This window comes from Notamacropus eugenii, chromosome 2 (genome assembly GCF_028372415.1).
Source record: "Notamacropus eugenii isolate mMacEug1 chromosome 2, mMacEug1.pri_v2, whole genome shotgun sequence".
In the NCBI taxonomy this organism is placed as follows: domain Eukaryota; kingdom Metazoa; phylum Chordata; class Mammalia; order Diprotodontia; family Macropodidae; genus Notamacropus; species Notamacropus eugenii.
Genome location: NC_092873.1, coordinates 191,013,294 through 191,251,514, shown reverse-complemented (window position 1 = coordinate 191,251,514; position 238,221 = coordinate 191,013,294). Strand labels below are relative to the sequence as shown.

At 37.6% G+C, this 238,221-nt stretch overlaps 2 protein-coding genes, 1 long non-coding RNA gene and 1 pseudogene across 6 annotated transcripts; 2 read left to right on the top strand and 2 right to left on the bottom strand.

The window, feature by feature from the left end:
- Window positions 1-223: 223 nt before the first annotated feature.
- On the bottom strand, window positions 224-152,824 carry SLC16A10 (solute carrier family 16 member 10). 3 transcript variants are annotated; one of them, XM_072643062.1, is made up of 7 exons: window positions 152,808-152,824; window positions 133,165-134,634; window positions 65,573-65,717; window positions 58,011-58,473; window positions 20,650-20,793; window positions 5,423-5,651; window positions 224-2,988 (listed from the first exon to the last, which is right to left on the bottom strand). In XM_072643062.1, the coding sequence occupies exons 2-7, from the start codon at window positions 133,466-133,468 to the stop codon at window positions 2,756-2,758; spliced, it is 1,518 nt and encodes a 505-aa protein (XP_072499163.1). In that variant the 5' UTR covers window positions 133,469-134,634; window positions 152,808-152,824; the 3' UTR covers window positions 224-2,755. The 3 variants fall into 3 exon arrangements, with proteins under 3 accessions (XP_072499163.1, XP_072499164.1, XP_072499165.1); XM_072643063.1 differs by lacking the exon at window positions 152,808-152,824 and having other exon boundaries at window positions 133,165-135,244; XM_072643064.1 differs by lacking the exons at window positions 20,650-20,793; window positions 152,808-152,824 and having other exon boundaries at window positions 133,165-133,495.
- On the top strand, window positions 92,063-95,749 carry LOC140530414 (mitochondrial tRNA methylthiotransferase CDK5RAP1 pseudogene; annotated as a pseudogene).
- Window positions 141,413-155,467, top strand: LOC140526664 (uncharacterized). The gene is made up of 3 exons (XR_011974467.1): window positions 141,413-141,710; window positions 148,494-148,586; window positions 154,905-155,467. It is a non-coding gene; the product is annotated as an uncharacterized lncRNA (long non-coding RNA).
- Window positions 155,468-189,453: 33,986 nt separating this feature from the next.
- RPF2 (ribosome production factor 2 homolog) lies at window positions 189,454-226,970 on the bottom strand. Of its 2 annotated transcripts, none has more exons than XM_072643056.1 (10): window positions 226,734-226,970; window positions 224,248-224,380; window positions 223,817-223,854; window positions 219,822-219,861; window positions 217,468-217,549; window positions 216,909-216,985; window positions 211,610-211,709; window positions 201,894-201,996; window positions 191,809-191,953; window positions 189,454-189,970 (listed from the first exon to the last, which is right to left on the bottom strand). In XM_072643056.1, the coding sequence occupies exons 1-10, from the start codon at window positions 226,754-226,756 to the stop codon at window positions 189,782-189,784; spliced, it is 930 nt and encodes a 309-aa protein (XP_072499157.1). In that variant the 5' UTR covers window positions 226,757-226,970; the 3' UTR covers window positions 189,454-189,781. The 2 variants fall into 2 exon arrangements, with proteins under 2 accessions (XP_072499157.1, XP_072499158.1); XM_072643057.1 differs by lacking the exon at window positions 226,734-226,970 and adding an exon at window positions 226,156-226,664.
- Window positions 226,971-238,221: the final 11,251 nt, after the last annotated feature.

Below are 238,221 nucleotides of genomic sequence, written 5' to 3'. Positions count from 1 at the left end.
GCTACTTTCTACGTATTCTTTCACTAAATAAGTTGTTTTTTGTAGAATTTAGCAGCTCTCATAATGATATAAAAGTGGTTTTTGTTCTTTAGTGAACAATAACTTTTATTATATATCGATAGCAATAAATTGTTTTAAAACATTTAAAGTCTATCAATGTTATACTTCCAGTGCCATGATATAAAAACTACATATATGTAATATACACACAAACACACAACACTGCTGAAAACTTATTGTTTTTATTACAAATATTTAAGTCATTTAGCTGTTTCATAATGTGGAAAACGGCAAAAAAAAAAAGGGACCTTTTTTCAGGTTTTAGTCAATTATATCTTTCTCTAAAACCAGCCAAATTATAAAATAATAAAAGGTTTTAAAGCTCTAATGGAGTGAATTTTCTATTTTGCAGATATCTAATTACTTCGTAAAAACTGACCAGCATTTTGGGTTGTGCTCAAATATTATGGTAATTGGAAAATAAGCTTTATGTTGGCAGCCTTTATGCTTGGTCCTGATCGTGGGTATTCCTGTAGACATCTCAAAGACATTTTTTATTAAGAAAGCACCACTTCAACATTGCAAAAGAAACCTAACAGGACATGAATAAAGAGATTGTTAATTTATATGCAGTTATGCATAATTATGAAAAAGCTCTACCTATAGGTATTAGAGGGCAGTATGATCAAAGCTTATATGGTTGATTGTTTCTGATTGAAATATAAAGTCCTAGAGAAAAAAGAGAAATAAACCAAGATGTTTAACAGAACTTTGCATAGACAAATTATATAGGTAACTGAATAATTATATAAAAAGAATGAAAGTTTCAACTTAACTAAGAGAATGTCATTATGCTGTAAATTATTTAAAATCCTAGTAAAACTAGATAACATATTTAAATAGGTGCACTCTGAATTTTTCAAGTTGCCAGATAGCGAGTAAACTACTGCAAAAAAGAAAAGAAAAAAGCTACTGGACTCTCCACAAAACTTCAACTTACAACCATACCTCTCTCTTCCAGAAGATAACAGATCACCCATACAATTTATCATTCTTTTAGATAGTTCTCCTGGCCAGAAGCAAGGTGTGGAAGTAGTATACCTTTTCTCATAAACATGTTTAATTTGATTTCAAGCCATGTTTTTCTAGTACCAAAGTACCTTCTTAGTACCTTAGCTGAGAAGGGAAAAGGAAAACTGGATTCGTTTTCACTCTACTCATTCCCTCTACCCTGTCTTCCTTTCCCCTTGCTAACCTCTCCCTCTCCTTCAGGATGGGCAAAAGATTTGGGAAGTATTTAGAAAAAGAAAGAGCCGAATGGTACTTGGGAAAGAAAGAAAGGTGTCTGGCAAGTACGGGCAATCTCCCCGGGTGTACAAAAGCTATCTCTAAGGAAGATTCTAATGTGTATCCAAAATTATTTGCATACAGAGTTAGGATTTAAGTACATCTTGAACATGAACTGTCAATGATCTGAACAAAAACGAAAATATAGACTAATCCTGAAGTTGAAGAGAAGGCTTTTGGTTTTTGTTCTTAAACGTGAATAAGTGATAAATTGCTCGGGATTTTATTTTAAGGGCAGAAGTAGCAGGAAAGTTAATAGAAAGGGAACCAAGACAGACCAATAATTATGATTATATTTTTCCAGAAAGTTATGAGTATGCAGGATTGTTTCACAAATAATTTGGAGTCACAGCAGACCACTACATTCATAGAGAGTTTAAGCAACTAGTTCTATTAGAAATGGAGACTGTCTACATGAATACAAGATTTTTGTCTATTTGTGCGTATAACTGCAGCTTGGTGCATGCCTAACATGCATCTAAAAAAAGTCAGCTTTTTGGATCTAACTGACCCAGAAGAGCAAAAGAATTTAAAATACAAGCTATCAAGTTTTCTCTAATTCACTCTAGTGTACGTTAGGGTTGTAATTCAAAGTCTTCAGTTAATTTGGGTTGGGGTTTGTGTGTTCTTTTTTAGACCCCGCAAATTACAGAATATTCAAGTGTTAAAACACACTGTAGGCCCACAACAGGGAATATAAAATGGAAGACATGGCTGAATTCTGCACCACTGCTCCGAGACATTTGTGTCTCACATATTCAATGTGCATGCGTTTCAGCTCCTGCCCTAGGAAAGGCCTCATTTGGCTCAAAAACAAAATTCACAATGGAAAATGTTCAGGCTATGATGTGAACATTTCATAACTTATCAGCAGCAAAGTATAGGATTTAAGTGTCAATTTTCTGGGGAAGTAAGATCTATGCTTTATTTTTTTTTAAAAAATTATTTAACATAGCAAAAGAAATTAATAACAGAGATACCAGAACTAATCAGTTCGATAGTTCAGAGACCAAGCAAGAAATCCAGTCTTAAACAGACTGTAACCCTTCCAGTGTAGCTTGAGGTATTTTATAAACTTTACACATGCTAAATAGCTTTCACAGTTTTCAGAATTTGATTTTCCTGGGACATGCATAAATTTTTCTCTCATTGACAAGTGTGATTTGATTTCAAGTCATGTTTTTCCACTACCAAAGTCCCTGCCCTTGGTCTCAGAAATGTCAGAAAGCTAACTGAATGATAAGAAAGGGTTCTTGCTCCGTAATGATCTCATTTTACCATTCTAATGCTATTCCTATAATGCTATTTATTAAAAAAAAAAAAAAAGAAAGAAAGAAACTTCCAATTCATAAAAAAAAAAAAAAGAAAACTTGCTGTAACAAGTCCAGTCTGGCAGAATCCTGGAGCATTAAAAAACAGGATCAGAGTCTTTTTTAATGATCCCAGGTGAGCTCGGGAGCAGAGTGGTCTGGTTTTCCAACATTTTCTCCAGCTTCTCCCCTCCAATGATGCTCATTTCTTTTTGTTTCCATTTTTCATGGATCCATGGGACTGAACAAAGCACAGCTCCTCCCAGTAGGGGTGGGACTCCAGCGAGGTAGAAGGCCACATCATAAGAACCTAGGTGGTCCCGGAGTAAACCTAGGAAGAAAAGAGGTTGTCATCAAGAGACACGTCCTTGAATCTGAGTTAGGAGCCACCTACTCCAGCTGTCTCACTTTCCATACCTCACTGTAGCTTTTAGGGAAGGGTTCAAATCTTAGTGTCTTAGAGATGTTCTCTATTTTCCCTTATTCTTTCTTGCCCTCAAGAGACTTTCAATCAAATACAACAGATTTTTTGAGAAGAGGGTCTGAACTGCAAAGTCTCAATTGATATGAAAGAGAAAGAGGAAAAAATCTGTCCCCTTTCTGTCTGATCTCTTGAGATTTCAGAAACCTGACTGCCTGCATCAGGTCCTATCACTATGTAAAAGTGCCTGCAGTAAATACAGCCATGATAGTAAAATATCATATGAAATTCCTGTCCTACAGACCAAGAGCATGCCAGCTTTATTTTGCATGTCATAGTAGGTGTCACTTCCTTATGATGACTTTTTAAAAAATACATCCAAGAAATATTAATGTATTTCTTTAGCCCATTATACCTTATAATCCCATTTTTCAAGGAAAGGGAGACTTTTATTATGTAGTCTCTTTATTCTAAATATCATGGTAAAAGCAATTATAAGGAGTTGAAGAGATTATTGGAAGGAGAGGAAAAGAAACATAAGTATATTTAAAGGAATATTCTGAGTTTTTAAAATATGCAAAAAGGTTGGCTCTGTGACCTACCTACATCTCCCCAAAATAATGCATTCCCTCCTGAATAACCTATCTCCACCAATTCCCTTAACAGTGCAGTAACTCAGTCAAAAAAGGAAATAAGTTTAATCTGGCTTGGCTATGACTGATCAAGTATTTGAAAGGCTGTCATGTGAAAGAGGGATGTGGATGAGGAAGGCTTTTTCATCTATCTTTCCTTTCCCATATATTTCAAAATAATCCCTTTAATAATATGTTTTAGACTTTTACCAAGTATTAAAGTCATGCTCCCTAGTCTACAGTTTGCAGGCCCTATTGTTTTTCCTGTTATTGCCTGTGCTCCAATACACGATAGCCCCCCCTCCCCAGGGCCTGTGCCTACCCAAGATGGGCCCTGACTATAGGCACTTCCTACAGTTCTTGTTTCTACATTTTACAGGTTTTCTTTTTTATCTTTTAAATTTTTATTTTCAGTTATATACTGTTTATTATCAAATTCTCTCCTACCCTTCAACCTCTCCCCAACCTTCAATTTACAAAACTGCAACATACTGATCTGAATGACATTTTTCAAACACACTAAGCATGTCCTCATTAAGCCAGCACTTTTATTTTAATGAAGTGTATCTTTTACCTTTCAAAATACTCATCCTTCAAGCATGAAACAATAACCAAGGTCTCCCCCTCTAGGATTACTCACAGTGGAAGGCCACTTGACCTGTCCCTAAAGCTTAAAAGGCTCTTAAAATTTAGCAGGTAAAAAGTTATGGAGAGGGCAGCATGACCCAGTAGATAGGGATTAGTCTCAGACTTGGATGACTTGAGTTCAGGATGAAACCCTGGTTCACATCCTGTTCCTGAAATCTTGGTTATTTGACCAAGGGCAAATCACTTAATTTCTCAGCATCCCAGACAACATAAGCCTATAAATTACAGAGCAGATGCAGATTTGCATTGGGAGATGGAGTTTCCACATTTAAGATTGCCCTACACTGATGAAATCAAGATCTGGACCAAAAATTTAAAAACAACAACTATAGGACATGCGGGTTTTTTTAAAAAAGATTTTATTGTATTTAGTATCAGATACTATATGCATATACACACACATATATACACACATCTATATACATGCCTGTGTACATACATACATATACGTATATTTCTATTTATCCAAGCACACATTTTGTTTATCCCTAAGTGCTTACAAGTTGCCCCTCTCATTGGACTGCGAGTTTCCAGAGGGCCAGTTTTGTTTTTTGTTTTCTTTTTATCCCCAGGGCTGAGCGCATGGCCAGTACACAGCGCTTCATAAGTGTTTGCAGACTTCACTTGGTAATTATTACATTATATGTAATCTAGATTTTCAAGAACTAATGCACTTACACAGAAAAGGACTAGAAAAGCATTTGTGAAATCAAAACTACTCCAATTATACAACACTTTTTCAATGTCTTATCTTGCTGTCATGCATAACATATAACATCTTTACCTATTATTAAGCTTCAGAAGCTTAATGTGGCTCTGCTTCCTCTGAATTCTTAAGAACCTCTCCCCTTCTATCCCACTAAAATATGCCTAGAGATTACGTGCAAAGCGGAAACTTATCTGTCTCTTCTTCTAGTCTTACTAAGAGTGCGAAGATAAAGGCAAAATATTGATGACAGCTGGCCAGTTAGTAGTGATAAGTTTGACTATAAATGGGCCATTTCAAAGGAAGTAAAAGTAGAAAATAATTATTTAAGGATAACTAAATACCACGCCACATTTACCTGCAATGGGTGGGCCCACGGTCATAGGTATAGACATGAATCCAAGAAGAAATCCTATGGCTTGGGAGACATCCTTTGCACCAACTAACTCAAAGGCAATGGGAGCCATGATAGAAATGAAGCATCCATCAAAGAGACCCATGAGGAGGCAGACAGCTATGAGTGCCCCAAAGACACTACACAGTGGAATCATCATAGACATCAGGCCAATGAATAAAAAGGAGATAACCTAGGCACAAAAGCAGAATGTCACTGGTAATTACAAGGATGAGAGAATGCTATCCTCAATGAGCAGCTTTAAATCCTGTGAGTACAGATGAAACTTTTTCCTATACACTCAAACAACATGCATAATGACATTCTAAATGACTGTGTCTTTGATTTTCTAATATTGTTCCATTTCTTCTTGAATTAAATATTTTTTCAGTTCCAGTTTAGTAAAGATTTTTTTTAAATTCTCAAAGTATAATTGGAATACAGTTGTTATACTTTTAGCCCTCAAAACTATATTACACGTAGTAGTCATCAAAATCATTGTGTATTCGTTTAAAAACAGAGTAGATGAACAGAACAAACTGGACAAGGGGGATCAGAAATAATGGAATTCAATAACACAATTTGATAAACCCCCAAACAGAAAGAACACCATATTTGACAAGAACTACAAGGAAAACTAGAGAGGAATATGGCAGAAATTAGCTTAGACAAAAAACTTACAACATATTTGACAATATATTTTTAAAAGATACTTGAATATTAAAAACATGCCGTAAAAATTTTTGAAGAACAGATTATATACCTTTTACAGCTATAGATAAGAGACACACTCTTAACCAAACAAGAAATAGAGGCAATTGCAAAAGATAAAATAGATAATTTTGACTGTCAAATCGAAAAGTTTTGCATAAACAAAATTAGTACATCCAGGGTAAGAAGGAAAGTGGTTGACTGGGAAAACAATCTCTGTATTAAATATTGTTGATCTGTGCTTGTTATTTAAGATGTAGAAAAATCTAGAAGAAATAGACTATAGAAGGGACAGCAAATTGGGGAAAGGGATAATCAGAAGCAAACACTATTCGGGGAGGGCAGGTCAAGGGAAAGAATGGAACAAATGGAGGGCAGGAGAGGACAGAGGGAAATGTGGTCAGTCTTTTGCAACATAACTATCATGGAAGTGCTTTGCATGGCTACACATGTATGACCTATACTAAATTGATTGCTTTCTCAATGAGGGTGGGTGGGGAGGGAGGAAGGGAGAGAATATGGAACCCAAAGGTTTAATAATGAATGTTAAAAATTGTTTTTGCATGCAACTGGTAAATAAGATGTACAGGCAATGGGGTATGGAAATCTATTTTGCCCTACAGGAAAATAAAGGGGAGAGGGAGGAAATAAGGGGGGATAATAGAAGGGAGGACAGACTGGAGGAAGGGGCATGGGGTGCGTGCTGTCCTGGGTCGGGGTGAGGAGAGATGGGGTGAAAATGTTGAATTCAAATTCTTGTGAAAGTGAGTGTTGAAAACTAAAAAAATAAATAAATTTTACATATATATATATATATTTCAAAAAGAGAAATAGACTAAAAATCATTCCCTAATATACAAGTTATTAAAAAATATGAACAAATAGTTCTCAGAAGAACTGCACAACTATTAAGTACATGAAAGAATGTTCCAAGTCACTAATAAGAAAAATGAAAGTCAAAATAACTTTGAGGTTTTACCACACAAAAAATGGGAATACTCAGTGTTGGAGTGTTTGTGGAAAAATGGGCATTCAAATGCATTGTTGAGGGAACTGTGAATCAGTATAATCATTTTGGAAAGCAATTTGGAATTATACTAATAAAGTGATTAAAATATCCATATCCTTTGACCCAAAAATTCCATTAGACATATACGAAGGAGGTCATTGATTAAAAATATAGTCTCCACATGCAAGATATTTATGAGAGTACTATTTGTGGTAACAAAGAACAGGACACAAAGTAGATGCTGATTGACTGGTGAATGGCTAAACAATTTGTGACACACGTATGTATAATGAATATTATTGTGTTGTCAGAAGCAACAAATATGATGAAACCAGAGAAACAAGGAAAGACTTACATGAAGTGATGTGAAGTCAGAGCCAAGAAAATAATATATCCAACCATGATAATATAAATGAAAAGAGAAGTAACCACAAAACATTCCTAAATAAATTTTGCAAAATTACAGAAAACAAGCATGGCTAGAAAGAAGAGATATAGGAAGAAACCTTCCCCTACCTCTCCCATTACTTTAAAGATGTGGGAGGTGGATAGGCATGAAATACAGTACATATTTTCATATTATTTGGTGTATCAATGAGTTTTGCTGATGGTTTTAACTTTTGAAAAAAAAAATCATGAAGAATGCCTCTCTGGGAGGGAAGAATAGCAGAGACACAGGAGAAATTTTAGGCAATAAAATAATACCAATAATTTTTTAAAAATTTCTATAATGCAAACTAGTAAAATCTTTCTGAAAAGCATAACAATACACAAGAAACATCATAAAAGTGATCATACCTCTTGTCCCCTTTATGCCGTTCTCAGAAATATGCTCCCAAGTAATTTAAAAGAAATTGAAGGAAAAAGGCAAAGAGAATAAGTGTTTATAAAGCACTTACTATGTGCTAGGCATTATGCCAAATGTTTTTTTACAAATATTATCTTATTTGATTCTCACACAATCCTGTGGTGTGGGTTCTATTATTATCCCCATTTTATAGTCAAGGAAATTGAGACAGGTAGAGGTTAAATGACTTGACCAGGATCACACAGCTAGTAAGTGTCTGAACACATATCTTCCCGACTCCAGGCTCAGCTCCTTACTGACTATACCCACCGATTTCCTCTCTACACAAATACAGTTGTAGCTACATTATTGGGTGAACAGGCTGTAGTACGCATGTAAAGCTACCATAGCACTATTAAGAATGGCAAATGAGGGATGGAAAGAAATGTAGAAATGCAAAACCAACAAATGTAAAACTAGAAGGACAAATAAACACAGAGTACAGTGATATTAAAAAATTAATTTAGTTAGTCTAGTTAAGTCATTTTTCAGTTGAGGTTTTCTTGGCAAAGATACTGGAGTGATTTGCCATTTCTTTCTCCAGCTCATTCTACAAATCAGGAACTGAGACAAACAGGGTTAAGTGACTTGCCCAGGGTCATACAACTGGTAAGTGCCTGAGGCCAAATTTGAACTCAGGTTCTCCTGACTCCAGGGCTGGCACTCCAGCGCTCTATTCACTGTGTCACCTAGCTGCCCTGATATAAAACAATATTGTTACTTACATGTGGATGTTTAGCCAGTGATCCAAAGGGGATTTAGAGGAAATGGCTTATGTCATCATCCATTGTATACTTTTTATTGTAAATAATTTTGAAAGTGATGCTCAATGTAAACTTATATAAGCTCATAACTTTTTTTAAGAAAAGAAATACACTCACTATTTCTTCGTCAAAGTTCTCTCAAGCTACTTACTCCCACCTGGAATGGTAGTGTGATGTAATGGAAAGAAAACAAAAGTTGCAAATCAGGAGTCTTCATTCCTAGACTTTAGCCTGGAAATAATTCATTAGGCGTTTGAGGAAGACATTTTGGTCCTCTCATCTGTCACATGGGGCACTAGAATAAAATTAAGATAAAGAACTTATGCAGGCATGTGAATGTAAAAACCTCTGTGTGTGTGAAAAGGTGTAAGGCGCTATTTTCATAACCCACACAGCCATAATAGGCCCTGAGGTTCTCAACTTCAGGCAGACTCTTACTATACCACAGATATAAAAAAAAAAAAATACTAAAGATTGTATCTGTTAAAACTGCTTTAGTCCACAGAGTAAACAAAACTGGAAAATTCTGACTGTTCAGGAAATCTTGTGATGGGTCAATCATGTGATATGATCCAGATGAAAAGTCAAATACTTTTAGATTATTTTCAATCACACCACTAGGATTTCCCCAAGTTACCTTAATAATGAAATGTTTTGCTTCGCATATATAGCATAATCTTTTCTTTCTTAAATGTTTCTGTTGAATGCCATACCGAATTGACAAAATCTGAATGCCATGTAAATATTTAGTTTCATTTCTTTATCATTTCTGAGAAAGGGACTTGGCCTCTAGCTACCTTATCCTTAGCTGTTTTGTTGGCATATTTGTTTCTCTTTCCTTGTGGACACCACTGCCTAAAATCTAGCCAAGCTAAAGTTCCTTGGAGCACAGTTATTCCCACCTGTAGTAAACAGAACTGCCTACTTTGTCACAGATTGTCTTATACAGAGATTTTGTGATTTATTTCTATATTGAGAAGTCTTAAAAATGAGTAATAAATCAAAATACTGATCACTTCAATGCTGATTTGTCACATTCCAGAGAAAGGTACTAGAAGATTCTATGGTCAGATATTTTCAGAGGTACATTGTGGGGAAGATAGAACAGCTTGGGAGGATGAATAAGATTGTCTTAGTTTCCAGTTTCCTGAAGCCATGAATGGCAAGACCTCCAATCATAATATGTTTCAGGTTCTGGGAAAATGACCTCCTTAGAGTCAGTTTCTAGAGCCAAGAATAAAAACATTTCTTATTGCTTTTTCCACTTGTATCACAGGGAACAGACACTTCTTGGAAGGAAGTCAGCTTTAAAGCTCGGTTGGAGGCTTGACCATGATTCAAGAAGAAAATGAACTGCAGATGTTTCACCTGGCTAACAGCAAGCAACAAACACACATTTCATGAGGTAAACAGCTCTGGAAAACTGGTGCCCATTAGATGCTAATGTTCCAATGAGATTCTTCACTTTGACAGGATTGCCAGTCCAATGACTCGCCACTAGAAGATACAGGATAAGAGAGCTGGGCCTTTCTGACCTAAACTCATATCACAAGACAAAAGGGTCATCACAAATAACTTGCCAGGCTGCTGGCTGCTTGAGAGTTCTCAGTGTAACTCAGCTTCTCTAGAACTAGGGTTCTTAATATTTTGTGTGTGTGTGTCCTGGACCCCTTTGGAAGTCTGTTGAAGCCAATGGATCCTGTGTCATGTTTTTAAACGCATAAAGTAAAGAGGAAAAAAGTCTTTCAGGACACACAGTTAGTGGTTCTGATGATAATGGCAAGAAAGAGCAGTCTGACATAAAGGAGGAGACCAGCAGAGAGCAATGTTGAAAAAACCCAGAGAAGAAGGTGATAGTACTGCCAAATGCTACAGAGAAGTCAAGAATGATGAGCATTGAGAAATGGCCATTAGGTCATTGGTCACTTGGGAAAGTAGAATTTCAATTCAATGATGAAAGCAGAAAGACTGAGAGTAGGTAGCTTTCTCAAAATGTGGACAGAGATATGGAATGTTAGAACCCAGTGAGTTTTTTAAGCCAGTTCTTCTACTACTACTGGTTCAGGAACTGGCTTCAAGAAAATTAAAAAGCTTGGCGAGAAAGAGAGATTTATTGATTTAAGATATTAAGTGCTAGCAAGGGAGGGTAGGGAGTTGGGTTGGGGGTGATGGTGCCAGAGACAATATACATAAAAGATAGGAGGCCTGCTCATCAAGCCAACTGGAGACTGGGCAAAAAATTCCAAAGCAGGAGTCTGATTGGTTTTGATGAAGAAGCAGCAATTACTTCCATGTCTTCACGTGCAACCTCACTACTAAGACTCCTTCACCTTTCTCTTGCTCTACTACCAAAAGAGAAAATGGAGAGAAGATAGAATAGCCAATGAGGTATATGTAAGCACCAAAACAAACAGGCAAAAGGATAAGGGATCTTTTTAGAAATTTTTTTAAAAGTAAGAAGATTTTAGAAATTGTTTTTTTTTTTAAGAATTCTCTTCAGAAACAGAAAATTATTTTAAATTCCTTTATTGGTTGGCTAAATTTTTCTTAAGTTTCCGAAAATTCACATAATATTTTAATCCCATCTAATCGAAGCTATTAACCAAATATGCCTTTCTCCTTTCTAGTTTCTTCCCTGAAGTCAAATACATTTTTCTGTCTCACTGTACCTAACAGTCTGTCTGTATTCCTATGTATACACACACACACACGTATTCATCCTTTCCTCTCCCCCTCCTATATTATTCCTACTCTTTTCCCTTCTCTTCCTCTCTGTCTGCAAGATACATTCTCAGCCTCCCTAATCTTGTTTTTTTAAATAATATTTTATTTTTTCCCAGTTGCATATAAAAACAATTTTTAACATTTATCCAGATTCCTTCTTCTTTTCCCTCTCTTCTTTCTGAGACACCAAGCAATCTGATATTGGTTTTATATATATATGTGTGTGTGTGTGTGTGATCATGAAAAACATATTTCCATACTAGTCATGTTGTAAAAGAAAACACAGACCCCTCCCCAAAAAAAAACACATAAAAAAATGAGGTGAGAAATATTGTGGCTCAATTTGCATTCAGATTCTGTTAGTTCTTTCTCTGGAGGTGAATAGCATTTTTTTATCATGAGTCCTCTGGAATCATCTCATATTATTGTATTGCTGAGACTAGCCAAGTCATTCATAGTTGATCATTGTACAATATTGCTGTTACCATGTACAATGTTCCCCTGGTTTTGCTCACTTCACTTTGCTTCAATTCATGTAAGTCTTTCTAGATTTTAAAAAGGGAAATTTTTTTTGGAAATTTCAGCACTACACATAAAAGATGATCAAGAAAACCTCAAAGGTATGAAGTTAATGATGGGGACATTATTTGGACTTGTGATAACATCTCTCTTTGGAAGATATGGACATGTCCATTAACACCTCATTGAAAAGAATGAGGACATCTGGATCTGGACACTTTTTGACCTATTCATACTTTGAAATAAGTAGAAAGTGATTAAGTCTCAGTATCCAGGGATGTTTGATGAGAGCACAAGTAAGAATGTGTGAGCCAACAAGAAAGAACGAACGGCATTAGCGCTGAGACCACCCTGGAGGCCCAGGAGTTTTCTTTTGGTATCCCAAGCATCAACAGAAAGATATTTATTAGAAAGTATTGATGAAGTGTACACTATGTACCAGGCACTATTCTAAGTGTTGGGGATGTACATAATATTACATAATATATAATATAATATACAAATAAATGTCCCAACAACATATATGTGTATCCCCCAATATAATATATGTTACATTGGTATACAGTATATCACATATATATAGCAATGTCATATATCACATTATATATACATATATACATATCTATATTTACACACACATATACATGACATTTCCTGACATCAAAAAGCTTACATTCTAAGGAGAAAGACAACACATAAAAGGGAGCTGGGAGATATGGAGGACACCTGTGGTAGCATGGTTTGGAAATGTCCAGGAGGTGAGATGGAGATATGGTTCCCACGGGGATCAATCAATCAATCATGTGTCAGGTACTGGGCTAAGTCCTGAGGATACAAAAAGAAGCAAATAGAGTCCTGCTCTTAAGGAGCTTACAATCTAATGGGGGAAACACATGCAAACAAATATATACAAAGCAAACTATAGGGAGGATAAATAGAAAGTAATTAAAAGAATAAAAGCACCGGAATTAAGAGGGGTTGTAGAAAATAGGGACTCTAGTTGAGACCTGAAGGAAGCCAAGAAAGGCAATAGTTGGGAGTGGAGGAGGGAGAACATTCTAGGCATGGAGGATAGCTAGAGAGAATGCCAGGAGCCAGAAAGGGAGTGTCTTGTTGGTGAAACAGCCAGTAGGCCAGTATAATTAGATAACAGAGAGTATGACAGGGAGTAAAGTATAAGAAGAAGGGTTAAGTTATGAAGGGCTGTGAGTGCTGAATAGGGCATTTTATACTTAATCCGGGGGCAATAATAAACCACTGGAGTTTATTAATTAGGTGGGTGACATGATTGGACCTGTACTTTAGGAAAATCACTTTAGCAGCTGAATGGAAGATGGTTTGGAATGAGGAATAACTTGAGGTGGGCAGTCCCACCAACAGGCTATTGCATTAGCCCAGGTATAAGGGAATGAGAGATGGCACTAGAGTGGTGGCAAGAGAAAGGGGGGTGATATTTAAGAGATGTGGTGAACATGAAATTGACAATTGGCAATAGATTCGATATTGCAGGAAGGGAGTGAGAGATGGTGAGGAATTCAAGATAACTCCTAGGTTGTGAGCCTAAGAAACTGGAAGGATGCTGTTAGAAAAAGTAGAAGGGGAGGACAGTTTGGGAAGAATGTCTGTTTTGGACACAATGAATTTAAGATGTCTACTGGAAATCCAGTTCAAGAAGTCTAAAAGGCACTAGGAGATGGAGACAGGAGGTCAGACAGAGATTGAGATAGCTAAAGGAGAATCATCAGCATAGAATTGGTAATTAAATCCATGGGAGTTGATGAGATCACCAAATGAAGTAGTACAGAGGGAGAAGAGAAGAGAGCTCAGGACAGAACCCTGAGGGACATATACAATTAGAGAGTGTGATCTGGAGGAAGATCCAGCAAAGGAAACAGAAGGAGTAGTCAGGTAGGAGGACCAGGAGAGAGTGGTGTCCTGAAAACCTAAAAACAGGACACAATAATCAAAAGTGCCAGAGAGGTCAAGGAGAATGAGGACTGAGAAAAGACCAAGAGATCTGGCAACTAAGAGACTGCTGATAACTTTGGAGAAAACAGTTTCAGGGGAATGATGAAGTTGGAAGCCAGATCTTAAGGGATTAAGAAGAGACTGAGAGAAGAGAAAGTGGAGGCATCTATTGCAGGCAGCCTTTCAAGGAGTTTAGTTTCCAGGGGAAGAAGAGATATAGGGTGATAATTAGTGGGGATAGAAGAGTTTCAAGCTGGGAATAGGGGGCATGTTTATAGGCAGCTGGAAAAGTTCACCCATCAGGCTCCAGGTTAGTTATAAGGGAAGGAGTCTATGTTTCTAGGGGTGATGAGGTGAGAATAGTTTCTTAAACTGAAGCACAATTGGGTCACATGCTCTTGCCCATGATCCCAGAGAGGGGGCAGTAAGAGGTTCTCAACCATGTAAATTCAGGAAAGGATGGAGCCACATGACTCCACAGTCTCCTAGTTGGAAAGTGGATTTCCTGAGCAATACCTCCCAGTTGCTGGAGAGCTCCAGGATGCAACTCCTAGACAGAGAAAGGGAGAACAGCTGGGTGGTGCAGGCTTCTTGGAACAGCAAAAGATAGAGACACCATATGAAGGAACATAATCCTGGATTTTACTCTTCAGACTTATTATGAATTATTCATATGGTACAGATCAGCTGGGAAAGGGGGTTAACTTTTAGCAACCCCAAGTTCATTTCCTTTCAGTCTTTCCCTCCCAAACCCTTAGAGTAATACTGCAAGACCAGTAGCTTTGTATAGCTTCCTCTGGTAAAGATGCAGAACACCAGAATGTCAGAGAGTTGCTTTCCTAGAAAGGAAACCTTATGATGTGGGGTGGAGGGGATGGTGTGGGGGAAGGGGAAGAAGGAAAGGCAAACGAAACCTTCAGGGTAGTACTGTAAAGCTCTGGGCCGTGGAAGTAAAACTTTTATATTATTATCATTAACAAATTGGTCATAAGCTGAGTGGAAAGATCCACATCTCTAAGTCCCTGGTGCTAGAGAAGATGAGGCATGTGGATCATCTGAATCTGGAAGTTCTCAGCTATAGCAGGGCTAATGCCCCTTACTGGGTATCCACATTCGCTCTGGCACCAATATCTCTACCTAAGGAAGGGCAAAGAGGCTCAGGTCGGAAAAATGAAACAAGGTGAAGTTTCACAATCAATTTTGTGACCAAGCCCATGAATGGTTGCTACATTTCCAGCCTAGGCAACTGAGAAAGACCCAGTGCCCAAAACAAAACACAACAACAAAAATCAAGTCTGGACCTCTATGCAATTTACAATTTAAAGGAGCCACCTGCAGTACACAAAGGTTAAAAGATTTGTCATGGGTCATGCAGTCTGTGTGTATCAGAGGCAGGACCTGAACCCACATCTTGGAGAGACTCCATGACTGGCTTTCTATCTACCACAGCACACTGCCTCTCAGACCTTTATGCTGTTTTTCTGTGGGATGAAATAAAGTTTGTCCAACACCAATCAGCTGATTAACATTTATTAAACACCTGCTATATGTCAGGCACTGTGCTAAGTGCTAGGGATACAAAGAAAGGGTAAAGATAATTCGCAATCTAAAGGGGAAGACAAAATACAAATAACTTTGTACATATAAGGTATGTACAGGATAAATTAGAAATAATCAACAGATGCAAGATATCAGAATTAAGAGGTATTAGGAAAGTCATCCTTTCAAAAGTAGGCTTTGAGCTGGAAGCCAGGAGGCAAAAATGAGGAGAGAGAACCTTCTAGACATGGGGACAGTCACTGAAAAATGCTATCACCAGATGGTCTATCTTGGTCAAAGAGGCCAGTAAAGTTTAAGAAGATTGGAAAGGTGGATGGGCAGGGGTTAATTATGAAGGGCTTTGAATGCCAGAGGATATTTGGTCCTGGAGGCACTAGGGAGCCACTGGAGTTTATTGAGTAGGATGGTGCTATGATCAGATTAGCACTTTAGGAAGATCACTTTGATAGCTGAGTGGAGGATGACCTGGAGCATGGAGAGACTTGTGGTGGTGAGACTGACTAGCAGACTACTGCAATAGTTTAGGCATGAGGTAATAAGAGCCTTCAGTAGGGTGATGGCTGTGTCAGGAAGAGTGGAGAAGGACATGATAAACCACTGCAGTATTTCTGCCAAGAAAACTCAAAATGGGGTCACAAGAGTCAAACACAAGTGAAACGACTCAACAACAGGTCAGGAGAGAAGGGGGCATATACGCAAAGAGATGTTCTAAAGGTGAAGCAGACCTTGGCAACAGATTGGATATTGTTACCTTGAAGATTTACACAGAAGTGGCCACCTTTACATTTTTGAAGGTGTTGACATGGTTCCCAAAAGTTCTTGGTATGGGAAAAATGAACCAAAGAGAAAATGTATGGAGGCGAAGATTGGATATAGTCTGTTTAAGCCTTTATGTGCCATGAGTTTAAAACAAAAAATAAGACTTCAATTAAATACTAATTATTAATATTATTAATCCTATTTAATACGTATAGGTAGGCAGGTGGCACAGTGAACAGAGTTCCAAGCCTGGCGTCCGGATGAGCTGAGTTCAAATTTTGCCTCAGACGCTAACTCTGTGATCCTGAACTAGTCATGTAACCTCTGTTTGCCTCAATTTCCTTATCTGTAAAGTGCATATAATAATAGCACCTATCTCTCAGGATTGTTGTGAGGATCAACTGAGATAATTATAAATAGCTTAGCACAGTGCTTCGCACATAGGTGCTATATAAATGTTAGCCATTATTATTACTAAATGTAGAAAAAACAATGTGAAAGACATGTAAATTTATGTAAAATGTGATCAGTAGAAAAAACAGCATAAAAACTGGTAGTTATATCTGTATAAACACAAAAAAATAATGATGAAAGCAATGAAATAAGTTCCCACACATGACTTTGGAAAGTTAACACAAAGCAAACTATTTTTTGCTTTAATTTTATTAAATGCACATTAATGTTTCTTTCCCTCTTTTTTTCTGATCCTGGCCTGATTTTTCTGATTCTAGACCTGATATTTCATAGTGACTTGCCCAAGATTATACAGCCAATCTGTGTAAGAGTTTATTTAATAAAAACGTCAATAATGAAGAGTTGAAGAGTTCAAAAGGGGATCAAAAAATCTCAATAATCTCAGAACTGGAAGAGTCCTCAGAGATCATATCTAGTCCAACCCATAGATAAACAAGAATTTTCTCTACATTCTCAGCAAGTATTGAAGCCCTTCAGGGGACATTTAAGCTTATATTTGATTTTATTATTTGCTTATAATATGGTATTTGTTCAAAGTACTTAGCACAGTGTTTTAGTACATTATTGAACTATGTAAATAGTAGGTGCTAAATCAATGCTTATTTGCTTCCCATCCTTTCCCCTTTTAACAAGATCAGATACAAAGTGAAAAAAACCTCAGAAGCCATTTAGTCTAATTCCCACATTGTTCAGATGAGAAACATGAGGTCCAGAGAAGAGGAGCCCAGATTCACACAGGTAATAAATTGTAGAGCTGTCTAGCTCAGGTCCTTCTGACTTCCAATCCAGTATTTTTTCCTGTGAGCCACACAACCTCTATTAGTATTGGTTGTGAATGTCAAGCCTATGATAATGACAATCAGAATAAATGGTATTCAGTCATATTTAATTGTATCTGATTCTTCCTGACCCCATTTTGGGGTTTTCTTGGCAGAGGTGCTGAAGTAGCTTGCCATTTCCTTCTCCAGTTGATTTTATAGATGAGGAAACTGAGACAAACAATTAAGTAAGGGTCATTCAGCTAGTAAGTGTCTGAGATCAGATTTGAACTCAGGAAGCTGTGTCTTCCTGATTCCAGACCCTCCATTCTATCCACTGTGCCACCTACCTGCCCAATTATAATAAATAGAACATAAAAAAACTCAAAAGAGGTTACAAATAATAAGAAGAAAAGGAAATAACTTGGGAAATTGGAGGTAAAGAAGGAAAAAAAAGAAAGAAAAGCTGAAGAAGAAGAAGGACATAGAGAAAGAGGATGAGGTATTAGTCAAAAAGCAGCTACTAGGTGACAGGTAATATGTTGAGGGTTGTAAGACAAGTATTATTTACCTTATGGAGTAGTTTACTTTTTAACTATCTTCACCAAAAGAAATTTTTCCACCAGTAAATATAAGATACATATATCTGTTTTGAATTTAGCTATGTTGAAGAAGGCCTTTAAAAAATGCAGTGGCTTATATGAAATCTGCTCATGGTCCAGTATTTAGTATAAAAATCTTATGGATAGTTCACTAGATATTGGTGAAAGAAGTTAGATAGGGCTATGGTAACAATTTTAGCCAAAATTAAACATCCAACCCCAGGAGTTTTCTATTTACTATCACCACTGTCAAAATACTGATCAAGTATGGGAAGGACTAGGGAAGATATTTGAGACTAATAATAAAATACTAGTAATTATAATATAAGTACTTACTATGTGCCATGCACTAGGGTAAACTTTAAAATTATTATTTCATTTGATCTTCCTATAATCTGAGAGGTAGGTGCTATTATTATTCCCATCTACAGATATGGAAATTGAGATAAATAGAGATTAAGTGACTTGCCCAGGTCCCAGAACTAGTAAGTATCTGAAGCTAGATCTGAATACAGGTCTCCTTGGCTCTAGGCCTAGCTTTCTATCTATTGTGCCACCTCCTGCCCCTAGATTCACTAGAATCTTCATGACCCAAAGATCATAGTGCTCAGCAACATGGAGGTCAAAGGCAGAAAAAAAGTTCCCACGTATATTGATACAAATATCTAAAATATTTATGGCAATCCCTTTTGTGGTAGCTAAGACCTGGAAGCATAGCAGATACCCACTGAGAGAGGACTGGCTAAGTGAACTGTGGCACATTGTTGCTTGTTGCCTTGCCTACAGGGATGTAATCGACACGTTACATTAAGAAACAATAAATATGATTAAGAGAAGCAAATTCAAACAGGTCAAAATAAACAAACTGAGTGTGGCATAATTACAGAGGGCAATCTTGGCTCCAGAAAAATTGAGAAATTGTACTTCCCTCCCTTCTTTGTAAAGGTGGAGAACTATGTTTATAGAATCATGCAAATACTATCAGATTGTTCGGTTTTGCCAAATCACCCTCCCCCCCCCCACTTTTTTATTCTTTGTTACCAGGGATAGCTCCTTGGGAATGACAGAGGTGAGACACATTTTCAGAAATTAAGATAATATAAAAAAAAAAAAGATTTAAAAAATAAAAAACTTAAAATAATGTATCATCAACACTGTGTAAAGTACATTGCAAAAAAGCCAATATTTTGTTAACTGATAGAAATAAAATTTAATTTTTAAAAATCTGAAGTATATTTTAAGTTAGCTAAAAATAGAATGTCTACAATTCTACATTTCTTTCTCTGGGAAAGAAAGAGGAGCAGGTAACCAGCCACAAGCATAGAATGTATGCACTACTACAAATGGCCATCAGAGGTCTCCCTTGGTATTCAGAGATATGACTTGTTTCAGAGGTTTCTGTGTCATCTACCATTATGTGGATAAAACTTTGTAAATGTGGGTGTTTACATATGAAAATCCGTTCCTAACAAACAGATATCATAAGTTTGTGGAGAAAATATTTATTTCAAATGAATAATAACAGCAGTTTAAGGTTTACAAATGAATACTGCATCTTGTGAACTTCACATTATGATAAAGTCAGAAGTAAGGGAAAATCTGAATTCAAATCCTGGCTCAGACACCTGGATAAATCACTCAGTCTCTTTTAGCCTCAGTTTCATCATATGTAAAGTGGAGAAAATAATAGCACCTACCTCCCAGAGTTGTTATGAGGATCTAATGAGATAATATATGTAAAACACTTAGCAAAAACCTTAAATTTCTATATAAATCCTTTTATTAATAACTATTATAAAAGTCAGACATCAAGGAAAACTGAGAACTATGAAGCCTAAGTAACTTGTTCATTATTTCACAAGTAATAAGCAGCGAGGGCAGAGGAGCTGGGACTTGAGCTCAGCCTTTCTGACTCTGTGAAGCTGCTTCATAGTTAGGTAACAGGAATTTTTTGTGATTCAAGAATCAAATTAAAATTAAACAGACATGTGCTATATAACTATTATGTGCAAGTCCCTGTGCTTTCAAGGAAATATTCACCAAGCTGAATTAATTCAGGTGGTAGTGAGCCAAGAACTGGCCATTTGCTCCCTGAGAGTTCTCAGATGACCGGTAACACCACTGGAGGCAGCTCATAGGCCACATGGAAATCTCACAAGGCAAAAAGCACAGGATCCACACATGATAACAAGAACTGGGCCAAATAAACTACCCTTTCTTGAAAAACCATCAAGCAAAGGAAGCAGTTTGTGTCTGAAGTGCTCTGAAATGGGAGAAAAAGAGAATGATGTTTGCTCTCTAAATTCTAAGCTGATTTGTCTGTGGAAAAAAGGTGTAAAAAAACCTCTGCTCTTGTAAGCTATCTCCAATTTTTATAGAACTTTTAAGTTCCGGAAAATAACATTTCAATTGTGTTGTAATAAGAAAATGGTATTTCATTAAATATTACCCAATGAGGATAATTTTGCTATTGTGAGTAGCAGAAAAATAAAATACCTGTAAGTAAACTTTTTTAACGCCAGGCACAAAGTCTGCAATTCTGCCAAAAAGTAGTCGTCCAACTCCTGAAGTGATCCCAATGCACATTAGGACCACCTCTTTATTGGATTCTTCTGCAAATCTCTCTTTTATGTGGTTCATCTATAGGTTAAAAAGAGAAAAGAACAAGCACCAGTTAATATATTCAAGAAATCCCCCACGGGCATGGTGTTGTAGGTGTTGTGTTCACTTCATATGTTCAGAGTGCTCACTCCCTCCCTCAAATTCAGTTACACAGTGGCAGACAGAAAGAAAGCAGGGCCTGGAGTTGGGAAGACCTGAGTTCAAATGTGACCTCAGACACTTCCTGGGCAAGTCATTTAACCTGTTTGCCTCAGTTTCCCCATCTGTAATATGGGGTTAATCAGAGACCCTCCTTCCCAGAGTTGTTGTGAGTATCAAATGAGTTATTAATTGTAAGGTGCTTAGTAGAGTACCTGGCACATGTTGAATGCTATGTAAGTGTTAACTATTATAATGTTAACTACTATTATTCTGTAGCAATTTTTCCCTAAGCACACATGTGAAAGGTAACCTGTGATACCAAAAGCTGAAAGAAGAGGCAGCAGATCTCATGAATTCCTTCCCAAACTATGACTCAGAGGAGATCTAACTCACTCTCAGTCTCACAGAACCTCAGAACTGGAAGGGACCTTAGTGGATACTCTAGTCTAGTGTATGCTGGAATAAGAAGCTCTTCTAGATTATACCTAATAAATGGTCACCCAGCTTCCACTTAAAACTTCCCAGAAAGGCTGGATGTAATATCCCATGTCTAGAATTCCTGCTACCAAGGAGGCTGAGATGGGGAAATCTCTTGAATTTGGGGGTTTCTGAGCTGTACTGATCAATGCCAATCAAATATCTGCACTAAGTCCAGAATCAATATGGTAGAACCCTAGGGTTGCCTAACCCACCAGGTTGCTTAACAAACTGATTCAAGTTAAAACATGAGCAAATGAAAGCTTTCCTGCTAATTATTAGTGGGATCGGGCCATGAATAGCCACTGCACTTCCAACAAGGGAAAGGAAAAGAAAATTAAGAAACCCACTGTCTCCTGTGACAGCCCATTCATTCTATTTTTGGACAAATTTAATTAAATGCAAGAATTTAAGTGCCTGGTACGTGCAACACATCATGCGAGGCTCTAGGGATTCAAGGACAAAAATGAGCCAATTCTTAGCTTATATTCTACTAGAAAAAAATTATTTAGAAACTTTCCCTTATATCATACCTAAAATTACTCCAACCATGGCTCATCATTCTGCCTACTACGGCCACACAGAACATATCTATTTTTTCTTCCAACATAACCCTTCAAATACTTGAAGACAATTATCATGTACCCGAATAAATCTTCTCTTCTCTCTAAGCCAGTAATCAATCAGTAAACATTATGAAGTGCCTATTAGGTACCAGATACAGTGTTAAACCCTGGGGTTACAAAAAGAGGCAAAAGACAGTCCCTATCCTCCAGGAGTTTACAATAGAATGAGGTAAATAACACGCAAACAAAAAGATACAAAGCAAGCTAGATACAGGACAAGCGGGAAGTAATTAACAGAAGGAAGGTACTGGAAAGAAGGCGCAGTAGAAAATGGAATTTTCATTGAAACTTGAATGAAGCCAGGGAGGCCCATAGGTGGAGATGAAGAGGGAAAATGCTCCTGCTGGAGACAGTGGAGAGAATGCCCTGAGCCAAAACATGGAGCATCTTATTCTTGAAACATCCAGGAGACCAGTCACTGTATTGAAGATTATGTGGAAAAGGAGTAAGGTGTAAGAAGGCTGGAAAGGTAGGATGAGGTTAGGTTATGGAAGGTTTTGAATACCTAGCAAAGGATTTTATATTTAGTCCTAGAGGCAATGGGACTTACTGGAGTTTACTCAGCAGGGGAATGATATGTTTGAACCTGTAGTAGATGAATGGAGGATGGATTGAAGTGGGAAAACCTTTTGGCAGGCAGACTCATCAGCGGGCTATTGTAGTAGTCTAGGTTTGAGGAGATAAGGGCCTGCACCACACTGTTATCAGTATCAGAGGGGGAAAAAAAAGAGGTGAATTCTAGAGATGTTATAAAGGTGAAATCAGCAGACATTGGCAGTTCCTTCCATCATTTCCCCTATAGTATGATCTCAAGGCCCTTTCACCATCCTGGATGCTCCTTTAGATGTCCTACAGATTACCAATAACCAGAGTTGAACATAATAGACAGGATGTATGACCATGTGATCATGTGACCTGATCTTTGACACTTTTTCCTCTCTCAATGCAGTCTACAACTATTAGCTTTTTTGGCTGCCATGTCCAATGTACTAAAAACATGACATTGAATGTCTCTCTAACAATGCTTCTCCCATCTTGTATTTAACTCAAAGTTAAGGCTTTCTATTTAACCCTACTGAACTGCATCTTATTTATTGGATTCAGCCATTCTTCCTTCTTTTGTGTCATTTGCGAATTTAATAAGGATGCCTTTATTCAAATCATTAGTAGAAATATATTTCCTAATTTAATGTTGCAAATTTACAGAGATTAAGTTTGGTCCCAAAGGAGGGAAGACAACTGCTTCCACCACTTTGCAGAGGTAGGGGGAAGGGGAGGTTGGTCAATAGGTGTGGTACACTACATATAATCAAATTTTTTTCTAAGTGTTGACTGGGTTATTTTGCGGGGGAGTGTTTCTTTTCCTCTTTTTATTTTTTTTAAAAATTCAGGGGGCGGAGCCAAGATGACAGAGTAGAAAGATGCATATACTCTAGCTCTTCCCCCACAGCCCATAAAATACCTGTAAAAAATGACTCTCAACAAATTCTAGAGCAACAGAAGCCAGAGTACAACAGAATGAAAGAGGTTTCCAGCCAAAGGTAACTTGGGCCAACAGAAAAAGTCTTTCTCACGGGATGCTGAGCAGGGTGGAGCCCAGTCCTAGCCACACGGCAGTGGGAGGAACAGGACCTGAACACACCCGGGGCAGAATTCCCAGAAGGGAGGGTCTCAGATCCCTCAAACCACAAGCAACAAAGAAAGCTCCAAAGGTCAGTGTAGGAGGGCTTTCCCAGCTGGGAAGGGAACTGGGTTCCCCCAGCATTGGCCCCAGGCAGCCCCAGCAGGGGGAGGTCAGCCTGCTGCAGGTGGCTACAGGGAAGCAGCCTGGGTCCATTGTCCAGGCAATTCAGCTTAAAACCTCTGGCAGAGTTAAGCAGCTGATCTGAACCTCAGCCTTGAACATAGTACTGGGGAGAGGAGGAACACTAGGACCCTCCTCTTGGCAAAGGATTCAGAAGTCAAGTAACTGGCTGGGAAAATGCTTTAAAAAAGGGAAAAAAAATAAGACCACAGAAGGTTATTTTCTTGGTGAACAGATGTCTCCTTCCATCCTTTCAGATGAGAAAGAACAAGGCATATTGTCAGAGGAAGTCAAGGTCTCTGCCTCCAGTACCTCCAAAATGAATATGAAATGGGCTCAGGCCATAGAAGAGCTTGAAAAGCATATCAACAGCCTGCTAAAGGAGAACCAAAAAAATGCTGAAGAAAATAACAGCTTTAAAAAGAGGCTAACTCAATTGGAAAAAGAGGTCCAAAAAGCCAATGAGGAGGAGGCTTTAAAAAGCAAAATTAGCCAAATGGAAGAGAAGGTTCAAAAGCTCACTGAACAAAATAGTTCTTTAAAAGAGCGAATCAAGTTCAGGGAAGCTAATGACTATGAGATAAAACAAGAAGTTAGAAAACAAAACCAAAAGTTTGAAAAAATAGAAGATAATGTGAAACATCTCATTGGAAAAACAACTGACCTGGAAAATAGATCCAGGAGAAACAATTTAAAAATTATAGGACTACCTGAAAGCTATGATCAGAAAAAGAGCCTAGACATTATCTTCCATGAAATTATCAAGGAAAACTGCCCTGATATTCTAGAACCAGAGGGCAAAATAAATATTGAAAGAATCCACCAATCACCTCCTGAAAGAGACCCAAAAAGAGAAACTCCTAGGAATATTGTGGCCAAATTTCAGAGTTCACAGATCAAGGAGAAAATACTGCAAACAGCTAGAAAGAAACAATTTGAGTATTGTGGAAATACAATCAAGGTAACATAGGATCTGGCAGCTTCAACATTAAGGGATCGAAGGGCTTGGAGTGGGATATTTCAGAGGTCAAAGGAACTGGGATTGAAACCAAGAGTCACCTACCCAGCAAATCTGAGAATAATACTTCAAGGGAATAAATGTCATTCAATGATATAGAGGACTTTCAAGCATTCATGATGAAAAGACCAGAACTGAATAGAAAATTTGACTTTCAAATATAAGAATCAAGAGAAGCATGAAAAGGTAAACAGGAAAGAGAAAAGTAAGTGTTTTAATACACTAATTAAAGTAGAACAGTTTGTATTCCTACATGGAAAGATGATATTTGTAACTCAACCTTTCTCAGTATTAAGATAGCTGGAGAGAATATATATATATATATGGGGGGGCACAGGGTAAACTGAATATGAAGGGATGATATCTAAAAAAGAAAATTAAGGGTTGAGAGGAATGTACTAGGAGAAAGAGAAAGGGAAAGGTAGAATATAGTAAATCATCTCACGTAAAAGAGGCAATAAAAAGTTTTTTACAATGGAGGGAAAGAAGGGGAAGCTGAGAAGGAATAAATGAGTCTTCCTTTCCTCGGATTTGGTTTCAGGAGAGAAAAACATACACACTCAATTGGATATGGAAGTTTATCTTACCCTACAGGAAATCAGGGGAGAAGGGGATAAGAGAGGGGGGATAATAGAAGGGATGGCAGATTGGGGGAAGGGGTAATTAGAAGTAAACACTTTGGTGGAGGGACAGGTCAAAGGAGAAAATTGAATAAATGGAGGGTGGGGCAGGGTAGAGGGAAATATAGTTAATCTTTCACAACATCACTGTTATGGAGGTGTTTTGCATGATCACACAGGTATAACCTTTATTGAATTGCTTGCTTTCTCAATGAGGGTGGGTGGGGAGAGGGGAAGGGAGAGAATGTGGAACTCAAAGCTTTAAAAATGAATGTTAGAGGTTGTTTTTATATGTAACTAGGAAATAAGATATATAAGCAATGGGATATAGAAATCTATCTTATCCTGCAGGAAAATGGGAAGGGGATAAGGGAGGAGGAGTAATAGAAGGGAGGGCAGATTGGAGGAAAGGGCAATCAGAATACATGCTGTCCTGGAGGGTAGGGGGGAGATGGGGAGAAAATATGAAGTTCAAAATTTTGTGGAAGTGAATGTTGAAAACTGAAAATAAATTTATATGGAACAGAACAAAGTCCAAATTCCTAAGCTATTTATCCCTAACCTACCTTTCCACCCTGTGTATTTCCCTAGTCTTCAGACAAATTTGTTTACTTATTGGCCCCTAAACATGCTTGTGCTTTCTAGCCTCCATGGTTTTGAAACCTTGCTTATTCATTTGTCTTTCTAAATCGTAACCATCCCTTTAGACCTAGCTTCTACCTCCCCTGAGTTTTCCTGGACTACTTTTTCTCAGTGATCTCTCACTTTAATTTTTGTAAACATTTATTTGGCAACTAATCACTTAATGACTTATGGTATCCTTCTTTGGTGGCAACTACAACTTACATTACATTGTTACTTAAATTTCTGTGCTGGTTTATTTTCTCCATGGCTAAATCATAAGCTTATTGAGAGCAGGAACCATGTCTTACTCATCCCTCTTTTTCTTGTCTTACTATATAAGATATGTTAACCACTATCCTACAGCTATCCAAAGGTATTAAATAAGAAACTCCATGGTCATCTTCTAACCTGCAACTTAGCAACTTCTCTTTTCTCTCCCTTTGTCTTCTTACAATTAAAACTCCCTGAGACTAAGGGTAGTTTTATTGCATTTGTGTCTCTAGCACACTTAGAATGGGGCCTGTCACATAGTAAACAGTTAATAAATGCTTTAAGAAATTACAATTGCCCATTAGTCACTTAGAGCCAGATAGAGCACAGAAAGAGCAATGTCATTAGTTTGTTAACAGAAGATAAAGGTAAGTTGCTAAGTAATCAGCAAAAGGTGTGTCATGGCCTAATAAACAGCTTGATAGATAAGGAAGGGAAAACAATATCTGGAGAGAATCAGGTCTAGAAGATTACAAAAGCACTAATTATAGACAGAAGCAACTTTAGAGATCATCTAGGTCAAACCCCTTATTTTGCAGATAAGGAAACTGAGGTCCTAAAAGGCGAAGTGGCTCATCCAAAGGTCACATGGTAACTACCAGAGCTAGGATCTGAATCAGCATTTTCCATTATAGCACAATATAGGAGATTGGCGATTAGCAGCAGCAGCAGGTATAGGATGAATGTCTAGTGGTACAGCAAACAAAGGAGTTGGTCACAGTGAAATCAGGTACAGAAAAGAAGGGCCAGTGACAGTACAAAGGAGCAGGATAAATTGTTTATATCACTGTGTTGATTGTGTCATGGTCTGTGCTACCAAGATATCCAGTAAATTAGTTTAATTCAAACATATATTGAACAATTCTTGTGAAAAATGCATTGAAGCTAAAACCCAAATCAACAGAGCTATGGCAGCTGCCACCATTGGTGCCTAGGACTGAACTATTTCCACTGAATAACAGATTTAAATACCATTTTAGAGGACATGGGCATGGATGAAATGGGCTCCAGACAAGCCCTAAATATCTAAAGTAGGGTATATGGGATTTAATTTTATGAATTTGGAGAATTTATTGGGAATTTGAATCCTAACTCCATTCAATGTATTAATCCACCTCTGGGAGCACTCATAGCATGTATTCACGTAAGTTTTTAATAGACATTCTTCAGTGTTGGCAACAGAATGAATTGTCATTCATTCCTTTGATGTGACTAGGAGGACCTGGCTGCCAAATTGCTATTTGAAAAATAATTATCCTCTATAAGTGGTTGATTTTTCATCTGCTCCACTTCATAAACTTTGGAAAGTGTCTTCCAGTAGTGATCCAATTTAAATTCCCACCTTAAAAGAACATGATGGATTACCAAACAAATTATGTTTAAATGCAAACTGACTGTTGCCCTCAACAAAGAATATAGGCTTGTTTGTTTAAATGAAGTGCTTAGAAACAGTTTTTTAGTGTATTTTTGTCTTGTGTGACTTAAGGAATACGTGGGATGTGAGAATCTTTAGATGCAGAACCCTAGGACGCTAGACAATGGAGCCTGGGAAACAACTGAAGGTAGTGGCACCAGGAAAGTTAAGTGCTGCTGTACCTGTGACTCAATGCTAACTTGCTCTCCTGACCATGTCCTTTTCTCATCCCCCTTTCTCCCACAGAAATGCATAAAAACTGAATAAATAGAAACCTATTAACTCATTCAGCAAATATTTAAACACCTATCATGTGCATATCTAATCATTGTAATATTCATTTAATGATATTTGTAAAACAACAAACAGATTCAAGCACTCTCATTATTGAACCTGCTTATGCAGTCAATCTGTTAATAAGCTTTTCTTAGGCACCTCCTAAGTGCCAGACACCATGCTAAATGCTGGGGATACAAATAAAGGCAAAAGGCAGTTTCTGCTCTTGAGGAGCTCACAATCTAACGGGGGAGACAAAATATAAACAACTAGGTAAAAAGAAGCTATATACATGATAAATTGGAGCTAATCCATGGAGGGCACTAGGGAAGTGTGAGATTCAGAGTTAATATGGTCTTGCAGAAAAATGAATGATATGATAATGATCCTGGAAAGTCACCACTATCTAAATCTTAGATTATAAAATAAGAACAGATTACTGAGCAATCACAAAAAAAATATATTCAACAGCTTCCCTGAAGCACAATCAAAATAGACCTATTTAATCTTCTTCCATAATATAAGGACATCCTACAGAGAGAGAGAGGAGCTACAGAAATCTCCTATTTTTAATTCATTAAGGCTTCTGAACACATCCCACTTACATTCTCATTGACAAGCTAGGGAAATTATGATCTCGGCTTTAAAGACCCCTGTTCAAACAGAGTGAGGATACAGAGTGACTGCCCACTAGAACCAGAACAAAGGAGTTTCCCTTCCACTATTCTTAATCAATTTTTTTAAAACTCTGAATTTCAGAGTAGAAAAGGACCTCAGTATGTATGCATCAGGCGCAAATGATATACGAAAAAAAGAACCCCCACTCTGTGCCTTTCTTCAGTTTATAATCAGATGTACTGATGACACAAAATAAAATAAGGTTATTAATGCCATGGGAGACAAGGATAAAGTACAAACAGACCATAACGAATTGCAAAGAAAAAGTTTTCACAGAAACAGGATGAAATCCAATAAGGACATTTATGGACTGAAAACAAGTTAAAAATTAGTGAAGCTTGATAGGGTACAAATGTAAAAGAAAAAGATCTGGGGACATAATTCACCTGGAACTGAATATCCATCACAAAGGTGAGATGGGAGAAGGGCAGAGAAGAAAGGAAGAGCAAGAAGACTTTGGAGTCTTCTTTGTTTCTTCTTTCTCCCTTTCTCACACCCAATATCCAGTTGCCAAGTCTTGTCTGATCAGCCTCCACATCTCTCCTATCAGTCCCTTTCTTTCCACTGACACAATCTCATCATCTATCACCTAGACTATTGTAACTGCCTTGTATTTGGTATCTCCACTTCTAGTCTTTCCCTTCTCCACTTCATCCTCCATATATAGGTGTCAAACTCCTAAAATATAGATCTGACCATATCAACTCCCCTTCTCCTAATCTGAAAATCTTCAGTGGTTCCCTAATACCTTTAGGGTAAAATATAAAATTTCCACAATCTGGGTCCAACCTATCTTCATAGTCTCATTTCATACAACTTTCATTCACATATTTCAAAAACTGGCCTATTAGTTGTTTCAGAATATTCAAATAGGAGATGGAGTATCATTTCAAAGACGGTCACCCACATCTTCCTCCTGTACCTCCTAGAATTTGATACCTTCTCACTTTTACCTCTTAGAATCTGTCTTCCCTTAAGACACAACTCAGTTACCACTTTCCACACAAGACCTTTCCTGATTGCTCATATTTAACAAAATGAATGAGTTATTTTGTAAGAATTTCTTATTTATTCAAATAAATAGTGCTGTGTGTCCCTCTGTGCCCCTCAAGAGAATATAAGCTCTTTAACAGGAGGAATTTTTAAAATTTTGCATGCATGGTGCTTTTGCATGTAGTAAACACTCAGTAATTGGTGAATTAAAATAAGTAACAACCACCAGCACTCCCCACCCCCAAAAAATATGCTGTTAAAAGTATAATATGTAAATCTCAGGAAGTAATTCTTCTCCTGAAGTGAGTCGGACTCTGGGATAACCAGGAAAGCAGCATAGTGCAATGGAATGAATTCTCAATGTAGCGTCAAAAGACTCAAATTTCAGGCAAGTTACTTCACTTCATTTCTCTGGGACTCAGTTTCATAGTATATAAAATGAGGGAGAATGGCCTAAGTAACCTCCAAGATCCTTCCCAGCTCTAAATGTATGGTTCTGTGATCCTAAGCTAAATCAGAGTATAGCATTTCATCCAGTTTGAATCATCAGAATGGACAAGAACAGAAAATGCTTTCATCATCATTCTTGATAATATTAAACCTCCTTCTGGAACCAAGAAGAAACCATCTTATAAGCACAATGTAAAGCCTCCTTTGCGCTCCCAGAAAGCAGCAACCACCTCTACACACTTGCCTTCTGCTGGGGCTTAACCTCATCCCAATACCCAAGGATTTCCCATAATAAGCAGAATGACCCAAGCACACTGCTCAACCAGTAAGTATTTATTAAGTGCTGAAAAAGAGAAAAATAGAGGCAGAGAGATACAGAAACTGAAGGAAACATAGAAACATTGAGAGATAAAGACAAAAAGACAGAAAAGCAGAGAGAGACAAACAGTGACAGAGAAACAATTGCTGCCTGCAGGGATGTCATTCTACTTTTTAATAAATTATTTTTATTTATTTCCCAATTACATATAAAAGAATTTTTAGCCATTATTTTTTAAAATTGAGTTTCAAATGCTCTCCCTCAGTCCCTTACACCCCTTCTCCTTCTTGAAAAGGCACTTTCATTTAAATTATACAAGTGAAGCCATACCAAACACATTTCCATATTGGCCATGTTGCATAACAAAACAAAAAAAAAAACAACCACAAAAACCCCACAAACAAAATAAAACAAAAAGAAAGTTTTAAAAAAACATATGCTTCAATCTGCATTCATCAGTTCATCAGTTTTCTCTCTGGAAGTGGACAGCATTTTTCATTATGGGTCATTTGGAACTGGCATGGATCATTGTCTTGATCAGCCTAAGTCTTTCACAGCTGATCAGCCTTACAATATTGCTGTTACTGTGTACAATGTTCTGGTTCTGCTCACTTCACTTTGCATCAGTTTATAAAAGTTCTCAGGTTTTTCTGAAACCATCCCCCTTCAACATTTCTTATAGTACAATAGTATTCCATCACAATCATATCCTACAACTTGAATAGCTATTTCGCAATTGATGGGCATCCCCTCAATTTCTAATTCTTTGCCACCACAAAAAATAGCTGCTATAAATATTTTTTGTACAAATAAGTCCTTCTCCCTTTTCTTTGATCTCAATTTTCCCAATTTTTCCACATCCCTTTCATCATTTGCCATTTTCCTTTTATGTCAGTCTGTTATGCAGGCTGATAGGTGTGAGGTGGTATCTCAGAGCTGTTTTATCCTAATTAGTTAGGGATTTATAGTATTTTTTAAATGTAACTATTGACAGCTTTGATTTCTCCTTCTGAAAAGTGCCTGTTAGTATCTTTAGACCATCTATCAACTTGGGAATAGCTCTTATTTGGCTGAGTTCCCCAAATGAGATTTTGAGAAATGAGACCTTTATCTGAGAAACTTGTTGCGAAAATTTTTTCCCAGTTTCCTGTTTTCCTTCTAATTTTGGCTTCAATGGTTTTGTTTATGCAAAAAAATTTTTAATTTCATGTGATCAAGGAGATGATTGTGTGAATATGGTGAAATACATCAGAAAACTTCCAGTTCCCCAAATTTCCTCCACACAAGAAAGGACAGAACATTACCTCAGAATAGACAATTTGAGAAGACTCAGGAAAGACCCAACACCTCCTGGGGCAGAGGTTCAGCCAGTGTGAAGAGCAAACACCTCCAGGCCAACTTTGCAGAATAAACAAACTAGAAGACCTGGGGGGCAGCTGGGTTGAAAGGCAACCTTAGCCTTAGAAACTCATTTTGCGGACAGTATAGGGATCTGATGGTTGAGTAGCATTGTCAAGGGACACCAAGCACAGCTCTGCTGACCAGACATGTCCCAGGCTGTGACTGCCAGGGAGAAGGAGCTAGTACATACCTGGTGAGTGCAATAGAGGGTTGGGGACTCTGCTGGCTTGTGGGTATTTGCAGGAGAGTAGAATTCTTGCTTTCAGTTCTAGGCCAGAGAAGACAGTTGTAGTTTGCAGCCACCAGTGGGACTGCTAGAAGCAAGATCATTTGGACAGTGTAGTTAGGGGCCCTAGCCATGGCATAGGAGTAGAGAGGAGAACCTAAGGTTGGGCCTCAGAAAATAAGAGTAAGAAGACCTGAGGCTTGGGGCATTATTCTCCATACCTCAGGACTAGAACTTGATTACACTAATAGCTTCTAAAAACAAATTTAAATAAATAAATATGAGTAAGCAAAGGAGAAAGAACCCAACAATAGAGAGCTACTATGGAGATGGACAAGATCTGGGTTCATATTCAGACGAAGATAATGGAGCTAAAAAAAAGTCATTCCCTTTTCAGTGAGAAATATCATATAGTCCCAAGCACAAAAAGAGTTCTTGGAAGAACTTCAAAAGGACTTTAAGAAGCAAATAAGAGAGATTGAGGAAAATTTTGAAAAAAATAAAAGCAATCCAAGAAAATCAAGAAAATTACAAGAACAAAGTCAACCAACTTGAAATAGGGAATCAAAAACTTAAGTAAGAAAATAATTCCTTGAAAAACTAGAATTGGGCAAAGGGAAGGTAATGACATTCCAAGAAATCATAAAACTAAATCAAAAGAATGAAAAAATAGAAAAAAAAGTGAAACATCTCATCAGAAGAACAACCAATCTAGAGAACAGATCTAGGAGAAACAATACAAGAATGGTTAGACTACCTGAAAATTACAATCACAAAAAGAATCTTGATACAATATCACAAGAAATTACCAAGAAAAATTGCCTTGAAGTTCTAGAACAAGAAGGCAAAGCAGAAACAGAAAAAAATTCATCAATCACCACCTGAAAGAGATCCCAGGAGGAAAACTTACAGAAATATCATAATGAAGTTTCAAAACTCCCAGGTTAAGGAAAAAGTACTGGAAGTAACAAGAAAAAAAAAATCAACAATTTAAATATCATGGAGCTGCAATAAAGATTACACAAGACCTAGCAGCTACTACATTGAAGGAGCATAGGTCTTGGAATACTATATTTCACAGAGCAAAAGAGCTAGGGTTATGACCAACAGTAACTCACCCAGCAAAGTTAAGTATAATCCTGAATAGGGAAAAATAAAGAACATCTAACAAACTAAAAGACTTTCAGGTTTTTGTAGCAAAACACCCCAGAACTTAAGGAAAAATTCAACATATAATATCCAGGAAAATTTAAGACCAGTTATAAGGGACTCAAATTGTTTACTTATACGTGAAAATATTAACAGTATTTTTTTTCCTGTCATCATTATTTAACTAGTTTTGGGCTGAGCTGAGTATGATGGGGTGATTATAAAAAAATAAAACTATATAAGGAGAGATAAAAAGGAGCATTTATCATACAAATGAAATATAAAAAGAAAAAGTGATGCAGATGAAGAGAAAGGGCTGGTAGTGCTGGTATCTTGATATCATCAGGAATGGGTTAAAAAGGAAGTAAGATATACTACATATACATATATATTTATATGTATGTATATACATACATACATACATATACATATATATTTATATGTATGTATATACATACATACATACATACATATATATATATATGGAGAGAGAGAGAGAGAGAGAGAGAGAGAGAGAGAGGTATGTATACATAGTACAAAAGTCTTCAATTCAGAAAAAAATAAAACGGCTATGGGATAGGGTTGGAGGAAAGAATAAGGGAAGGACTCTTACAGGGGTGGGCAGGTTAAGGAACAAGAGGGCAAGGTAGGGAATAGAAGTAAATTAGAGAAGTGAGGTAGGATAGGTAAGTAGGGTGAGAAGGATAGTGAGGAAAAATAGGAAGGAGGAAAATACAAAATACACAAGTAATTGTAGCTTAGAATGTGAATGGCATGAATTTACCCGTAAAACAGAAATGGAGAACGAAATAAAAATCTGGACACAACATGCTGCTTTCAGGAAACATTATAAAACTGAGAGATACAAGCAAAGATAAAATAAAGGGCAGGTGTAGAATTTAATATGTAAAAAAGCAGGAAGAGTAATGTTGATCTCAAACAAACTTAAAGTTAAAATAGATTTAATCAAAAGAGAAAAAGAGAGAAGCTATACTATGTGTCAGCAATTATTCAATTATTCGATATCGTTTTAGACTATTTAAAATAACCAGACAGTATAAAATACCTGAGTGTATACCTGCCAAAACAGATAGAAGAATTACATGGACATAAACATAAAACATGTTTTATACAAATCAAGTCAGAACTAAATAATGGAAGTAATATTTATTATTCATGGGTAGGTAAAGCCATTATAATTTTTTAAATGACAGTTTTACCTAATTTATTTATTCAAATGTCACACCCAATTAGATTACTAAAAAATTATTTTACTGAGCATAAAAAATAATAACAAAGTTCATTTTGAAGAACAAAAGATCAAGAATTTCAAAGAAACCAGGGAAAAAAGATGTAAAGGAAATGGATTTAGCAGTATCAGACCTTAAACTAGAAAGTGAGAGCATTATTGAAATGTAAATAGATAATTTTGATTATTTTAAATTAAAATTTCTTGTGTAAATAAAACCTATGTAGCCAAGAACAGAAGGAATGCAGAAAATTGGGGGAAAACTTTCATAGACAATCTCTCAGAGAGGATAGAATTGGGTTGCAATATTGCTGAAGTGTAGGAGATGATCATCTGGTTAATTTAGAAAAACATGCAAAGACTTAAAAAGAAAGATGCTATCCACTTTCAGAGAAACAGATGACAAATGGAAATAAGCATAGTACATACAGTCTCACATACATGTGTGTATATGTGTATATATGTATGTTTATAGATATGTATATGTCCATGCTTAATTGTAGCCTTCTTTACAGTGGGGGCTGGGGAGGGAGGGGAAAATAAGGTAAAAAGTACACAGCAGAGAACAAAAGAAAACCTACAAGGAAGCAAAGAAAAACTGGGCAACTTTGAAAACAAAGTATAGTATTTATTATATAGGTTTTCTTGAAATGGAAATTTATTGTTTTATGTTGAATCCTTTCTTATGTTCTGCTGTGTACATGGCAATGTTTTTTTTTCCTCTTTTCATTTTGTATTTATGTTTAAAATAAATAAAAAATTTACCAATAAAAATTCATGTAATCAAAATTATCTATTTCACTTCCCATAATCTCTAACTCTTGTTTGGTCATAAATTCTTCCCTTATCCTTAGATCTGACAGGTACATTTTTCCTTGCTCCCCTAATTTATTTAGGATATCACCCTTTATGTCTAAATCATTTATCCATTTTGAATCTTATCTTGGTATATGATGTGAGATGTGGTCTATGCCCAGTTCTTGCCAAACTGCTTTTCAATTTTCCCAGAAATTTTTGTTAAATGCTGAGTTTTGAAAGTATCAAACACTAGAATACCATAGTCATTCACTATTGTGCATTGTGTACCTAATCTATTCCACTGATCCACCACCACTCTATTTCCTAGCCAGTACCAGACTGTTTTGACAATTACTGCTTTGTTAGGAAGTTTGAAACCTGGAACTGCTAAGGCATCTTTCTTAACATATTTTTATTGATTTCCTTGATATTTCTGACCTTTTATTCTTCCAGATGAATTTTGCTACTATCTTTTCTAGCTATATAAAATAATTCTTTGGCAATTTGATAAGTACGACACTGAATAAGTAACTTAACTTAGAGTTGTCATTTTAATTATATTTGTTCAGTCTACCCATGAGCAATGAATATTTATCTAATTGTTCAGATCTAGATTTGTGTGAAAAGTATTTTGTAATTATGTTCATAATAATAATCCCTTGGTTTGTATTGGCAGGTAAATTCTCAAATATTTTATATTGTCTGCAGTTTTTTTTAACGGAATTTCTCTTTCTAACTCTTCCTACTGGGTTTTGTTGACAGTATATAGAAATGCTGATGATTTACGTGGGTTTATTTTATTTCCTGCAACTTTGATGAAATTTTTAATTGTTTCAACTAGTTTTTTAGTTGATTCTCTCATCATATCATCTGCAAAGTGATGGTTTTGTTTCTTCATTGCCTCTTTTGTTTCTTCAATTTGTTTTTCTTGTCTTATTGCTGTATCTGGAATTTCTAATGCAATATTGAATAATAGTGGTGATTCATATGGATATCCTTGCTTTACTCCTAATCTTATTGGCAAGGCTTCAAGTGTCTCCTTATTGCAAATAATGTTTACTCAGTTATAGATAGATACTACTTATCATTTTGACAAAGGCTTCATTGATTCCTAATAGTGTTTTTAAGTGGAATGAGTGCTGTATTGTCAAAAGCTTTTTCTTCATCTATTGATATAATCATATGATTTTTTTGTTCTTTTTGTTATTAATATGGTCAATTATGCTCATAGTCTTCCTAATACTGAATCAGTCCTGCATTCTGGTATAAACCCCATCTGGTCATAATGTATTATCCTTATAGCTGTAATCTCCTTGCTAACATTTCATTAAAATTTTTCGTATCAATACTCATTAAGGAAATTATAGTTTTTTTTTCTGTTTTTGCTCTCTCTGTTTTAGATATCAAAACTACATTTGTGTCATAAAATGAATTTGGTAGGATCCATTTTTTTCAAATACTTAATGCAGTATTGGAATTAATTGTTCTTTAAATGTTTGGTAGAATTTACTTGTGAATCCATCTGGTCCTAGGGACTTTTCTTCCTTGAGGAACTCAGTTATGGCTTGTTCAATTTTTTTTTCTAAGATAAGGCTATTTAAGTATTCTATTTCTTCTTCTGTTAATCTGGGCAGTTTACATTTTTGTAAATATTCAGCCATTCCACTTAGATTATAAATCTTACTGGCACATAATTGAGCAAAATAACTCCTAATATAATTGCTTTATTTATTTCATCTTCATTGGTGGTACATTCATCCATTTCATTTCTGATACTAGAAATTTGGTTTTCTACCTTTTTTTAATCAAATTAATCAATGGTTTATCTGTTTTATAGGCTATTTTTCATAAACAGCTCCTAGTTTTATTTATTATTTCAATTCTTTTACTTTCAAATTTATTAATCTCTCCTTTGATTTTTTAGGATTTCCATTTTAGTATTTGGGGATTTTAAATTTATTCTTTTGCTGATTCTTTTAGTTGCATGCTCAATTTAACTGATCTGCTCTTTCTCTTTTTTATTGATGCAGGCATTTCATTTTATAAATTTTCCCCTAAATACTTCTTTGGCTGCATCCCACAAATTTTGGAATGTTTTCTCATTGCTGTCATTCTCTATCATTAAATTATTGATTATTTCTATGACTTATTCTTTGACCTACTCATTCTTTAGAATTAGATTGTTTATTTTCCGATTAGCTTTTCAACTATGCTCCCACTGACCTTTATTAAATGTGTTTTTAATGCATTGTGGTCTCTAAAAGGATGCATTTATATTTCTGCTTTTCTGCCTTTGTGTGTGAGGGTTTTATCCTCTAATACATGGTCAATTTTTGCAAAGGTGCCATGTATAGCCAATAAAAAGGCATATTCCTTTCTCTTTTCATTTTTCTTCAGAGGTCTATCATATCTAACTTTTCTAAGATTCTATTTAACTCCTTGATGTCTTTCTTATTTATTTATGAAGTCTAGGCTCTTTCCTTCATCATGGTTTTCAGACTGTCCAATAATTTTAAAATTATCTTTCCTTGATATATTTTCCAGGTAGTTGTTTTTCAGATAAGATATTTTACATTTTCTCCTATTTTTTTCATTCTTTGTTTTTATTTTTGTTTTATAGATTCCTGATATCTCATAGAGTCATTAGCTTTCACTTGACCAATTCTAATTTTTAAGGAATTATTTTCTTCAGTGAGCTTTTGTATCTCATGTTCTATTTGGCCAATTCTGTCTTTTAAGATATTATTTTCTTCAATATTTTTTAATGCCTTTTACCAAGTTGTTAATTGTCTGTTCATATTTTTCTTCATTTGCTTTCATTTCTTTACCTAATTTTTCCTCTGTTGTTGTTGAGTCATTTCAATCTTGTCTGACTCTTCATGACCCCACTTGGGGTTTTCTTGACAAAGATACTGGAGTGGTTTGCCATTTCCTTCTCCAGCTCATTTTATACAAAAGGAAACTAAGGCAAATAGGATTAAGTGACTTGCTTCAGGTCACACAGCTGGTATCTGAGGCCAGATTTGAGCTCAAGTTCCCCTGATTCCAGGGCCAGCATTCTATCTACTGCACCACTTTGAAAACCATTTTTCAACACTTCGAGGAATTCCTGTTGAGCTTGTGTCCATTTCACTTTTTTTTCTCTGATGCTTTGCTTGTAGTTAGCTTGACTTGTTTTCTTCTGAGTTTGTGCCGTGAAATTCCTGTCACAATAGTAGCTTTTTATGATCAGGTTCTTGTTGTTTTTGCTGTTTACTCATTTTCCCCCCTATTTCTTGCTTTGGAATTTTATGTTAATATTGGGCTCTGTTCCTGGAGAAGGTAGAGACAGGCTCTGTCTCAAGCTTGAGACTTTGTTACTCAGCTGCTTTCAGAGCTAGTTCTGTTGATTTGGAAAATTTCGATGCTTCCCAGGTAGCGTGATCAGGGGAAAGGTGTGGTCACTGTTCTCTTGGTCTGAACTCTGGTCCTTACCCAGGAAGACTCCTGGTATCTTGGGATTGCAATCAACACTGCCCTTCAGGGCCCCTCCTCCTTGGGAACAGAAATGACACTGTTGTGTCATTTGAGGCCAGAAGTGATACTGCTTCTCAGGGCTTCCACTCCCTCTGGAGCAAAAATGTCCCTCTCTACCCTTGAACCTTGACCCAGAAGCTGGTATAGGCAATTGACTTACCAAACAGTATCTGGTCTTGTGTCCAATACTAGTTCCTTGTAATCTCTTTCCGATCAGTTGCCAGATCCCCTTACTGTCTCAGATTTGAAAGGTCCCAAAGCTGCTACTGCTTCTGTCATTGCCACTTAGTCTCACCAATACTGTTTACTCCATGTGGGCTCTGAGCCAGAGTCCTCCCCCATGTCACAGATCTCTCCTATGTTGTCTTGAGCTTGAAGAACATGTCTCATTCTGATCTTTGTTGGATCATCACTCCAGAATTTGATTTGAGGTGTTATTTTAAAGTTGTTTGGAGGGGAATGTTAAGAGAGCTTGACTGAGTGCTTCTCTACTCTACTACCTTGGCTCCTCATTCTACTTTGATAATATATTAAAACCTCATTTATCTGTCATTGGGAAATGTCACTCCTTGCTAAGGTCAATGTGTTTGCTTCTTCTAACAATCTCTTACCTTCTAAATTGGTACATCTAATCTGCAGTAGGGTTAAAAACCACACTTATTACAACCATCTGCAAGCTAAGAGACTCTTTTCCTGTGATTATAGTATATGAAACTAATGGTAACATTTTTGCTTTCTTCCTAGTTCTTAGTAGTGTTCTGAATAGGTGACATTGCCTGATAAGCCACCATCACATAAGCACCAGATAAATGAGGAGCTACTATAAATACAGTATTAGTAGCACAATAAAACACAAAGAAAGGATTTGAAAAAGAAAGTTATTCATATATCATAGCTTTTGTATTATTATTAAAGTGCTTTACTGATTGTGTTATTAAATTTAAAGAAAGTCATCCAGTTCAAGAAATTCTTTCTGAGCCCTGCCTCAAAAGAAAAGATCTGCTTATTATATGCACTTCAAATGAGATAAGGATGGAAGAGTTTGCAAGTTGAGTTGGGGGCAATTTTGCCTTGAAAACAGCTTCCATCTTCATACTTGCCCCCATCTCAAATGCACCCTTACTAGAAAACCCCACAAATCATACCACTGAACAATGTCGATTTCAGCTGAAAAAAAGAAAAAAAGAAAATTCCTTGTGGTATTATTTTTTGACTACTTATTATGTCAGGTCTTTTGCTAGTTAAAAAAACTAACATATATAATTCAAAACATCTCATTTCCCCTCTAATAAAAGCACAAATGTTGTATGGACACAGTCTTTTCACAAATTTGTTCATTCATTACACAGAGATTAGGCGCTGGCTATTGTATCCCTTCTTTAAGAATGGAGTATAATTTCTAGCAATAAATTCTTTGTAAGCTGTATAACAGCTACAATATCTTTCGTTTTGAAATTGATTCTCTTTTCAAATGTGTTTTTACAAAGTTAAATTCAGAGTACAAAAAGAAACTAACTTCCTTTTAAAAAAAAATAGAAGTGTCTTGGAAACATGCTAAGAACCTGCCAGGAAGGTTAATAGCTTGTAAATTAAGATTTTGTACCAGAGTCTGGCCTCAAAGTTCAGAAAGCTGAGATTAGGAAGGAGTTAGAAAGAAATCATTTAGGGATTTTTGCACAAACCCAGAAGCTGTGATTTCTCTCCTTTCTTTTACCAAAAGGTGAAAAAGAAGTAAAATCAGAACATATGGGACTTTGTACTAAAGAAGGTAACTTGCATAAGAGCAGAGTACTAGCTAATATAGCAAAAAACAAAACTTAAATATGGAAGAGTATGCTGCCTCGGTGGATTTCTTATAGTAAACTACTCTGAAGTTCTAATGTGGTAGAGCCAGGCTTGTAACTCTCTGCATGCCCCTCAAAAATCTTCTAAAAATAGGTTCAGGTTAAATTGTGGAAAGAAAATTGGATTTGGAGTTACACTCATATCTGTTACATACTATGTGACTAAGAGCAAGGCGTTTCCTGTTGTTAGGCCCCACTTTCCTCATATGTAAAAATAGGTGGTTAGACTAGATGACCTCTGATACTTTGATCTATATCTATGATCCTTAGAGATAGAACAAGTACTGTGTATACATACAAAAATTATCAGAAATGGAAGAGACCTCAGAGATCATTTAGTCCAAATTCCATTTTATAGGTGAAGTCACTGAGGTCTTATTACCCAAGGCAAGTGTAGCTGGTTACTGGCAAAGCATACCTGAAACTCAGATCTTCTAGTAAAATAGTTACTGTTAATAGTGGAAGATTAATCAGAAAAGTACCAGATGACAGTTTTACTTGTATGTGACTTTATTTTTAATAATTAGCAACTGATACTTTTTAAAAATTTTTAATGAGTCATTTTTATAGAAAAAGTATGATTGGATGGTAAGGTATGATTAAGAAATGTTAATTTATATAATTAATTGATTCAATATATGTGTTTATTTTTACTAAAACACATCTCCCAATGAATGTAATGCTGTCTTTCAGAGCAATCTCCTGGAGAAGCAATAATTTATTCCAAAAATGCTACTATCGTTTGATACATATTTTGCAATTGCCTTCAGACACTGAACCACCTCCTTGTAACTACCTTCAAGAGGAGCACCATGTTCTTTCTTTGAATACAGATTTGATTTTCAGAAAGTAAAAAAAAAAAGTTTGAAGCAACACTTTTAATCAAACCTGGTTAATAAGATTTTTAAAATCTTGTTTACACAAAAAACAGGTTATAACATATTAAGTTTTTGTGTTATTCATAACATGGCTTTTTAGCTAATTCCAAAACAGTGATTCCAAAAATGTTTTAAGCAATGGTAGTACTTTTGAAATAAGTGTATGATTTCCCAAGATGATAGCTTTGAATAACAGTATTCTTTGGATTCAATTAATTACTGATGTGTCTATTACAGTCACAGATGATGTGAGCATGATATTTTGAGCTAAAACCAGGAAAATAGCAATTTCAACCTTTTCATTTTGCAGATGAGGAAACTGAGGTAGAGAGGAATTAAGTGACTTGCTTAAGATTGTACTATTAGTTAGTGATATAGCTGATATATCTCGCGCTACAGTCCAGGGTTCAACTCACTAAATTCAATTATCCATGCCTATGGAGCACAGCTATTTGAAATCATGTGGCCCCAAACACAGGCATCACTTTCTACCTAATGGCAATTATCCAAATTGTTGGCATTAGAACAAGGAAGAAATAGGCCTAGGAGAAAGTAAATAGTCTCTGAAGGGTTGGCTTTTACCCAAAACAACAAATGTCAAGACACATCACAGGCTAAAATATGAGAAACAATCCAATGCTACTGTGGAGTTCATTATACTTAATAAGTTGTTGACTATTTCCACAATGTTGATTTAAATTGTAAAAATAAACATAACTCTTCTATTGTAATTTTTACATAGTCTACTGTTACATTAGGACATTTACTGGCTCAACAATATCAACAGACTTTTATATAGCAACTTAAAGTTTCCAAATGCATTAATATATTATCATGTTTCCCATCCATGGTAAAAGTGATTCCATATGTGCTACAATATCCTAAAACACAAGGAGCAGTTTATTAGTATTTGTGAAATCAGTATGTATATGTTGTTATTTAAAAAACAAGATAAGATTGTCTTTCCATTACTGAAAATGCCTTACTTTAGTAGAACGGCTAGAAAAGTATATTTGCTTAGGTCTGATCAACTTTTTCATGAGAATGAAAATATCCTCAAGATATGCCTCCAGAAAACATAGGAGGCAGTAGGAAAATTTACCTCCCTTGTAGCTAAGTCTACTGACACGAGTTCTAAAAATATTTCTAATACTGAATTATGAAAAGCAAGAAAAGAAGGTTTAGCTGCTTTATGGAACTCTATTAAAGCAGACTATTATTAAGTTGTTAATAAGGTTTTATTTTTATTCAGCATCCTAAGACTCAGTGACTAATTGGAGATAGGGCATAATTCTTTAATTAAAATCATTTCCTCTCTCAGGGTTTCCACCTCTTAGTTCTTCATTTTAAGATAAGAGGGTTGGACTAGATTATTAGTAAGGGTCTCTTCTAGCATTAACATCCTGTGATTCTATAATTCTAGGATTTGTGTACAGCTGGATTGCTTAATAGCCTATTTTTCTTTCTAGTAATACTGTTTTAATGAAGTGAAAACTTTTAACTTTTGGTTTCCATGGAATGACTAATCGTGAATGGCATCAACACAGGGGAAAGGGGGCCCAGGAAGACAGAAAAGTTTCCATAATGCTAATTATTTAGATGACATCAGGGAGACATAAAAATAGTACAGAAGAGAAAAATCTTACAATGAATCTTTATCAGAATATATGTCTGTGGTTATTGCTTACAAAGAAAATACATGGGAACCTGAAGTGGTCTTATGGCTAAAGTGTTTGTGCCATTTCCAAATTTGAATCTTGCAAATTGTAGTATAACTAAAATTCACCAGGTTTTCATCCTTAGTTCCTAGATAGTTGAGGTGAGAAAATGAAGTTTGACCTCGGACAATAGCTGTCACTGTAGCTCCTGGGATTGAAGAACTCTTGCTCCAGGTCTCCAAATAGCCTCCGTGCATGAAAAAGTACCCTAACTAGCATTCAATACAACCTATGGACAAAGAGGTTGCGAGAGTAAAATTCTGAGTTGGGGGAGGATCAAGAGAAGGAATGAGAATATGGAAGGACAGATTGGAAATCAGTGAGTGCTTTCTTTGATCATACACTTTTGGTTTGACAATCTTTTCCTTTTATTTCAAACTTAACTGAATCACCAAATCAAATTAAGAGCTAACATATCTCCGCAAGAATTCATTATAGTAAAAGACTTCATTATATTCATTATAGTAAAATACACTTCTTACATATTGTGTGAAAATCTTCTAAAATGAACATAAGCACAACAGCAGGCTAAATAAACTAATACTTAACTTTTTTGGAAGAGTTAGCTAGGATTCCCCTTGAAATATGAAAGGAATGGATAATTCCAAGTTTTACTGTTGCTGGTTTTTTGTTGTTATAATTGGGAATTTTTGTTTTCTAAATAGGTTGTATAAGTAGCTCAATTATTTCATCTAGTTAGCTAAATTTCATTTGGTTTGAATTGGCACCAAACAGTTTTCAAGTGAAACAAAAATGGCTCAATTCCCTCTTGGACTATTTTCTATCTCTCAACAAGTAAAAGAACATAATAAAGTAATGCTCACAGGGCAACAGGGAAGTGTTGTAACGAAGCAATTCATGCCTTCTGAGTTGCAGGAAAAACTAGGAACACATTAGGATAAGGAACTATGAAAAAGCACTGGAGAGAAGGTGGGTAGAAGATGACACTCTTCCTCCATGTTCCTCCAGGTTTATGGTCATGGACTCAGAGCTAGAAGGTCCTCACAAGTTATCTAGTCTAGTCCCCTTATTTTTCAGCTGAGGAAGCCGAGGCCCAAAAAGGTTAAAAGGCTTCCTCAAGCCTGGAGCAGAGACTGAAATCCAGAGCCTCTGAGTTCAAATTCCACCACTTTTTACATTGTACCAGTCTACCAAAACCTGATAAAAAAATATATTTAAGGATCAAATAAGATAATATAATGTAAAACTCTCTGCAAACCCTAAAGCATAATTTCATTATTATTACTATTATTATCATTATTATTCCACCATTAAGACTACTTTGCCCAAAAAAAGCGAATAAATAATTTTTAAAAGATTATTTTGCTCTACTATTTGGAGTCTTCATTAGGCCTTCTAGCTACCAAGATCCTGAGAAAGAGGGGTTCCTTGACCAATGGTAATTAAAGACCTAGTCTTGGCAAAATGAATGGAAAAATGGGCAAATGAAGCACTTGGAATCCACAAATTAGTCTGATTTGTGTGAAATCACTGAATTTGCAAACTTGAAAAACTGAGGGACAGATCTTGAAAAGGAAGTGATTCCAACAAGGTGCCATATCCTATGAGGCCCAAACTCAAAAGACCTAACCTTTAAAAACAAAACAAAAAACCTAGAGTATCATTATTATCATTGAGAAATATCAAAATATCAAAAAGACTTCCCATGAAAAAGTCAGTCTTGATATAGCATACAGCAGCTATTGTGGTCAATTAAAGCAGGAGATAGATAGTATAGCTGATTATTTACTGTTAAGGAACAACTATTCAAACATGATTTAAGCATTGGTTCTAAAGTATGGTCCTGGTACCCTAAGAGTCAAGTCCTTGAGAGCCTTTCAAAAATTCTCAAAACTATTTCCATAATAACATTGACATTATTTTCCTATTAAAAATTCCTTCTTCTTCTATTTTCACATACATGTGAGTCCAGATTTTCTTTATATACTTCAACCAAAACAACTTCTTAACAGATTGAATGCAAAAGCAGATATGAGAACACAGCTGCCATCTACTAAGTCAGACAATAAAGAGATTTGCAAAAATATGTAATACAATGCCACTCTTCTGATTTTTGTTCTGAAAAATAGTCATTTTTCATTAAAATATATTATCGTTGTTGTCAAGATATTAGAAGACACCCTGTTTCCAAGAGCTAAGGCCCAGCAAAGCAAGCTGTACCCTGAGCTTAGCAGAACAACAGTCCTTTGCGCTCACCCTCTGGCAAAATCACATAATTATATTGCTTTAACCAGGACCACATGCTCTCTGAGCTTGGACAAGTTCTGGTCATGAAGTCCAGCTATGAATCAAACTTGTCTCACTGTTGCTGTCAATGTCAGGGCTACAGCTCACTGTACAGCCATTGATGTGAGATCTCCCCACGTTGCCTTGGCTCCCCCCCCACTTCAGGCGCAAGGCCCTAGCAAACATGTCTAGATCCCTCTTGCTTGTAAGCTGTTTCACTTACTTTGAAATTAAACTTCTGTTTGATTCCTGATTCTCCTGTCTCTAGTCTGCTCTGTCTGGCTCCAGCCATCCACAGGTTACAGGCCAGTTCAGTCCAGTCAACAATGGTGACATATAACTGGGTTTGTAATTGTTATCTTAAATGTTTTTTAATTGACTTAAATTTCTAATAATAAATATGACACACATAAACAAAACTCTTTGGGGTCATCAATAAATATTTAAGAATACAAAGGGGTCTTGAGACCAACAAATATGAGAACCACTGATACAGAGTATAGGGAGCTCTTCACACATTCGCATTGTTTTTCTGTTATCCTAGAAAACTAAAGTAGTTCATTAATTACTTAAAATCAAGATAGAGTTGCTTAGGTTCAAATAAGTGAGACTCCCATTTCATGTGCCTCACAATATTAAGCCAGCTTTGAAAGATAACATGTTGCTAAATTCATATCCTAGCTTTGCACTTTCTGTCAAATAAAAGATTCAACAAGATAATTTTTAAGGTTTTTTCAGCTATAAACACATGATCTAGTTATAATCTAAATAATTTTTATCCATTTTTCCTGTATTTTCAGTCTTTTTTTCAACTGTCTGTATCTTCATGACTCCATTTGGGGTTTTCTTGGCAGAGATATTGGAGTGGTTTGCCATTTCTTTCTCTAGCTTATTTTAAGATGAGGAAACTGAGGCAAACAGAGTGAAGTGACTTGCCGAGGGTCACACAGCTAGAAAATGTCTGAGGCTAGATTTGAACTCAGAAAAAAGGAGTCTGACTGACTCCAGGCCTGGCACTCCACTGCACCACCTAGCTGCACTTTTCCTATATTTACATTAAATTTATTATCCTTGATACTGTCAAAGACTGAAAGAAATACAATACTATACCTTTTTAATTCAAATTTATGTATTTTTTAAGTATATAATATCCTTTTTCCCAAAAGCCTTTTAATATTTGGGCTGAAGACAACTGGCATAACTATTTTGAAAACTTTTAATAAAAAGAGATAAATAAAAGGATAATTCAAAGTGAAATATCTGTAGTTGCCAAAAATGATGACTTCCTTTTCAGAAATGACACTGATTTACTTCTATTCACTAAAAGCAGAGCCTATTTTTGTTTTATCATGTTTATAGACTAGTTTCCCATGTTTTATTACTTTTGTAAGTATGTTTTTCTTTGTCAAATTTTACTGATATATTTTTATATCACTTTTATTTCCTAACATATCCCTCTCTTCTCCTCCAATCACTAAGTCCTCCCTTGTAACAAAGAATAATAAAGGGAAAAAATGCAGTTCAGCAAACCTAACCAGAATAGCTATCAAGTCTGACAATATAGGCAGTGTATTCCACACATGTATTCTCCTACCAGCTGTAACATAATGGATAGTGCTTTGGACTTGGGGGGGGAAGGGCGGGAATACTTCAGTTTAAATGCTGCCTCAGATACTTACTAACTCTGTGACCCTGGGAAAATCAGTTAACGTCTCTCATCTTCAGTTTCTCTGTTTGTACAAACAGTACTAATGACACCTACCCCACATGGGGTTTTTGTGAGAATCAAAGGAGATTTGTTTTAAAGCAATTTGCAAACCTAAATACTATATAAATATTAGCTACTGTTGTTATTTACATTTTACAGAAAATTGACATTACTTCTAAAGTATATTTTAAAGGAAAATTGTTTTTATAAACTTTGGATCTATGGTTAAATTTCCAAAATTCTAAAACTACATGGATTCTATTTTAATAATATAATTAATATTTATTCAATGCCATTCAAGGTATAAATGTGGAGTAAATTTTCAGAATTAGAATTTGCCTCAAAAAGCCCTTGCTGATTACCATTATTGCAAATGTCTGGAAACACCAAACCAGAAAAAAACTCACAACAGTGAGACAGTGAGGGCTACTGCACATGTAAGAACTTCTCTGTACTATTAGTTCAAATAATTATTCTTGCAGAGTCAAAATCAATCTAATATAAAACCAAAATTATAAAAAAATTATCTTGATTGGAAAATCTGTGAAGGTAAAGGTGAGGTGATAGGATTAACTGTTGTAACGTGGTACACAGATCACATTCTGAACGCTTAATAATTGTTGAAATGATAACCACAATTACAATGATCATTGCAATATGTTATAGTCTAAGGACCAAGGAATTTTTTAATCCTCTAGTATTTACCTTACCTTCCTACACAAGACAAACACACACACATTTCCTTCTTCAACACTATGTTATGATATGACTTTTGATTAGTTTATGTGGTAATAGGACTTAACTGGAGCAATCCATGCCAAAAGCCATAAAACTCCTCTCCTATTCCACTGTTTAAAAAGTGTTTCTAAATAGCAATTTAACTAATAATTACAACTTCCCTGCTGCATTAAGAATGCACAGTATTTCTCATTAAGAACCTACACTTCATAAGAATCTTACAATGAATGTAATATACAGTCATCAAGAGAATCGTATCTTGTTCCTGCCTTATTAGCATAACATAATTACCCTAAATTTACATCCAAACTACTAAATTTCCATGTAAAGTTATTTTGCAATATCCCTGAAAATGAGGCCCCAAATATATCTGCTGAAGAAACATCGCAAAACTGCTGCAATAGTTGCTAACTTCTCTCAAGGGACAAGCCACGCCAGCATCAGAATGAAATGATTAAGAAGCTAACACGACTAAGCTGACCAGAGTTATATTAAGGAAGAAAGTAACTTTACTCCATAACTACATTTGTTTCTAGTTCCCACAACTTTTTAAATTTCAGTTTGCTTTCCATCAGGTTCTCATTGTTCCATGACAATTTCCTTCTCACAAATATAATGTCCAATCAAGTTCAATTAATACTTATAGTGGGCTTAATTCTAAGTTTTATAAAAATATGTAAGATCTTCTCCTCTAAGAGCTTAATTTCCTAAGAATATTTTTAGTGTCCACTTTGCATCTGCTGCTCTGCTTTGTTTCAACTCCAGAGGACAAGAGGCCCCTCCCAGGATAAACTTAACTCATCACTGAGCTGCTAACTCAAAGTTTAATTGATAATACCTTCCTCAGCTTCTTCTCCCTTCTGATTGGAAGTCTGGAGATTAGAATATCTACCCCTACTCCTAAAGTCCCTACTCCTACTCCTCCCAATGTCTTCTTTTATAGAGGAGCCATTAGTTACAGAAAATGGAGATGTTTTGAATACTATGGATAAGTTCACTTACCTTGACAGTATACTTTCTAGGGATATACACATTCACAATGACGTTCACACACAGCCAGAACTAGCTCAGTGTTTAGGAGGCCCCGAAGGAAAGTGTGGAAGATAAGAGGCATCAGACTGACTACCAAACTAAAGGTCTACAGAGCCATTATGCTGACCTCATTATTGCATGCCTGTAAAATGTGGACAATATACTAATGCCATGCCAGGAAGCTGAATCACTTCCATCTGAATTGTCTTAGGAAGATTCTGAAGATCACCTGGCATGGGAAGATACCAAACACGAGATCCTTTCTCAAACTAAGTTGCCAAGCATTCAAACTCTGCTTGAGAGAGTGTAACTTCAGTGGGCTGACTACATTGTTCAAATACATAAGCTTTCCTTAACTCACGGAGGACAAGCACTCACATAGTGGTCAGAAGAAGAAGTGATACAAGGATACTCTCAAGGTCCCTCTTAAGAACTTTGGAATTGATTGTGTGACATGGAAGACACTGGCACAGGACCGCTCAGCATGGCATACCCTCTTCAGAGAAAGTGCTGTGATCCATGAGCAAATATTAAAGATATTAAAGAATATTATATTTTATTAAATATTAATTATTTAAATATTAAAGAATATTCGTTAAAGTATTATTTAATATTTCCAAAAATTTAAAGAAATTATAAAGATATTAAAGAATCTGTCTCAAATGTTCACATGGACTATTTGTGCCTGACCTGTGGCAGAGCATTCCAAGCTTATATTGGTCTGATCAGCCTTGTAACTTGAATCTAACACATAATGATGTCACTTTGGTCCTCCTTGAGAACGAATGACAACAACCAAACAACCATTCTTTATACAGTGCAGAAAATGAATTTTCAGCTCACTTCACTTAGCATTTGCTGCTTTGTTTGGTTTCAACTCAGTGGAAGAAGACGGCCTCAGGCCAGGTTCCTCCTAGTGTCTCTTCCCCTGACCCCAGCCCTTTCCTGTCTCCTTTTTTTGTGTGTTGTCCATCCCCATTAGATTGTAAACTCTTTGAGAGCAAGGAATGTTTTTCCTTTTCTTAATTGTATTCCCAGAATATTAGCATAGGAAGAGGGCAGGCCTGTCACACAGTAAGCATGCATTGGATAATTTCCCTTAACTTGAAGAAACAAGACACTTGAAAGTTACACCAAGGTTAATTTGCAAGGAACGTTCTTGATTTTGTTTCTTGAATTCCACTGGAGAAATAGCTGATTTAAGTAAACTACAGCATATTTCAAATAAGGACTTATACATAGGAAGTAGAATAAAAAGGTACCATCCAAGAAATGAGATCCAAAAAGGAAGTGAATGTTCAGGAGGTAGCAGTGACAAGGGACCAAAAAAAGGGTAATAATGCCATGTACTTTGCTAGTGATCACTGGACCACCCACAAAATTTTTTTAAAATGCATCTAGCATGTGGAGTAGATCCTCTTTGGAAGGACATGAACGATAATTAAATAGAATAAGGGGACAAAACAAGGTATCAACAAGAAGGAGTATGCATCTGATGAAATGATAGATGTGTTGAAGTATCAAAATGTTAAACTCAAGTTCTAGATTTGTGGGCATAACCATCAGTGCAGGTGATATGAACCTGGGAAAGAAAAGAAGAGTAACTAGTATTGTATGGCTACATTTTGCCTAAATTCTTCTAAACTACATTTTTATCCAAATAAAACCCTTATGTAATATAAAATAAGCAATAACATTTACAAATTAATAGTTAATACGGAATGAACTCTTCTACAATAGTAAGCAGTACATATCTCAAAAAGCTCCTCTAAGTGTGAACAATTTACTTCCTTCTCACTTCCAGGAAAATAAATATTAACAACTTCAATTCACCTTCATGTATTACTCTGATGTTAGTAAATTGTTTTCCATGCTTTACCTCATTTGAGCCTCCTAGCCATCTTGTGAGGGACATGCTATTACTATCATTACTCCCATTTTACAGAAAAGGAAACTAAGAAAGGTTATGTTACTTGTCCAGTATCACACAGCTAAGTAGGTGTCAGAGGAAGTATTTTATACCCTGGTCTTCCTGACTCTAAGCCCACAGCACCATCTACTCAGTCAAGCTGTCTCCATGTATAGAACAGATCTTAAAATAGATTCACCCATTTCTTTCTATAAAATTTTGGTTTCCTGCTATGCCTTTTGCATATTGCTGAATCAGGAACATGATGGACTGTAAGAACTATGACCCATACTGAAAAATCACATTCAAGCAAACAAGGACAGAAAAAGAGAGGGGAGGAATATGTCACAAGAGCCAGATTGACAAAGGTACCCTTACACTAGCAGTATTTTCTCACATTCCTAGCACACAAAACAAAAAGACAGACATGTGCAAAAAGTAGACTAACTTGCCCCCATACTGCCCCACCTTAAAAAAAAAAATCCTAGATATTTTTGCCCTTAGCTCTCTTTGCAACCAGAAATGGACATCATAATGAGAGATACCACCACTGCTAGGATAACAAGATCATACTTAAAGATGGCATTTAGTCTAACTCCTTCACTTCACTGTTAAGGAAACTGAGACTAAGAAAAGTAACTTGTTCAAAGTCACATTGGCAATAATTGGCAAAGTTAGAATTTAACCTAATTTAACCAAAATGTTTCAATCCTGTATTTTTTCAATCATAACTTGTTGATAGAATACATGGAATCTCTAGGGCTTGCTCAAAACTGTTGCTGCCTTTAGAGACAATGAGGAAGTATGCTGAGGAAAACTTTCCATTCCAGTTGAGGAGAGTGGGATGGAGTTTGCAGAGATTAGCCACCATGTGGCAAATCAGTGTTACGAGAGGTTCAAGTAGAAATAGCAAAATATATCATCCCCAGACACAAAAAGAAAAAATAGCAGACTTTCCCTGGAAAAGAAGATGGATAGGTCATTGCCATCTGTTAGTTGCTGTAGGAGAAACCCAAGACTTCAAAAAAAGAAAGAAAGAAAGAAAGAAATGTACCCCCAAAGTATTACCAACTGAAAACTGAAACAACCAAAATCCCATAGTAGCTCTAATTGTGACTGAGTCTAGAAGTGAGGACAAATGGTATAGGGTGACCAGCTACATTCAGGAATATTTGATGTTATCTAGAATGGTAAAAATGGATCTCTTTGGCTGTCATAGGTCATACTATTGTCTCCCTCAGAATCTGTTTCTCATTTTACAATGCAACGAACATGATAGCTGTCTTCAAATATTTAAAGAGATATCACATGAAAGGAGGATTAAACTCCTTTAGGGCCCCAGGGAGCAAAACTGGGACCAATCAGTTTAAGGAAGTCTATTTAAGGAAAAAAACTCATTCTATTTAAGGAAGACTTTGTCTAACAAGGAAAGCTATCTGAAAAAAGAATGGACTACTTCAAAAAACTGTGTATTTCTACATCACTATGGGTCGTAGATAGAATAACATAGTTTCCATGAAAATAATTTGAAAAGATGTTTCATGGGAGAGGAATTCTACTTGTTTGACTTGCCCCAGAAGGCAGAAATTAGGAGCCAATGGATGGAAACTACAAAGAAGCAATTTTAGATTTGGTGCAAGAAAGGATTTCCTAATACTCAGAGCTCTAGCAAAATGGAGGACTGGCTTCCTCCAAAGACAGTGAGTTCATCCTCATTGGAAGTCTTTAAGCAAAAGCTGATTAATCACTTATTAGGAACATGAAGAGGGATTGTTGTTTGGGCACTGGTTGGACCAGATGGGCTCAGAGAACTTTTTCAACTCAGATACTATGAACTCTGTTACTGACCATTGAACTTGTAGTCAATCCATCAATAAATCTACTAGTTTTTGCCTTGTCAGCAGTTAAAATGTATATTTTTTAATCACAAAATCAAGATTATGATATTTTTTCTAGCAGGTCAAAGTTTCTCCTGAGCAGGAAACTGCCACCTGCCACAAAAGTAACATACCTTTAAGTTATTATCAAGACCTGTTCTTTGAAAACATAACAATAAAATATGGATCGTTGGCTTTCCAAGAAATGAATCACTGTTTTCCTGTTAATATGTTTCAGGAATTGCAGATGTGTGGTGAGCAAAATAAAATAAAAACATGATTATACAATGGTTTTCCTTAAACCACTAGAATTAAACCAAAGCCCACAGAGGACAGCAGCTGTTTTCAAATTGAGACAGCGAAAAAACACCCTGTAAAAGCCCTAGAAACTAACCATTACAACACAATTTCTAGGAAACCTAGAAATCTCTGAAGGATTATCAACAAAAATTTATCACTATAGTATAAAAATATTTATAACAGATGATAGACAAAAACTCTGTAGATCAGTTAAGACTGTGTAAGATCATGTGACTTCAGGATTCAAATGAATGGAATTGAGAGAACATTAAGTTATTTACCCAGGTAGAATTTAAAACCAGGTCTTCTGATTCCAGACCTAGAGCTCTTTCTACCATACATCACTGGCTTCTTCAGTTCTCATGCAGCTTAGGTAGCTTTTTCTATTTTTTTAAATACAACCTATTGATCTATAAAATCTCTCATTTCTGCTCATGGACATTTCATCATGAGATATTAGCTGCTGCAGGGTTGACTAACAGTGTTTATAAATGATTCCAAAGTGAAACATTGAATACTGATAGAGATCTAATCCCTGACTTCAACACACAGACATGGAACAAACTAGTTTAAAAGTGTAGAGCACTATTTGTGTGTCATAGTTAGGTTAAGTATTAGTATATGGCTGGAGTATAGATTGGGCACAGGAATTCCATGCCTAGACTTGCTGGAGTGAGGGGAAGCAGTTCCTTTTAGAAAAACTTCACGAGTAACACTGTCTGGGCTAGAGCTGCTAAGAGGCTAGGATAGAGCAGCAGTTAGGAAAAACAGAATGGAATGAACCCCAACTTCATTCCATTTCTAGAGTAGTTTACTGACCTTTTAAAAATGAAGCCTTAGGTGGCTACTGTAGCCACTTGTCCTTGGGTAAGGAAAGAAGTGTAAGAAAATTGCAAGAAAAATATTGTGCAAGGAGTTTTAAGTCAGGATAAACTCATCTCCCTCCTTTAGATCTTAAAACATAATGTACCAAAAGTGCAACAGACTACATTCAGAACATATTTCTTTTTTAAAAAGCAGGGGTTATTTATGTTACCTACCTATAATGATTTTTACTACCAAAGCAAGAGAAAGAGATGTGATAGAAAGAGACACAGATAGAGAGGAGAAAAGAGGGAGTGGGAGAAGAGAGAAGAGAGGGAACTGGAGAGGAGAGGAAAGGAGAAGAGAGGGGAGAAGAGAGGGAATAGGAGAGGGAATGAGAGAGGAGAGGAGAAGGAAAGGAAGGGGAGAGAAAGAGAGGAATATGTCTATAAATTTCCTGCATCAGCATGCATGGAGAAGGAGCAGGAAAAAGAAGACAAGATGAGGTCTGGTTTGTTACAAAAGTTAATGTCATTACTGCATTATTGTTCTTTGGGTGAACAGCCAATTCAATATCCTTAGGCAAAATTTTATTAAGGAACCATCAATTTAACTTATTACATTATCATGAGCTCATCAGATTATGGGAATATAAAGTTTATAAACAAAAGTTACTCTTTATCTTAATAAAAGATAATCTATACTTCAATTTTTCCAGGATCACTAATTTTTTCCAAAAAAGATAGCCAAGTTTATCAGCATACTTAGAAAAATTTAGTCACACATTACTGCATAAGGTTGTCTAATGTAGAGGCATCACCACTATGCCCAAATCCTTCTAAAGTGGAACAATCCCTTCAAAACAATGGGTTCCTGGTACTTTTAAAAAATACATTTTATTTTAACCCAACATACTTCCTAAGAAACATCCATCCAGACAAAATATACTTTCACAAAATATATTTCCTGGAAAGCAATTAATTTGCAACACCTCATTGCTTTAAAAAAAGGATGTGGAAAGTTAGGATTGCAATAGCTTGTTGGTTGGTTGGTTTCACTGCCTCAAATCTTTCTCAGGTCCATCCTACACTCCACCATCAAAGTGTTCTTCCTAAAGCAAAGGTCTTACCATGTCAACCTTCTCCATAAACTCCAATATCTCCCTATCACCTCCAGGATCAAGTATAAAATCCTCTTTTGACATACAAAATCCTTCATAATCTGACCTCTTACTTTTCCAGTCTTCTTATTCCTTTAATGTCACCCAACCCACATAATCTCTGTAATTCAATGACATTGGCCTCCCCTTTGTTCCTCACACAAGATAACTCCATCTTCTAACCTTGGGCATGCCTTCAATTCTCTCCCTCCTCAACTGTTTTCTGGCTTCCCTAGGTTCCTTCAAATCCCAGCTAAAATCTCAAAATCTGCAGGAAGCCTTTCCCAGTCCCCTTTAGAGCTAGTGCCTTCTCTCTGCTTTCTCTCTCTGATTTATCCTCTATATAGCTGTCTGCAAGCTGTCTCCCTCCTTCCATTCGATGGTGAGCTCCTTAAGAACAGCAACTGTCTTTTGCCTTTCTTTGTATCCCCCTGTCACTTAGCACAGTGCCTGGCATGTAGCTGGTACTTAATAAATGTTTACTGACTTAATGATATGGATACCCTGATGAAGCCCTGATATTTTCAAATTAACCATTGTATTTGACCAGGGTTTTAGTGCTTTTCCACTACAGTGTTATAGTTACTGAGTATAGAATTCTTTTTATACTTTGTATTTGCAAGGCTTGGATACAAATTTCTTCATGTGTATTGCAAATAAGCATAAACAAAGTAATCCTATCCTCTAGCTAAGAAAGAGGAGAGGATCAAAGTTCTCAGATTTTGCTCTGGAATTAAAGCAGAGGTGGCTATGGCACAGAAGAGGTAAGATGCTGAGGCATCTTTTTCCCTACAAGTACTTCAAAGAGATTGTATTAGATCACTTCGAAAAAACACTAAATTTAAGAGAATAGGGAAAATCAGGATATGGCAATTCATTACATCTGTGCCAGAGGTTCATATATTCTTTCCTTTGATCTAGTTACAAAATCCCTGCCAAAGTTGAGACATTAACAAAATCATCACCTTGTTAAACAAAGCCACTGACACTGTAGTCTTGTTCCATACCCTGATATCCAGTCATTCTCCCCTGGTTTACTTTGTCTAGCAGCAGGAACACAGGTTACCAAAAAACCCAGAATTCATGTACCCTTCTTCTCCAGTCCTCAGTAGAAAGGAGACTGAATTTAGACTAGATTTAAATCTGACTCTGACACTTACTGTCTTTGCAAACTTAGGCAAGTCATTTCCCGCTCTGAGTTTCAGTTCCCTGACTTACAGAAGAAGGGGGTTTACTAGATGATCTCTGAGGTCCCTTCTGGTTCTAAATCTATGACTATGATCTTCTGTCTCTACCACCTTTAATAGCTAAGGACATTAGCCCAAAATGATTAATGATACATTTCCCTGGTTCCTAGGATCATAGGATTTTACAGTTGAAAGGGAATTTAGAGATGATATAATTTAATTGAAAAACAATTGAAAAATCTGAACTCTCTCATTTTATACTTGAATGCTGAAAGCAGGAGATTTTTAAATGACTTACTCAAGAAATCAAGGTTTGAAGTCAATGCTATAGTTACAATAAAAATGAACATCTGTGGTTGTATTTACAGTAAATCCAACTTTAAAATATATGCTTTGAAGACTAGAATTAGGAGAGACAATCACTTCCAAGAACATTAGCACTAAATTCAAAGTAATTTTGACCTCCTAAACCCAAGAATTCTTTGAACTACTGATACCAATCTTGCACAAAAACTTCTTTAGTAAGGAAATTCACACTGATGACTCAAACTGGATACTGGCTCTATGAGGCCGAAGTTCACCCATACATACCACACACAAAAAAACAACCAAACAGTTATGAAACTATCAGGACTACATCTAAATCATCATTTCTGTTATCATAGTTCAACTGTGAACTCTATTGAACTATGAATAAAATTCAGTGGCTACTGCAGGAAAACAAAAAACGGGACATAACAAACCCTACGAGTAAGGTTTATTACCATGGGGCAAATATTTTAGACATCACTTATTCTGATTTCAACATAAAGAGGCTGAAACACACACTTTGAAACAGGAACATCCACTTAAAGTAACTTGAATGTTTGAAATTCTAACTTTCATCTGGCACATTTCTTATTTCTTCCAAAGTAGTTCTCTGAGGTTTCATGATACATGCTGCCTACCTCCTGACAGAGAGATGACAGACTCAGGGTGCTTATTGAAACATAAATATTTTTTAGACATGGCCAACTCCAGAATTTATTTTTATTTGACTATACATATTTTTATGAGGGCTTTGTTTTTCTTACTTTTTTTGTCAACGGGGGAGAAGGGATGGGAAAAAAGAGAAGGAAGATTTTAATTAACTGAAAAAATAAAATTTAATTTAAAAAACAAATCTTGGAAAAAAACCAAAGTAGTCCTTTGAGTATAGGTAATCCCCCCTTTCCCAGAATTTGTCCCTCAATGAAAATACTCTACACTTATCTATTATGTAATTTCTGCATCTGTCTAATGAAAAATTATAAATTGATGTAAGTACTCTAATCCACTATACCAAGGGTGGGGATTTTAACTAGGGGCCACACTTGAGGACTTAGAGGGCTTCAAGGCCACAGGTTCCTCACCCCTACACTAGACCTTATTTGTCCTCCATGAAGATTACTGCCTTCACTAAAAGAAATTCATTTTTTTCACCCATAGTCATTATTTCAATTTTTAAAACAGTTTTTAATTGATTGGATTTTTTTTTTTTTGTTTTCTGTTTTCTTCTCCCTCCTTTGAGGTATGTTAGGTTTTTGTTAAGGACCCAAACCCCACTATGATTGGTTGTTTAGGAGATTCTGATGGATGGTTTAGCCTTGAGCTCAGATATTTCTAATTACAAGAAGCCCTGGAGCACAACCAGAAGAGAGTTCCAAAACAGCTTTAGCTTGATATAGTGTTTGTTTCATCCACCAAGATTTTCACCTATACAGTATTAACAGAACATCGTAAGGTAAGCCAAAGAACCACACTTACCAAGTGAACATAAGGCACAAAATATCCAAAAAGTGCAAGTGGGATTCCAAAAGCCCAGACTGAATAACCTGTAACCTTGAAGATGGAGAAATTAAAAACTTTTCTGGGAGGACTGAACTTTTTCCTGGAAAAGAGAAAGAATTTTTTCTCTGCTTTCTTGCCACTGTCTTTATATTTGGCACCAGGACGAAAGGGTTTGTAGGTAAAGCCAGCCAGAAACAGGACAAACATGAAGATGCATAGGACTCTGAGTGTATCAAACAGGCCCAATTTATCAATCAGTACCCTTAAAAGTAAAGGGAGTAATATAGTGAAGACGCTGCTGCCAGCAGTGACGATGCCATTCACCAGTCCCAGGCGTTTCTTGAAATAATGTCCCAAAATGACCAACGATGGCTGGTATGCAAATGAGCAGCCACAGGCAAATATAATTCCATATGTGAGATACAGAGGCTCGATGGAGCTGTATGAAAATGAAAGAAAAGGAAAATAATTTTCACTATTGATTATTGAAATGACTGAGATACGTCATTCTTAAAATATATGCAAATATCTATTATATTATTTCCTCAAAATTACTGATGCTAAATCTACAAGTACTGTTGAGGGCAGGGGAAGGGAAGAAAAAAGAAAATGAAAGAGAAAAGAAAAGGGAGATAAGAAAGGAGAAGGAAAAAGAGCAAATGAAGGAAAGTCCACTATTCTTAGGTACAGAATTTTACACTAAAAACAATTTGATTCAGTCTGAATGGATATAAATGCTTCTTGCCATGGGTGACTAACAGTGATTCCACGAACTCAGGAAGACTACAGTATTTCACTTGAAATCACTGGGGTTCCACTCATTTTAATTCTTCCATGCAACATGACTAAGGTGAAAAGGTATTTAGTAAGAATGTATATGCAGAACTTATATTAGATTGCACTCTATCTTGGGGAAGGAGAAGGGAGGAAGAGAGAGAAAATCTAAGATTTATGGAAGTGATTGTAGAAAACTGAAAACAAATTAATTAATTCACTTTTTAAAAAATAAAATAAAATGAAAGGTTGGGGAAAAAAAGAAATCACTAGGGTTTTTTGGCAATTTGTAAATATAAAAAATGAGAAGCTGAAATCAGACTCAATAGAGCCAAAAGTAATAATTTGTTTTCCCACATAAATTCAATGAAAACAATCAAAATAGATTTCTTTTGTTAGAACACATTTTTGAGGGAAAAGATTTCAACACTGATGTTACTGCTATATATAACAAGCATCCACTGGATTAAAACAGTCTGTCAGAGAGAAGCTTCACTACACATCCCCCTACCAACATGCATCCAGAATATTAACAAAGAGGTCTTATTTTTTCTGGCCTAAGTTCTATGGATCAAACTTCACCCTACTTTATGTTGCTGTTGGTTGTGCAAATAATACAACTGCATTAAGTTAAAATATAGTGCCCATTAATAGTTCTAGCTTATTAGCCCTGAGCCCATGAAAATCTTTTAAAGATTACTCTTAAAGCGTTCCAAATAACATCGACAGACTGGTCCAACTAAGCATATATTTTATAAAAAGTAAAATGATCTAAGATTTCTTGAATGCTTTTGAAATAGAGAGAGTCAAGAATAAAAGGAAGCCAGTGAATATCATTTACTTAGACTTAGTAAAAGTTCATTTTAAAAGTAAAAGTTCATTTACAAATGCAGAGTACATAATAGAAACTTAGAGGCTAAAGTTAATTATTCAATTCTACTTGATAAACATTTACCAAACACCTGTTATGTGTGAGGCGTTGTTAGGTGATTTTCCTAGCAAAATGGAAAGAATAATGACAAGAATGACAAAGTACTGTGATGATCACAAGGAACTCCAGAAGGATCAAATAAAATTGAGTCATGTGGGCAAACCTTCCTTCCATGTCCATTCCCAAGTACTTTCAAGACCTGCTTCAAAACACTTGCTCCCACAAGCTTTCCTTAACATAGCTTACCCTACAATGGCCATTTATTTACTGTATGTTATTGGTTCATTCAACAAATATTTAGTGAGCAAATCATTCCTCCAGGGAACAAAAAAAATTTTATTTTTTAAAAGACATTGCATGGCTTCAAGAAGTTAAAAACCTCACTGGTAAAATAAAACTAAGGCAACTAGAAAATAATATTATGAGAATATCTCATTAATTTAGCATCAGAGAATAAGCTCCGTAGGTAAATTTCTCTAACCAAGACCTGAGATTCTTCAGTGTTGATTTTTTCAAGTCACTTTGGCTAGAAGTTTAAAATTCATTTTTAAATGTCTTCCTAGCTTTCTGAAGCAGAAACACACTGAATATAATATATATTTTTTGGGTCACTAAGGGTTGTCATCATGAATATTCACTGTCTGCTGGTCTCTGCTATGCCATTATTATAATGGAGCTAAGCCTTCAGCTATACATCTCTAGCAGAGCCTTCCCCCACTGCCTGTTGTATTGTGAAGCTTACTGATTCAGGACTCATTTTTACACATAATTGTATCAATAGGACTTCTGTAAAATGCATGGGCTTTGTGACAACCATTTTTCTTGTTGAGGCTGAGAGGAGGGAGAGGGGAGACACATTGGAATCTGTAGTTCAATTCTGGATATCTGCCACTGAAATCCAATAGCTAAATGAACTATAAAAATGGACTATAAAACTAAACACAACTATGTGGTATTAATTAACAATGACAGAAGTGTAGAGGAGAAAGAAATTTTTGTGGACTGGGTTATTCCCAGCAAGGGAAAGGCCATTCAGCATGCATAGAAAGGCAGCTAGGTGGCTCAGTATATAACAGCAACAAGCCTTGAAATGTGGAAGACCTGAGTTCAAATCTAGCCTTAGACACTTACTAGCTAGGTGACCCTAGGCAAGTCACTTAACCTATGTCTACCTCAACAGCAAAAATGGGAATAATAAGGGATCAAATAAGATAATAATTGCAAAATGCTTAGCTTAATGTCTGATACGTAGAAGGCCCTATATAAATCTTAGTTATTATTATTATTTAGCATTTACAAATACTAATTTATGTTGATTTGGAACAATTCTCCAACCATTCCAATAGTTACTTGACCGAACAGATAATGATGCCTAACTTTTTCATTCTTACTCCTTTAAAGCCTTTAATACAGCTATCCTTGCTATATGCACTCACACACCTGATGAATTACAATTAATCGGAGTTAAGGTCATCAAAAAGTAATGCAAATGAAATTTGAAAGCTACTAGGAAAAAAGATCAATGAACACATCTAGCAGTATACAGCAGTAATAAAAATGCAGCGCTGCATAAATACTAAGAAGTAATCAATTCAGAAGGTAACGCTAACAGGGCAATTTTGTTCCATCCTTGTTAAATTTAACACTTTAAAAAATAATAGAACAAGTTGTCAGCTTCATTTACTGTCCTCTTGTTTTGTCCTTTGTATATCAACATGTTTCTCTTTGTTGAAGAATGTCAGGTTTAGAAAAACATTAGAAAATTGATACATTTGCACAGTCATTATCTCAGGGAATTGTTCGGAACTACAATCTGTAATTACGTCTCTCCTCATATCTTACCCCTCCGTACTTCCACCTGCCTCTCTGTGACATCCAATTCCTCTGCCCTGCAGACTTCAGCGTGTGAGCCCTGCTCCAGCTTCATTTTCCTCTCTTCAGAATCTCAATCCTATAGTTAACAATACAATTCTACAATATCCTCTACTCTGGAATCTTTAGTCCCTATACCCTATTGTTATTCATCCTTAGATAAAATCCTACTCCTAGATTACTCTCATGATTTACTTTTTTCACCCCTACTCAACTGCTGCTGCAAACAGAGTTAGAGAAAGTCATATGCTACACATGAAGGAGGGTACTAATAATTGAGGAAGATCAAGAATTTGAGGAATTTGAAAGATGCTGTCTAAATACAAGATACTTGGTATTATTCTACTTCTCAGACATATCTTTTGATTTACCACCATAAAAACATTATTAGGTATTTGCCCACATACATTATAACAATCTATTATTCACGTGATATTCACATCTCTCCTCAGTTTTCTTCCAATGATTTAAATTAATTCAGCCCTTCCCAGAATTAGAACTAGGTAGGGAAAGGGAAGGCAAGCAGACAGGCAATCAATCACCAAGGGTACAACACACAGGAGGGTGCAACACTTTTTAATATTACTTTTTGTAAATGTACATATTTTAGATGCCAAAAAGAATTCTACTCTCCATGATACACAGGGATTTTCTACTAAGTCAAATCACCTGGATAGCTCAAAGCCTCTATAGAAAAATAATACACAGAGGTTTTAATTTTAAAACCTGACCAATGGCACACATATGCCGTGTCCCAGCTCTGGACCTTCCTCATAGGTCTTTTCCAACCTTTAATAATTTTTGTGGCTCTCCTCTGAAATCTTTCCAAACTTTCTTTTTTACTATTATTATTGAAGAAAAGTTTTACTAAAGCCTTGCTATTTTGGCAAAGTTATTACAATGGGTGTGAAAGGCAGAAAGACATACTGTTACAGGCTATAGAAAAGCAAAAAGGGTTTTATACAATTAAAATATTAAACCAGCCTCTGGGATTTAGGTGAATGACTAACAAATCCATAAGAGAAATTAAATCTGGAAGATTAGATTCAGTATTAGCAACTACAATATAATTGGTAGTAGAACTTTAATTCTTTCATTCTTTTCTAGTAAATCTCTTAGCTCTTTCCAAAGAACAATGCTCTCAAACAATAATGATTAACTTAATTTCAAGGTCTTGAAAACATTATCATGAAGAATGTAGGCAGAATAAAAATGTGTTAATTAAGATTTTCGGGAGTTTTACTCAGGAAACATTCATATTATTTACCTGAATTAATTACAAGATCTATGCACATCCTGAACACTGAATTCAAGAAAGGTTTATGATTCATACGTTTTACCAGAGCAAATTTATTCCTACCAAATTATCTTCCCCATAAGTTATATTTATCATAAAGCCATAAGGAAAATGTTCGTTCCAATTACTTATTACTCATTAAGGGACAGAGCAAAGATGTCTACAGGTCTGATGGCTTAGCATCTCCTTTACTGTGCTTACATAGTTTTAATAAAAAAAGCTAACACATATTACATTCTCAACATTCATGGCAATGCAGTAATGACATAAAATCCTCCAAGGAGAATTAAGGTAACTGGAAGTCACATGAAGTACTAATTGACTTAGTAATAAATGCTACATTAAAAACCAATAGCATTATACATTATCTTTCCAAAGAGCTTCTGAGAAACTAATAGTCAAAACAGATCTGGCAATCCTGTGAATTCCTTGAGGTCTGGGAGATGTGTCAACAGGCCACAGGCCTAGCTTACCCCTCATCAGAAACCACATCCAGAAAAAAACGCCTTCTTCAATTCAGGGAAAATTAAACCAAACCTGTATACGACTTGCAGAAATCAAAAGACGACAGCATAAATATCGAGCAGAACTAATAGTCCTGGGACAGATAAGAAACGGACTTTGAATTGGGTAGATTTGCACAGCTCCCTTTATTAAATTGTTCTGAATTCCAAAAGTGAAATGCTTCATAATGTTTTCTCAGAAATTACTACAAAGATTACAGAGTCTCACGGAGTTGAAAGACAAAAAGTGGATGCTGAGTGAGTAGATGTCAGCCAGGGAGCAAAATTTTAGAAATTTAGTCCTTGGAGTAGAACGGCACCATGGCTCTGGCAGCAGATGTAGAATGAAGCTGGGAAAGCAGGTAGGGGACACTTTGCAGTTGGCCAGTGAGATGCATGAGACTCCATGGTTTATCTTCATAAATGGTCATTTCAATAAAATGAAGTCCTCTCTCAACTGGGTCTATCAGAAGGAGGCCCTGCAGAGCATAAATCTCATTCTATTCCTAAGTATATTTAGTAATTTTCTTCAGAACCTTCTTATAATATGTTTCCATGCACAAAAAGATAGTCAAACAAGCTAAACAACCTTCAAGGTAAGATTGCCCAAGCTTTTCTGCCTCTGCATATTATTTAGAGCATGAACTGTTTCTTCACACTGTTGCCAACTCAGTGGGGAACTTGGTCTGGAACTGGCAAAGGGTGCCACTGCTGTAGTCCCAGCTGGATGAAGACCTTGCCAGATTGGGTACCTGCTATGGCCTCATGGCCTGGCCCAGGCCAGGCCACTCTGCACCAAATCTGTGGTCTTCCAGTTATTGTTGTGCAACCCCATGTTTTCTACGTTCTTCAGTTGCGTAGCTTAGAACTGGACTCAATATTCTAGTAAAAGGGATCCAATCTAAATAAACTGGCTTTGTCTCCTCTGATTGTGGATTCAGTTACTAGTAATTTCCCTTAAATCAGATTTCATACTATGATTAATTTTGCTGGCTCAATTAAAATGTACCAATGAGCACTGTTCATTCATGGAAATTTGTAGTTTTTCCTCCATTATTTTAATATTTCAAGGATCCATAATTGCATTGGTGTGGATTCTCCATCTATTAATATAGACTACATTCTTGTTGTATATACTAGTAGATTATCTTCATTAAAAAATTCATCATCATGTAGCTAACCTGGTAATAAGCCAATTAACAAACTTTTCTCCACTGGATCCTGGATGACTGATATAATGGTTCATCACTCAAAGCCTTCCAAATGGAAAAGACCTGCCAGAGCTTATGCTCTATTAGTATTACCTTTGAGAACTAAGAACCACTGTCATGCCTCTCTGAGGCATTATTATTATTATATGAAACCTCCAATTAAAAAAAAATAACCTTCATGGAGAAAAAAGCATCACTACCAAAAAAATGGGGAGACTGCCTTGTGGCTCTTAGATTTGTTTCAATATAGTACTCCTAAAAAAAAAAAAAAAAAGAAAGAAAAGAAAAAGAAGACTGCTGACTTATTCTTAATACAATTGTCCCCAGACATTTTCTCCTGTAGTAATTTTTTCCTTCTTAGCATGAATACTTTGTGTTAATTCATACTGAGCTTTGTTCCAGGTTATTTCTGCCCATTTCTTCAATGTACCCATTGACCATTCCATAATCCAATTCCTTTATCCAAGGTACAATGGCATCCTACCTGGGGTTGGAGTAACTAATGAACTTCAACACACCTTCATCACCATTGATGAAAATATTAAATAATTTAAGAATCTGATTAGCCTCATAAGAATGATATTTGCTTTGTCACTCCCTAAAATGACTAATAGCCCAATTATAACAGTAATTTCCCAAGTACTCTCTCCAGTTTATGATAATAAGAATTCAAAGAACCACTGCCTTCGTTAAACTGCTATTTTTAGAAAAACGCTTGGTATCAATCCACCTTTCACTATTTGTTTCACTCAATTTTAACTCTGATTTGAACCAGAAAAGCAAGGTAACAATATGCTTTTGCTGCCTTCATTTATGGATATACCCATTACAAGAAAATAAAATGCAAATCCCAGAAGGAACTCTGGTCTGTGGTTGATGAGGAAGAAATTAGTTGCTTTAGGATATCAAACAGTTCTTGACAATCAAATATGAAGAAATAGAATCCTTACCTTACAAAAGAACTAGACATAAGTCCAACGAGCCCTACAGCAGCCCCAGCAACAGCTGTTTTACGACATCCAAATATGTCTGTGAACACACTCACTATAGGACAGCAGAAAAAGATCATCCCCATGGACAGAGAACTCACCCAAGCTGTAAATGAGAGGGAAAAAGGTGATAAAATAGATCAATGGTATTCACCAATATTTCAGCATATGTAATAAAATAATAATATGGAAAATCCTTTCTAGTTCAGCCTGATTAGAAGGGAGACTAAACTTACTAAATGAAAAGTCTAAATCACAGATAACAAAGTGTAACCTAATAGTAAAATAGTTACAGAAATTATTTTGGTTCACATGTCAACCATCTGTATCTATAAATGTGGGCTTCTAAAATGGAAAGTTTATTCTCTTGTGTAGGTTAAGCATTTTCCCTGTAACTGTAACACTACTAATCCACATTCTCTTTGATAGCCAGAGCCCTTATTAGGAGTTTTTACACACAAGACAAGCGACAGAAAAGACACTTATTTAAGGGGAATAGAGAAGAAAGAGACACTGGCTCAAGAAGGGTAGAGAAGACAGATTCTCAAACACTAGCAGAAGGCTTGTGCAGAGATAACCATTGGTGTAGAGAGCAAAGCGGAGTTATAAGGGAAGACAGCAGAGTGGTTAACCACAGCCTTGGTTCCTATTTTAATTAACTGCTAAACTCAATAGTTTAATTGTGCTCCCCACCCCTATAACTGCTGATAGCAAGTACTAACCTGTGAAAACCAGAACAAAACAAACAAAAAATGGAAATCAAACCCAGGATAATTAGTGGGAAAGGGATCTCACTGGCTGTGGAAGTGTAAATTTTATTCTGAGAATCTAAGACTCGAGCCCAGATAAACTCAGTTTCCCCATTTTGTAAAGTGAAGAGGCTGGATTAAATGATTTCTTATATCTGTTCAAGTTCTGAATCCTATGATTATGACATTAACAAAAGATTTATTTAGTAATGCTAAGTTTTTGCTTATATCCTTGCTATATAGTCAAAAATTCCCAATTAACAGAATCAAACTAATGGGGTTTAGCATGTTCACAACATTTTAAAAAACATTTTATATTTTTCCAAGTAATTTTAATTAATTTAATTTATTCAATCGATCACACTTTAAATTCCATTTCTCCCCCACCAGAAGAAAAGCGAAGGGCAGCTACAACTGAAAGGACAAGTAGCAATGAGATTACAAAATATGAAAATGTCAGTTCCAGTTCAATGGCCTCCTTCTTCTTCCTTAACTGCTGATGATAAGGAGAAGACAGTGAGGTAGGAAAGATCAGAGGAACTAAGGTAGTCCCAATCCCCTCCTACTTGGTGAGAATCCTGCCTAAATTTAAACTTGAACTTCTCAGAGCCCTGGTGCCACTTTACAGAATAACCAAGAAAACGTCCCAGAGATGATATAGCAGCAAGGTTTTTGTTTGTTTTTAACCAAATCAGAGTTCTTTTGTAAAATTAATTGTGCACCTTGAATTGTAATGACCAGGCTTTACCTTTCTATTTGTTTACTTAATCTTCCTTTCTATTCGCTCCCAAGGTTCTAAACTTTGCCATAATCTTTGACTATTCTTGCCAATTCTCCTTTTGGAGTATTTCTTAGACTCATCTCATTCCTACTATACTTCCTACAAGTTTCCATGACTTCAATTTCTATTTCTCTCTTTTATTTTCCACATCTGGCAGGCTAAGTGCCCTCCAACACTTCCTTCATCATGACAGTCCCATACTTTAAAAATTATAGTGGCCCTCTTTGCTTTTGGATCAAATCTAAATTCCTCAGTGTGACTTCAGTTGGCCTTCCTGATTCTCAGGACAGTTTGCTATCCTATAGCATGCTGCCTTTCAGACAAAACAAAGCTGCATTGTGAGGAACTAACTCCAAAACACTAAAATTCTGAATAACTTTTCCCTTTTCAGACCCTGCTCAAATCCTTCCAGAGTTTATTCCAAGCAGAGCATAACATTGCCCCACCTCCTGCAAGATTCACTTCTCCTTGGAGCAAACCAGGTGGTAACTTTGGATATCAAAGGGCTTTTTATGCATACAAAGCAAACAAAGGGAGCTGATACTATAAGCAGTAATTAAGCAGATTAGCTGCTATCAATAGTGAGCAGTGATGTCAAAGTACTTAAATGAGGCTTGTTCCTCTCTACAAACTTCAAAGTGAGATTTGCTGTGCATAATTAGTGGAGAATCTATTACAGATTTACAGAATACAATTCTTTTTGCCTTTTTTTTTTTTTACTTTTATCTACTACAGGTCCCAGATATCTTTGTACTGTAACATCTGTACAGTTTCATTGCATTATCTTTAGCTGAGAGGAAACTGTAGATCATAAAAGCAGGACTGAAGTGTCTAAAATTTGTTTAGAAACATTCCAGTAAGTACTGAGTTCTCATTCTAGTGCCCAACTAACAGCTAATAAGATTTGTACATTTGCCATCATTCTGTTTCAAAGCCAATGGTTTAATTTAGAGGAAAACAAATACCCAAGTGCATCAAAATAGTCTATTTGGGGCCTGACATATATAAACACTGCAAAGTCAGATAGATGCTCCACAAAAGTACCAGGATAAAAGGCCTAAGATGGAGGTAAGGCCACCAAAATTTTGTCATGAGGGGAGGAGGGTGAAGTGTTGTCTTCCTTGGTGCAAATTTGCTAATTCTTCTAAGTTCAAATTGTGTGAGGAAAGGTCATCTCTAATGAGTCAACCTCTTAAAAAGTGCTTCATGATACTTTGAAGGCTGTTCTGATTTATTTGTCAAGGCTACGCTAGTAACATTTTACAGGAGCTAATGTCTTGTTATTCAAAAAGAAACGTAAAACAGATAAAAAATAGGAAATGTTTCCAAAGTCTCTCCCCTTCAACTCCAGCTTATTTTTTTTTTTATCAATAAACCTTCCTTTGAAATGCTGCAAAATCAGAATCATCACCTCTCTCATAACTCAGGACCCAAAATGTATTTTCAGTACCGTAGAAACAATTACACTTTTAAAACCTTCAAATAAAGAGAAGCCACTCATTGTGCCTAGTACTGTGCTCTACATACAATACATCCTAAACGTGTGTCTTCATCCTTCGTTTCTGAAGAAGACCCTGGCATCAGAGAAATGACGTGGATTGCTGACAGCTAAAATATTCTTATCTTTTTGGCTAAAAGATCAGAAGTGCCGCCAACATATGGTCCCATTTCAGTTTACCACTCAAGTACACCATGGTTACGACTGTACTGGGCACAAAAACAGATTCAACCGCATGGGTTCAGAATGCCAATAAGCCTGTTTGTTTTTTTTTTTAACTGCCAATGCAGGAAGAAAAGAATGGTAATGTTTGGTTAACACATGAAGACTTGTATCCACGATCTCTTCCTGGGGTCTCCCCATACTGTGGGACCTCAGTTTTATCTCAATAGCAACATTTTTAAGGATCAACTACTTTGCCTGAGGAAACTGAGCATATGGGAGGATTAAATAAATATCTCCAGAATGCCAGGGTTGTCATTTCAAAGAACTTGAGAGAAAAACTAAGTTGTCTCTCTCTCTTTCTCTCTCTCTCTCTCTCTCTCACACACACACACACACACACACACACACACACACACACACACACACACACACACACACACACACACACACACACACCAGCAATTCATTAGGGCTGCTTTAGACATTACAGAGTGGTAGCAGTGGTGGCTTCCCCTTCTTATGGATGGCAGTATTAAAGCTTGGAGTGAAAACTGTCAACAAGTAAGGCCTATCTCAATGGCTGAGTCTGCTAGTTTCATGATTACAATTGCCAAAAAAAACAAACGAGGGTGATATGATTTTTCTTTGCTTCTAACCTCCCACTCACAATAGAGCCTCTAATGGAAAGCTGCTTTGCTCTCCACATTTATTAATACTCACACGAAAGTAAACCAAAACCAGACATTTTCTAACCTCTCCTTCATCCAACCTAGACATAGGAAAAACACATGGTACAGAAGTGGTATTTATATCAGGTGGGGAATTCAACTAGAGGGAAACCTTCATACTAAAATTATATAAACAAGCCAAAAGAAAATACTTTCCAAATATTACTCTTTTTTGGTTAACATTTCTCCATTTAGAAGTGGTCTGACTTAAAGGAAAAATATCAAAAAGGAGGAAAAAACATTTCATTCATATTTGAATACTAGAACAACCAACCATTTTCTACCTTCAAATAAAGGGATCAGTTGTTTGTTTTGGGGGTTTTTTTATGGGTTTTTTGTTGTTGTTTTGGTTGGGGTTTTTTTTAATGGCAAGAGTCAGTGGCAAAATTTTTAATTTGGCATAAGGGATTCCCCTTTCCAAAACACCTTTTGCCAAACATCCATGGTATTATCTGTCCTCTTTTGGAACTCCTCTATTCTCCCGGATTAGTGTGGCTCACTGCAAAGACCACTAGCTCTGAGGTCAAATCTTAACCTCTAATGCTTACTGTCTATGTGATCTTAGGCAAATGATTTTACTTCCTTGGACTTTTAGGTTCCTCTTCTGCAAAACAAGGTGACTGAAGTAGCTGGCCTCTCAGATCCCTTCCGGCCACAGATTTATGATACTGAAATAAAAATGATTATGATGGGACAAAGATGAATTTGTGTAAATATATGATTGCATACAGAGTTTGGAATTTTGGCTGGAATGTAGTGTATGAAGGGGAGTGATGTGAAATTACTGGAAGGGTAGGTGGGAGACAGATAGCAGAGGGCCTTGAATGCCAGGCTAAGGAGTTTGTATTCTATCATAGAGGAAATAGTAAGCTAGAGGTTTTGGAGTAGTAAAGGAAGATGGTTAGATCCGTCCACTTTTTGGCTGTACAATTGGTCCAAGACTTAAAACTGGAATATGGGAGTGGAACTTAAAGAGCAAAAGAGAGTAAGTAAGCTATATCTAAAGCAAAAGCAGTCAAAATCAATAATCACAAAAAGTTGTAAATGATGAGGTGTGGGATTTAGGCTGCAATCGTTTAATACAGGAGTAAACAAAAGGGCATTGAACTAGACTCAATTCACTACTCACAGTTACTGGGGTGGAAGGTGGGGGACTGGGTATATATGTTTTTATGCTGTGCAGGTCCAGTCTTCCACCTTCTCTGAAGTCCCTTTAGCCAGAGTACTGTTTTTCATGGCAAAACCCAACTAAGCAGCTGCTATCATCCATTTATTTTTTCACAAAAATATACCACCAATAACTGTCATGTGAAGAGGGAGGAGATAGCATAAAGACACTGATTGTTAAAGCTGAAGGAGTGCTTAGAGATAACCTGCTCTGAACCCCATCTTTATTACAGATGAGAAAACTTAGGCACAGCAAGGTTAATTAAGTGACTTGCCCAAAGTCACAAATTAGCTCTTGGCAAGAGATGGGATTCAACCCCAAATCCAATGTTCTGTCCATTATAAACACACTCTTTTCTACCATGTTATATAGCTCCAGAGAGCAGAATTGGAACCAATGCGCAGAAGTTATAGAGCAGCAAATTTCAACACAATATCAAGAACTTGACAATATTTCACAAGACTACAGGCTCCTCAAGGGACAGGACTGGACTGTCTTAAGCACCTCTGTACTCCCTACTGTGAAAGTAACACAGCACCAGGCAATCGGTTGGCATTTGTTGAATGAATAAGTGAATGAATAATATGAAGTTCAGAATGACAACATAATGAATTATCTGTAACTGGAGGTATTTAAGCAGAAGGTAGCAGAGATATTGTAGGTAGGTTTCAAGGCCTATAAATGTCTTCTAGGATCCCTTCCCAGCTGAGTACTCCAAGATAGAGTAGCATGTTATAAATATTTGCCCCAGTTCTGCCACTAATGAACACTATAACTTCAAATTTGACCTGGGTCTCAGCTTAGTCATCTGTATTATGGGGACAGTAATTTTTGTTCTACCTGCTTCGCAGATGTTTTAATGAATAAATGAGAAAATAGATAAGCTAGTCTTTATATGGTACTTATAAAGTGCTTTAGAAATATTATCTCATTTGATTCTCAATAACTTGAGGAGACAGGTTCTATTATTATTCCCATTTTACAGATGAGAAAATTGAAACAGATATTAAGGGACTAGCCCAAGGACACACAACTAGTGTCTGAGGCAGAATTTCAACTCAGATGTGTTTGACTCCAGCTTTAACATTTTATCCACCGAACTATATAGCTGTCTCAATAGATTTTCACAATGGATGTGAAAGCACTTGCAACAGAACAAAGGGCTATGGCAATCCAAGCAATTATATTTTAGATATCAACTGTACGGGATGTTCATAATAATGGGCAACAGTATGAAACATGGAATGAAGGATGAATCTGGAGTCAGAGGACAGAGTTCAAATTCCGCTTCTGTCACTACCTTGGAATGACCTTCCTTGAGCCTCGGTTTCTCATCTGTAACATACAAAAGCCGAACTAAAAGGCCTCTGAGGTTCCTTTTCCATTTCTAGATCTATAATCTTCTAATAAATAAAAAGAAAGTAAAATGTAAACCTTTGCTTCAGGAAAGATTTACAGATAGTGGTTGGCAACTGTCAAACCTACAATTCAAAGTTCTCTTTTGGATTTCAAGGGAGAATAAAAAGACTTTGAAGTCTAATTTCCTCTATGCATTGAACATAAGAGAAAGAAAGAAAAAAGGAAGGAAGAAAAGAAGACAGAGAGAGAAGGGGGAAAAAAGGATACCAACCTTCCCACTATTTCAAAGATGAAATTAGAAATGTGTTGGCCTAAGAACAAGACGTACATAATAACACACAATTCCAAGAGATTAAAAACTTAAAAGACAGTCAATAGTACACGGATGTTGGACAACTTAATCCAACCACAATTTAATCTTTTGATCACATTCTTTATGTTATTTAAGACAACTCTTTATGAAATACCTCAAAACCTCAGGGTTCAAAAAAGAAGATCTCAGTTGGGTTGCTTGATAAATTTTTAGATAGTATTTCATTTTTAACTACTCAGGAAATCTAACAGTCAACAAGCATTTATTAAGTAACGACCATTTGTAGACTATTTCACTTGGAGGCAGGATTGGCTAGTGCTGACTATCAAAGAAATCTGCATTATCAGTCAATAAACATTTATGAAATGTTTTACTGTTTACCAGGACCTGTGCCAAGTGCTGGGAATACAAAAGAGGCCAAAGACTCAAGAAACTCAAAGTCTAATGGAGGAGACAGCATGCAAAAAGTAAAAGCAAGCTTTACAAAGGATAAATTGGAGATAATCACCAGAGGAAAGGCACTAGAATTTCCTTCTCAAGCTCATTTTACAGATGAGAAAACTGAGGCACAGAGCTAGTAGGTCTGAGGCCAAATTTGAATTTGGGTCTTCCTGACTCCAGGACTGGTGCTCTATCCATTATGACACCTAGCTATCCAGTTTGACATATTAACAGCCCCTAATTGGACACCAGCCATTTGTTAAGCCAGTCTCACATAAAACTTAAGTTTTTCTACCTTATCTTAACTATTTCCCTTTCACTTACCCTATGCCCAGCCCAAACTGGACTAATTAATTACTTTTTTTTCCAGGCACACTCAATACTCTTGGCTCCTTTGGCTTCTCCTAATCAAATTCGGTCCCCAACTCACTTTCTTGCATTTCTATTTTTTGAAATCTTGCCCAGTCATCAATGGTACCTCCAACCAATCAATAAAACATTTGTTAGGCATCAAATATCTGCCAGGCATTTTCTAAACACTGAATGCTGGGTTTAACTCAATGAAGCTTTCTATTCCCCTAGTTGGAAGTGATTTTTCCTACTTCTGAATTCTCACAGTACTTTTTCTGTACTTCCCTTTATAGCTGTACCACATTCTACTTGTTATTAATGAAGGCAATCACATTCTAAAAGAGACAACATGTAAATAACTCAATACATGCAAGATATATTTCCTATCTCTTTTTTTCCAGCACAGTGCGCGGAACATAGGAGGCATCAATACAAAGGATCAAAAGATCATGGAATTGAGAAGTAAAGGGGATTTTAGAAGTCTACTAAGCCTGGCCCTGCTCCCTGGTTTTTCAGAAGATGAAATGGGGAAGGAAGAAACAGAGAAACCATTGGAATAACAGAAAAATTAATACATGTACATTCTGTTTGCCCATGGTTATTTGGCCTGTATGATGATATTCTGTGCATAAAAGTTGTAGGAGAAAGTTATTTCCTTTCAAATGCTACTTTGAAAGCTTTTGTTGAAAAAAGAAAGCACTTAGTTATATATGCTACTATATATCTGTCAGTAGATCAGGTGACCTGTCATTTTCATCTTTGGAGGCAGATAACCATCTGTAACTTAAGGTCTTAGGGAGTTTCCTAAAGCTTAGAACTTGCCTGTCATCATACTGTTTACAATGTCAGAAGTGAGATTTGTGCTGAGGTCTTCTGACTCTTTTGTCCATCACTATTTCCAATACACCTTGCTCACCTCAAAAACCCTTGCATATGGTAATATAACTACCTCCTCTTAGACCTGCTCCCCATAGGAACATCTAGAAATTATAACAGTCATTTGATGTTTATTGAATTGAATTGCTTCTCTGTAGCTCTACGTAGGATTAATCTATTCTTTTTTATTTTATTTTATTTTTTTTTTATTTAACTTTTAACATTCATTTTCACAAAATTTTGGGTTACAAATTTTCTCCCCTTTTATCCCCTCTCCCCCCCCAAACCCAAGCATTCTAATTGCCCCTGTGACCAATCTGCTCTCTCTTCTATCCTCCCTCTCTGCCCTTGTCTCCGTCTTCTCTTTTGTCCTGTAGGGCCAGATAGCTTTCTTTACCCCTTAACCTGTATTTCTTATTTCCTAGTGGTAAGAACATTACAGTTGATCTAACACTTTGAGTTCCAACTTCTTTAGCTCCCTCCCTCTCCACCCCTTCCCTTTGGAAGACAAGTAATTCAATATAGGCCAAATCTGTGTAGTTTTGCAAATGATGTCCATACTAGTTGTGTTGTATAGGACTAACTATATTTCCCTCCATCCTATCCTGTCCCCCATTACTTCTATTCTCTTATGATCCTTTCCCTCCCCATGAGTGTCGACCTTGGATTGCATTCTCCTCCCCATGCCCTCCCCTCTATCCTCCCCCCAACCCTGCTTGTGCCCTTGTCCCCCACTCTCCTGTATTGTGAGATAGGTTTTCCTATCAAAATGAGTGTGCATTTTATTCTTTCCTTTAGTGGAATGTGATGAGAGTAGACCTCATGTTTTTCTCTCGCCTCCCCTCTTTATCCCTCCACTAATAGGTCTTTTGCTTGCCTCTTTTATGAGAGATAATTTGCCCCATTCAATTTCTCCCTTTCTCCTCCCAATATTTCTCTCTCACTGCTTGATTTCATTTTTTTTTTTTTAAGATATGATCCCATCCTCTTCAATTCACTCTGTGCACTCTGTCTCTATGTATGTGTGCGTGTGTGCATGTGTGTGTGTGTACTCCCACCCAGTACCCAGATACTGAAATGTTTCAAGAGTTACAAATATTGTCTTTCCATGTAGGAATGTAAACAGTTCAACTTTAGTAAGTCCCTTATGACTTCTCTTTGCTGTTCACCTTTTCATGCTTCTCTTCATTCTTGTGTTTGAAAGTCAAATTTTCTTTTCAGCTCTGGTCTTTTCATCAAGAAAACCTGAAAATCCTCCATTTCATTGAAAGACCATTTTTTCTCCTGAAGTATTATACTCAGTTTTGCTGGGTAGGTGATTCTTGGTTTTAGTCCTAGTTCCTTTGACTTCTGGAATATCATATTCCATTCCCTTAGATCCCTTAATGTAGAGGGTGCTAGATCTTGTGTTATCCTGATTGTATTTCCACAATACTTGAATTGTTTCTTTCTAGCTGCTTGCAATATTTTCTCTTTCACCTGGGAATTCTGGAATTTGGCCACAATGTTCCTAGGAGTTTCTCTTTTTGGATCTCTTTCATGCGGTGTTCTGCGGATTCCCTGAATATTTATTTTGCCCTCTGGTTCTAGAATCTCAGGGCAGTTTTCCTTGATAATTTCATGGAAGATGATGTCTAGGCTCTTCTTTTGATCATGGTTTTCAGGTAGTCCCAGAATTTTTACATTGTCTCTCCTGAATCTATTTTCCAGGTCAGTTGTTTTTCCAATAAGATATTTCACATTATCTTCCATTTTTCCAATCTTCTCGCTATGTTCTGTGATATCTGTCTTTCTCATAAAGTCCTTAGCGTCCATCTGTGCCATTCTAGTTTTGAAAGAACTATTTTCTTCAGTGAGCTTTTGAATCTCCTTTTCCATTTGGCTAATTCTGCTTTTGAAAGCATTCTTCTCCTCATTGGCTTTTTGAACCTCTTTTGCCAATTGAGTTAGGCTAGTTTTCAAGGTGTTAATTTCTTCAACATTTTTTTGGTTCTCCTTTAGCAGGGAGCTGATCTGCTTTTCATGCTTCTCTTTCATCCCTCTCATTTCTCTTCCCAGTTTTTCCTCCACCTCTCTAACTTGATTTTCAAAATTCTTTTTGAGCTCTTCCATGGCCTGAGCCCACTGGGTGGGCTGGGACACAGAAGCCTTGATTTCTGTGTCTTTGCCTGATGGTAAGCATTGTTCTTCCTCATCAGAAAGGAAGGGAGGAAATGTCTGTTCTCCAAGAAAGTAGCCTTCAATAGTTTTATTTCTTTTCCCTTTTCTGGGCATTCTCCCCAGCCAGTGACTTGACCTCTGAATATTCTCCTCACACCCACCTCACATCCTGGTCCTCCCAGCCAGCGTTTGGGGACTGAGATTCAAATGCTGCTTCCCGCCTTTGGGCTTTTGGCAGGGGCAGGGCTGCTATTCAGTGTGAGAATTAAGTTCAGATGGTCAGGTTGGGGCAGGGCTGCCTCTCAGGCTCAGTTCCCTCAGGGGGTTTATGCACAGACCTTCCACAATGGATCCAGGCTCCCGCCCGCTTGGGGAGCCCCTGTCTGCAGCCGCCTCTCAGCTTCTATCTCCCAGGGGGGCCCGAGCCATGGGGGCACCCCACTCCCCTCTCGACCCGCCAAAGAGACTCTCTCACCGACCCCCGTCACCTGTGGGTGGAGGGGCTTGTGCCGCCGCTGGAGATCCCGTCCCTGAAGCCTGCTCGGATCTGTACCTCTCGAAGCCGCGACTACTGCAGGTCTGGGCTGGGCTCCGCATCTGCAGCGCGACGGACCTTTTGCGAGAGGTTTGCAGGTCCCTCTGTGGGTGGAGGGACCTGCATGGCCGCTGGAGATCCCGCCCCCGAAGCCCGCTCGGATCTTTTCCTCATGGTGTCGCGGCCACTGCAGGGCTGCCCTCTGCTCCCAGTCCCGGCGCCCAGTCCGCAGCGCGAAGGACCCCCGCAAGATGTTTGCAGGTCTCTCTGGAACAGAAATCTCCCTCGCTCCAATATTCCGTGGCCTCTGGATGCAGAATTCACTGTGAGTTACTCCCCTCTAGCCGTTCTGTGGGTTGTGGGTTCGGAGCTATGTGTATGTGCGTCTTTCTACTCCGCCATCTTGGCTCCGCCCCTCGGATTAATCTATTCTTAAGCAAAATTTTAATAGAAGTTTTGGCATATTGTATAGAGTACCAAGCTTGTTGTCAGAAGACCTGGATGTAAATCCATCTCTCTCTTCATCCTCTGTTCTTCATCCTGGTCAGATCACTCTGACTATATTATGTGTCTTAGGCAACTCCTTAACATTTACCTTGTAGTTGTTGGTTTGGGTTTGTTTTTTTTTTTTTTTTTTGAAGAGTACTGATGACATAAAAAGGTGAAGTCTTGACTTGTTTCTGAACTACAATGTCAAAGATTGATGGAGAAATTTCTAAAACTATAGATCTTTTAGAGATTCACATGAACTTTTATTACATGTAGAAGCTAAACTGTTTTCCAGGAGAAAATAATCTGATTTCATAATGGGAAATCTGAGTAAAATGATTTATTTTATAGAAAACTTTGTTGGACTTTAAATCTGTAAGAATCAGCCATCAATAGGCCTCTGAGCCAGGAACTAGGGGCATAAAAATAGAAAGGAAATTACATTCTTCTATCAGGGGAGATAATATGTACACAAATAAATACAAAGTATATTTTTTAAAATACAAAATTGGAAAATGTGGGAGGAGGAATCAGAAAAGACCTCAATGAAGTACCTGCCCCCCTAAGAATTTCTAGAGGAAAATGCATACACACCTGCAAAAAGCTTTTAGATAATTACAAGGCAAAGATTAATAAATTAAATCAATACTACTTGGGTGGAAAAAAAGTCCAATTAACATAGGGCAGTGACCTTGAAAGTCTGTTCCCTGGTTCTGTATCTGAACTTCTCTAATCTCTAGAACTAGAGTCTAAATTTCTGAGTTAGGGTTCAGAGATGAGGAAGCTTGGCCCTGACCTGTACTGTTGGTACCATTCAGAAACAAAAGAAAGTTTGAGGTAAAGAACTGTAACTAACCAAGAGAGTTCGACCAGAGCAGTTGTCCACTCTCTGAGGACTCAACCTCCTAGTGCAAGTGAGGGTTGAGAAAAGCGGACCTGGAAGGGTGTCACACTGGTTTAACCCTTAACTTGTTAAGCCACTTAGATTATTAGCAACCCCTTAAAGTCACAAAGGTGATCATCAGTTCTTTAAAGCATGAGATTATTCAAAGACATGAGAAAGAAGTAGGTGAAAGTGGCGAGTCCTAGAACATTAGGTTAAAGCACACTGTTCTTTAAGAAATGGCTACAAAGAAAACCAATTTGCCCCCTTCTTATTGGCAGAAGGAGCTAAATAAAGAGTTTTAGCTGCTGCTTCACCATTCAATCATACAATACAAGTGATTCCCATATGAATAAATAAAGACCAGACCAATGAGAGGGGGCAGGCATTGATTTTAAAAGGACCTTCATTAATATTTGATTTAAAAGTAGTTTTGTTTCTTTTTCTTTAAGTAGCTTTATTAATACTTGATTAACTTTTATCTTTTTACAATAAAAAGCTTTACTTAGCTATGAATCTAATTACCAGTCAGTGTTATTCTCTGTTCCCTAAAATTTTTTTTAAATTTATATTTCCTTAGGCACTTAAAAATCCAAGTCAGCTGTCAGAGTGACAGAGAGAGTTCCTGAGACCACACCCTGCCCTTCCTGGAAAAAAAGGGCAACCCAGAAAAAACATCAAATTCCCATTCAATTAAACTGTTTTGGATTTAAATACTTTAAGGCAAGTCTAGAACTAATTCTATGGAAAGCTTTCCAATTGATTTCCATGTATTGCTACCATGGTATCTGGTAAACACATTTATTTTCTCATGGGTTACCTTTCTCTACAAGAATCTGCACCAAATTGAACAGAACAAAGTTCAAAAAAACCCCATGATCACAGCCTCACAATGCAGTCTTACTTATAAGGGTCTTTTGGTCCTGAATGGTAAGAACCTTGTTAGTATATCTGAGGAGTCTAAAACATTTAAAACTAATTATGTAAGCACAGGTGCAGGTTAAAATAAAGACAGCAAATACCTGTCCTACTCCTGACAAACTTCTGAATGATCCTAGAATGGAAACAAGAAGTGACCAAGTACCTAATCCTAAACTGTCATGCACAAACAAGTCCTTATATTCCGAGAAAGTATCAGCCCACACAGACAAGTTTCCACCTAACAGGCAGATTTCTATCATAATGAAGCAAATGCCTTCCTGCATATTAATTACTGTCTTTCTGACTAGCTACCACCTTCTGCACTGTGCATCAACTAAACAAAGATGCTTTTGATATCAGCAATTCTAACCACAGGTAATTTTGCCAAGGAACTACTTACTACAGAGTTGCACGAAGCTAGCAGATAAGAAAATTAAAACTGTCAAGATAAAGTAAATGTGATATATGCAGAGTTACAAACAACAAATTAAAGAACTTACGGCCAATAGCAAATGCAAACCTTCCTCCCTCTCCTCATTCTGATATCAGATATTATGGAAATTTGACTATTCCTGCATTCATCCAGAATTTATTGAGTACATACTATGCATAGGCACTATATTAGGTACTGAAGAGAATACAGAAAGAATTAAGATATAATCTCTTCTTCAAAATGCATGCAATAAAATAGACCATTTTAAAAACTGAAATGAGGAAAATTTACAGAAATTAAGAGTGAGAGAAAATGGTTAAAAGAGGCTATAAAAGCTACTAGAAGTACTTTTCTCTTCTCTCCCTAATCCTGGAAGGGGGTTGGCGGGGAGGGATTTGGGAGATGGGAAGGAAAATTGGACCTCTGGTCAAATCAAAATTATCTATGCCATTTTATCCAAATTCAAAATCACGGATTTAAACTATCAGTATCCATTATTATAAAGAGTAGGGGTAACAAGTTATCTTGGCAGTAGGGAAAAGTCTTCAAATATTACAACATGTGACTCTATTAGGTTCTAGAGCTCCAAACTAAAAAAGTTTAATGTGAAGAAGGGATGAAGTTAAGCCAACAAAGTTTACTGTATGATGTCTATATTCAGCTTTTCCAAGATTTGGGTCGAGCTTTGCCAATTGCTTAGGGTCCACTATTCCTGACATTCAGGGACATTTATTTGGGTCTCAATTTTGGTGCAAAAAAACCAAAAACCAAAAAACAGACTGCAAGGGCAGCTTGGAGTCCTAAAAAGGAGAACTTGGAGAGAAACTTGGCTAATATTGTCTCCAACAATGACCAGAGAAAGACTAGAAAAGCCTTGAAAGTATCTGCTCAGTTTGCACAAATGGACTAACTTGTCTCAAAAGGCACCTTTCTTTTCAGAACAAGGGAGATGATAACCCCACTCCACTATGTCCTGGACACATCCCATCTAGAATCTTGTGGTCAGTTCTAGATTCCTCATTTTAAGAGAGACCTTTAGAATATACACAAGATCCAAGAAAGAGACCATGAATGGTGAGGAAACTTGGAACCATACTCTGTGAAGAAGAGTTGAAGGAACCAGGGATATTTAGCCTAAAGAAAAAGAAGCCATAGAACAGACATGAATTATATCACTAATTAGATCAAAAGCTGAAGAATCTTTACAGTGGGATATACTTATTCTGTGTGACTCAAAAGAAAAAACTAGGCTCAATGAGTATATAAATAACAGATTTCAATCTAATAAAAAGATCTGAAAGAATATTAAGTCCAATATAAATAACAAGTGTCCAAAAATGAAGTGAGCTGTACTTCAAGCACAAGTTCAATAATCACTCGCCAGATGTTGCAGAGTATATTCACGCACACAGAGTGATTAGATTAGATAACTAAAGTCTTTTCCAAGATACTATCTTATCTAACCATAATGGGTAACCATAATGGTCTCCCATTCCTGTAGTATTATGGACCTCTGTAGATGTTTTCCTCCACACAAAAGCAGCAGCAGTTTTTAGGCAATTAGGTGGTACAGTGCAGAGTGTTCATTTTGGGATCAGAAAGATTTGAATTCAAACACAGCCTCAGACACTTATTATGTGACCACTGGCAAGTAACCTTACCTTTGTTTACCTCAATTTCCTCTTCTGTAAAATAAGGATAATAATACCTTTGATAATAACAAGCAGGGCTGCTGTGAGGATAAAATGAGATCATGTTTGTAAAATGCTTTGCAAACTTGGTAGAAATATATCTACATATGCAATGTAGTTACATAGATATATCAATGCTAGCTATTAGTATTCTTACAAAGTCAGAATAAACCAAATTAGGAATGTCACATCTGGAATGTGATTTGGCAAATAATAAACTAGGGGTAACAAAGACTTGCTGTAGCATTGCCCTTACCTTGAAGCACACATCCAGAAAAAAAAAAAAGCATATACCTTCCAAAAACTTTTTTTATTTACTACAGTTTTTCTAGTTCCCCAAAATCAAATTGCAAGTCTATCGCAAACTTGATTTTATTAGAAGCATGAAAAATACTACATAGAAGAACATAATGCAGTTCAATTTTTTAGTCAGTTCGAATTCTGAGGCCTCTGTGAAAAAATTGAAAAATGCCCTCCTTCTTTGTCATGTTTCTAGGAGTCCCCACAGGCACAGCTCTGGGGGTGGCTATACCTATTCTTTTAGTGTAAGATCTTTTCCCTGCATCAGTTCCTAGCCATCTCACATACTTTTCAATAGGAGCATATTTTCTTTACATTCAAAACTGGCAAATAACAGTAGCATGCATTTAAAATGCTAAAGAAGAAACAATTATTATTATAATTTTAATAATAAGAGACAGTATAGCACTACAGATACAGAGCCAGCCTTGGGAGTAAGGAAGACTTCAGTTTGAGTCTTGCCTCTTTTACATACTAGCATACCTGACCAACTCACAACTTCTCAGTACTCAAGGCAACTCTCTAAGACTGCATTGGCAAATCTTTCCTATGAAATCACATATCTGTTAAGAAAATCTTAATAACTCTCAATAAGTAGTAGCACTTAGTACAGCATCAGTGCCTGGCACATAGTTGGCACTTCACAAATGTTTACTGATGAAGTGAAATACAATTAAAGTATGAAATAAATCCCCAAATATTCAGATCTGAATTATTTACACTTTTATAGAAAATAACAATATAAAATGTTGACAAAATAGCATATTTTTGTTCTGTGACCCTTCTTAACTTATTTGTGTACTTAAAGTTTTGTTGCCTTTATTATCTTTATATGGTTAGAGTCAATGTATAAGTTGCTCTGACTCAGCCGATGTCAGTTTACATTTCTCTGTGTATGTCTTTAAATATTTCTCTGTATTCTTCATATGCATTATTTTATCACACAATAACATTCTGTTATATCTATATTTCAAAATGAACTCAATTCAATAAGCACTTATTAAGCTCCTACCATATGCCAGGTACCATACTAGGTAAATAAGAACACAAAGACAAAAATGAAGCTGCCCTAAAGGAGTTTTACATCCTATTTAGGGAAAACAACATCTACAAAGAAAATCAAATGTGATAAACAAAGTAATTTCTGGGGAAGGGAAATAACTGGCAAGAGGAAGACAGGCTTCCTGTTATAGAAGGTAGCATTCCAGCTGAGTTTTGGAGGAAACTAGAAATTCTATGAGAGAGAAGTGAGGAAGGAATACATTCTAATTAAAATCTTTAATAAAAGGATTTGTTCTGTGGAATTTGGATTCAGTCAAAGAGCTGTACTTGAGGACCTAGAGGGCCCCACGTGGCCTCTAGGCCACAGATTCCCCACCCTGATTTAGGCAATAGTAGGATAAATAAAATAGCTACAAATATTTTTATTTACAGAGTTAGACTATGTTCCCAGCAATGAAATTGCTGAGCTGAACAAAAGAAATAACCCCTTCCACATTGCTAGATTCCTCTTCAAAAAGCTTATGAGATCAATTGAGGATTGGCTGAACAAGTTGTAGTATGTGGTTAGGATGGAATACTATTGTACTATAAGAAATGATGAGCAGGATGTTCTCAGAAAAACCAGGGAAGACTTGCATGGGCCGATGTTAAGTGACATGGACTGTGTACAAAGTAATGGCAATTTTGTAAGATGATCAAGCTGTGAATGACTTGGCTATTCTCCCAATACAATGATCCGAGACAACTCTGAAGGACTTATGATGAAAAATGCTATCCATCCCCTGAGAAAAAACTGATGGTATATGAATAAAGATTGAAGCATACTTTTTAAACTTTATTTTTCTTGAGATTTTTTCTCTATATTTTCTTTCACAACATGACTATTATAGATATGTTTTGCATGACTACACATGTGTAACTTATGTTGAATTGCTTGCCTTCTCAATGGGGGGAGACAGGAGAATTTTGAACTCAAGGTTTTAAAACAATGTTAAATGTTAAAAATTGTTTTTACATGTAACTGAGGAAAAACAAAATACTAAGTAAATACAAAAAAGAAAGAACAAAAGTTTATGAGAATTTTTTTTACAACTCTAAAAGGAAAAAGGAAAAGGTGGAAAACTAAGAGAAGTCACCAAAAACAGAGGATAAAGAACTTAACATAAAATATCTACTTAACAACAACATGTGGGGTCCACCATTTCATAGTGGGCCAGGTGAAAGTATGGATGGTGCCTAACTAAGCTACAGGATATAAGTGTCATCTGTTTAATGGGCCTCAGTCTCTTCAAATCCTATTATGTTGGTTGTCTGTGTTCTACTATGAAAATTTTAAAAATTTAAATTAATTTAATTAATTTTTAAAAATTAGCCAGGTACATGATAATGTCATGTTGACAATATAACAATAGCCAGGGAATGGACAGCCAGAGTGGAGGAATGCTAACAGAGGGAAAAGAAAGAGTTCCACCTGGAAAAGAGGTCCAACAAGTAGCTCATGTATGACCACAAACTGAACTGTGCCAAATCAGTGAATAGATGACTAAAATGGTTTCAGCCGCCAAACTACTGCCAAACAAGCACTTATAATGGAGAGTATATCTTTTATGTTGGTATGATATATCAGGAGCGGACTTTCTTCTATGAGAAATCCCACTGTGCACACTTCATTATCTATAACACAGGCATTGATCCTAAGGAACTAATTATGATGAAGTTCCAAGGTATGCCAAACATTTTTGTTCCGATAGGCAATCAAAAAAAGAAACTTAGACTATCAAGGAGAATTGTTTTAAAAGCTGGCATAAAGAATAAATTGTATGATTAGAGTTCTTAATTTGTAATAAACTATCATGTCTTATAAATTTGCACAAGGCTTGCTAGACTATGTAAAACAAGAGACTAGAAGCCTAGTTTGTGTAAATTCTTTTAAGGATTTAAGAAAATTTTTAAAAAGAAACAAACACCAACAAACTCAATCTGGTATAAGTCTTAAAAAGTCACAACATCAACTTTTGTGCTTTCATCTACAGAGCTCAAAGCACTTTATATAAATCACTAGTGGCATTATTTGTCCTTGTTTTACTGATGAAATATCCCAATGCAACTTTCCTAGAATTTCTGACTTAAGCTAAAAGAGTCATGAATAACCCAGATGTTATTGAGTAAAACAAACTTCCTAATCATGAAACAAACTTGTCTCAAATGATGCTCTGTTAAATATCTATGTTAATTTTTAGGTTTGTTACAATCTGCTCAAAGATAGGACAATATCTGTTTTTGGACCAAATTTACGCTATCATTGTTACAGGGAACACTTGAAGCAACTTTTTCTACAAAAGCATATTGATAGCTGATCTGCCATTTAAGGTCTTGGAGAACTTGGTCAGTGTCACCACACAAGCAGTACATGTAAAAAGGCAGAACTTAAACCCAGGTTTTTCTGATTCTGAGGCCAGCTCTTCATCTACTACACTATGTATCATGTATATAGATACAGCTCTCCCACCATATAATCTTTTTAAAATGTAGATACAGCTGAATTTTTCCTCTAAAAATACATCATATGATTGAAAAAGTTGCATCAGCAATGACTTTATCAACATAGCACTTAAGAAACTGGCTGAAAATGAATGTTTCAGTTACAGATATTTTGTATCTTGTTGGGAAAATAAGGTTACCTGACTGAATTCAACCAACTGATACACTAAAATTTAGCCACTACCTACTTTATATAATAGGGACTCTCAATCAGATTAAGTTCTTTGTTTTAAAAACGTTAGTTAATATTTAAGGGGGGGGGGGGAAGAAACTGTTTTTTCCTGTTAGTCATCTTAGTTTCATGTCAGGGTTACAGCTGATCCTGCCCATAAGAGATATGCTTATTTTTATAGTTAACTAAGACTTTCCTGAAATTTTTGCTCACATAATCAAAATTTTTAAAGTTGTGCAATTATAATGGAACAATTTTGTCCCAAACCCTTTCTGTTCAGTACATCTTGGGACCCAGAATAGGGCTGAAGTCACTAGGAACTGCTGTCACCACTCTGTTAATACAGGACAGAAATTACTTCATGGTTACCTGTTCTCCTAAATGCATCATGCAAAATAAGTGTACTTCTTCAGAAACATATCCATCCTTATTCCCAGCTAACACCTAGGAAATGGACTCACATAAGCCAAAAATATTTCTTCTCAAAATCCTGCACCCTATTTGGTACTCTTATCAACCTTTCCAGTTACTGCTATCATCAGTCTCCACATCACTTCTATATACTCAACATCCTGGTGTCTGAGAGTCAGTCCTCCTTTCCCTTCCCAACAAATGTGGTTCCCACACTTCAAATTTTCCTGATACTTCTAGTGTCAAAATGCATCCATTTCCAATTCCCCCAAGGCTCTGATTAGAAACATTAAAGATTAATTTAAACTAAGATGATAACAACTAATAACCGCTTAATGTTTTATTCCTCTCAGGTAACATCTGCATTTCCACACGGCTTTGCTGCCTTTACCTAAGAACAAAGTAATTGAGGAACTTGGAGCATCCTGGAAGGACCACTAGGGAAGTTATATGCTTTGGGATCAAGGAGCCAGCATACTGATCCTGAAACAGGGCCTTGATTTTGTTCACCATCCCTCAGAAGAAGATGTGGTGTGTTACTTACTACAATGTGTCCAGAACCAAAAATGCTATCAAATGTCACTAATCTTCACATTTTCTTTTCTCAGATTTGAAAATTTAAAAGGCTTTTCAGTTTGAAAAGCTCATTTGAACACTGGAAAACAGTTTTGTCACAGAAAGTGTGCTGTTCAAGTACTTTATACTTCTCTCAACTTTCATAACTTTCCATTTTAATATGTGAGACTGAAATTGTACTTTCTTATTAATGCTGATTTCTTGCCTTGTCACTAAAATGTTGATATCAAATATCAATTTCTCCTTTTCTGACACTCAGTTCAACAGCCCAGTTAATTTCTTATCAGTTGAAAAATAACATTTTTCCATTTTCCCTCAGCCTTCACCTTTATAGCCTTGTAAGAGAATGCAACTGCCATTCCAAGGCCAGTTTTAACTTTGATGAAGTTCATCTGATAACCACCATGCTAATCAACTAAATTGCTCTCATAATCTTTCCCTATGCCAGTCTTTGCATTCTTAATAAGAGGAATTCCTATTTAGCTTTAAGCTCATAAATATAAAATCAAAAGCAGCCCATTTTTTAATAAGCCACTCTTCTATGAAAGAATGTTATACCTTCAATGCTTCAAGAGAATGAGGCATAAGGTTCCCTCTTTAATATCGTTTTTCTCCCTTCCTCTGACTTTCCTTGCAGAGGTGGGGGACTATGCATATAATAGAATACATATAACATCAGATTTTCTTGATGTGTTAGGCTGATTTTTACTGAATTTTTCCCTTTCTTTTTTTTTAATTCTTTGTAATAAGTAATAGTTCTCTGGGAGTGAAAAATATAAGTGCTATAAAAACAAAAAAAATCTATAAGAATTATTTAAAAAATAAATATATTTATTACTTAAGGGCAATTCAAGCTTTCACCTCACAATAGCAGATATACAATGTTGTTCAGCTGTTTCAGTCATGTCCAACTCTCTGTAACACCAATTGGGATTTTCTTGGTAAATACAGCATGACATAAGGACAAATGGAGTGGTTTACCATTTCCTTCTCCAGCTTATTTTACAGACTAAGCAACTGAGGCAAACCAGGTTAAGTGACTTGCCCAGGGTCACACTGGTAGTAAGTATCTGAGGCTGAATTTGAACTCAGGTCTTCCTTAACTCCAGGGAGGGTGGGTGGCCAAGTGGATAGGGGTGCCAGGTCTGGAGTCAGGAAGACTCATCTTCTTAAAATTCAAATCTGGTCAGACACTTACTAGCTGTGTGACTCTAGGCAGAGGTTTGGACCACAATTTTCTCATCTGTAAATGAGGCATTGGGCGTGGTGACCATAAATTAGACTCAGTTCTTATAAATCTATGATCCTATCCTACATTTGGAAAAGATGCAGATCTAAATGTCTTGGACACGTGGTAGATGAACTCCCTCCCACATGCTTTAAGTATATATATTAGGTAAAGATATAAGTTGATGTCATAAAATTATCTGTAACTTTGAATCATTTTATTTTTTAAAATATAAAACATATAGAGCAGTGAAAGAAGAGACAAAGAAGGGGAGATTCTCACGTAAAAAGATTAAACTTGTTTTGCTTGGCCCCAAAAGGCACAACTAGGAGCAATGGATAGAAGTTACAAAGAAGCAAATTTAAACTTGAGGTAAAGAACAATTTTCCTAACAAATTTTCCTAGCCAAAGTCAGATAGTCTACCTCAGGAGGTACTGAGGCCCTGGAGGATTCCAAGCTGGCTGGTGGCTGTTTGCACTCTATGTGGCAGAGGAGATCTTTGCTAGATCAGAGTAGATGGTTCAATTTCCCTTCTAAAGTTTTATGATTCTAAGAGGAGGTAGCTCTACTTAGAAGGATACATAAAGCAAGGAATTTCACTTATGGACAGAGGATTAGGTGAAGAGGTAAATTAATTTGGGGGCTTACATGTGTAGCAAGAGTAATGTGGGGTATCCTTCATCCACAGAAGAGTTAAAATTTCAGAGTCAGTTTGACAGCAATAGAAGGAAGGAAAAGTGTTCTGCCTTGGAAATACAACATGACATAAGGACAAAACAGTTGCCAATTTTCCTACTCAAAGCATCCCATAAAGAGAGTTTCAATTATAAACAACCCATCCATAAACAACTTCTGGTGTTCTGGCTGTCTTTATTCTAGTGACCTCAAGGGCAGAGATGGAAGTCCCTCAGCTCCACTTCTGTTAGACCCTGTCTCAAAAACAGTTACCCACCCCAGGAATTATGTGGTAAAGTAAGTCAAAATATTGGTGCCAACTTCATTATTTTCAGTACTGATGAAGATGAAGATGGCATTAGGGAAACCAAAATATCCTCAGAAAAATTTACTTACAAACTGCAGCCTAAAGAAAGTTTTAAGGCTAAAACAACAGGTGCAGAGATTTTTTTTAAATGACTGTACTCATTAATTAGCTTTCACTATTCCTGGTACAGCAGCACTAAAATAAGTTATGGGCTTCTTCAAAAAACCTGACCTCACAGGCTACAGCAGTCTGGTTCAAAATCTTACTACTTAATGGAGAACTCTAAAGACTGCTTGAGGCATTGAGTGTGACCTTTGACAGTTATTAATGGAAATACAGAGGTAGGAAGAACAAACAATGATAGGCAGAGCTTGGTAAATATTTATTTTTCCTTCAGGTGCTCCAAAAAGAATATTTCCCACTTGAGGTTTTTGCAAAGATATTTATGCATCTTAGGAAAATTCACACTAAAAAATTTTACTATTTTCTCCCACTGCTCATCAATAAATTGGGCCAAAAAAAAAATAATAAAAGCACTATTTTCAAAGGATCTCAATTATAGAGGAAAGAAGAGATTGAGTTTCCTCCCTGAGTTACTTTCTAATCAAAAGTTTGATACAAACTCCCACACTTTTCAGCCACCACGCAAAAAGGATTTTGTTCATTTGTTTTGAATGTTTTACTTTCAAAATAAACAGATTCTTTACAAAGGCACTATTCAACAAGAATAAGGTGCTATAATGAAAGCCTCCAAATTTATGCTGGCAGGATCCACTAAGCTTCCATAGCCAATCTTCATCACCTGAAGTTTACAAGTACTTAATTCTTGGCAACTATGAAGCAAAGGGACATTTCTATTCTGTGCTCCCCCGTATTAAATCTTGTGAAAGAATCTTTTATTTTCGTAGCACTTTTTCCGAGGACTTCAAAGTGACTGTGTGATTTTTTTAAAATGATAATGAGGGTGCAAATTGAGACATACTCTTAGTACACAGTCAATGCAGGAATTTGTTTTGCTAGACTATGCAAATTTGTTAAAAGGGTTTTGTTTTTCTTTTTTTTCCAGTGGGAGAAGAAAGAGAAAATAGGTTTCTAGTAACGAGAAGAATTAAGTAAAAAACAAAATGACAGTGATAGTGTCACAACATCTTCACATCTGGAAAATAACGGAGTAAACTCCATGATCATTCTTCCAACTCTACCTTGTGTTCTGCACTTCTTTTGTGGTCTTCCTCCATGATCATTTTATTGGTGCAATGTTGACATCATGAAGAAGCAGGAATCAAAACCAGTATCTCTCAGATGCTAATAACAAAGGATACCTCCTACATCCTGTTAGCTTCCAAGTCTTTAACAATGTTCTCATGTGTTCTTTTCTATTTCCACTGACAACCACCCCAGTACAGTTCCCTCATTACCTCCTACCAGATCTATCACAATAGATAGCCTCCTAAACAGATTCCCTGTCTTCAGCCTTGACTCCTCCAATTCAACCTACAAATAATTGCCAAATTAATTTTCCTTAGGCATGAATATTAATCCAAGTTATTCTTCTACTCAAAATGCTTAGCTGCTCCCCATTGCTTGCAAAATAAAAATGAAATTCTTCACTCCACCCACCTATTTGGTATTAACCTTCCACAGTATTTTTTTTAACTGACGCATTTATAGAATACTGTATATTATAACTGTGTCAGTATCTTATACCCAACAACAAAGTGCAAGCTTCTTGAAGGCAGGGACAATATCTCACCTAAACTTTGTGTCCCTCCCATCACAGTCATTGGTACATGGCTGACAATAAATATTTGCTGTCTTCTAAAAGAAATCAAGTCTCTCTACAATCCAGCTCTGATACTCCACTATCTGACCAAAACCTCTTATTATTCCATCTCTTCCTATGTCTCACCCTCCTATACCTATTTCTTTGACCTCATTGATACCTCCAGTCACTCCAACTCACAGTATCTTCTCAGATCCTTATCTCAGTCCTATAGTTGGTCATTTCAACTCTACATTGTCTTTGATTCTTCAAATTCCCTCACTCCACATATCCAAGAAGTTGCTAAATCTTGCTGATTCTATGTCTACAACATTTCTCCTATCTGTCCACTTCTCTCTACTCATATGGCCACCTCCATCCCCATTTCAAGTCCTCACTTCTCACTTAGACTACTTTAAAGGCCTCTTAATTGGTTTCTCCTCACTCCAATCTTTCCTGATGGAAATTAATTTCCCCAAAGGACAGGTCTGATCCTGTCACCCCAACTACTCATACCCCAGTGGCAACCTGTCACTTTTAGATCAAATAAATATTTCCATTTGACATTTAAAGCCTTTCATAACCTGGATTTAACCTACATTTCTAGTTTTATTATATATTACTTCCCTTCTGACATTTTGTAGTAAAGCCAAACAAGCCTTCTTCTAGTTCATCACATTCATGGGAAAATACAACTAAAATATCTAAACACTGATAGGAAATTAAGGCATAATACCATCTATTCAGCAGGACCATACAAAAAAAGAACTGATTCTTTTTTCTTGGCCTCATTAAAGGGGCCATGCCTTGGTTACTTCTTAAACAGGCCTATTCAATGAATGGGCGTTGCCTCACCCTAAGTGAATACCTTGGCCTAAAGAGGCCAAGGTCTCCCAGTACATCCTGGGTCATCTCCAGTCATCCTGATGAATATCTGGTCGCTGGATTCAGATGGTTCTGGAGGAGAAGTGAGGCTGGTGACCTTGCACAGCCCTCCCTCACTCAAAAAACAAAGTCAAGTGCAAGTCATGTCATCATTTCTCTGATGGCATGGTCTTTTTCGGCAATAAAGGATGAACACAATGGAGTATTACTGTGCTGGCAGACTGGAAACCTTTGTCCCCAGTATCACCATATCCTCCATCCCTGGAGGGCTTCAAAACACTGTCCGGGTGGCCACACTCTTATCTGCCCAGTCTACATTTCTCAGATCTTCCCAGAGTGGGAACTAATGGTTAACAAAACCTTCTACTTAAAAATTGTACCCTGGGGGTCAAGAGGCTGTACCTCAAAGTTGTTCGGATTATGCTGCTCCAAAGTCTTTTTTTTAAAGTAAATGTAGTATCAGGATCTTGCACTGGGAAAGACAGAAAACTAATTATTTTTAAATCATTTAAAGGATCTCACATTAACTATATTTTCATAGGGTCTCTTAACTATTAACATGGAATTCCATATTAACAACTCTATAATAAAATGTAGCTGTATACATGTTTATAATAAGCACTGGAATGTGATTATCTTTATGTTAATCTGCTAAATAATGCATAGATCCTGCTGATTTCTAACTCATGTGACAGAAGATGGCCAAGAATAGAACCCAAAGAACTGTGCTACAGAATCAATCTTCCTTATACGTGGAAAAAGTGTATTTCAAATATGAAAAAAGTCCCTAAAGCACCAAGTCCTTAAAGGTAAATTAAATCCATAAGAAGGAATAGCAAATATTATGCCAAATAAGAAGAGCTGGAACTGGTCTCTGTAATTATTTTGTCTGTTTACATATGATTATCCTAATTTAAAAACATACTTATGAGCACTTTATCCCATGTATTTATATGTACATGCACATACATATAGGAGATTATCTAAAAAATCCTCGGCAACATAAAAAGGAGAAATAGGGGGAAATACTTCACGAAATCCAAGATAATGATGTTGCAAGAGCAGCAGTGCAAGCAACGTAAGCTAGTTTTCCTTTGAGGGACTCTGAATTGTCAAGATAAGCTTCTTAACAGGAACAATTATAAGCACTGCAACCTACACACTTATTTCTCTGCTTAGTCTTTGTTTCTTATTTCACAATTTATTTCTATTACTACAAATATCAAGTATTCTTTGATAGTTTAAACAAATGTAGTGGTTATAAATAAAAACAAACCATTAGTTGAGTAATATTATTCTCATTCATTCTAAGAGGGTTCTGGGTTCAAAGGCCATAAAACCTCAAGATTGATTTTGGGGGTTCTTTGTTTTTAGTAGAAACTGAGTGGTATAGAAGAAAGAACAGTGGCTTAGAAATTAAGAGACCTAGGTTCTAGTCATAGTTCTGCTATTAGCCATGTGGGCAAGTAATTTAACTTCTTTGAATTCTCATCTGTAAAGCAAGGGGATAAATTGTGTTAGTAATACTTTTCTTCCCAATATTTTAAATACGAAATTTCATTTATACACACACACACACACACACACACACACACACACACACACACACACACACACACATATATATACACATTTATCTGTCAAGATGCTAATTGTACAACAATCTTCATTACAAAAATATTTTTCATCTCCTCTATTTTGCTCCCAATTTTCCTTAATCCAGAAAAATTACATAGCCTTATGTATCTGGACCAGCATTTAAGGGTTCTATTAATAAAATCCAAGATTTAGTATTCTTTGGCCAAATTAGGCTGGGAAGTTAAGTTCTAGATGATTACTAAGATAAGACTGATAAGAGAATGCTGAAGCTAGAAGGGACTTTAGAGATGATTTGCCCAAGGGTCACAGGGCTAGTTAACTTATGATGTTATGGTGGCCAAGGGGTTAAACTGGATGAAGGTTGGGTTGATAGGGCCTGGGCAAGATCTGGCTCAGGTTTAAGGACACAAAGTCTGATAATGTACCTAGTGGTTTAAAGGAACCAGTGAAGTCGGTTCTTTTGTTTCCTCCTTAACCCTCATTCAGTAGAGGATGAGGCTATATCCTAAGTGTTAATAACTTGTGAGGATGGCATGAGATTGGCAGAAGGAAAGATAATGGAGTAGATTTGTGGCTACAGTCAAAAATAAAAAGCAAGAGAACCTTAGAAGCAGGGGTTATATGGTTGCATATGAATACAAGGGTAAATACCAGGTAAGGCAGAACATGTGAAAAGGGGGAGGGAAGGAGCAATGCCTGTAAGGATCAGGGAGGACAAAGGAGAGCAAAATGTAGCTTAATGAACATTATATCCAAGTTTAGATGTTAGAGGAAAGATTTGGTCAGCCAAGGCATTGTTCATAAAAAGTACTTTGATTGGTACACATCTACTGTATTCCATGACTTCAGAAGGGAAGGACAGAAGGAAAAAGTGGAACATGAATTTTGGTCTTTGTTCTACTAACTCCGAACCCAATGTGTCTTCCACTACACCAGGCTGCATCTTTTCCTTCTTAATTCCAACATTCCGTGACTCTTCAATATAACTACGAAAACTGGAACACTAATGAACTATTGGTGGAGTTGTGAATTGATCCAGCCATTCTAGAGAGCAACTTGGAACAATGCCCACAGGGCAATCAAACTGTGCACACCTTTTGATCCAGCAATACCACTGCTAGATCTTTATCCCAAAGAGATTTTTTAAAAAAAGGTAAAATGACTTATCTGTACAAAAATATCTATGCAGCTCTTTTTTGCAGTAGCAAAGTATTGGAAATTAAGGGGACGTCCATCAATTGGGGAATGAATGAACAAGTTGTGGCATATGATTGTGATGGCAGTACTACTGTGTTATAAGAAATGATGAGCAGGCTGATTTCAGAGAAACCTGGGAAGACTCACATAGGCTGATACAAAGTGAAGTGAGCAGAACCAGGAAAACACTGTACATAGTAACACAGCAATGCTATATGATGATCAACTGTGAATGACTTAGCTATTCTCAATAATACAATGATCCAAGACAATTCCAAAGGACTCATGATGAAAAATGCTATCCACCTCTAGAGAGATAATTGATGGAGTCTGAATGCAAATCAAAGCATACTATTTTTCACTTTATTTTTTGTGTTTTTTTTTTTCCCTTTGGGTGGATGTCTTCTTTCACAACACAACTGATATGGCACTACATTTTGCATGACTGAACATTTATAACATATATCAAATTGCCAACACTTCAAGAAGGAGTAAGAAGCCCTTATAGGAAGGGGGAGAAAAGTCTATTTAGAGAGTTATGGCTGCCAAATATTCGAATGTTAATGATGCAGAGATCGTTTGGTCCATTCTGAAGAAGAGTGGCTATCTGAACAGCCTCCATGAGGCAGATATGATTCTTCTTATCACATGTTCAATCAGGGAGAAGACTGAATAGACTATCACTTAAAATTTAAAATCACTTAAATCTATTTAAATCTGTAAAGTCCAAATCTCAAATCACAGATTCCTCTTTGAACTGAGATTCTAGGATGTGTGGCTGAAATGTTGAAGGATGAGATTCTTCTTAGGGAAAAATTGGTGGACATTGTTGCTGGACCAGATGCCTACTGGGATCTTCCTTGGCTGCTGACTTTGGATAACTTTGGCCAGCAATCTACTAATGTTTTGCTTCCATTAAAGGTGACCTGTGCGGACATCATGAAGATCCAGACAAATTCAAATACCACATCAGCATTTGTGTCAGTTATTTGAGATTATAACAACATGTGTAGCTACTGCATTGTTCCTTTCACACATGGCTATGAAAGGAGTTGGCCAATTGCCTCCATTCTGGAGGAAGTAAAGAAACTCTCTGAGCAGGGCCTTAAAGAAGTAATACTACCAGGTCAAATTATCAACAGCTATCAAGGCAACTTAAAGGTCCAATTCAGTAATGCCCCATTTACTCACCTCAGTCAAGGATTTAGTGCAAATTACAAAACCGAGAAAAGAAGACTTCAATTTGTTTATCTTCTGGATCAGGTCTCCAGAGCTGATTCTGAAATGAGAGTCAGCTTCACTCCTCCCCACCCTAAGGACTTTCCTGATGAGGTTCTACAATTGATCTAGGAGCAGAACAATATTTGTAAACAGATCCACCTGCCAGCCTGAAATGGAAGCAACCAGGTTTGGAAATAATGAGAAGATATACAAGGGAAGCTTATTGGAACTTGATTCATCATATCAGAGAGTCTATTCCAGAAGTGAGCTTCAGCAATGATTTCACTACTGGATTATGTGGAGAAATGAAAGATCACCTCCAGATCATGTCCTTGCTTCAGGAAATCCTTCTTAATGTGGGTTTCCTTTTTGTATATAGTATGAGATAAAAGATATGAGTATTCTGAAACATACTGTTCCAGAAGAGGTGAAGCAGAGGCAGCCTATGGCACTTATTGCCACCTACTGAGAAGGAGACACAGAAGCTTTGTGGCTGTGGTTGACCACACGAAGCTTATTCTTGAGGAGGGGCTCAGTAAGCACTCTAATACTGGGTTATGTGGAAGGAATAGTGGGAACATCAAGGTAATCTTCCCTGACATAGAAATAAAAGATGGTACTAACTTTAGGGGCCTAATACGAGTCCAGCCAGGAGATCATATGTTAGTGAAGATCATCTCTTTCAACTCCCAGAGCCTGAAAGAAGTTGCTCTCTGCTAAATATCTCTTCTGGGGGGCAGAGCCAAGATGGCAGAGTAGAAAGACGCACATACACTAGCTCCGAACCCACAACCCATAGAATATCTGTAAAAAAGAACCCCCGGCGAATTCTGGAGCAGCAGAAGCCACAGAACAGCAGAGCGGACAAGATTTCTGTTCCAGAGAGCCCTGCAAACCTCTCACAAAAGGTCCATCGCGCTGCGGATGCAGAGCCAAGCCAAGCAGAGCCCTGCCATGGCCAGGCGGCGCCGAGAGGAGCGGATCCAAGCAGGCTTCAGGGTCAGAATCTCCATCGGCCGCGCGGGTCCCTCCACCCACAAGCCCCAAAGGTTGGTGAGAGGGTCTTCTCAGCTTGCCGAGAGGGGAGTGGGGTGCCCCCATAACTCAGGCCCCCTCGGGAGGCAGCAGCTGAGGCGGCAGCAGAACTGGGCTCCCCAAGCAGGCAGGAGCCTGGATCCGTTGTTGAAGGTCTCCCCATAAACCCCCTGAGGGAACTGAGCCTGGGTGGCGGCCCTGCCCCAACCTGAGCACCTGAACTTGATCTTACACTGAATAGCAGCCCTGCCCCCGCCAAAAGCCGTGAGGCTGGGAAGCAGCATTTGAATCTCAGACCCCAAGCGCTGGCTGGGAGGATCAGGAGGTGAAGTGGGTATGAAGAGAATATTCAGAAGTCAAGTCACTGGCTGGGAAAATGCCCAGAAAAGGGAAAAGAAATACGACTATAGAAGGTTACTTTCTTGGTGAACAGATATTTCCTCCCTTCCTTTCTGATGAGGAAGAACACTGCTTACCATCAGGCAAAGACACAGAAATCAAGGCTTCTGTATCCCAGCCCACTCAATGGGCTCAGGCCATGGAAGAGCTCAAAAAGGATTTTGAAAATCAAGTTAGAGAGGTGGAGGAAAAGCTGGGAAGAGAAATGAGAGACATGCAGGCAAAGCATGAACAACAGGTCAGTACTCTGCTAAAGAAGACCCAAAAAAATGCTGAAGAAAATAACACCTTGAAAAATAGGCTAACTCAATTGGCAAAAGAGGTTCAAAAAGCCAATGAGGAGAAGAATGCTTTCAAAAGCAGAATTAGCCAAATGGAAAAGGAGGTTCAAAAGCTCTCACTGAAGAAAACAGTTCTTTCAAAATTAGAATGGAACAGATGGAGGCTAATGACTTTATGAGAAACCAAGAAATCACAAAACAAAACCAAAAGAATGAAAAAATGGAAGATAATGTGAAATATCTCATTGGAAAAACAACTGACCTGGAAAATAGAGCCAGGAGAGACAATTTAAAAATTATGGGACTCCCTGAAAGCCATGATCAAAAGAAGAGCCTAGACATCATCTTTCATGAAATTGTCAAGGAAAACTGCCCTGAGATTCTAGAACCAGAGGGCAAAATAAATATTCAAGGAATCCACAGAACACCGCATGAAAGAGATCCAAAAAGAGAAACTCCTAGGAACATTGTGGCCAAATTCCAGAGTTCCCAGGTCAAGGAGAAAATATTGCAAGCAGCTAGAAAGAAACAATTCAAGTATTGTGGAAATACAATCAGGATAACACAAGATCTAGCAGCTTCTACATTAAGGGATCGAAGGGTGTGGAATATGATATTCTAGAAGTCAAAGGAACTAGGACTAAAACCAAGAATCACCTACCCAGCAGAACTGAGTATAATACTTCAGGGGAAAAATTGGTCTTTCAATGAAATAGAGGACTTTCAAGCATTCTTGATGAAAAGACCAGAGCTGAAAAGAAAATTTGACTTTCAAACACAAGAATGAAGAGAAGCATGAAAAGGTGAACAGAAAAGAGAAGTCATGAGGGACTTACTAAAGTTGAACTGTTTACATTCCCACATGGAAAGACAATATTTGTAACTCTTGAAACTTTTCAGTATCTGGGTACTGGGTGGGATTACACACACATGCACATGCACACGCACACACACACATGGAGATAGAGTGCACAGAATGAATTGAAGAGGATGGGATCACATCTTAAAAAAATGAAATCAAGCAGGGAGAGAGAAATATATTGGGAGGAGAAAGGGAGAAATGAAATGGGGCAAATTATCTCTCAAAAAAGAGGCAAGCAAAAGACTTATTAGTGGAGGGAAAAAGAGGGGAGGTGAGAGAAAAACATGAAGTTTACTCTCATCTCATTCCACTAAAGGAAGGAATAAAATGCACACTCATTTTGGTATGGAAACCTATCTTACAACACAGGAAAGTGGGGGATAAGGGGATAAGCAGGGTGGGGGGGATGATGGAAGGGAGGGCATGGGGAGGAGAGAGCAATTTGAGGTTGACACTCATGGGGAGGGACAGGATCAAAAGAGAGAATAGAAGTAATGGGGGACAGGATAGGATGGAGGGAAATATAGTTAGTCTTATACAACACGACTATTATGGAAGTCATTTGCAAAACTACACAGATTTGGCCTATATTGAATTGCTTGCCTTCCAGAGGGAGGGGGTGGGGAGGGAGGGAGGTAAAGAAGTTGGAACTCAAAGTTTTAGAAACAACTGTAGAGTACTGTTCTTGCCACTAGGAAATAAGAAATACAGGTAAAGGGGTATAATAGAAAGTTATCTGGCCCTACAGGACAAAAGAGAAGATGGAGACAAGGGCAGAGAGGGATGATAGAAGAGAGAGCAGATTGGTGATAGGGGCAATTAGAATGCTCGGTGTTTTGGGGTGGGGGGAGGGGACAAAAGGGGAGAAAATTTGTAACCCAAAATTTTGTTAAAATGAATGTTAAAAGTTAAATAAATAAATAGAAGAAAAAAAAAAAAAAACAATCATATAAATAAATAAATAAATATCTCTTCCAGAATACTCAGAACATTGCTAACTTGACTTGACAGCCACAAAGTTCTTCTAAAATGTCCACTTGTCAGTGATATTGTAAGAAAATTCTTGTAGGGCTACAGATTGGACTAGACACTCTGATGTCACTTCCAGCTCTGAAATTATGTGACAAAATGTGAGTAGGTTTTGCCAAAGAGGAAGGGGAGAGTGACTGGTTACAGCAGTAGTATTTCTCTGACCAGAAATAGTCACCAGATGGGGAAGTAAGTTTATGTCAAACAGAAAATAAATCTTCTGGATTCACTTGCTAGATGTAAGCATCTTTAAAAATCACTATTAAATGATTCACTTACAGCTAAAAGAGAGAGGAGGGGGGAAGTCTTCTATCAAATGGCAATTAGAATTGATAGACATACAATATTTGTTTAAGATCAATAAAATATTTTAAAATATACTGAAGAAAAAGTTCTAAATAAATGTGCAATTTTGTTATTGTCTTAATATTAAATGTAACATAATTTCCCTCAAAACAAACTATAATAGAAGCTTAGTTCAATTCTTTTTTCATCTTTGTATGTTGAAATGTTTGTGCAAGATTAATTTCATAATAAAAAAAAAAGAAAGCAGGAAAGAAAAATGGAAAACAGAGGGGCAGAGGACAAGGACAAGCCAAGGCTGTTAGGATGTCTGAAGTATGTCTGCAACTCAAAGCCAGACAAACTCTCCAATGTAATCTCTTTCCATTATGCCATATAGGATGTAAAAGTAGACCAAACTGACTTTTATTCTAAAACATAAATCAACAGAAGATGGATTTTAGTCATTTATGGTAATTTTATCTGTTATTTTTCTTCTGTTATCCTTTATTTTTTTTTTATTTCCTATCTCCTCTGTACTTCAAAGGCTCAGTCAGGGACATTCCAGGGAAATGCACCCACCAGCCTACTAATGATGTTTCTCTACAATATTAACCTAAAGTGGATACCTTTTCTTTGATAAGGTTTATGGATGCCCTTTGTGGCATTTTCATACCAGTCACTTCCTGGTATGCTTCTTCCCCTATAATACCCTACCTTATAACAAAGAAAGCAGCAAAAGTAACCAATATTGTGACTATATATATATCAAGAATATGTAACCCTTTTGATTTAAAATGGATATTTTAACATTTTAAATAGCCCTCAGAGGAACTGCACCTTACATATTTGGGCAAGAGGATACCTTAGAACATCTCCAACTGCCTCAATTTCTCAAATTTCTCAAAAAGAAAACAAGAAACTGAGGTTCAGTGAGTTTAACTGATATAGCTAGAACCAGCTGATAGCTGACATGAGACTAGAGAATTCAGGTCTATATTATCTTCCCAATTAATAGTTTATACCTAGTTTCAGACACAGTAGAAATAGCTATGCATTATGGCTCATCAAGCATTGAGAATTATTGAGTTTCTTATTGGTGAGCTCACTTGAAAATCTTAGAAAAGAGTCAAATTCAGTCCCAGAGACAAAACACGAGCCTTATATATAAAGAGTTTACTTTGGATAAATTTGCAAGATTGAATCCGTTCTTTCTGTGTTCTATTAACATATGGGTTACATTTTAAAAGTTTGTTCCATAAATGTTACCATTAAAATTTAACACTGATGAATGCTCACTACATTTAATTATGTAATAATTATATTTTTGTATTCTGTTTCATGTAAAATACATGTTTGTACCATAGACATTACTGTGACTGAGGCACTACAACCACTACCACCATCTCTCACTACTAAGGTATTTTATCCTCCTTAGTTTCAGTATTAAAATATTAAAATTAAAATTTTTTAATTAAAAATGTTTTTAAAAAGAAGTATTAAAATTGGGAAGAGATATTTTCAATACATTCTTTTGAAAAGGAATTTTGAAATGACACCCAGTGTTACTTTTCACTACTAGTAATCTGCTACTAGTAAACAGAGAATGTTTTGGGTATTAGAAAGTTAAAGGACACTAATGACACAGAGATTAACAAAGAAGGCAAAATAACTCAAGGAAAAGGTGCTTTTGATAGGAGTTTGTAGGAAGTCAGTACATAATTACATAATACTATCTAGTCTAAGCTCTGTATTTACGCAAAGGAGGCAATAATACAATTAAGCAAATGATTTATTCAACAAGTGAATAAACAAAAATGACATATTTTTAAAAAGAGACTTTCAGGTTGATATAGATTCAGCCCTAACTTCTGCCCCTTCTACATTTACCATGTAATTGACAATTGAGATTGATCATGATGGTCCTAATGCACTAAGTTCCTGAGGGGCCTGAACAAGCTAACTACTCATTCTGATATGTGAGGTAATAAAATAAGATGAAACATAAGAAACGTTTTCTTGATTTAAGGTAAAAAGAGGTGCTCTAGGTCAAGGAAGGGGAGGGTGGGAAGAGAAGGAAAAAGACCAACTATTTTTTAGTGGTAAGTTTCTGTATCTCTTTTTACAATTAACTCATTTTTTCCTTACTCTGATTCTTTGAAAAATCATCATTTGTTCAGTCATTCCCCAATTGGTTGAACAAGTTATATGTAGTATATGAATGTAATGGAATATTATTGTGCTATAAGAAATGATGAACAGGAGGACTTCAGAGAGGCCTAGAAAGACTTATAGGAACTGATGCTGAGTGAAATGAGCAGAACCAGGAGACCATTGTACACAGTAACAGTCACAAAGTGTGAAGACTGTTTCTGATAGACTTAACCCTTCACAGCAATGCAAGGACCTAAAACATCCCCAAAGGACTCTTTAGGCAAAATGCCATCCACATCCAGAGAAAGAAATATGGTATTGGAATGCAAAATGATGCAGAATATTTTCTCTTGTGTTATGTTTTGTACTGGTTTTTCTCATGGTTTCTCCCATTCATTTTAATTCTTCTATGCAAATGACTAATATGAAAATGTGGTTAATAAGAATGTATGTGTAGAACCCATATAAGATTGCATGCCATCTCAGGGAAGAAGGGGGGAGAAAAATTTAAAACTTATGGAAGTGATTGCGGAAAACTGAAAACAAATAAATTAACTTTTAAAAATAAGAAAAAGAAAAATCATCATTTGTTTAGAGAATAAACAAAACAGCTACCATTGTCATGGGTGAATGATGGGTTTTGCTTTTTAATGTAAGCCATCTGTACAAGAAACTCAGAAGTAGCACTAGAGTGAAGTTAATTTGAGAAACGGATAGAAAGTGACTATTGTCCAGAATCATGATGGGAATCAGACTAGTGGAAAAGAAAGAGTGCTAGAACTGGAATCAAAGAACCTAGGTTCAAATGCTGCTTCTGCTGCTTACACCTAGCCTCCATGAAGCTCAGTTTGTAAAAGGTGGGAGTTGGACCAGACGGCCTCTAAGGATCCCCCTCTAGCTCTAAATTCTGAAAAAAAGAATCCAGTCTAAAATAAAATTTTCACTTTTACAACTTGACAGAGCATAAAATGAGAGGGTTTTATCAACTGGTGTCTTTAAGGTCTCTTCAACCACTAACATCCTAAGAGTGAGTTTTAATCAGTAGCTTGTTGTATTTGATAGATGAATAGTGGTAACACTGTAACACAGAGTACAGGATCAAAGGTAGCAAAAAAGTATACTGTGGGATTTAGAAAACTGAACTTGTTTTGATTGTCATTAACACACACATACACACACAAATATAGTTTTGTGTGTATATCTCGAATTCATGGGATCAGTCTTTTGCTTTTATAAAGTATTTTCATAAAGGACTTATTATTTCCATTTAACAGATAAGCACTTTAAAATAAAGAGCTGAAAAGACTTGCTTACAATTGTAAATTAATTAATGGCAGAATATCAACTACATTGTCCCTTCCATATTATGGGGATTAGGGGCACAGTGCCCCCATGATCTGGAAAATCCACATCAAATTTTTTTTGGCCCTCCTTTCATGTCAGAAAAGAATTCTGAATTTTTTCTTTTTCTTTTATGGGGTGTTTACAGTACTTTATTGTAAAATTTGGATTAAGTATTGGCCATGAGCTCTATATCATCTGCTGAGTTGTGTGTTGTCTATGACTTCCACAAAACTCCCCCAAAATTCCCATTAAAATTTTTATGCCAAAGCATAATATGTAGAAAATGCAATGGGGAAAGTCACAATGTGGAAGGGATTACTGTGGTACCCAAGTCTCAGAAAGCTAGTGCTAGATTATACTGGTTGCTTAGAAAGAAGCACTGTGCTAATTTCTGGGAATACAAAAATAATCTTTGTCCTCAAGAAGAGCATGTTCCAATGGGGGAATAGAGGGAATGAGCATCTTAGGCATGAGGGACAACTAGTGCTTGATGGGTCTGCCTGCCACAAGTCTCTCCTCAGTCTAATCTGTGCTCTAAGACTCAGCCATCAAAGTGATTTTCCTAAAGATCACTCTCCTATTCAATAAACTCTGATGGTTCCATCTCAACTCCAGAATCAAATGTAAATCCTTTCTTTGGCATTCTAAGCTCTTTATAATGTAGCCCCCTCTTCTCCACTACCTTTCTACCCAGCACCTATTCAAAGTTCAGTGACACTGGTGTCATGGTCGTTTCAAGTTGTTTCAACAACTCCATCCCTCAACTCCAGGTATCTTCTCTGACTGTCCTCCATGCCTTAAATACTCTCCCTTCTCATCTTTGCTTCCTGTCTTCCCTGGCTACCTTCAAATCACAACTTACAACCAATCTTCAACAGGAAGTCATTTTCAATCCTTTACGTTAATCCTAAATTCACCTCTGCAGTTTCCATCCAGTAGTCATAGTTCTGGCCTGTGGAGCAAATCAGAACAAGCCTATTCTCACTTTAAGCTTCCCTGTTACCCTAATATGATATATCCATCAAGTTTAACTTCTTGTCCTTCCTAACAGGATAGTGCTATAGAAATCTCCCTTGTTGGGTCTCATTTCTTCCTTATTCCTTCTTTGGCTCCCTTTTCTCTTTTTGTCCATCCCTCTACCTCTCTCCTTATTTTATCCGCAGGCCCCTCTGTAATTGTCATCTTAAGATTTAAGAACTTCAGTCCAAATCGCATATTGACATATAACAAATCTGGGCACTCTAATTAAACAAAACCACCAGGCTGGACAAGTCTATCTCTAGTCTTCAGATTTCCTTATTTGTAAAAGAAAGAGACTTAATTAGATAATCTTAAGGCTCCAAACCATTCTCAAGTCCTACAACAATTAAAAGTGAAGAATAGCACAGCCAAAAATTAAGTCAAGTTAAGTAGAAGCAAGTAGTCCTCTAGGGCAGCTTAGTGGTACAATTGAGAGCCAGGCTTGCAATCAAGAAGACCTGAGTTCAAACTCAGTCTCAGACATTTAATAGCTATGTAACCGTGGGCAAGTCACTTAACCCTGTTTGTCTCAGTACCCTCAGCTGTAAAATAAGCTGGAGAAGGAAATGGCAAACTACCCCAGTATCTTTGCCAACAAAACACCAAATGGGGTCACAAAGAGTTGGATAAGACTGAGCAACAACAAGTAGTCCTCTATCTGAATGATAGTTAAGATTCTATTACGTCAGGGTCAGAAAGTCCTTTTGGCTCTGTGAAAGATGTTAATGGCATTTATTGCCAACAAATAGCTTTAAAATAAATAACCAAATATTTACAAAACTAAGAGCAGTCAAAGCTTTTATTTATCCAGTTGTATAAAAGTTTAGCCAATCAAGTTGCTCTGGCTTTGATCCTCCTACCAGTTTTACTTCAGATTTCTAGGTAATTGTACTAATGCAACTTTTTCTGCCAGGCAAAACATACAATCAATATACACATTGCCAACAGGAGACAGCTAGTTAGCTCAGTGCATAGAGTGCTGGGCCTGGAGTCAGGAAGAACTGAATTCAAATCCAGCCTCAGACACTCACTAGCTGTTTGAACCTGGGCAAGTCACTTAAACTGTTTGCCTTAATCCACTGGAGAAGGAAATGGCAAACCACTCCAGAATCTTTGTCAAGAAAACCCCATGGACATCATGAAAAATCAGATATGGCTGGATAACAATAGGTAGAAGGCATAGTTTGAAAGACTGTCCCCAGTAGAACAAATATTTCATTTTCCATCAGCTACTAGAAAGTCATTATGCATATCTTTTGTACAAAGCAATGACTGAAGTCAGAAAACCTAGGTTCAAATTCTACTTCTGCCACTAATTATGCATGATCTTAGTCAAGTTAGTTGGCTCACTCCCTTGGTCTCAGTTGTGGATAGACCAGATGGTCAGAGGTTTCTTCTAGGGCCAGATGTATGATCCCTGTGACAAGCAAACTTTGATAAAGTACATGAAACCATAGGGAGAAAGATTTCATAATAAATTGAAGAAATGGGCAGAAAAACAAAGGCTAGGAAAAGATTAATTCAGCTAAAGAAATAAAACTCAAATATCTTCTAGCTGACATTTAAAACTGACCAAAATTTGACATATTTGATATTAACTAAGAGAGGCAGCAAAGGGCCAGTAACACTAGGGAGAAAGGATCTAGCTCTTTATCAGGACAAGGAACCAGGCTATATATGAAGATCTGCCAAACACGAGAGGAGCTTCAGGGACCAACCAGAGCAAACAAGATCTATGATCTTTTCTTAATCCAAATCATAAATGCAAACCTAATTCCTCATGAAATGATGACCTTTCTGAATACATCTATAACTGACATCTGATGTTAAGGTTAGTAGACTAATTAATATCAGATACACTTTGGGAATTTAGCCAGGTACATATCTCTGTAGGAAAATGAGCAGCATCGTACACACTCTTCTAGAGAACTAGCTATAACAGAAATGCAAGGAAAGAGTTTTGTAAAATGTGAAGCATCAATGTCAGCTATTATTTAGAGTAAGGCAATGTCTCAATGTATTGTATTCCATGGTGAAGTTACTTTTGTGAAATATTAAATATGGCAATAAAGAAACCAACAAATATACACTAAAATATTTGAGTGTTGTTTTTGGTGGTAGCAAAGATTTGGTAACAAAGTAGATATAATGGAATTATATTGTGCTGTAAGAAATAATATGATGACTACAGACAGCCATGGAAAGACTTAAATGAACTGATGCAAAATGGAATAAATGAAGCCAAAAAAATATATCCAATAAATTCAAAAATTTAAATGGAAAGAACAGCAAGCACCAAACAACTGAAAACTGATGTTGCAAATTTGCAAAGAACAAGCTTACCCCTAAAGAAGAGATATGAGGTAACATCTCCCCCATCTCCTTTATGAGTTTAGGGGACAGGATGTCCACATTTTAAAAAATATATTGACTGATTTTGATTTTTTTCTTCCTCTTTTCCTTTTTAAAAAATTCTTTGTTATATGGGATGGCTCTTTGAGATGGGGAAGGTGAGAAATAAGGGGGAAACTTAGGCAACTCAACAAAGATATCAATAAAAATGTATTTTTAAAGGATTTTTTAAAAATTATAGCCTTTTAGAATAACAGAAGATTCATGGAGTGGGGAGGGATATAGTAAGGAGGAAAAGTGAATTTAAGATCAATTGTCTGATATAAGAATTCTCACAATGGAAGGTTATATTACCTGACCAGAACCTGGCGACAACCTAGCCAAAATGTGAGAGACTCACATTACTGAATCCCCAGCTACCTGGGGTTTAAAAAAAAAAAAAGTTCTCTTCATACAACTAAGCTTTCTAATTGATTGTTAATCACCAAGCACTTAAAGGCAAAGGAAAAATGTTAGAATAAAATTTTTTGTTTTAAAATGCTATTTTGGGTTTTATATCACATTCATTTCCAACTATGCAACCCCAGGCTACCCAACAAGTCACTGCTCATAACAAATGTTTAAAAAAGGGGAGGGGGAACACTTAAAGATAAAGTAACACTTCAATCCAGGCTGTAATGTTCCAAACCTGTGGTCCCTCACTCTCTGCAAAGGGAGGAAGAGACATTTGAAACATTCTCTCTCTTCTATGTCTGTACTATCCAAGCTGATTCTGACTAGATAGTTGTTTATTTTACAACTAAGAAGAGCAACCTATTCTTTTCTAATATTTCTGATAAGAGGATTAATGTGCACAAAATCTAAGCTAAGAGAATGTACTGCATTTGGGAGGAAGATAGCTCTTCACATCAGTGTGACACACTGACATTCTTCTGAATATGTAGCTTTACTACGAGACAGAATGGAAAGACTTCTGGACTTAGAATCACAAGAAACCTGTGTACAAATCCCAGCTCTGACAGGATGATGAATTAAGAGCAAACCTCTGAACTTTGGCTTCCTTATATGTAAAACAGGGAAAGTAAAACTAATAGTATCCACTTCACAAAACTGTCATAAGATCATTCACTTGACACTTTTGCCCTGAATAATTATTTACCTTTCCGTATGTATACCTTCTTTCCTCCAGTATTTACTCAAAGTATCTTGAAAAATTAAAAATCGTTTAAATATAAAAATTTATATATAAATATAAAATCATTCCAACATTGAGGAAAATTCAGATTCAAAACCTAAAATAAGCATACTGTTCAATAGACAGCAAGGTTTTGTTTTTTTTTAATCTAACACACTGTTTTTAAGCATATGAATATGTACTTGAGATTTAAAAACTGGCCCCAAGCCACTTTCTGCTTTTCCCAAAAACCCTAATACATAATTATAAAACCCACTCTGTCCCAAGGATTCTTAAGCAAATGTGTTTGTAATGTGCTGATACAGGAGAAGTAAAGGAAATTTGAACATAAATTAGTTTAAAATTCTTTCATGTCTCAAATTTGATTAATTCACTTTCTATCAAGTCAATCTAATTAACCTAACAGCCTTTAAACTTTATATGTAACTTCTGCCAATTCTGTATTCCTACTAATTAACCGCACACTGGAATGTGACACACTTCTATAATCTGAATTAACCTTATTTATTTTATATAACCCCAATCAGAAAGACCACAGTAAAATAAATTCTCTTCAGCATTAAAATATAAAAAGGCAGTTACTGGCTAACTGGTATAAATTTATTAAGCATTTCTTTTAAAAGAATTCTCAGTTCTGCAAAACTAGTTAAATACATAATAAAGGCCCTTGTTTGAAACAGCTGTTTGTTAGAAATCATAAGTACCTTAAAGGCACTGCCAGAACTAAACTTCCTATAAGCTACTAACCATTTCCTTATTTTCCAGAATACACACACATGCACACACATGCACACATGCACACATTTTTTGCCTCAGTTGAAAAAAAAACCTATTTATACCTCTGATGTATGGACAACAATGAGAGGATCTGATGAACCCAATAATTTTTTTCCCTTATTACTTTTCTTCACTCGAGTTATTCAAGTAAGAATATCACACATGGATTTATATAAACCCAAAAATCACTAGAGAAATGGAAATATGTGTGCCATTTTTGATAGTTATTTTATGTGTAGTAAGTACCTTCTGACCCACTCTCCCAGAGCCAGAATCTTCCCCTACAAAGTTGGTCATTGGTTTAAACGAGCACTGAGTGAGTCTCCCCCAATTACATACAAGTGACTGGCACCCCAAATCCATTTAACCACTTAACATCAATTAACTTTTAAAAAGGGATGTTTACTTTGAAGATATATCAATAACAAAAGAAAGTTCATTGCCCCCAAAGGCTGTGCTCTTCCCTATCCCATTGATACAGTGCTTGGGTGCATGTACTTGGGCCCCAATTCTAAAATCACATTTGCCTTTAAAAATCACATTTCTTGCTAGCCTCAAAATACTATCTCAAGCAGTTTCTCCCTCAAGGACACAGCCTGCCCTAGCAACAACCCTTATCTCCCTTCCTGCTATAGTAGCCAGATGCACCTACAGAACTCATCAGGCTTAACCAGCTGTGTACTGGCTTAATGGGCTGTGTACTGGATCATAACAACATTTACTACTTACTGACCAATCATATGTATCCTAGACTTAGACATACCTATACTCTATTACATTTATCGTGTCTAACAAGACATTGATGAAAACAACCTGGTTTTTCTGGACCAGCTCTGACCGCTGGTTGATTTAGTGACGTTTCAGACCTAAAACCACACCCCCAGGTAGCCCCCTCCTTGGGCTATTTCCCGATGAATTCTGGGTAAAATACCTGCACAATAGATACCAAAAGTGCATGTTCCTTTAAGAACTGACCACTCCTTAACCACTCCCTAATCCCACCCCAAAATATCAAATTAGCATATTTGGCACAAGTGATAATATAGAATATCCTATATAAACTTTCCCTGTACCCCTTTAAGGTTGCAGGTTCCTTAAGAACTCTTGCTCACTGAAAAGCAAATTAAATCTTTACCTTGACTTCAACAATGCTTGAGTTCATGAATTCTTCTCCAGACAACCTGCCCCTGGTACCCGGTTCTTTGTGGGGGTCTCACACTCCCCCTTCCAGCCCTCATCATCACCTCAGTCTCTGAGGAAGGTAAGCTTAAATTTAGCTCAGTTTCAATAGTATTGGTCCCACCAAGTTCAGATCTAAATGTGGCATCGCTGACAGATGAGTTCTTGTCACAGTTACCTCTGGACTGGTTCCTCAGGGCACCAAATCCTGAATTGCCTACAAAACCCTGACACCACTCTCCCTTCATTTAACATGGAAAAGAACACCAAGAAAAGGAAGAACCCAAATCTGAATTCATGTGGTCACAGATGAGAACCAGTTATATAATATCTATGCATGCTTCAATGTGTCTTGAAAGCATTTCCATTACACATCATCCAACTCTCCAAGAAACAGGCTACTCAGCATCTTCATGTGGGGAGGATACCATCAGAGATGCGTACATACCAGTTCCTACTATATATGCATCATAAATGGGAAGTGCCTACTATGTGCTAGAAACTGTGCTAAGTGCTTTACAAATATCTTATTTGACAAATATCAACGAAATATCAAAGGAATAAGAAAAATCTGAAATGACAATCTGCTTGTTTGTTTTCATTTAAGTGGCCTAAATGTTATATTCTCAGTAATTCTGATTGCTAAAAAAAAAAAAAAAAAAAAAAAATTACTCCTTTCGAAATAGTAAAGCTCTACTCATTCCAAGAGCCTTGTTCTAGAATCTTCTCATTCTTTTCCCAGGAGTTTTTTTCATACCATGCCTTGATACTCAAGACAAAATAAGATAAACCTAGTCTTATTTTAAAGACTATTAAGAAAAGTCAGGAATTGTCCAATTAAGACTTATTTATTGCTATATATCTAGGCCATAACAAAAAGGAACATAGTTCTCCTTCAGGACATCTGACCAGAGACAGAGCTGCGTGAAATTGGTCCAGCAGCTCATTAGACTATGCCTGAAGTCCTTTGCAAACAAACAGTCTGCTGATAACTTATACTTGTTTATATAGCCTTTCAGTAGTGGGGTGGGTGAGAGAAGAAATCAATGTCTTCAAAAACCAAAAAAAAGGACAAATAAATAGCCCATCAGTTGCCAGGTATCTATGATCTCTCTGTTTCAAATTCTGGCACTAAGCATTAACCTTGACTAACAGTTACTTTTCCCTCCCTAAATTGAGAGATTTATTAGCTTCTTACAAGGGATAAGTGCTTCCTTACTCTTAAATGCAAGTGGGGAGGTAGGGAAATATGTAAGTGCAGCTCTGCCTTCTTCTCCAAACCACAAAAACCTAGCTCAGTTTTGAGATACAAGGCAATCAGTGTCCTATTTACATCTCCAGATTCTGCCTCTTCCAATGAGTATAACCAAAGATTCTTTTCCATTTGGCTTTAAACTGTAGATTGAGAAATTCTGTATTCCTTCCAAAGACTTTGTCAAGGAGATATATCATTCCATGTGAGAGAAGAGAGAGCTGTGTGCCCTTGATATCTTTTAAATAAGATGACATAATTATAGTTATTTTTATTAAAAGTAAAACACTTCTTGGACTGAGGAATTATATTAAGGTCCACGATGTCTCTCTTGCTCCTTTAATAACACAAACATCTCTAAACAATCAAGGTAAATGATGGCTGCTGGTCTTCCATAAATGTTTTAACCTCATGAAAACTAGAAACTATTGGGAGGTTCTTGAGGGCACAGCTTATCTTCACTGCATTCACCTTTCTTCCTCATCATTTCCTAAAACGTTCACTGATGCTAAGCATACCATTGATTTACAGCTTTAAAAGAGGGAATTTTATGGATTCAACCCTCTCATTTTACAGATGAAGAAACTGAGGTTCTAAGAAAAGTGAAATGGCAGAGCAGGGACTCAAAAGCAGGACCTCCATTCCAAATCTAGTTACCTTTTGACAGTTTTTAATAAATACTTGTTCATGGAATGAAATACATTTTTAAGCAGAAAAATTAAAGGATGCCCCAATCTACAAAGAGACTTCTCTATTACAAGCCCACATTCAAATGAATTTTATAATGTTATCCACTTTTAATAATTAAAAATACACACACACACTTTATCCAAAATTAAAGGAGGGCTTCACTGAAAACTCTGCCCAAGCTGTATTTGTTCATTGTCTTAAATAAAAACACCTAATGGTGTGTAATCCCTTTTGTTCCAGACTTAGAGAAAAATGTTACAAAGGAAACAAAAGTTGAAGGCTAAATTTCCAATCACTTATAATTAAGCTTATAATAATATATCAGTTTTGACGGTTCTAGAAAGCAATTCTAAGAGTTGGTAGAACTAAGGAGATTTCCAGCTCAACAGAGTAATTATTCAAAGATCAGTGACCAATGATTCATTTATCCTCTTAAGTGACCATAAATAATGAGGATTAGATCACTTCGACTTTTTTCTCAAAGATTATTATTCTCAGTTCCTGCTAGACAATTGGTCATCAGGATGAATTAGAAAAAAGAAGATATACTAACCGGATTAAGTATTACTTTTGCCAGATGTCCTTCCTGGCAAAAGAAAAACCCCATAATAAACCCACCTTTTTAAAAGGCTTGGTTTTTTTATCCTATTAATTCAAGTAACAGAAAACTACTAACTGATATTTGAGCAAAGGTAATAGTAAATTATCTATAAACCAACTAGTTGCTAGTGTATGTTGCTATTGTTCAGTCTTCTTTCAGTCATATAAGACTCTTTGTGAGCCCATTTGGGGTTTTCTTGGCAAAGATATTGGAGTGGTTTACCATTTCCTTCTTCAGCTCATTTTATAGGTGGGGAACTGAGACAAACAGGTTTAAGTGACTTTCCCAGGGTCACATTTCTAGCAAGGGCTGAGGCTACAATTAAACTCAAGTCTTTCTGACTCCAGACCCAGTGCTCTAGTCACTTTGATGCACTATTAGTGTATAGGACAATGAAATTTAATTCAATAAATAAGTATTAGACTACTGCTGTGTACCAAACTAGATTGTTGTTGTTTGTTTTACACTTTCAAAGAGGAATAATGACACCAATGATGTCATGACTCCCATGTGAATTGCATATAAGTAGGAAGCACTGCACAAAGTCATCAGCCTGCCTCTCTCCTCCAGAATCATCTAAGTCCAGTGGCAAGACAAAAGTCAAGATGACTAGAGACGACTTGAAATGCTGTGGATGACCTTGGTGTCTCTGATGTCTGATCAAACCCTAAGCACTTCACAGCACCTGCTTCAGCTGACTTCATGGTCACTGGAACAAACTCTTCTCCCATTCTACCAAGGAAGTCTTCACATGCTGTGTGTACTAAGACAACGAAATAGCCTCTGCCCTCAATGAGTTTACATTTTACTAAAATATTGCTTAAGATTATAGATTTAGACCTAGAAGAGCCTTTTAGAAGTCATCTAGTCCAATTTCATCATTCTGTAAATAAGAAAACTGAGGCCTAGAGAATCTACCTGATCTACCCAGTCATATAGGTAGTCCATGGTAGAATTAAGTTTTAAACCCAGGTCTTCTGACTCCAAATCCAATTTTCTATCGTATTGTACTGTATCCCTGAGATAAAAATACATCAATAAAAACTCATTTTGCTCTCTAGTAAGTGACCCCTGGTGTATCCAAAGTTTCCAAATTAATTCAGTTTGAAAAAAACATACTCCTCTCACTCTTACGTAAGCATATTAGGGGAGTAGAAGTTGAAATATTTTCTAAACTAGGCAATATTCTTTTGTCCTGCTTCCAAAATCTTTTATCAGATTTACCCAAACTGCATCAATTCATTGCATTTCACATGTTAAGATAATATATTTGAAACTGTGTTTTAAAGTTAAATATGGTTGACTACAGTACTTATAAATGAAAACAAATCAATAAGAATAGTCAATCATCCAGTAAGTATTGGTTTAAAAAAGAAAAAGAAATCACACCCTTCTTTTCTTCCATTTCCCTCTCATCCACTCTGCATTTACTGGTTCATTTTTTAAAAGGTCACTAAACTTTCAGCACCTTTGGTTGGACTTCAATCACATGAGGGCAATTTGGAACAGAAAGTTCTGATAACTCAGGGCGTGTGGGTAATGGAGAGCATAAATAAGGGTATTTTCCCTGTCAGTAATAAAAAAATTAAAAACTTTCTCCTACATAATACTTTCTTAGGCATATTTGCACCCATTAATCCTTATCAGGTCCTTATAAAAGCCCTGTAAAGTAAGTGGACAGCCAAGACATAAAAAAACTAAAATGATTTGCTGTAGGTTAGCCAGTTAGTTATATATACACAGTACTAGAAAGAAAACCCCTAGTATCCCAACTTCAAGTCCAGTTTTCTTTCCATGTGACACTGTGTGCACTTGTGTAGGAGGTTCAAGCAATACACAAGCATTTAAGTACTGCCTATGGGCCAGGCCTTCGCTAGGTGTCTCTCTGGGTCAGTTTTCTCATCTGACCTAAATATCTCTGGGAGTTGTTCCAACTGCAGATTTGTGATACTATGACTACAATCCTATGTCACCTTTCCTAATGCATTTCAGCATTCCTCACTGGGCCCACATTACCCTTAGTATCTTTTCTTCAGTAATTAAAATGAGTGTAATAGAAAACTATCCATTTTAAAAGGTTAGTCATTTTAAGCATTTATATTTGATGAAACAGTTGATTCATTTACTTAACATGGAAAGACTGATCCATGAAACAAGACTACCTGCTTTGTTTGTTTTGTTTGAGCTTTCTTTGTATCCCCAGCGTACTTAATAAATAATAATGCTTACTAAGTAAATAAATAAGTACTTCATAAATAACAGCTGCCAGAATATTGAACCAGGAGTAACTTTCAAATTTGTGTATCTAAATCTTCCCTTTGATAAATCCTCAAAAAATCCCCTGAAGTGTTTAGAGTAGACAGCCTTATTTGTCCTTCATGCTCGAAGAAGGCCATGACATCAAAAAAGTGATGCCATGACTTGCAAGTGAATTGGATCTAAGTGAGGCAGGACTGTGCAAAGTTACCAGCCTCACTCTCTCCTCTGGAGTCATCTGGGTCCAGTGGCTACATAGAGATCAGGATGTCTAGGGACAGGAAACAGACAAAAAGAAAAACTCTTGTCCTTTCCCGTAATAGGGAATTCAATTTTAACGGGGAGGTGGTGGCAATGAAAAACCAGAAGGGGGCACCAGAGAGCTAAGTCCTAGGAATTAGGATAAAAGAATGTGGGTCCCCAGGTATAATAGTCTGGCTGTGTTCCAGTTCTAAAATTCTAGGAAATTTGTTATCCCTGCTGTCTGAGTCAATGATAAGCAAGGGGGAAACGCTGGGTATGAATTCTGCTTCTAATACTTACTATTTTGTTGTTGTTTAGTCATTTCAGTCACGTCTAACTCTTTTATGATCACATTTGGGGTTTTCTTGGCAAAGATACTGGAATGGTTTGCCATTTCCTTTTTAACTCATTTTGCAGATGAGGAAACCAAGGCAAACACAGTCAAGTGACTTGCCCAGAGCCAGTAAGTGTCTATCTAAGGCCAAATTTGCATTCAGGAAGATGAGTTTTCCTGATTGTAGACCCAGACCTCTAATTCACTGTGCCACCTAGCTGTCCCCCCAAAATACTTATTTTACCTTGGGCAAATCACTTAATTTCTCAGCTCTCTCAACTGTAGAATGATGAGACAGGACTAGAAGATCATCTTTAAAGGTCCCTTCCAGCTCTAAATCCTATAAGCCTAGGAGGAAGCAGTGTAATGGCTTCCAGTACAGGAAGTTACTGCTCAAGGCAGCCCTTTCTCTGGAGGCTAAGAGGATAGGTAGTCTACCTTGCATGAAAGAAAAGAAAATCCCTACCCTAGAAAGCCTCTATGTGCCTTTTATCTTATTCCTATCTCTAGTAATGAAATTATTCCTTCATTATAAGGAGACATATCACTGAAATTCATTCCTCCTTAAGTGGCATTAGTTGACAATGAGCAAATGTTATTTTTAAGTGCTTGGCAACAGTTTCTTCTCCTAACTTGGTTAAACATTCTCCTTAAATAATTTGCCTTACTTATTATTTGTTTAGGAAATGTTCTTTCCATCCTATCTCTCCCCCTCTATCATCAACCATGTAATGTAAGAGCAAACTTCAATCCAAGCCTACAGTAAATCATATGTTCCAAATGAGTGGAATTTAAGTTAGCAAGGCCTTCCTCTTATTGTATTCACTTAATAATGACCTTTAAAGGAAGATTTCATTGCTAATCCAAGAATGAACTATTTTCTGTCCTTTCCAACTTAATTTCTGAGTATAATATTAACCAACCTATTTATACAGTATCAATGGTTGTTATAATCATCACTTCTCATCACTGTAAAGAAGGGCTCCAACTTTCCTCATCACACCAGCAACAACCGCTACTGGTGACAGCCAACAGGTCAATGAGCACAAAAGTCCCAGCAGTGGCAGTACAGCTCGGACCATCAGTGTTGCTTTCAGTCTAGCCCTCATGCCTAACAACCAGGGAACCAACTCACTATTCACAAGACAGGCAAGTAACTTAGCTGAAGCAACAAGGTGCTCTGAGCGAAAGAAAGGAAGCAGCATGAACCAGGCAGGTCAAACCACAGTCACCACCCTGATCATCATCTCCCCTTAAACCTGATGGAGACAGCCCAGGATTCTAAGCCCAAAACTCCTGGAAATAATTATGCCTCCAGCTAAGTGCTTCAGCCATTATCCAGAGAAGCAACAGTTTTGGGGATGCAGTCTGGCCACTGCTTCTGCAACTGTAATAGCCATATTTACTGAAAACCTTGAAAAGAAAGTTCTCGTCACTGAAATCTTTGGCACTATCAAATATCGACATCAGAAACTCATGTTTTTTCAGTTGTATCTAACATTACGTGACCTCCTTTGGGTTTTCTTGGAAAAGATACTGGAGTGCTTTGCCATTTTCTTTCCCAGATCATTTTGCAGATGAGGAAACTGAGGTGAGTATGCTTAAGTGAGTGGACCATGTTCACACAGGCTAGTAAGTGTCTGAGGCCAGCTCTGAACTCAGGAAGATGAGTCTTTCTCACTCCAGGTCTGGCACTGCTTGGCCTACTTGCCCTTTCTAATCCTTACTCAAGATTCCTATAAATGTTACTTCAAATTGTTTTGTTAGAAAGATGTCTGAGGGCATGGGGGTGGGGGTAGGAGATTCTCCATGCTGGTTTGGATGCTTCTCTAAATTACAGATGCCTAGATTTAGAATGATACATTAATAAGAATTGTGCCTAAAATGCAGAGTACAGTACTAACATGTTTTCTTTAATACACTGTCAAATGAATAAGCATTTACTACGTACCAGACACTGTCCTAAGCACTAGGAATATAAATACAAGTAAAATTAAGCCTGTCCCTGTCCCTAAGAAGCTTACCTTCTAAGGAGAGAAACAACACATAAAAGGGATCTGAAAAGGTGGGGAAGAAGGCACCCACATGACACCGGGGTGGAGCAGAGAGAAGAGCTAACAGAAAAGAGAAGCAGAGGGAGAAAAGGAAGAGTAGGAGTGCCTTGCCTAAACACTTCCTCAAAAATGGAGATTCCAGAAGGAACTCACTAATCAGAAGATGGGACAATCAGAGAAGAAGGATATTCCAGGATGAGAAGACTGCTGGAGTGTGGAGAAGTATGGAGAGTCAAATGCAGAGCTGGAAGAGGAATGTTTCTTCTTCTGACTGCAGGGACAAGAAACTAAAAGAGGGACAGTAAAAGCAGAGTATAACCACTGTGAAACCTCTGGCCCTCCCCCACTAAAAGCAACCAGGCATGATGAAGAAAACATCTACGAAGCCTAGACTATGGAGATGGAGAGCAGAGCAATGGGCACAGCAGAGGACATTGTCACATCGGCTGTTTCCTCAACTTAGCACATTTAAAAAAACAAAACAAAACATATTATATATGTATGTAACCATAAGGTATATACCCACCCACTTTAGCACAGTCACACCCTAATAGGCATCAATTTCATATAGATAAGCTTAGCTGGGGTCAAGGCCCCAGCTAAACTTATCATGTCTGCATACCCCAGATAAACCTTTAACTCCTCCCTTTACACACAGTTATACCCTTTTAAAATTGTATAAAAACCTGTGGCTTTATTCACTGGCCAACCAGCCTTAGTCAGAGCAAACTAGCCAGTATGGTCACTGAGTCTGGCTAGCTAGCAGGATGGGGATAGCCCACCTGACTCTGCCAAAGAGAAGTCATCATTTAGGCTTTGCCAGTAGTCTTAATGGGGATCACCCTTTGATATACAATTTGTGGCTTTCCCTCCTTAAGAGCAAAATCCACCCAGAGGGAGCAGTGACCCAGCTTTGCCTGAAGCTTGATGGGACCTTCCTGGATCCCTATAAGTATGGGACAGTTTGCATTGTCTTGCCCAACGTTATACCTGATCTTAGGCATTTATACCTGCCATTATAATAAATCATCTGTTGAGCATCACTCTTGTCTGGACCTGAATGATTCGCGACACCAACAGGTCACATTCAACACCATTCACACCCAAAATCCCACTCCAACAATGCCTACTAGTCATTCTGCCTCCTAACACATTCTTTAAAAATAATATTCCATTATTAAGGAATAGTGGAATTAAAAGAATAGTAAATGCACTTTCTAATTGTACCAATATCTCCAAGAAGTTGTTCTTTACTATATACCAGAAACTGTCCCAAGCACTAGAAATATAAATATAAGAAAAATTAAGCCTGTCCCTGTCCTTAAGAAGTTTACCTTCTAAGGAGAGAAACAACACATAAAAGGGATCTGAAAAGGTGGGGAAGAAGGCACCCACATGATACCGGGGTGGAGCAGAGAGAGGAGCTAACAGAGAAGAGAAGCAGAGGGAGAAAAGTTATTCTTTCTGAAATAGAGTGGCACAAAAACACTGTAGAATAGGCATCCCTCTCCCCCCATGGATACTAAAACTTTAATTTCCTTTGTGGAATGCTTTAATTTAAATAATCATTAATAAATGTAAATTCTCTGAGCTTCTGCCATTTAAAATTGCAATTGCAATCAAAGCTAAGGGAAAGGGCAATTAAACAGCATGAAATTTTTAAATATTAAGGGGAAAAAAAACCTGTCATCAGATCAAAAGAACTATGTTGAGAATGAAATTGAGCTAAATTTATCTATATTAACAAACCTCAATGGTCTCAACACAGCTTGTTGCCTGAATTGTTTTCATATCTAATCTCTTCTTTGTAACTAGAGACAGACCCTCTCTTCCCTATTAGAAAGTTATGGTACAGTTTAGCACATTTGCAAAAATGGATCTTATACAATCTTCAAAAACTGTCAGTCTTCCCTAGATTTCTGCTCAGTTTGTTAATAATTTATTTTTCATTTGGGATGAGTGTGTGACTTTATGCAAGTCATTTAAATTCTCTAACTATCACTTCCTTTCGTTTGGAAAAAAACTATCTGCTTCACCTACTTCATTGGGTTGTTATAAAATAATCAAATGAAATATTTATATGAAACATATCTGCTATTCTCTCTATGATATGGGGCATTTTCTCCCTCACTTTCCCTTTTTAATTTAAAGCCTTTATAATGAGATTCCTAACCATTCAGGCAAATATATTTTTACTCATGCTTGATCCACTCAGACTGCATCACTGCTGCATTTTCAGCAGTAGTCTAAAACCATAAATTCCATTTACAGATTCTTAACCAGCTAAGGAATTGCTTCCCTAATTTGCCTTTCTTTTCTGAAGCCTCTTCTAGTCTCCACAGGCAGTAGTGATTGAGAACATGACCTAAAGCCCTAAGGCATTCAGTTTCTTGCTCAGAAGTTCAAAATCACTAGTAATGCTTTCTGGTTCCTTTTGACATTAGCTTATGCCTCGTCATAAAGCCTCATAGGTAGGAAATTGTCATCAGGTTTGACCTCTCTTAGAGAGGTCTCCATCACATCCTGGATGCAAACTCCAGGAAAACAGTATTTACCTCCTATTATTCATGACAGATCAAATTACGGTCAAATCAATTCTACATGGCAGATACTATACCAGTATTGTTAATGACATAAAGCTGGGAGACGTAGTTAAGTGCATAATTAAAACCACATGAAATCACAATATAGGGATAAAAAATTCTCTACAGGCTAGATTAATATACAAAAAAAACAAGTTTACATTTATCTCTATTAAATTTTAAATCTTTCACTTTGGTTCAAAAACATCTACTACAGGATGCGGTAAAGTGTTTAGTGGACTAAAACTCAATATAAAGCAACAATACAGCACAAATCAATGAAACAAAAAAGCTATGCAATATTTAATTAAATAGGATATCCAAAATTTGGATGAAAGGAGGTAATAATTCTATTGTAATACTAAGATCATATCTTGAGTTCTGTTTTTGTCAGGAACTAGGTAGGTACACTGCAGGGGCTGAGAGACAGGGGAAAGAGATAAACAAAAGTGCCCTAAGGGTTCCAAGGAGAATCAGGTACCTTTGATTTCTTATTTAGTCAAACTTTAGTCTGGAAGTTGCTTGCTTGTGGTTTGTCCTTTCTGCAAAGGATGTGAAAATGGTCTACAGAACAGTTAAAGTCTAATAATAAATGTGCCACAATTACCATAACAAAAGGAGACATTTGAATGAGTGAGAAACACTTTGGTCCATTACATATTATTCCAAATTAGTATTTGCCATTAGTCACATTTTATGTTACAAATAAAAATTAAAAGTAAACTATTAGCTTTGCATTAGACACTCATTGTAATGAAAAAAAATTCTGGCTTTGGGGCTTGGCCTTAGCAAGTAATTTTCTTCTCAGTTCCCTTTCCCTTTATACAAAGTGAAAAAAAGTACTTTTGTTTCCAGATGCTTTATTATAGAATCATCAACATTTGATTCCCCCGTCTAAATATGTTTCCTTATCAAACATATAGCCAAGATTTTCTTTGACATCATGGATGTGGGATTTAGGATTTTTTGTTTTATTTTTGGCAACACAATACAATAGACACTAGGGTTGCTTGTTATGAATCAGCAGCAATAAATATTAAGAGTGTTCACATATGTATGGGCACTATTCCAGAAATGGTCTAGAGCCATGACAGGCAAATTAAGGAAAGGTTGTTTTATTTTAGGGAGAATGTAATTTTCTAGCTGTATTATGTTAAGCCCAAGAAGGATTACATCCTAATACTATTTTATCTTGGAGGATTCTAAGTGAGAGACAGAATTAAGGCTGTCCCATGGCTAAGTATGTAGAAACAAACTAAGAAAAGTCAAGGTATTTATTCCATTTGAGGGTCAACTTTAACGTTAAGTACAGACTTTTACAGAAAGCTAAAAAGAAGGTGATCTTCTTCAAGTTGACTCCATGTATATAAACATTACAGCCCATCATTTGAAACTAAAATTAAGGATGCCAAAAAAATTAGCATTCTAAGGGTAAATAGCTATGATATCATTTAAAGTTGAGCTAAAAACTGACCTTGAGTTCATTCTCAAAACAAGTTCTAATATACTATTATGAAAATTGCATAAACATACCAGTTATATGAGGGAGGGGTTAGCAATTAATTCCCAGGGGTGGAAAAATGAAAACAGAAACAATAACTAAATCTCTAATATTGTTCTTGCCCTCATGGAGTTTACAGTGTTGGAAAGACAAGATTTACACACATGAAAACAAGCACATCATTTCTGAAAAAATTTCTTTAGCTTGGTTAGGATACCTGTTATAAAGTTCTTCAATATAATAGAAAATAGAAAAAGTTAACGAGTAATGCTAAAGTCTCAAAGAAAACTCTAAGAGTACCTACCAATATTAAATGCATATTTTGTAACTATAAGAAAATTTCAAAGACCACTCTAAAATGTGGTTAATTTTTCTATATTAGCTCTTAATTACTTTTGAACTTAATCAATTTTCTTCACTTCCCTGGGCCTCAATTTCTTCATCTGCAAAAGGAAAGGATGAGACTGGGTGATCTCTAAAGTCCCACACTTCTTTATCTGGCAAACCCTTTTGGTTCAACTCATATGCATTAAGTGTCTACAGTATACTGGGAGATAAAGATTTAAAAAAAACCTCTCAACCCTCAAGACCCTACATTCTAGGAGGAAGAGAGAGAAAAATGCAAAATGTGAAGATAAAGTAAAACCAGGTAATTTGAGAAGGTTGAGAACTTTAACAACTCAAATGATAGTGAGAGAATTTAAGGAAGAGGCACCTAAACTTTCACCAACTAGCCATCACCACCTTCAACTTGCTTATTTCTCCTTACCTCAAACACCCAAGATGAACTCAGTATAATTCATTCACTACAAGCCAAGCCAGAATACCAAAAGACCCAAATTTTGAAGGAACAGTGTGTGCATGATTATTTCTCATTTTCTGTTAGATTCAGATTTATAGAATTATACATAGCATCCATTCCATTTAACTTAAGCTCTCTTCCCTACTCCACCTACAGTGCAAACAACCCAATGAGGCACTTCCCCTAGAAAAAACCTGTGAAGGAGAACAAGTTACATGTCATCTTCAACTCAAAAATGAAGGGGTTGGAAGAAATTAATTCAGAAGCCCATGCCTTCTACTGCCAACCTTCTCTGATTCTGTGAGAATGATTTTTTACATGGTTTGTTATGGAAAATTCACCTTACTGAAGCAATATTACTATGAACACCTTCTAAGAAGTAAATGTTATTATCACATAGAACCTTTATTTGTAAACATTATCATGGGATTTTTTCCCATCCAGTGAGTTCCAGACCACAAAACTTTCCACCAAAAAGTCACCTAAAATTGTCCTTGTCTTATGAGCTAGCAACGAGTTAAGTACCATATGAAGTCAGAAACAAATGCAATGTATATTTGTCACTGTGTGTATCACTGAATGTTGTATTAAATCCAAGTTTTCTTATTTCCTGCTTTTTGAATACATTAGGAAACAAGGATCTTCAGAGGGACCAGCAATTAGCCCTACAAAGGATAGACGAGATCCTAAAAAGAGAAAATAGACATTTTTATTTCACAAAACTAAGAGGCTAAGATAAAAAGGAAAACCATTTATTGGGAGGAAAATCTTCGTAAAAATATATCTGACAAAAGTTGATATCCAAACCAGGTATCAAACTGATTATATAAGAACCAAAGACACTCCCTAATAAATAAGTGATCAACAGAGATGAACAAAATAAGAGAAGAAATGCAAACTATCTACCATATAGAAAGCTATTCTACAACATTAATCAAAAGATAAGCAAATCAAAACAAATCTGAGGTTTCCTCTTTTGCTCAGCAAACTGACAGATAACAAAAAGTTGAAAATGGGTCATTTTAGAGAGGTTTCAGGGAGATAGGCACAATAGTACTATACTATGAATGGAGCTTTTAATTGGACCATTCTGAAAAACAGTATGAAATGATGAAAGAAGAATCATGGAGTAACCAGGTGGTACAGTGAGTAGAGTGCCAGGTCTGAAAGTCAGGAAGATCCATCTTCATGAGTTCAAGGTGAGCCTCAGACACTTACTAGTTGTATGACCCTGGACAAATCACTTAACCCTGTTTGCCTCAGTTTCCTCAACTGCAAAACGAGTTAGAGAAGGAAATGGCAAACCACTCCTGTTATCTCCACCAAGAAAGTCCTGACACCATTGAAACAACTAAACAACAGCAAAGAAAAATCATTAAAATATTCACATCTGTAAATTCAGAAATCCCACCCTCAGGTGTATGCCTCTAAGTTAGTTGAACACAGAAGGTTCCACATATGCCAATTCAATTCAACTGGTATTTGATGAGTATATACTAGGTATAGTGTTGTGCAATAGAAACATAAGAGAAAAATTTGAAGGGGGGAGAAGAAGAAACAATGTGTATATAAATAATTACAGGATAAATACAAAGTAAACATAACGTAATTTAGACAGAGGAGAAACCAGAGAGCATTCTAGGACTGGGGCAAGTAGCTTTTGTTACACCACAGATACAGGAGACAGGATGTCATAGAAGGGAAAAAGCTAGGAGACCAATGTGACTGGAACAGAGACTTATGTGAAAGAAAGTAATTCAGAATGAGTCTGAAATAGTAAATAGGTTGGGGCCATATTCTGAAGAGGAGTTTGCATTCCTTAAAAAAGCCATAAACAATAGGTGCCTCCACTTCATCTCACTCTCTTAACACTACGAGTCTGGCTTCTGACTTCATTGAACAGAAACTGCTCTTTACAAAGTTACTAATGATATCTTAATTGCCACATCTAATGGCCTTCTCTTAATCTTCACCCTTCTTGACACAATCACTGTCTTCTCCTCAATACCATTTTCCCTGGTTTTCTAGGACACTACTCTATCCTGGTTCTCTTTGTACCTAATATGACTGCTCCTTTTCTGTCTCTTTTGCTGGATCTTCATCCAGGTCTCATCTACTAATAGTAGGTGTCCTAAAGGGTTCTGTCCTCTCTCTTCTCCCCTCCATATATGGATGTATGTATGGGAGGGTGTGTAGGGTGTCCAAGGAGGACTAGCACTCCTGGGGTGAGGACTTGCCAAGCCCTTTTCAGGGCTGCTCATCTACCTTTGATGTCCACCTTTTCATCCAACTCTCAACTGTGACTCCAAGAAGCTGTAGTATACTCAGTGGCCACAACCTGGTAAAACCACCTTGGCAGAAGGCTAAAATCAGGTTGAGAGTAACCCACAGGCCTCTGACCTATTGGGTCAGAGTTGGAAGATATCTACCCCAAGCATGTGAAGTCTTCCCCCAGTGGAATAGGCAGATGAGAACAATTTGTTGCAATGGCCATGAATGAAAGTGGCTGAAACAGGTGCTGTGGACTTCTTAGAGCTTGGTCAGGCATTAAATACAATAAAGTAATCCACTACATCATGTAGAACCAGTCTTCTTGATTTTTGTCCTGCCATTGGATTTCCATGACTCAGGAGGAGCAAGTGAGGCTGAAGATTTTGTGCAATTCTGCCTCACTTAAATCCAAGTCAAGACATCGCTCACAATGTCAGTGGTCCTTTCCAAAAAGGAAGGACATTAAAATGTGTGTATATTTCACTTGGTGATTTCATCATCTCCCATGGACTCAATTATCATCTCTATAGTGATGATTTTCAAATCTACTTAACCCATTTAATCTTCTCTGCCAACCTCTAGGCTCTCATCTCCAAATGGCCTACTGAATATCTCAAACTGAATATCCTTAACATATCTTAAGATCAACATGTCCAAAATTTAACTTATTATCTTTCTCCAAAAACTTTTTCCTAACCTCCCTATTATTGTATTGTCCTAGTCCCCCAGGCTCAAAACCCAGGTGTCATCCTTGCCGCCTCAATCTCTTTCTCTTCCTCCACCTCCATATCCATTCAGTTGCCAAGGCCTGTTAATTTTACCTTTGTAACATCTCTTCCACATCCCTCCCCACCTCCTCTGACACTGTCACCATCCTGGTTCAAGCTGTCATCACCTCCTGCCTAGACCACTACAATAGTCTGTTAGTTGGTCAGCCTGCCACAAGTCTCTCCCCACTCTAGTCCATCCTCCACATTCTTACTGTCAAAGGGATCTTCCTAAATGGCAGGTCTGACTATGTTATACCCTATCTTCTCCCCTCAAACTCCAGTGGCCTCTATGACCTCCAGGATCAAACATAAAATCTTCTCTTTGATGTTCAAACCCCTTCATAATCTACACCCTCCCCCCAGCCACTTTCTAGTATTTTCACATCTTGCACTCCCATTCCTACTCCTTACTCTGATCCACTGACACTGGCCTCTCTGCTATTCCTCACACAGGACACTCCATATCCCAATTCCATACTCCCAGGCATTTTTCTCAGCTCTCTCCAATACCTGGAATTCTCTTCTTTTTCACTTGTGCCTCCTGGCTGCCTCCAAATGCCAACTCAAATATCACCTTCTTCAAGAAGCCTTTCCTGACTCCCCCCGCCTTGTGCCTTCTAGTGCCTTCCCTCTTTATACCACTTCCAAGACCACTTGTCTTTTTTCTTTCTTTATATACCCAGCCCTTAGGGCGGTTCCTGGCACACTGTTCATGTTTACTGCTTGATTAAATCCTAGAGAGAAGAAAGAGCATTCAAGTTTCTGGAACTTGGGAGTAACATGGCCAGACCTGCTCTTTAGAAATAAAAATATCCAACATTGATAGATAACTGAAGCAAACTATAAAATTGAATATGCTGGGATGGCACTAATCCTAACTCAAGTATTTGTTCAAATAACCTGAATGTTTTCTTGAAATGCAGTTTCCTACTGGCTTTACAGACTACAGCATCACTTTGTGTTTAAAAAAAAAAAACACCTAGAAACAAAGTGAGTTCCCTCAATCTGAGAAGAGTCAGGAAGACCTCAGTCCAAATCCAGCTTCAGATACTTACTAGCTGTGTGACCCTGTATCACTTAACTATTTACCTCAGTTTCCTTATCTATAAAATTAGCTGAAGAAGGAAATGGTAAACCACTCCTGTATCTTTGCCAAGAAAATCCCACATGGAGTCACTAAGAGTTAGACACGACTGAAATGACTGAACAACCACAACAACAAAAAACAAATTGTGTTTTACAAATGTAATGAAATATTATTTTCCTGTAAGAAACAAGAAATTAGAAAGTTAAAGAAACATGGTAAAATTTGTGATGCAGAATAAAAAAAATTAACATATACAATGACTACAATAATGTAGCTAAAGGTTGTAAAACCAACTTTAACCCCCAAGAAGAGACAAAGAAATGTATTTCCTTCCCTTCCTTTGAAACATGGGGAACTGTGGGTGTGGAATGTTGTATATGCTTTCAGATGTGGGTTGTTTCAGTGGATATTACTTAGGCATTTTTCTTTGTTATTATAAGGGAAGGTTCATTGAATTGGGGAAGAGGGTGTATCTGGAAATGACTGATGTAAAAACAAAACAAAAAAGGAATGGATAAAACTTTTTAAAATAGAGCAAATCAGTGCTCTTCACCGCCGCGCCCCCCCCCAAAAAAATGGATTAGCAGAAGCTGCAGCTTTAAGAACAGCTAATGGTGGTATGACTCAAGGTCTAAAATGATTGCTAGACTGATGGTGACTACTATTTCTGTCAATCCTGCTGTGGGCTCAGAGCTATCTGAAGAGACCAACCTCTTCAGTACAGTTGTAGCTAAAGGTACAGGGGCCTTAGATGACTTTGCTTTCTTTCTTGGCCCTATATGACAAGTTTGTACTTGAAGTGTCCCCTGGCAGGTTTTGCATTGTTGAGTTTCTTAGCTGGCTCAGGGATCTCTCAGTGTCAGTGCCAGCTCTAGCTCCTGTAGACTGAACAGAACACTTAACAGAAACTATTTGGAGAGAAAACAAGTTAGCACCAATCCAACCACATTTCCCTCATTAGAATTTAAGTTCCTTGAGGGAAAGAACTGGGTTGTTTTTTGTTTTGCTTTGTTTTGTTTTTTCTTCCTAGCTACAGTCTTGGTACATACTTAACCTTTAACAAATTCTTGTTAATTGAGCTCAAAGGGTGAGAAGTCAGCACCTCCTAGAAGAAAACAATTTTAATCCTGACTACATTATTTAGTAGCTGTGTAAAACTGGTCAAGGCAGCAGCTCACCTATTTAGGCGTTGGAAACATTCTATACCATAAAGAATAAACCAATCATTGCTTTTAAGGAGCCCACAGCAGGATTGTCAGAAACAATAGTCACCATCAGTCTAACAATCACTTTAGAGGTCAAGTCATACCACCATTAGCTGTTCTTAAAGTTCTGCTAATCCATTTGGGGGAAGGGGGTGAAGAGCACTGATGGTGTTCTATTTTAAAAAGTTGTATCCACTCCTTTTTTGTTTTATTTTCACATCAGTCATTTCCAGATATACCCCCTTCCCCAATTCAATGAACCTTCCCTTATAATAACAAAGAAAAATGCCTAAGTAATATCCACTGAAATAGATCACATCTGAAAGCATGTACAGTTTTGAGGGCAGCTAGGTGGTGAAGTGAATAGAGCTCTGGACCTGGTGTCAGAAGACTCATCTTCTGGAGTTCAAATCTGGCCTCAGACACTGACTAGCTGTATGACCCTGGCAAGTCACTTAACCATATTTGCCTCAGTTTCCTCATTTGTAAAATGCACTGGAGAAGGAAATGGCAAACCATTCCCATATCTTTGCCAAGAAAACTCCAAATGGGGTCACAAAGAATTGGATACAACTGAACAATATAGTTTTGTAGTTTGTAAAGATATTATCTCATTTGGTCCCCATAATAACCCTATGATACAGATTCTGTTATTATCCCCGTTTTACAGATAAGGAAAGTGAGGGTGAGAAAAGGCAAGTGACTTGCCCATGATCAAACAGCTTTTAAGTTAAAGTATCTGAGGTAGGATGAGAACTTAGGTCTTCCTGACATAGTCCAGGACTGTCCACTGTACCATCTAGCTGCCTCTAATCATAATACAAAATAGAAGTGCATAAGCAAAGTATATAACTAGAGTCTTAGTTTGCTGCCTTCTTGTGGAATACAGGCAACCAGCAAAGGCTATGCCACTATAGCCCTCCTTCTAACAGGTATTCCAAAATAGCTATACCAAGCTGAAAAGTGCTTAAGAGATGGGTAGGTACTCAAAAGGGGGATATACAATATGGACCTCATGATGGACTGCATGGACGACTGTTGGTCGTCCAAGGTCCAAGCTACCCAAGTGTGGAGAGAGGCTCTTCATCAGAAGATAAACACCATGACTACAAAGGAAAAAATATTACAATTGAAGTCTGAGAATCTGGGCTGTAATCTTCAATTACTATTTAATAACTGTGTGAATTCAGACAATTCACTTCTCTGGCCCTTAATTTTCTGATCTATAAAATGAGGGAGTTGGACTAGATGACTTCTAAAGTCCTTTTTTACTCTAAATCTCTAATCCTATCACATAATTTATATATTTTTTGCCATAGCAACTCTCAAAGATAAACTATGAGGCTGAAGAAGGGTTCAAGTCCTGCTTCCATACTATGTGCCCCAGAGCAAGTCATCCTGGTGGCCTGAGTGAAATAAACTAGTCTACAATTAAAGTCAAGTTATAGAATAGCTACTGATCTGCATTGGTGGAAGGAAATTTCCTCACCAAAAGGTCCCTTTAAATCAATGAAATTATATATCTGATTTAAAAGAGGGTGAGGGTAGGAAGATCCCTGAGACTTGGTGAGATGGGACCCACCTATGAATGGAATATGTAGTAATCTACACAAGATGACAATACATATTTGACCTTAGATAGGTAACCTAAAGCTCCCTGGGCCTGTTTTCTTATCTAAAAAAGAGGGGGGGAGGGCTAGACTAGCTGGTCTCAAAGGTCCTCACTCTAGATCTAGATCAATGACCCTAAGATTTGATCTGCAACAGTGGAGGGAATATATACACTGATGAAATTAAGGATCTTTGAAGTAATGAGGTATATAAGAGGTCTAAGAGAGGTATAAGTAAGTGCCATGCCAAGTCCAAGGGATGAATTTCTAATAGGGAATATCAAAAGAAGGCATCTTGGAACAGGTGCTAATTGAGTTGGGTCCAGTTTGGCTCAAGTATAAGGAATGTGGAGAGAAGCAAATATAAAGAAGTAGGGTACTGCCAGATGGTACAGATCTTTGGATGTCAGGCTAAGGAAAATTGGATTTTATTCAATGGGCAATAGGAAGCCACTGAAAGTTTTTGAGCAGACAAGTGATGAGATCAGACTTGGACTGAGGAAGACTAATCTAGCAGCAATATAAAGATGGACTGGAGGCAGGAGAGTATGGAGTTTGGAAGTCTTCAGGAGATTACTATAACAGCATAGATGGGAGTTCATGGAAGTCTGTACTGGGATGTTAACAGTGGGAACAGAAAAGATAGAATGGATATAAAAGCAGTAGTAGACTTGACAATCATGTATCCTAGTACAAGTATCATTAGTCCCATTTGTAAGTAAGGAAACTGAAACTCAGAAATACTAGTATTTGATCACATCAGTAAGTGAAGGGGTTAAAACTCAAACTTCCAACAAGAGGACCAGTTTTCTTTCCACTACATCATGCTGCCTCTCTGGTAAGGTTTATCACCAGAAGCTTGTCTACATGGTGACAATTTTTTTTTCAGTCACAACAACTAGCAAATACTGTCTATTAATACAAGGGACTGCAATCTGCACCTATAAAAGGAATAGCCACAGTGATGAAAATGAGTCCTTGAAGTATTACATACAGTACAATTACTAGGACTTAGCATGGATCCCAGTTTTCCCATCTGAAAAATTTGTTGATCTCCAAGGTCTTGGATAGCTCCATTAAGCACATCACTTGGCCTGGATCACAAAGGTATATTTTATTTTTTCTTAAAAGGTGCTTTAAATTACACTTCACAGATGTTCTTAAATGATTTTCATCATATTTGAAGGTGAAGGGGAGAGAAAGGGCAAAGAAAACAAACCATTCAGAAAAAAAAATCCCCACTTTTCTTCTTCCTTGAAGAAAGCAAGCAGGAAAACTACACTGGTTTACTGACAAGATACAAGGGAAAGTGTCCTGAAGAAAATGCAAGAGACAACTAAGTTTTTCATTTCATTAGAGAGTTATGAAGTTATCCATTGTCCAGAAGAGGTGTGGCAATTTTTAATTTCTAAATAAAAATAAATTTTTCTTATCTAGATATTTATATATCCTTTTTCAATGCAAAGAAATCAGTACCCTCTACCCCCAAAAAATGTCTATTTTCACTCTCACTCCTTTTATGAAAGTCATGGACTAATAAATTCAAAATGGGCTAAAAATTAACAACACATTTACATTGCTCTTTAGGATAGTATAAGCATTACTACCCCATTTTGCAGACAGAAAAATTAAGTTTCTAAGAGGCTGTACCTTTCCTATGATCAGGCACCTAGGAAAAAAATTGGGAACCCTGGCCTCTTGGTGCCAAGGCCAAGATTCTACACATTATCTTACACTGCTTGCTCAGTTTACTCCTAACAACCAGGTGGAGGTGCTTGAAGCCCATCCATTACAAAGTACCATGTCAGCAACTGGTGGGGTTCAAACTGGGGTGCCTCTCCATTCCCTTGTGGTCCTTCTGACTTTCTACTACATGGAATCCTACCTTTTTCCCCACCTTTGTTGTGAATGAAATACAGGCTGAGGGAAATTTAAAATAAACCACCCTTACAGATTAGGTGAAGAAAGCTGCTGATGATTTCAGGGTCTCACCCATCTATGGCCAGTGCCACCTTTCTCCCCTGCCCACCCCCAACTTCACTACCCACCATCATTCAACTGTAATAGAATGCACTTCCCACTCCTAGCTCTCTTCAAGATGGGGCTCAGATTCTGGTGTCTACTTTCCACCTAGCAAGTATCTACCCTCTGAGATTACATTGCATTAACACTGTATATGTATATATCCAATAAATTAAAGTTACTTATATGTAATCTCAACCATCGAAATGTGAGCTCCCTGAGGGCAGGGAGCATGGCTTGTTTGTTTTTTCCTTTCTTCACAGCCCAAGCACTAGTCCTGACACAAGTTAGCTTAATAAATGCTAATTACCTGACTGAACCCTATTAAAATGTAGATAGGTCTGGGAGGTTAAAACCTTAAGCTACCAACAGTCTTTTGTAACCCAGTAGAAAACTATTTTAGGGAAATAAGTTGGTGAGAAAGGTCAAAAGGTCTCCAAGTGTCTGAAGAGAAGCCCAGAGAGAGAAAAGTGATATAACTGAGAAAGCTGACCGCCAATGTTGCCTAGGGTTTCAAATTTACAGGAGCATACTCTGTTCTTCCAACGTGCACAAGCACTTGCTGTCACAGTAACTTAAAAAGAAAGCATCCACAACACCAACCACTACCATGGCACTAACTGGAGTGTCCTCTTGTTTATCACCACTCTGCTGTACACAAGGGGAAAAGAAGATAAATATGGAATAGGAAAAGGCAAAAGTCACAGGGTCTCTGACTTGGCTGAGTACATGACCCTGGAAATACACTGGCCAAAAGTACTCAGAAAGGATTTAAGTCTTTCCAAAGGATCTTTGGATACTCCAGAAGGAACCCTTACCTACCTGAGGTTGGGAATCCCGATAAATATGCCATGGAAACAAGCTGCCTTCCCTTTTCTTTCTGAATTTTTTTTTCTTTTAGAAAATTTCATCTAGCTCCTAAAAGTGGGAAATGCACCCTTACATTCAAGGCAAACTTACTGAGTTCTATATTCGATATTATTTGAAAGGTAACTGAAGAAAACAAATGTTCACTCAAAAATAACTCAGCATCACACCTTCAAAAGCAAAAGCCCAGATATTCTAAAGCTCAAACTGGTCATACCCTCAAACGTTTTGAATTAACTCAAAAATTGTATGTATGAAATGCTGCAGGAAATACATACTTTAGAATATGTCATTAACAACAATTGACTTAGAGGTTACATTTTAGCCGTGTTTCATGACTCGCTGAGCTTAATCAGAACCTTCCCTCTCTGGCATTCCATTAATATTTACTAATTGTACAAATGAAGCCTGGCGCTGTACTAAGTATTATGGATCAAGAATAAAGAACATAAGGCAAGATCCTTGTTGTCATGGAATTTGACTCCAATTTAGGCTAGAAAGAGTTCTTAGCACATAAATAACATATAAACGGAAAATATTTAGGTTTCTAGTTTGGCTGTGGGTATGATATGTGTTCATACATATGTACACAAATGGGACTGAAAGAAGATAAATTTGACAGGTAAATGTTGATCATAACTAGAAGGGGAGGGGTGTCAGAGATTAAAGTGGGACTAAATCAGGTTCCTTCCCTTATCCTATTCCTTGAGGAACCTCTCTCAAGTCCCCAGGGACAGAATGCTACCTTAAGACAGAGGACTTTATTAAACTGAGTTAAGGAAGTTGCCCACCAAAGGTTATTGGATTTATTGCTATCACACTGGCTACACTTGTAATCTTTGTAACTCAACTCCTAGAGATCCTCAGCCAAAGAATGCTCTCGTATACACTCATCTTTTAGCATAATGTGGAAACTCCAGCCCTGCAAGTTTCCCAAACAAATATTTACATCTTCCATGCTCTTTTTTCCTAATGAAGTCCAAGAAACTTTTTAAAAAGGGGGGGGGAGGGAAAGGATGAATCATCCTTGCATAAAATATTCCTAATTTTACAGGCACATCTGTCCTCTGGATATACTCTGGCTATTCTTTAATTAGTAAACAGGGACTTTTGTCGTTTCAGGACCTATGCATACCTCTTAGAACAACACCACACTATTGCTATTTCAGGATGACAGATTCCAGGTTAACCTTAGGGCCAAGACATTTTATCTCATTTGGGCTCTATTCCATTTATATGCCCAGAAGGCAGAATTATTAAAGTCAATTGGGAAATATTGTAAAGATTAAGGTAAAAATATTTTTTTCGCATCTTTAGTTCCCTAGCTGGCAGATTTTTTATTTTTTACTCCAGTAAGTTAATTAATAGGGCAAAGACTAGCTCACAGAATTTTTTTTTTGGCTGAAACAGCATAATTTTCATTAAAAAGGAGGGTCAAAGAGCAAAACAGGAAGGGGCACCCCTTCCTTTCTGTCTTTTTAATCCCTGTTGCCAGCTATTTCCAGCAGGCAGAATGGAGGTGCAATACTTTATATATTTAGCACTGTGTGATTCTGGCTTCGTAACTCGCCGTGACCTTGGGGCAAGTAAATCACTTTAATCCTGACGCCTCAGCTCGGGAGAGCACAACAACCCCTTGCTAGTGATTGTGAAAAATGCTGGCTACAAGGTGGTATAGGCTTTTTATTTTCCTTTTTTTTTTTTTTTTTTTCAAAATTGAAAAGACTCTTTGCTGTTGGTTCTTAGTTTTAACGCTCTCCAACGCCCCCTCTGCAGGGAGGGAAAGTGTGTAAGTGGCCAAGCAGCTCGGGGACAGATTCGAAGGCACACTAGGAAGACTGCAGAATCCTGACTCCTCAGGACTGCATTCCCTGTAGGTAGCCCGGGAGAGCAGACAGATGGACTGACGGACAAGCAGGCTGAGGCGCATACAAAGACCCCCGCTTCCTCGTCCGCCCCCCAACACACATACATCACACACACGCGCACACACACGCACGCACACACGTGTGATGAGATCATGCTGCTGGCTGCGGGGCTGGGCATGAACGGCGGGCAGGTCCCGGTGCAGCGCCTCACCTGTCTTGAACACCATCGCCTGGTCGTCTTTGGACTCGAAGGTCTCCAGCATGGACACGAAGAGCACCCCGCACGCGTTCTGGATACCGAACACCGACCCGTTGCACCACATGGCCGCCAGCATCACCACCCAGCCCCAGCCGCCCTCGGGGGGTTCAGGCACGTCCCGGCTCGGGGACCCCGTCACCTCCTTGTCCGCAGGCGCCTCTGGTCCCTCGGTGGGCGGGGGGTAGACGCCCCCCTGAGGCTGGGGGCTGGGCTTCGTCCCGTGCCCCGGAGAGGGCTCCTCTTGGGCCCGCACCATGGCCCCCGCAAGACTGAGACCCTCCTTTCCCCACCCCCCACCCCCCCGCGCGGGCCTGCCCGCCCCTCCTCCCCCGCCGCTCGGACGCGTGGAGAGGCGCGAGCTCCGGGCGGGCTGGTCGGCCGGCCGGAACGCTCGGGACCCTGCGGCAGGCGAGCAAAGGCCAAGGTAAAAGCGGGGGGTACCAAGAGGAGAGGGGGAGGAAGAGAAGGCAGCCGAGGGCGGTGCGGGCGCAGGCTCGAGGGCTGCTCGAGGGGTTCGTGCTCCTCAGGGTTCCAGCCCTGAGTGCTGGACAGCCCCCCCCATGCTTCCCCAGCTATCTGCTCCACAGCCCCTGCGCCCTAGTGCCAGTCCTCTAATAGAGCGCCCGCCCCACCCCCTCTCGAGGGGGCGTGGCTAGAGGCGGGGCGTGGCCCTTCGCTCCTCTCTTATTGGACAATTCGGAGCGAGGGCGTGGGCCCGGCGACCAGGGAGGGGGAGGGGGCGGGGCGGTGTCGCACTTGGCCTCGTGTGGCTGAGCGAGGGTCAGAAACCCAGAGTCCCCTCTCCTCACTACCCCCCCTCCCCCAGAGGAAACCATCCGTCTCCTGCTCGGCTTCCTGTGCAATCGGAGGGCCCAGAACTGGAGGCTCTGAGGGCTTTGAGAAGCAGAAAGGAGGCACCGAATCCAACGGAGGAGGACTCCCCGTCCCCTCGCGCGCACAGGCCACCCGAAGGGAAAAAGCGCGCGCGAACGCTCAGGCTGTCCCGAACACGCGCATCTACCGCACACACAGTACACACACGTCCACGCCACCTCCTCTGACACGCTCTCCCACCACCGTGGTCACGGCCGTCTTCTGCCCCACTCAGCCCTCCTCTGTATCCACCAGGTCACCTTCCCAGGGTCACCACCCCCTCGGGCACACGCGCACGCACACACACACACACACACACACACACCTACAACCGCACCACGTACACACACACAGCTCCAGCTGCCTTCACAGTCACAACCGCACACGCACACGCGCACCTGAGAAAGCTGGCACCGGAACAACACCGATACAGCGCAGTCCGTGGCCTCGGGTAATAATCCCATTTCTTCACCCAAGAAAATTAAGAGGACGCAGAATTACTTCCGAATCTGCTTCTTGTTTCATGCTGACTGCCAAAGAATGGTGCACCTTTAAAAAAAAAAAAAGCCCTGCACTGGGTACCCGAGCATAAGGGCAGCGGCACTGGCCTTTGATCAAGGGATGACTTCCCACCAGCCACGTTAAGTAGCGTAATGTTGTCCTGACCCTTCAACTAAAGGTTACCTGCGCAGCGTTTCCATAGTATCTTGTGATGGAATGGGGTGGGCTGGTTTTGGTTTGATGGTGGGGTTTTAAGAGCTAACTAAGTAATACTCATTAGAATGAATAAAAATGACAGTTATGCCACCTGTCTACGAAACAGGGAGGTGATAAGGATGAAAGCTTTGAACTTGAGTAAGTACACTATTCAGCTGGCTTCTGCTCAAGTACTCCTGTAATATGAATAAACATCTGTCCCACTGGTGTACTAAAGAGAATGATTTTTACGGTACACAGGCTAGATTGTGTGCTGAAAGGTTTATCTAAGCAGATGTTATAGCAGTGATGAGCACAAAGTTCATGCTCAATAAATGTTACTGACTGACAAGAAAAACGATTGTTAAAAGAATACAGAAAGTAGTTAAGGCAATATGGTATAGTGGAAATGGCACTAAAGTTTAAAAAAAAAAACTTGGTCCCTCTACCACTAAACTATTTGTATGGCCCCAAGCACTATCTGGCTTAACTTCTCTAGGACTCAGTTTCCTCATCTGTAAAGCCAAAGTGTTAGATGAGAGGATCTCCAAGGTTTCTTTTAGCTTTAAAATTATAGGGTTCAATGAACAACTTCTAGCTTTTTTCTTTTTGCAGGCTTAAGACCAGAGGTTGTGTTTGTCCTTCATTCTCGAAGAGGACCATGCCATGACCTGTAGTTGACTTTGATTTGAGTGAGGGAGGGCTGTGTGAGGTCACCACCCTCACTTTCTCCTCCAGAACCATCTGGGTCCAGTGGCCTGACATTCATCAGGATGACTAGAGATGGCCCAAGATGCAATGGGAGACCCTGGCCATTTTAGATTAAAGTCTTAGCAGATTCTCACTTTGAGTGAGATACATCCATTCAATTAATAAGCCATTTAAGTTGTTACTCAAGGGATGGCCCTTTTTATCAAAAAACAATAACAACAATAAAATCAAACTGGGAGGGAAAGACCCTCAGGGTTCCTGGATAAAAGAGAATTCACTCTGTACTAGGTGGACTGAGATCTGTTGTCCAATCTATGGGCTCTAGAGTGAATTGGGCTTAAGGTTTGGTCTTGGAGCAAGAAATCTAGTCAGTAAACTCAAAGGATAAAAGGTAGCTTTTGGCAATGGAAGTATACCTTCCCCTGAGTAGAGCACCCCAGGCAAGGACAGAGAGGAGAAAAGAAGAGAGGAGAGGAAAGGAAAGGAGATACCAGAGGAACTATACTGAACCTCCTTTCTCCTTCATTCTCAGACTTCTTTAAATCAAATAAAGAACAAGGTGTACTGCATCCTGAGCCATCTACAGTCATCCTGATTTTTGTCTTTCCACTAGACTTCGATCACTCTGGAGGAGAAAGTAAGGCTGACGACTTTGTGCAGCTCTGCCTTACTTAATTCTAATTCATTCAAAAGTGAAGACATCACCTTCATGATGTCATTAGTCTGATGTCATTAGTCTTCCAAAACAAAAATTAACAACAACTATACCACATGACCTTCAGCAAAGAATTAGATCTCACTCAATCTTAGTTTCTTCATCTACATAACAGAGTTGGACTATTAGATCACTTTTGGATCCATTATACTGTGATTCTTAGGACTAGGATTATAGAATATACTATAGGAAAAATGTACTAGGAATTCCAGAAAATGAAAATCTAATTCTTAAAGAATTTAAGCTGCATTAATATGATAATGTTGACATATATAATGTTTCATTTTCCTATATTTAACATCCTTATTCCAAGACTACAAAATATTATTTCTGTATAATCATTTTAAAAAAGGATTCTATTCTCAAACTGCTTTCCTGCTTACAGGTAAACTTTGGTACCAATCTTTGTAAAGCTTTACTTTCAAATGTTGTCTCATTATGGCATGGAGGTCACCCTGGAATCTCAAAAGTTATTTCAGCTAAAGAGTCTCTGGCATGTGCTGCCAACCTCAAAAAGCTTTGAGTACAAGTATAGCAATGAACTGTATGCGTGTTTTCCAAGGACTCAGCTTAGCTGAGTTTGGAGAAGCTCATCACCACAAGATAGCCAATATCACTAACCACTAAATGATAGATTTGGTGATTGGGAGTGGGGGGTTGGAATAACAGCATTCCCTTCTCCGATCTATTCTCTAAACAACTGCCAAAATGATATTGCTAAAGCACAAGACTTGCCATGTCATTGATCTATTCAGTAAATCCCAGTGGCTCTTATTACCTCCAAGGTCAAATACAAACTCCTCTGTTTGGCACTTAAACTTATTCATATCATTTCAACCTGTCAGGGTTGTTTAGTATACATTACTCCTCTTATTCACAATAGTTCCAACCAATCAGAGTTATTATGCACTATTCCCCTTTCCTCGCTCTGTGATCCAACAAAACTGCTGCTCCTCACACATGAAATTCCATCAGTTATATAAACACAAAACTTTTAGTTCAGAAAAAACCAGCTATTTGAATGTAAGTATTTAAAAGAAATTTTTCTTTATGTATTCATTCCTTATGACAACTAGAAGTGATTAGGGCTAAAAATTGACACCATTACACCAAAACCTGATACAAAGTCTCTTTAGCTTTTATAATTTGATCTGGTAAGGTTAAGTACCTCCAGGGCAAAATGCTCTAGACTAAAATCTTAGTCTGAAGAATTACCATATATAACACATTATACCATTTAATCTCAACTGTTGTAAAATTCTAGACTTCTTTACATTTATCTACTTCCTCAATGATCTTAGTTGGGGTATAGAAAATGCTATAGATTTCTGTTACTTGGTTCTTGGCAATAATTTACAGTAAAGTTGCACAAATTTATGTTTTGCATTTTTTCTGTTTCTGGTATACAAGAGGAAAAAACACTAAAATAAAAGTGAATTTCTTATTTTCAGTCTTTTAATGAAAAAAAATGCATTCTGGATGTCAAGAAACTATAGATTCTATTCCACACCTGACACTACTTCACCTCTTGCCTCTCTTTCTTCATCTGAATGTCTGAAGATGTTTTCATCTATCTACTTCATCATGGTGTGTACAGTAATGAGTCGATGTTCATAAACGCTTTTAAGAGCGTCAGATAAAAGGTTTTATGCACATATAAATAGGTATAATTGTCTATTAAGTCTGAATGATGATACTTTATACTTATATAGGCTTTTTTATCTAGAGTTTATATTAATCTTATTATTTATTAACTAAAAGATCCTTAGTTGACTCTTTACTGAGATACGCCAAATGTCCTTATTTAGGACAATCTAGATTTTAGCTAAATATTAACTATTTTCCACTTGGAGACTGAAAAAACTTCTTACAGAGAAGTTCTCCTATTCTAGTCTACTTAAATATAGTTATAAAATTTCTTTAACAGTTTCATGTATCTAATTATAGGTTTGTAAGACTGGCAAGTCTTTATTTTCAATAATATTTTATTTCTCCCCTAATTACATGTTAAAACAATTTTTAACATTTGGGTTTTTTTAAGTTTTGAGTTCCAAATTCTATCCCTCCCTTTCTCCCTGCCCTCCCCTCTTCCTGAGACAGTAAGCAATCTGATATAGGTTATACATGTGTAATCATGTAAAACATTTCCATATTTGTACAAGACTCCAACAACAGTAACAAAAACAAAGTGAAAAATAGTATCCTTCAATCTGTATTCAAACAACATCAGTTCTTTCTCTGGAGGTGTATAGCATGTTTCATCATGAGTCCTTTGGGATGGTCTTGGATCATTGTATTGCTGAGAATAGCCAAGTCATTCACAGTTCATCATACAATATTGTTCTCCTGGTTCTGCTCCCTTCAGTGTTTCCCTCTGAATCAGTTCATGTAAGTCATTGTAGATTTTTCTGAAATCATCCTGCTTGTTATTTCTTGTAGCACAGTAATTTCCATCACAATAATATAGCGCAGTTTGTTCAGCCATTCGCCAACTGATGGGCATCCCCTCAATTTTCAATTCTTACCCATCACAAAAAAGAGCTGCTATAAATATTTTTATGCAAATAGGTCCTTTTCCTTTTTTTCTATATCTCTTTGGGATACAGACCTAGTAGTGATATCAAAGGGTATGAACAGTTTTATAGCCCTTTGGACATAGTTCCAAATTCTTCTCTATAATAGTTTGATCAATTCACAACTCCACCTCCAGAGCATTAGTGTCCCAGTTTTCCCACATCCCCTCCAACATTTATCAATTTTCCTTTTTGTCATATTAGCCAGTCTGATAGATGTGTGACAGCATCTCAGTTGTTTTAATTTGCATTTCCCTAGTCAATAGTGATTTAGAGTACTTTTTCATGTAACTACAGATAGATTTGATTTCTTTGTCTGAAAACTGCCTGTTCATATTCGTTGGCATTTATCAGTTGGGGAATGATTTGTATGGCTGGCAACTCTTTAACCAAGCCAACCTATAGTCTACTGTGGAACTACTTTAAATATGTCTTAGTCTTCCTGCATTAACATTTTAGTTGGAAATTTTGGGAGGGGGGAGGTATAGAAGAGAAGGAACTTTTTAAAAATAATACACCACCGTAATCCATAACTTTTCTCCTTGGAAAAATAGATCCTGAGATCTTGGATTTGCTGTTAATTTGTGGGAACTGACAAGCTTGTCAGTTTATAAAAATGCATCTACCATTTGATCCAGAAATAACAGCACTAGTTCTGTATCCCAAAGAGGTCATAAAAAAGGGAAAAGCAAACACATGTACAAAAATATTTATGGCAGCTCTTTTTGTGGTGGCAAAGAATTGGAAATTGAGGGAATGCCCATCATTTGGGGAATGGCTGAACAAGTTATAGTATATGAATGAAATGGATTACTATTGTTTTATAAGAAGTGATGGGCAGGCAGATTTCAGAAGAACCTGGACTTACATGAACTGATGCTGAGTGAAGTGAACAGAACCAGGTGAACATTGTACACAGTAATGGCGACAAGGTGTAATGACCAGCTCTAGCTCTTCTCAGTAATACAATTATCTAAGACAATTCCAAAAGACTCATGATGGAGAATGCTATCCATATCCAGAGAAAGACCTATAGAGTCTGAATGCAGATCAAAGCATACTACTTTCTCCCTTTCTTTTTTCTTTCTTATGGTTTTTCCCTTTTGTTCTAATTCTTCTTTCACAACACGACTAGTGTGGAAATATGCTTAATATGATTGTACATATATAGCCTATATCAGATTGCATGGGAAGGAAAAGGAGGGGAAAAAAATTTGGAACTCAAAATATTGTGAAAGTAAATGTTGAAAATATCTTTACATGTAATTGGAAAAATAAAATACTGTTAAGTGGGAAAAAATAAAAATATCTCAGTTTATCAGTTTAAAAAATTGGTATAATCCTATCAACTTTCTTCATAGGACATTGAAATATTTATGAACTGAAAACATTTTAACCCTGTGAAAAGCAAGAAGAGTGCATTTAGTTCATATTATATGAAATTCATCAAAAGAATGCTCTCTGGAAACAATACTCACTTCTTATTTTTGTTGTATATTTATTATTGTTTATTGTTGTATGTTATTCTAATAAAAATTTGCACAGATAAGAAAGTACACATATGGCTTAGTACTTACTGATGTTTTTCTCTCATCTTTTTAAAAATGTTTTTCCTAAGCATTTAGTATCCTCTCTTCTTTCAAGATATTGAAGAATTGAGAATTGATTCTCTTAATACCCTTAAAATCGTGTCAACTTCAGCGCAGACTTCCTCTGTATATATTTGATCTTATCCATTTACCATTCCCATCTTATTATTAGTACCATTTCTATTTCCTTATGCCACACACATGGGGTTATGATGGTAGAGAACAAATGTGGTGGCTCCATTATCTTTGATGGTGGAAAAAAGTTTAGTATACAAATCTTTTCCATTGTTTATTTGTCATCTTCCTTTTCATTTTATCCTTAAATAACTTCAGGATTACCTGGCTTAATAGGGTTACTCATTAATCTTTCTGTACATTTATTTTTTCCATCTATTGTTTCTCATAGTTTTATGAGGCAATGCTGATTATAATCTTCTACATTCATTATCTTTAAGACTTTACAAATAAGTTATATTTTAAACCAGTGTTTGGTTACTCTATATCTTGATCAAGCATCTACTTGCTCAGGCAGTTTTTAGGCCTTGCAAGTGATTTATTTACATATGTAAAGTTTCCTTATAAAATGGAGATAGTCTATATTGAGATCTGTTCTTAAATTAGTTTCTCATTTTTCTGTGTCAACATTGTTTAATTATATCAGGTTGAAGGTCTCTTAATTGCATGCTGTATCTTCTCAATTGTATTCTTTTCTCTAGAGTGATATTAATTTGAATCTTTGCTCTAAGTCAAAGATCTGATTGTATAAAGATAACTAATTCAGATAAGTGATGACATTTCTTGTCTATTAGAATAAAATAAATTTAGTTTTGATATAATGTTATTCAGTGTTTCTTATGACCTCTCTCTTCATAGGCATGAGGCTTCTCTATAGTCTACAAGCATTTAACCTTTCCCTTTTCTTACTCTTAAGTCAGATTTTCCAATATTTTTGTTCTTCTCACTTTTGCACCGTCACTGAGTATTAACGTATATGTTCATTTAATTTGGAAGAATTATGAAATTCTTCATAGAATCTCCCAACTTCTTCCCAACTGCTACAATAGCTGTTCAATTATCTTCAAGATTGGGGGGAGGGGTATTTTTTCAAATGCTCATCATAAATACTATATAAACCAGTACCCCCTTGAAGTGGTTGTTTCTTCTTGCCTTTGAACGCACAGTAATACAAACTCCTTTATTTTCTCCTCTAAGGAAAATTTGTGAGTCATCCTTCTATGTAACTGCAACTTCTTTATGTCTTCTGGTTTCACATATAAAGTGGATGTCAAGATTGATACAATTTCATTCTTCCAGTAGAATATGCACTCACTGGCCAATTGGGTAAGGATTTCACATTTAGAGTACCAATACTCAAACTGATCTTTAAAGAAGCTTTAGAATCTTTAAAGATCTTTAAAGAAACTGGGTAATTCTTAGAGCCCCATTCCCACTTTCCTGCCACTGTCACACTAACTATAGTGGTAGAAAGGGTCCATACAGGACTGAGAGTCATTTTGTATTTCTCTTTGATTCATAAATTACTTTAGTTGAAAATTTACCACCAATGGAACAGTCTATGGATGGTGGGCCTTTTTGTACTTAATTTTTTTTTCAGAAAGCAGACAACGTGTTGCCAATATACTTGACGTTTTTCTAGCCTGAAGGAACCTATCAGAGCTTATGCTTCACTGACATAAGTTGTGAAAGCCAGGGTCACCTCCATATCAAAAGAGGCACAACAGAAGGACTTTGTACAGGGAACATTTGTTAAACAGGAAAAAAAATAGTGCTTCTATAAGAAAAAGTTGAAATTGAGATGTTAGCTACAAGAACCTTCCTTAGGATTCAGGTGGCTGCTGCCAAAAGACCAACTCTTTTGTTTTCTTTCAGGTGTAGTCCCCATGATTTCAGGTGTAGTTAAGCCTAAACCAGCCTAAGAAAATGTAAATGTATCATGATTTTTAAAAACACCAGAAAAGCTAAAGTCATTGATCAACCAACCCCTGGATAAATGACTGAGAGAGTTTCAGTTTAGGTCTAACATATACAGGAAAGAGTACCCATTGGATCAAAATTTTAATCTTCTTATTTTTCACTTACATAAGTTTATAGTTTGCATTTCATGTGAAGAATGGGTACTATTGATAAAATTCTGGTCCCAGTTATCATTTCTTTTTTCCCCTTTATTTGGTATTTTAATTTTCACCAATTATATGTAAACATAATTTTCAACATTCATTTTTAAAATTTTTGAGTTCAAAATTCTCTTTCTTCCTCCCAACCCCCATTGAGAAAATAAGCAATTTGATATAGGTTATACATATGTAGAAATGCAAAAATATTTCCATATTAGTCATGTTGTTAAAAAAAAATAACATGGACAAAAAAACAGCCCAAGAAAAATGAAGCAAAAAAAAGTATGCTTGTTCAGTTCTTTCTCTGGGAATGGATATAATTTTTCATCATAAGTCCTTCAGAGTTGTCTTAGATCATTATATTGCTGAGAATAGCTAAGTCATTCACAGCTGATCATTTTACAATATTGCTGTTACTGTGTATAACATTCTTCTGGCTCTGTTCACTTCACTCAGCATCAATTCATGTAAATCTTTCCAGGTTTTTCTGAAAGCATTCTGTTATCATTTCTTATAGCCCAATAGTATTCCATCACAATCATATATCACAACTTATTCAGCCATTCCCCATAGAGGGGCATACCATCAATTTCCAACCCAGTTAGCATTTCTAACTACATATATTAAGCAAATTAATCAACCCCAAAGACTGAAACAATTTGAGTTGTCTCAAAAAAAAAAAAAAAAGGTCTTTTATTCAAAACTTCCCTCTTTCCTTTTTTTCCTTGAAAAAATTACTGTTCACAGTTCTTTTGCAGTCTGTTGCTTTGTCAGCATTTCAGTGCCAAATGTTACAGTTTGTATGCATCAAGAAGAAAGTGAGAGACCAGCTGGCTGGGTATCTTTACTTTGGCAAAGGAAGCCGCATGATATTGTGGGAAAAGCACTGAATTTAGAGTTAGAAGACCTAGTTTGAAATCCCAGCCTCTCCTCTCCTACTTACAGGTGTGACCTTAAGAAAATTGATTTAGCTCTCTGGACCTCAGGTACCTCATCTATAAAATGAGGGATTTGGACTAAAGTTCCTTAAAGAACCATAATTTAGTTCTTAGCTTTACAAGCTTATGAACTTTTTACCCAGAGGTGATCAAGATATGAGGGAATCAGTTTACCCTACTCAAGTTAACAAGAAAGTGATACATAAACCAGAATAACAATTTATTTATTGACACTGAGAAATAAGACTTCCAAATGGATTTAAGTGGTTGTATCACCTGTTTACAGAAGAAGGAATTAAGTCAATTTGGGAAATAAAATTAGTATCGAATGGTAATTTGGTTAGCATGAGGACAGAGCAAAAGAAGTGGATCACCTTAAGAGGCAGTCAATCAATCAATCAAAAACTTTGATAAGCATTTAAGTAGTAGAGTCAATAAAGCAACAGGCCTGGAGTCAGGAAGACTCATTTTCATGAATTCAGATCTGGCTTCTCTTACACATAGTAGCTGTGTGACCCTGGGCAAGTCACTTAACCCACTTGCCTCAGTTTCCTCATCTGTAAAATGAGCTGGAGAAGTAAATGGCAAACACTCCAGTAATTTTGCCAGGAAAACTCCAAATGGGGTCACAAAGAGTCCATCACAACTGAAAAATGACAAACGACAGCATGTGCCAGGAACTGTGTTAGGCATTGGGGATACAAAGACAAATGAAAAATAGTTCCTACCCCCTCAAGGAGCTCACATTCTCATGGAGAAGACAACATACACATATATAGCTGTATACAAAATGTGTGCAAGGTAAACTTGGAAAGGAAAACACTAACATGTCTGGGAACCAGGAAAGAGATACTTGAGCTGAGCCTTGAAGGAAAACCAGAATTTCATAGAGGCAGAGAGGTGAGGACAGCATTCCAGTCATGGGGTATAACCAATACAAAGGCAAGGAGATGAGAGATGGAGTGACATGTAAGGAGCAGCAAAAAGGCCAGTATGACTAGACTGTAGAGTGTATTGAGGGAGTGCTATGTAATAGGATGACAATCAGGCTATGATAATCTGTAGAACCCTTCCTTAATAGAGTGACATACCTTTTCTCTAGAATACTAGATTACAGATTTTGAGAGCTGGAATGATCCTTGATCATCTACAGCTCCTTTATTTTACAGAAAGGGAAACTGAGGTCCAAAGAAATTTGAGTGACTTGTCTAATGCAGAGTGGGTCACTCATGTGAACTCAAGCTCAAATCCTAGCTTTGTCACTTACTGTTTGATGTTGGGTAAATCATGTAATCTCTCTGGACCTCAGTTTCTTATTTCATCAAATGAGAGAGGTTTTAATATTTCTAAATCTATGGTCCCCTGAACGGCACTAGATAACACTAAACAGTTCTTACTATTGGGTACTTCACTTTCTAGACTCCATGCAGACACCCTCCACACATGGACTACTATTATGACGTTTCCATTTTATATGTATTTTACTTTAGCTTCTTCTAGTTCTTTTTCACAACTCTGAGGTTTCACCTCAGATGGGATGGGAATAGTTAGTGTTGGAGGGGATTAGGAAAGGACAGGAACACTAATATATGTTACATCATTTCCTCTGATAAAATTGTTTCATTTTCTGATGCTGAACCATTTGACAGTGCCAGAGACTTGGGTGGCAAGACCTTTCTCTTCTAGATCTTCAACAGATGTGGCTGTAGTGCCTGTGGGGTCAGATACCAGACTACATCTCTCTTTGTAGGGAGGTTGCTTCCCAGGATGATGGCTGAGATCACTGGACTGGAAAGGTTGTTATTTCCAAAACTCGTGAACTCAGGATCCTGGGCTGTCTCCATTAGGGTCTGAGGAAAGATGGTGACCAAGGTGATAGTAGTATTGTGACTTTTCTGGCACATGCTGACTCCTATCTCTCCCTCAGGGTGCTTTGCTTCTTTAGCTAAGCTAGCTTGCCTGCCTGTTGGGGGGTGGGGGGTTACTTGGCAGTTGGTGGGTATGGTTGGCTTATTCTCCACAGAAACTGCTTGTCCAGATGATGGTACAGATATGGAAGAGAGTATGCTACTATTCCCAGAGTTCTTGTGCCTATCTGTTAGTAGCAGTTGGTCCCCAGCTGTTGCTGGTAATAGGAGGAAAGTGGGCCCTGTCTCTACAATGTTTGCTTCCCTTAATGATTTTTGGATGATGGGGAAAGGAGAATGGAACCAGGGCTGGTGATTTTTGAGACATTGCTATCTCCAAAGCTCTTGGGGTCAGGGTCTTATTGTGTTTTTGTCAAGTTCTGAGGGGACGTGGTGGTCAAGGACAGTAGTGAGTGGTTTAATTGAGTAGCACATGCTGCCTCCTATCTTTCCCTCAGAGTGCCTTGCTTCCTTAGCTAAGCTGGTTTGCCACTACCCTTGGAGTAGAAGTAGACTGGCAGTTGGCAGTTGGTAGACTGTTTTCTTTTTCATAGAAAAACTGTTTGCCTAGCTGATGGCTGTGGGGGCTGGGCTGGAAGCAGGACCAGTGGTTTTTGATTTTCTATACATTCTTATGACCTTCAGTTCCAGAGCATGATATTGTCTAAATTCCTATCCAGATACTTAGGTTCATTCTTTGGATCCTGTATTCTCCTGCACCTTGTTTATAATGAATACCTCAGAAAGCAGATGTGGGTGGTGGAGTGGAGACAAGCATTCATTAAATACCTACTGTGTGCCAGTTCACTGCCCTAAGGACTTTAGAAATATTAGCTCATTTGATTCTCAAAAGTGTAACTACTTACAAAAATAGAGCTCGTATCCTCAGACCCATCATGAAAACAAAATTTATATTTGCCAACTTCTTTTCATTATTAAGAATCAAGTCACTTTCTAGAATCAGCCCATGGTTATATTTTTTCACATTTTCTTATTCTTCATACAATTCCATTAATTCTTCATAAAAATCTTAAAGTTCAAAGAACATCAGATGTCATCTAATCCAGCCTCAGACCCAAAACACTAATTCCTTTCATATTAACCCCGAGAGGTAGCCTCCTTTTCAACGGAGATAATATCTAGGTAACCAATTCCATTGTTGGGGATCCCAGCTTGTTAGAAAAAAAAAGGTTTAGGGTTTGTTTGTTTTTCTCATATTAAACTAAAATCTGATTTCTTGTAGCTTTCACAGTTGGTTACTAATTCTGTCTTCTGGAGCACTACTGAACAAGATAATTTCTTCATATTTTTTTAAGACAACTAGCTAAAATGTTCCACCTTTTTTGCTATTCCTATCTAAATGTTACTGGTTTCTCCAGCATTTTCAAATGAGATGATGTTCAGATTCCTCACATTCATATGAACCCTTCTCTGGACATATTAGTCTGTCAATTCTCACTTAAAATAAATCATTTCTAAAATATACAGAGAATTGAGTCAAATGTATAAGAATGCAAGTCATTCCCCAATTGATAAATGGTCAAAGGATATGAATAGGCAGTTTTCAGAGGAAGAAATTAAAACTATCTATAGTCATATGAAAAAATGCTCTAAATCACTATTGATTAGAGAGATGCAAATCAAAACAACTCTGAGATACCACATCAGTTTGGCTAACATGACAGAACAGGGAGATAATAAATGTTGGAGAAGATGTGGAAGAGTTGGAACACTAATTCATTGTTGGTGGAGCTGTGAGCTGATCTAATCATTCTGAAGAGCAATTTGGAACTATGCCAAAAGAGCTACAAAAATGTGCATACCCTTTGACCCAGAAATATTGTTTCTAGGATTATATCCCCAAGAGATCATAAAAATGGGAAAGGGTCCCACATGTACAAAAATATTTATAGCAGCACTCTTTGTGGTGGCCAAAAATTGGAAATCAAGGGGATGGCCATCAGCTGGGGAATGGCTGAATAAATTGTAGTATATGAATGTTAATGGAATACTATTGTGCTATAAGAAATGATGAACAGGAAGGCTTCAGAGAGGCCTGGAAAGACTTATAGGAACTGAAGCTGAGTGAAAGGAGCAGAACCAGGAGAACTTTGTACACAGCAACAACCACAGTGTGTGAGAAATTTTTCTGGTAAACTTACAACTTCATTGCAATGCAAGAGCTTAAAAAATTCCCAATGGTCTCCTAAGGCAAAATGCCTTCCATGTCCAGAGAAAGAACTATGGAATTCGATAACAGAATGCAGCAGATCATTTTCTTTTGTATTACGTTGTGGTTTGTTTTATGATTTCTCCCATTCATTTTAATTCTTCTATGCAACATGACTAAGGTGAAAATGTATTTAATAGGAATGTATGTGTAGAGCTTATATAAAATTGTATGCCGTCTTAGGAAGGGAGGGGGGAGGGAGAGGGGAGAGAGGAGGGAAAGGGGAAGGGAGGGGAAAAATTCTAAGTTATATGGAAGTGATTGTAGAACACCGAAAACAAATAAAATTTTAAAAAAATATGCAGAATTTAACACAGTAAGTGGCAACACTCCTTGTCATTCTTGAGAAGATAATCTAGAGCTTTATTTCCTAAACAAAATACTATAAGATTTATTAAACATGAAAAGAGTATTGACCTGAGAATCAGAAGATCTGGGTTCTAATCTCTGTTTTGTCAGTAACTATAATGGCAAGCAAAGTAGGATCTTTTGTTGTTTTTGTTTTAGACAATCAAGTACCTCTGATTGAATCTTGCTTTTGATTAATCAAGAGTCTTTTACAAGAAACAGAGTGTGTGTGTGTGTGTGTCTGTGTGTGTCTGTGTCTGTGTATATATAGTAGAGAGAGTTTTAACCAATCAGACATGTTCAAGTGGGCTCTAACCAATCAGATGATGACTAGAATTCTATATAAAGAGAGCCAGAGCTGAGAGAAGCAGATGTGAAGAGAGCCAGCTTTGAGAAGAAGAGAGCTGAGAGGAAGAATTCTGAGAGCTGGGAGGAAGCCCTGTCTGTTGATCTGTGTTGATTTCTCAGACAGAAGTCCTGTCTGTGGATCTTTATGAATGAATTGAGATAATGGTGTTGGCAGTGTGTTAATATTGTTGTTGCCCTGCTGAACTTTGTTTTCTCAGAAACAGAAGCTACAGAGTTGAGCAGCCCCCATGAGCTGAGACATGGAGCAGGAGCAGCTGACTACATGTGAATCCAGGCAGGATTCAGGAGTGGTAAGCCCACAGAGAGAGAGCCATGAGATTTGGAAGTCCACTCTGATTTAGGATGAAAGGGGACTTTACTTGGACACTTGATATTAGGAAGATTGTTCTTACAGTTTCCTAGGGGTGGATGATGCGGTACTTTGAAAAAGAATTTTACTAGATATTTGATATTGCTTGAATGATATGTTTTACATTGCTATTGTTATGAGATATGTACTGATTGAATGATGTTAGTTTTATTTAAGGACGTTGCTATGAATGTCATGCTTTACTTTCTTGAACAATGCTTAGTTTGTGGTTGAATAAATAGCAAGTTCATTATACTATGCGATTAGACCCTTGAAATCTTTCACAGCAGCAATTCTCAGGTGTACCGCCTGTGATTGGCTTTACATTAACTTACTATGACAAAGTGAGAAGAGACAAACAAAAAGGGAGAGGAAGAGATCTAAAGTGGGGAGAAAATGAATTGTAGTTGGTATGACATTATTTGTCAGTTAAAATGTGAAAATGACTGTATTATAAAGGCTTGAAAAAAAACCCAGAAATTTTGCCCTAAAATAGTCGAGGCAGAATGAGAACAGGGCATGTGGTTCCAGGACATGCTAATGGAAAGAAAGGGCAACTAGCTGGTGCAATGCTGAGTCTGGAGTCAAGAAGACTCTTCTTTGTGAGTTCAAATCTAGCCTCAGACACTTATTAGGTATATGACCCTTAGCAAGTTACTTAACTCCGTTTGACTCCAGTTTCCTCATCTGTAAAATGAATTGAAGAAGAAAATGGCAAACTATTCCAATATCTTTGCCAGGAAAACCCAGTCAAAGAGTTATGACTGACTGTAATGTCTGAACAACAGCAACAATGGAAGGAAAGGAAAATCTAAAACCAAACTTTGCTAATCATTACTTTGCAGATGGTTGATTCTGATGTTCTCATCTGGAGAGGACTGACACGTTTGGTCCCTTATTTTTAGGAGAATGACTTTTAAAGTGCCTTTATTTAGTGAATAAGTAAAGCCAAATCACAATATCATTCATTTACAATTGTAAGAGACCTTAGAGGTCATCTATTCCATTCCCCCTCATTATATAGATGAGGAAACTGAGGCCAGGAGAGGATAGATGATACTCAAGGAATATAACAGATAGCAGAAGAGACAAGATTTGAATCCAAGTCCTCAGACACCAAATCTAAGGCTTTTTCCCCTGCATCATGCTGGGAGTTATAAGAATATATTCTGCAAGACAAACTAATAAAAATATGAACCATTCCCCAAATGATAAATGGTCAAAGGATATGAATGGGGTTTTCAGAGGAAGAAATCAAAACTATCAACAGTCCTATTAAAAATGTTCTAAATCATTAATAGAGAAATGGAAATTAAAACAACTCTGAGGTACCACCTCACGCCCATCAGATTGGTTAAGATGTCAAAAAGGAAAATTACAAATGTCAAAGGGGATTTGGGAAAATAGGTACAGTGATGCACTGCTGGTAGAGCTGGAAACTAGTCCAACCATTCTGGAGAGATATTTGGAACTATGCCGAAAGGGTTATAAAATTGTGCATACCCTTTGACCCAGAAATACCTCTATTAGGTCTGTATCCCAAGAAGATCAAAGAAAAGGGAAAAAGACTCATATATACAAAAATATTTATGGCAGTTCTTTTTGTGGTGGCAAAAATTTGGAAAATGAGGGGATACCCCTCAATTCGAGAATGACTGAACAAGTTATGATATATGAATGTGATGGAATACTTTTGTACTGAAAAGAAATGATGACAGATAATTTCAGAAAAAACTAGGAAAACTTATCTGAATTGATGAAAAGTGAAGTGAACAGAAGCAGGAGAATAATCTATGAAGCAATCACAATAGTGTAAAGCTAACCGACTACTGATAACTGATCAATACAGTAATTCAGTACAGCTTCAAAGGACTCATGATGTAAAATGTTAGCCACCTCTAGAAGGAAAACTTATGGTCTCAGAGTGTAGATTGAAGCATATTTGTATTTCCTTTTTTTATTTTCCTTGCTTTTTTATCATGGCTAATGCAGAAATATATTTTACATGACTTCATATATAATGAGTATCATATTTCTTGACTTCTCAATGAGTAGTAGAGTGGGAGAGGGGGAGGGAGAGAACTTGGAACTGAAAATAAAAATTTTTAAAGATCAACTATTTTAAAAAAAGAATGTATTCTCCTTTAGTTATAAGACAATATTAAGTCTGTAAAATGAAAGCAGTAGGAAGAATGGAGATTTTTAGAGTCTGAAAATGTCTTACAAGTGTCCAGTCCAACTCCATCATCTAAAGATATAGGAACTGTGAAACAACTTGCCCAAGGTCACCTGGCTAGTTTGTGACAGAATCAAGGCTGGAACTTGGGCTTCCTGACTCCTGCCTCAGTGCTCATTCAATTCTATATTCCAAGGCTTCTGAACATATGAAGCAGAGTGGATAGATTGCTTCTTGGGATCCAGCTTCTGATATTTATAAGACTGTGTGCCTTTAGGGAAGCCAGCAAGTGACTTAATCTTTCTAAGCCTCAATTTGCTCATCCATGAAATGAATATATTGCACTAGGTATCTTCCAGCTTCCCTTCCACCTCTATATCTCTGATCCTATGAAGGTCTTTAGTTTGAAGTGTTATTTTGGGGTTGGAACTCCCCCTTATCACTTACAAGTAATCTCTTGAGCACATAAGAAACATTCAATAAATACTTGCTGATGGATTGATTCTAACCATCTGTTGTAGAGAGGATTCTATTACAGGCTGATTTCCTAACTGGGAAGATATTATCATCCTCATTTCACCAGCAAGAAGCACTGTCAACTGTCTTACATAATAGATGAGCATAGGGTTATGTCTAAATGAGGAAATAACAATATTAAAGCTTTCTAAGTGCACAGATAAAGTTTCCCCTATATTGGAACATCCTGCTCAGAAGTCCACATTGCCAGAAGCCTTTTCCTTTGTCCCTGAAATATTATTTAAAAAGAATAGATTAGAATTATTTTTTAGAAATGAAAAGATGTGTGCATTTCACTTTCATGTTGTTGAGAGCTTTCAACATATGCTCATCTTCATCTGTAAAATTGAAAGCAATTGATCCATAGTAGTAAAGTAAAAGGAGGGGCTTAGCTGATAGGATGTGGAAGTCAGGAAGTCCTGGAGTCAGGAAGTCTCATTTTCATGAGCTCAAATATGGTCTCAGAAACTTACTAGCTGTGTGACCTTAGGCAAGTCATTTAACTCTGTTTGTCTCAGTTCCTCATCTATAAAATGAGCTGGAGAAGGAAATGGCAAAACTCCAGTATCTCTGTCAAGAGGAACCCAAATAGAGTCACAAAGAGTCAGACATGACTGAAATAACTAAACAAAAGCAAAGTAAAGACTTTAAGCTGTTGTGATACAGTGTATGGGGAGCTAAAACACCTGAGTTTCTTATCCTGGCTCTACTACTAATTAACTGCGTAACCTTGGACAAGTCACTTCACCATTTTGGGCTTCTGTTTCCTCACCTAGAAATATGACAGTTATCTCTAAGGTCCCTTCGAAGACTCATGTTCCAGGATTCTACGTTATTTTTTCAGTTGTGAGGCTTTATTTGTGCCAAACCATCTTAAATTCTTATATTCCCCCTTGAGACCAAGGGGATGTGCAATGGATCTTACAGAGAGGGATAAATGTTAACCCAGTGTCTATGAAACAGCTTTGTCCTCTGAAGAAAATCAGCATCAGAGTCTGACCAATTGCACTATATGGCCTAGTCTAATCTGAAAATAAATTCCAGTTTGTATGGAATTTTATTCATATTTCCTAGTGTTTTGAAGGCTGCATTTTCTGAAAGTAGATCAAAAGTATTTTCAGAGACACTGATGCATGAACTACTAAAAAAAAAAAAACACACAAAAACAACCCATACTCCCCCATATTTGCAAGGATTAAAGACAAGAGAAGTGAACTTTGGTCTCTATTTGAGTGCAGTATTCTGAGCTAGCTCTTTGAAATGGTAGGTGACACTGAAAAATATCTTCAGTCATTCAACAAACATTTATCCAGTACCTCCTTTGTGCATATTTGTCCTGTGTTGAGTGTTACACATAGAGAAACAGGATAGTGGGGGAAAAGAGTATTATTCACTCTGGAGTAACTGGGCCTGAGTGTGAATCATAATTCTGCCATTTGCTACCAGTGTGACACCAGGGAATTTACTCACCTCTGAGCTTCAATTTCTTGATCTGCAAAATAAAGATGTTTAGATGTCAGCTTCTCTGGGCTTCAGTTTTCTCATCTTAAATGAAGGGGGCAGACTAACCTCTAACATCCCTTCCATCTCTACATCTTTGATCCTACAATAATAATGACCACCTCCAAACTCTATGGTTCCTAATTAGAAGTAATACTGTATATGAAAATAGCAATTATGTCCATAGTGCCAGAAAATTTCCCTTTTAAAAAGGAGGGAGAAAGAAAACCAAGATGACTACCCTCAAACTAGTTTGCTTTTATTTGTAGAGAATATAGGTTTTGGAAACCTTGAAGTACCCTCAGGTAAATTATTTCAATACTAATGCTTATTACCACTGAAAAACAGTTGTAATCATAACAAGGATATGGTCCCATGAATACTTTGAATGTTAAATGTTGCCTCCCTACTGACTGAGCAAACGGATAAATTCTTCTGAACCTTGGTTTTTGTCCATATGTCAATCTGAGATTTCAGCCTTGACTTAACCAGTGGTAAGGAGTCTGCTAATCAAAATGAAAGGTTTTTTAAAATCCCTCTTTATTGCACTTGCCTAGTTATTGATCATTTTATGATGGACAGAGCTGATGGAGTTCAGAGGATCATAGATTTCAGAACCAGAAGAGACCCAAGAGACCACCTTGTTCAAGGATTCTTAACCTGGGATCTATAAATTCATTTATTACTTAATGATTTGATAACTGTTTCAATATAATTGCTTTCCTTTGTAATGCTATGTATCTTATTTTGTAAATTTAAAACCATTATCCTGAGGAGTCCATAGATTTTACCAGACTGCCAGAGGGGTCCACTACATATAAAGTCTTAAAAAACCCTGCTTTAGTTCATTTTACAGAAGAAGAAACGGGGGAAATCTAGAAAGTTAAAAAGGACTTGCTGAAGGTAACACAGTAAAAAAAAAAAAATGTATCTGAACCCAGGTTCGGATTCAACCAAATTCTCTGATATCAAATATGGTGCTTAGATTTGTTGTGATTATTTTTGGCCTCTTGGGACACAAAAGGTAATGAATTTAACTATAAATTAGCTGTTTAATAGCTACCACTGCTGAATAAGCAGAAAACAGGATGTGGGGTTGGAGGGGGGGGAGTGCCATGTGACCATAGCTAAGTAAGCACCGGAGTATATAGTTATAATTTAACTAGTGGCTCTCATTTGTGATGACAACATTCTCCACAGAAAGGGAATGTTTGTTCAACACCATTATCTATTTTTTCCCCAGAGGGATTTTGAAGTACCTTGCAATTGGGAATTTGCATCCATTATGACAATGCAGCCATGTTTCACGGTGACAATCTTCACGTAAAGAGTAAATTGTATCCAGATGTGGACATCTAGTGATATTATTACAGTATTCCATTTAACCACAATGAGATTAAGTTGCCTCAGGTCACACAGAGAAGTATAGGACCGGGATTGGAATTCTGAGTACAAGATTTCTAGTCTTAACCTAGAGATGGATTCCTGGTTTAGATCTGAAACTTCGGGATAATTCCCTAAAGCACCCCCCCACCGCCACCCCATCGTTTTTAGATCAAGCTACAGCTCTCCAGACATGGTTCTTTTGTTTCTATAGTATCCTCAATATTCTTGCTTCCTCTTAACTTTCTCCTGTCCTGCTCCAGACCCTGTGACTCCCCCACCCCCACCTCAGTGACTCTAGTTTCTATTTCCTCATCTTTGTGCAGTCAGTCACATCTGCTCCTGCCTCCCGTAGGAGCCCTAGTGAAGTCTTAGCCCCCCCCCCCCCCGCACCTGCTTTTAGAAACAAGCTTGTTCCCCTGAGTGACATTACCTTTTTGCTTCTTGGTTAAGGAGCTTGCCCTTGGCAGTGTGTGAGTGAATTAGGTGTTCTTGGCTCTGACTTCCAGAATGATCGATCTCTGTGACTTAGCTACATTGTGAAAAAGTGATTTTATTTGCTCATGGTATAGGCTGCACTACTCCCCTCCCCCACTGCTTCTGGCAGGAAATATTTACCATTGAGGTCATACGCTAGCCGTTACTAGCTTTTTTTGTTCTTGTTTTTTCTTGGAAACCAAGAAGAGATGAACCAAGCAACTCCAACAACCAGAGCAGAATTTGGAAACCAAGGGAACATATACACCCAGTTGAATATCAGAAGAGAATTCTAAAGGCATCTCAGTTTCAGAAAAAGAAATAGGCCTAGTTTAAAAGCATCTAAAAACACACCCAGCAAGCTGTCCATCAGTCTCAAAGACAGTGAAAGAAAGCAATCAAAATTTCCAGATTGCTCAGATTTTCCAGATCTTTTCAAGGATTAACTTTAAATCTGCCGTGCCCACAGATGACTTCTGAAGAGCAAAGCATGGGTGGCAACCTACCATGAAAGGAGAAGTCTCAAAACGTGACAAATGCAAGAGCAAGAAAAATAGAAAATCTTTGTTATAAGAAAGGGTTGGATTTCTGGGGTGGGGTTGGGGAGTGGAGTGCATATATCCAGAAATTAAACTAAAAGGCATCAGAAACAAAAAGGAAAATCAAAATGGAAACTCAAAATATCTCTGTTGGTATAAATATTCAAATAGTCCCAGAAAACATTCAAAGCTGAGCTCATTTGTATGAAAGTTTTCTTGAGTCTCCCACATCTGTAGTGATCTCTCTTCCCCAGCCAAAACAAATTAACTTCTGTTTCCTTTATATATACTTATATTTGTACAAGTCCTTTCCCTGATAGAGTATAAGTTCTTTAAGGGAAAGAAATGTTTGTTTCACATTTGTCTTTGGTTTTGACACTTTGGTTTGGTATCTGCTTTAATATTACTACAGGTAGGTAATCTGCTACAGGTAGCAGGGCACAATTTGGAACTTGGAGTCAAAAGATCTGGGTTTATATCCTGGTTCTGATACTTCCTAGTACTGGGAGTAGAGAAGGCAAGTTATAGATCTAGAATTGGAGGGAACCTCAGAGGCCATTTAATTACAGATGTGGAAACTGAGGCCCAAGTAGTCTAAGTTACTTAAGTAAGTTAAATCAGAGGTAGAATTTGAACTCATTCTCTGACTATGGAACATGTCCTCTTTCCTCCTCATCACACATAAACTCTCATAGTCTCTGTTTCTAGTATGTATAAAATGGAATCCTCACTCTGCTTCACAATGGTGTTGTGAGGAAAATGCTGCATAAACTTTAACAGAGCAGAGAAATGTGAATTTTTATTAAAATGATCAATTTATAGCAGTATTTTGCTATAGAAAGAGAACTGGATTTTGAGTCAGGAGACCCTTGAGTCCCTGCCTGGCCAATTAATTAGTTGCATGACTTTAAGCAAGTCACTTCTCCCCTCTCTAAATATTAGCCCATCTTCAATAAAAGGGGATGATAATACCTGCATTAGTACTTTACGGGGTTGTTTTTAGGATTAAATGAGATCATGTAGGGAAAGTATGTAGACTTTAAAGTTCTATGTGAAAGGCAGTCGTCACTAACTTTAAATTTTAAGGCAAATTTAGAGACTGTTGCAGCTGGAAGAGATCTCAGGAAGTTTTCAGTTTAATCTCAATGATGAGGAAACTGAGGCCCCAAAAGGTTACATGATCTGCCCAAGGTCGCACAGTTAATACATTTTAGCATCTGGATTGAAAGCTGGTCTGAATAAGAGTAACAGGTAGCATGAGGAGTATATGAAATAAAGGATGGGACAGCTGTGTTTTTGTCTAGGGGTGGGGTAGATTTTGAGCATTATAGGCTAATAACGGTGGTATGAATATAGTGTAACTTTGAGTGAGTGATTCTATTAGCTACAGGAAAGAAATCCCTCAAGTTTATGAGCCTCAGGTGGTCCTTTTTTTAAAAACACTGTCTAGCCTTCCTTCTACCATACTCTTGGTCTCCCCATTTACTTGCCAGATTCTGCTAGGGGGATACAAAACTCCCTGAGTAATCACAACTCTGCACAGAAAGAGAGGGTTGGTAGTTGTGCCTCTGGTTAGTATGTCCAGAAAAAGGGATGGAGTTTTGTTTATTTTATTATTTTTAAAAATTAAACTGCTACTTCTCCTTAAACATGACACCTGATCCACTCCATCTATCCAACTAGGATAACAAAAACAAACATCTCCATCTGGGATTTGTGGTAATACTGCATAATCCAGAGCTAGGTAACTTTTAAAGCAGATCAAAGTCACCCTAGCAAAACAACAGAATTGCAGTTGCTGAGCAAAAAAGGAGACTTATTCAACTAAATTGGAACAGGATAATTCTTAGGCCATCTTGGATTTAATTTGACCAAGAGTTATTACAGGTAGCTTATTGCAAGTCTGGAGGTTGCTTTGTTTTGTTTGTTTTTTTAAATGAGTTTTTATTGACATCTTTTTTTAATGTCACCATAGTTTCTCCCTACTATCCCTCCTTCTCCTAAAGAGCTGTCTCACATAATAAATAATATTTTTAGAAACAAAAGAAGAAAAATAATTGAAAAAAATCAGCATAACTGACCAATATATTTTTAAAAGTCTGAACATCAGGGACTTCCTTACCTCTGCAAAGCCTGCAGGATACTTTGAAGAGAGATGTGTTCCAAGGTAGAGTAGAAGAATCCTGGATTTGGAGTCAAAGACCTTAGGTACAATTAATTCCCAGCTCTGCTACGAATACTACATGCCCCATAGCAGTCACTCTAATATCTAGGTTAAATGAAGGGCTTGGATTAGATCAGTGGTGCTTAACCTAATGTCCATGGATCACAAAAGGGTCTGAGAAAATGGATGGGGAAAAAAATTACATTTTTTATTTAAATATAATTGCTTCATTTGTAATCTTATATATTTTATTTTATGCACCTAAAAACATTTTCATGAAAAGGGTCCATTTGCTTTACCAGAATATTAAAGGGCTCTGTAATGAAACAAATATATATTATATACCCATAGTTTAAATAATGCATTACTTAGGAAATTGGATTCATTTCCAGCAGGGATTTTCAGATAAATCTTGACCAATAATCTTAAAAATTTTATTCTGAGAAGTGGTTCAGAGGCTTTAGCTGACTGCCAAAGGGGTCAGTGATGCAAAACAGATATTTTGGATTAAATAATACCTTCCAGACAATAGTATGCTGGAGACAACTCATATTACTAACAGAATCAAATGTCAGATTTTCAGTGTGGGCAAATTCTAAAAATCTAGGCTTCAATTTATTGTTTTGTTGATTGCCTAGGTTTAAGAAAGTAAAGGAAAAGAAGTTAATGCAGATTAAACTTTAAAGTATGTCGTGTACTTTTCCCCACTACTTTTTTATACCCTAGACCAGTTCCCTCCAACATACTCCTCACTGGACTTCCAACTTTGGAGGGGCTAGAGATGTGGTGGAGTGGGGCATCACCAGCTTGCCCAGAAGGAAGGCAGGGTGAAAGAACTCTGGACTCAGAGACAGGAAAGTCTGGGTCTAATCCCCATTTAGTCATTGACTAGCTAAAGAACTTTGGACAAGCACTTCTCAGATTGTTACCTCATTTATAAAATAGAGGCATTGTTCTACATGATTCTGAGGATCTTTTCAGCTTGTTGTAACATTATGTGGTTCTGGGACTCCATAATCAGGTCTCCTAAGCAGAGTAGAGAAGTTGTACCCAGGACTCTGCATGCACTAGCTCAGTATACTTTCAGGGAAAAATGGTTATGGAAATGAAATACATTGAAATAAATAGATTTCCTGGACCATTTCATTCCTGCCTGGTTGTGGAAGGAATATTAACATCCTTCTTTCTGAACCCATTGATAACTACTACATATTCATCAGGGGACCCCTCAAGAATATGTAATTAGTTTTCTGATCACTGCACTTCAGTGTGCCCTACCTACTAAGAATTTATCTTATGCTCACCGGAACCAGAATTACACTCTCAAACCTCCCAATGGCTATTATTAAATACTACACATAAGAAAACACCTCTGGTGCATACAAGAGGCAAGAAGACAGAGGGAACTGGCAGAAGGGCTGGGTGTTTGTCCAAAAGAAATGAGTCAATTTTATCAGAAGCAATAGATTATTTTCTCCTTTCCTTGTCCTTTCCCATTTTGCACATGTGATAATCATCAGCTAGAAATTCAGGCAGTCTTATGTCGACAATCCTAGATAACAAAGACTTCACCAATCATCCAATCCTAAGAAGGTTTCTCTTCTAGCTGAGGAAAGAAAGCAGCACCTAGGACTACCCACAATCATGAAGGTGCTTCCTTTTTATTAATCATTGGTCAAGATTTTTCTGAAAATCCTTGCTGGACGTCCACCCAGCCTCCTAATGTCTTGTTTATGTCTGACTCTTGCAGTAATTTGTTCTGTCTTTTCAATTTCCGTGGTTTTACTAAACTCAGACTCTTGGCTGACGATCCTGGCACAAAAACAAAGAGCTGGAGGGAGGCTAATACTTAAGCCTGGCAGGACCCCTTCAGATGAAAACTGAAGAATTTAAGTGGTCTGCTTTCTTCCAAGTGCCTCAAAAGCATTTTCTTTTCAACATTCCTTCCTTCCTTCCTTTCTTCCTTTCTTCCTTTCTTTCTTTCTTCCTTCCTTCCTTCCAAAAGCAAATTTTAAGTCCTACTATGGTAAAGGCATTATGCTAGTCACTCAGGAAGATATAAAAAGATAACCCCTGATTGCTGTTTGCAAGAAACTTATACTCTGGTCCAGGGGTTCTTGACCTTTTTAAGTCATGGACTCCTTTGGCAGTCTGGTGAAACCTATGGACCTCTTCTCAGAATTAAGTGTGTTACCTTGTAATGGTAATTTAAAGAATGTAATGGTAATTTAAATAGGAAGATCTTTCCCATCCATTAATAGACCCATATGATCTTCCTGAGTCACATGGAAGTCTGAGTCACATGGAGCCTGTGGTAGGAGGAGCTTACTGACCAGGTAGAACAGGAAGAGGTAGAGCAGGAAAGGTGGAACACGAAGGGGTGGAACAGGAAGAGGCAGAGCTGAGAGGCAATTGGTCAGAGCAATCAGAACTGAGGGAGAGGGGAAGCAGGCAGCTGGTTAGTGTGAGTGAGAGAGCTTGTTTGTGATTTGTTTAAGGGAGCTGGTTTGTGGGAAGGCCCTAGCAGGGGAAAGGCTATATAGATTTTTTTTCCACTATGGTAGATTTGGCTTTCTGGTGTTGGGATTTAGCTTTCTGGTATCTGAATAAATGTTTTGGTACTGTCTTCCATGAGAGAGACTGTTGTATTTCATGATTCAGAATCATGCAGCAGCATATTCATGGCTGCCATAGACTACATGCTACATACAATGCTACATACCTACATTCATAATTGAAAGAAATGTACATTTTCAGTTAGAGGCTAATGAAAATAAAGATGTATTTTTTCCCCATCCAAGTTCAGGGATTCCTTGAAATCTATCCATAGACCACTTTTGGGATCTGTGAACCTTAGATTAAGAACTCTTTGTCTAGTCCTTAGTTCAGTACTCTAGGAATGGCATATGGCTATTCCTTCCTCTGATGAGAAGAGACTGAACCTTAGGGGATATACATACATACATTCACATGCACACACAAACACACACATGCATTTATGGAATATACCCAATATAGGAAACTACCAATGAAGATGTTCCCTCTACTAATGCATGGGGGGCAGGGGGTGTTCAATTTTCTTTGCAATTTATAGTCTAAGAAAGTTGTCTGGGTCACCTAAGGGTTAAGTAACTTGCCTAGCTTCACACAACATTGGAGGTAAGGAGGCAGGATTTCCTGAATGGGAGGTCATTTCTCTACCCACTAACCCATAATGCCCTTTCCACTGACTCAGTGTTAACACTAGTGTCACAGATAAATGCCCCTTCTATGCCCTACTAGATGGTCTTCATCATGTAATGACCAGCCTCTGGTAATGAGCCTCTCCAGACTTAGCTAGGTTGATCTTGGAATAGCATGTATACAATCTCTTTTGGAAGGCCACTATACTAAGCCTTTACAGCTTGGCAGACCCTGTGTTCTGTTGGCATAGACTTTAAGAACCCAGGGTCATCGCCATGTCACAGTGAGACAGTAGGGTTGGATTTTAGTAGAAATTACAATCTAGTGGAGATGAAAAGATTGATACTTTGCTCTGAAAAAAAAAGCTATAATAGATGAAAATAAAAATAAATGTAAAATATTCTAAACTAAATTCAACAAATATATTCTACGTACCCAAACGAAGCCTTTCCTGATATCCTATCTGCTAGTGTTCTTCCTTTCTCTGTCTGTCTCTATCTGTCTCTCTTTCTCTGCCTCTGTCTTTCTCTTTTCACCCTGTCCATTCACAAAACTGTTTTGCTTCTGACTATTGCCTTGCCCAATCCACTTTCCCTTCTATCAGACCTCATTTCTCTTAACCTTTTCCCCTCTTGTTTTTTTTTTTTTTTGGGTAGGGTAAGAGAGCTTCTATACCCAACTAAGTGTGTATGTTATTCCTTCTTTGAGCCAATTCTTATGAGAATAGCTCCCCATCTTTCTCTATACTCTAAAAACTTTTTAGTGCCTCTTTTGTATGAGATAACTTACCCCATTCTACCTCTCTCTTCCCCATTCTCCCAGTGAAGTCCTCTTTCTTACCCCTTAATTTTATTTTATTTTTTGTATATCATTCCATCATATTCAACTCACCACTGTGCCCTCTGTCTATGTATACTCCTTCTAATTGCCCTAATAATGATAAACTTCATATGAGTTATAAGTATCATTTTCTCATGTAGGATTATAAACTGTTCAACTGTGTTGAGATCCTTGTGATTTCTCTTTCCTGTTTACCTTTTTATGTTTCTCTTGAGTATTGCATTTGAAAGTCAAATGTTCTATCCAACTTTGGCCTTTTCATCAGGAATGCTTGGAAGTCCTCTATTTCATTAAATGTAAATTTTTTTTGCTTTGAAAGACTATATTCAATTTCACTGGGTAGGTGATTCTTGGTTGCATTCCTATCTCCTTTGCCCTCTGGAATATCATTTTCTAAACCCTGCAGTCCTTTAAGGCTGAAGCTGCTAAACTTTGTGTTATCCTGTCTGTGGTTCCATGATATTTGAACAGTTTCTTTCTGGCTGCTTACAATATTTTCTCCTCAAGACTAATACGAAAATAGATTTTATAGAATTGCACATATATAACCTATATAAAATTGCTTATTGTCTTAGGAAGGAGGAAGGGAAGGCAGGGAGGGAGAAAATTTAGAACTCAAAATTTTATTTTAAAAAAGAATGCTAAAAATTATCATTATATGTAATTGGAAAAAATAAAATACTATTTTTTTATAATAACTTTCTCCTTGATGTTGGAGCTCTGAAATTTAGCTATAACATCCCTAGGATTTTTCATTTGAGATCTCTTTCAGGAATTGATTGATGGATTCTTTCCATTTCCATTTTAACCTCTGGTTCTAGAATATCAGGGTGGTTTTCCTTGATACTTTGTTGAAAGATGATTATCTAGGATCTTTTTTTTTATTATGGGTTCCTAATTGTCCAATAATTTATAAATTATCTCTTCTCTATTTTCCAGGTTAGTCCAATGAGATATTTCACATTTCCTTCTATTTTTAAAATTCTTTTGATTTTGTTTTATTGTTTCTTGATGTCTCATAGAATCATTAGCTTCCATTTGCCCAATTCTAATTTTTAAGGAATTATTTTCTTCAGTGAACTTCTGCATTTCCTTTTCCATTTAGCCAGTTCTCCTTTTTAAAAAGTCCTTTTCTTCACTGAATTTTTGTACATCTTTTTTCATTTGGCCAATTCTGCTTTTTAAGGACATCTCTTCTGTGGATTTTTTTTTGTCCTTTCACTATTTGGCCTATTCTGTTATTTTAAGGTGTTATTTCCTTTAGTATTTTTGGTGTTTCCTCTGCCAAGTTGTTGACTCTTTTATTCATGATTTTCATGCATCACTCTCGTTTCTCTTCCCAATTTTTCTTCTGCCTCTCTTACTTGATTTTCAAAATCCTTTTGGAGCTTTTCCATGGCCTGAGACCAATTAATATTTTTCTTGGAAGCTTTGAATGGAGGAACTTTGACTTTATTGTCTCTGAGTGTGTTCTGATCTTCCCAGTCATCAATAACTTCTATAGTCAGGTTTGTTTTTTTTTCCCATTGTTTCCTCATTTCCCTAACCTATTATTTTATTTTTAACTGTTTATAAAAGTAGGGTTCTGAGGCGGAGCCAAGATGGCGAAGTAGAAAGACGCACATACACATAGCTCCGAATCCACAAACCACAGAACGGCAGAGGGGACTAACCCAGGGCGAATTCTGCACCCAGAGACCACGGAATATTGGAGCGAGGGGGATTTCTGTTCCGGAGAGACCTGCAAACCTCTCGCGGGGGGACCTTCCTGCCGGGGACTGGGCGCCGGGGCGGGAAGAGGAAAGCAGCCCTGCCACGGCAGCAACACCGTGGGAAAGAGATCCAGCGGCCACGCGGGTCCCCCTACCCACAGAGGGACCTGCAAACCTCTCGCAAAAGGTCAGTTGCGCTGTAGACACGGTGCCCAGCCCGGACCTGCGGCGGCGATGGCGGCCGCGGCTCCGAGAGACAAAGTTCTGAGAGGGATCCAGAGGCGGGATCTTCAGCAGCTGCACGGGCCCCCCACCAACAGGTGACTGACGGGGGTAGGTGAGAGAGTCTCTTTGGCGGGTTGAGAGGGGAGCATGGTGCCCCCATAGCTCGGGCCCCCCCCAGGAGGTCGGGGCTGAGAGGCGGCTGCGGACGGGGGTTCCCCAAACGAGCGGGAGCATGGATCCATTGTGGAAGGTCTGTGTATAAACCCCCTGAGGGAATTGAGCCAGAGAGGCGGCCCTGCCCCTGACCTCAGCACCTGAGCCTAATTTAACACTGAATAACAGCCCTGCCCCCGCCAAAAATCCTAAGGCGGGAAGTAGCATTTGAATCTCAGTCCCCAAACGCTGGCTGGGAGAACCAGGAGGCGAGGTGGATGTGAGGAAAACATTCAGAGGTCAGGCCACTAGGGGGAGACAATGCCAAGAAAAGGGAAAAGAAATAAAACTATTGAAGGGTACTTTATGGGAGAAAAATCACTTCCTCCCTTCCTTTCTGATGGGGAGGAACAAGGCTTGCCATCAGGCAAAGACACAGAAATCGAGGACTCTGTGCCCCAGCCCACCCAATGGGCTCGGGCCATGGAAGAGCTCAAGAGGAATTTTGAAAATCAAGTTAGAGAGGTGGAGGAAAGACTGGGAAGGGAAATGAGAGGGATAAGGGAGAAGCATGAAAAACAGATCAGCTCCCTGCTAAAGGAGAACCAAAAAAATCTTGAAGAAATTGGCACCTTGAGAACTAGCCTAACTCAGCTGGCAAGGGAGGTGCAAGGGGCCAATGAGGAGAAGAATGCTTTCAAAAGCAGAATTAACCAAATGGAAAAGGAGATTCAAAAGCTTACTGAAGAAAATAGATCTCTCAAATCTGGAATGGTACAGTTGGAAGCTTTGGACTTTTCGAGAAAGACAGATATCTCAGAACATACCGCGCAGATTCGAAAAATGGAAGATAATGTGAAATATCTTATTGGAAAAGCAACTGACCTGGAAAATAGAATCAGGAGAGACAATGTAAAAATTCTGGGTCTACCTGAAAACCATGATCAAAAGAAGAGCCTAGACATCATCCTCCACGAAATTATCAAGGAAAACTGCCCTGAGATTCTAGAACCAGAAGGCAAAATAAATATTCAAGGAATCCGCAGAACACCGCATGAAAGAGATCCAAAAAGAGAAACTCCTAGGAGCATTATGGCCAAATTACAGAGTTCCCAGGTGAAGGAGAAGATATTGCAAGCAGCCTGAAAGAAACAATTCAAGTATTGTGGAAATACAATCAGGATAGTACAGGATCTGGCACCTTCTACATTGAGGGATAGAAGGGAATGGAATAGGATATTCCGGAGGTCAAAGGAACTAGGACTGAAGCCAAGAATCACCTACCCAGCAAAACTGAGTATAATACTTCAGGAGAAAAAATGGTCTTTCAATGAAATAGAAGACTTTCAAATTTTCCTGATGAAAAGACCAGAGGTGGAAAGAAAATTTGACTTTCTAACACAAGAATGAAGAGAACCATAGGAAGGCGAACAGCGGAGAGAAATCATAAGGGACTTACTAAAGTTGAACTGTTTACATTCCTACATGGAAAGACAATATTTATAACTCTTGAAACATTTCAGTATCTGAGCACTGGGTGGGAGTACACACACACACACATGCACACATGCACACATACATAGAGACAGAGTGCACAGAGTGAATTGAAGAGGATGGGATCATATACTAAAAAAAAAAAATGAAATCAAGCAGTGAGAGAGAAATATTGGGAAAAGGGAGAAGTTATATGGGGCAAATTATCTCTCATAAAAGAGGCAAGCAAAAGACTTATTAGTGGTGGGATAAAGAGGGGAGGCAAGAGAAAAACATGAGATCTACTCTCATCACATTCCACTAAAGGAAAGAATATAATGCACACTCATTCTGATAGGAAAACATATCTCATAATACAGGAGAGTGGGGGACAGGGGCACAAGCAGGAAGGGGGGGGGATAGAGGGGAGGGCATGGGGAGGAGAATGCAATACGAGGTCGACACTCACGGGGAGGGAAAGGACCATAAGAAAATAGAAGTAATGGGGGACAGGACAGGATGGAGGGAAATATAGTTAGTCTTATACAACACAACTAGTATGGAAATCATTTGCAAAACTAAACATATATGGCCTATATTGAACTGCCTGTCTTCCAAGGGGAAGGGGTAGAGAGGGAGGGAGCTAAAGAAGTTGGAACTCAAAGTGTTAGGACCAAATGTAATGTTCTTACCACTGGGTAACAAGAAACACAGGTTAAGGGGTCAAGAAAGCTATCCGGCCCTACAGGACAAAAGAGAAGACGGAGACAAGGGCAGGGAGGGAGGATAGAGGAGAGAGCAGATAGGTCACAGGGGCAATTAGAAAACTTGGGTCTGGGGGGGGAGGGGAAAAAAAGGGGAGAAAATTTGTAACCCAAAATTAAAAGTTTAATAAAAAAAAAAAAAGGTAGGGTTCTGCTTCTAAGGTGGAGGGCACACTGTCTCAAGCTTCAGGGGTTTTGTGCAACTGTTTTCAGAGATGCTTCCAGGGACCTATAAGTTTTCATTTCTTCCAAGGTAGTACAATCTCATGAGAAGTATTTATTCCTCTCTTGGCCTGTGCTCTGATCTGTGAGAAACCATAAGCACTCTTTTCTGCCCTGGAACTGTGAGGAGGGTCCTCCCTCCACTGCAGCTGCAGGTTCTGATGTGCTACTGTTCTTGTTCACCTTGGGACTGCCACCCAGGACTGGGACCCAGATCCAAGCATGGGCAAAGCAACAGAGTTCTGCCTCAGTGCTAGCAAAAAGACCCCTGTAGGGGCAGAGCCAAGATGGTGCAGTAGAAAGATACACATACTCTAGCTCTTCCCTCACAGCCCATAAAATAACTGTAAAAAATGACTCTAGACAAATTCTAGAGCAGCAGATGCCATAAAACGACAGAGTGAAAGAGATTTCCAGCCCAAGGTAGCCTGGAAGGCTGACAGGAAAGGTCTGTTGCACAGGATATGGAGCAGAGTGCAGCCCACAAAGCCCAGCCCAACTCTGGCCACGAGGCACTGGCAGGAATAGGACCAGAACAGGCCTCGGCAGCAGAATTCCCCACAGCAGCTGTGGTTCTCAGATCCCTCAACCCTGTCAAAAGACAGCTTCAAAGGTCAATGAGAAAGTTTTTCACCTGAGTGAAAAGGGAGCAGGGCCCTCCCCTAACCCCAGTTTCAGGTGGCAGTGGTGGCAGCAGCAGCATCCATTTTTGGAGCCCTTGGCCTAAAGCCCCTGGGGGAATTCAGCAGATGCTCTGGATCTCAGCCCTGAGTGGTGACCTGGGGGTGAGGAAGAGTGCTGGTCTAGGAGTGGTGGAGCCAGTGGAGGCTCTGGAAAGGGAATTCAACTTGTAGATCCTGGGAAGAAAAACTTTGGTAGCTCCCAGACCAGAATGCAGGTCAGGAGAGGAATAAACACCTCTCCCTTGATTTTGCCACCTTGAAGGAACTGAGAAATTATAGGTCCCCAGAATATAACCCCTCTTGACAAAGAACTCAAAAGTCAAGTAACTGACTGAGAAAATGCTGAAAAAAGGGGGAAAAAATAAGACTATAGAAAGTTACTTTCTTGGTGAACAGGTATTTTCTTCCATCCATACAGATGAGGAAGAACAATGCCTACCCTCAGAGGAAGATATAAAAGTCAAGGCTTCTGCATCCAAAACCTCCAAAATAAATATGCAATGATCTCAGGTCACATGGAAGAGATCAAAAAGGATTTTGAAAATTAAGTAAGAGAGGTGGAGGAAAAATTGGGAAGAGAAATGAGAGAGATGCAAGAAAAGCATGAAAAGTGAGTCAACAGCTTGCTAAAGGAGACCCAAAAAAATGCTGAAGAAAATAATATCTTTAAAAATAGACTAACTCAATTGGCAAAAGAGGTCCAAAAAAACCAATGAGAAGAAGAGTGCTTTAAAAAGAAGAATTAACCAAATGGAAAAGGAGGTTCAAAAGCTCACTGAAGAAAATAGTGCTTTAAAAATTAGAACAGAGCAGATGGAAGCTAATGATTTTATGAGAAACCAAGAAATTACAAAACAAAACCAAAAGAATGAAAAATGGAAGATAATGTGAAATATCTCATTGGAAAAACAACTGACCTGGAAAATAGATCCAGAAGAGACAATTTAAAAATTATGGGACTCCCTGAAAGCCATGATCAAAAAGAGCCTAGACATCATCTTTCATGAAATGAAAAACTGTCCTGATATTCTAGAATCAGAGGGCAAAATAAATATTGAAAGAATACACTGATCACCTCCTGAGAGAGATCCAAAAAGAGAACCTTTTAGGAATATTATAGCCAAATTCCAGAGTTCCCAGGTCAAAGGCGAAAATATTGCAAGCAGCTGGAAAGAAACAATTCTAATGTTGTGGAAATACAATCAGGATAATACAAGATCTAGGAGCTTCTACATTAAGGGATCAAAGGGTTTGGAATATGATATTCCAGAAGTCAAAGGAATTGGGATTAAAACCAAGAATCACCTACCCAGTAAAACTGAGTATAATTCTTCAGGGGAAAAAATGGCTATTCAATGAAACAGAGAACTTTCAAGAATTCTTGATGAAAAGACCAGAGCTGAATAGAAAATTTGACTTTCAAACACAAGAATCAAGAAAAGAATGAAAAGGTAAATAGGAAAGAGAAATCATAAGGGACTTACTAAAGTTCAGCTGTTTACATTCCTACATTGAAAGATAATATTTGTAACTCTTGAAACTTTTCTCAGTATTTGGGTAGCTGGAGGAATTACACACACACACACTATATAGATATAGATATATAGATATGTATAGACAGAGAGCACAGGGTGAGTTGAATAGGAAGGGATGATATCTAAAAAAGTAAAATTAAGGGGTGAGAGACGAATACATTGGGAGGAGAAAGGGAGAAATGGAATGGGGCAAATTATCTCATAAAAGAAGCAAGACAAAACTTTTTCAATGGAGGGGAAACAGGGGAAGGTGAGAGGGAAAAAGTGAAGCTTACTCTCATCATATTTGGCATAAGGAAGGAATAACATGCACACTCAATTTGGTATGAAAATCTATCTTATACCACAGGAAAGTAGGGGAGAAGGGGTTAAGTGGGGTGGGGGGATGATGAAAGGGAGGGCAAATTGGAGGAGGGAGCAATTAGAAGTAAACACTTTTGGGGAGGGACAAGGTCAAAAGAGAGATAGAATAAATGGGGGCAGGATAGAATGAAGGGAAATATAGTTAGTCTTTCACAACATGACTATTATGGAACTCTTTTTGCAAAACTACACATATATAGTCAATATTGAATTTCTTGCCTTCTCAGTGGGGATAGGTGGGGAGGGAGGAAGAAAGAGAAGTTGGAACTCAAAATTTTAGGAATGAATGTTGAGAACTGTTTTTGCATACAACTGAAAATAAGAAATACAGGTAAGGGGGTATAGAAATTTATCTTGCCCTACAAGACAATAGAGAAGATGGGAATAAGGGAAGGGAGGGGTGTTAGAAGGGAGGGCAGATTGGGGGAAGGGGTAAGCAGAATGCAGTTATGGGGTGGGGGAGGGGAGAGATGGGGATAAAATTTGGAACTCAAAATTTTGTGGAAACGTTGAAAACTAAAAATAAATAAATAAACATTTAAAAAAGACGTCTGTAATCTCCTTCTGACCAGTTGTTCAATCGCCTTACCAGCTTTGGGCTGAGAGGTTTGGAAGCAGCCACTACCACTGATTCAGTCACTCATAAGGCCTGCTCCAGGTTTGCTGGGGCCTGACCTGCTGTGGCTGGCCTGTGCTCAGACTGCAATTGTCTCTTACCATGGTGCAACAGATCTTTCCTGCCAACCTAATTTATCTTGGGCTGGAAATTTGCTTTACTCCATCTTTTTTGAGGGTTCTACTGCTCTAAAATTTATTTAGAGTCATTTTTTAAAGGTTTTTGGAGAGGTTTGGGAGAGAGTTCAGGCAAGACCTTGCCTTTACTCCTCCACCATCTTGGCTCTGCCTCTCCTTTATTTGATTTTTTTAAATCCCCTCTTAAGTTCTTCCAGTAATTTTTTTTTTTGCATCTGAGGTCAATTCACATTTTTCTTTGAGGCTTTGGATAGAACTGTTTTGATTTTGTTGTCTTCTTCTGAGTTTGTATTTTGATCATCCATCGCCATAGTAACTTTTTATGATCAGAGTCTTTTTGTTGCTGTTTGCTTGTTTTCTTAGCCAATTTCTAGACTTTTAACTTTATATTAAAGTCGGGCTCTGCTCCCAGGATGGAAGGGGCACTGTCCAAAGCTTCAGTTTTTTTGTGCAGCTATTTTCAGAGCTAGTTCTGTTCTTCCAAGGAGAGTGTCTTTATTACTATTTATTAATTACTATCACTTTATTTATTTGTTTATTACTATTATTTCATTATCTAAGGACCAGTGTCTTTATTATTCCCCCAAGCTGTCTGGTTTTTTTCATCCTGGAACTGTATCCTCACTCCCCTGCAGTGGAAAGTCCTGAGATGCTAGTGCTTCCCCTCATCCTGGAACCGTGACCCAGGACAGGTCTACAACCTATACAGAGTCCTGCACTCAGTGCCAGAAAAGGGACCCCTGTGATCTCCTTCTAACCAGCCATCTGACTCCCTTACTGTCTGCGGGCCAAGAGCTGTAGCCACTTCAGTTGCCCTTAAGGACTACTCTTGTCTTGCCAGGGCATCACCTGCACTAGAATTCACTCTACTCTCACCCCTGTGGGACAGACATTTCTTGTCAACCTTCTAAGTTGTTTTGGACTGGAAACTTGTTTCACCTTGTCCTTTTGTTGGTTCTACCACTGCAGAATTCATTTTGAGATGTTATTTTAAAGTTGTTTGGAATTTAGGAGAGCTCAGATGAACCCCTCTCTGCTTTTTCTCTGCCATCTTGGCTCCACCACCACACCACACCCCATGCCACTTCTAACAATAATTAGGTGACCCTTAGCAAATCAACCTCCATTTTCCTGTTTCCCCAACTGAAAAATGGAAATAATGATAGTACCTCCCTTGCAGGTTTCTTGTGAAGATTAAGAGATAATATTTATAAAGTGTTTAGCTGTGGACATCTAAGGTACAGTTGTTTTGTTTTGTTTAAAGAAAACATGTAGTCTTTCAACATTCCTTTCCTTTATATGACTATGCTAATATAAGGGATAATGTATGCATGGTGAAAAGTTGAACCAGCCAACTATGAGGTCAAGATTTTGGAAGGAGGAAAATGAGGCCAGGGTAGTTGGGATAAGAGCCTGGGAAAGCAGGGAGTGGTAGAAATCCTGGAGTAAGGGGTAAGGACGGAAAATATGTTTCAGAGGAGTGAGGTACCAGGAAACGTAAGTTAACACTATGATAAACAAAATTAGTTATATATTTCAAAGTTTTCAAAGTAACTCAAATTATATTCTTCACATTACTACTTTATAAAATAAAGTATTTTAAAGGCTTAGGAATTACAACATGGATGATGATGGTAAAACACATGATAAGAGTTTCAGTTCAAGATGTAATAAGTGCTTTCCACTTCATACTTGATCTTCACAAGTTCAACAACATATCTGAAAAATTATTTACAGCTAGTCATATTTAGAATCTTTCATGTCTAGAGAGGTTTGTCTATCAACAACAAGCTCCAAAACCAAAAAGGTTTTAGAAAGAATTTTGATAAGGCATTTGGCAGAGAAGAAAGAGTGTGAAAAGTTGTGGTTCCCTGTCTCTGTGAGTCTCTGTGAGGTTTACATTATATAGAGTTCAAGGACAAGCACCTAGGAAAACTGGTAAAGGTTGCTTGAGACATCGGCAGGTAAGTAGAAATCTTCACTAAAATTTGGGGGAAGTCAAAAGCTATTAAGTAGATTCAAAAACCAAGTTTTTTGGGTTCAAGATCTGGGTGGACTCAAAACAAAACCTGAGTGGCATCTAAACATTCCTTCCTGTGGTCTCTGGCTTCCCTAGAGCATCTCTGAGGTCAGCTTGACTTCTGTAGTAAGCTTTGGGTTAGACAATTCCTAGCCACATAAAGCTGGATTCAAATAATGTTAATAAGTAAAAAAGTATTTTCTCCACAGATTGTGATCAGAAAGAGGAATATCAGAATTAGACAAGCAGCATTCATTGTGATGAAGAAATCTGGAAAGGAAAATTAGCATTTCCCTTTTCCTTTCCAATTTCACCTATTGCTTTGGGAACTTTATTAGAAAGGTAAAAACATACAGAACTGAATTTTGAATGAAATCCAAGTTTTTCTGGCTATGAAGGTGGTCAATATTTTTGTGCAAGAATCAGTGTTTTTCATGTACAAAAATATTTATAGCAGCCCTCTTTGTAGTTGCTAAAAACTGGAAATCAAGGGGATGCCCATCAATTGGGGAATGGTTGAATAAATTGTGGTATATGAATGTAATGGAGTACTATTTTGCTATAAGAAATCATGAACAGGAAGACTTCAGAGAGGCCTGGAAGGACTTCTATGATCTGATGCTGAGTGAAAGTAGCAGAACCAGGAGAACTCTGTGCACAGCAACGACCACAGTGTGCAAGAGTTTTTTCTGGTAAACTTGGAACTTTGTAACAACTCAAGAACTTAAAAAAAAAAAATTCCCAATGGTCTTCTAAGGCAAAATGCCTTCCACACTCAGAGAAAGAAATATGGAATTCATTCGCAGAATGTAGCAGATCATTTTTGTGTGTGTGTGTATATTATGTTTTGATTTGTTATATGATTTCTTCCGTTTATTTTAGTTCGTCTACACAGCATGACTATAGTGAAAACATATTCAACAGGAATGTGTAGATCCTATATAGAATTGTATGCCATCTTGGGGAGGGAGGAAGGTAGAGAGGGGTAGGGAGGTGGGAAATCTAAATTTTATGGTAGTGATTGTAGAACGTTAAAAATAAAAAAATTTTAAAAAAAAGAATCAGTACGTTTCCATCTAGTTTAGCAGCTATTGGCTGAGAAGGAAAAGCAGTTGCTTAACCAGTAACAGATGGTTGCTCTCCCAAGAAAGGTGAAACTCTCTACCTCAGACAAGGTAGTAAGCAGGTGGTCTAACTCCCACTGTCCTGACTTCACACTTTCAGGAAATGCCATATCCAAAGTTTCTATGACTTAATTCCTATGATTACCACATTTTATGAACAAAATTATTGGTACATATGATCTGGCAAAGGATAACCCTTTTACAAGGTTTTCATTAAGAGGGAATGTCTGGATTGTTTGTTTGTTTTTTAAGAATTTTATTAAGGGCATCCTCTAGAAACAGCTTCATCCCAGAAAATCCAGTGACCTATAGCTTAGCCCAAAGTCCATGACTGTTCCCTTCAGGAGCCAGAACTATTTATCCTGAAGAAGAAAAGACACCACAATGGTGTCAAGAAGGACACCATAATTGTCTTCAAGTAGGTGAAGTGTCATCATGTGAAAGAGAACAAGATAAGTAGATTTGGAAGGACCTTGGGAGGTTATTTGGTCCAACCACTTAATTTGTAGATATGGAAACTGAGGCCTGTGGAAGGCAAGGTCACACAGGTAGTAATTGGCACAACTGGGGTTTGATACCAGGTGACTGGATTTCAAATCCAGGGTTCTTTTCCCTTCACCATATTATCTCCCACAGATTAGACTTGTTCTGTTTTGTTCCCAAAGGACAGACCTAGGAACAATATGTGGAAATTGCATAAAGGGAAAATTTAGGCTTGATGAAAGGAAAAACTTCCTAACAATTAGAGTCATTCATAATTGAAATGAGCTGCTGCCTTGTAAAGTTACAGGCTCCCTCTCACTAGAGGCCTCTAAGGAGTGATTGGAGGCACATGTATCAGCGCTGCTGCAATGAGGATTCCTCATTGGGCTACAGTTGGATTGAATAATCGTTGAGGTACCTTCAAACTCTAAAGTTCTGTGTATCTAGGACACCCTAAAAGCCCCTAAGATTGGAAAAGTGAACTTTGTTTCATAACTGGGGACTGACTCAGACAAGTCTCTGTGTAATTTCTCTTTGTATCACCCAGCCCAATTCTTTGTGCAAGGCCTCTCCTCAGCTGCCATCGCCCCTGGTGTGGACTTGCCAACAAGGGATAATAAAGGGCTTGTTTGATAGGTTAAAAAAAAATGCTTCCTTCTGCTTAAAGATAGTGCTGTATGTCAATGCCCAACCCAACTGTGGCTGTGGACTGCGGGACCAAAAGGGTATTGTGAGTAAAAGTCTGGATAGTCCAACCAGGAAATAACCCACACAGGAAATGGATGAGGGAAATGAGAAGTAATAAGGACAAGGTAGAGTTAAACATTATCGAGTCTAGGCCAGCATCTTTTCTAGTGATTCAGTAGCTGGCAGTGAAGGACAATTAGAAGTGAAGTGTCTAAAAGAAAGACTGGCATCATTAGACTACATAGTCAAAGAACCACCACAGTAAAGGTAGAGGAAGGCTTAACGAGATGATAAAATGAAAGAGAGATTTTTGTTTGGCCAGGGATTGGTGGGAAACATTTGCTTTTCAAGGCTGCCTCACACACAGAGTGGACAGAACTCAGTGAGGCAGAGTAGAACTGTAGTTTGAGCGGTACTGTTAGGATTTACATACCACTAAATACATCTCCCCTCTTTACTCCCCAGCTTGTCATGATGTTTGCCAATTATCAGGGAAGTAGCGTGGTACAGTATCGGATTGAGAGTCAAAGGCCTCCACTATTAACCACTTGCGTTAATTCATACAAAGTTACTGAATTTCTCTGGGACTCAGTTTCCACACTTGCAAAATGAAGCAGTTAAACTAAATAACTTCTTAAGTCCCTTCTTAATCCCATGATATTATAATTATAGTAGGAGTGAAATTCCTGGGTTAGCAAACTTCTCTAATCCTATCTTACTAACACATCATGATGCATTTCCTAGATTAGAGAGTTGTTACCTTGGATACCTTAAGGGAAGGCACAAGGAATCTGAGACCATGAAATACAAGGTAGGTACATTTCAGGTAAGGGGGAGGGGAAGCCTTAGCAAGGACAATCCCTAGGTGGCAGCTGGAAGCCCTGACTAGTGGTCATTGGTGTGTGTGTGTGTGTGTGTGTGTGTGTGTGTGTGTGTGTGTGTGTGTGTGTGTGTGTGTGTGTGTGTGTGCACTCTAGCTCATGCACTTGTGTGTAGGACCTGGAAGCTTCTGAAAACCAACTGTAACTACTTTTCAGTTTTGCACATGACTGGTCTCCCTGACTTCACCAGAGTGAATAGTCTGTGTAGGCTTTACAGCTCCTGAAGGCGTTGTATTGCTTGTAACAAAACCCCTGGCCTGCCACAATGCAGGTCCCTGCTGGTCACTTGAGTTCTTTACTGCGTCTGTAGTCTAAATTTGTGGCTTCTTGTAATAGTCATTCAAAATTTTCCACTGTGGACTAAAATTACATTTAGCCAATGGATTTTGTGAGGTAGAATGCCAGAGCAGCGAGCATGCTAATCTTAGCATGAAGACCAGAATTCAGATTCAGCCTCCAACATATTACCAGTTGTGTGACTTTGAATAAGCCACTTATTCTCCCACTGCCTGGGCCCCTTCTCTAAGACTAACTTGTAGAGCAGGTAGCAATTTGTATTGGTAGAAGAAATGTCCTTAGGAGGAGGTCCCTATGTTAATGAAATTACAGGTCTGGAAGAAAAAAAAATTGTATTAAGGCCTTCAGTGTTGCTACTTATCTCATTAAGACAGACAACTAATTGATCATTAGTCATTTCTGCGCAATAATTCCAAAAAGGAGGATCCCTTTCTAGAAGAATAAAGTGAGTCACTTTACCTCTCTGAGACTCTGTTTCCTCATGTGTAAAATTAACGATAATACTGATACTCCACCTTAACATGAATATATTCTACATGTAAAGGGTCTCTCTATAGGACCATAGCCTTTTCATGATGTTTGAGAGCCTAAGGAAAAATCATTCATTATGAGTCTCTGGACTCCATCCCCCAGATTACCCCCCATACCATTACTATGGTAATGCCTACCCAATTCAGACTCTTAATCAGGTGAACTGCCAGACACTGACATTTAAAAAAGAAAAAAGATATTAGGAATGTCTCATGAGCAGAAGCTGACTGGATATTTTTTTCTTTTAGGAAAGTTGGAGTAGCAGGATACAGGAGAGACAGAGAGAGAGAGAGAGAGAGAGAGAGAGAGAGAGAGAGAGAGAGAGAAAGAGAGAGAGGGCAACTTTATCTGGATGGAGAGAAACAGGATGACTAGACCACTAGGGCACTGCAAAAGACAAGGAACAATGACCATTTGTAGAGGCAAAAATAATCATCAATGAATATGGTGAGGTTCCTGAACTCTAGAATCCCGATATAGAATCTCTTAGTAGCTGTGGGGCATGACCAGGGGTTTGAGAACACTCCAGTAGTAGAGAGCAGCCCACAGCTATTGTGTCCATCTTAGAAAAGGACCAAGGACCAAGGACATCACAGATAACATCTTGACTCATGCATGAATTGTATTTAAGCGAGGTGAAGTTGTGGGAAGTTGCCAGCCTCACTCTCTTCCAGAGTCATCAAAGTCCAAGGGCAAGACAAAAGTCGAGATGACTGGTGATGGCCCGGGATGCAGTGGGTGACCTTGGCATCTTCTATGCTGACCAAGCTCTAAGCACTGCATAGTGCCTGCTTCAGCCACCTCTATGGCTGTTGTTCTCATCTGTCCATTCTGTTGGGGGAAGTCTTCACATGCTTGGGGTAGACATCCCCCCAAACAGTTATTCTCAACCTGGTTTTAGCCCATCCGCTGAGACTGTTTACCACAGTGTGACAGCTGTGTATGATACAGCTTTCTGAAGCCACAGGTGAGAATTAAGTGCCAGGTAGACACTAAAGTTGTCCTGAAAAACAGCCCTGAAAAGGGATCGGCGAGCCCTCATCCCAGAAGTGCTAGTCCTTCTTGAGGACCCGTACCCCCCACAGCCCACCGCTGCTGTCAAAGCCAAAATGGCGTGTGGAAATGCTGTTAGGTCTGTTCTCTGTCGCTTTGTCTGTCTCTGTCTTCATACATAGATAAACAGACAGAAACAGGTCCACTGCTGCCATTTCTGGGCCACTCAGTCCTCTTGTCGTCTTGTTTGTGATTGCCAGCCTCGGCCTACAAGTCTGAGAGCAAAGTAATGAAATAAAGGAGCAGCTAGTTAGGTTGCACAGCTTCCAGCACCAGTGCTGTGAACTTAAACTGTGTCCTGTGGCTGAGGTAACTTGCAGTATTTATCCATCGGAGGCCCAGGAGGTAGCTAACTATCCAGGTGGCTCTGCCAGGAATCTTTGCGTCTCAATTTAATTTCTCGTTGCCTTCCTATTCTAATTCATTAAATGCTTTTTTTTTCTCCTGGAACTCATATCTCATATAGCTTAGTCCAGGAAAAAAAATATTATTGAATGGGCTTATAAGCTGTGGATTTGAATAGGGGCTGATCCACAGAGTACCGCAGATACCAAAGCTAACAATGTAGTTTTCAGGGCGTCACACTATGGGTGCTCTGAGCTACCCCCAAGCTTCAGGCCTCACCTCTTTCTCTCTTAGCATCCTCCTGCTGATCTTTTATCCACTCTCGTGACTTCAACTAATATCTCTTCATGGGTAATTACTAAATCTTATGTCTCTAGCTCTACCCACCCACGCCCATTAGATTATAGCCCTGTTAAATCATCCTGACTGCTATTTCTATTAAGGGTTTTCTCTCAGTCATTTAAGTTTAGAACTTGGGGAAAAGGTAAAATACAGAGAGAAGGTCAAATTCAGTGGATACTATAACTTGTTAACAACCCCAAGCAACGCTAGCAAAGGGGGGGTGAGAGAAAGGTTAAATCTGGTGACATCTTGCATTTGGGTATTTAATCACAGTCCACCACTGTGCCTCATTGCCAAACGCTAATCTCTTTCTCCTTTTATGAAACCAGAGGAGCTATTCCTACTCAAGCACTTATTAATAATTCCTGGGTACAAGTCCCTTGTAACCATCCAACAGCAGAAATTTTTCAAAAAATCTTTTCACAAAGTTTCAGAGAAGAAGATTGTTCCAACCGTAACATGTCACGAAAGCCAAACTGTTCAATAAGGAGTTGTCGGTTGGAAATTGGAAAAGTTTCCAAGTCTCTTACGCTGTGCCAGGAGAAAAAGGAGGGGTTGGAAACGCCACAGTATCGAATGCGAGACTTTGAGTTTCATAGCAGCGATCATATTGCCTCTGTTGGCTATAAATATTCCTTTGACTGAAAAAAAAATGAAGATCCTGCCAGCTTGCTGGAACAACACAAGATTGTTTCAGAATGTCCACAAACTAAACCGCAACCCTAGGCTCACACACAAGCAGAGAGTTTGGAATCAAACCGAGGAAACATATTGAGGGCACTAAAATTCCATTAAAAAAAGGTTTCCAAAGGTGCTTATAGCCCCTGGCCCCAAAGTTGCTGTGTGTGTCGCCAGAGAACTAAAAGTCCCTGCATGTTTCTACTAGATGAATATAATACAGTCAAAATTGCCCACTGGGCTCAGGAACTGGATTTAAGCTTATGCCCTCACAGAAAAATCTAAGCACTGTTTCCTTGTACATTCTATTTTATAAATTGCAAGTGTGCTGTACTACAATGAACTCCAAAGAGATGCATGTTCTATAATAAATATAGAAGGGCATATTATTCACAATTAGATGAAAACTGAAAGTACCTTGTACAGCTTACAGTTAGGGGAGGGGAGAGAATTCTTTTTTTCCTTAAATATGAAGGATAAACTCTTTTTATACATAAATCAGTTAGCATCAATTATATCACAAAGCTGTCTGCTGGTCTTCCAAGGCTTTGTCATGGTTAAAGGTGGTCCTGGGCTCTTAAAGGCTCTACCAGTGGACCACAAACTCAGATAGACCATCTCATCTAAGAAGTTTTGAGTGTGGGCCTAGCAATTGACTGCCGACCTGCCCTCTATGGATCACCATAGCTAGGTTCAGGCTCTTTGCTACATTGGCCAAAGGGTGATGAAATTTTTAGCAATAGCAGTCAGAATCATCTACTAAGGTCATTGGGTCACTACTGATTCTGATCTAGGAGTTTAGCTTTAGAGATCATGTAGTCCAGCTTCTTCTTCTTAGAGATAAGTAAAGGAAAAGTAACTATTCTATAATCATAGTCAAGAGGTACCAGTTATCTGTGTCATGAAACCAGAGAAGACATCTCCAGTCAAGCATTTATTAGTAATCTCTGTGTGTGCCTCTCCCCCCCAAAAAATCTACAATGAAAAAAAATCTACAGTGTACAATGCAGATTAGGTATAGGACAGTTATTTATTTCAACAAAAAGAAATGCTAAAAACAAAAAAGACTCAAGAACACACTTAAAATATATTTATTTTTTCTTCTAAACTTTACAAACCAAATAAACCACATAAATAGAACAAAAAGATTGCACTTTTAAATTGAAGATATCTATTATGTGCAGTTTGTTTTTACTTATAATTATATAATACATTCAACCTGTTGCTTTCAAAGTTGTCTGTGCTTTTTCCTAGCTTTTCTTCTGTCATCTTTTCTCCATTTTAAGCAACAATACTTCTATGATTCTCTTCTCTTCCTTCCTTGTTTCCTCCCTTCCTTACTATCCATGTGTCATTGCCAGGAATGTTTGCTTCTCAATTTAATTTCTTGTTGCCTTGTGATTCTATTTCATTAAATTATTTTTCATCCCTTGTAATTTATGTCTCATATGGCTTGGTCCAGTAAAAGAACAGTATTGGAGACTCCAGTTTAGGCACAAGCCAAACTTAAGCTTTAAGTGATTTTTTTCCCCCAAGGGCTCTGCTGAGTTTGAGAAAGAACCAGACCCTACTCTGTAGGGGCCAGTTTCCCTCAGGACTGAACACAGTCAATGTATGTGGATCCAGAACTAAGAAGAACCTCTTAGTAAGAGAGGGAAGTCGGTGAGAGCCCAAGTCCCTCTGGGCACAATAGTGGTTCTTTGTTGTTACACAGGGGAAAAAACTCTTCACAGCAGATATTTTTGATAAAGGTGCTATAGCCAAGACAGGTAGGAAATTGATTCAAATATACAAGAACAATGGCCATTCCTTAATAGATTAGTGGTCAAAAGACATAAAAAGGAAGTTTTCGAAAAAAGAAATTCAATCTATCAACAACCATATGAAAAAATGCCCCAAATCACTAATAATAAAATAAATGGAAATTCAAACATCTCTAAGATTTCACCTAATAGTCACTAGGAAGGCAAAAGTAATAAAGCATGAGTATGATAAATGTTGGAGATTTGCCCATGAGAGGATAGGCATACTAATGCACTGTTGATGGAACTATAAATTTATCCAACCATTTTGGAAGACAGTTTGGAACTATATAAAAACACAGTCACTAAGATGGACTCTTGGACTTTCAACAATAGACTCTTGAACCAAGCAATATTGCTGCTAGGCATATACCTCAAGGATGTCAAAGACAGGGGGAAAGGATTTATATATACAAAAATATTTATAGCAGCATTTTTTTGGAAGCAGCAAAGAACTGGAAATGATCTTCACTCAGAATAGGTACCTAATGATTGGGGAACCTAATGAATGTTGAACAAATTATGATATGTGAAAAAATACCACATTTTGCCAGAAAAATGAAAAAAATGAAGAATTCAGAGAAATGGGAAAATGTATATAAACTAATGCAGGACAAAGTAAACAGAGGAACAATTTAAATGATGAATATAATAATGTATTGGATGATACTGTGAAAGATTTCAAAGCTCTGATCAATATAGTGACCCAGGGATGTGACTTTGTAAGGTCTTTAGGTGTGGCCTTTTGACCAAGTCCAACTTTTACAGAACAAATCCTTTTATTAAGGGGACTTGTTCTGTGAAGTTTGGATTCGGTCAAGGGACCACTCTTGAAGATCTAGAGGGCCACATGTGACCTCAGGACCCCACCCCTGTAGTAACCAATCGTGATCAGATAGCTGATGAGGATACTTGCCTCTTGCCTCTAAGTAGGCGTGAAAGGCAGTAAGTCCTAAATATAGATTTTTCAGACGTTCAATATTATGACTTATTTATTACAGGGAGGAAGGGTTCTATAGGGTGAGATGGTCATTGGGAAGTTATGGTAACATAGAAAAGGAAAAAGAAAGAAAAGCATAATAAAAAAATAAAAACAAAGAGTTGTAATTATGCTTCATTTTAAAAACAGCTGCTTCTGAAATTGTAAGCAAAATAATTTTTTGTTTGATTTGCTTTTTGCAGATTGAAATATTTTCATTCATTAAACAAGCATTTATTAAGTACCTAGTAGGTACTGAGAATACAAAGAAAAAAAGAAAAATGCCTACTCTCAGGAAACTTACAATATATAGTGAGTCCTTCTGTAACATATTCTTTGAGTCAAGCATTAATTCACTAATTTGTTCAACACATTTTATTAAGAATCTATTATGCATAAAATAGCTTGCTATGTGCTGGAGACACAAGGAGATATGGCACAAACACTACTCTCAGAGTAGTTTTCAATCTAATATGAGGAAAGACATTTATAAAAATAACTTTGATACAGGAGATAGTGAGAGAAGTAAAAAAAAAGAATATCAGAAAAAGGGGGAGGAGTAGATTTAGAAGTGAAAAGGATGACTTCAGATCTGGATGCATTGAACTTGAAGTGAGGACCTAGCATTTTGGTGATGTCCAGCACGCACTTGGAAATCTAGAAATGAAGTTCAGGGGAGGAGTTTGAAATAAAGATATAGAACTAGGGATCTTCACAGAGGTGATCACTGAAGTCTATTTGCAGTAAAAATTCCATGTAATGAAAATAATTATACCTTAATTGACTCATTTTGTAATTTCAGACTTATGTCAGCTTTTTTCAGATTAGTCAAATCTATACTAGAGGCTTTTGGTCATTTTTTTAGAGCATTTCTTAATATTTTATTTTTTTCCCAGTTACATGTAAAAACAGTTTTAATAGTTTTTAAAATTTTAGTTCCAAATTCTCTTCCTTCCTTTCTTCCTCCCACATTAAGAAGGCAAGCAATTTGATATAGGTTATACATGTGCAGTCATGCAAAATGTATTTCCATATTAGTCATGTTATGAAAGAAAACAGGCCAAAAAAAACCACCAAAAAAAAAAAGGTGAAAAATAGTATACTTCAATCTGCATTTAGACTCCAGAAGTTCTTTCTCTGGAGGTGGATAGAATTTTTCATTATGAGTCCTTTGGAATTGTCTTGGCTCATTGCATTGATGAGAAAACGAAATCTTTCAGAGTTGCTTATCATACAACATTGATCTTACTATGTACAAGGTTCTCCTGGTTCTGATGAGGGCTGGAAGTGGGGTGGGAGACCCCACAAAGAACCACGTACCAGGGGTAGGTCATCTGGAGAAGAATTCATGAACTCAAGCATTGTTGAAGTCAAGGTTTATTACACTTTTCAGAGGGCAAGAGTTCTTAGGGAACCTGCAACCTTAAAGGGGTACAGGAAAAGTTTATATAGGATATTCTATAGCATTATTTGAGTCAAATATGCTAACTAGGTGTTTTGGGGTGGGATTAGGGAGTGGTTAAGGAGTGGTCAGTTTTAAAGGAACATTCACTTTTGGTATCTACTGTGCAAGGTATTTTACCCAAAATTCATCAGGAAATAGCCCAAGGAGGGGGCTACCTGGAGATGTGGCTTTAGGTCTGAAATGTCACTAAGTCAACCAAGGGTCAGGGTTGACCAGGAAAAACCAGGCTTCTCTCGTCAATGTCTTGTTAGACAGGATAAATGTCTGGGAGTAGAGATAAGTTCAAGTCTAGGTAGGATACATACGATTGGTCAGTGAGTAGTAAATGTCATTATGACCCAGTACAGCTGGTTCAAACTAATGAGTTCTATAGGTGCAATGGGCAGGAAGGGAGAGAAGGGTTGTTGCTAGGGCAGGCTGTGTCCTTGGGCTGGGAAGATAGTATTTTGAGGCTAGGGAGAAATGTGATTTTCAAAGAGAAGTGTGATTTTAGAATTGGGGCCAAGTACATGCAACCAAGCACCCCATCAGTTCCGCTCATTTCACTTTCTCTCAGTTCATGTAAGTCCTTCCATGTTTTTCTGAAACGATCCTGCTCATCACTTCTTATAGCACAATAGTATTCCTCTACAATCATATACCACAACTTGTTCAGCCATACCCCAATTGCTATGCATCCCCTCCACTTCCAACTCTTTGCCATTACAAAAAGAGCTGCTATGAATATTTTTGTACACATAGGTCCTTTTCCTTTTTGTTTTCTATCTCTGTGGAACACAGACCTAGTGGTGGTATTGCTGAATCATAGGATATGCATGGTTTTATAGCCCTTTGGACACAGTTCCAAATTGCTCTACAAAATACTTGAATCAGTTCACAACTCCACTAACAGCATGTTAGTGTCTCAATTTTCTCATATCCCCTCCCACATTTGTCATTTTCCTTTTCTGCCATATTAACCAGTCTAATAAGTGTGGGATAGTACCTCAGAGTTGTTTTAATTTGCATTTCTCTAATCACCAGTGCTTTAGAGCTTTTTCTCACATGACCATAGATAGCTTTGATTTCTTCATCTGAAAAATGTCCATTCATATCCTTTGACCATTTATAAATTAGGAAATGATTTGTATTCTTACAAATTTGACTCAGTTCTCTATATATTTGAAAAATGAGGCCTTTATCACTTATTGTAAAAAAAAAAAAAAATCCCCCAGCTTTGTTTTCCTTTTAATCTTGGTCACATTGGTTTTATATGTGCAAAACCTTTTTAAATTTAATATAATCAAAATTATCCATTTCCATCTTGTAATGCTCCCTAGCACTTGTTTGCTCATAGATGGTTCTTTTTCATTATGACATCACTACATAAACGTAAGGATAGAGGAGTGATGGAGTGGGCTTCACGACTCCATATGTAAGGACAGGGAGTTGTCATAGATAATAGCTTGAAAGGAGGCAGAATAGATATCTCTAGCCTCTTCTCCCCTATACTTCTCCCAGAGAAATTTTAATTTCTGCCAGAAGAGGAATCCACTTACTTCTTCCCTACACAAACTCTCTCCTCCATCTAGTCACCTTGTCTCTTCTCATTAAGCCCTCCCACCCCCACCCCACACTTTGTACCTCCCTTCCATTCCTTTACTCTAATTTTTCTCTACTGGAATTCCCTTTTTCTGCTTTATTACCTATCTGAATTCTCCTCCAAGACATCAGCAACTTGCTACTTATATGCTGACTTTCTCATCTCTGAAATCTTTACAAGTCAATTTTTAAAATGTATGTTGCTTGGCTATACTTATGTATTACAAGAGAAAGCTTCTGGGGTGGGAAGAATTAGTGGGAATAGCAAGGAAAGTAAAGATAAAACATCAAAATACACCAAGGAGAACAAAAATAATTCCAGAAGGGGGCATAAATAAACATGGCAATTAGTGGGGCCCATTTTGGCCAACAATCTCAAGTGTTAAACCAGATTACAACATAATTGAGAAATATTTAACAAAATTAATAAAACTATAATAGAACATAGATGATGTTAATGTTATTTTCTAAGTCCATAGGAGACCCTCAAGGATCTTTAAGTACAGTAGTGGGTACTATTTGAACTGATTCAGAGTGCAATGAGCTTGTCATCAGAAAAAACAATTTATACAAGGATCACATTGTAAAGAAAAACAATGAAAAATTTCGGAACTCTGATCAAATAATGACTTATGTTTGTTTCCAGCAAATGTCTCTAGAGCACTGATGATGAAGCTTGTTGACAGAGATGATGAATACAAAGAACAGAGACACACATTTTTGATCATAGCCACTGTATGGATTCGTTTTATTTGACTATGCTTGTTACAAGGGCTTTTCCCCCCTTTCTTAATTTTGGTTAATTAGACAATGGATCTTCATCATATAAAAGATAAAATGTAAAGTTCTGATCCTAACATTTCAGGTCCACCACACCCTCATCTAAGCTTTCTTTCTATTCTTATTTTACAGCATTGTGATTCACCTTACTCCTCACTCCAGTCAAACCAGAGCATTCATTGCTTCTTTATCTCATCTAAAATTGTCTCCATGCACTTCTACCCAAAGTATCCCATCCATGGAAGAAACTCCTACTCTCCCATCCCCCTTCTCCTACTAGAATTCAGGCCCTAGAAGAAACCGGTGAAGAAACATTGGTTTCTATACTTCTAGAATCCAAAAGAGACCTTTAACAGCCTCAGCTTACCTTCCCCAGCGTTAGCAAGAAGGCACAGCGGGGTTACGCAGAAGAGGAGAAAGGAAAAAAAGGGTATGAAGCATCCTTTCTGACTCCCCTTCCCCTAGATCTAGAGAAGTAGGCTTCATATGATTTCTGGGGCACTCTTGCAGCCCCAACATCTTCCAACCTACTTGTTAATATTGGAGATACTTTTACCAGGACCTAAAGCCTTTTGTTTCCAAATGAGATGTCTTAAAGAGTAAATTCATTGAGATATTTAAATATCCTAATATTTAATATTAGGATATTATTATTAGCTAATAATAATAGCTAGCATTTATGTAAGACTTTACAATTTGCAAAACTCTCTCCATAGGCTAATGTATTTCATCCTCACAACTTTTCCTATGAGGTAGTTACAATTTATTATTATCTCCATTTTACAGATGAGGAAACTGAGGCTGAGAGGCCAAGTGACTTGCCAGGGTCACATAGCAATGAGTGTCCGAGGGAGGACTTGAACTCAGGTCTTCTTGATTCTAGGTCCCCCATTCTATTCATTGTTAACACCTTGCTTCTTCCCAAATACCTGAATATTTCAACTGTGTTGCAATCATTGTTTACAAGTACAGCTGATATTTTGCTATTTGGATGGGTGGGAAAGGGGAAAAAGCAGGGAGCTGTAAAGACATGGGATTTCCACAGAGAAGGGTGCAGAAAGAAGTGGCTGAGCAGGGGACACAGTCCACATTGATATAAAAGGCTTCCTATCTAGGGAATTCATTCATCAAGGTATCATTATAGCACCATCCTCTTGGCCACTATCACTTTCAGATCCTTTTTCTCCACCATCCCTAGGCATTCCCTCCTTTGAAGTTCCAAGATACCTCTTTAGATCACCTCATCCAGATTCTTTTTGCTACCAGAAGGTCATTTTTCCCCTTTTCTCAAGGAGTTCATTATGTGCCTCATAGTTCTCTCTTTACCTCAACTTCTCCTTTACCTCTGTCTCTGTCTCTCTCTGTCTCTGTCTGTCTCTCTGTCTCTTTCTCTCTCTCTGTCCTGATGGGCCTTTGAACAACCTAGTGTCTTTGTTCATCAATCTCTTAAACTGTGTGATCTCCACTTTCATTCCACAGGGGTGGTAGCACAATCAGCCCACAAGCATTTATTAAACATATTTAAGGCATGTGTTAAGGCACCAGGATACAAAGAAAAATCAAAACAGCCCCTGATCATGAGGAGTTCACCTTCTAACAGATATAGGTTTCACTATCACCCAAACTGTTTTCCCTTTGATATCTAAAATTCTGGAACTCCCTTCCCCTCTCTTTTCACTTCTCCCACTGCTTCCATCACTCACACTGCTCATTCTCATCCTCAGGTCACTCCCACCCCGCTTTCTCTGTTATGATGTCCTTTTTGACAAACAGGCAGATTCAAGCAAACCAAATTCACATATATAATGCAGTTTCTTCTGTTTATATCTTTTAATCACGTCTACTTTTATTGTTGTATTGTCTAAGATCATCCTGTTTTTTTAGCTCATCAGCACAAATTCTGCTGCAGCCTTCCATTTCAATTCTGTGTGAATCTGTTTCAAGTGTGTTTCTTGTCAGCACCTTCTTAGATTCTGCTTCCTGATATAGTATTTCCCTTCCATTTTATGAGTTCATTTGATTCTCGGTTATGATTGCTATTGTGTATTTTCACTCATACTTTTACCTCTATTCCACCCACCCATATTTCCTCTTTACAAAGAGGGTAATGAGGATTGTTGTTGTTTAGTTGTGTCTGACTCTCCATGATCCCATTTGGAGTTTTCTTGGTAAAGATACTGGTTTGCCATTTCCTTCTTCAGATCATTTTACAGATGAAAAAACTGAGGCAAACAGGGTGAAGTGACTTGCCCAGCATCACACAACTAGTGAATGTCTGAAGCCAGATTTGAACTTAGGAAGACAAGCCTTCGTGACTTCAGGCTCAGCACTCTATCCAAGGCACCACCAAGCTGTCCCTAGTGAGAAAGGGTTATACTCAACAGAAATAATCTATAATCGACGCCACCTGCTTCTGTTTCATTGTTCCCTCTTCCCTTCCTAGAAAGATCCTGATCTTTTCTTTCTTTGGCTTTAATCCTCCTTTTCAAAATACATCTTTTGAAGATGGAGTTTATATTCTACCCTCCATCTTAATGCTTATCACTTTTTCCTGTTCCTACCCAGAAATTTCCTGATCCATCCTTGAACTGAAAATATTTTCATAAAGATCCCAAATTATCTCGATGACTCCATCCAACAGCATTTTCTGTGTTTTTCCTCAATCTTCCAAGGCTCTCAACATTGTTGACCACCCCATCCTCCCACATACTCTACCACATACGTTCTCATTTCTCCTACTTGTAAGGCCAAATGCTTTTTCATCTCCACTTATTCATCCCCTTCCCAGAACCTAAGTATGAGAGATTCATGGAAGGTTTATCTTGAACTCTAGAAGAACTATCTTGTGCAAATGGTTGCAATTATCATCTCTACACAGACAACTCCCAGATCTCTATGACCAACCTGAATCTTGCTCCAAAACCTCAGTCCTATATCACTGACTTTTGGGTCTCTCTGTGGATTTTTTTCCCCACTGGCATTTTTTAAACTCCGCCTCTGACACATATTAATAACTGTGTGACCCTGGTCAAGTCACCTGGCCTCTAAATAACATAAATGAAATTGAGACTAAAGTTACAGAGAAGGTGCTGATCTGCATTGGTAGGAGTTTTCTCACCAGGGAGTCCCCTATGCCAGTGAAACAACTATCCAGTTCCTCCGATTACTATCTTAAACTTAATCTATCCAAAACAGAACATTTCCCACTGACCTTCACTAACCCAAACATGCCTATTCTGTTAAGAGTACAACTATCTTCTCAGTTACACAGATTTCACCTCGCATTTACATTAAACTTTCACCCGTCTCTGGCTTCCCAAAACCAATTGGTTGCAAGACGCTATTGCTTCTATCTCCATATCTCTTGAATCCTCCCCTTCTCTCCACATATTAGACCATCCTTTCAGGTCCCCTTCACTTTTCACCCTAATACCAGAACCATTTTACAGTAAGAGCAACCCTGTAAAGACAACTCTGAAAGACGTTAAGAACTCCGATCAATGCAGTGACTAATCATGACTCCAGAAGACCAATGATAAAGCATGCTATCCCCAGAGAGATGACAGACGCCGTGCACAGAATGAAACATGTTGTTTGGATGTGACAATGTGGGAATTTGTTTTGCTTGACTATGCATATTTGTCGGGTTTTTAATTTTTTACAGTGGCAAGGATAAGAGGGTAAGGGAGAGAGGGAAAAGAAATAATTTTTTGTTAACTAAAAAAAAAAACCCAACTGATTTTCAGTATACTTGACACTAGCCTAACCACCTTACACTGCCCTGTCCTCCATTTTCCCTTACCCTGAATTACTTCATCCTCCAAAATTACCTACTTCTATCTCATGCTTTTCCCTGCAATCAAAACTTACTTTTCATTAGTATAGATCACAGCAAGAAGATAGAAAAGAACGCCACTGAATTATGCAGTAAATTAACTTGAAAAAGTGTTTTTAAACAATGTTTAAAAAATGTTTTTTCAATGAACAGAAATCTATTTTCCATCCATCCCACCTCTTCTCTGACTCTCTAAGAGAAAAATAAAACCATAACCCTATTAACAAGTATGTGTAGTCAAGTAAGACAAATTCCACACTAGCTAGCCCTGTCCAAGAAATGTCTCTTGTTTGATCCCCAAGTCTACAGCTTCCCTCACAAGAAGTGCGCTTCATTATCTGGAATCATGGTTGGTCTACGTTATTCAAGAGTTTTTTCAGAGCTGTTGACAAAACGTTGTTATTATATAAATTGTTCTGATTTTGTTCACTTCAATCTACATTGATTCCTATGGGTCTTCCCAGTTTTCTCAGATACCTTCATTTCTTATGGCATGACTATATTATATTTGTATACCATAATGTGTCCAGCCTTTCCAACTAATGGGTTCCCCTTAGTTCCCACTTCTTGAATCCCACAAAAAGAACTGCTATAAATATTTTTATTCCAATGGGTGTTATTGCTCTTTATTTGATCTTTTTGGGGCACAGACCTAGCAACGGTGTGTCAAAAAGTACACATATAAGGAGTAACTTTTTGAGTGTAGTTCCAAATTGCTTTCCAGAATGGATGAACAAACTGTGAATTAACTCAACCTTTCTGCCAGAGATAGAAGGATATTTAAAAGAAGTTGCTTGTTAAATCAAATGAATTTGTTGGACTATTGGATAACTGCTGGACTTTCAGGTGGTATAAAAAAAAAAACAACTTGGCGTGGGAAAAATATTTTGGAGTGGGGGGCAACCATTAGGCAGATGCCTGAGATGTCATGGCCCATGGTCAGCTTTCCTTTCTTTTTCTTACCTTGCACATTTTTTTTTTTACAATTTCGAGTCTAAAGATTGTCTCTTATAACACAATAATACATACCGTAGTTTGTTCAGTCATCCTCAAACTGAAGAGAACCTACTTTGCTTCCAGTTCTTTGATACAACTGAAATACTATTATAAATATTTTGGTTCATATGGGGTCTTTCTTTTTGTGACTGACCTCCTTGAGATACATGACTACCAGTGGAATCTATGGATCTAAAGGCATGAACATTATGGGCAGAACCTGTAGAGCCTTAGGTAGTAGAGACAACAAATAGGGCAAGGGTGCACATTTATCCAAAAAAAAAAGTAAACTATTTATTTTAAGCCCTTACATCATCATGCTTTTCCATACGAACAGTTGTAAGAATAATCATAACAAAATTTTAGTTAGCAAATGTTAAGTGCCTTACTGCTTACAAGGCACTCAAAATACAAAAATAAAACAGGACAGTTCTTGCCTCAAGTTTACAACATGTTAACATAAATGATACATTTATCTCTTAACAACAACCACAACAAAAGTCCACACCTAAAAGATCCAAATATTAGATTTTATGGTACTGTTTCCATCTAACAATTCTTTCCTGTAAAATGTAATAGCCAACAGTAGGCTAAATTTAATCAGTTTTTCTCCTCTTAATTTTCTCAGATTTATTTTCTTGATTATCAGTTAACTTTCCTGCAGGTCTTTTCTTCAACCCCTTCATTTTCCTTGTTTGCAGTTTACTCAGATCTTGTTTCTGCATGTGAATTCTTCCATAAGTTGTACCAAAAGTATCACGGGAGATATTTTTCTTTTTCTTTGGCTGTAAAATAAAAATTTTTCCTTTACAATTTCCACTGGCAAAAATACTAAAGGCTTTTTCTTTGAGGGACATCTTGGCGGGCTTCTTTCCATTAACGAACATTTATTGAGCACACTCTGGGTGCTACAGGGTATCCAAGCCATTCACAAATATAGAGAACCTCAACTAAGGAGACTCAAGCAACGTGTCAATGTTCCTGCCCTTATGGGGACAGCAAAAACCCAATCTGTTTTTAAGCTTAAAAAATAAATCTATAAATGAGGCTGTCCATGACCTCTGGTCCACAATTCCAAGTCTCCATGGATCTTAGAATGATCTCTACTACAATATCTGATTACTCACTCACCAAAGCACACTAAAATACCCTCTTCTCCCATATTACACAGGCAATTTTTATTCTGTTCTATTGAGAGCCTGAAAAAATTGGGCATATCACATAACAGGAGTACCACCTGGTAATAAAATGTGGTTGCATCTCCCTCCGTTCTATTACCCTAAAATAAAAATGATCTTTTAGCCAGTTTTCAGTTATGTCTGAGGCAGGCAAAAATATAGGGTTTACAGTTGGGTGGAAAGAGAGCTGGATTTAGAATTCCAGGATCTGCATTCAAAAGTCAACTCTGCTACTTAGTTCCTGGGCAATTTCACTTCTGGGGGCCTCAGTTACCCTAATTTCCAAAGTTAGGAGGTTGGTTGAGATGATGTCCAAGGTCCTTTCCAGATCGAAATCTTAGCTCTGAATCTAAAATCCATAATGTCAAAAACAGTCTAGAATGTTATGCCTAAAAACAGATTAAGATGATATAACTTCTTAAGTTTACAAACTGCTAAGCCAGGAAGGACTCTAACAATAATCCCCCAGTGCAATTCCTTCATTTCAGGACAAAGGAACTGGAAATTAGGGGGGTTAAGTGATTCACTTGGGTTACACCACTAATCAGGAAGAAAACAGGCTCCAGAAGACAGGACAACTGACTCCCAGTTCAATCGTCTTTCCACTAATGGTGACCATACTTTTTCAAAATTATTTTGAAAGCTAAATTCTCAAAAAGATGTCCTGAACAAATTCATACACAGGAGCTGGAATCACAAGGTTTCTCAACACCATGGACAAGGTCAAGATCAGACTTCAGAATCAAGTAACTATCCCACTTGGTCAAAGAAAATTCAAGAGTTCATAGGAATCAATTAATTATTTATTGAACACCTACCAGGACTTAACAACTGTCAAGATGTAAGAACATCAAATCAAGAGGGCTTTCCCAATCATTCGACAATAACCAAATTATTTACCTTCTTCTTTGTTCTCTTTAAAAAATATGCCATCTTTCCAAATAATCATTCAGTTTATACTGTGCCCCTATAACTTGCACATTACAACAAAATAGTTAAGACAGAAGGGATATAGCTGGAAATCAGTGTTCCACAAACACAGTGACCACAAGATGGAGTTAAGCCTTCTTAAGTCTGGCACATGGCAAGAGACTTGTCTAAAAGCCCTCTCTCTTCTCCTGAGAAGCGCTCCATTGTCCTTCTTATGGGTCTTACTCTTTACTTACCAATCAAGAGACTAAACCTTGAAAAGATATGTGGGTGGCTATAAAGCAATGAAGTCTATTCTGTGCTGCTTATGGAAATCAGTCCCCTATCTGTTCCACTACCCACCACAAAATGTCATTCCTGCTGTTACACTTTTCAGTGTAAAGATACTATCAACATTACGGGATTCCAACTACATTCTTTTTCCTGACGTTTATTTAAAAAAAAACAAAAAACCACAGGACATTATTTTGCAAGAACCTATAGCATTTTTGTTGTTGTTTTTTCAAGTCACATACCTTCAGGGCTTTAGGCAATTTCATGGATAACTTATAAAGATCATCTGATGCCAAATAGGTTCTCCTCATGACCAGATCCAGTGATGGTCCCATTTCTTCCAATTCAATTCGTGGTGTTCTGCAACCAGATTTCTTCAATAATAACCTTTATAAAAATGAAAAAAGAAACAAATACTAATACTTTTTCTCTTATAAAACTTTCCAGAAAAAAAGTCAGAAAATCTAAATTTGGTACACCTTACAAGTTTTAGTCAAATGTACTCTGATTAACATACAGACTTTTTGGGGCAGAATACAATTAAGTAACTGGCAAAGAGCAGTTTAAACAGAAAACAGTTTTCTGGAAGTTATCACTGCCCTTCCATTTAACTTACTCAGCTCCCCAAGTATGAAACGTTTAATGTCTTCATGCATTTATGTACATATAAAATTCATTCCATATGAGTCTCTGAAATGATGTGTTTATACTAAAGAGAAACACAGCCTTATGTCTCCTGACAGTTATGATGAGCGCCGATTTATCCTAGGCAGTGTGAGCTTCCCCAGCATAACGCCACACTGACAGAATTTTATCCAGAACAGATTTAAATGTGAAATTATAGTACAGCCAGTCATCAGGCTTGTGGAACAGCCCTGGACAAGAAAATAAGTGAGGGGAAGTATCAGCAAGAGACCCAGAGCTGACCATTGACACTCAAATAAATGAGGCCAGCTAAAAAGCCCTGACAGATGACTGGCTCCGAGGAATATGATGACAAAGATACCGAGCTGGAAGGGACCTTACAAGCCGTCTGTTCTAGCCCTTTCACCATATAATCAAGTAAACTGAGGCTGAGAGAGGAGGGTGACGTGCATGATTCTAAAAACCTGAGGTCTTTCTGATACTCATACAGCCCTCTATCCACTACATTGTGCTGCTTCTCTAAAACAGATTAAGTTTAAAAGGCAGCTGTATGGGTCAGAAATTGAATCTAGTCCTTGCTTGTGATGAGGATGAATGCTGATCCTGAACCGCTCCCTGGGACCTGATGAAAATTCTGACTAGCTGATGAGGTCTACATAAGGCTGACCTTTCTGAGCAAAGGTTAAGAAGAGGAGACAAGAGATAGAAGAAAAATGGAAAGAAGACAAGGACGTCATCACAGAAAGAGTGCCAAACTGGATCAGGCACCTGGGCTCCTCTGGAGCCATCTCTTGCACTGACCCATTTCGTAACCACTGCTGAATCACTTAGGCTCCCTATACCTGTATTCTTATCTGCAAAACAAGGGGTTGGATTAAGATGATCATTAAAGTCTCTAACAATTCTAGGACTGTGTGATTAGTTAGTGTGTGCTGGGGGAAGGGGGAGAGGGAGGCTGGTGTTGTGCCTCAAGAACTCCTGAAAGTATCAACATGCCATACTGAAGCAACCAAGGTAACTGGGGAAGGAGAGGCTCACTGCCACACGCCAATGCCAGGCTAAGCTATAACACAGAAATGAGGACACTACAGTCTGTTTAACCAAGTGAGCATGATCATGTACAAGTCATGGTCAGCAAAGGTTTCACCACATCGCTCCCAGTCAAACTCCTTTGTCTCCCTATTACCTCCAGAAGCAATCTAAAATCCTGATGGCTGTGAAAGCCATCGCTGAATTGCTTGGCCCCTTTTCTATCTTTCCAGTCTTGACACTACTTTCCTCCAAGTACTTTAACATCCAGCAACATTAGCCTGCTAGCCTCCCATATGATACCCAATCCCTCCCCTACTCTGCCTCTTTACTGGATGTCCTCCAGGCCTTGAATGTTCTCCTCCTCATCTCTCCCTCCTGGCTCATGCTTTCTCTCAGCTCATGTCCTCCCTTCTAAAAAAGGTCTTTCCCATTTATCCTGTACATAGCTTGTACAGATGCAGATGTTTGCATGTTGTCTTCCTCATTGGATTGTAAGCTTCTCAAGGGTGGGCACTGTGTGTTTGCCTTTCTCTGAATTCCCCAGTGCCTAGCACACAGAAAGCAATTAATAAATTCTTGTTGACTGACTTCAGCTCTCAAAGCCCCCAGCACCGTTCTAAGACTATAAGATGAGCTGCTAATCTGAAACTGTACAGGGGGTTTCCCTAAATCAACGAAGTCACAGGTCTGTACAGGGAAAGTATCAGTATCTGTAACAGGGTCAACCAAGGAGCCTTTAATAGATCAGGACAAGTGTGGTCTACCTATCCTAAAAGAAACCAAAGGGGAAAGCTCTTGGAATTCTTTGCAGATTCTGAATCCTAAGGCACAACATCACATAGCATACCAACCTAGATTAGATGGTTCTGCAAAAGTGATTCTCTCAGGGAAAAAATTGGCCTCCCCTCTCTGCCATGCTGTGGTTATTGACAAAGCCAAACTTGTTCCTTAGGAGTAAAGACCCTAGTCTGAAGTGAACATCTTCAGTGGAGTCTGCAAACCAAGACCACAGGACTAGAAAGCTAGACAGAACTGACGAAAAATAGGAGATTGTAATGCTGCAAAAATTTCTGTGCAGTCCATCTCTCACACAGCTTTAAGACACTGATGAAATGAATGGGCCTGGCCAATGCTCTCCAATGTTGGCATTGGCTGACGAGTCAGGCTTCCAGAAAGCCAAAGTTCCAATTTCACTGTTGAAGGGCTTTTGAAAATATCAAACCATCACCTGTTACTTACTGTGTGTCAGCTCCACAGAATGGAGAGAAAAAAAATGCATCAATCCTATCATCTTTCTGTTCCTTTACTGATTAATTCTGGAACCATGGACTTCCCTGGTGCCTGCAAAACTATCTGACTGCTATCGTGCTATAGAACTCACCTTCAGGAAAACAGGGACAAAGTAGTATTTCCCCCATGATCTGGCCTACAAATGTTACTTCATTAACTCAGCCTATGAACCAAGATGTTATTTAGAATGTAAAAGGTTATTATAAAAGAGTTTTCATAAGAAAGTCAACCCCTCATGCAAGCACTATACAGGGCTTTCCATTTCGTTACACATTAAAGACGTCATTTTTAAAAGTGCTGCTTACGCTCAAAATTCTATTTGATGTCAAACATTAAAAATAAAAATGTACCATACTTCTTTGCTGAGATTAGCAGATTATGGGGTAGAACATTAAATATACTGTCAGACACAAATTAAGTTTTACTGAATTGCCTCTCCTCTACCTTTTTTTAAATGACTAGTTCTCTGGATAAAAGAAATAGGATATATTTGAAAATAAAAGTGGTATTGGTATAAAAAACAGATGCTATCAATAAAAATTAGAACACTGAAAGAAACTACTATGGCTTGGCATTTCATCCACAGATACTTCACCATTATCATGTTATTATGACAAAGAATATGCTGGCATTGTAGTCGCTGCCCCAAATACTAGTACAAATTCTTAAAATGCTAAGGTATATTCCTCACAGCCAAAAACAGCATATGAGAAAAAACATAGGTTCAAGATGACAGGGAGGTAGCCTAGGGCGAGTGAGGTAGGAAATCCACACTTGGAACAGTATGGACAAGTCCAAGGACTTGCTAGGAACCTGAAGAGGATACGGAGTTTCTAACGGTTTTGGGGGGTTATGTAATCAGTACTATTGTTCAGGCAGTTTTTCCTTCATTCTCAAAGAGGACCATGACATCAGGAAGGTGATGTCATGACTTGCAACTAAATTGGATTTAAGTGAGGGAGGGCTGTGGCAAAGTCACCAGCCTCACTCTCCCCTCCAAAGCCATATGAGCCTAATGATAATACACATATAGTGACAATGAAGATGGCCCCAGATACAGTGGGAGGCTTTGACCTTTTTAAATGCTAGCACGATGTAGGCTTTTAGTAAAAGTTGACAAACAAATCCCATTAGAGGCTCCTTTTCATGGCCCTAACATCTCCGTACATCTGGTTTTTAAAAGAGCACCCACTGCACTTACATGGGGTCTACATTAACAAATGTTACTCAGTATGATATTACTGTTAGTTAGTGACCTGTAGTTCACAAGCTGGCAGCAATGAGGCGCTATCGTGGATCTCTGGAGACCCACACAAGACACCTTAACATTCCTAAAACAGACCAGTTAGTAAAACTGTAGGCCACTAAGAAACTGAGAAAAAACTTAACTGTTTTCTGACCTTTCCTGATGATCACAAGTCATTTCATCAATTTCAAGATCTTCAGACCAGCCTGCGGCTAGATCATGCTTTCTAAAATACTGTTTTCTCCATGTCTAACTCAAGGCTCAAAAACTTTCATAATGTCCTATTGCCAACAAGATAGCCAAAATCCTCAGCACGGAATAGTGTGGTAACAAAAACAATCGAATAGTTATCAAGAGATTTAATTTATAATTGATTATCACAAACTTGCTATAGGACTTCCGACAAGTCATCTCGCTTCTCTGGAAAATGCTGCTCAGTACCTCATGTTTCACACTGGCATCTCCAATTGGTATTGTTATACTGGCACCTTAAACTACTATGTCCCAAACTGGGCTCGTTTCCCCAGAATATACTTCTTTTGGTTTCACCCTCTCTGCTATAATAGTAACCACTCACCTACATCTGTAACATTGGTATTTTCTTTGCCTTCTTCCCTCCCCTTATTAATCATATCTGTATGAACCCCACAGTCCCATTATCTCTCCCTCAACAATCTCACATCTACCTGTTCCTTCCTCACTATTCCCATCACTCCCTCTCCCCATCCCTCTAACACATCCTTTACATCCTTGCCAGATTTGTCTTCCATGTAAATATACTTGATCACATCACCCCAATGCTAAAAATGCTACTTCCTACACCAAATTCAAAACCCTCTGCTTAACATTCCCTTCCAGTCAAATGCCACCATACCCTGTGCCCCTCCCCTCCATACAGGTCTGTACTTTCCTTGGTCCCTGCCTTTACTTGTGCTGTTCTCTAGGCTGTAAAGACCACACCCCCCCCCCTTCCAATACAACCTGTAACAGTTTTACCTGCCCCTAAGCCCTTAAATGTAACTTCCCTTGCTGTGTTTCCACTCGCCCACCCTTTGCTAGATGTCAGGTAGAGCACTTCACACTTTTTATGTATTTATCACATATTACTTTGTATTTGAATTATAAGGGGTGTGTCATGTTCTTCCTATCTACCCCCTGACCAGACAGTAAGCTCCACAGGAGCAAGGGTTAAGTTTTAAACTTTATTGCCCTCAGTGCCCAACACACATGAGGTACATGATATGTTTGCTGAACTGAGTAAGATGCTATGGTCTTTGATCTGTTAATAAATTTTTCAGAAAGGCAGTTCTATTACCCTAGTCAGGAGGTCAAGCTACATGTTTTTCAAGCCACTTTTGTGAGAAAGAAGCAAACGACTAAAAAACGAGCTGAAACGGAGTTTTTCAAGAAGGCTCACTGGAGAGCTGCTTTCTTTGTCCTGTGTCCTACATCATTTATATCTTCAGCCCGTTACAGAAACTGACGTTTTCAATGATTACCCTGAATCAGCCAGAAAATACAAAAAATGTTCAGTATCCTCTATTTATGAAGGCAAGGAAGCACTCCTTACTACTTTGGAAAGATTTTCCACTCTGTACCATAATATAACAACTTATATTTTCAATATTTAGAGCACTCAGAGTAATTGTCATCTATGTGGAAATCCTGGAGAGATTCATCCACTAAGCAATCCAGACAGATGTGGTTTTATTATATCTAACCAATTCTTTGCTGTAAATTATATTTCCTTGTTTCACCACAAAGCAAGAACACATTTTCCTATATAGATCAGGAATAGCTCTTTCCAATAACCTTAAGTAAATATCTTATCAGTTCACCAAATAATTAAAATGTGGATGTGGGTGTACACAGACTTACTTCATTTCATTAAACGTCCTTAATATGACTCCGATGAAATAACATCAGGTAACTTCCTGTAGTTCTTTATACACAAGCTCTATGATCTTTTTACTTAGCTATGAAACAATGGAAATCTAGACATTCTTTCAAAAGAATTCTGTGAAATACTTCTACATTAGAGGTTAGAATTTTTTGTACAGAATTAAAATATTCTGAAAGAAGGCCACCTAAGAACTGCCCTCTGAGAGGACATCCTCCAGTCAACATCCTGACTCTTCTGATCTCTTTATTGACTGCAATCACCTCAGGTTTCCCCTGTGAACCAAGTAGCTGCTCTGATACAGCACTGGTAATGAACTATAAAATTAAGTAAATCCCTCTCTGTATTGCTCACTTTGTGCTGGCAAATCTGGCTGCAGGACCCAATGAAGTTGACCACAACTGCTCATCCTTTTGAAAAAACAAAATACATCTGTATTTATCTTTCTGTCATAGAAAGGACTTTGCTCCCAAATTTTCAATCACTTTAGTCCGTTAGTTTCCTCAGGAAAATCCAATCAATCAATAAGCAGTTTTTTTTATGTGGAGGGAAAGGGTTGAAAAGTGAGGCTGGGGATAAAGGAGACAGATAGAGAGATGACCTCAACTGCAGGCAAACATATAGTAAGTACAAAATTGTAAAGAAACAAAAAACCCTAGAAATGTACAATTTCCAACAAATCAAAACCAGTTTTCCCAAGAACTTTTCACACACATACACACACACATGCACATACGCACACATGCACATACACATGCACATGCACGCACATACATGCACACACATACCCCCCCCCCAAATTTTCAATGGTAATTCTAGCATCTACATCCTAAATACTAAACCTTTTCTCTACAATATCAGAAATAAAACATAAAGAGAAGGCTACATGTTAATGTCCAGAATATTTTATTTTCTTTGCATATTTCTCAATAAGGCTAACAGATATGCTTAAAAATAACCTCTTGATTTCTTCCCTCACACCCTCTCTTCTTTCTTTGCTAGTCTCTACTTCTGTTCTTACCCCTCACCAAGCGCCGCTTTGGCTCTTTCAGTATACTCCCTATTAAGGTATTCTCCTTAAGGCCCTGATGATCACAGGTCTTTTGAAGATTTTTTTCCCTATGAAGCCTAGGGAAACCACAGCTTTCACACAAACATATTTATTATTATTAAATTAAAGATATTCTATGTTTCATAACAATGGCTCTAATCCTACAATGAGTAAACTAGTCTCTAGTTACACAATGTTCATTAATGTATGATGAATTCTTTTATGGTTCATAAGAAGAGATAATTGACCCTATACATGTAAATAAGGTCAGATGAGATGTTATTAATATCACTTTATATTCAGAACTCCTTTAATCTAAGCATCTTATAAGACTTATTCATCCTTACAACTAACAACTAAATCAAAAATGCAGGAAGTGCCATTACCATTTATAGAAAGAAACAGCTTAAAAGGTCTGTATGAAGCAACTAGAGACAAAACAAGGAATTTCCAGAATGAGCTTATGAGAGTGCCTCCATTTTAGATATAGCCCAGGTGCTTCTGCAATCTCCCTGCCCACCCCATCCTGTCCACACCATCTATTCATTAATGTTATACCATGTTTCCTGTAATTATATTCCATTCTGAATGCTTTCTCCAATTGAATGATGTCCTACTGTTTTTCTTCTACAAGTGAATTTACACAAAAACTGCTAAGAGAATACTTTAATAGAGAATATACTGGAAAAAGCTGAAGCAGAGCTTGGTAACAAGCTCCCTTAAGTAACCCTGAAGTATAAACTACATATCAGCTTGGCGTTTCACCCAGCTGTTTCATCTATTTATCGATTTCCTGCCTGCAGCAGAATTTTCTCAGCACTACACTCCCTCACTTTTTATGTCAAAGTCACAGCACACAGATATTATAGCCAACACAACAACAGTCCCAGTCTCCTTAGCTGGATCATCAAATAGATCCTTCCCCCAAATGTGGTGTCCCAAGGCTCTATGCTAGACTTTCTTCTCTCTAGGCTCTTTGTAATCTCTGCTCAATTGGTTTAATTATAACCTCTATGCAGATGATTCCCAGATTTATCTACACAGCTTTGGCCTCTGTGCTTTAGTCCCAAACACCAACTGCCTCCTAGACTTTCCAAACTAGATGTCCTACAGGGACAGGTCTAAAGACTAGATCTAATATTATACTGGTGCAGGCAACTTCTTCTTTCAAAGAAGGTCTGTACCTTCTTTGCCACAGATAGTCTTAAAGAGGTGCCTATGGTGCCGAGGGAGTAAGAGGCACATAGTCAGTATGTGTCAGAGATGGGCGACAGACATCTTCTAGGTACTTTTAACTCAACAAGACCAAAACAGAACCTGGCAGTTTTCTGAGAAAGCCTATCCCTCTACTGAACTTCCCAGTTTCCGCTGAGATTACCATCCTTCAGTCATGCAAATGAGCATCCTCAGTTTTCTACTCTCCACTCAACCCATACATTCTACCACTTGTCAAGTCCTAAGAATTGCACCTCCGTAACATTTCTCCCACTTGCCCCCTTATCTCTGCTCACAGTCACCCCCCAGTCCAGGCCCTCATCCCTTCTCTAACCTGAACTATTGCAGGAACCACCTGTGCTTCAAAGTTGTTCCTTTCTTCATTTTCTGGCCTTTAAAGCCCCTCACAACTTGGCTCCAGCCTTCTTTTGCAGGTTTAATATCCCATCCATGCACCTGGCGGTTCTGTCAGACTGGTCTTCCAACTGCTTCTTACACATGAAACTCCACCTCTCTTTTCCTTGCCTCTGCAAAGACCATCCTCCAGGCCTGGCCTGCACTCTCTCCTTACCTCTATCTTTTAGAATCCCCATTTCCCTCAAATCTCAGCTCAAATGCGACTCCTCCATGAAGCTTTTCCTAATTGTCCAGATTTTGCTAGTGCCCTACTTCCCCCAAATATAATTTGTATATATTTGTTTGTACACATTGCCTCTTGGGAAGACAAGCGTCTTCCTCCTCCTCGTGCACTGACTCTTTTTGTCCCTATCGACCAGTACTGTGCCTGATAAAGAGCAGGGACTCAATAACTGCTTGCTGATTGATCTGGAATTAGTTTCTTAGAGTAAAAATTTAAAAGATTTTAAAAAATCCATATGTAGAACTTTCTGCTCTAGCTTAAACTCAATTACTATTACTTTTAATTAGTTTTCTTTCATAGAAACGAGGAGGAGGGGAAGACACAAAGACACATACTGAGGTGGTTACACCCCCATCCTCCTCTGCAGCTCACATTCCAAATCACTAGCACTTCATTCATTGTACTCTACTCTTCCACAAGCTTAGTTTCTTCTTTTTAAACAAAGTAAGATATTTTTGCTCAGTATGACTTTTGATGCCATAGTGAGAAGTGCCTTGCTACCATGTTACCATATATAGACTATGATGAGTCCTTAAGACTCATTTCTTTTTTCTGTGCTTCAGGATCTTTAACTATTTACCACCCATCTAGCCCTGGATTCCCTGTATACAATCCACTCCCCTCCCCCCTCAACTTTTTATTACAAAGGAAAAAGTATCCATTTTATTTATTTTAGGGATATTCCTCTTTTCAGTTTTCAGTTTCTATACATTTGTTTTATAAAGAAAAATACAGGAGCTATTTTACAGGCAACAGTAGAGGCCTATGATAAAATTGCAGTGTATCACAAACCTTGAACAACAGGGTTATGTGCAGGTCTAAGCTCCCTAGGGTTTTAAACTAAAATGCCTCATGGAAATTTTTAGTCCCTGGGATGGAGTGGATGAAGAAAAACAATAGCTGTAGTCACTGAGTTACTTTCTAGTTCCTTCTTTCCTAACCTTTGTTTACCTAAAGGTTTGGAGGCTTTAGGCTAGGCCTAGAGGGGATGGCTTTAACCATCTTTAATTTTGGTCTATAAGGGTGAATAATGAGAAAACCAGGGTGGCCTTATGGCTTTACTAAAATTTCAGGCTCAAAGAGATTCTATCCCAGGATGCACTGGCAATGTTGAAGGGCAACATAAAAGAGAGTTATTTTAATGGGTTAACTTCAGGCAAGACACAATCAACAAATAGCACAGAGCTGGAATCCCACACATGTTCCACAAAGGCCTGTGGTCACATAATTCTGGATTTGAATAGTAGAAAATAAGCACAAAATATTCCTCCCAAAAGTAAATAAAAATATGCTGAGATACACACTTACTTATAGGTCCGAAAGTAAATCTTCCCATCCAACGCAGTGAAATGCAAAACATACTCTAAGCCAGCAAGACGAATGTTTGGTACCGTAGGGCCTCGGAAGAAATCTGAAAGCATATTGCATGACAGTAAAGAAGACTCTCAAGAATGAAAAAATTTTTTAATTCAGCTACAAATGGAACAAAACCATCAACATGAGAATGTAATTTATTCTAAACACAAATCTAGTAACAACATGAATATCAGAAATACGAGTAGTACAAAGACAAAAATCCCTGATTAAGTTTCACAAGTGCCCCTTCTACCTCTTAATTTAATGATTCTCTGTGGTTAGTTCACCGAACCATAATTCTTTTCAGTTTTAATGCTCTCTGCTAATACTTGGCATGAGGTTGAAAGTCATGTTCACCATGGACATCAGTTTTAAACAAAAACAGACAAAAACACACAAAATGTAGCTCACAGCATGTTTTTCTAGCCTAAGTAAACATAGAGATGAACAAAAAAAAATAAAGTGTTATATAAATTGTTGTCTAAACAACAAAACCATCAGCACTAAACGCTGTAAAATCATAACGACCAAGGCTTGGCCCCCAAAGAGATGAGAAGCCTCCTCCCCCTGCTTCTCTGGAGAGGTGGGTAACCAAGGGTGTGGTGCACTATGTATCACGTCAGCCTTTCTGTATATTTCTGAGTATGTTTCCTTCCTCTTTTTCTTCTTCCCTATCTTCCTTGCTTGGGAAGGGGTCAGGGAAAACATACAGTAGGAAATATAGGTGATGGAAAAGCACAAGCTATAGTAAAATGTGTTTTAAGAGAAAAGCTGTACATCAAGGTGACCCTTGTGATAAAAGGGAAGTCTACACTAAAGGTAAACCTTAAAGAAAATTCCCTAAAGAGATTCCAATTAGAGAAGAACTACAATGTTTTGGGGAAAACACTTGAACCCTGCCTATCTCCTGCCCACATGCAGAGTCCCTCTTCCCACCCAGAACCCAGAGCAACTAATTAGAATAAAACAATCTGCCAAGAGAACATGGTGCCAATTTCACAATGAATGAGGAGATGCCATAAGATTCTGCCCCAAATTCACCACACTCAGCCCTGCTAACAGTAACTCAGTGTAACAGTATCATCACCGAGCTCAGTTTTGTTCCGGGAACAGCGGATATTCCCCTCAACTCTGAAATAGAAGAACCATTTTCAACACATGCTGTTTTCCTAGGTTTTTTAAGAATGAATGATGGATTAAGAAAAATACTTGGGAAAGGAGAACCATATTTTCTATCAGGTCAAAGGGTTTTAGACAAAAAAATAGCTTGTGGGTCGGTGTCTCACAAAAGTCAATGCTTATCTTCCCTTCGATGGTTGCTCCCTGAACTGTAATTTCATTAGAGTTCATGGTATTTCAAGATAATAGAAAAATATATTTAAGGGAAAAAAAGAGGGAGAGACACTTGGGAAGTACACCAGTAACTTAAGTGGCGAGTCTTAAGCACACAAACGCAAATCTGCTCAATGTAATATGAAAGTATGCCTAGAACTAGGGGGAAAAAAAATCAATTGTTACACATTTGTAGCCTGGATTCAACAAATATTCACCAGGTGTCTGCTCTATGAGGTATGGAGGTGGGGATATAAAAGTGAATCTTTATCATCAAAAAGCTTACAAATATACTAAAGGAAGTTAAGAAACAAAAATAATAATATAACCCAAGTGGAAGGAGAGGCAGGAGCAAAAATTCCAGGTTGGAAAAATGAGGGGCACTTTTAGAGGAATGAAAAAAGCCTAGTTTGGAAAAATAAAAAAAGAGTGTTGTAGAAATAGCTGGACATAATATGAGAAAGACATGTTGGGAAGGAATGGTAAATTCAGGGGACTGATGGTGAAAAGCACACCTTCTGCCACTTAGCTGAGAAGTTCTAGAATATTAATGCAGAAAGAGGCATACATTTTCTGACAAGGCCAGTATGTTGATCTGCTTTGTGTGACTGAATTAATCTGTTACAGATTTCACTATGGAGAGGGGAGAGTCATTAGGAGAAAAGTGATTTTATTTTTTAAAAAAGTATCAATAAAACTTTTTTTTAAGTAGGTTTAGAGTCAGATCATAGAAGACCTTGAATACCAAAACAGGAACTATGAACTTTATTTCTTAGACAATGGGAAGCCACAGAAAGTTTCGGATTAAGGGAGGTTATATATTAGAATCATGTTAGGAAGACTGACCTTGTATTGGTCCACAGGGTTGTTGGAAAGAAGAGGGAAAATGTGACAGATCACCATTCTAGAGTAAAAGCCTGAACTAGGGGGCTAGGCAAGGAAAGAGCAGAATCAAACCAACAGGCTTTGCTGACTAGATGCTGGGAGGCAAAGGAGAAGCAAGAAAAGATGACTTCAAGTTTTCAAAGGGCAAGTCGTCTGAGAAGGATGATGTGATCAAACAAGGTTACAAAAAGTCACGAGGAGCTGGGTTTGGAGGGATGGAGAGGTGAGGGGCTGTTATTCTACTGCGGATTGTCATTTCTTTACAGAATATCTAAATAGAGCCAAGTAGCAACATGCATCATAGGACTGGAGACTAGCAAAGCGGCCAGACCTGAACGTACAGATTTGAAACTGCAGAAACAGTAATAACAGAGGACATTTGACAGTGCTTTCAGGTTTACAAAGAGCTTAATGTACATTACCTCACAAATGAGCTCACCACGGGTAATGAAGAAAAGCAAGAAGAACCATGATGGGACAGAATACGAGAAAATCTAATGAGGAGACTAACTGCGGGGAAAGGACGAAGAGGAGGGGGAACACAAGAGCCAAGGAAACAGAAAACTCCCACTGAGCAGAACGGACAGGGGTGTCAGGTGCCTGCAAGGTCAAGGAGGACGAGAATTAAGCAGGGAGGGGAGCACTATGACTCCCTGGGAATTTTGGCAGCAGAAAAAAGAGGAGAGGTAGGACGGCAGCACAGAAGGATATGAGAGAAGGCACGTGGTTCTCCATTTGGTTTTTAAAAATCCACAGTGGATTACAAATATGGAGAAATCAGTGAAACTTGGAAAGATTGATAGAAGTGATGCAGAGTAAAAAAAAGCAGAACCAAAAGAATAAACAATAACTATAACAACGTAAACAAAGACAATAATAAAAGACGATGAAATTCGGGCCAAATACAACAGACAACGTTGGTATCAAATTATTCAACCCAAAGTAAACCGTCCTTTCTTTCTCTTAAACAGTGAAGGACAAAAGTAGAATCAACACCATGTATTAGCGATGGCCAGCCACTTTTTTAGGTAGTTTTGCTTAATTTGTTATGCAATGTGCTTTGTAAAGAATTTATGTTTAGGATGGGCTAACTGTGATAAAACAAAAAGATATCAATGGAAATTATAACTTTGGTTAAAAAAGAGTACATCTTCTCTGGGACAGCCAAAGGCTGCTTGGTGTACACGGAGAAGTAAGTGCAGTGTTCATATTAATCTTGTCTGCAGAAAGTTAAAGGTAACAGCCTTAATCAGGGGGTCCAGTTACTTATTTCAAAAGCTCAATCAAATGTAATAGATACCATGGGGATCAGAAAATAAAACATAACATAAAGCTAGAGTAACCTAGTGTACTTCTATACTGAAAGAAGGCAGAACAGAATGACAAACCTTTCAAAACTGTTTTTATTAAATTGACTTATGGCTTGATAGGGAGCTCCTTAACTATATAGATAACTTTTAAACTGATACAACTGACATGAACAATATTCTTATGATAAAATTTCAAGAAACGAATCTAAAGATGAATATTATCATGGTTTCCTGTTAAAAAAAATAGTACTCATACACTTTGTGCAATAAAGCTGAAGAACACGTGTGCATATTAAGAGCACACATGGTAAGCAGACAGAAGTAAAGAAAACACCAGAAGATTGTCTAGCATGTGTATGCACAATAAAGGCACAAGGGATTCTCAGTTTTTCTTCAATATAATCACTAGCTATAAGTGATTGCCCAGAGAAAAAAACTGTTTACGATCTTCTCCCCTTCCTATCACCAGTAGTTCATTTGCACAAATCTGTATAAATTATACATAATTTTACATCCTTTTCTTGCACATTAATCATTATTTTAAATGATCACGTGGTATCCACGCCCCCGGATCCAACGTTCCTTCCCCCCCTTTCCTTTTTTCCTTTCCAGTCTCCTGGTCCAATCACTAATGATGGAGGTTTTGTCGGTACTGCCCAGTCAGTTCTGCCATCTGGTGGCTGAATCAAAAACAACATGACAAAGGAGGCAATTTAGATTTTAGACAAACTAGCAAACTCCGCCCCACCGTAACCAATTTCAGTACTGATGACATATGGCACTGACACCCTAGTAAGCCTTTCAAACATCTGATGACAAGACCATGAGCCAACAGTCTGACTGCTGCTAAGTACTACAGTCTTCAACTTCATTAACCCAAATGCAGAATAATAACCATTCCACTCTGCTCTGTAAGGGGCCACAAGTGGAACAGGTCCTGCACATCACACTTTTAGGACCCACTCTGGCAAACTAAAGAGAAGTCAAGAAGGCTCATCCCCTTTCTTAGTCCTCTGCTGTCTTTTTAGCATACACCACAGAAGACTTAGATCCTCATGTATAAGGAATGACCAAAGGACTGCTTATGTTTAGTCTACAGGGCTACATTACAGGGAATTACAGGGCAATATAGATTTTAGCTGGATAGTACAAATGTCAAACAAGCTGCCTCAAAAACTAGTGAGCTTCCTATCACTGTAAGCACTTCTAACACTCCAGCTGAGGCTGGATGACCTTGTTTCAAGGATCACTGTACAAGATATTCCAGCAATGAAAAAAACAGATAAATCCGACAAATCCTAAAGCATCTTCCCTATCTCTAAAGGGTCTATGATTCCATAAATGGTTCCAAATAATTTTGCTGTATTCATTATACAGTGAAATAAGGAACACAACTTGAGGTTTTAGCTGTTCTTCATTACAGAGGCAAACATGTATTGGTTCATACTCTACTGCTGAACCATCTTAAGTGACTTCCTATCGCTTCCTAAGTAAAACTCAAACTCCTTTCCTGGGTATTCAAAACCCTTCACAATTCTCATTCACACTCTCCTTTCCTGGGCTTATTTCCAGTTTCTTCCCTCCATACACTCATGACTCACTACCACTGTCGGCCCTGTAAATATGGGCTGTATTCCTCTGCTTTTGCATCCATGGTTCCCTGTGGCTAGGGAGCCCTTTTCAACAACCTCTTCATGTCTGCAAAGTCCTCTTATCAGTCTCTTCAAATGTTAAAAGCCAGCACAACTCTAACACTGTTTCTTCCACTAAAACCATCTCCGATTCTTCTAGTAAGGTACCCTCAGATTTAACACAGGACTTCATTTTTTAACTCTAATGATATGCTTGTAAAGCATTTAGCAGAGTGCCTAGCACATAGCAGATGCTTAATCAAGTCTGTTCCTTTCCCTTTCCCTCATTCCTCTAAAATACAAGATTACATAATGAGTGCATGGTAGTACAACACTGGAAGAATACTGGTGGTAAAAAGATGAGATTTTGTGGCCACGAGCAGCTTGAGTTCTCTATAGGTGTCTAATTCAGACCTATCTCTTCTGCCTATTAAATTCTAGGCTGAACTCAACAGTCATATGCAGTGACTGTTAAAGATAAATTCAGACATGGACTAACTCATTAGGATGCCTATCCAGCTGCATGTCATAATCTGAGCAACACATCTTTCATCCACAAATGCAATTTTTTCCAGTGTGAATAGCTCAGCTGATATTTTTCGATCAAGATGTTTTTGCGTGTCATGGACCTTTCTGGAAGTCTGGTGACACCTAGGAACCTTTTCTCAGGATAATGGATTTTTCTTTTAATGCACAAGATTACAGAGAAAAAAAATTAAAATGAAATCATTTTATACATGCAAATAGATGTTAATATGTATACCCACATACATATATACATACACATATGCACTATATATACATATGTATGTCTCTGTGTATCACACAGGCACACTTGCTGCTCATCCTTCGTTTCTACAGAGGACCAATGACATCACAGTCTGACATCTTGACTTAAGTGTGAATATACACACATATGCAGATACACACAAATGTAAACACAAGTTCAGTGAGTCCTAATTTAAGAAACCCTGCTGCAAAATGACTGACTCACAGAGAAAGCCTGGAAACTTTCTGGGGTTTGATGCAATCAGAACAATACTATCTGCAAACAGAAGCATTTATAGGACTTCCCTGTAAATAAGAAATCCTACTTCCACTTGACTTTGCACAAGCCATCATCCATGACACTGACAAATATTTCTTCCTATTTTAAGTGCTGCGTTTGAGAATACTCCAATGACATGTTATCTACATCTGCATCTGTCATAGAATCTTGTATTCTTTTAACACAGGCATGGTAGAAACTTTTTTTTTTTAAAGAACTTAACAAACCTAAATTTTGCTCTGAGTCAAATGTTTTGTTGTAAATCAAATAGAAATATTTTCTATTTTCTCATACAGATCAGTCAGGTGATGAGTCCTTAAAGATGTGACCTAGGGAAATCGATCATGAAAGGCTGTTTATTCACTTCTTGTAGCTTTTGTTAGCCTTTAAAAATTCATTCTTAAAAGCTGTATAGGTGAGAAAATGGAAATAGAGTTGACAGTTTCTGATTTTTTTAGTAATCTTTTCAAATTATTTTGGAATCATCTGAGATATCACAAAAATTGATCCTTAAGTTCCCTTAAAATTTATCACCTCCTACACACATTTCTCCTGCACTGATCTGGCCAGGTCTAAGGAAGGGGGCACTGAATTGGTGTTCCAATATCACCAATAAGAAGAGATCTGAGGTTCAAAGATGAGACTGGATCAAAATAAAAATGACAAAGATTTGCTTCATTTCTCATCTCGTTTGGTCCTTTCACTTGTATCTCCAGATGTGCTTTGCGTGGTCTGGCTTATCTGAGTCTCATACGCAATGCTCTTTTTAGCTTTCCTCTTTTCAGTGTTGGGGTGTAATCCCTACTTGTAACTTTCTCTTATCTTCTGCAATAATTTATAAATGAGATTGCAATCTAAACCAATACTGTCCTTGACTGCAATATATCTCTGTTTAGAAAGGATTCGATTCTGTTTTTAATGGTCCTCTTAAAAAAAACAGGATGAACAACACTGAGGGAACAGTCACAAGCAAAACTGACTCTTGATCCTCAAGGGGAAAGGTCAGAGGAATAACTGGAATCCAAACGGATGCCTTGGATGGTCTCTTAGGCAACGAGAGAATGGCTAAACAAATGATGGCATATTAATATAATGGAAAGTTACTGGAACATAAGAAGACTGATTTTGGAGGGTTCCGAGTAGTATAAATGGATGCAGAATAAAGTTAGCAGGACCAAAACGTTTACAAAAAAGACATCACTAAGAAAAACAATTCTGAAAGACTTCTGATCAAAGCAATGAACAACTAACTGTCTCCAGAAAACCTCGGATAACACAGTCAGCCACCTCCTGATTGAGAAGTGATGGAACACAGGATGCAGAGACATATACTTTTGGACACGGTCAATATGTAGATTAATTGTGCTTGACTAAGGTAAATTTCACAAGGGTTTTTCTTCCTTTCTCTTTGTTAATGGGGTGGGGGTTGGGGCAAGATCAGAGGAAGAGGAAAGGTTAGCCATAGTGACGTCAAAAAAAGGCAACCACTGAAATATTTTTTAAAATGTATAGAAGAGAACAGAAGGAAATTCAAAAAGAAGATCAGATAAACAATGTAGTTTTGAAAGAAACATAACCCCAGACAAACACAAGAAAATTAAAAGCAACATCTCTTGAACAAGAAAAAGGTCACAACATGATAAAATATAGTTTGGAGTTATAGTTCTACTAGTTCCACCCAGTAGAACAATATTCACTTAAATCTTCTAAAACTATTCAATTCTTTCTTTGATCATTCTTCTTGACCCAAGAGACCTTCTCCAGATCAATACTTACCTCCAGAGGTAGGGAACCTGTGGCTTCAAGGCCACATGTGGCCCTCTAGGTCCACAAGTGTGGTCCTTTGACAGAACAAAACCCCTTAATAAAAGGATCTGTTCAGCAAAACTTGGAATCAGTCAAAAGACCACGCTCAAGGACCTAGAAGGCCACATATGGCCTCTAGGCCACAAGTTCTCCACCCCTGTGAATCCTTCAGAATGGGGAAAGAGAGTACTGTGGGCTTAGATAGGTCATACCTCCAGTTCCTTCAGGGAATGCCTGTAGTCCCTGCAACTGGGGAGACTGAGACTGGTGGATAACCTGAGCATGGGAGTTCTGAGGGGCAGCAGAGCTGAAACCAAGAAATGTCCACACTAAATCCAACATACACAACACGGTCTGCCCCCAAGAGCAAAGGGCCAATAGGCTTCCTAAGGTGGGGTGAAAAGGCTCAGGCCAGAGAAAAGGAGCTTGCATGCCAGTAGTAATAGGCCCTCAGGCCCATGACAGACTTCAGCTCTTCCAGTCTGTGAGATAAAAGGAAACTCAACATCAAAAAATAAAATAAAATGGTAAAAATCTAGTCTCTGGAGCCTAAGGTTTTGTTCTTGACTTCTTCACATTGCTAAAAGGAAAATTCTGGAATGAATTTGTGATTACAGAATACTTGTGTCTTGGTATTTCAGTTGAATTAAAAGAAGATTTTCTATGAGATTCCACAATGGTAAGTCAGTTTGGCTGGAAAATAGAATATGTAAATGGAAAACCAGACTGCAAGGGATGGTGAAGCATATAGGTGTAAGGAAGTGCCCCCAAGGCAAGAAGCATGATGTAAAAGATCATAGTCCCGATGAGAGGCCATCCAAGAACCACATACACCAAGCACAAAGCCCCATTATCTCTAAGTTGATCTGAGACAAACCATGACAAACCATGAAGATGTTTACTGACTGGAAAAAATAAAAAAACTGCTTTGGGAAATATTGAATTTGAGAAACCAGCAAGACAACCTGGAAATATCAAGCAGATATCTGGAACTGTGTCCAAGTTCAGAGGAAAGGTAAAGACAGGAGGTTTGGATTTGGAAGTCACTTACATCAAGGTTATAATTATTGGAAGAGAATAACAAAAAAGAGAATTAGAGATAGAGTTGGACATGGAAATAGAGGCTAGACTTAGAAGACCTCAAATACCTAGTTAAGGAATTTGGACTTTAACCTATAGGCAATGGGACACAAGGTTTATGAGCAGGGAGAGAACTTGTTTTAAACTTTTAACTATTTCCTAACAGGTTTTAATTTATTGACCTAATTTTAAATATTACTTCTCAAAATAAGTCATTCTTCATAATCTATAGCAGAGGTCAATAACTCTTAGCTCTGGATGTCCTATACAGATCTGACTAACACCTACAGAACAGAACAGCAAAAATACTTATTAAAGAAAAACTATTTTGGAGCGAAAGGAAAATATTATATAAGGCCCGTGGAGAGGAAAGTCTTTACCAATTTGGGAGGGTGCCAGTGGCAAAGAAGAATGATAAAAGTAAAATAAAGGGGGAGGGGGACAGGGAAGGAAAAGTGAAGAAAAACAATCGAAGAAAAGATGCAAAGAAAAAAAGGTCTGCATGGCTGCAGGTTGGCAGACTATCGTCAACTGCTGTTTACATTTTTCATAATGAACATTAGGAAAACCACTTACCGATGAGAAGACTTTTCAATCTTCTATAGTCTTCACTCACATCAAAAGCATCACCAGCAAATATCAACATGGGTTTGGTTCCCTCAGGGCACTTGCTGTTCTAATAAAGAGAATTTTTTTTTTCAAGTATAGACCACTGGTTGACCTTTTAAGCTTCCCATCCTTCCACAGAAAAATAAAGGCTTTAAAAAGTTCGTAGCTATTATAAGCATTTCTGTGAATATTTGCAAAAACAAATGTCCTCTGTCCTACTATCAGAGTTTATCCCCAGAGCTTCCTTCTTCCTGGCACCCCTACTCTTGCCCTCTGACACGCTAGATTATCTTCGACCTATCGTTCTGCCTTAGCTAACTTCGCTCTCAAGACCTCTCATCTGATCAGTCTTCGATATGCATCAGATCCTACCTAGCCAGTTCTGTCCGACTGCTGCTTGTGCTTGGGTATATTATCTCTGCTTTGGTTCAGTCATTTCAGTTATGTCAGACTCTTTATATCCCTATTTAGTTTTCTTGGCAAAGATACGGTTTGCCAATACCTTTTCCAGCTCATTTTACACATGAGGAAACTGAGGCAAAGTTAAGTAATTTGCCCAGGTCACATAGCAAGTTAAGTGTCTGAGACTAAATCTGAACTTAGATCTTTCTAACTGTAGACCCAGCTCTCCATCTACCTACTACCTAGCTGCCCCTTTATCTGTACTAATTTGTTTATACTAAGAATGAAATAAGAGCTTGTATGGATAATTAAATAACTGGAAGGACAGTCAATGCTCATAGCCTGCATGACCCACCAAAGCAGCCCACAAGCTGTATGTCGAGCAGCCTGCCTTAGATCCTCAATGACAACCAGAAGTTCTGTATATCTGCTTTGGGGTATCTCACTACTCCTTGTACACTGAGTTTGATCCATAATAAAAGATCAGCTGCTGGTATCTGGTGAAATACTGTCATGGTGGAGGAAAGAGAAACACCTTAACAAAGGCATGATAGTTTCAGTAAATTATTTAGGCACCACACCTGTAATGGAATATTTATAAAAAGTTAATTCTACTGGGGTTCTGTGGGAGTTAACTGAGGGAAAAAGTACAGTTTAAGTAGCTGCTAAGTAGCTTGGTACAATGGAAAGAGTATTATTATTATCTCAGAGTGTTTAACCCTGACACAAAGACTCTGTAGTCACTGGTCTTTCAGGGCTCAATTTCTCATAAGAAGCTTTGAAAAAAGTGCTTTATAAGCCTTAAAGTAGTATACACGAAGGACTGCAGCAATAATAATCAAGTCAATTACTATTTCATCATCATACAGAACTTCAGGTGAAAGAAATTTTTATTTAAATGAAATAGCCCCTGCTAAGCAAGAAGTATGACTGCTAACCTGAATTATTTTATTATTTTATTAGAGGTTACATGCGATCATAGCAATTCTATGATCTATCTGGGTCAAGTTCAAGTGAGAGAAAACATGTAACAGTTAAATGACTAAAAATTAACTTGGGGCAGTAAAGCAGAAATATTTACAAGCTACAGACCTCTTCTGAGGAGCCAAACAACTAGAGCCACGCTGACTTGGCAGGAAAGAGCTCTCCCAATCCAGAAAATAATGAGTGGAGAAGACCCATCTAATTAACTTCTTGCTGGACTTGTAAGCATTAGGTCATAGTCTAATCAGAAGGCTTCATTCAGGATGCGACAACTTTTAACTACCCTGATAAAGAGAGGCAGGTTCCCAATATCCAACAGAGAAATCAACAACAGTTATTAAAATTGAACATTTTTCAACATTTTTAATAATGTCTGGGGATTTTGTGATGTTTTTCAAACACGTTCTGCTGCTTGGCAGTTGGTAGTCCTGTACAGGCCACTAATCATAATCAGCATCCAGAAGAGAAGCTATGAAGTACCACTAATGGCCTTGTGAATAATCACAACTAAACTAAGCAAGGAGTAAATCTCTGTCCCACCCATTCCCTGGTTTCCTGTGGCTCTAACCACAATACTAGTTCAGGCCTCCATTCTCACCTGCCTGGACTGATTTCACTCTCTGCCCATTCTGATCTATCCCTCACATTGCTGCCATATTTATTTTAGGATCACAGACTTAGAGGTAGAAGGGACTTTAGAGGTTGGAGAGCCCAATCTGAGGATCACATAACTCTAACGCCTACTCTTCCTAACTCCAAGTCTAAACTTCTCTACACTGCTTCTTCCTGATACATAAATCTGGTCATGCCACAATCCTGTTCAAAGCCCTTCAATAGCTCCCTACTCAGTAACTCCTTGATCTGGCACTGATGCCCCTGGATAATACACAGAGTCAACAACGACACTGTGCTAAGCACCTTACAATATTTGTTTCCATTTAATGCTCACAACAACTCTAAAAGGTAGGTACTATTATCCTCATTTTACAGTTAAGAAAATTGAGGCAGACAGACATTAAGTGACTTGACCAGGGTCACACAGTTAGTAAGCATCTGAGGCCAGGCTTGGTGCTCTATCCCCTGGGCCACCACATCACATACAACTCCCCTTCTCATGAGTCTTCATTGTAGCCTCATCACCCTCATCCCTGAAAAGAGAAAAGAATGGTTCTTCTCCTTTAGACTTCAGAAACTGCTTTCTTTGTACTTCATCCGTGAACCTTTGTTTGGTATGGATCTGTGGTTTTTCCAATGTGGGAAGCTGTCTATAACTTCTAGAATCATCTAAGGGCACTGAGAATGTAAGTCGTGTCACAGAACCAAAATGTGTCTGGGGCAGGACTAGAACCCAAATTTTCCTGCCTTTTGTAAGACTAGCATTTAAACAGCACTAGTCTCTAAAGGCTTTACATACTATCTTTCTGATCCTCTATAGTCTGCCCTTTCCATCCATACCCTCTTCAGTGAGCCTCACACTGTCACTGTTTGTGATTGTGTACTGTAGTTTTGGTTTTAATGTGATATGTCTTTCTACTAGACTAACAACTTAATAAAAGCAGGTGTGTCCTACTGAAACTTTGTGTGGCGCTCCTCAGCACCTAGCTTTGTCCTCTGTACAAAATACAGACTTAATAAATATTCAACTTAATTTGCTGAATCATTAGCAAAAATAAGCAAGATCCCAGGTCTCTACTCGATGCTGGCACAAATCCCTGTGAACTTAAGAGACCAGATTAACTCTCAAATCATGAATGTTTTACAAAATATTCCCTCATTCACCTTATAGGCACCTCAATCCCTAACATATTTTTGAAAAACATCAAAATTTTATTAAGCTTATCTTATATTTAAATTCACTTATAAAAGAAGTGATAAATACTAGCATGTTGTTATTCAATCGTTTTCAGTGGTGTCTGAACCTCATCTGAGGTTTTCTTGGGAAAGATACTGGAGTAGTTTACCATTTCCTCCTCCAGCTCATTTTACAAATAAAGAACTGAGGCAAACAGGATAAATAACTTACCCAGCATCACAGAGCTAATAAGTGTCTGAGGTCAGATTTGAACTCCTGAACATGATGCTTCCTAATTCCAAGCCCAGTGCTCTATTCACTGTACCACCTAGCTGCCCCAAATACACAAAAAGCAATACTTATCTTCTTGGGCACTACTGCTTCAGAACAAGAAAAAATTATTTCCCATTTGCAAAATGTTTCCTCTCTCTTCAATCTGTTATTGTTTGAAATGGCATCTCTAGGAAATGTGGATGAAATTTAAAACAACTGAGAAAACAAAGGTTCAAGCTTCCAAGCACATCAATTTATTAAGCAATGCATGCCAACTGCATGACAAATCAGGATCAGGCCTCCTCAGCTTGTCAATGGACCCTGAATACAGTGGGGAACAGATTTTTATGCACTAAAGGCAAACAATCAGTAGAATATAAACCAGGATACACAATCTGATTTCTAATTGGAGGAAAGATTAGGGACTTTCTGAATAGGGAGGGGTAAAATGTGCAATTCCCTGAAATCAGAAAAAGAGATGCCTCATTCTCCCCCAAGTATCTGTATTCAATCAAAGGAACAAAGAAATAGTACAGGGCCAGTTCTCAGATAATATCCATGGGTTGCTTGAGATATCTAACTATGAGCAAACTCTCTGCATCAATCTTCAGACCTGATTTGGTTTCCAGTTAGCACAACCTAGGTCCTTAGAGAAGGGTCTCTAAGCAACAGATAGAGGCTGTGCCGCTTCCCAGTCACACAGGACTAGGTTCAAACAATGCAATAAAGTTTTTTCACAGGATAGAAATTGGATTAGACCCATAACTGAACAGAAAGGAAACTGAGCTAGGTCCAGAATGAGTTACAAGATGGAGTGAGTTTGGTTCACACAATTCCCTCAGTAACTCTCTATGACCCTAAGTTGCAGAGAGGTAATGCCTAGCATTGGTGACAGGAAGTTTCCTCATCTGAGGAGTTCCCTCTACCAGTGAAATCATAGGTCTGATTCCAATCCCTATCCCTTGAAAATGGTATATCCTGGACATGTGCTTTATGTAATGAATCCTACAGCTAATCTTATCTAGCTCTATTCCTTTCCCTTGGTGGGTAATAATATCCATATTAAGGAAGTACTTAAGTATTTAAGGAATTTAAGTATTAAGAAAGTATTTAAATATAAATTCCATTTAAGAAAGCAAATATAAGTGTGATGTTCCTTTAGGCAAAATTTTTGAATATATAATCTTTTATCAACACAACATCCTTATTATATAGGAAAGTATAAACAGTATGCTTTTTAAAAAACGTAAGATGAAAGAGTTAAGGAAAAAAAGCTGTCCAAGGACATCAAGAGAAACAGAAACAGAAATAGAATGTAATTTTCAGGATTCTCCACTAGATATGATAGCTGTATATCTTTAAGCAAACAAAACAAACAAAAATCTCTTCCTGCCTTGGTTTCCCCATTTATGCGAATCTACAAAAGGAACTGAGACATCTATGTGGAGTGAAAGCTATTCTGCAAAAGATAAGCAATCAAAGGATATAATGGTTTTGAAAACTGACAAAATATGATCAGTAATTACATGAAAAATCTTCCAAAACGCTAATAGGAAAAACATAAATCAAAAAACTCTTGAGGTCTCATCTCAGACTTCAAAATCTGTAAGATTTATAGTCTTTCAACTCTTAACATCCTATGATTCTAGAGTTATGTAGATATACCCATCTCTTATGCCTTATAGTGTATTAACAAAAAATAACAAACCTTTCTATTCGATTTGGTTTACAAAACTGTATTGCAACTATTCACCATGAGATGTCACCAGAGCACAGCATCAACGTTATAAAAGGAATTTTTAAAAACCATCTTACCTTAATATCTTTAAGTGAGACAAACTTCTCAATACCTAATTCAATCATATCCAAGATATGATAATCATACATACGACCTAAAAAGACAACACACAAAGTTTCTACTTAAACATTCATTCCAAACACTGCCTTTGGTATACACCAACTGGTATGCATGCTCACACTATCCAATGGCACCAGCCTTTTCCCCCACTTTTATTCTTGAAGGACACACTGTCTCTTACCTTTCCCTCCTCTGTTCAGTATACGAGTTATGTTATATTACTGACTTAGCATTTTTAGGTGTCTTCCTTTTGGGAAACCATTTTATCATGTGTCATTATCACTCTTTTGAAACCATATACACCTGAAAACTATATATACATACTATGCTAGACAATACAAGGGAGCTATGTCCATTTTATAGATGCAAACTAGAACCTAAGGAATTATATGATTATATTCAATGACATACAGAATTATCTTTAGAATATACTATCTATTCCTAGATGCAGAACCTCAGAACACAACCAGAAAGAGAGGGCTTCACTCAACGGTGATCACTCTTACATTCACTTACCGACTATGAGATTATTTGGTCGTTTCTTATTATGAGACCCAAACATGAATAAGGAGCAATCTGACTTCTTTGAAAAAAATTCCTATAAAGTCAAAGAAAGGAAAATTTAAAAGTTTATACCCAACAAAATCATTGCAACTTGAATAAAAGAGAAGCTACAGATTGTGGGAAAAGTCAGCATTAAGCAGCTCTGATTAAAGTCTGATATCTAAAATCACCAAGCAATTAAGACACATACATAACAAAACAAAGAGCTATTCTCCAATAGATTAGTAAGTGGTCTAGATAAGCAGTCAAAATATATGAACAGTTTTCAAAAGACAAAATATGACCCATCAGCAACCATATGAAATAATGTTTCTAATCATTAACTAATAAGAGAGATACAAGTCAATAAATTTTGAGTTTAGCCTCATATTCAAATTGACAAAGACTGAAACAGTCAATGTTTGTGAGGTTATGGGCAGACAAGCACATGCTGTTACTAGAACTATAAACTGGCTCTGGTGAACAATACAGAATTTGTTGAAAAAACTTTAAGCTGTTCATACCCTATGACCCAGCCATCTCACTACTGGGTATATACATCAAAAACGTTAATTACAAAAAGGAAGATAGCATATAAAACAAAACATTTACAGTAACACTTTTTCTTTTTAATTGAAACACAATAGCACTGGAACTAAAGCAGATGCCCATCAACTGGAAAATGGCTAAAGATACTGACATATGAATGCTAAGGAAGCCCCAAGAACAGACACAGATTAAAGAAAGTAGAATCAGAACAATATACAAAATTATATTAAAAGATGAATGAAGAGAAGACTACAAGGCAACAGAATTCAGATTAAATGCATTGACCAGTGATGTTTGCAGAAGATTGATTTTGGAACACAATTCCTTCTTGGTAGAGAGGTAGTAGCCTTTGAGTATGGAATGTTACATACTATCAATCATCATCCCTTTATCTGACAGTCTGGTTAACTTTCAAAAATGAGGTACCAGGTGCTCTAAAAACACAATGAATCAATAAAAAAACATCTCAAAATAAAACCAAAGAAAAGGCTATTAAAAGCAAAATTGATATTTTTTGTTTTGATATCATGTCATTTCGGAGTATACTCCTCCCTTCATCACATCTAAGAGTAATGCAATATTCCCCATACAACTACCTCCTCATTTCTATAGGGCCAAGAATTTGTTATAATCACTGTACTCAGCTGTAGAAAATCACTTTTAGATAATACACACACACACACACACACACACACACACACACACACACACACACACACACAGACATGTACACACATAAGGCCTCTGTGACCCTTTCATCTTACTTTCCATTCCAAAACTTTGGATTCCAGATCCTCCTTGTCCCCCCCTCCCCAAATCCCTTTCTGCCTCATTTTCACTCATGCTTGATGGGGACATACTATCCTCCTGATGGCAGCAAAGCTCACCTTGGCCCCCTTATCAAGAACCACTTGCACTTGGACACGAAGCTCTCCCACTGTACCTGGTGTGATGTGAGTTTCTTCCTATTGGTTAATGATTAATTTCCTTTTCTAAATGTGACAATAACAATAACAATCAGAAACACTGTATAAAGCACCTCCTAAAAAAAGATTACTATGGAAGCTAAAAGTATTTCTCATGAAACCCAACCCCTTCAGTGCCACGCAGTGATATCAATGTGGACTTTTAAAGGCTAACCCAGCAGAGTACAGGGTCTGGCAGTTCCTATCAAGATGGAAAGGATTTCTTCCACTATGAACTTGGTGATATAGCACATCTGTCATCTGAATACCAGTCTTGTAGCATCTGACGAGATTTATCATCATAATGTTGGCTGCATGGTAACGGATTTTTGAGCTGAAGAAACTACCAAGAACTACCTACTAAGTCATGTACGAGTTGCAATGTGTATCAATGGAGTGTTGAGAGCAGAGGTGTCAAAAACGTGGCCCACAAAGCCCACAACATTCCTCAGTGTGGGCTGAACAGATTAAAATGTAACTGGGAAATACTTAACAAAAGAAATAATAGAAAATAATGTTAATATGTGGTTTACTAAGTCAATACGCTACCCAAAGGGATCCTTACATACAGTTTGGTGGCCCCCATTTCTGAGTCTGACACCACTGGTCTAGGGTGATGAACTCACAAATCATTTAAGTAAATGAAGGAAATGACTTTTCTCCAAAACAGATTACGATCTGTTCTATATATTACATGTATTTCATATGTAGCATGATTTGTAATTCCCCAACCACAAATGATGTCGTACTACACTCAGCTATCCCAACAACCGCATCAGGCCCTAACACATTAGAGAGCTGCTTTATACTTACCAATGATGTCTGATCCTCAAAAGGTCTAGTAATGTTTTTTCTAAGAATATAAAAATAAATGACCAAAAATATTAATGTTATTATAATTTGTGCACTTCATTTTTTAACTGACACTCAAAGCTTATAATAATGAAATATAGTATACTGAATATATTCTCAATAATATATTATTGGCGTAAAAGGTAAGATTATTTGTGTGACTTATTATGGATTACCAGAATCCCCTCCTGAAAGATATTACTAATTTATAATTCTTCCAGCAGTATATACACTGAATGTGTTTCTCAACAACCCTGCCAAGATCGAGTTTTGCCCTTCTTAATTATTCTTTCTCAGTTTAATGGATGTAAACTGATACCTCAAGTTACTTAAATCAACAAGCTTAAACATTTGCTCAAGAGAGAGCTTATAATACGTGTATCCTTTTTCTTATGTGTTGGCCTATATATTTTCACCATTTATCTAATGCGCACCTGCACAACATATGGTCCTCCAAAGGATTTGGGGCAGCCAGCAAAAAATGTCAAGCATGTAAAACCACCTGCAGGCCTTATGTTGTACAGGCCTGATCTCATGGGATCTGGGTGATTCCTTTGAATATACACTTTATTTTTTAAGTTTTTATCTATTAAGTTTATGGCATGCATTTTCCAACATAACTTTTTTTTAAGCTTAATACTGTTTGTTATGCAGAACTTAAATATATAAAGTCATACACTATATTTCATCATTAATTTTAATAGTTAAAAATGATTATCAATTGTGAAAAGCTAAAACATTCGATACCATTCCCTTTTTTCTAACTTTTTATAGTTTGCTTTCTTATGCTTAATTATAAAAGTTCTAAGTGTTATTTATAATCAATTTCACCTGTAGCATCATCTTACCATATGGAAAAACAGGTTGAATTATTATTATTCCCTTCTCCCCCCTGCCATAACTGTACTTAGAGGATATGAAAACTGTTTTGCTCCTAACAATCTAACTCAATACAACAAATATGTACTATGTGCTAGCCATCTCCTCTCGTTGTCTCATTCCTATCCTCCTTAACCCTACCCCACCCATATCCCAGTCCAATCTTGCTTATCACCTTCCCTCCCTTTCATTTTGCCCTCTAGAATTTTCGTTCCATAATGAACAAACTCCTTTTCATCCCAGACCTCGCTTACAATCCTTCCTATCTATTAATCCCCAGTGAGACCTAATTCCTCTCAGACAACACCATATCTCCTGCCATACTCTGCAGTAATGGCTATATTTTCTCCCAACACCCTGGTCCACACTGGTGGGTGAGTCAGAATACTCCCTGCTCTTCATGGTTAGTGCCAGATTCCCCCTTTACCTCCTTCAGTCAGTAACCTATTTCACTTCTGAAGCCCACTCAATCAAAATTTTCTACCCAAATCAAAATTCTAGTGACTACAGGACACCTACCCCTAGGTCACTGTCTCTCCTGGCTCACTATCTTTCTCTCCTCCCCAACTTTTGCCCTTTTACTGGAGGGCCTTTAATATTCACACAGATGTTCCCTCAAACCTACCTCATTTCCCAGTTCCTCAAGCACCTAAAATTCTATGATCTACTCCTTTACTTCACCTATGCTGGACAAACACATTCTGGATCTCACCATTACCCATAAGTCTTCCACCTCCTTAATTAGAAACTCTGTGACATTCCTCTATCTGACCATAACAGCTCTCTTATGCCTCACTCCTAAATTTATTCACCCACCATAACTCCAATCTCTTGATTTCCTCTTTCCCCCAAGAATGTTCTCAGGTCATTACTCCTTAGGCAACTAGATGACTCAGTAGAGGGAACCCTGGGCTTAGTGTCAGGGACAGCTGTGTTCTAATCCAGTCTCAGACCCCAGGTATGTGATTCTTTTTTGGAAATGTTAAAAGCCTCTACTGTACTGGTAGGTTCTTAAATTGGGTGTCAGCCTTTACCTTCTAAAAGCTATTTCCCACTTTACTACGAGGTTTGTGTGAGTAGATAAAATGTCTGCCTGCGGACAAAATGCTTTTGTTTTTAGTTTTTGTAAAGTAACTTCACGTGGAGAATATAGTGAATTACAAAAACTGAATTCAGTATCTTCCTCCCTAAATGCTACCCACTTCCAGACTTTCCTATTTCTGCCAAAAGCGTAAGTAGCACCCTTTCATTTTACCAAGCTCATCACCCTGACATGAATCTTAATGCCTCACTTGCCCTCAGCCCACAAATCCAATCTTTTCCTCAGTCTTGTTCTTTCTACCTTGACAACATCTTTTGCATATGAACACTTCTCTTCACTTACATAGCTCACTCTAGTCTGGGCCCTCTACTTCTAAATGGTCTACTTGTTTCAAGTCTCCCACCACTCCAATCTATCCAACACAGTATTTCCTGAATCTCCTATTCCATCAAACTCTGTGGCTTCCTCCTGCCTTTAGGATAAACTATGAACTCCTATGTTAACTTTTAAAGTTCTTTATGACCTGACCCCAATCTATCTTTCTAGTCTCACTGGAAATTACTTCCCCTTTCAGCACTCAACTATTCATCTAAACTGGCCTTTTCTCTGCTCTTCCCTCAGGACATCCCATCTCCCACCTCCTTGCCTTTGTACCATGACTGGAATCCAGTTCCTCCTCACCTTTGCCCCAGAATCCCTTTCTTCCTTTAAGAAGCATCTCAAGAACCATCTTTTACATTCAGCCTTTCTCTGATCCTTGCCAACTCCCAAATTATCTTGTATTTAATGACTTTGTATTTGTCTTTATTACTTTTAATCATAATAACATTATTAGCTAGCATTTATACTAGTTTTAGGGCTTGCAAAGCACTTCCACAAATACTACTTCATTTTATTCTTGTAAGAACTCTGAGAGATGGATACTGTTATTACCCCCATTTTATCAGTGAAGAAATTGAAGTAGACCATGGTTAGATGACTTGCTCCTAGGGTAACAAAGCTAGGAAGGGTTTGAGGCTTACTTTGAACTTGTCTACCTGACTCTGGGTCTACAACTCTATCCACTGTGTCATCTACCTATATATTTAAAAGATATGTGTGTCCCCTGTTGCCATCCCCATTAGAGTGCAAATTCTTTACAATTAAGGCACGGATTCATAATTCTTACTTGTATTCCCAATATTTAGCACCGTGCCAAGAACACATGCAGACACCTAATAAATGCTTACTGATTGATAAAAATGTGCGTGTCAAGGATAGGAATAACAAACAAGTCACTGCCCTCAAGGAACACACATTTTACTGAGGAGATAAGAGTATTTAACCAAAAGGTAATAACCATCTTCTGGTCTTCTTTTTTCAAGCTATGTAGTTGTCAAATTTCAATTTTTCTTACAGATATCATCAAAGTCATGTATTCCATATTTCACCCACAGTTGTCAGATATTTTTTACATTATAAGATTCAATTCCATGAGGGCAAGAGCTATGTCCTCTTAAATTTTTATAACTTTCTCTCAATACCCAGCCTAAAGCAGGTCCTTAATAAGCAATTGCTTCTTTCATTCTCTATTTACCTGTAAAGAAGTTGAAGGGAAATAAAAGTCAACACAGTGAGAGTGGTCCTTATACAGAACAAGCCTGCAGTGCAGAGAATGAGCTAAAGGGATTCCAGGGAATAAAGGCTAAGATAAAGTAAAATAAAGGAATGTAGAATACAGGATTAAAATGGCAAGGGGAAGAATCTGTGAGTATGAGAAAGGGAAAACAAGTACAGAAGGTGCAAGGAAAAATTAAAAACAGAGGTGTTATGAGGATAAATATGTAGATCATGTAAAAAGAAACTTAAAAAAAAATTCCTCATCAGCCTGATCTAGATCCATTAATCCTCCTTAAAATATTTTTTTATATGATCTGTCTTAAAGAAACTAGTGCTTCTTATCCTCAAACTCTTACTTTCCCCATGAGGCTACTGTACAATATATCAGATGCCAAAATGCATACCTGATTTAAAAAAACATTAAAACATTACTCACTTTTTATATAAAACGCTATAAGGTTTCTTCAAAGCATACTGCAAAAGAGAATTTAGAGTCACGAAAACATCAAAATAATTTGAAATCTCAGCAAACATGATCGTATTTATTGTTCAAGATGATTCCCATTCTTAGAGCACTAAGACCAAAGAAACACTGCATCAGTATGACTTTGACCTATCATTTTTATGATGTCATAATTTTTCAGTTATCATCCTTCTTCACATCACTTTGAATTTCCCCTCACTCAAGGTTTCAATATTCTTCAGCAGTCCACCCAGTATAAATATGCCTTTTTACTTCTTGAAAGAAAAGCCTTACTCTAATGAGATATTTTAAATTAAGAGCCATGTTGAAAACTTTCTCAATTACTTTCAGAAAGTACTTTCAGTAATTATAGAAATAGTTTTAGGTTTTTAAAATGCACTTACCATATCTCTGAGTACTTGAGTAATTGTTGCATTTGCATTTCCTCCTTTAATAAGCATGGCATTTTTAACATTTTCATTGAGTTTAGGCTCTCTCTTCTCAAGGAATCTCTTGGCCCGTTTTGTTTTGGGCTTTCTGTATAAAGAAATTTGACAGTATAGAAATCACACTTGAATATAAGCACCATTTTTTACATTTAGGTCACAATAATCATTTAAATAATTAAATTACTCTTTCAAAAATTACATGAAAGTTAAAATATATGCTTCTACTAAGATCATGAATTACATTCATGTGAAAAAAATATTTTTAGCTTGAGGCAGAAGTTCAGAAAGAGGGGAATGTCTTCTTTTTTTTTTTCTTCTGCTTCTGAGACACCAGAATTAATAATACTACTTTTGACTGAAAAAAAAGAAAAATGTTTTTAAGGGAGATCACTCTTATAAAATTGTGAAAGAGACAAATTCTCCACTAAAATCCTATAATGATGATACACTGTGGAGTGGATATGTCCCAAGTCATCAAAGTCTATGAGGCAGAGGTCAGGAGGCAATGCATTCAAGATATGGGAGACAGACAGGGCAAAGATACAGAAACAGAAGATGAAGAACAATATATGAAAATGAAAAACAGTGCGAAAACCACTTTGGCTGGAATATGGGAAGGGGAATAATGTATAAAAAGGATGGAAAGATAGGTCGGGGCCAGGTCCTCTCACTCCAAATACAGTGCTCATTCCATTGTACCATATACTGTCTCTTTTTAATAGACCCAAGTAGAGCAACAAGAACATGATGTAGTATACTTTACTGAGATTTTGGAAAACATTGACAAACTTTCTGAGGTTATTCTTGTGGACAAGATGGAAAAGTGTGGGCTATACATGAGTACACTTAGATTCAGAACGAGGTTGAATGGATAGACCCAGAATAATAACTAATGATTCAGCTCAACAAACACCTACTAACTGTCAAAATGGACTATGTGAAAAGCATACCCTAAATACTAGGCATACAAAGACAAAAACAAAAGTCTTTGCCCTCAAGGAGAATATATTGGGGGTGAGAGGAGGGCAACACATACAACATGTGGAAAAGCAAATATGAAAGAATTTCAAGAGGGAGAACTTAAACAACTAAAGGGGATTTCATGGTACCATTTTATAATAACTTTCGTAAATTAATCTAATCAAATCAAAAACAGAACACCCCCCCAAATTTTTCATTTCAGTTAAACAAACTGCCCAAGACTCCACTCAAGCTGTTTCTGCTAGTCTCTCTAAACAGATAATTCCTAAATCTATATTTTTATCTTCAGCCTTAGTCCTCTGAATTCCACACCTGTACCTTCAACTAGTAGCTAAACCTCTCTTCTCCTTACGATTCTCCCCAACATTTTTCAAACTAAACCCATTCAAAATCAACTCTACCTTCCTAAAACTGAACTGCTCCTTAACTTTCCCACTTAGCTACAGAGGCTGCAATCATCTCTGTTCTGCAGGCGCTCATTCCGCACATCCAATCCATTACCACTTTTGGTCAATTTCACTACTACCTCTTTCCCACTAAGTCCCTACTTCTCCCCTCTGACCACCATGCTTCAGGATCTGTGCACCCAGAAGAGAGAGAAATGAGCCTTGTGATTTCGCTAGTACAGCGAACTCCACAGTGAGAAAACGGATACCCATGTACTTCCTCTGCAATTCAGTCTAAGAGAGCTGAGCACTGAGATTTACTAGCTCAAGGAAACGGGAAGGAGGCGAAGGAGAGAGAGAAAAAGAGAATGAGGATCTGAAAACAACACTTCTGATAATATTTTAAATAATAATTCAGGGTTATTTAATTAATCAATAATTTGATAATAATTCATACAATGACTTTTTAAAAGATCTTAACCTTTGCATTACCTACTTGGATAGGTTTAATTTTAAGACAAGGCTATGGCATGGACGGCTATTCTATGAAAGAAGGCAGAGGGGACATTTTATGTTCTGCATTCTCTATCCCATTCACTTATTCATGCATTCGTTCATCCAACAAGAACGGAACCGCCTACGACACACCAGGCAGCGGGCCGTAGAGCCCTGGAATACAAACACAAACGCAGTCCTGCCAAACACCACCAGCTCCTGACTCCAGAGGCTTCTCCAGCTAAGGATCTGACACGCTCCTCAGAACTGGGGCGCAGGTTGGGCAGGCCTGGGCTGTTCTCCTTCAAGAAGAGAAGTGGAGAAGGAAGAACTCGGGCTGGTAAGGAGAAGCCAACACGCCCCGCGGCATCCCCGGGGGTCTCATTTCTCTAACTGTTGGCATCCGCCAACCCCCTCCCCAGTCCCCTAGGTCCGAGGGGTCGCGTCTTCCGCCGGCTCTTCCAGGCCGGTCCCAGCCGGACTCCCTCCGGGGCTGGAGGAAGGAAAAGGAAGCGCAGAGGCATGGAGGGCCTAGCGACAGGGTTAAAGATAAAGCCTTCCCCAACACCTCCCACTTACACTACGCGGTCCAGTTCGGCCATCGCTCCAGCAACCAGGACGCCAAGAACCACGTGCGCCGCGGGAATGAGACTCAAACCACCATGGTTCTCCCAGCTCGGACTCCTACAGGCGGAACTGGAAGTTGCTTGGTGACGTCACATCCGCCCTACCAGACTTGGACTGTACCATCCAATAAGGCTCCGCAGGAGAATGAGAGCAATAGACATGTAGGGGCGGCCATTTTTAATGAGGAATGAATGTTTGCCCCGGTTGCTATGGTTACCAGACGCCTTCTTTCCCTGCGACTGCGCAGTAGGAACTGTTTCTCACAGTCACTGGGTTTAAACGCCTGTGTGAGCTCAAGAAATGTCACCGTGTTTTATGTCAGGTGTGTTTTTAACACCAACAGGAATTTGTCCTGTAGGGGAAGGGAGTAAGTTTGTATATGGCGCCTATTATACATCTGAGAGCTTTTAGAAAATATTATCTGATTTGATCTTCATAATAACCCTGAAAGGCAGATGCTATTACTGCCTTTATTTTGTATACAGCACCTAATATGTGCTAGGCAGAGTAATAAGCGATTTCTAAAAATGCCTAATTTGATTTTTTTAAAAAGTTTTATTTCGTTTAATATTTCCGAGTTACATTTTTTCTTTTGATTTTCATTTATTCTGAATTGATCTTCACAACAACCCTGATAGGTAAGTGCTATTACTAGCCTCATTTTGTATACCAACATTTATGTGCTAGGTACTGTACTTAGGGCTTCTTAAAAATATCATTTGATCTGATCTTTTTGATATATTTTTATTTATTTCATTAAATATTCTCAATTACATTAAAAAATCTTAATATTCATTTTTCAGCAATTTAATTTGATCTTTACAACAACCCTGGGAAACATGCTATTATTATTCCCATTTTGTATAGCATCCGCTATGTGGTAGGCACTATACTAAGCAATTTTTTTTATTATCTGATTTGATCTTCACAATAATCCTGAGAAGTAGGTGCTATTATTATCTCCATTAGGCAGTTGAGGAAACTGAGGCAGAGAAAAGTTAAGTGACTTGCCCAGGAATAGTCAGCTAGTAAGCTTCTGAGGCTCCAGTCTTCCTGACTCCAGATCCAGCATTGTTCACTGCCCCACCAACTGCTATCTGTAGACATCTTAAACTCAAATTGTCCAAACCTGAACTTAATATCTATCCAAAATTCTCTGTAACTACCAAGTAACCTTTTCAGTCCCTCAGGCTCTCATCCAGAAATCATCCTGGATCTCTTATGATCTTTCTCTCTGTCTCTCTCTGCCACACACACACAGACACACACAGACACACACAGACATACAGACACACACACACACACACACACACACACACACACACACACACACACACCCATATCCAAGCTGTTGCCAAGGTTTGTCAATTTCTCCTTTGCAACATCTCTCCAATACACCCTCTCTTCTGATACTGCCACTACTCTTGGGCAGGCCCTCATTGTGCACACTTGGACTATTATAGTAGCCTGCTAGTGGATCTGTCTGCCTCAAGTCTCTCTCCCACTCCAATACATCCTCCACTCAGTCACTATAAGTGATTTTCCAAAAGCAAATCAAACCATGGCAACAACCCCAATAAACTTCAGTGACTCCTCATTGCCTCCACGATCAAATACAATAGTCTGTTTGGCAACTCGACCTTCATAACCTAGCCCCCTCCTACCTTTCCAGCCTTCTTATACCTTACTCTCCACTGCCTAATCTTCAATCCAGTGACACTGGCTTCCTGGCTGTTTCAGAGACAAAACCCCAGGCATTTTCTCTGGTTGCCCCATGCCTAGAATGCTCTCCCTCCTTATCTCTGCATACTATCTTCCTTGGCTTCAAGTCCCAGCTAAAATCTCACTTTTTGTTGTTTAGTTGTGTCCAACTCTCTTCATGGGTGCAGAGGGAGAAACAAGCATTTATTAAGGGTCTACCATGTGTCAGGCACTATATTAAGAGCTTTACAAATATTACCTCATTTTTAATAATATATTATTAAAGGCTGATATTGACTGTGGTATAAATTACAACAGGCCCTTGGCCAAGGATGACCACACTTAACCAGAGATTTGTTGTTGAGTCATTTTCCAGTCATGTCCAACTCTTCACGACCCCATTTGAGGTTTCCTTGGCAAAGATACTGGAGGGTTTGCTATTTCCTTCTCTAGCTCATTTTACAGAGCAGGAACTGAGGCAAACTGAATTAAGTGACTTGCCCAGGGTCACATAGCTGGTAAGCATCTGAGGCCAGATTTGAACTCTGGTATTTCTGACTTCAGGCCCAACACTAGCCACCTAGCTGCCCAACCTCTCTTCATTCTGGTGCCTTCCCTCTCTTAATTATTTCCTACTCATATATTTATATTTTCTACTATGGCTTGCATATGAATGTATATATACATACATATATATATATACATATATACACACATATATATGTTTGCTTGTTGTCTCCCATTAGATTATAAGCATACTGTCTTTCGCCTCTTTTTGAATCCTCAGGGTCTGACATAGTGCCATGCACATAGCAGGTACTCAATAAAGGTTTAGTGACTGGCATCCTATGACTTTAGAATTCTAACACATACTTAAATGTTAAAATTCAATCCAATCTATGATAATCTGGAAGCATTTGTCAAATACCTTCTATGTGCCACAAAATTGGAATAGAAAAACAAAAAATGAAACATTTCCTGCTCTTAGTGGCTTATGTTTTTGTTTTTTTTCCCAAGGAATAGATACCATATGCACAATAAATCAAAACTACCAATGCAGGTCAGCATTTTTCTGCAATTTATAGTCATGTAATGGTTGCCTAGAGCAGTGGCATCAGACTCAAATCTGGGGGTCACATATTTATTTAGAAAATCACAAATTAACATTATCTATGTTGCATTTTATATTGATTTTGTTAAACATTTCCCAATTACATTTCAATCTGGTTCAACAGTCCTGAGAGTTTTGTAAGGGCTTAGATTACCAAGTTTTACAATTTACGAAGGTAGTGGGACTTTAACCTGGTCCTCCAGAGACCAGCTCTATATGTAGTAGATCATGCTATTTCCTTTTGTATAAACAGAATATATATTAAATAAACTCAAAGTAATTCTGAGTATGTTTCAGGCCTTGTAGAATTATCTTAAAACTATAAAGCCTATTGTTTCTTTCCAAGCTAAGCATACTGTGGATTACTTTTTCCAAAAGGTGATTATCATTATGAAAGGGGAAAGTTCTAGATCATAATAATTCTTTCCCAAACAGGATATAGACTTTGGCAGAGGACATTAAGCACTTTTTAAAAAAAAATTTCTATTCTACATTTAACAAACACTGAATAAAATGGACATTACTATATCACATACTAGAAAAGACAAGAGGAATGTATAAGAAACTACGGGTTTCTATTACATACATCTTGCTTTTCTTTTAAAATAAATTTAACCTGTAGCTTTCAAAGTTGTCCTGTTTTTTGTTCTTTCTGACCTTCCTTTTGTTCTCTTCCGTAAATTTTTTTTAAACGAAGCCTCATTGGTCTCATTTCTTTTTTTTCTTTTTCTCCCCCTTAGCTACCTCATGTCCCTTCTTCTCTTTGTCCCTTCTCTCTTCTACAGAAAGAGAAAAAGAAAGTCTTTGTAACAAATACACAGTCAAGTCAAACAAATTCCTAAATTGGCTCTGTCTAAAAAAGTGTGTCTTATTTGAGTCCACCATGTCTCTGTCAAGAGGTGGCCAACAAGTTTTATCAGTCTTCTGGAATCTTGATTGCTTGATCATTCATCGATCATTCTTTCATTCCCAAGTTTTTCACAGTTATTTTCTGTATAATGTTGTTACTGTATAAAATTTTTCTTCTGTTTCTGCTCATTTCCCCCTGTATCAATTCATGTAAGTCTTCCCAAGTTTCTGTGAAACAGTCCCTTCATTATTTCTCCTGTTGTTCAGTCGTGTCTAATTCTTCATAACCCCATTTGGAATTTTCTTGGCAAAGATGCTGAAGTGGTTTGCCATTTCCTTCTCCAGTTCATTTTACAGATAATAAATGCAGTGCAAACAAGGTTAAATGACTTGGCCAGGGTCAAGCAGCTAGTGAGGCCAGATTTGAACTCAGATCTTCCTGACTTCAGGCCTGGTGCTCTATCTACTGCACCACCTTGCTGACCTTCATTATTTCTTACTGGATAATTATAATACTTCATTATATTCATACACTATTATTTGTTTGACCATTCTCCAATAGATAGAAAATGCCTTGGTTTCCAGTTCTTTGCCAACAGAGAAATATTTCTTCTTCTAGAAATATTTTTGAACAGATGGATTTTTTTCTTCTTTATTTGATCTCTTTAAGGTATAGACCTACCAGGGGTATCAGTAGGTCAAAAGGTATGCACAGTTTAATGTCTTTTTAGACATAGTCTCAGATTGCATCAGTTCATAGCTTTAGTGTGCCTCCTTTCCCATACCCCTTCCAACAACAAATTTTTTCTTACTTTTTGAGAATAATTGGCATAATGCAAGTTATTAATTGTTCTTTAAAAATTTGATAGAATCCTCCTCTAAATTAGTCTGAACTAGGGTTCCCTCCACTACTTGGTAATTCCTATATAGCTAGTTCAATTTCCTTTTCTGAAATTGAATTATTTAATATATGCTGTTCATGTTCAATTAATTTGTATATTTTATATTCTCACAGATAATTTTCTATTTCTTTTGAATTCTCAGGTTTGCTGTCATATAACTCCAGATAGTAGATTCTGATAATTCTTTTTTAATCTCTATTGATTTCACCTTATTTATTTTTGTTAATTTGATTTTCCTTTCTTTAACCAGGATGGCTATCAATTTTGTTAGTGTTTTCAAAGAACCAGCCTTTAGTTTTATCAGTTCTATATTCTTTTTGTTTTGCAATGTGTCTGTTTGTCCCCTAATTTTCAAGTTTTTCATTTCTGTGCTTATTTCATTTTCTAATGAATTGTCTCATCACTGTCATTATATTTCACAGTTATTGTTTCTATGATGCGTCCTTTGGCCCACTCATTGTTCAGTACATCATCATTAAGTTTCCATTTAGGTCTCTGTCTTTTGCTTTTTCCCCTTGTTTTTATAACTAATTTTATTGAATTATGTTCTGTAAAGTATTTGTTTTTTTATTACATTTATTTACAATTTCTTTGTGTCTTGATACGTGGTCTGTTTTTATAGAGGTAACATGTAGTATTGAGAAATATTTATAATTATTTAATGTTTTCGTTTAGAAGACACTGTAAGTCTTTTAGTTCTAAATCCTCTAACATTTTATTTAGTTGTATAGTTCCTTTTTGATTCTTCTAAATTTGTTCTTCTCTGAGAAAGGGACATTTAAGTCCCCTTCTTTATTGGATTACTGTCTATATTTTTAGAGGTTCTCAAAGTGGGTTACATTGCCTACTGGGGGCACTGGAATGATCCAAAGGGGCAGTAGTAACCTTGGGTGCAGTTGAGGGGTGTTGAATAAAAATAAGGGGGCAGTGGAAGCATAAGAAAAGAAGATTAGAAAATTTTGAAAAACCGTTCATACCTATTTCATCTATTGTGTAACAGAGTTAAAGTCATAGTGATTACATTATTTTCCAAATAAACACAGAAAATGCAGTTTATAACCTATCAGTGGTCAAGTCTGCCTATACTTCTTAACAAGTAAGTGTTAGCAGGCAAGCTTCTCACAGGTTGTCAGGAAGTTCAGCATGCATCAGCAGGAATATGTGTGTGTAATGACTTGTTTATTATACAGAACTATACGGTTACATGACACAATACTATGGCATCAAAATTTCAATGCAGGAAAAAATCACAAATTTACAATAAATTATTAAATTTAGGATGTATCATTTCAAAAAATATTTTACAAAATTTTTTAAAAATCATCAGTAAATGGTTAAAAGAGTAATTTGTTTTTTTGAAAAGGGGTAGTAGGTCAAATAAGTTTGGGAACCTGTGATCTATACATTTTTGCAACTGTTTAACTTCTTCCATATAAATTTAGATACAATGCCATCTGGTGGATATATATAGTATTGCTACTCATTCACTGGCTTCTTTAAGAATAAATTCCTTGTTTATTTTTTGCAATTGTATATTTTTAATTTTGCTTCACCGATGACATTATTGTAAATCTTGCTTTTTTAAAATTATCTTGACACACAGTAAATTTTGTTCCTGCTTCTCATTTTGATTCTATGCGTGTTTTTGCTTTTTAGATGTGTTTCTTGTAGAGACTGTGAGATTTTCATATGTGTTCTTCCATTTTCTTCCATTTCATTGGATTGTTCAGTCCATCCACATTTGAAGTGATGAGAACTGGGCTTGTGATTTCCTTCATGCATTGGTTTAATATTTTCTTATTCCTCTTCCTCTTTTACGTCAGTACTTACTCCCTACAATTAATTTTGCTTAAACTACTCTGATGTTACTCTTTTCTCATGGGCTTCCCCCCTTCCCTGATCCTGTTTGCCTATTCTCTCCCTAGTTTGGGGGTTTTACTTTATTTACTGGTTTCTTTTTCCTTCTTTTCCTTTAGTTTTGTTTCTTTCCCTCTTTTGACTTTTCTCTTTCCCTTCCCAGTTAAGTGCTTAGTTCAAAATCTCCCCTCTTTTCTTCTCCCCAACTTCTTATGGTTATTATTTTTTCCTTTGTCTTTTTCTAAGAAGTTTTCATTCTCTTTGTTCTTTTCATTTATCTTCTTTTCGAGTTGATTCTGAGGTATTTTTGTCTGATCCTTGGCTATTATAATCAAATACTCAAATGGACTTATGATCACATCAATGCAGTTCTCTGCAACCATGCAGATTACAACTCCTATCTGATTCTTGTCTATGTCCTTCTAAAAGTTGACCACAGGGAGACCTTCTTTGCTTTCTTCCAACATTAAGAAGGTACCAATTCCCCAATTGATAAATGGTCAAAGAACATGAACAGGCAGTTTTCAGAGGAAGAAATTAAAGCTATCTATAATCATATGAAAAAAATGCTCTAAATCACTATCGATTAGAGATGCAAATCAAAACAATTTGGAGATACCACATCACACCTATCAGACTGGCTAATGTGACAAAACAGGAAAGATAAATTTTAGAGAAGATGTGGAAAGCTGGAACATTAATTCATTGTTGGTGGGGTTGTGAGCTGATCCAACCATTCTGGAAAGCAATTTGGAACTATAAAAATGTGCATACACTTTAAAACCCAGCAACCCCACTTGTAGGGTTGTATCCCAAAGAGATTATAAAAATGGGAAAAGGACCCACATGTACAAGAGTATTTATAGGTGCTCTCTTTGTGGTGGCCAAGAACTGGAAATTGAGGGGATGCCTATCAGTTTGGGAGTGGCTGAGCAAGCTGTGGTATATGAATATAATGGTATTCCATTATATTATTTTGTATTATATTGTGCTATAAGAAATGTTGAGCAGGTGGACATCAGGAAAATCTGGAAAGACTTATATGAACTGATGCTGAGTGAAGTGAGCAGAACCAGAACATTGTACACAGTCACAAGTGTACAAGGACTGATTTTGATAGACTTAGCCCTTCTAAAACATTTCCAAAGGACTTAAAGGATTCAGGATGGAAAATGCCATCCACATCCTGAGAAAGAACTATGGAGTTGGACTGCAGAGAGAAACAGAGTCTTTTCTCTTTTGTTTTGTTTCTCATGGTTTCTCTCATTCGTTATAATTCTTCTATGCAACGTGACTAATGTGAAAATATGTTTAATAGGAATGTATATGTAAAGCCTATATTGGGTTGCATGCCATCTTGGTGAGGGAGTGGTAGAGAGAGAGGGAGAAAATTTAAAACTTATGGAAGTGAATGTTGAAAATCAAAAATATATTAAATATTAAAAAAAGATAAACCTGTAAAGAGTTATATGAACTGATGTTGAGTGAAGGGAGCAGAACCAGAACGTTGTCTATAGTAACAACTACAGTTTTTGATGACCAATTTTGATAGACTTAGCCCTTCTAAGCAATGCAATGACCTAAAACAATTCCAAAGGACTCATGATGGAAAATGCCATCCACATCCTGAGAAAGAACTATGAAGTTTAACTGTAGGGTGAAGCAGAATATTGTTTGCAGACTATTTTCTTTTTTATTTTGTTTTTTCTTTCTCAAAGTTTCTCCCATTTGTTATAATTCTTCTATACAACATGACTAATGAGAAAATATGTTTAATAGGAATGTGTATGTAGAGCCTGTATCATCAGATTGCAGGCCATCTTGGGGACGGAGTGGGAGAAAATTTAAAACTTAATGGAAGTGAATGTTGAAAACTAAAAATACATTTAAAAAAAAAAAAAGGTACCAGATGATTCTGGCCATCTCTATCATATCCTCCTTCTTGCCACATGATGAGCTGCTCTTCTCTTTCTGCCATACAATTCCTTGATGACACCTTTTATTCCTATTCGTTGGAGCTTGTTAGATTATATGTTGTAGCCTGCCTGCACTCACCAAGTGCCTTTCCATTGCCTTCTGTGTGATGTTCATCTTAGCTCATCAGAGGCAGTTGCATTCCAGATCTTACTGTTATATAGCAACACTAGTAAAAATGTTTGTATGAAAAAGATGAGCCTGTCTGAGGTTAGTAAAAAGGCTTTATAATTTCATAAAAACAATCCAAGTCACTCAATTTTCAATTCTGGGTACAGCTCAATATCTACCTTTATTGTCTTTACTATCCTGGATATATACATACATACATATATATGTATGTATACATACATATATATGTATGTATGTATGTATATTTCGGTGGACAAGTTCTACAAGGTGTCCCATTAGTTACCTGTTGAAATCTGACTCTTTTTCCATTGGTCTTTCCTGTGTGGACATACAGGCCAAATACCATTATGTAATTACATATCTATTTCAAGAGGTGCTGCAGTGCTTTGGAGTTTATGTAATCAATACTTCATCTACAAACTGAAACATCTGAAGGACTTCACCATCTGGAGAGAATCTCTCCTTCACTTGGACTCAGTGATGGTTCTCCTCCATCTCTACAGTGAATATTTTTTATCAAAAATATATCTATATCTGTCTATATATCTGTCTATCTATCTATCTAGGTTCTATACTTCACTTAATGCTACATTTTCCAAGGAGTCTTGAATTATTGTGCTATATGGCTGGGAAACATTTTGTAGTAAAAATAACTTAGAAGTCAATGTTTTAAATATTCTTTGTGAAAGCCTGCTTGTTTCCCATTAACCTTCATTGAGAATATCCTCAGGTTATGTATAGCTGATCCTTATAAAACTTTAAATAAAAGGGAGAAAAGGTATATAGTTTACTAATTGTTGTTTTCTCAGTCAGATTTTGGAGAAACATTAAGGTCCTAGATTTTTTCTACACCCTTAGTATATTTCTTAATAAGTGCTTTTTGGCATGGCTTTTGTGCTGAAATAATTGGATTGATTTTGTATTTTTTTGTTGATTCTATTTATAGTTAGTTGATTTTATCCTGTAACTGCCTAAGTCATGATTCTTTGTCTCTGAACTTAGTTCAGAAATTCAACTGGCCTGAAATGAGTTAAGAAATCCAGGTCTCCAGCTAATCACTGTTCAATTCTTCTCCTGCCTCAAGGCAATCTATTATCCTTGAGGGATGCAGATGGACACCAGGGAATCTGATCTAGTATCTTTACACCACCAAGCTGTCCTTCAAGGATATCTGGTCTGTTATCCAAAGAAGTTTGGGCCATGTCTAACCTTGCAGGGGGACTCAAACACTGAACATTTCTTAGTTACAAGAGGGAAGGAGGGGGTTGTTGTTAGCCCCTCATTCCCAATTTCCAAAAAATCATGTCATCAATTTTATAACCAATCATACTGCTTTCGCTTTTCATGATGTTGAGTTCTTTTAACAAATCTTAACTTTTTCCCTGCCTATGAAGTCATTCTTTGTTCTGTATTCCCCAAAACTATAAAAGAGCTGTCCACTCTCATTCACGGTCTTAGCTTAGCTAGGAAAGCTAAGATTCTATTTATTGGTAAATTTATGATTTACTAATAAATTGATCATACTTGGAACTTTTTGCTTCAGTCCACCTTAATTTTAACTGCTACAGTTCAAATGATAAAACCCACTCTGCCAACTCCTTTCCTTGCATCTCCAGCATCTGTAAGCAGGGGCCATCTCCAGTCGTCCTGATTTATATCTTGCCACTATACACAGATGGCTCCCAAAGAAAAAGTGAGGCTGATGACTTTGGACAGGCCTCCCTCACTCAAATCTACTTCACTTGCAAGTCATAATATCACCTTCCTGATGCCATGGACCTCTTCGAGAACAAAGGACAAACAACCTATAAGCAATCCTTCTGTGTAAGTACAACTTCCTTCTTCTGGAGTCAGGAAGACCTGAGTTCAAGTGAGACCTCAAGCACCTACTAGCTGTGGGACCCTGGGCAAATCACTTAATTTCAGTCTGCTTCAGTTTCCTCAATTGTAAATGGGGATAGTAATTATACCTACCTGGTATGGTTGTTAGAAGGATCAAATGAGATAGTTTAAAAAAAATTAAAAGTGCTTAGCACAATGCCAGGCACATAATCGATGCTGTGTAAATGCTTATTCCTTTCCTTTGCCTTCCTTTTTAAGACAAAAATAGCAAGAGATTATGAGTCAGCTCCTCCATCAATATGTCCAATTGATGGTCACTGGACAAAGATCTCACTTCTTAAGTACCAATAGTCAAAAGGAATTTTTAGCATCTTCTGCCCCCTTTCTGCTACTCTTTCACTATCACTGCAGAAACAGAAGAGGGCTTCCTCGGACTGAGAACCATTTTTTATTCTTCTACCATAGCTATAAAAGTTTCATCACTAGGCGATCAGTCTACTGGTGATATGTCTCACCAAGATTAACCAGGATGGTCCTTGATTCATTTTTTTTTTCCTTTACCAAGCCGCTACTCCAAGCCTTTCTATCAGAAGCTTTCCTCCCAGAGTTTGTGCTTGACTGGCATAGCCTCAAGCACTCAGGGACACCTCCACACCACAGTGAAGAATGGCATAGGACTTTTGTGAACAACAAATAAACATTTTAAATAATATATACAAAAGTTAATGGGCACATTTGCAGTAATGTTTTTCCTTTTTGTGCAACTGCACTGTTGATTCCAGGTGTTTTAATCCCTTACAGTCTAGGTACAAGTGGAGGGAAATGCCTTCACGTTTGAAAAAGGTCAAGGAGTATCTAGGAAGACCCCCATCAAAAAGTCTCCCACACTTATTGCAGGAAGATTCACTTGGATGACTCATCCTTTTTTAAAATCCATAATCTCCGTGAACAAATGTATTTCACACCCTAGTATCCGTTACTTTATTAGTAAAATTAGCATTTAGTTGACAGTTGCAGCTTTCCAGTGAAGTTTGGACTGGGTTAAGGAGAGGAAGGGAAAGAGAAGAGACAC

Coding starts and splice junctions, on each gene's coding strand:
- SLC16A10 (XM_072643062.1), bottom strand. CDS start 133,468: ATGGTGCGGGCCCAAGAGGAGCCCTCTCCGGGGCACGGGACGAAGCCC. Junction 58,474..65,572: donor ATGTCTAGTTCTTTTGTAAG/GTAAGGATTCTA, acceptor ATTTTCATACAG/CTCCATCGAGCCTCTGTATC. Junction 5,652..20,649: donor TTAAAAAAGTTTACTTACAG/GTATTTTATTTT, acceptor TTTTGTGCCTAG/GTTATCTCCTTTTTATTCAT.
- RPF2 (XM_072643056.1), bottom strand. CDS start 226,756: ATGGCCGAACTGGACCGCGTAGT. Junction 216,986..217,467: donor ACCAAATAATCTCATAGTCG/GTAAGTGAATGT, acceptor TTGTCTTTTTAG/GTCGTATGTATGATTATCAT. Junction 191,954..201,893: donor ATTTACTTTCGGACCTATAA/GTAAGTGTGTAT, acceptor ATTTTTATAAAG/GTTATTATTGAAGAAATCTG.